General features: G+C 33.3%; 3 protein-coding genes and 1 long non-coding RNA gene across 4 annotated transcripts; 2 read left to right on the forward strand and 2 right to left on the reverse strand.

The window, feature by feature from the left end:
• Nucleotides 1-2,599: 2,599 nt before the first annotated feature.
• On the reverse strand, nucleotides 2,600-5,037 carry Lipt2 (Lipoyl(octanoyl) transferase 2). Its single transcript, XM_076467714.1, has 2 exons — nucleotides 4,085-5,037; nucleotides 2,600-2,919 (listed from the first exon to the last, which is right to left on the reverse strand). Exons 1-2 carry the CDS (start codon nucleotides 4,557-4,559, stop codon nucleotides 2,684-2,686), a joined length of 711 nt encoding a protein of 236 aa, XP_076323829.1. The 5' UTR covers nucleotides 4,560-5,037; the 3' UTR covers nucleotides 2,600-2,683.
• LOC143232370 (protein ECT2-like) lies at nucleotides 5,005-75,639 on the forward strand. Its single transcript, XM_076467713.1, has 23 exons — nucleotides 5,005-5,206; nucleotides 10,176-10,348; nucleotides 13,664-13,746; nucleotides 18,295-18,474; nucleotides 19,503-19,592; nucleotides 19,878-19,985; nucleotides 38,776-38,877; nucleotides 41,896-41,995; nucleotides 45,165-45,283; nucleotides 47,890-47,952; nucleotides 49,924-50,161; nucleotides 52,310-52,449; nucleotides 53,398-53,586; nucleotides 53,789-53,899; nucleotides 58,093-58,189; nucleotides 58,501-58,582; nucleotides 62,879-62,957; nucleotides 64,427-64,546; nucleotides 67,431-67,596; nucleotides 67,722-67,876; nucleotides 69,514-69,599; nucleotides 71,673-71,847; nucleotides 75,303-75,639. The coding sequence occupies exons 2-23, from the start codon at nucleotides 10,303-10,305 to the stop codon at nucleotides 75,414-75,416; spliced, it is 2,643 nt and encodes an 880-aa protein (XP_076323828.1). The 5' UTR covers nucleotides 5,005-5,206; nucleotides 10,176-10,302; the 3' UTR covers nucleotides 75,417-75,639.
• A 10,227-nt stretch (nucleotides 75,640-85,866) lies between these two features.
• On the reverse strand, nucleotides 85,867-207,319 carry LOC143232372 (uncharacterized). Its single transcript, XM_076467715.1, has 4 exons — nucleotides 204,912-207,319; nucleotides 119,250-119,543; nucleotides 112,630-112,935; nucleotides 85,867-87,713 (listed from the first exon to the last, which is right to left on the reverse strand). The coding sequence occupies exons 1-4, from the start codon at nucleotides 206,224-206,226 to the stop codon at nucleotides 86,902-86,904; spliced, it is 2,727 nt and encodes a 908-aa protein (XP_076323830.1). The 5' UTR covers nucleotides 206,227-207,319; the 3' UTR covers nucleotides 85,867-86,901.
• Nucleotides 207,320-251,290: 43,971 nt separating this feature from the next.
• Nucleotides 251,291-256,142, forward strand: LOC143231518 (uncharacterized). The gene is made up of 3 exons (XR_013016960.1): nucleotides 251,291-252,358; nucleotides 253,999-254,079; nucleotides 255,909-256,142. It is a non-coding gene; the product is annotated as an uncharacterized LOC143231518 (long non-coding RNA).
• The last annotated feature ends 32,216 nt before the right edge of the window (nucleotides 256,143-288,358 follow it).

Consider the following 288,358-nt stretch of genomic DNA (forward strand, 5'->3'; position numbering starts at 1 on the left):
CAAGGTCCAGGTATGAAAAACATTCAAATTCTGCTTATACACAGACATCAATGAAGGGCAAATGGAACGAGCTAAATTAAATGCTATCCAATGTGAAAACTCAGATATCTTCGCCAGTGACTGAACAAAAGGAAGATGTGAAAATGGAATACATGAAGCATAGGATACTGAGTTAGCAACTCAGGTTCACAAAGAAACAAAGGAAGAGGGATGAGAGGAAACAAATATAAATGGAGTATTTGAGGAAGCTATAGTTGAGTGGACCAGTAAAGAGCAATCTGAAGGACTCTGCATGGAATAGTATGGATGAGGGGCCTATCCAGTAAAGTAACTTGATAGGAGAATTAAGCATAAAGGAACTTGTTCGACCAATCCTGGCAGAAGGCATTTACAGCCAAAGCCTGAGGATGGGGAAAAGAGGACCAAAATAAAAGTAACTGGTGGTTGAGGGTGGTGGCAAATGCATTCTTGTGAGGAACACTCCACTGATTGAAAAGTTACTGAAAAACAAAGGGATGATGGGACCATCCAGTTGGGTTGGGGGAAAAAAAACAGCACAATGTTGAAATCACCTAGTATGTGTCACACTACCAAACAAATGTGATAATCGTGGGCCCAGAAGATAAGATATTTCAGAAAACATAGGGGACTGATATGAGTCACCATTGTTGAATTGTTAGAATGGATCACGACCAAACAATCTGAAACATTTGCTTCAGCATTCATGCTTGTTACCAAACAAGCAAGTGAAATTTTTCATGTCAAAAAACTGATACATGAAATAGTTTGGAAAATAAAGTGAAAAAAAAAAGCCTTGAAATATAGCAAATTAAATGAAATCAAACCACTTCAACAATCAATGAATAAAAAGAAAGACATCTGAACTTAACCACTGCAAACCGAAAAGTTATGTTTCAGTAAGAGTGCATAGATGGAGTCACATAATAGAAGGGCTCTGTAGTAGGAAGTACTTTATCACAATTACATGATGTCTAACTGTGGTGTTGCAGCTTCTCTACTTCCTTTAGCTAATGTATGATTCCAAACTATTTATACTTTGAACGTCAGCCTATGTATATAATGTTATATATTTATGAAGCTGCTTTACATATTTTTTTATTACCCTGAACACAATCTGCAAGAGGTTCACAAGTTTTCTGTACACCATGCTGTAACGATTCTTAAGCATTGTCCTTGAGCTGGCTGTGCTTACTATTTTCTCTTGAACACTACCTAATTTGTTTTTTCTCAAATTACTGTTCCATGTCAACCAGAATGTGGTATATCTACCACCATTAAAAATTAGGTATGCTCAGTATAAGCCTAGGCATTGTCACCCAAATATATTTTTTGTTTAGTTTCAGATAATGGTAAATTAGTCTTATGTTAAGGAATATATTAGAGTTAACTGAGCACTAGACCTACAATTATAAATGAACCTTCTTTTCAAAGAACTTACTAGGAAAATGATACACTGTTACAATGAGGGTAATGGTAAATTAAAATGGAATGAAATGGGTGAAAATATGTTTTTATTATAAATGTAATAATATACATCAACAGAAGCCAGGGGAACCCAAAAGAAAAAAATTGAATTCAGAAGGTATATTAAGGTTAAACAATTTGAGGGGCACATGTGAGTTAGTATTTTTCAAAAATATATTTAAAAATAATTTCAAATTTAAATATATTTTGAGGTTCTCCCATTCCTAATGGGCCTGCCTTTTATTGTTGCACTTTATGTATAAGCTTTGGAAGCTTATAAGTTAATACACCCCTACACATATTTATGTATAATGTTATATAATCTATTTAGCATTTAACTGTACTGTTTGTGTATGCTGAGTTTCAAGTGCCTATGTAGCTGATACGTTACTGAAATTTTAAAAATGAAACAAAGATTAGTTACCTATGCATTATGAAGTCTTTTAAAATATTAAGGTACAATTTGCAGTTTGTCAATAAAAGTTAAAGAAACTGCATGCTCTGTTACCTGTTTTCCATACTCCAATGGGGAGATTTAACATAAATTACCAACTGATTCACTGTCCCACTAAAAATGCAAAGCTTCTTTCCTAAATGACATAAATTACAATTCAGTAATATCAAAGATACTCTTGTGCTTTTTTCTTTCTTCCTACATATTCATTACTGACTTAGATTTTAAAATTTAGAATTTCTTTACAAGGTCACTATCATCAGGAAATTAAATATTGAGTGCAAAACAATAGTTTTACTTTTATTAGTAGTTTAGATCTTGGAAGAAAATATCAGTCATTAGGTAACTAGTTATTAAAATGTATCATGCAAATTATTATGAAACAGTGATATTTAATGTAATGGATCATTACTTGCCGGCTGATTCATGTATCTGAAAACAACAAATGATGCCTAATTCAGTATCCCCAATATTTAAATATGCCAGGCCATATTTTGGATGAAGAATATTTCATACACCACAAACCTTTATTACTTGGTTAAATCAAATGCTTTAACAGATGTTGTCTAATGATCATAAAATAAAATATTAGTAGTATATTTCAGTGATCAAATGAAATTTGCATACAAACCCAGATAAAATACACCACTGACTACGATATTGAATTTGTGCCATAAGACACAATTTATTTTCTTGACAAAAATATTACTACATTATATTCAACAATGAAATAAAAACAAAAAGTTAGCCTTTTCTTAACATGTCCTCCTGTAACAACGTGCACTCAAAATGTTCTACAAATGCTTGAAGAAAATATGTAGCTGCTTCTGTAACAGTGATATTCTTGCCAAGTTCCTGAGAAAGAGATGTCACTCCCTTATCTGGTATACCACAAGGCACTATATGATGAAACCAGCTCATGTCAGTGTTACAGTTAATGGCCACACCATGGCTTGTCACATACCTACTTCCATGAATTCCTGTAATAAAGATAATATGAATTGCCTACAAACGTATTTAGTAATCTACAAAATGTTTCAGAAGCCAAACATTCTTCCTTTCCCATGATTTCAGACTTAACACGCATGTTATTTTGATAAATATTTCACCTTTTATATCGCTTGTACAAATTACAGTTACATTATTTCACAGCAACCACATTTTCTACCTCTGATACTCATGAATAAACCTTACATGTACATTACATATATTTTTACACAAGCAACATAAACACTAACTTCTAAGAAACTGGATAGCAGGAACTCATTTGGTCCTTAATGGCTGTCTCTGCATACACACTCCTTATAAAAAGTAAATCCATCCTATATCTTTCAAGAAAGTATTAACTCTTGTAAAGTGCTGGCCTCCACCACTAGTGGTGACTCAATCCATCTGCTAATTGAGGATTAAATATTAAAAAAAAAAACTACATTCTTCCTGTACCCTTAATTAAGGGTTGTAAAACTTTTCCTTAACTTTTCACCACACCTCACTGGTAGACAACTGTGTGTTTCTATTCTTGTTTTACCGTCCTTTCAAATTTTGCCCTATTCCCTCCTCCTTCATGACCCAAAATTTTACTCATATTTTCAAAATCACAAAATTATTACCACACTTGCTCCAAGTGATACCACAAACGATTTGGTAATGACAGTAGTTCACGTTATTTTAATGAGAAGAATATCTATTACTGAACTAATCTTCTTAGAAAAACAAACCTTTCTTAAGTTGATTCTAACCTGCATTTTCCTAAGTTTAAGCTTGTCTCTCTCATCTTGTTGTCTTCTTTATTTAGAAAAGACCTTCATCCCATCAATACCACACATAATCTTGTATATCTCAACAAGGTCACCTCTTACACTTCTTAAGAGAAAATAAGTTAAGCAATCTTAACCTATATTTGTAAGATAACACTTCCATCTCAGGAACATCCTAGTAGCTTTCTTCTAAACCTTTTCAATATCATTCTAAGTGAAGACAACTATTAATGATGCAAGTTATTAGAAAATTTTAGTTTCCGAAAGTCCTATTGATCGATGTCACTATTAACCTTTTCTGAATAATAAACATTCTGCTTACATTGTAATGATGAATGTCATAACTGTGTCACTTATTCTAACTTTGCTAATCAGTGTTGTTATTTACCTATAGCAGCAATTTTTTTGTCTTTTACCCATACACCTGTATATGGCGAAGTAGATGCTTGAATTCCATAATATTTGCACATATGTATTACACATTGTTCTAGCTGACAAACATACCACTTCATACTCTTTTTAGGGTTGAAATCACCTAAATAAAGTATAGGATATGCAACTAACTGTCCTGGACCATGAAATGTTATTAGACCACCTCGGTTAGTTTTCACAAAATCTGCTCCTAAAGCTCTGAGCTTCTGTTCTTCACTTGCTGTATATGTCGATGATCGAATTCCAACAGTATAAACAGGCTCATGTTCAACCAGAAGTAGGAAATTATGCCTATAATCACAAAGTGGAATTTTTTGGGGTGCTAGAGTCTCATGTAACTGTTGAACAAGTTTCTTTTGGATAGTTAGAGCTTGCTGATATGCTAAATATCCTAAGTTTTTCAGAACAACAATTGGTTTTCCTGATATCATGATTCTGAATTATACCTTACTAAAAATTAAATTAAAGCTTACACTGGTATTGGTAAAGTATCTTTAATGCAGCAAGTTGGACGTATTAAATCTAAATTACACTAGACCTTACAAGTTACATTTTTACTATTTTAATACCAAAACTAACATTTGTACATATTAATATTTAAAGACTAAGAATAGTATAGCCTACAATTTACAAAGCAGCCCCTGTAGTGCAAAATCAAAAACGCGAAAGTTTAGGATAAACATGATATGCATATGTATACAAGGAGAGAGTGATTAGAATAATGAAATTGTTCATTATAACCGATTTATTTATTAACTTTTTTTTTACTTAAGGTAGTTTAATTTATTATTTTTTACTCTTTTCCGTTATCGTAATTTTCCCAATTTCTCCATTTATCATGCTCATCTAAGATAAATATTTTCAAAAAGTTACCCAGAATGCTTTGAGACACCTGCTCTAAGTGATACCACAAACGATTTGGTCATGACAGTAGTTCACGTTATTTACACCAGAGTTTTCTCGGGTAACGTAATCGAAATTTCTGTGTAGGAAATAAACCGCCAATGAACATTTGACGTTACTAACTATACGTATCTTTCAACGTTTAGCGCTTTCGTTTAAAATGGACTTTGTTTAGGTAAGTGTTTAAAGTTGTTTATCATATATATTTAAAATAAAATCAGTTTAACACTGATATATATGTGTACATAATACATTATAAAATTACACGAGCGACTTGATATTAAAGTTTTAAATTAATTCTCTACTTATTTTTAAACTTGAGTTATGTCCAGTGTACTCCCTTAGGCCTATTTTAAATTGAAGTTTTGAATAATTAACATGTAAGTTTAAGTTTAATTTTCCATTTATTAATTATTCAGTCTTACTTCCACGAAGACTCGCTACAGTATTTAGTATATCTAATTATAATAGGCGAATAATAGGAAAAATTGCAAGGTTAGTCATTTTTTTATCCTATAATTAAATATAACAACATTTAAACTTTCAGCTAAGGTCAATAAGGTACCCCTAAACTCTGAAGTAAATAGTAATGCATTATTGCTCTGTTAAAGTCCCACCGACCTCCAGGTCTGACGTTAGTAATTTATAATTGTATTTATCACTTAATTTTAATACTGAATGGTGGACCCAAAAATTGGTCCAGTGGCTTAATGACTCGAGAATAATGACAAGAATTCACTTTTTTTTTATATTGACTGTCACTGTATGTTTTAAGAGTAACACTAGACACTATTTATTGATTTACTTCTTATTGCTGTTTGAAGACTAGTTTTAAACAAAAATAATAACATTGTAAAAGTAAAACTTGGAGATTAACTGTCAAAGTTTAGAAATTGTTTTTGTAATGATTGGGTACTACTACTACTACAGAACTATGTTTTAAGTTTATCAGGTATTAAGCTCAGTAAAATGTAAAACATGGGGCAAGGGATATTAGTATAAAAAATAATAAATATAAACAAAGATTAACTTGTTAGCAGATTTTGCTAATTTTTGTCTTTAATCTAAATATATGAGAAACTTCTCTTTTTACATGGTAGCCATGTTGACAATTGGTCCTTGTTAAGATCTGGAACTTCAGTAAATGTGATTTTTAGTGGATAGTGTTGTAATGCACATGTCTGATGCACTTGATATATTGAAAGATCATACATTTGCATGTTTTGTTATGCAAGTTGACAGTTTTATTTATAGAAGGAATATAACTGGATACCGACAGCAAGGAAGGTAAATTTATAAACAGGAATTTATGATTCTTAGTGAAGGAATAACAGTCATTAAAGTTATAAGAATCTAATACTACAACTAAGTTGCAGTCAGATTTGAAAATACATAACTGTTTAAAAACACACTCTGTTAAGTAAGGCTCATGACTGAATTTTCACATTCATTTACTAATGTATTATAAAGGTTTAACTAATGTCTACTTGAGAACATCAACCATAGATGGTTTATTGAAACTGCTTGTTAAAATAATTAGAAAATATTTGGTCAGTTTCACATACAAGAAAACATTTTTACATAAGAAGCATTTGATATTTACTAAATTCTTCATGCAAAATTTCATAAGTAATTGAAAATCTATAGGGAAAATGAATTGAGAAATTAATTGGATTATCTTTAGATACAGTTGGGATAAAGCTTGTGAATTTAAAATACAAGACAGTGAATGTTTTCTTTAATGGTAAATTTCACAGTTAAAATTAACATCATGCTGGTTGAATAGTAATTAATGTGTTAAATTTAAGTAACATTGCAGTATTACCATTTTAATATGAAAAGTAACTTCAGGTTTGTATATATTAAATATTCAAAAAGTAAAATTGGAATTACAGGCTAGGCTGTAACCTATAAATCAACTGACTGCTTTGAAAAAATTAAAAAATTGACAATAAATATGTATGTATGTACATAGATGGAACAATTAAAATATTGAAATTATGCACTTGCAACCTACATAATTACTTTCTTAAATAATTTTTTACGTCATACAGTTTCACTTAAACCTATGTGTTTTTCTCACATTATGAATGTACATACCTACAATAATATAGCAATTTAAAAAATACAAACTCAAGAAATCCTTAAATAATTTAAATTGTAGAAACAATCAAGTCAGCATGAAACTTTATAGTTTCTTCTAAAAGTATAATCATAAATTAAAAACTGAACATCATAGGTTGGACAATAAATTTTAATATCAAATATTAATTTTTTAGTGTATATAAATACTGTCTGTATTAGTATATAAAGCCTTTAGGAAATCAACTGAAATAATAGACAAAGCACTATTATTTCTAGTATTTGAAACTATAGGCTGAAATAAAAATCATTTTTTATTTTTTGCATTTTATGAAGATCATTAAAACGTTTCTAGATGATTCCCTGAAGATCTAACTTAGATACTGTTTCTAATTAAAACATCTTTTTCAGATACCTGTTAATTATAACTTTTCCATATATTTGTAAATATTTATAGTATAAAAAGTTGGTCAGGGACCATAACTTATAGGGTATATATTTAACTAGAGTTGAGATGTTTATTCAAATCTTATAACTGCTTGCAGTATTTCTTCAGTGAGGTTATAAAATGTTGCTCATAAATTAATTTTATACTGCTGTCAGCACCTATAACTATATTATAAATTGGTGTGAAGGAACATACAAATTCAAGGTCATCAAATGGATTAAGTGTTCTACAACATGAGCTAGGTTAGTGTCAAAGGCTAGTGATGAATAGGGTCTCTGTATAAAATAGAAACTGCTCATACAGAAACTAAGACCAGATTAATCAAGTCAGTTCTATTTAGAATTGCATCCCAAAATGTGCATTTGATATTGTGACCAATGAAATTGATGTTGGCTTTGTGGTAATTATATACAACATCAGTTGTAATATATAATCCTAAACTCAAAATTATAATTTCTGATAAGGTACTTGCCTCATTTCATATGATTAGCTATTCCTATTCTGTTCTACTCTCTTTATGTAAACTTTTCTTTCCACATGCTACAAGCATTCTGTATCCCCTTTTGGAAGTACAAGATTCCAACTTGTCTCTCGTGCATCATATACCAATAGGAGCATGACGTGTAACTCCCTCTATCAAACTTTCATTTACATTTGACAATGTTTTACTTTGATGTGTTCTTTTTTGGCTGCTTAGCTTAATGCTTTATTTTTGACTGTCTTACTTATGAAGTGGTTATATTTTTACTTAATTTGTTTTCATTCAACCTAGTTCCTATATTAATATTTAACAGTTAATTCTAATCACTTTATTTTTGCACTCAACTTTGGTGAACCTCTTCTGTGTAATGAATTCCAAATTTAATGTTACCACTTTGGGGAGCACACCAGTTATCAGAGTTTTTTTCTCAAGCTTCAGGTGCAACTGATACAATGGTAGATTTATCTCTTGTATATTGAGAGATTGAACATTACATGGGACAACTTTTGTTGCACCTTGGTAGGCTGATAAGGACTCTAATTGTCTTTTTCCATCTTCAAAGTTTGCCGTAACTTTCCATTCTCAACCTGAGGAATCTTCTAAGTCTAATTTGGTCTTTATGGATTTTGTATCACACGTTTGTGGTTTTATCCTTTCAACTAATTCTTATTCACTTCATCCTTATTGTATGAGCAGTATTTTTGGTTTTCTCCCTTCTCCTGATATTCAGCTTCATGTTGATCAGTTTGCCTCACAGGACTTCTGATTGGTTTGCCCATTCTTATTATCATGCAAAATATCCATTTTTAGATCAGCAGTTGTAAAGAAATAAGTTATCCCATGTTCTCTTTGAAATATTGTTTCTGGCAGAAACACCATTTTGAATGCAAGTTTGTTTGTTTGCAAAATATAAACTAGGTAGAGGAGGAGATGACTAGCTGGGACTCCCATTAATTTATATGTAGTATAGCCCTTTAGTCCCTATTTCTCTAAACCTCCTTACAAGATATATAAAGATTGAGAAAATAAGAGATCTTGTCCTATCCAAAGATAACTAATCCATCTCAATAATAATTTTAGTAACTCTCCTCAGGACCTTTTCCACTATGTCATTATTCTTCCTCAGGTAAAGAAACTAAAATTGTACATAGTACACCATGTTGTTTAGAGACAGTTACATTATTTGGTTTAAAGTCAAAATGTTTGTAAATACTTCATAAAATTTAGTTTTACTGCAATAGAGCACTTCCTTAATGGCATGAATAACTTATAACATACAGCAAGAAGTATGTCAATTCAGTGAAGCTGCATCCACTGTCAGTGACTGAGTTAAGCTAAAATAAACAGCTCAAAGCTAGCCCTTGTATACCATTGTGGTGAGATCCTTGTCTTCTTCATTCATGGTATTGAGCAGATTTCCATCAATACTAGATGTGTGATCTGAGTTATGATGACTTAAATGCATTATTTTGCATTTAGACTATGACAGATATGCTTCAAAAATTTAATTTTTCAAATATCTAATTTTCATACCTGATTGGTTGACACCAATGTAATAAGTGTTATGCTTCATGTGTCTTTAGCATCAAAATACAGTTCCTCTTTGTTTATTTGTATTTTCACTTTCAATGCTCTTTTCTCTCTAATTTTCACACTTTTCAGGATTCAAAAGTCCTCCCAAATTTTTAAAATTGTAAAACTGATCTGTAAACAACATATTTAATGTGTAAGTTCAGCCTCTTTTTATTCCCTGATGGGATACCTTTTTACAATAGCAAGTACATTAATCCAAACTATCAGTCCATATGTATCCTTTAATACTAGATGAACTTGATCTTCTCTATAAATGTATGCATGTGAAAAAAAAAAAATTCTGCATGAAAATAAGTGCAACCTGGCTTTCAAATATTATATGAATGGTTTACTTTTATAATTCTTCATATACTGAAAACCTTATCTGCATGTAGAAATTAACTTTTTGGAATATTCTGTATTAGATAAGTATACACCATTTTTTTAGTTTTCACAGGATTTTCTCAGAAATTAGAATACTTGATAGGTTTTATATGAGTTGTTATACAGCTTAAAACAAAAAGAAAAAGTAAGTTTTAACAGTATTTTTCATTATTCCAGGTAACTACTGTGTAGGAGTGGAGTAATAAAATGTGTTGTTGGCATGAATAGAACAGTGACCAAGATCTGAATATTGTAAATTTGTGTGGACACTTATATATAGGTTTAATTAACCAAGGCAACTAACATGGCAGAAGGGAGCTCCTTAGACGTGGGTTCATCTGGAACTGGAGGTTTGAAAATTCTTAAAATAGTTATTAGAATTGTTATGTAAAGTGTAAAACTGAATTTCTACCTTTATAATTCTGTTTCATTTCTACTCATGATTTAATGGTATTAAAGGAAGAAGTCACTTAGGTTGTATGCAGTGATATATTTTACATTTTAGGCAAAAACCAAGACTTGCATTAACTTTATTAGCACCTGTTAAGTGTCTTGTAGCTTATAGTAACACTGCCTGGCTGCATGCCTTATTGCATTGTATATGTCCTCTGTTGTAAAACTCCATATGAAATTAAGAAATCTGTTATTAATTACTCTTGGCTCATTTTTGTTTACCTTTGATGATCAGATGTACTGTGATTGTTTATTCTAGTTGCAATAAAAACATTAATGCTAGTTTTCATGTATTTCTTATCAAAGATGAACAGGTGCTTTAAACTTGAACTGTATATGAAAAAGATCTGTCCTGTAATGAAGTTACTATTTTAAGTACAACTTTAAAAGCTGAACTACGTTGCAAAAGTAAACCACAAATAAAGCCATGCAATATTCCAGGTACTGCTGTTATTGAGTTTTAGAAATGCAAGTGATAATGAAGTGTTGCCAAGTGAACTGTTGCTTGAAATAAAAGAAAATGATGTAAGAAACTTGTAAATAATATCATCTGTTCATCATCTGCTTTGTTCTAAAAATGGAGCTGACATTGAGACATGCAATTGGAGTTTTTCAGATTAAAACCAGCATATTTTAATAATTGAACTTGAAGCTACGATTAGAAAACAGAAAAATTATAAGCTCACAAAAAAACAAATATAACCGTTTTAAGAGCAAAAGTAATTTGCAGAAGGAAATTAGGATTTAAATGCTGAGGTTAGAGTTATCAAATTATCAAACACTGAGTATAAAGATTCAAAACTGATAATGAGGTAAAAATTGTCTACTTTGTTCAGTTGCCTAGTACTTGAGTTAAATTATTTGGAAACTAATTAGTTTCTTATGACATTAGTATTTAAGTCAAAACAACATACTGATTATAATGTCTGAAAGATGCATCTTTAAACTTTATGATAGAAGATAAATAAAACCAATGGATGCACATTCTTTCATAAAATTGTTTTGAATTTTACACAAAGCTACATGAGGGCTATCTGTAATAGCTGACCCTAATTTAGCAGGATAAGACTAGAGGTAATGCACCAACTCTTGGGTTATGCTTTTAACAATGAATAGTGGGGTTGACTGTCACAATATATAATGTCCCCATGGCTGAAAGAGTGGACCGTGCTTAGTGTAACAGCGATTCAAACATGTGACCCTCAGATTGCAAGTTGAGCACCTTAAACATCTAGCCATGTTGGGCCCTTTCATAAAATAATTACTTTAGAAATTTTTTATCACTATATATCTAAACATCCATGACACTTTCTGAAACTCAAAACTCTTGTGACTATCATGTGCTGTTTTACCTTTAGGAAGACTTCCTTGTGCATGCAACTTGCCTGAATCTTCTGACCAACATGATAATTGATGGAATTGAGATTATATTATATGTATTAATTTTTTTTTGTAATTCAGACAGTGTAGTTAATCATAATATAGTGTTTTACTGTTTAAAAATGTAAATACTTGCTGCTGTGAGTGTTGCGTGTCTGTCTTGTGTCATATTTCATGCATGCAAAGTAGCCAGTCATAGACCATTTTCTCTCAGCCAGTTACAGTGCAAGTACCATTTGAGTTTTGTAGTGGAATAGTCCTAAACTGCCTTAGCAACTTCTCGTATTTTTTTTAATCTTAATTTCTTAGTGGAAATGCATATTTTGTCAAATTTTTGTGTGTGATTTTGGTGATTATGTGTGTTATACTTTTCATACAAGAAATTTCTCGGTATTGAAATTCAAAATTGTATAATATTTTTTAAACAAAAATTCTGAAATATAAGGTTCGTACTAATTTCTTTAACATATATGTATAAAGAATATAACTTATTCACATGCAACATTAAAATTTTTCCTTGCATAAAAATTTTGAAATGCATTATTTTTGTACAAGATATTTTATGTCACTATAAAAAAGTCACTTTTGTATTTGATATGATACCATAACTAAGCTAAGGGAAAAGTTGTGCTTCATGTACATAGTATTTTTTGGATATGTGTTTTTTGAATTTAAATGCACAGAATTCGTAATATAAATTTGCCTTTAGCTTGAATAAAATTGTGATCACATGCATGTTCAAACTAAAGTTATGATACTTTCCAATATGGTACATTTTCTCTTCTCACATAAATAACTGTTCTCATTAAGTGCTTCTCTCTATATTCAGAAACATTTTTTATGCCCATCACAATCATTCTGTCTCCTTTACTTTGGAATGTATTGATTTCAATGCATATCTCATTGTGCATCAACTCTCTGAATAAGTGTGCTCTCATCTTCCATATGACTCCATTTATTCAATAGAAAAGCTATTTATGTGAGTATTAATTACACTATCAGAAATGCATTGTCTATGTAGGAAACTTATAATTCTACTTAAAACAAAACTATAAATAATTTGTCAGATATATTCACTGATATCTTGCAGTTTCTTATTGATCAGAAAATTCTTGAGTGTGTTGATTAACATCTTTTAAATAATGTTTTTAAAATTTGTAAATATAACCTAGGCAGTAGAGCAAATTTGAAAGTGAGAAAGGTTTAGGCCTAGTTCATGTTATATAAATACAGCAATCTATATACATCTTGTAAGGATGTTTGGAGAAAGTGACTAAAGGGTTATACTACATATAAATTAATGGGAGTCCCAGCTAGTCATCTCCTCCTCTACTAAGTTTATATTTTGCAAACAACCAACTTGCATCCAAAACTGTTTCTGCCAGAAGTACAATTTCAAAGAGAAGATACAATAACTTATTTATAGACACACATAACAGAAAGTAAACAGATATAGTGGTTTATGTGGACACAGGTATAAATTGAAATATTCATGTCATTGATATGTAATATCTGCAATTTCACATATTACCATGTTTCCTATTTAGTCTTTTTTTCTAACTTCTTAATATAGGCCTAAAAATAGTTAAAATTGGGGTTTTACCTCCAACCTTACTATGTCACCTCTGAACTACCTTATCTACATGTACTGTTTTAAAGAGAAGTGTAATAATACTAAAGGATTTTTTATGTTATCAATTATCGTTACATGTGATTTTTTAAAATACATTTCTTCCCAAGTTTTGTTTGTATGGAATTAATCTGAACATATAATCTTATGCAGTCTAGACATTCATTTGTATTGAGTTACTAATTACATTTGTTTGTTTTAGCTCCAGGAATTTTGCTGGACAGCAGAATCTGTATCATTGGGGAGAAACTGAAGGAGGATAAAAATGTTATTAAAGCTGCAGAAGTGAGTGATGGTAGTTTTGTTTATGTTAGTGTTTTATATTGTGGGTTAGTGCACTTTCAAATAGCATCTCTTTGTAACGTACTTAAGTTCTTACCTTTAAGGTATGAAATATATAATGACAGTCTAGTGCTGGGTGGTTAACACTTAATTTATTACCATTACATCTAATAACATCACATAAAATAATTATGTATTGAAAATTATGATTAAATCTGTTAATATCACAAAAATAAGTAATTGATGTTGTAATTTGTTATTTGTCCATCATCCAAGTAATCAAAATATTGAGTTTATTTCTTAAATTCTCATTGTTATTTTTTTCAGTTAAGTTTGTTGAGCTTTGGGGTTTAAATTTGTAAAATGACTTTCTTTGACCTAATTTTTTATCTGTTTTGGGCTGCAGTGATGGGGTGATTTAGGGGGTTTGCCTCATATTTCAAGGGTTTTTGCTTCAATTTGCATTGATATTAATGATCATCAGCTTTTCAGCCAGGAGAATGTTATACTTGTTTCCATGTATTGGGGATATGGCAAAGCTACTGAGCTACTTTTCCTAGTTTAGAATTGTCATTTAGAGATGTCAAATGACTGTCAGCACCCACCACCAACTCTTTGGCTATTTTAATGTTAAATAAGGTGTAAATTTAATGTTTACACTATATTTTGTTTGTAATTTGTAATTACAAATTATATTCCTGAATGATGAAGTAGGTGTAAAAATTATTTTTCTTACATAGTATACATTGTAACTTATAATTTGCACAAGTGTATTTTTTGGTGTTAAATGAACTGTAAATTTACTTTTTCTACTTTGTGTATGCTATATTTGAGATACCACACCTATTTCTTTCTGGAATGCGTGTTCCAGTAGACATTGTGACAGATATTGGCTACACCTGAGACCTTCATTTCTGATCTCTGGGTAACTGTTTGCAAAGCAACACTCTTTATTTGCTTATTCATGCTATCCTTTGAGTCATGTGATAAATTACAAATGCCTTGCTTGGTTTTCAATAAATATTAAAATCAATAAAATAATAGACTAAAATTTTCAAATATCAGTCACTTTATTATGGTAACATACTTAGTAATTGGTTATATATAGATAGGCTTCAATTGCAGTACATGCTTTATAAAGCTTAGGAAAAAGTTGCATTTGTAGTAAGTTGACTGACCATAAAAGTTAGGATCCTTTTCTTTCAAAATATGTCCAGAGAACATAACCATAATTGATGTTTTCTCTGTCATTTACATGAGCAAATTTCATAATGAATTTATGAACAAAACATAACTTTGATTAGAATGAACTTTGTATTTTTATTCTATCATTATCTTGTTAATTTTTAAATTAATAGGCACTCTTGCATTATTCATGCTTTATTACATATCAGTATGTTTGTACAAGTTTCATACTTTTGTCTTCCCGAAACACAGAATGAAATGTATTCTATTTTTTGTACAGCAATGCTTGTTTCAGTTTATTGATCATAACAATGCCAATATTATTGTTTTGTGCAACAGTTTCTCACAAAGTATTCATTTATTTAATGCAAATTTTAAAAATGTAATGTGCTACTAATAAGTGTAACAGCAGTTACCTCATTGTTTTGTAGCTACTCTCTTTTGATGCTGTTGTTGAGTAATGAATTTTGTCAATTCAAGAAACAGATTAATGTGCAAGTGTCAGTAGGCCTCTTATACCTATAATTTTTTATTTTAAGATCAGGGAATGTTTTCTAGCTCATTTTAGAATTATTGCAAATAGCTTGTTACCTTTGCAAATATACATAATTATTAATTATAAAAAGTTTGAAAACTTGGGTTTCTATTTTGTTCAATTGATTGTTTTTGCCAAACAACTTAAGAATTCAGAAATACAGTAATACATACATACATATTAGCTAGTCTGAATTTTTTGTTCAACTTTAAACACAATGGTGAGTAAAACAAAATACTGCTAATTAGTAAATGTATATGTGCTGTAAACTTCTTATCAATGCTGTAAATGTAACTACCAATTTATCTGCCAAATATGATTTCATTCCTTTCAGTCTTTTTTGTCCATTCCTTTTTTCACACCAAAGGTGTTTTTGATAAGATATCATGATATTTTGTCAGTACACAGCAAGTAGAACAGTGACACTCAATAGTAACTCACATTAGCTTTAGGACTGCAACCCTATTATTTGAAACAGATCTTTAATTTACAGAACTAATCTGATTCTTCAAAATATATGGTGGTAGTTTTTCCTACCTGATAGATAGTTTTCACAGCTTCATTTATAGTAACACCATGGAATTATATTAAGCATTATTACTTATGTTAATTGCTTAAGCTAATATCACATGACACTAAGTACTCTTTAATTAGGTTTAATTTCATAAAATTTAGTAAATGTGTGCTGAAAAGCTGGCAAGCACTTAAACATTTAAATAAAACTGGCTAGGTAATGTTTAATGCTTTCAAAAGGGGGATCAAAGGCTGCTCAGTGAGTCACTTGTTATAACTACTTACACCACAGTAAAGTAGTATGTTCTCTGTCAGTAATCAACCTAGTTGACTTTTTTGAAAACTTGAGCTAAAACATCTAATTCCTTTTGCTTTGTCTAATACTTATGTATTTGGACATTTTTTACTTTATAATTTTGCTGCCATAAATCAGCTGTCTTAAATTTAATGACAAAAACAATCCACTTTTATTCCAATGTGAAGCTGTAGTAAAAATGTTAGACTAATTGTTTATGTGACTTTTTTGCATAGGTCTGAAAAATATGATACCTTGGAATACTATAGTTCAAGATACAGATGGTGGAAATTGCTAAATTATTACCCCTGTTAATAACACAATGTGCCCTACAGCAGGTTGTTTTAGCCTTGTTATACACTTCCATATGTCTTGATATTTTTCTTATTTATATTGAACATCTTTAGAGACAACATTATTTAAACAATGTATTGCTCTTTTGAGGTTCTGCAGACATTGTCACATGATGTTTTTTTTATAAAGTTAATATACTGTATAAATATGTAAAGAACTCTCACAATAAAGATATTAAATAAAACACCACTAGTTTTAGCCAAAGGCCTACATCAAATGTCATTTAATTGAATGATGCATCTTTCATTGTTGAAAAATAAATTAATATTTGAAACACAATTAATATTATGTAAAATATGGCCTATAGTAGGAAAAAAAAGAAGTATTAGAGATCTCAAGAAGTACTTATTGTAAATGTTTTTCAAACACATCAACAAAAAAAGTATTAATGGCCAAACTTTTGTGAATTTTTTGAGTAAGTACTTCATTTCTTGAATATATTTTGAAAAATTGTCTTTCAACAGTGAAAGATTTATTCAGTGAACTAACATTTAATGTATGCCTGTGGCTAAAAACTAGTGTTGTTTCTAAAACTTTTATGTGCCAGGTGGCTGGGGTACTCAGCTTGTAATCTCAGGGTTAGGGGTTTGAATCCCCATCACACTGAACATGCTTGCCCTTTCAGTCGTGGGGCACTATAATATTACATTTAACCTGTTGGCTGCCAAGCATTTCAGCTGCTACTGCAACTCCGAACCAAGTTCAAAACACAACTCTAATGCTTCTTCATTTTGTAACTTTTTCGTGACGTGATTTTGGATTGAAAGTAAAACAATTTGTAAGTAGGTCGAATGCATGTATGGTGCTGACATTTAGTGTTGAAGTTAGGTATTATTGAGAATGAATTAACTTGTCTGTGGCACTGTGTTACCGATTGGCTTGGATGAGTTATCTCGCCTACGGCACTGAACAGGTTAATCCCTCTATTTGTTGATAAAAGAGTAGCCCAAAAATTGGCAGTGGGTGATGATGACTAGCTGCCTTCTATATAGTCTTACGGTTCTATATAAGTGTTGGCTGGCACAGAGATCCCTTTTTAGCTTTCTGTGAAATTAAAAAACAAACCAGTCTAAATCTTTTATTTGTGAGGTTTGTATTTTTAAGGTAATAAAGTTAATAAGTTTATAAAAAAAAAGGTTTGCAAATATTGTGAAGTAGTGCTTATACTCATCAACAAAAGTGAAGTGGGTTTAGTGCAGTAGTCTTGTGGAAATTTGTAGAGAAATCTATTTAATGGTATTAATAGAATTTTGTGCTTGCTATGTTATGTTGTATATATGCGACATATATTTCACGTACAATAGTTTGGGATTAAAAAGGTAAAGTTAATTCTAAGTCATATTACCTAAAAATTTTTATTATGATAAAGAAAGTAATTTAAAAATGACTCAACCCTCAAAACAGTCTGAAAATAGGAAGCTTGGTCATATGTGTGAATAATTAATTAATTGAATGCAGTCAGATTAATGAGTCTAATTTATTAGTAGATTCCACTAATTGTCCAGATTTAAACTTTTTGTTTTTTCAAGTCATGTATTAGATAATATACATATATATTTATATATATATACAAGTAAACAGTTGAATTTGAAATTTTCTTAATGGCAAAGTTCAGTTCTAACAAATGAGAGTTGATATGCTAATTAATTTTGATGTGTTTACATTTTAGAGTTTTCAAGTTCCAGTTGTCTATAGTCCTTCAGGGAAAGAAATTCTAACTGATGGGAAGGATTATGATAATGTGTTTGTACTTGATGAATTTGAAGGACCAACTTATGATACCCTTGTAAAGTCTGGTCATAGAATATTGGGTTCAACAGCTTTGATTCAGTTTGCTGAAGCAAATGAGGTAAATCATTACAATGCATGTAGTGATGTATTTAAGCACACTTAGACTGTTAAAGATATTTAAGAAATTCAGTCTTAAATTAAGTAATAAGTTCATAATATTTAAGTATTTTAGATTTTGACATTGGTGAATTTGAAACATTTGTGATATGTTATTGAATACAGTTGAGAATCACAACAGAATCCATATAATTTTCTGTTCAGTTTAACCATTTCTAGACCAATTGAAACCTTTTTTGGTGTTCAGTGCATATCTGACTTCAGAAGTTAAAATTAAAATATTACTTCAAAGTCTATTTCAACAATGTTTAACTCAAAAATTTCAGAATTTAATTAGTGTAATTTGAAAAGATAAATTAAAAAATGTTAACTTTTATATTTGTGCAGTTTTGAGGAGTCTTACCTTTCAACAGTGCACTCATTCATTTTTGTTCTGCCTATCCTAAAACAGTTTTTTTCACTTGCTTATCACCTGTTAAGAATCCTTAACCAGTCTTTGTTTTTTTCTTGTGATTTTCATTCTCTGCCTGATGAATTATTATTACAGGCCTTTATTCACATCACATGCTATGATGTCATAAATGTGTAATTAAAATTATAAAAGTTGAAACTTTCTAATAAAATAATTAAATATTAAGGTGAAAGGAACTATTTCTAATGTTTTTAAAATGCTTATAAGACTTTTGGTAGTTTAAGATGTACAAAATTATAGAAAAATAATTGATTTTTTTAAACCAAAACTAGATACTGTTTAGTAAATTTGTTCTAAATTTCAGGCATTTTGGATAAATTATTCTGCACCACCCACTCTCATGAAAGTCTGGAAAGGGTTAAAAAAAATAACTGAAATTCTGTATATTCTTCACTATTGTATGTGTTATGCCCTTAAGAAGTTATCACAGGTTAATATTAAATGTTACGAATAGCATTAAGGTTTCTTTAATTTTACACTTTATAGATATCTCACTCTTAGTATATATTAAATGCCATTTATAGTGGAGTTAATGTTATAAACTTTTATTTTTCTAGCCACTTCCATACAATACCCGTCCTCTGTATACGACATCAATGCGTCAACTGATTCTGTGTTTTACTGGCTTCAGGAAGAAAGAAGATATGGTGAGTAGTAATGGATTAAAACACCAAACAACATTGTTATTTTTTGAGAATGATCCAGTTTGATAACATATCCATAAAGAGGAAGTGATGAATGATAAATTATTCAAATGTTTAGGTAAATGTTTTGAAATACCTAAAGTAAATGACTGTTTCTAAATAAATTTTGTTTTGTGTGTTTCAGTATTGTAATACAGAATAGTTCAATTATTTATGTGTTTTAAATGAGAATTTCAAATGTATCCTGATTTTCTAAAAATTCGTAAAGTATGTTTTTTGTTTTTAAAGTGCAATATGGCAACTCTGATTCATCATATGAGTGGGAGTATTAGGAAAGACTTCAACACAAAAATAACTCACCTTGTAGCCAATTCTACTGCTGGAGAAAAATATAGGGTAAGAATAAAAGTATCTACAAATACATTTTTACCTTTAAGAAATTCTTACATGAAGTTCCAAACACTGTTTTTGATTTTTTTTTTAATTCTATATACAAACACAGTATTTTACTTAATGTCCATTTATGATTTATTTTTCATTAATGATTGAAAATTCTCATTTACTGGTGTGGTTGGAAATATAAATTTTAATACATGTTAGCCTGGGAAGTGGACTCAGAATTTTATTAGCTATTTCCTATTTTGTTATGAATAGTAATACTTTTAAGCTGTTTTAACAAAGTTTTCTACTGTTTGCTTCCCTGTTATGAATTGTGTACACTAGTTGAACATAAAAGTCTAACATATGGATCATTAAAGACCAGTTTATCTTTCATACAGTACTGTGGTTAATGGTGTGTCAGTCTTTTATAAACTGTGAACATATAATCCTAAATAAATAATAATTGCAGTTTATCATAAGAAAGTTACAGCAGTGACAAAACATCTGTCGAGAGCAAATAAGGTCTAGCATAATAGTGACAATGAATCTGAATAATCAGATTGTCCGAGTAAACCAACTTTTTCTTTTCACAGTTTGCATATGAGGCGAGATGCATCAGGTACGGTGTGAAAGGGTAGCTACTTATAAACATTTTATTTAGAAGTTGTATATTGTACCTTGAATTGATAGTCTAATATTAAAGATAAAACAAGTGAAATATAGTGTTGTGTATAAATATTTATGGAGAATTTTGCTATTATTTGCTTTTGAACATTATGCTATGTAAACCCCAAGTAATAATCATTAAAAAATTATAATAAATTAAAAATCAAAACTAAAAACATTTTCTGTGTTGGTAAAGTTTTTTAGGGTTCACACATATTGAATAGTCTTGGGAAAATGTGTGATTTTTTAAAGCCAAATCTTAAAAGTTTTAGAAAATCATAGATTTAAGTAATTTAGTTTATCTTACTTTGTATAACATAATTTCTTTGAGATATATACTTTGAATATTTTATTCAAGACAGCTTTATTATTATCTCTCCCAAGCAAGTGATGTCAAAATTAAACTGAAATATCTTGTAAAATTAAACACCCGCTCATTCGTACATGGGTTACAGACTCATTTAGGTGTCAAATGTATATCTTGATATTGCATTTTGAAGTTTTAATGATAATAAAGAATTATATTTTGTTTCAAAACGTTTTTTCAAATTTAGTAATGTAATTCATAAAGAAAATGAAAATATTCCAACTTTCATCCCATTGGCATGGATGTTTGTACATGGTGAGGGGACTTTCCAGAGAAGGTTCTTTCTTTTCAGCTTATCTCCTTTGGGATCTGAATGTCCACCCATGTGTTTGCTGTGGATGGTGACCCATGAAGGGGGAGGAGTGGATCCTGATGGTTGAAGGATCTAATCCTGACACACTACTTTGGCATTGAATTTCTGTGATGGGTGACCTTGAGCATGTCATTCCTCAGGATCATTTAGCTGTTTCTGATGGGCTGGGGTCAACTGAGTACCAGTGTTGGACATTCTCAGTGGATGTTGTGGACATTGTCTGATGATTGTTTCTGGATATAGTGTTTATGAATTCCCAGTTGTTGCTGCAGTGCCCTTGTTTGGTATTGTGGTTTGTCCTGTCGTAACACTCCATGGTGGGTGGGTGTGGTCAGCAGGCACTGTATGTTTCTTCTTTCATTATGGATTTCTCAAAGCCAAATAAAATAATAATAAAAAAAACAACAACAGATAATCTGTAAATGACCTCATCTTGAAGACTGCATAGCAGTCTCCACCTGTACTTCTTTTTATTGTATTACATTCTTTGTTAAACAAACCTTTAGGACAAATGTCTCCCCCTTCCCTCCTTTTTTTTTTTTTTTACAGAAGAGTAACGTTAAAAGGGTTGCTGGTTCTCCTAAGTCAGTCAAGAAGCTATGATCTGGAGATATCTTGATGGAAACATTTACCCCATAATGCAGTGAACTCCTTGAATTGGAAGATCATTGGGGCTATACCTTTTGAAGTTACTCCCATGCTACTTTGAATTCCTCACAAGGAATTATTGTTGAAAGAAGTTTGAAGAACATCCTCTAGTCAGAGACCTTCACTTGTTTCTCCACCCAAGGAGTTTTTGCAGTAAGGCATGTCTCCACTTGTAAGGACAGAATTGAGCTGCTGCCCAGTGTTCTGATTTTGACATTTACATCACTGCATTTTCCCACTGCTGTCATGGTGGGTTATCTGAATATAAGATATTTCCAACCTGCTCAGATGTGTCCAATGTCAGCAGTTTGGTCACTCAAAGGCATTGTGTTGTAGTTCTTTGAAGTGTGCTTGATGCTGTGGCAAATATCATGATGCCTGTGAATGCAAACCTGACTCTCACTGTGTTAACTGTAGTGGCTCTCACCCCTCTTACATTAGTTCTTGTGGGTGGAGGAGAAAGAGGTATGGTATTTGAAAATGATTAATTACAGTTGTTATCATGAGACTTTGAATTTGTTGTCCTTAACTCTATTTTGGACATATGCTGCTGCACTATGATCCATTGCTACTGTGGGAGTGCAGACAGTTCTTTCCATGCCTCCAGCAGTCATTCTCAAACTGTGTAAGGAGTCTTTTGTAGTCTGTGAATTGACAAGTCAAAATCTATTCCTATATTTGTTCCCACCTTTCCTTTCAGTGACAACTCAAGTCCACTTCTTTTGACCTTGGCTTTTGGTGTCTGCTCGGATCCACCTTCTTTTGGACCTTAGATTGAGAATGGTTATTCACTCATGCCCTCAGTTGCATCTACTGACAAAGAACTACCCACTTGACCCAAGGCAAAATCCATAAAGGTTGACAGACCTTCTTTTAATGAAGAAAAATGATTTGGTCATATATCAAAGGATTCTACACCCTGTTTCTCTCCACTTAAATAAAAATAGTCACTTTAATACAGCACAACTGTTGAGGTCTGCATTTTAATCTAGATGGCATTAAGGCCTTGACTTTTATCATCCTGTGTATTTTTCCTTACACGATACATTTCTGAAATATACTGATACATTCATTTCTTGGTAGTTTTCATAATAACAAAATGACAGGTTGTGTGAAGGCCAAGTGTATGGAGTTGTACTTTGGCTAACTGACATGTGCTTACCCTGTTTTTTTGCCACTGTATACACTCTTGGAGGCTGTTGCTATTCATTTTCTTGGGTCATACTATCACTGTTTGTTCTCTCTACCTATCTTCTGAATAACTTCATGATAAATCAGACCTTGATGCTTTCATCAAACAGTTTCCATCTTTTTTTTAAATCTTGAGAGACTTTAAAAGCTACATTCCCAATTGGGATGGTGTTGATATTGATGGGAGGGACTGTTTAATACATAGTATGCTCTTGGATCACAACTTTTTCTCTTCATTACTTGTTATACTTTTTTTTTTGTACACTTAGTCAGTCTTTTACTATCAATGATCCTTCTCTCTGTTCTTAATTTTCTTGGAACAATATTAATATTCCTGTCATTCTGAGAAAGATTGGCTGTGGTTGATGTCACCCAACCCATGTGCTTTAGTGGAAGTTAAACCAAGCCAACTGGGCTTCTTTCATTGCCCTTTTTGAACTTGACCCTACTGTTGTCTGTTGATAAATGATTGTGTTGTAGCAGTGACTGACTGTATTGTCCAGGAAGCTGCTCAGTCTTTTCCAAGACTTTGACGTGTTTTACATGGCATCCTCATCCGTGGTGGATTCCTGTCTACCAGGAGCCACAAAAGGTTCAAAAATGGGCATGGCATAGGTTTTGTAGGTATCTGACTCTTTCAAACTACATTGCTTTCCATTGGTCATGTGCTTGTGCAGGTTAGGTGTCAAAGCCAAAAATCAACTTGGATTGTGTTTGAAAGTGGCATCTTTTCTACCACCAGACCCCTCGGTGTGGATTCCTGTACGTGGTGAGGGGACCTCCCAGGGAAGGTTCTGTTCTATCTGGTTACCTTCTCTGGGATCTAAACATCTACCCACGTGTTTGCCGTGCGTGGCGACCCGTGAAGGGGAGGAGAGGATCCTGGTGGTTGTGGGGTCCAACCCTAACACACCACTTTGGCCTCGAATTCCTGTAGACGGGTGGCCTTTGGGTGGCCCCTCTTGGGTCAATCGGCTGGTCCACTTGGGCTAGAGTCAACCAAGTACCAGTGTTAGAAGTTCTCAACGGGTGTTGCGGACATTGTGCCTGATGCTGGTGTTTGGGTATAGTGCTCACGAAACCCTGGCGTTGCTGCATTGTCCTTGCATGACTTTGTAGTGCGTCCCCTTGTAGGGCTCCATGGTGGGTGGGGTCAGTGGGTACAGAAATTTTTTCCTTTTCCTATGGATCCTGTCAATGGGTAAGCGACCACGTCTTGAATACTCAGAACAGCAATCTTCAACATCAGTAACACACGTACCTCATTTTCTTATATTACATTCTCTTTCGGAAAAACCTTTAGGGCAAATGTCCCCTTTTTTTATTCAAAAGGGACTAGAGGGACTTGCTGGCTCTCCAAAGTCAGTAAAGAAACTTCGATCTGGTGACATATTGGTTGAAACATCCACATCCCAACACATCTCCTCTTGAATTCAAAGGCAATTGGGGATATACCTATTGAGATTACACCCCATGCTATCTTGAATTCTTCACGAGGAGTTATTGTTGAAAGAGATTTGAAGAACGTTCCCGAGTCAGAGATTCTCGCTGGTCTCTCCACTCAAGGAGTTTCTGCAGTGAGGTGCATCTCCACTCGCAAAGATGGAGTTACACTGCCAACAAATACCCTCGTTTTAACATTTACTTCACCACGTGCACCTGCCACCATCAAGGCAGGTTATCTCATTTGCAGGGTTCGGCCATACATACCAAACCCTCTTCGATGTTTCCAATGTCAGAGATTCGGCCGCTCAAAGACATCTTGTTGTGGTTCCCTGGCATGTGCTCGTTGTGGAGGCAAGGACCACGATGCCTATGACTGTGACATGAACCCACATTGCGTAAACTGCAATGATTCTCACCCCTTTTACTTTCATTCTTGCCCAAAATGGTTGGAGGAAAAAGAGGTGCAGCGTTTGAAAACGACACATAACATTAGTTATCCTGAGGCTCGGAAATTGCTGTCCACAACTCCATCTTGGACATATGCTGCTGCACTTCATTCCACAACTACAGTGGGAGTGCAGACAGATCTCTGTGCCTCCAAGAGAATCGTTTTCAAAACAAATGAAAAGCCTTTTGACCTCCGTGGTTAAAAAGGTTGATGAATCGACTTCCACACCCATCTCTGTTCCTCCCATACCTTCCAACAAATCTCAAGATCCACGTCCTTCAGTTTCAAATACAGGCATTTCTTCTGATACATCTTTTTCTCCCACCACAAGAGACAAAACAATTATTCGTTCACGTCCTCAATCACTGGATTCCCCTTCCAATAACAAAAACCTGCCCACCCGACCCAGAGCAGGATCCATGGAGGTTGATAGACCTCCTCCGACTAAAAACAGTAAAGAAAAAAGACGTGGTCATAAACCGAAGGGTTCTCCAGCCACTTCACCTACCCGTTCTTAAAAATGGCCACCTTGATACAATGGAACTGTCGAGGTTTACGTTCTAATCTGGATGATATCAAAACGCTGATTGCTTCCTACCATCCTGTTTGTCTTTCTTTACAAGAAACATTTCTCAAAACTGCTGATACTGTCTCCATTCGGCAGTTTTCTCTGTACAGAAATGACAGGTTGTGTGATGGTCGAGTACATGGAGGGGTGGCACTGTTGGTTGATCAACACGTGCCCACCCTGTCTTTGTCACTCAACACACCCTTGGAGGCTGTAGCCATCTGTGTTTCCTTGGGTCATACCATCACTGTTTGTTCTCTGTCCCCTGGAGAGACATATGATCAATCAGATCTTGATGCTCTCGTTGAACAATTGCCATCTCCATTTCTAATCCTAGGGATTTTAATGGACATCATCCCCTCTGGGGAAGTGCTATTATTGATGGGAGGAGCCGATCTGTAGAGCGCATGCTCTGATCACAATCTTTCTCTTTTCAATACTGGTTCTTCCACTTACTTTCATGCACCTAGTCAGTCCTTTACCACTATTGATCTCTCAGTTAGCTCCCCTTCATTATTCTCCCATTTTTCATGGAGGGTTGACAGTAATCCACTCGGCAGTGATCATTTTCTGATCCTTTTGAGAGAGACTGACCGTGGTCGATGCCACCCTACTTGCGTGCCCCGGTGGAAGCTGGATCAGGCAGACTAATCCACTTTCACTGCTCTCGCAGAACTTGATCCTGCCATCGTAAATCAGCCATCAATAGACGACTGTGTAGCAGCGGTAACTGACTGTATTACACATGCAGCTGCTCAGTGTATTCCTAAAACCTCGACACATTTTCCATGATATCCTCGTCCGTGGTGGAATCCTGCTTGCCACTTAGCACGGAAGGCTCAAAAGCGGGCCTGGGATACTTTTTGTAGATATCCCACACTTTCAAACCGGGTTGCTTTCCAATGGGCCAGTGCACATGCTAGGTGGGTAAGACGTCAAAGCCAGAAGGAATCTTGGATTAAGTTCACAACCAGCATATCTTCTACCACCAGTTCCAAGATCATATGGGACAGGATTTGAAAGGTTAATGGGCACTACGATTCTATCCCCCTCTCGATCTTACTCTCTGATGGTCAGGAGGTGACTGATGTTCGGAACGTCGCTAACACTCTTGGTAAAAGCTTTTACAGGCTATCTAGCACTTCTGCTTGTTCCTCCACCTTTCTGGCCATCAAGACTCGGGCAGAGCGATCACCTCTTTCCTTTTGAACTGACTGTTTCCTTGACTATAATTGTCCCTTTACCCTGGTGGAACTAAAAATGGCCCTTCATCGGTCTGCCAGTACGTCTGTTGGACCTGATGATATTCATTATGACATGCTGCACCATCTATCTCCTCCTTCTCTTGATGTCCTTCTGATTGTTTTCAACCGGATCTGGCAGGAGAATGTTTTTCCTGATGCCTGGTGCCAGGCTATTATTTCACCTTTCTCTAAGCCAGGGAAAAATCCCAAGATTCCTTCAAACTACCGTCCAATTGCTTTGACGAGCTGTCTCTGTAAGACATTAGAAAGGATGGTTAATGCTCGTCTTGTTTGGTTCCTTGAATCAAACAACCTCCTCTCGCCCACCCAGTGTGGGTTCCATCGACAGCACTCCACCATAGACCACCTAATTCATCTTGAAACATCTATCAGAGAAGCCTTTCTCAACCACCAACATCTTGTATCAATATTCTTTGACATAGAGAAGGCTTACGACACAACATGGAGGTAAGGCGTTTTGCGAGACCTCCTTACATATGGGTTACGTGGCCATCTACCCGTGTTTATTAAAAATTTTTAATGGACAGGAGATTCCAAGTTCGTGTGGGTTCGAAACTTTCCCGTTCTTTTGTACAGGAACTTGGAGTCCCTCAAGGCTGTGTATTGAGTGTTACACTCTTCAGTATAAAGATAAATGCCATCACTGAACAACTCCCTCTCACTGTTGCAAATGGGCTGTATGTCGACGACTTTCACATCTCATGTCAGTCGTCAAACATGAGATATATTGAGCGGCAACTACAAACCGCCCTCAATTGTATACGGAAGTGGACTCTGGCGAACGGCTTTAATTTCTCTCTCTCCAAAACTGTATGCATGCACTTTTGCCGTTGACGGGGTATTCACCCTGATCCTGAACTTCATATCGGTGAAGTTTTGCTGCCAGTGGTCCCGGAGACCAAGTTCTTGGGGCTTATCTTTGATAGTAAACTGACCTTTATACCACACTTAAAGCAGTTTCAGGTCAAATGCACAAGAGCACTGAACATCCTCTGTGTTCTCTCTTCTACCAGTTGAGGGGCAGATCGCTGTTCAATGTTAAAGGTATATCGTGCTCTTATTAGATCGAAACTCGATTATGGATCAATGGTCTATGGCTCTGCCAGACCATCGGCCTTAAAGATGCTGGACCCCATTCATCACCAAAGACTTACATTCTGCACTGGGGCTTTCCGTACCTATCCAGTTCAAAGTATATACATTGAATCTCATGTACCTTCTCTACACCTTTGCCGTTTGCAACTATCTTTACAATATACTTCGAAACTTCATTCCTTACCAAAGCATCCCACCTGGAAATGTGTTTTCCTTCCTTGGTGGGCAGTACTTTTTCAGAACAGACGATCTGTCATTGCTCCGTTTGGCCTTCGTGATTTGGAGCAATTGGATGAATTGGGTCTGTTCTTGGATAACATTGCAGATTCCACAGGTTGGCCCATCCCACCATGGCTTATTACAGCCCCCAAATGTGACCTTTCTTTCAGTCACCTAAAAAAGGCAGATTCTCCAGATTGGAAGTACCGTCTTTTATTCAATGAATATCTTTCAAACAATCATTCAGTTCCCATTTATACAGATGGTTCCAAATCAGGTAATTCAGTGGGCTCTGCTATGGTTTGCTATGGGTCAGTAGTTGCACGCAGAATCCCTTCTACAGCTTCTGTGTTCACTGCTGAACTGTATGCCATATCTTTTGCCCTGGATCATATTGCAGCTGAGCAGTACTCCAACTGCACTATTTATACTGATTCACTTAGTTCTATACTTGCCTTGGAATCACTACACGTTAGCTCACATCCTATTCTCGCTGATATTTGAAACCGACTGGCCCATTTCTCATTAGCAGCTACTTCAATCCAGTTTTTCTGGATACCAGGCCATGTTGGTATTCGCGGGAACGAGCTTGCAGACATGGCAGCTAAATATGTCTGCTTCAGCACCATCACTCCTATGCCTATTCCGTACATGGACTATGGTGTTGTCTTCAAGGCTCGGCTCCGTGCCAGCTGGCAGTCCACTTGGAGTGAGCAACGTGACAACAAACTTTTTCAAATCAAACCCAAAATTGGACTTTGGCCATCTAGCTTCCGTAAAGTTCGGAAGGAGGAAGTTGTTCTCACTAGGCTTGCATTGGTCACAGTTTTTTAACTCATCATTTTCTTTTATCTGGAACTGATGCACCAATGTGTAGTTTGTGTAACACTCAAATCACTATCAGCCACGTTTTACTTTCTTGCCATCGTTACAATTCTCAACGACAGCAATATTTTAAACAATTTTTTTCCCAGGGTCAGTCTGTAACATTGGACAGAGTTATTGGTGATGGTGACTCTGTCCACCTTGATAATGTTTTAATTTTTTAATGGCCATTAATCTTTTAATCTCATTTAAGTGTTGCATATTTATTCATTACATCTTTTTAATTGTGGTTCCTTTTTTACAGTTTTAATCTCTCTCCTTCAATTTGACATTGGACAATGGCCAGAACATTAAATAACTCGACACCAGGACTGGAAAGGCCAACTTCAGGTGACTAACGCTACTGTTTGAACTACTTGTTAGTCGTCCTGGCGAGTTGTTATTATACTTTTGCTGCATATCATTTCACACTTTTACTACTTAACTTTTTAGTACTGGCCATATTGACTCATAACCCGGAACCAGGGCTGGAAAGACCAACTTCAGGTGACTGACGGTGGTTTTTATACTTACCTGTTAGTCTTCCTGGCGGGTTATGATCATTACCATTTTGCTAGAGTAAATATTTTACAACTTTGTTGACTGGATGTCAACATTGGTTTTTACACCATTTTCTGTTTTAATTGCTGTTTTGTTTTTACCTTCATTTACTTTTACAAATTTTACTCCATTTACTTGACTTTATCTTTTTACTGGACATTTGGCTACTCATTGTTACAATTTTGCTATGTATCTTTTAAAACTTCTATTTTTTTACATTTTGATACTGGTTGTTATGACACATAACCCGGAACCAGGACTGGAAAGACCAACTTCAGGTGACTGACGGTGGTTCTTGAACTTACCTGTTAGTCTTCCTGGCAGGTTATGATCATTACCTTTTTGCTAGAGTAAATACCTTACAACTTCTTATACTCTGCCTTCTATCTTAACATTGTAGACTAGGTGTCAACATTGGTTTTATACTTTTTTGTTTTACCTTCATTTCCATTTATGTCTATTACTACATTTATTTATTTATTTTTTTACATTTTTACCGAATGTCTGGCGCAGATAGCCTCGCTGCTTTGTGCCATAAAACACTAAATCAATCAATCAATCAATCAATCTACCACCAGTATTAATATTTTATAGGACAAGATTACTTGGCATCACCTTTTTATCTCCCTCTCCACTAGCCAGGAACTTGCTGATGTACAGAGCATCTCTGATACTTTTGGTGAAAGCTCTTCTTGTGCATCTCTAGAACTTTATTTCTTCTCCCACTGTCTTGGCCATCAAGTCTGTTGAAACTCAAGCTTACACTTCATAAGCTGTATATGATGATGTTCACTATGAGATGCAGCACCATCTCTTTCCTGTCTCTCTTTGTATAGTTTTAACTGGATCTTGACAATGGGCTATTTGTCCTACCTTTCTCTAAGCCTGGGAAGTATTCCAAGGTTTCTTGTAACTATTGTCTAATTGCTTTGATTAGTTATTTCTGAAAGGTCTTAGAAAAAATGGTTAATGCTCATCTTGTGTGGTTTTTTGAATCAAACAATCTCCTCTCTTCTACCCAATGTGGGTTTTATCTCTCCACCGTGGAGATCGGGGAAGTCTTCCTCAAGAGCAAACATCTTATTTCTATGCTTTTTGACTATAGGAATGCTTACAACAGAACATGGAGACACAATTTTGCAGGACTTTCACTCCTACAGATTATGTGGCTATTTACCCATTGTTTTCCAGATGTTTTATTGGACAGGTGTTTCAAGTCTGTGTGGGTTTGTCACATTCATATTTCTTTTTACAGGAACTTGGAATCCATCATGATAATCATTACACAACTTCCTCATACTGTTTCAATTGTGTTGATTGTCAAATATGAGGTTTATTAAGCGGCAGCTTCAGTCTGCTTTCAAGTGCTTGTTTAAGTGGACCACAGCAAATGGTTTTACCTGTCCTTTCTTCTAACCATTTGCATTCACTTTAGCTACCAACAGGGTATACACCCTGATTCAGAGCTCTGTCTCAGTCTTGTTGCCTTCCCATGGTCTCTGAGGCAAAATTTGTGGGGGGGGCTTATCTTTGACCATATATTGGCTTAACATTTTCCTTGTGACCTTCCTTTAAGTCATCTGAGGAAGGCAGATACTTCCAATTGGAAGAACCATCTTTTCTTTGCTGAACATCTTTTGAAGAATTCTTCCATTTCCATTTATACAGGTGGTTCAAAATCAGGTGACTGTGCTTGTGTTTGTTGTGGCTCAGCAGTTGCTCCCACAATCCCCTCTAAAGTTTTTGTGTTCACTGCTGAGTTTTATGCCATGTCTCTTGCCCTGAATAGGAAGAAGCTATGTAGTACACTAATTGTACTATTTACATTGACTCTCATAACTCTCTACTTGTTTTAGAATCTCTTAAGTTTGTTTTCACCCTGTTCTCATCAATACTCACAAATGACTGGTCCATTTTCTTTTATTTCTGTTTATTTTTCTGGATACCTGGCCATGTCAGTATGTATATAGGAATGAGCTCACTGACACCATGACTAAGTTTGTCTGCTTTAGTGTCATGCCTAAACAACATGCCTATGTTGTATATGGACTATGGATGTCTTGTTTCCATAAAAATTGGAAGTAGGAGATTGTCCTAACTAGGCTATGCATTGGTCATAGTTTAAATTGTATTGTTTTATCTGGGTATGATCTACTAATGTGTAGCTTTCTTGACATTCTAGTCACAATAGCCCATGTTTTACTATCACGCCATTGATACAACCAGAATCATAGCATAATTTTTATGCCTAATTGGTTTACCCCTAATGTTGATGAGCAACATTGGCTTTACACTGTCCAACTTTCTTGAGTTTTTATTGGGCATTAGCCTTTTTAATTCTATATAGATCTTTTATTTAAATTTTGATTATAATTTGATTTTTTTAACTTGTTAGAATACTTTCACCTTTTTTACTGGTTGTTTGTCACAGATAGCCTAGTTGCTTTGTGACAATAAATGCCAATCAACCAACCACCTATCCAACTGATTTTCATTTCTGTGTTTTCAAGGTGTCTCACCTGTAAGCAATGCCCATTCCTAATTATATATTGATTTATATTTGCTAAGAAACTCATCTCTTGACAGCATGATTCATGTATTGTTTTTATTGAGAAGTTTTCCATTAGTGGATTTATGATTACAACTCTACGTTACTATTTTATGATGTAATGCATGTGGTCTGAACAATTACCAGTGAAGCTTGGGTTTGTAAATAACTTTTGCCAACTACTAAATACTACTGGATAGATTATATTCTACCTATATCTGTATAAAACAAGTTAAGTGATTTTAGCAGTAATATAATGAGAAACTTGGAAGACTTAGAAATGAACAAGAGATGTTATTTTCATTCCTGAAAATGTTTTCACATTAAGTTTGATCTACCTGAAAATACAGAAATTTTCTTTGACAGTTCATTGGGTATTAAAGTTTTAGTGAGAATGATAAGCATCAGCAAAATACTTTGATAAAATAGTTTATCTTTTAAAAATAATGTGTATGTAAATAAAGGATGATGATATTAACTGAAAAGAAACCATGCTGTGGAACTCTGTTTATCTGCATGTTTGAAAGACAAGGGTCTCCTGGCATGTGAAATACATGAATAAATGAGGTATTATGTGGACAATAATACATTAATGAAATACAGAGAACAATACATATTAACAATGTTTACTGAAGGTGTCTGCAGTGGTTGTAAAAAGAACAACATCAAAACTTTAAAATATTGTTCCTTTCATGTTACTTATTTTCATATATTTAAATAAAAATGTAATTTTAGTACTTTTTTTTAAGTATTTCAAGTTTCTTCTCCACTAATAAGACTACTTATTTTCATGTTAAGGTGTGCCATGTCTGTGAGTATAATCTTCTACTTGGTGCTGGTTGAGATGATAGTAGTACAATACATTTTAGAATAAAGGCTACTTTTGTTGTATAGTGCACATGTATGTGTTATACCAAAGTTGGCAGGGACAAGGGGCATGGTTAATTGAAGTATTTAGTGAATTGGTCACAGATAAATGATGTTTACTGTTTTTGGTAAATAAATATTTATCTTAACCAATAACATTGTTTGAAAACGTCATGATACGTAGCTTGTTAAAAGTCATTGTAATACCATTTTGAAAGAGGAGGGGAGCTTGGTTGCTGAAAAGTCTGTCATTTTGTCGTATTTTTTATGTATTTTACCTGGAGGTGGTTACTACTGCAATCAGCAAAGTATCAAAGTAAATAAATCAATATCAAACAAATTAAAACTGAATAGATACCTGGAATAAAACATTCTGATAAACTGTAAAAATGATAAAAATACAAAAACAAATTATATGAATTCTTTCAAGCATAAACTACAGGGTGTTTGGAAAGTCACTGTGCACTTATATATTTATTAACAGACATGTTTCAATATAGAATATAGGAGGTAAATATGAATGACAATTATAAACAATGTTGAAAGTGACCCCTGTTGACATCAATACAGGCCTGGATCCTTCTTATTTTGTTTCTAAACACCGCTATCAGTTGCTGGCTTGAAATTGACTGAATAAAATATGAGTACACAACTGCACAGTGACTTTCCAAACACCCTGTAGATGCCCATTAGTGTGTTTCCACAAAGTTTCATCTGATTGACCATTTCATGAGAAAAAAGAAATTAGAATGTTGGAGATATTCATACACTTCAGAAAGGACTGAGTACTGGCAGTAAACACCTCAGTAAACTTATTGTTTTCCAAGACATGAGAAAAATTTCCATGTTGAACTGGCTAGTGTTGACAAGTTACTATTAAACCTAGTTTACTGTTATTTTGATTTTTGTTTATTTAGTTTATGAAATTTAAAAATTCAATAAAATTATAATTTTATTTATTTACTTAAGAGGTATTCATAGCGGAATTGTTTCATCAAATATAATTTGTGAACCAGTCCAAATCTGTTATTTATTGATTAACATTCATTTTAACTTTTGTTTCTAGTGCATGAGCCTAGAATTATTGTGTAACTGGTAAACAACATGGTACTATATTTAATAGTGATTATATATATCTTTGTAGTAAATATGAATTTGACAGTTAAATGCAGTCTTATGTCATTTTATTATTTGGCTCAGACAATAATAAACTAAACTAATTCAAACTTTAATTATTTATAGATTGCAGTCACTGCTTTTCTAACAAGTACTAACAAGAAAATTAATATTTACTACTTTTATTTTTTATCATAAGAAAATACTAAAATTAATAGACATTCACAAAGTTATGAGATGTATACATGTAGGAATGGTTTAAGAAGTATGGATCCTTAGTGTGGATTCCTGTACGTGGTGATGGGACCTCCCAGAGAAGGTTCTATTCTTTCAGTTTACCTCTTCTGGGATCTAAACATCCACCCATGTGTTTACCATGCATGGTGACCAGTGAAAGGGAGGGAGAATTCTGGTGGTTGAGGGGTCTAACCCTAACATACCACTTTGGCCTTGAATTCCTGTAGACGGGTGGCCTTGGAATGCCCCCTAGGATCAATTAGCTGGTCCATGTGGGCTAGGGTCAACAAAGTAGCAGTGTTGGATGTTCTCAGCAGGCGTTGTGGACATTGTATCTGATGCTGGTCTTTGGGTATAATGCTCACGAAACCCTGGCATTGCTGCAGTGTTCTTGTTTGGCATTGTAGTGCATCCCCTTGGCTCCATGGTGGATGGGGTCAGTGGGCACCAAAATATTCTTTGCTTTTTTATTATGGATCCTCCAAATAGAAACTTAAATAAAATAGTGAAAAACAGTCTATAGGTAAATGACCACGTCTTGAAGATTCTGAGCACAGTACTCTTCAACATCTGTAACACCTGTATCTCATTTTCTTATACTACATTCTCTTTCAAACAAACCTTGAGGGGAGATGTCTCCCTTTTTCATTCAGAAGGGACTAAAGGGACTTGCTGGCTCTCCAAAGTCAGTAAAAAAGCTCTGCTCTGTTGACATATTGGTGGAAACATTCACATCTCAACACAGTGAGCTCCTCTTGCATTCAAAGGTGATTGGGGATATACCTATTGTGGTTACACCATATGCTACTTTGAATTCATCATGAGGAGTTATTGTTGAGAGGGATTTGAAGAACATCCCTGAGTCAGAGATTCTCACTGGTTTCTTCACTCAAGGAGTTTCTGCAGTGAGGCGTATCTCCACTTGCAAACATTGAATTATGATAACTGGATGTCATCCCTTCATTTGTCTGGCAGTACATTGGTCAGACCTGATGATGTTCACTACGAAATGCTGTGCCATTTATCTCCTGCTTCTCTTGCTATTCTTCTGATTGTTTTTAACCAGATCTGGCAGAAGAATGTTTTTCCTGATGCCAGGCTATTATCCAACTTTTCTCTAAACCTGAGAAGGATCCCAAGATTCCATCAAACTGCTGTCCAATTGCTTTGATGTACTATCTCTGTAAGACTTCAGAGAGGATGGTTAATTCTCATCTTGTCTGGTTTCTTGAATCAAACAACCTCCTCTCACCCACCCAGTGTGGGTTCTGATGACAGCACTCCACCATAGACCACCTGATTTGACTTGAAACATCAATCAGAGAAGCCTTTCATAAATGACATCTTGTATCAATATTCTTTGACATTCAGAAGGATTATGATACAACATGGAGGTATAACATTTTGCAAAACCACCATATATATGGGTTACATGGCCATTTGCCCATTTTTATTAAAAATTTTTTAATGGACAGGAGATTCCAAGGTCATGTGGGTATGATATTTTCCTGCTCTTTTCTACAGAAACTTGGAGTTCCTCAGGGCTGTGTTTTGAGTGTCACACTTTTCAGTATAAAGATCAATGCCATCACTGAACAACTCCCTCTTACTGTTGCAAATGAGCTCTATTTTGATGGCTTTCACATCTCATGTCAATCGTCAAACGTGAGGTTTATTGAGTGGCAGCTACAGGCTGTCCTTAATCGTTTACTGATTTGGACCACAGCAAACAGTTTTAACTTTTCTCTCTCTAAAACCATTTGCATGCACTTTTGCTGCCAACAGGGTATTTGCCCTGATCCTGAACTTTGTATTGGTGATGTTGTGCTACCTGTGGTCCCTGAGACAAAGTTCTTGGGGCTTATCTATGACTGTAAGCTGACTTTAAAACCACACATCAAGCAGCTATGGATCAAATTTACAAGAGCACTGAACATTCTCCATGTCCTCTCTTCCACCATTTTGGGAGTGGATCAATGTTCTATGCTAGTTATATATCATGCTCTTATTCAGTCAAAATTAGGCTGTGGGTTACTGTCTATGGCTCTGCCAGCACCTCAGCCTTGAAGATGCTGGACTCTATTCATCATCAGGGACTTATTATAGCCCCTACATGTGACCTTTCTTTAAGTCATCTGAGAAAAGCAGACACTCCTGATTGGAAATACTGTCTGTTATTTGCCAAACATCTTTCAAACCATTTTTCCATTCCTATTTATACAGATGGTTCGAAATGAGGTGACTGAGTGGGCTCTACCATGATTTGTTGTGGTTTGGTGGTTGTGTGCAGAATCCTCTCTACAGTTTCTGTGTTTATTGCTGTGCTGTATGTTATTTTTCTTGTCTTTGATCACGTAGAAGCTAAGCAGTACTCAAATTGCACTTTTGATACTGACTAGCTTAACTTTCTACTCACCCTTGAATCGCTTTACGCTAGTTCTCACTCTGTTCTTACTGATATTCAAAACTGACTGGCCCATTTCTCTTTAACATCTACTTCTATCCAGTTTTTCTGGATAACGGGCCATGTTGGTATTCGTGAAAATGGGCTTGCTGATACCACAGCTAAATATGTCTGCTCTGGTACTATCACTGCTGTGCCTGTTCTATACATGGACTATGGTTCTGTATTCAAGGCTTGGCTCCATGCCAGTTGGCCGTCGACTTGGAGTGAGCAATGTGAAAACAAGGGTTTCGAAATAAAACCCTATATTGGACTTTGGCTGTTTTGCTTCCATAAGTAATGGAAAAAGGAGGTTGTTCTAACTAGACTACACAGTGATCACAGTTTTTTAACTCATTGCTTTCTTTTACCTGGGACTGATGCACCAGTGTGTTATCTGTCTAACACTCAGGATATACAATAAGCAATATTTTACTGTCTTGCCGTTATTATATGACTTTCAAGAACGGCACCATTTTAAACAATTTGTACCAAGGTTTAACCGTAATGTTAGACAGTATTATTGGTGATGGTGACACTGTCCATGTTAGAAATGTTTTTAGTTCTTTAAAGGCCATTAATATTTTCAATACTATTTAAGTTTGTTTTTTTATTAATTTATACATTGGACCTTTTTTAATGTGATTCCCTCTTAAGAATTAAAGTACATCCAGTTTGACTTGAAATTAGAAAATGGCTGTAACGGAAAATAACTCAATTAGGTCTGGAAAGGCCAACTTTAGGTGACTGATGTTGCTGTTTGAAGCACCCGTTAGTTATTCTGGTAGGTTATAATAATTAAAATTTTGCTTCAGGGCTTTTAAAACTTGTATTACTGTACTTTCTAAAAACAGCCATAACATTAAATAACTTAAAACCCGGACTGGAAAGGCCAACTTCAGATGACTAATGCTGATTTTTGAACTTATCCATTAGTCACCCTGGTTAGTTCTGATAATTACAGCTATGCTACAGAAAGTCCTTTACAACTTGTATTACTGTAGTTTTTCTCCTACCACTGTAGATAAGATGTAAAAATTGGATTTAATGTTATTTATGTTTTTAATTCAAAAATTAAACTTTGTTTTGTTTTAACTTAATTTCCTTTTATGAATTTTAATAATTTTAACTTTTTACCAGATGTTTGGGACAGATAGTCTAGTTGCTTTGCATCTTAAAACACCAAACCAAACCAAGAAGTATAGACTGATCAAACACAGATTTCAGGGTTTTGAGCAGGAAATAACTATGAATTGAATAAATGTATGATTGAAATATTGCTTATTTGGTTATTTAGTCGATTCATGTAGTATTTTCAGATTTTTTTTCATATTTTACAAAAAGACGTAAATTGTATTGGAAGTGTTCAATATTGGTGTGTGTGTGTGTGTGTGTGTGCACTAAAACCCAGTTGTCAGAGCTCTGTAATACTGTGTAATGAGTTAAGAAATGCATATAAAACAAAGGTTATTTCTCAGCCAGAACCTGTATATTTTTTAGTTTCAAATTTATGATGGAAAGTGCTTTTATTTGTATAATTGTCATTCATGTGTTAGAACATTTGAACAGAATTTCAGATATTCATGTTCATTAGAAATAATCAAACTATTAACATCAGATTCCATCTGTTCCTGTTGAAGTTTCAATGTAAAATCACAATTTAACAGAAAACAACTTCTTCAGACTAACATTGTTATAGTACTTCACAAACCATAAAAGTAAATCTCTTGCTGAAAAACATTTGTCTGTGTATCATTTTATATAATGGATTATTTTGTAGATTAACAAAAAATATATGAATAATAAACAACAGTGGATCTGATATCTTTGAAATATTTACTGGTATATTGGTTCAGCAGATTTATTATTGATTTATGAAAAGTAATTACTATAATTACTATTTTGTTATTTTATTTAAATTAATTATTGCATATTTATGACAGTATGCAGCTAATTTAGGCATTCCAATCATGAGAGAAGACTGGATCTACAAGACTTGGGAAAAAAGGCACGAGAAATCTTGTTTGGCTACTGATGAACCACTGGTATGCAACAGCTTTTTGTTTCATATTTTCTTTAGTTATGTATGCATTTTTGAATAAATTGTTGCTGAAAAGGTTTTTAGTTGTTAAAACTGCTACAAGTATGTTTTTATGCATGTCAGGCAGTATTAGTGAATTATGTTCAAACTTTGATTAAGCTGCTTTTCTATTATGATGTACGAATAAACTTGGAATGAAAATGTAGCTAATAAAGTTTCATGTTTTTAATTTGTTAAGGCAGTATTAAAAGAAATTCTGAACGTTCTCTAGTGTTAGATTTGTGACATTTCCCCTATCAGTGTTCCCTCTATATTTTATTTATCAACTCTCCAAGAAATATGATTTTTAATGTAAATAACTCATTATAATGTTGTCATCACTTGGACAGAGCATTAGTTATATAGCATTCAATGTTATTTGAATACATTGCCATAAAATAGATGTCTCTTGCCATATACACCTATTGCATTCTTTTAGAAATTGCCAGTAGTTTTCTTTGACATTTAATACTATATTATTTATAACCAAATGAAAGCCAAGGTTTTAATCTATCAAATGTCATATGATATTACACTGCGGAGAACTGTCTATTTTGTTTCCAGTTAAAATTTTATTACAATGGGAAGTGCATTGATGAGCTTACTGAATTTTTAACAGCTCTTGTTACAGTTAGAAAATCAGAAAAATTGTGATAGTAATGAGACGTTTAATTTTGGAGTGTTATCATTCTGTGTTCTTTAGTGTATTATTTAATGCAGTAGTTCCATTATGTTCTTACGTAGGTTTAATTCTATTTCTTATTTTTCTTGTGCATTTTTTATTATATTTTGTTATAAAAGTAACTAAATTTTTAAAATTATAAACTTTTTAGGTTAGATAAAGTTTGATTAGGTAGAATAAATATTTTCTTACAAAGGCAAAGTATGCTCATAAACAACTCATGAGTAGTGTGTGGATTATGTAATTTGATAATCAGTGTGAGCTACATGTTGCAAAATGACTTACAAACTTTATGGTGATAATATTAGTTAGATATGGTTTGAAGAGCAATGAAACAATCAAATGTAAATATAAACATGTTTACTGTTACAAGTTTAAAGCTATTTAGGATAAACAAATATAACTTTGTTACAATTTGAAGTCATTCTAGAAAGAAAGGGTAATTTAGATTTATTTTAATGTCCATTGTTTGGTTGCAAAGCTGATCAAACTGACCAACCTTATATAGGATTAAGGTGGAGAAAGTAACAGCTAAAATATAAAGTTTTCCAAAAAAAATTGAAAATTTACGTTTTGGAGATATTAGAGATTATACAATTGAAATTTGAGGTTCATTTATCACATGAAAAAGTATTTTTAATCTTAAGATGAAAAACTTTGTATTTGGAACAGTAAAAAAAATAACACTGACTAATTTTGTGAAGAAATTTTTGTTGAAAATACTTCATTAATAATTCTTATTTTTGTCTACAAATGACTATGAGCTATTACTTAGAGCTTGAAAAAGTTTGTGAAGACACATGAAAATGTGTTAAGTTATAGTATGGAAACTACAAAGGTCAGTATGGGTTCACGAGCTTGGCTGATTTGACTGAGCTCTTAGTGAAAGAGTTAAATGTTTTATTCCAAGTTTCTGGAAAGTTTTATCTGTAGTCATTTGCAATGTGTCATTATATGCTTGCTATGCATTATTGTAATGAAGATAAGTTCACTTGCAATGTCTCTGTTATGAAGATGTATTCTCCCATTATACGTATTAGTGTAACAAAGAATGTGCACTATATGTGTAACTGTAATAAAGATAAGTTCTCTCATTTTTAGTTAGTTAATGGACAAATTTTAAACCTTGCATACTTTGTAGAACATTAGGATGTTGTACCTTCATGTATCAAGTTACAACACTTCTTATGTTGGAGAATATTAATGAATTCTTAGCATGTGCTATAGATGTAGAAGTTCATCTTTATCTTGATCAGATTATGTGGTCACCAAAGTCTGTATTTATTGTTAAATACTAGATTCTAAATAGTAACTTCTGTTTATTCTATCTTCTGGTTGATTTTCTGCTACCATTTTCAGGGAGTCCTGAAAAGGATACCATATGTGATGGTAGTGACCAGTATTTTATCTTGGATTTTCTTGGTAAAAAAAAACAAACTAGCATGCTATCCACAAGTACTAGAAACAACTAATTATTTGTTGCTGAAAACCTTTTATAACAGGTTTGGTTTCTTGTATGCTGAGTGAATGTTATCAATTAGGTGGATGTAGAAAGTTTGCTTTACTTTTGTGGTTTATATTGTTTTGTTTTGATCTCGTTTTCTGGCATGATTGGCTATTCTATATAGATATTCTTAAATTCTGCTCTTTTGAGCTGGTTTCTTCAATGTATTAGAGTTGACATTCACAAGGAATGTTTTTGGTAAATTGTGTTTTTCTTCATTGGATTTTTAGTTAATTTGGTGTGTGTTAGCTGCTGTCGTGGTTTGTTGTAGCTTTTGAAAATTACTTTGGCTTTGTTCTGTTCACAAATCCTCTGTTTTTTGTTAGACATTTGACACAGATATATGGTTGTCTAATTTTCTTCTTACTTATTTTTGGTGTTCCTATTAAATTTTTTTTATTGATTGAATATTCAGGGCATGCATTATCAATGAGGGTTTTTGTGATGTGTCAGTCTTTCTTTAGTTTAAGCTGTTTTACAATTTTGTCCTTTTGGGAAACTAGGCAGTCTATAATGCCCATCTTTACATCTTACTTTACTACCAATAATCAGATTCTTGTTACCACAAAGATGGTTCTTTTAAGGACTACCCTAAAAATGATGGCAAATTAGCAGCCAAAATTTGGGATACATGTTAGTATCTAAAAATAAATTAGTATTTAATTACTACATGAGTACATGATAAAGTATATGTATAAAATTTACCCTTTTGGATTTTTAAATTATTATTTTAAATTTTAATACATTTTATTCTACCTAACAATTAGTAAGTTTGAATTTTTTTTATGTAATTTCAGATGGAATTAAGGCTTCAACCTTTCTTTGGGTGTAGGCTGACATTCTTAGGTTTTCAAGAGGATGAGAAAAAACACATGGAAGAAATAACAGTTCAAAATGGTAAGTGTAACAAAAGATTGATGTGGTTTCAAGTTTTAAATTATGAAAATTAAGTGTAGATATAGTTGGAAAAAAGATTGACATAAAAATGTGCAAAATTATTTGAACATTGATTCATTTTATATAGAAAATAGTTTTTAGTTATCCTTGCTTTCAGTATTTAGTTGGAAACTAATATCTTAAAAAGATTTAAAAGTGTTTTTAGATATGTAATCAGTTCTTTGTGTTTGATTGGCATCATTATGCTGATGCTCAGTAGAATCCAAAAAAGGTTTTGAGAGGACTCATCAAAGTGCATCATGATGCCTGCTGTTTTTGGCTCACTATCTCTTCTGTTATTCTTATCAAGAAATAAATGCATTTGAATTTAGAACCTGTTAATACTCGTCATGGCATTTACCATGAAATTGGTGGGTTTTTGTAAAGAAAGATAAGTTCATAGATGACTGTGTTACCCTATTAGGAGCTAAGACTTTGATACTTGAAGTGTAATTAGCCTAGAATAGTGATGTTACAGTTATATTAATATGATAGTTTTGTACTATATTGCTATATGTAGCAAGGCAGGAAATTCATGGTGTCAGTTGCTACCATATATTTTTTAAAATGGCTGTGGCACTCTTTCATGGTCACAATGTCCACCATTTGGCTGTTTTGCCTCCAAAATCTAAATTTGTATTGCATGCTGCAGTAGAGAAAAACATTGGGTATCACAAACATTGAACTTACAACCTACAGAAACTGCCTTGTTAAGAATAATATATCACATAAAATGCATGTAGTGGAGGGAACAGAGTTTTTGATTTGATCAGTAGTAAAACCATACCATACTTTAGGCTCTTAGTGGTAGCAAACAGTTTAAATTGGTTCTCAAACAGCAAACTTGCAGAGCTTACACAAAGATGTACACAACAACAACAGTATATGATAATCAAAATCAGAATGTACATATGCTGGTCAGACTAAAGTGCATGACTGCAAATACTGCTTGTATTAAGCATGTCAAAAAAGGAACAAGTTAAGTGAAAGTATGCTGTGAAACTTTCATCTATTGTAACCAAGTGCCAGAAATTGGTTCTTTTTTTTTTTTCCATCAGTAAGTATGTGTATTACAGTTTGAGTCATGGATATAACAAGTCATAAAATGTTTCCAAGCTTTTATATTATTTAAAAACTTTAAGCTCATACCTTTGTCACCTCTTGACTGTTTTAAGATTTAATTACAGTTTTGAACTTGAGAGGTCAGACACTATCAATTGGTGTATTTGACAATGACTTAGGTTCATAGATGAATTTACTCTGATCCTGCCTAAAAGAATTTCAAATTGAGGGTAAGATGATAAAGATTGTGATGAGTAATAGACTCAAATTGGGTATACTCATACACCATGCTTGTTAGTGCTGGTATAACAAAATATAGCTAATAAAAAGGGAAAAAAAGTTGTATATGAATTTGCTCTAATTCTTGTTAAAATAATTTGAAGTGCCATGGCTATTCAAAATTTAATCTTGTTTAGAAAATAAAGGGAAATAATTCAATTCAGTATATTTTATGTACAAATCCACCAAAAAGTTCTATATTAGCTAGGTAGGGTTAATATTACTGAACTACAAATAGTAGCATAACATGTGACACTTGATTTATAGGTTATGATCATGTACTGCACTGCAGTGTTAACCTAGTTTTACATTTATTGGTTCTTGCCTGTTTTGGAAGCTATGCAAAAAAGTACTAATAATGGTATTGTTTGGAAGTAGAATGTTTACCTTATGCTATGGCAGTGTGTCTCTCGATCTATCTGACTGTCAATCAAAATTTTCAAGCGGCTGCTCTTCGGAGACCCTTTAACTAATTTTGATCAAGTTGTCAGACATGTTGTGATTGAATATTACTAATAGAAATTAGGCCTTTAAACTTCTTTTCCCAAGGATTCATCTGATTGTTCTAAAAGTCAGATAAAGTAATTAGTGGATAGGGGTGAATAAAAGTTGTATATAATTCTTAGGACTAAAATCAGAAGGGACAAAAGCTAGAAATCTTATAAAGAACTTGTTCTCTTTATGTGTAAGTCTGATGTTTGTCAATTGTATAAATTAATAAGTGAGTAGAGATGCCTAAAATTTGTTCAGGGTTTGTAAGGCCACCATAGGTCAAATCCTAGAAACCTTTAAAATTCTTCTCTATTCCAGGTATTTTATTTCTTCCTTCTTACAGTGGAAATAGTTGCCTAAAAGCTGTATATGATTTTCAGGTCATGTCATTTGGGATCAGAAGGGAACAAAATCTGTGAATCTTGTTAAGGTCACAGTGTTTTAGATCAGTATGATACTTTGTTTTTTAATCTTAAAGCTTGTGTAATGTTAAAGTTAATATTTACTAACTGATAAACATAATCTGGAAAGATATGTCACCTGTTCAAGCCCCTGTGTTTACTAAACTAATTTGGAAACTATTTTTTTCCATTAACATTAATGTGTACTGTGGTCTTAAAGCTCTGATTTTTGTTTTGCCTTGTTGCCTTGAAAAGGAGTGTAGGTCCAAGGTCAAATGACCTTGCCCTAAAAAATGATGTATTTCCTGTTTTGTAACTGGGAAACTAAGTCAGTATTTTAAAGTTTAAATTACAAAATTGGATATTAATTATTATCAAAGTTAGACTTGCAAGAATATTTTTCAGGAAATTTGATATGTTGAAATGTATTTGGACTATTTTCTGCATGATACAAGGGCTGCCTCATTGATTAGAGGTTATTGTTGTTTAGTGGCATTCTGTGAATATGTTTTAGTTTAGCTAGGAAGACTTTGTTTTATTGATAGAAAACAGTACAGTTCATACAGTTGAACTTTTATTGTACACTTTTGCAAACAAAGAATTAATATATGGCAACAGTTTGCAAACCATATGAATTTTTTGAATATGAAGGACTGATGTATCATCTTAAATTTCATATCAAGATATGTAAGTTTTTGAAAATGTTGAACATGTTTTATGCTAAAGTTTAGCAAAATATCTATGAATGTTGCTTGTCACATAAATACATAAGGTCAAATACAGAAACCAGAAACATTTCAAGTAGGTGAGTGTGAAATCTTTTAAATTTATAAATATTTTTACATATTGAATGAATCATTGGATAGATAGTTAATTGGTATTTCTTTTGACATCAGGAGGGCAAGTTACAGAGCCTAATGAATCTGCTTGTTCACATGTGGTTGTGGAGGACATGGGAACATCTGTTGTTGTCCCTGATGGCATCAGTCCTAAAGCATATGTGGTTAAAATGGAGGTATATACTGATAATTCTGATTTACTTTTAAAAAACTTTGAATTTTTCATGTAATATACTTGTGAAAAGTTAAGCCAGAAATGACGGATAAAGAAACACTCAAAAGATATTTTAGTTTTACCATGATATATCTGGTAAAGTGATACAACTTGTGGTTATGCAGTTCAAAGGATTAAAAAATTGAACTTTGAATTTGGTGTAATTTATGCAGCAATGAAACATTAAAAATAGAATTTTTAAAAATGTTATCAAACAGTTTAACGACTATAGAAAATATAAATGTGGGTAATAGGAGATGAGCAAGCATAATATAAAGAAACTTGTTATAAAGTTGTAGTAAGGTGCAGTATTGTGTTACCATAATATGTAAATGGTCAGTCTATTGGATATACCCTGTATTAGGAAAGAAATGTTGATTATAATCCAAATTCACTGTGTTTCTTCATGAAATGTGGCATGCTCTTAGTCAAATCTACAAGTCTCTTGTGCAGAAAAACTCAGACATGCTACAAATGTATTTGTACTGAAGATATATATGATATAAAGTGGTGCCATTAGTGTGATTCATACTGAAATGTTAGAGGGAGTGCAAGGTGTTGCTCATGTCAAGAATGATAATATTTAATCCATCATTCAATTTGCATATTGCATTTGTGTAACTTCAAGGACATGTAAAATGCATATGTACAGCATATTTCAGTATCCCTATATATATATATATATATGTGTGTGTGTGTAGTATCTGGTATTATATCTATCAGTAACTGTAACTACATCAGCAGTGTAGGGTAAAATTAAGAGTTTATAGCTCTGACATCAAATACAATAATGACACACTGAATGGTATTCCATAAAAGATTGTATCATCTACACTTTGATCCTTGTTCATGTTTATATGGTTAAATTAACTTGTAGAATTAAATGTGCATCTGTAACATCTCAGCTCTGGAGATAGCAGGACCAAACTTGATAACAGACTTGGGATGCCAGTACAACATTCTTGTATATGGCATAGCACCCTGCCAAGGAAATACCTCTGATAGGTCATAGAAGCATGGTGGAAGTTTTAAAGTTTGTTTTGAAACTGAATCTGTATCTGAATTGTTGTTATAGATTTGGGTTTCCTCATTACTAAGTACAGTAGAGCTTAGTGTGTGAGGATGAGCAAAGAAAATTGGCTGCCATTTAATCTGTTACTCTATAACTCTTACAAGTAACTGCTAAAGTTGAGTTATAACTATAGTTTTATTTGAGCATTTAATTGGCATTATTAACTGCTTCACAGCTTGTGAGACTTCTAATAATATTAGAAAGTGTTGTTAAAGTGGAGAATTGGAAATTAGCTAAAGAGCAAAAGTGTTCATCATTCTCTTTTCTCTCCTTACAAATGCTTTATAGCTATAGTATGATAAAAACTCATTTTAAGAGTACTTGGTAATGAGATATTTCTAAGCACAGTAGTGTTCAGTACAAGTTAAACAAGTCATTAATAAGTGTATAAGAGAGCCAACCCTGTATTATGCATGAAGTAAAGGAGTAAACTAATCAATACAAATAATTTTTAAATTTTATTACATTTGTAGAATACACTAACTTTCAGTCAAAAAACAATTTGTAAATGTAAAATGATTTGGAAATGGTAGTACCAAAAAGAATACAAAAGGGATGGTAGAGCTATACATTTTTCATATATTCTTTCCTTAGTGTAGGTTCCTCAGTAGTAAGTTCCAAAAAATAAAGATTATGACCATTGGTGATTAATGCTATTGTAGCCAGTTGTATGGTATTAATATCAATATCTGAGAACTCTACATATGTAACAAAAAAGAAAATAACAAAACTGATATGATAACAGTAATATATATTATCATTGAATTATAAAAATAAAATAAATGCTCACTTATCAACATACTTCATTGAAATTGTTGAAAAAAAGAAGAGTGAACATTGAATAAGATTTTTTGTGGTTTTGTGTATCCATCCCTACCTTGTCTCTGTACTGTTTGCCCTTGTCATCCACACATCATACTTAATTTTTGCAAAAATATGGTGGGTTAAAATACACATGGAATGGAAGCTTACCTAGGTGTGATGGTGGTGTAAGAGTGCATTTTCAGAGATATTGAATTTTATATTCCGAGCCCATTGCAAAACCCGGAGGACATCATTGTTTGAAACTCTGTTCATCACAAAAGCTAATGAGATTGAACTTTTCGTATCTGCCCAGGTATTGTGAGCAGATTTTCTAAAAATTCTTTTTTTTTCTTTGGTACTCTTCTTGGGGGTAGCTGAAGAAGTAATTGTAATAATTGAAGTGTGTGCTCAATGTACTAGGTCCTTGTGAGCTGTGAGGAGACAGTTGAACCCATCACAAATTGTGTGTGTTTTTACTATTACAATATCAGTAAATGATTTTGTCAGTAGAAGTATGTTCTTGTATAATAATATAATTTTGCTAAATTAAATATTTGAAGGAATTGCACTGAAATGTTCAGAAGTATTCCCTGTAAAAAAAAAAAAAATGTTTGTATAAATAGTTGTGTGGTGTTATATTTTTAGAAGATATTGGTTCCATTCAAAATTCAACTTTTATTTTATGATTTTAGTGGTTTTGGGCCAGTATACAGATGGATGCATGTGCAGATGAAAGTATTTATGTTTACAAAGAAGTAAGTATTTATTTAGAGATAACAGTAGCTACTTGTGTTTAACTGGCATTTCACTTTTAGCTTTCTTATGGCTTAATTTAATTTTATGATGTGCATAGTGTTTTATTTGCATCATTACAGCAAAATAATAAATGTTATAACAAAGAGTAGTTTAAGAGTGGAATTATTTAGTTCATCTCCAACCTCAGTTTAAATGTTTAAATTTAAGTTCTGAAAAATGAATAACTTTGAAGAATGGAAGTCATCTCTAGATCTATAAAGGAAATAATGTAGTAATTTTGGATAAAAAGGAATATTTATAAAAGACTGAAGATGTTTTGAATGATTTAATATAATTTTGTGTTGTTATTACATCATGATTTTATTGATACTAGAGAGGCTATATTTCAAAGGTATTTACTTAAACTAAAGAAAACTAATACTATAAATTGTAAGCATTTGAAAATCAAATCATCAAATAGTCGTCCACAAATTTTTTATGGTCTTCCTAAAATTCATAAATAAAGAATGTACTTTACAATCTACAGTTTCAAATATTGAAACTTAAACTTTACTTGATTTTTACATACAGTAATTGGAGTTTGATAGCAGTGTTTTTTACAGGAACTTTAATTTATAGTCTGTTTGAATATAGTTATACCTTAAGAAGGAAATATACAGTTAAATGCTGATTTGATTTTTACTGACTTTGATTGGAGTATTTTCAAATTAGTATTTCTAAAATTTTGAGTTTTACAATTACATAGTTTTGTTTTGTGCATGGTGAGCAGGTTAATGGGGGTTAGTGGCTGTGAGTATTAGATTCAATTGGCAACTTTTTTGGCCAATCATTTTCTTTGTTGTCATGAAAAGCAATGGTTGGAATACTCTAATTTTTGAAACTGCTATACTCTCATTGGTACATAGGAGACTCACCTTATTTAGAAATATTGATTCATATTTCATGAGTGCATGAACAATAAATTCACTGTTCATGATAATGAATTTTTTATTACATTTTTACAAATTTACTGTTGGATGTGAATAAAATAGGTACTTTTGAACAGACTGATTCATAACAGTGATAGTAACTACAAATGTGAGGTATACCAGAAGAAAAAAAAAAAAAGTTACGAAATGGCATTTAAACATTGGAAGCCTTATACCCACTTTGTTGAAAGACAATCTGATTAAAGTCTTATTTTGTCTTACATGAAGAATTTTGTAATATCAAAGAATTGTTATGCAAAAATGATTTTCCCATACATGTTATTGATCAAATACTTAAAACTGTGCTTGTTCAAAGAGTTATTTACAAACAATCTACATACAAAATTATTAAATAGCAGTAAGTTATAACTTTGCTAGATATTGGTAAATACTTTCTGAATATAAAAAAAAATAATTACAAAATATGCTTTGCAGAGAATGTCAAAAAGTATTAATATGAATTATCATTTACAAAACTTTATTTTTTTAGACTTAATGATTGTATTCACTTGCTGAATTATCATTATCAAATATTTTATTTTATAAATGTACTTGTCTTTGTTTGCTTTTAGTACAGTTATATTAATTGTATTAAGGGGAAGCTGTCAATTTGTGTAATGGAATATGCAAATTAAAAGTTTGTGAATTGGTTAAGTGTACTGGAACACACATCCTAAGTGAATGTGATTTAGTCATACACTAGGATTGTTTTAAATATTAACAATGGTCCAGAATGAACAATCTCCATATAAAAGAGAGCTCTCTTGTATGCAAACTGAGGCCAGAGTTAATTCAAGTAAATTCCACTTATATACTTTTGTTTACTGTATTTGTTCAGATGTTCAAGGAAGATTGATTACTTACGTTAGAAACTAGTTTTTTATTATTTTGAAAATTTTTCCCACTTTTAACAAATTTCAAAAATAAATAAATATGAATATAATTCTAATTTTTATAATTCGAGGTTGTTGAAGGAAATTTAATAGATTGATTATATTTCAGCCCATTCTAACAACTCCCTTAAAAGGAGGAGGGACAAATCTTTCTGTCTCCTGTTCTCGAGGGTACAAAAGGAAACGACTTAAAGAGTCAGTTGCCCACCAGTTAGCTTTAGAAGGGGCTCAGGAAGAAATAGATCCATTAGTAGGAGCCCCAGAACACAAACGACGCTCCAGTGAGCGAGCGAGCTTATCAGTTAGTGGTTCTTTTTTAGATGCTACATTTTCACCTGATTTTTTAGGTAAGAATTTTTTTGTAGCATAGTTCCATTTAAAACTAACTAGTAATTGTTTTACAAATTCTGTTCTTATTAAGCGTAAAGGCAGAAAAATTTTAAATGTTTTTTTTACCTTTAAAATATTTATATTTAAAATCTTGTCAACATTTTATTATAATACTGTGGTATAAAAGAATCTTTAGTTACTAAAAATGATTTTACTTGTATATAAAGGTTTGTTTTGTAATTAAAATTTTATCTTATACTTATATATTACAAATGTATATTTAATATTTTTCTTACTTTACAGATTTAATTTCATGTATTACATTGTCATAGTTATGTTTAAATAAACAATTTAAAAATATTGACTTACAATAAACATCCTTTGTAACTTTAGAATATTTGGAAACTAACATTTCTTTTATTTACAGAGATTATAATTACCTATCTGATAGCACTATGTAACAAACTTTTAACTTCTTGTTCCTGGGAAGAAAGTGTTATTTCCTATTTGCTTATGCCTGAAGTAAATGGAAAAGACCCATTTTTCTCTTCAAACTTTGCTTTTGTGACCTGGGTAATGAAATTTTCTAATTTACCCATCTTCCAGAACATTCCAGGTAGATTCAGTGCTGAGTAGCTGATAGATAATTTTCTTGAACTTACAGGAATTTTCAAGAACTTTCTAGAATGTTGTAGAACTTACAATAATTTTCTAGGAAAGGAGGAAGATGTTGAAGACCCAAGTTAGAATTTCAAAGGTGCATCTGGTGAGAGAAACCCATACTACCCCAACCAAAGAGACCTCAATGACTTGATCAGAGATTTTGGTCTAACAAAGTCGAATGCTGAGCTTTTGACATCTAGGCTCAAGGAGTAGGATTTGTTAGATGAAAGTGTGCAAGTTGCAAGTCAGAGGAAGCATCACTGACATTTTCAAGCTTCTTCACTCACCAAAGTGGGGTCTGCTTATGCCACAATGTATCTAGTCTGTGTGAGGCAATTGAAATTGGCTTTAACCCAAACAAGTGATGCTTTTTCATTGATAGCTCATCCAGAAGCCTCAAAGCTGTGGTGCTCCATAACAGGAATAAGTATCAGTCTCTTCCTCTGGCTCATTCGGTGCACCTCAAAGAGGAATACAACAGCGTCAAACCTTGCTAGAAGTTTTGAAGTATGATGAGTATGGCTGGGAGGTTATTGGAGACTTCAGAATGGTGGCATTCTTGATGGGTCTCCAAAGAGGCTTTACCAAGTTTTCCTGTTATCTTTGCCTTTGGGACACCAGGGACACTGCAGTGCACTACAACAGGAAGCACTGGCCACAACTGACCAATTTCTTTGTAGGGAGACATAATATCAAGTGTGGGCCTCTAGAAGGTGTTGTTCCCACCATTGCACATAAGATTGAGCCCTGTGAAACAATTTGTCATGGCTTTTGATAAGGAGTCTTCAAGTACTGTTGAGACTTCTTCCCTAAGCTGTCTGAGGCATAGGTCAAAACTGGTGTTTTCATTGGACCACAAATAAAGAAGATCCTGAAGTGCACAGAATTCCCCAAGAAGCAGCTTTGTCGCAGTGGTTCTGGGCTTCTTGGGCAATCACAAGGCTGAATATTATGTGGAACTGGTTGAGGCTCTGGTGAAGAACTACGGCAAAATGGGCTGAAAGATGTCCCTGAAAGTCCTTGATGCTCATCTTGATAAATTCAAGGAGAACATGGGAGCATACTCAGCAGAGCAAGGTGAGTGCTTCCACCAAGATATACTAGACTTTGAATGCCACTACCAAGGAGCGTATAACAAAAATAAGATTGGAGACTATATTTCGAGGCTGATACATGAAAGTGATTTACATTACAGTTGCAAATCTCGAAAAACTACTCACTTCTAAACATTTTTGTAGACTTTAGTATAAATACATGTAAATTTTGATTCATATGTTGTTTTATTCAGACTTTATGTAAATGAAAATGTGCAAGTTTGCCCGTTTTTAAATAGAAAATAGGTTAATTTCCAAATTTCACTATCCAGGTCACAAAAGTAAAGTTTGAAGGGAATAATGGCCATTTTCTGTACTTATACAATATAAGCAATTAAGAAATAACACATACTATCCAGGAACAAAATTTGTGTTACATAGTGTAGTTAAATCATTGTGATTTTACAGAAGGACCACCTGATATTCCATCAGAGACTTTAATAAAAAGTCCAGTAGAACTCAAATCAATGACCCATCGGCAGCAGGTATGCATGGAACTACTACAAACAGAAACCAATTATGTAGGAATATTGAGCACCATTGTGACAGTAAGTATCAGTAAATTCTAGTCATGATTGTAATTATTAAAGACATTGTTAAATAACTGAATTCTATAAAAACAAGTTTAAAAATTGACAAGCTGCTCTTGCCTTTTATACCTTACTATTTTTGATTTAGATAAAATTAATGCTTTCAGACTAAACAACATTGCAGAAGTTGCTGACATTACTAGATGATTGTTGTTAAATGGAAGAACAATTTAAGTGGTAAATGCACTTTCTAATTTTTGTCTTGATATGTGTGTGTGCAGGATGGCCATAAAAATTTGAAATTTGGGAAAACTTTAGAAGGTGGTCAGAAAATCAAATAAAATTAAATAATTATCTTGGATGGAAAGTCAAAGAAAACTGTGCTTCTAATCTTTTTTTTAACCTACATATGCACTCCAATCATGCTGCTTATCTATGCCATTTATTGGCTCATTATGATGTCTTGGTTAGTCAGTTATTTTATCTGACAATTGTTGTTTAATGTTTTTATGTCTTGTGTTAATATTTATATTATAGGATAAATGAAATGCTTTTATAATTAATAAGTTTAACATTTTTATTACCTACCATCAAGTGGCAATTTTCTTATTTGAAGATCTTTTGCTTTGCTATAATAAACTTAAGTTTCTTGTGAATATTTTATTACCTCGTAAAATGATTGGGTAAAATTATGAGGTAAAGTAAAATAACAATGTACTATACCTATACACATGCAAGCCAGGAAAACGTTTTGGAAAGAATGTGGTTGGCAAATCTGTTGCACAAGTAACTTTGGAGACTGATAATACAGTGTCCTTTTCCACTATATATTTTTTTTTACATCTGTGAATACTTTAATACCCTTAAATACTTGATAATAGGTTTAATTTTATTTGAATTTCTGAAATACTACTGAGTTAAAAACTGTGATAGTTAGTTTTACAAGTTTTATTTTACCATTTTTAGTTATTTAAAGAACCATTGGAACAACCTGATCAAGTTGGTGGATCACTGTTAGATGCTACAGAGACAAAAATCATTTTTGGAAATTTACCACCTATATTTGAGGTTCACAAAAAAATTCGTGAAGAACTAGCAACTTTAATGCAGAACTGGAAAGAAGAACATAGTATAGGCAATCTTATTCTTCAGCACGTAAGAACAACTTATGTTTTTTTGCTGTTTTTCCCCGTTTGATAAATACTTGTTTGTTAGCCTTTGCTTGATGTCCTTGCCTTTTTTGAATTCTTAATTTTCAAATTTAATTGTGCTTTAGGAAAATAATTTATAGCAGTACATGAACAATTTTGATTGTATTATATGCAAATTTTTTATTTTTTTAAAAATAAACTTACAGTCTGGTGATCTCATGAGAGCTTATCCACCATTTGTAAATTTTTTTGAGAAGACCAAGGAGATGCTTCTTCAATGTGATAAGAATAAACCAAGATTTCATGCTTTTCTTAAGGTAAGGAGCTTTGAAACATTAACTTTCATTTAATGTAATATATTCAGCAATATCTGTCTTTAAGTATTTTCACATAACTTGCATTTATTTGACCAAGTTCTCAAGTTTAGATTAAAATACAGTGTTGTAAATGTAGTGTAACACTATGAATTCATGTAAAAGTAGTTAAATGGAAAGTAAGATAAAAGATATGGTAACTTAAACGTGCTTTATCAACTTGTGGTTAGCAAACATGATGTACAAAGGTAATTTCTATATTTGGGGTGTAGTGTGTATATGTAGTATAAGAAATAGTCTAATAAGTGGAAAATATTAAAATAGTATTAAAAATCTCTTTCCATCACAGTGTGTTTGGGTTTACTTCTACAAATACCTTTTTAATATCTGTCAGAACAAACATTACACGAAATTAATTCCCTATTGTGCACATAAGTTGACACTTGTTTCATTATGGGTATAAAACTCTGAAGTCCACACTTGTGTGGGTTATTGAAATGCTTTCATTGTGCATTTAGACATTGGAAATTCTAACTGGTGGGGATTATTGCTTGAATTCTACTCTAAGAACATAATATTTATAGTTCTGTGTAATACATCAGTATTGTGAGTCATCCATTCATGTTTCACCTTATGCATTACACTGTTTACTACATTAGATATGTACATCTGTACGTCATATATTCTATCCTGCCGAGTTAAAATATTACGAGCAAAATACATTAGTTAATTTTATGTTAAAATCTTTATTAGATGCACAGCTCTTAAAAAGTATAACTTCATTTTTATAAATACATGGAATGTGAGGAATAGTATACCATATATTCAAGTGATTTTCCATTGGCAATCCTTCATATTTTCTTTTTTATAATTTGTGTACATGCGTGAGAGAGATTTTATCATTTAAAAGCTACTTCTTGCATGTTACATTTTCTGAGTAGTGAAACTATATGACAGATATCACTGTCATTAAATGGATACAATTATTTTTGAGAAGTGTTGCTTAACTCCTTATGTGAACTAACTAGCTTATGTACTCAATTCTCATGAAATAGATGACTGTTAGTATTTATTGAATCCAGGCTTCTAAAATATAACCTGAACTCGTTAAAAATAGCTGCCACTTGGTGTGGATGCTTGTTTGTGGTAAGGGGAACCTTCCAGAGAAGGTTCTGTATTTTCAGTTTACTTTCTCTGGGATCTGAACATCCACCCACATGTTTGCCATGCATGGTGACCCATGAAGGGGAGGAGAGGGTCCAACCCCTGCATGCCACTTTGGCTTTGAATTCCTGTAGAGAATTACTTTGGGGTGTTGGGCATTCTCAGTGGGTGCTGTGGACCTTATGTCTGATGCTCGCATTTGGGTATAGTGCTCGTAATCCATGGCATTGTCATCTGTCCCCTTGTATGACTCTGTGGTTGATGGGTCCACCATTATGGATCCCCCAAATTCAATAAAATAATAGTAAGATCAGATCATTGGTAAACAACCTCCACTCCTGTGGGTTTCATGGCTATTTACCCATTTTTATCCAGAACTTTTTACAGGAGAGAGACTCCAAGTTCATGTGGTTTTGCATACTTTCCTGTTCTTTTCCACAGGGATTTAAGAGTCCTTCAGTGCTGTGTCTTGAGTGTCACACTTTTCAGTATCAAGATTAATGTTATCACTGCACAACATCTTTCTACTGTCACGAATGGGCTCTAAGTCGATGACATCCACGCCTCATGTTGGTTGTTGGACATGAGGTTTATTCAGTGGCAGCTTCACACTGCCCTCAATCACTTGTTGAAGTGGACCACAGGAAATAGTTTTATCTTTTCTTTCTCTAAACCATTTGCATTCACTTTTTGCCATCAATGGGGTGTAAATTCTGATCCCAAGCTCCATCTCAGTGATGTTGTACTTTCTATAGCTCCTGAAGCAAAGTTCTTGAGGCTTATCTTTGACCCTAAGCTAGCTTTAATTTCTCAAATCTAGCATCTATGTGTCAAGTGTAAGAGGGATCTGAACATTCCTCCGTGTCTTCTCTTCCATCTCTTGGAGAGTGGATTAATGTTCTATGTTTAGGATTTATCATGCCCTCATTTGCTCCAAACTGAATTATGGGTTTCTGGTCTATGATTCTGCAAAGATCTCAGCCTTCTAGATCCCATTCACCATGTGGAATTTCATCTTTACACAGGGACTTTCTGCACTTCTCCAGTCCAGTGTGTGTACACTGAGTCCCACAAACTTCCCTTTCACCTCTGCTGTTTGCAACTTTCTTTACAGTATGTCATTAAACATTGATCCTTACCATAGCATTCTGCCTGGAGTTGTCTTCTTTCCTCAGTGGTCTATGCTCTTTCAGAATAGATGGTCTGCATTTCCTTTAGCTTTCATATCCAGGTACAGCTGGCTAAGTTGGGTGTGCCATTGGATGATGTTGCTGTTTTCACTGATCAGCCCATGTTGTGGCTTATTACCTATCTTTGATTCATCTGAGGAAGTTGGATACTCCTGATTGGAAGTATCTTATTATTTCTGCTGAACAATTTTCGTACCAGTTTTCTTTTCCTATTTATACTGATGGTTTGAAATCAGGTGACTGTGGGATCTGCCATGATTTGTTGTAGCTCAGTGATTGATCATGGAAACTCAACAGTTTCTGTGTTCTTAGCCAAATTGTATGCCATTTCTCTTGCCCTGGATTATGTAGAAGCTATGCAGTATACACATTGTACTATTTATGCCAAAAAGTGGAATTTAATTGTTCATTTTAAACCATAATTCAGGATACCCTCAACATTTTTGGGACCCTTAATGTTTAGATAACATTTAAGAGTTCAGATGATTTCTTTTAATTCCCCTGGTGGAGGGTCTACTTTGGAAGGCATATGAGTTATAATTAATTTTATTTTTGTTTCAAACTTGCTTGTTTTCTTACATCATGAATAAAGTTCACAGTAATGATAGAATTAATACAGATAATATATTTTTAGTAAAAATAATTAACCTTTCATTTTGATATCATATACTAAAGAAATACTAAGTATTTTAGTCAGTCAATATTAAAAATAATGCTTTGATATTAACTGAATGTTTTATTTAATTCAGTTTAGCTGACATTAGAGTCATCATGCTGCTGATTCAAAACAAAGTATTAAACAATTACTGTCAGTTATCCTAAAAATTGTTTTTAATTTTTCACTTTGACACTAAACAGAACAATTAATTTTCATTAATTGTTAAAGAATCAAACTAAACCCACTATTAATGATACAACTATGTCAAGACTCAAAAATTTGAGAAAAATAACCTTATCTTTCAAATGGACATCATCATTACCTTTATAAGAAATCATTGTCAGTGTATATTATTCGAATTCAATAAACTTAAAATGTTAGAGTAAAATTTAATATTATTAAAATGAATTTGTGTTGTTTGATTAGTTTGTTTCAAGCCTAACCTAATATACTTGCTAATATCCTTAAGTAATGATGATGTATAATAGATTAATTCTGTTTTTCAGTAGGTATAGTATCATAGAAAAACTTCAAGTATGAAAAGAGAATCACAAGAATATATAGGAACAAAAAAAACTGATTTTCAAATGTTATAGTTTTTAATTTTGAGTTTCAAGTGACCCTTGAGGCTGAAAGCAGTCACTTGAAACAAAGTTAATTGATTTACAGAAATGAATGTCCTTTTTTATGCATATATTATTTCAAATAATATAAGAGCAATGTATAACAGATTATAGCAGTCAAATGAAGTTTCACAATTTATTTTATTTCTGATGTGAAATTGTAATACATCATTTCTCATTTTGAACTAAACTCATTTCAAAGTATAAGGAAAAAGGGTCTGAGATTTGAGCATCCATTCAGCACATTCACTTTGTACATCCTGACATAAATTTATGTATATTTTGTACATAAATGTATATGAATAGGTATACTGATATGTACCTATTTTTACAGCTATCTTTACAAAGGGATACTGTTCATTTTTAGTGTAATTTATCCTCCTTTGAACTTTGATGGAAATACAAATTTTCATATAATATACCATTAGCTTGAAGAATAATATGATTGAAGGATTTCTTATACCATTTAATGATAGGAAATTATAGTAGATAGACTCTAAGTAGATTGTTTTAGTATTGTATTGTGCAATTGAATTTTATAATTTTTATCTACTTACCCAGCGTTGTCAAAGTAAACCTGAGTGTGGTCGTCAGAACTTGGTTGAATTACTTATTCGTCCTGTTCAGCGTCTGCCTAGTGTAGTTTTGTTGCTAAATGGTATGTACAAATTTCAGTTTTACCTCTAAATTCTTTTTTTGTAGTTTATATTGTTATTGTTTTTTTTCATTGTGTTATTTCCTGAAGATCTGTTGTTATCATTGGAATATAAGCTTCATGATATTGATGTTTCATTTAAAATCCACCAAATCTAGTATTATTTTTTTACATTTGATATTCATGAATGTTATAAAATACTTAAGTATTTACTTAAAGAGAGAATTATGATTTTTTTTTTGTTCTTAAGCTAGAACCTTCTAAGTTATTAAATATAAATAAAGTTCAACTAGTACAATAATTTTCAATGACAGATATTCTGAAGCATACACAAAAAAGTAACCCAGACCATGAAGCTGTAGACAAGGCTATCAGGTCTCTGAAAGAAGTCATGATGTGAGTATTTTTGTTTTATTTTTAACTTTACTAATTAAAACCATTTTATTAGAGATAATCTTTATGGACAAGATTTTCAAATGGTCTGAGGTAGTATTCAGATTACGTGATTTTGATATTTGTAGCTTTAAATATAAAACTGAGTTTGATATACATTTGTTGAACAACAGTTATGTGAAAATTAGTTTTATAAGAGCTTTCAGAAGCAATTATTGCAATGTACATATTCAAATCAAAAGAACCTAATATTTAAACTTACTGTTTTTTTACAATCTGCTTTTCAAAGAGATTGTTTTTAACTTGAGTTTCATGCTTTGTATTTTAGAAACTAATATTTCTATTTAGTACTAATTTAACATCTGCAAATATAAACTGAAATTTTGTTAAATTTCATGCTTTACATTTTAGAAATTTTCTCGTTAGTAATTAACCCTTTTGCTACAGGTCGTGGTTGAAGACCATGTCATTGCATCTGTTAACTTGCTTTCAAAATTTTATTGAAATACTATTTTATTAATTTATTTGAATAAGTATTGGAATTGAATTGTAGATTATAATTCAAACTTTAATACTATATATGAGTTGATTTCTTATTTTAAAAGTAAATATTAAAAAAACACATAAATATAGATTTTAGTGAATGTAGCACTGTTTAAAATTAGATGTTTGTGATGTTAAAATACTAACTCTATAGTTTCATATAAGTTAGAAACTCAAATTATTAATATTATTAAGCTAGAATATAAAATTAGATTCTCTTATCTTTTTATTTTGCTGAGATATGACTTATGTACTGAATTAAACACAGTGGCCCCATTTACCTCTTACCATATTTGAGAATGGCTCCTATATACACATACCTCCATATATGACATGTGAATAATCAATCAACAGCTTAGAATGTCTTCAAAGTGACTTTCTAAGCCATTTCAGTTTGCTCAAGGTTCATATTTTTTAAAATTTAATTCATGCTTTTCTCATGCTAGAATGACTGTATAACACAGACACAAATGTTTTAGTGTAAGTAGCTTAAGTCTCATAATGCTATATATTTACATGTACACTTATTTTTCATTATATAGGCTGTCTAGCTAATGTTACATAACTTGCATGATGTGGTGCATGTGCACTCATGTTATGTATCCAATAATATAAAACTGAGCTTCAGTGTTCCCTTGGTTACCAAGTCTAATAAATTATAGTTGAATTATATGGTGTCAGTGTAGTTAATTATGATTTTTTGGTTATTTGACTGTATATATAAAACCTAAAAAAAAAAAATCTTGCTATATTCTTCACTTGCAAAATTTTAAAAGGCTCAGTAACCTATATCCAGTAGCAACCAAGTACGAAGATTGTAGCAAGAAGAGATAATTGTTTGCTGTGCTTCCTGATTTATTGTTTTATATTTTAAGAAAAATATGTTTCGTAACTTATTTTTAAATAGTAATAATCTATATATACATATATAATGTATAAAAATTGAAGTGTAACTGTATTTTACAAAATACTAGTCCAATAAAACAGCTGAGAAAGGGAAGACTAAAGGTCAGTTTTATATCACTGGATACAAAACATGAGTGCACATGCACCATGTCAATGCAAGTTATGTAATATTAGCTAGGCATAAAGTCTGTGTAATGAAAAATAAGTGTACATGTAAATACATAGCATTATGAGACTTAAGCTACTCAGACTAAAACATTAGTGTCTTTGTGTTATAATATATAGTCATTCTAGCATTGAAAAAACATAATTTATATTTATTTTTATTTTTTTTAATGGTGGTTGCATGGTTTCTCAACATGATTAGAGTATAGAAAATAAAATAAAGTCTTGCTGAAAACAAATGTTTGAAATGTTTTTAAGAGGTTCAAGAGATTACACAGTATTTGAGATTTTAGGGCAAAGAAAAGTTTTATTTTTTTTAATCATAACATGAAATAATTTTACACTCAGACTAGTAACAAAAAAAGACTAATTTTACAAACAGATTTTTAATCAGTGATGTCGAGAAACCCACTTGTTGAGAAATTTATATGCAAAAACAGCTCGTTTGGATTGAGAAAATATTTTACATAGAAGAGCGAACAACGTTGTTCTTTTCTCAACCCAAACGAGCTGTTTTTGCACATAAACAGATTTTTAGTTAAAATAGTTCTTTAAATAATCTCATTTTTTTGTCTACAAAATGCATGTGGTCTTTACCAAACATGTACCAAATGTGAATTTAACAAAATTTAATAGGCTTTTAAGTAAAGATTGAAAATTTTTTATACACAAAAGAATTGGATTTTTTTAATGAAGCATTTTTACTAAATATTTGTTTGTGAAAACATCAATTCTGTTTTACTACTAGTCTGAATGCAAAGTGATTTTCATGTTATGATTAAAAACTATCTTCATCCCCAAAACCTCAGATATTATGTGTCTAATCTCTAAATCCTTCTAAATACATTTTAAATATTTGTTTTCAGTAAGATTATGTTTTGGATGTTTTTTTTCTCTACTCTGTGTTATTTGTTAATTTGACTGACCTCTTAACTACCATAAAAAATTAGGAAGTATAAGTTATGTCTTTCTAATTCTAGTCTAAAGATTATAACACAGGAATAAAAATTTTTAGCCAAAATAGTTCAAGTCGCATAACATTATATATTTATATTTACTGTTATTCTCATATTGACCTTCCACTTGTGTATGGCTAATGTTACGGAACTTGCATTGATGTTAACACATGCACTCGTGTTACTGTGTCTAGTAGTATAAAACTGACCTTTATTATTTACAAATGACTCTATTTTGACTGTGTTTTAGTAGACTAGTATTTTGTAATATACAGTCACATTTCAAATATTATACATTATATATGTCTGTAGATTATTACTATTTAGAAATAAGTTATTAAAATTTATTTTTTAAAACTTAGACCAGTAAATAAAGAAGGAAAGCAAACAATTAACTCTTCTAACTGACACAAATATACTTGGTGCTGCTTCTCATAGGTTAATAAGGCTTAAAATTTTGCACATGGAGGATATAAATTTTTTTTTCAGGTTTTATGCATGTACAGTTGAATAAACCATAAACCAAAAACATAAATTACCATATCAATACCATAGAATTCCATTATAATCTATTAAACTCAGTAACTAAGCTGTATTTAAATCTAAAAAAAACAATATATAAACTTTTGAGCAGATTGAAGACAAAAGCTTTTTAACACTCCTACGAAAAGTGGGGCCTAATAGGCCCCAGAGCAACTTGAAAGGTTATTAATATTAGGCTAATAATTTTGTATTTAAATGAAATTGCCATTTAAATCCATTAATGAATGGATTAACGAGATTCCCACTGTCCCTATCTACTATCTAGCGAAACCACAGCCAGGGGAACGGGCTTGGAGAAATCAGGACTAGAAACGTCTTTTCGTAGGAGTGTTAAAATATCTTCTCAAAAGAACGAAACAGCTCCTAACACATTAAAATGGGTGTGAAAGCCACTAGGAAGACATTTTAAGCTGTTGATTGGTTATTTACATCTGGTTTGTGTATTTAAGTAAGCATATATAAAGAATTGCTTCCAAAATATAAAGAGGGGAACATATCCACTATGTTTGATTCAGTATATAAGTAATATCTCAGCAAAATGAAAAAATATGACATTTTATATTCTAGCTTGATAGTATTGGTAATTTGAGTTCCTAATTCACATAAAACTGTATATAGACTTAGTATTTTAATGTCAGAAACATTTAATTTTTATCACTGTTGCATGAACATATCATGGGACCCACAAAATTCTTTATTTAGAAGTGTAATTTTAATATTTAATTTTAAATTAATAAATTAACTAGTATATAATGGTAAAATTTGAATTACAATCTACAACTTAATGCCAAACTTGTTGACAGAAATTCATAAAATAGTAATAAAAAAAAAATTTGAATGCAAGTCATTAAACATGATGACATGGCCTTTGAGCCATGACCAATCATGGTAAAGGCAATTGAATTTGTACTTCGGCTTCTACCATTTCAGAGTGAGATTCTTTGTAATTAATACAGACTTGTATGTGAGTTACTTATAACAGGGAGTCTGTTTTGAACTTACTGTTTTACATTTGGCATACTTCATTGTTAAAGCCTTTCAGATCAGTACTTTGTAATGAGAATACTGTGTGTTTTTGTATTGTTTATGCAAAACTACTTAATTTCTAAATGATATATAAACTTAATATAATAGTGATGGCCAATTCATTTAATCCTCTTTAATGTTCAGGATGTTTTTCCTTTAGGCACATTAATGAAGATAAGAGGAAGACAGAAGGCCAAGTGGCAATGTTTGACATTATAAATGATATTGAAAATTGTCCAGTAGGTTTCCTTAACATGAATATGTTTACATTTTGCAAATATTAAGACCTTGGCACTAATCTAACAACTACAATACATGAAAATTTTTGAATTTGTATTAATTTTAAATTTGACGTTACTCTTGTTTTTGTTGTTAATCAGGAAAGTAATAATATAAGTGACTGTATTTGAATGATTGTTTTTGATAGCAGGTTCACCCAATAGCTCACTTAGAAAACAAGAAAAGGCCAAAAAGTGCAACAACTAATAAAACATACTCTAAAACAGCATATAGGTTGTAGTTTACTGAGAGTATTAAAAGTTTGTGTATCAGGCTGCATGTATTGAGAAATTGGCATTGATTTATGGTTGAAATATGGTATCATTAAACCATTTATATAATAATCACACTCTAAAAATAAGAATTTTAAATTGAGAAGAGATTTACTCTTGGGCTGAGTTGGTTTTTGATGATGTATCACTTTCTACTTGTATACTTCAGTTTATGATCAACTTGTGTAGCATTGTACTTTTTGTGTGCACATGTGCGTGTCAAGATTTGAAATTGAAATTAAATTTACAGTACCAATTAATTGCTCACTTCTGAGTTCATCTTCTATTATAAACTGCAAATGTAGTTAAAACAAAATATATTAATTATAAAAACAGTAAATGGAATGAAACCAAATACCACAATACCAAACAGAGAAAGAACAATTGAAACAATTCATTATACTTTTGGTTAGTCATATATTACTGTGTGTAACATTATTCACACTGTTATGTTACATTATAGTTTTAGTAATTGTGAATTAAAATATTTTAATAATTTGTTCTCATGAACATTTGCTTCTTATATCTCTTACAATATCATAATCATGTTAGGTTTAATGAGTGTGCTACCTTTAATATTCACACCAGCTTTTATATTGTTGCTGTTTTTGTACTTTGATTTTTCAGAATTGTTTCAGCAGTTGCAGTTTGTTATCCTGTTGACCCTACAATGTGTTTTTTTCTTATTACTTAATCTTTATTAGGTTTAGGAATTAATGTATGTGTGTAGTGGTTTGTGTAAAGAAAGAATTTTTGGTTTTAGAGAAAGAAGATTCTAATCATATGCAGTTAGTTAGTAGTCTTAATTGAATGTTTGTTTTTATGTATTTAAAAAAATATTTTTTAAGTTCAGTTTTCTTTAACTATATGAAATTGTATCATTAATTTTTATTATCATTTGATTTTGTGGAGGTTTTTTAAGGTAAGGGTTTACACAGTTCAGTTACTAAGGTGTTAAGTAAGTTTACATAGTTTTTAATGACTTAGTAAAATGTCTTTTTACCAATAACCAAAGTATATTAAAAATGAAAAAATACTTCCATCTTAATATATTTTGGTGTTACCTTTCCTTTGTCATATTGTTAAATGTAAAACTTGGAAACATTTGGTGCTTAGATTTGTTTCATAACTTTTGTTTAACAAAACCTAATTTTCAGGCTCACCTATTGTCTTCTCATCGAAGTTTTGTAACAAGAGCAGACACTCAGGAACTAGGAGATAGCATTAGTCGTAAAGGAGACACTATTACCATGTTTCTGTTCACTGATATGCTAGAGGTAATTGTAAACAGTTCTTGTATCTCATCTGATAATACGATGTAAACCTGATAAAACATTTTGAACAATGTTAACAAAAGTTTTGCTGTGTACATCTTATAATAATAATAATATAAAAGCAACACTTCAATTTGTTTTATTATAAAAGATTTTTAAGGCTGTCCAGCTTTATCAAACTTGTAGTTTAACTTGATAAGTTATGTATAAGATCATTTTATGACAGTTGAGCTCAAAATTTTCACATCAGCTTGTTTTTTGTTGTTGTTTTTTATCTACAACAGGGAAGAAAATAATTTGGTGGATTTGATTAGTAGAAACTGCTAATCAGTATTGAACTTGATTAGCAATTCTGCAAATATTGTTTAGAATCTTTTTAACATACTTCAATTTAACACATTATGGCAACTTAATCCAGCATTAAAAATCTTCAACTCTCTCTAAAAGACATCTAATGAAAAGAGGTAAATGATATGCTTTTATTCAGCTCAAACTCTAACATTTAATTGTATTATACATGACTTTTCATGAAAAAAATAGTTTTTTGTATATAAAGTAGAAATCAAAACTGCAAGAAATACCAAACACCTCAGTTTTTGCAAAATAAAGCAATAATTGATTAACCAGATAAAGTGGCTTGAAGATATTGCAACTGAACAAAGTTGTTGTAAATGTGCTTTCAAATTAGTGTAGTTAATTTGTTTTTGGGGGGAAGGCTTTATCATTCTCTTCATAATGTAGTTTCACAGGTATTTAAAAAAAATAAAACCTAGTGAATTTTCAGCAGTAATTACTCCTCTTGCCATGAGCATCTTTTACTGCACATGTTGCAAGGTTTTTAGTGAGTCACGTTTAAAATTGAATTAAATTACCATTTGTTAATGTTGTACCAATTAGTATAGTATAAGATCATTGCACTGATCAACATTTTAACAGTATGGAAGCTTTAAGTTCATTTTATAAACTAATATTAGGAAAAAAAAAATCTGAATTACCATAGTATGAGAAATGTAATTTTTTTTTTTCTTTAGGCATCTCTTCCAAGAGGTATGAAATTTAACTTAAACTACTCATTATGACATTGTTACCACTGAGACAAAGCATAATTTTCATAGTATTTTCTCTCTCTCTCTCTGTTATAGTCATGAAATAGAAAACCAATCCCCTCTTGCCATACCCTTTTGATATATCTTTCTTTTAAGATTTGTTAAGTTCTTTTTATGTGTAATACTATGATTTTCATAACCAATAGAATGCCAAGGTTTTCATATATCAAATGATATGTTATTTTCTGTGCAGAAAAATGTTAATTTCTCTAAGTAGAAGCTTCATTCTTTTAGGAAACACATTGATTAGCTTGGCTTAATTTGTAATAGCTCTTGTAACATTGCTAGAAAAATTAAGAAAGTTAGGGAAAATTGTCTACCTTTTGAATGTCATTAATTTACATTCTTTGATGATTTATTTCAATCAAAGAAGATTTAGTGCAATACTACCATTAGTATAAAATAATTGGTTTACTTGACCTCGACAATTGAAAGCAAGAAAAGAAAAAGGTCTGGTTAAGACTATTTCTTATTTTTCATGTTTATTATTTAATTATCAAAATAAAAGTAACTAAATATTAAAATAGGATTTTTTTTTAAGTAAGCTAAGATTAGATTAGGTAAATAATTAATATAATAAAAATGTTTCATGAGGAATGCAAGTGAGCAGGACACAGGTAATGTAATTTAATAGTGTAGAATGAGCTGCATATGCCCTAAGTGATTTACAGTTTATAATGGCAGATACATTAGTTAGATGTGGTTTAAAGGGCAATAAAACAATAAAACTTGGTTATAAATAGGTGTGTACTATTAGTTAAAATTTACTTAAACAAATAAGGTTTCATGATAGAACTTGAAGTCATTATAGAAAGAAAAGAAAGTTAATTTAGATTTTTTTTTCAGTGGTTATGAGGTCATTTAAATTGACTAATCTTATATAGAGCGGATAGATAAAATATAAATTTTTACTAGAAAAAGTTTAAAGTGTATTTAAAATGCTTTAGAGATTGCACAAATGACTTTTGAAATTTAAAAAAAAAAGTACTTTTTAATCTTACCATGAAAATTACTTTGCACTTGCACTGAAAACATGATATATTCACAAACAAATCTTTGGTAAAAAATACTTCATTAAAGAAAACTGTGTGTAAAAATGACTTGTATTGATTACTAGAAGTCTGGCTAATTTTGGAAAGATGCATATACAGTGTCAGAAGAAGTTACAGCATTAAAAGTATTCATATAGTTGGTCCATGCAACTGAGGCTGTATTGAGAGAGTTTGTAAGAGGCTAAACATACAATGCATGTACTACATGTAATTTAGTCTAGTGTAGTTTGCTAGGCTACAAGTGCTGACTGAGCACATTTCAAGTGTCAAGAACAAGTTACTACATAATGTATGTGTATGCAATATGCATATGACAAAGAGTGATAATGTACATGCTCTTTAGAGGAAATTTCCAAGAAAGGAACTTCAACTTTGCTTTTGATGTATCAAACTGGAACCTTAAGGTATTTTCATTGTGTCATAGGAAGTCTCACTACACAAGAAAATGATGATTTGAATGTTACACTAAGTAAAGAGAAAAACTGCAATACAAATCTGGATATTTTGTCCCCTGTACTGTCACTAGCTAACGAGTTAATTCTTTAAATTAGTTACTAGTATATTCACTTGGTGAACAAAAAAAGTCTCCGGATCCATACTACTCGTGAATGTTCTGAAAGTTGGCTTTAAATGTCTTTATTTCATATTATAAATTTGTAGATACATTAGCCTACTATGTAGTTAATTTATATTGTTAAGTGGATTACTGTTTTGTTGTTCTCCAAATAGATCTGTAAAAGAAGAAGTCGAGGAGTTGGTGCTGGCAAAAGTCCTGGTATAACAACTCTCTCAGCAGCAGGAGCTGGGTTTAAGTCACAACAGAAATGCTTTAAACATCTTCAGCTGATGCCTTTACCCCATATTAAACGTGTAGTGGACATAAAAGAAACTAATGGTAGGCTCGATTAATTGAGTACATAGAACATATAGAAATAAAAACTTGAAACTGTATTAGTGATGGTAAAGTAGTGTTGAAATGGAATTGCAAGTAGTAAATACAAATTATGTTTTTTACTCCAGAGTGCAAGAACACTTTTGCTTTAGTAGTACGGTCCAATCAGGAATTGAAAGAAAGACTTTACACTTTTATTCTGCTTGGTGAGGATGTTGACAAAGGCCATTTCCTTCGGTTGTTATGTAGACACATGGCCAATGCTGTATGTCGAGCAGATGCTGTAGGTGGTTTTAATCTTTTTTAATTAATTTATTTGATATGTGTTTTAAAGAAAATTAACTAATTGTTAACATTAGTGTCAGTAATGTCATTTCTTAATATGTGTACCTTTATTGAAATAGTTATAACTGTATTATGTTTTTTTTTTTGTGTGTTGCTTGAATTAGTACCAGTTTTGAAGATCAGAAAAGTTATTTATCTCCATACACTGTTGATATGTAAGCTTTGACTGTAAACAAACAAATAAAAAAAACATGTTTAGTAAATTTATCCTTCATCTTGTAGAAGAAGATTGGTTATTTTATTCTTCTCTGTAAAAAGAAAGAAAAACAATCTTAGACAAATGAATCATTCTTCTGCTTTTATCCATTTGCTGTAAATGTTATCCAGTTTTATTGTTGAATGATTTTGGAAAAAGTAGTTATTACAATGGAAGCTAAAAGAACACTGATTAATAAAAAACAAACAACTTTGTTTTAAGAAGATTTGTTTCTTAAAATATCTTGTTTAATTACTTATCAAAAATAATATAAATTATCTAATAATGAAATGAATATCCTGTACTGTTTGGTACTATGAGCAATTATACATATTTAAAATTTATTTATTGTTATTTTGCATCAAAAAAGTTAACATTTTTATCTTCAATACTTGAAACAAATTGTGCAGATGAGATAAAAAATTAAATTCTGTTGTCTATGCTATTAATAAATGTTGTAAAAATTATCTGAGTAATTGTTTAATTTGAATGATATCTAGTACTAGTGATAAAGAAACAGTTACAAATATTTTATTTATTTTTTATTTAAGGTAGTCAGACAGAGCAAGGGAGCCCAAGTATGAACTGTGTAGAATAAAAAGTACTAAAGTAATTTATGTTTCAGTTATTGAGTAATTTATATTTTCATCATCAAAACATTGCCTTTACAAAATTATTATAGTAAAGATATAATCAAACCCTTGCATGCAGTCCTAGTGAAAGTTGCGTTCTTGCTGTGAGGAGAGAAGTTTTATTTAAAATTGTGTTTTGTTATAAACAAATGGTTGTTGCACAGACCACACCTAGTTTTTTAAATATCTGAATCTTAACATACCCAGTGTGAAATTTTATGGGTTTTTTTTTGTGGTGCCAGTGAATAGATGGCACCACTGTTATTTTGGTCACATGGCATGAAGATAAGCATAACTGTTGGTTGTTTCACATCTTAACGCAAGGCAATTGAAAACATTCACCAGTTTACCATTAAATGGTCAGAAGCTGTTTAATTTGCATTGGTAATATATATATATATATATATATTGTGAAAATTAATTCATTTTGATAAAGTAAGTAAAATCACAAGTAAGGACTGTGTTAAGAACAGCAAATCCAAACTTCTGACTAATTATATTAGTTTGTTATAACTTAAAAAAAAATAACAAACTGAAACACAAAATGCTGCAACATTGTTTACTTTTGTGAACAAACAAAAATGCTGCACTAATTGTTAATTTTTGTTTTGGCTTGTTTTTTAAGTTGTAACAAACTAATATATAATGATTTTTCCTTTACATTTAGTACTATATTAGCATAATTATAAATGCATATTACAAATAATAGTAATATCCCTGATGGTTTCAAATGTTTTCATTTAACAGGAGAATTTTCTTACATGTCTTGAGCCCCAGCAACTGGCCATTGAAACTTCTGATATCTCAAGCAGTACTCTCACTAGAGCTATCAAGTTAGTTTGTTGGGTTTTGAACTGAACTTACTGTTCTTACTTTTTTTTATCTAGAAACAGTAGTGTAAAGAGAAGTACTTCACAGATATATTTTTATTTTGTATTACAGAAAATCATGCAACATCCAAATAATATATCGGAACTTGGTATTGATTTTAAGAAACTGAAACCAATTAAAAGTTTTGTAACACCAATAGGATGCAGATATTTTTTGTGAAGCATGTTTATGCATTTAAATATTGTTGTCAAATACCTAAAAAAAAACATCAATGAAAAATTGCTGCTTTCTTTTAATTCATAACTTCATTAGAAGCTACTACTTAACAGATATTCTTATTTAATTGTATTCATTCACAGAAGTTAAAAAAACAGCACATTAAAACTAAGATATAAAAACTACTGAACAGAAGATAAAATCTATACTGTTTTATCAAGCAACTTTGATAAAGGATATATTTGTGTACTTAAGTCAATAACTTGCTAACTTTCTCATCATATAACCAACAGTTAAACTTTGTATTCTAATGTTAATAAATGTGTAATTCAGTATCGGAAGAAAGTGGACTGAACATTAAAACTTTTACACTATTGAGAATTGTTTGACTGAATAAAATGTATTTTATTAATATTGCTTAATTATTACTTATTTATTTCATAAACAAATGCACATTATTTTTTCATTTTCTAGTAGTATTTAGCTCAGATATTTGTTTTCATTTTTTGTGAAAACCTTTTTTTAAGAACTATGTACTTAGTGCTCGTGTTTCTGCTTGAAATTGCTTTCTTTGAATATTTTTGCACTTATTATCAGATAGCAAGAAAATAACAGAAACTGAACACTGATTTTTTACATAAATACAGTGTAACCTGAAGTTATTTCACTTAGCTATCAGTAACTATGAATTTGTTACATTTTGTTGTGGGTTGGGACAGAATAGATGAATTAACAATATACTATGCCCATGTTACTTCTACCAAAGAAAAGTATTTTTGCACTTGCTAGTAGTGAAGTTATTACAGACATTGATTACAAGTCCAAAGAGGTATTTATTACCATAATAATGATTTGGTATGCTCACTTTTAATATTGTGTACAATTTGTACCTTCTTTTCTAACAAAGAATACTGATGTACTTGAAAAGTTCAGGTGTGGACTACAAGGATGTTACAAGGTTAGAAGGGTTATTTTATGGGAATACATTAAGATGTCTTAATGTCTAAAATTATTGAGAGAAAAAAAGGTTAAAAGTTTGAGACAATACCTCACCTTTGTACACAGAATTATTTCCCTCATGCATCTGCATGCCACTAGCCTCAAGTAAACTTACACCTAAATACACATCTTTAACTTGAACTGTGCTGGTGCATGTTGATGTCATTATGCAACAATAATACCCCACTGATATCAGGGCAACACATGAGGCAACTGTTCTTTAAACTCAGTGGGTCAAGTTGCATTCTTCCTTACTATATATCTTCCTCCTACTTGTATACATGGTCTTCGTCAGGCTCTTTCTTCATCTGAATGTTTGTGGTGGTGTTCACTTCTTACTGGAAACCTGGATGAAAGTTCTATGAGTTCAGTTCTCATTATCTTCCTGAGTTTTCTTTTTTCTTAACCTTGTTCTTTAACTCCTGTTTCTCATCAGTCTATGCCTAACCTTCCCATATCCAGATTTCAGACCTTTTGCTTTTCTCTCACTCTCCCACTACCCAACATCTAGTGTGTTTTTTTTTTTTTTATGTCAGTAACTAACCTGTCATGTCTATCTCTGTGGTACCTGTCTCTTCACCTGCAGCTGGTTTCATTTCCTTCCAACAGTCATTTTTAATTTTAGGTTTAAGTTTAGGTACTAATTAAAACAGTTTTATTTTCCAATGATACATTTTTTATGTTAGTTGTGGTGGTAGCTGATGTTTTACAAAAGTGTATTTGGTGGGTATAATTGATACTTTTCTGTTTCTTGTATTTGTAAGAACATCTTTTAAGAACCTAATTGCCCCTTTTATGCTGTGTAATATATTTACATGTGAGTTATAAATTATATATAGCTGTTTCATCTTTTGATGTAGAGCTGCTTACAAAACTAGAGAGAAAATAGGAAGAGCTCTATCTACCAAAAGAAATACTCCAGGGAAGCGGGGACTCACACGAGCTGTGTCTTCCATTATAAGTCCTTTACGTTCCAGAACCACTCCTACCTCATCATTAAAATGTTTACGACTAGCTTCAACCACAAACTTGACGGTGTGTATATGGATTGATTTTTTCAACTTTTGTACTTATTTTCATTTGAATTCTGTTTATGTTCATATGTAACTGTTATATTGAGTGGTTTGTGTCATCTTCTAACTTTTGATTATTCATTAATGATATTTTAGAAGCCTGCTTACTCTAAAAAAAAATGTCATTTTAAATGTCTTGATTTTTTAATATATTTTGAAATGTGAAATCCTGTTTTGTGCTGAGTGGAATTTTAAAAGCAAGTCAAGCAATTAATTATGTGTTTGTTTCATATCATTAAAAAAAATAAATGATTGGGGTTGTATATTTGTTGCAAAGAATATAATAATTATGATTGCATCCTTATTATGTTGGATAAGTACTTAAGAAAGTCTATTAATTATCAGCATGCCCAGTATATACGAACATGCTGTTAGATAACAGGTAAGACTAATAATAATTTAAGCATAATTTTTTTTATTGGATCCTCAATGAAAATAAATGCATAGTAGGACTTCAACCATACATTTCTTTTTACACGGCTGTCTTCCTGAAGTCCTTTTCATCCAAACTGAGTACCTGGTTGTGCCATCTAAAGCAATCTTCACTGTTAAACTTGTTTATAAACTAATCAAGTCTGATTGTATGGGTTAAAACATTTAATTTTATAAAAAACAGTTTAACTTTGGTTAAATATTCTGTTGGTGTTTTCATGTATTCATTAATTGGTTAAGAGAGATGTAGTAGTCAATTACACCATAATCTACTTTGATACATGCTTGTTTGATTGTGGTGTATCTATTCATTTGTAGTCAAATGCAATAAGTAAATGTTTGAATATTTTATGACAGGATAAAAGTCTGTAATTTAATTTCGATTAATGATTATTAAACTAATATTACAGTTCAAAAAAGATGTGTTTTTGTATATAGGAAAGCTGGTATCACTGGGAAGAGGTTAATATTGTTCTATAAATTCATAATTGTCAAATGGGCTGACGTAGGTTAGTGACAAACATTCTTAGACTGAATGTTTGTGCATACTCATTTGCTGCAAAACATTGGTGGCAGGGATGAAGTGTAAAAGTGGCAGTTAAAATCTGTTATTTGGTCAAACAAGACCAGTCTGATAATTGTTAACGGCTACTGTTAACTAACTACATTCCTTCCAGTCTATCAGTTTAAAATTAAAGTGGCTATGTATAGATACAGCCCCTTTATACAGCTTCACTCAAAATATTCAGATACGAAAAGAAATTATATAATGAAGTTATCTGTGTTGTATGTGGGCGAATAAGAGTTAATATATTTAAATTTCATGATTTACTGAGTTTTTTATTTTTTTAATATATAAAATTTAAATACTGATTATTTGGCAATATTTGTTAAATTTGTGTTTTCAAAATTTGTTTTTTACCATAACAGATTTTAAATTTTTTTATTTTCTGGCCTGTGACTACTTTTTACAGTTTTTAACTGTATAAGAAAAAAAACACAAAAAAATACTGTGTGACTGGCAAGAATTATTTATAAAACAAGTATAAAAAACCTTTCAAAATGATAGGAAAACATTGTTGAATGATTAATGAAGTTTAACTAAAACAAATTAGATTGTATCCCCATCAGTCGTGTAGTAATTCTTGAACCACTACATTTGTGGTAAAAACTACACACAAAAATAACATTATCGTGAACAAAGTTAGATATGTACTCTGAAAGACATTTAAATAACACTCTTGAATCTTTTAACTGTATTCTAGGTCAGGAACTAGAAAACATAGTGCAGATCAGACATTCTGTCAGACATTTTCAGCTCTTTTGACTGTACAAAGGATAAAGATATATTTGCTAGTAATAAATGTTTATCCTTTATGTTTTGAGGCCAAGTAGGAAATATGTGTTAAAATATTAAAATAATATTAAAATTTATTCACAATTTAAACATTTTTAAATAGAGACTGTAACATTAATAACAATAGGCCTATTTTTAGTTCACAAATAGTAGGTGTAATATGTAAATGTAACATAAAATGTAGTTGAAACACTTCTTGGTAAATTTTATTTTGCTTTTGGCTATGACTCAATGTCATAAAACTTTGAATTAAACTAGTTTGCTCCAATATCACCACCATTATCAAATAATAAAGATTGAAAAAACCATCTTTTAACAAATTAAAATTAATGTTAAGCATTCAACATAAGCACCATAGTTGGCCTCAGAACAATTGGGTGATGGTTTTGTTGTAAAGTGATAAAGTATTGGGTTTTCATAAGTTATTTGACCCCTTTTAAAAACTAATATCTTCAAATATATTATATATAAAACACTTCACTTTTATTTAACTTGTCTCAGTACACTTTCATATGTGTACCTTTTGTTGCTGACAAAGAATGTCTAGGCAATACTTTATCTTCATTCATGTTCTGTTCAACATCTCAGAAATTATAATTCTTATTGCTGTGATTATTCTATGAAGATCCATGATATTATGCACAGGTGTTGAATATATCTGACCTTTCACAACCTCCCACTAGAAAAAAATTCAATGGTGTTATGTCAGGGTAACGTGGAAGCTATAGTGTTGGGTCCACCTGTCTGGGAATGTTTTATTCAGGAATTATTTTATAGAAATGTTCCTTCAACAGATCTACAGTGTAAAGAAGAAAAAAAATTAACTTGTAAATATAATTTAGATACAGCATATCGTGACAGTAAGAAAATAAGCAAATAAACCTCCATTGTTTACAAAATTATTTTAGGGATTTTACTAATGAAAAATACTACACTGCAGGTTGGTTATCAGCATTGGAAATGACACAATTCTTGCTGGGAAAACCTTTCAGCACACTTCTTTTCATAGTAGTAGTTGTATGTAAACTCTGTTTTAAGTTTTCTTTAAAAAAGCACAAATATTTAGTTATTGTAAATGTAGTAGCTGAACAGATTATAATTATGTAGGAAGCATCTGTTTAACTTAATTGTGAAGTGTGCAAGGAAGTTTCCATCCTGTATTTGTGCTACAGTAAAGTGTTAAGCTTACTTTTATAAATGAGAATATTTAGAAAATCGTGTTGAACTTGCAGCTTTGTTTATGACATTTACAAGTTAAAATTTAATAGTATGATTTGGTATAAATTATTAACTGTGGCCTTTCCTTAATTTTATGGCAAAGTGCAACACGTCTTAATATATTATTGATGAAAAATTTATCAAAAGTTGCATAAGAGAGAAGGTGAATTTTAGTACTTATAGTATTATAAATTCTGTGTTTTTTAATGAATGTGTGTACAGGTGTGTGTCTGAACTTGTGTGTAAACACAGAGTTGTACCTATCTTGTTAGTGTCTATCATTAATCAACACTGCTTAATAAATTTAACAGCATATCAACAGTAGACGTTGATTTTGTATTGTGTAGTGTTTTGACAAGTGAAGTTCAAGCAATAAATAGGATCTAATAGTCTTTTGCCATTTTTTAAAGGAACTTGGGAACTCATCTTTGGCAACTAGCACATCCAGTCTTCCAGTGACCCCTATGTTAGGAAAGAAAGTAAAGAGTGCATCCTTGGGACCTGCTACCAGTAAATACCTGTAATCAACTGTTTGTCTGCTGTTTTATTATAGTTTGTATTGAAGTGAGAAACATTGCTGTCTTTTTACTCTGTTTATGAGCAGTCTCATTCTCTCAAAACAATTTTCAAATTTTCATACAGCTGAAGCTTAAAAATGAAGAGTGGTTACATTTTTTTAAGCTGAAATATACTGTGTTTGTGTATATTGCAATAATTGTGAATTTATAAAGTTTATGTTTATTGTTGCACACTGTAAATGTATTAATTATGTTGTAGAAAACCTCCTTAAATGTGTTCGTACAATAGAGATTTCAAAGAAATGTGGTTACATCATTACCTTCAAGCTTCTCAGTCTGATAGAAGTGCCACTTATTGAGTTTGAAAAGAGAGAAATCTTGGGATTGAATAAATCATAATTATCTGTTTAAAACAGTGGAAGACTGAATACTTAACCCAGGAGATTTGTCTTCCTTGTAGCAGTGAAGATTAGGTCGGCATCTAAATTATTTATACAGACACTTGTAGGTAGTAAAGACTAGCACAAGTAATCTCTTGAAAATATCACTATGAGAACATAATCTTTGTTTGTGTGCATCCAAACTAGTTTTCCTTGTTACCTTAAAGACAGGATTATTTTATTACTTAATGAATAAAGAATTGCTACATTAACACTGACATAAGCACAGGATTACAGTGATGAACTTTAGTTTTTATTTAGGTGTAAAGAAAGATCTGTGTTAGGTGATATTCAGATAGACATTTATATGATTTGTAAAATGTCTAAGTTTGAAGTTGATTCTCCAAAAATCTTAAAATTGTTGTAAAATAGAAATGCACAAAATTGTAAAAATATTTTTTTATTTTTTGTGAATTACTTACACCAACATATTCAACAAGTTAGTTACTGAACAATGTTAGAACAGTAGGTCCTATGGACAGGAGAAGAAAATAGACATTTTATTACATCAACCACTGTGTGATGCATAAGTTATCTAAAGTTAAATTACAGGTGAACTAAATGAACAGCAGTTCAACATCATCCACTAAAAACTGGAGAAATATTCACAGAATTTTCAAAAACTGTGTACGATGATTTTGTGATATTAAAGAAAGTGTTGTACTTATGGAATTTCCTTTTTTGAATTTTTTTAAGTGTTCAGTATATTTTCATTTTTTTTGTGAAAACTTGATTGTATATTTAGTACATGATTTAATTCTGATAACATATGTGCATATGTTAAATGATTTTATTTATGTTTGAGTTTCAGATCTTAAGACAATGTTGAATGAGAAAATAAGAAAATATTTTGCAAATAATTCGTTTCAGCTTTAATGTAGTTAACAAAAACATTAATACTAACGTTGTTTTTCCTCTGTGTAATAGACGAAGATCACTTATTTTTCGTTTCTGCATTTAAGTCATTTTTGTCTAATTTCCTCTTTGAAGTGAGATGAGCTTATATAGTTGTTGTAGTCGTTACTTAGAATCTTCTTCAACCTGCAGTTAAAGTAACTGGTTTTTAGAGAGTCTGCTTCATTTGGTGGAGATTCCACAGTACCACAGAAAAACTTGAATTGTTTTCAGATAGCAAAGATTTTTATATCAAATTAGTTTTCTCTGTAAATATAATTTATGAATGTCTTAACAACTATCGTTTCATCTGACGTAAATCAAAAACATATTGACAAAATCTGTTACAAGTTTTTGTTTGCTGGTTTACACAAAGAATGTTCAAAGTGTGTTTCATAAAAATTCAATTTCTGATGTCCTGATAGTATAGTTTAACATTTTAATTAGTTGCTGTATTTAGTCAGGAAACTAGGTTAACGAGTTAAGTGTCTGGGAAACAGTCTTGAGTGTTATCAGTAAACTAGACTTGTTAATTATAGTTAAAGATCGAGAAAAATAAGCTTGTTGAAATATTACCTTTTAATTACCTTTTTTTTTATTTTCTCAATACTGTTTTGTTACACATATTGCATCTCATTGAATAATTTTATTTTTATTTGTTTAAACATTCAGTTTAAAGAACTACCCCCCCCCCAAAAAAAAAAAGTAAACTCACTAATTTTCTGTGTAAAATAACACAGGGGTCAACCCAGCTGTAATTAGTGGTGTTAATTATGATTTTGGTGGTCTTTTGAGGTGAACTCACTTGCCCACAAACAGGGAAGTGATTCAGAAAAGTTTGGAAAGATTCAGATGGAATATGTAGTTTTAGGGTTAACAGTTTGGTGAAGTATCGGTAACTACACAGATCATGACGATCACTTGTATTGAATGCACACTAAAATATAAAACAGCATAATGCTGTGATAGAATGTCTCACAAAGTTTAAAATAAACCACGCTGATAAATTGTAGTTTTTTTGCACGTATTTCTGACACATTAATGAACAAGTTTACCAATGGATAACAATAAACTGAACTAATAAATGGTTTGAAAAAAACGTACAATGAAACTGACTTGTGCCACAGTTTTAATAAGTTAGAAATATTATATTTAACTAGTAACAGATTATACGGCTTTATCAAAAGATACAGTTACCTAGAATGATGGTGTTTAGTCTCAAACATGGCTCAAGTCGCTGAGAAACATACATTTGATTCAACTATTCATGTTCTTATGAATCGATGGGATATTATCAAAAATAAAACTTTGACGATAGAAGTCTGATAGTGGAGAAACGTTTAAATGATAAATGAACAGACGTTATAAATCGTTTAAAATAGCTTCACTTATTAAATGGTTTTTAAAGTTTTTGTACACGTGTACATTATTTTGTACCTTTATGGTACTAAATATTATAGAGTATGCTGTATGTTATATTCATGCATTAAAGTATTTTAGAGTATATTTTAGGATACTAGTAGCATCTGAATTAGTTGGTGTAACTTTTAAGAATAAAATCTTGAATACCTTGTGATTTTATAGAATATGACTGAAATTATTAAACAAAAGTCAGATCAACCGGCCTGGCATGGCCATGTGGTTAAGGTACCCGACCCGTAATCCGAGGGTCGCGGGTTCGAATCCCTGTCGCACCAAATATGCTCGCCCTTTCAGCCGTGGGGCCGTTATAATGTGACAATCAATCCCACTATTCGTTGGTGAAAGAGTTGTCGGTGGGTGGTGATGACTAGCTTTCTTACCACTATTGTTGCACTGTTAAATTAGGGATGGCTAGCGCAGATAACCCTTGTGTAGCTTTGCGCGAAATTCAAAACAAACCAGACCAACCACACCATCAGTTATCCCATGCGTTAATAATATACTTTGTCAACTTCACTTTCCTTATAAAGTTATCTTCTATTTTTAGTGCTGATGCTTCAGAAACGAATTTTAGATTTTAGGAATTAATGTTATTTTACTTTTGTATGAAGAGTAGACTACAATTTGTAACAGTTGCAAAAGTTGTGAAACTACAGTACTAAAATAAACCCAGACTCTTAAAGATGTTTGGTATTTCAACTGCATGGTTTGGAGGGTTTTAAGAAATAAAAGCCCTAAATTTAAGATAATGCTAAGTACAGGTTACATTGATAAACTAGTGCCAATCATGGGATTTCCATATTTTTTTTCTTATTTTAGTAATAGATTTCATTATTGACTAGTTAAAGTATTATTTTACTGTCACAGAAAAAATCATTAATGATGTAAAAATTGTACAATTTGAATGAGCATTCGAACGTTGCTCTCTGGAGATTTATCAAGAAGTAATCATCAGACGGTTTTTCACCAAGTGTTGTGTGAACCGAAATAGCACCAGCTGGTTGGATCAGAACGTTACCAATTCATTTTCCTTAGTAACATTAAAAAAATAAAGACTTTCATTGATGATAAAGCTTAGTGCAGTGTATCCCAGATTTTCTCGGTTCACTGCGTTTTTAGTGTGTCAGCAGATTTTTTCACAACATCCCTAGGCAAAAAGAAAAATCTGATAGTTCCGTTTTTAAGTAGTTAGGACCAAACAACTAATAAGTATTTATGTCCTAACAACTTAGTAGCCAGTTCAAAGAATATTACACGCAAATTGAAAGTAAAAACAATATTTTTATTTCATTAAGTAACCACAATTACTAATGGGATGTGTGCGCCTGTTTGGTACTGCACAGCTTCTCAAACCTTGGAATCAAGTTGGGCATTGCCTCCCTCATTTCCTGTTACACATTTATTTTCGCGCGGTATTTGCTTTTTATAATTACAACCGCCGAAAACCCAGCTTCGCAGAGATATGACGTCGCAAATGGAATTAGGATTCTATAACTGATAGTATTGTTGGATAAAGATTCACCAATCATAATGTTCACCATATCGACTGCAGCCGGTAAAATCAGTTCTTCTGCGATGGTGTGAGGTTTTTTACATTTCGTGACCTTCTAGGATGCTAGTAAAGCATTGCTTGGTACAGCTGCTTGTTTCAAAAATGTACCATTTGTGCTCTTTCAATTCTTTTAACTTTCTGGTAAAATAATCATGAGATTATTGATCTCTAAATGGCCATTTAGTTTACTTTGAAGCGTTCTCTCTGGAGATAATGCACACTGCGAACACTTCATGATTGATTACTACCAAAGTAAAACCAAAATCTAGGTAACTATCATCATAGTTCTGTTTCTTCACAATTTTGTCACTGGTCTGTGGTTCCCTATCCTTTTCCTCACTCCCACACTTATTATTAATGTTCAAAAATCTTTTCATTTTTATGCAGAAGAACTACAAATCAACAAAATAATTCACTGAGCTTCGCTGAGCCTTGTAGACGCTTTATCACATCCTTCAGCTATTTCGATTACTGACGGATCCGGAGAGTCGACAGGTATTACACTATATGTAACACAAGTTTTGTTCCTGGATAGTATGTTATTTCTTAAATGCTTGTGTTGTAAAAGTACAGAAACTGACCATTATTCCTCTCAAACTTTACTTTTGTGACATGGATAATGAAATTAAAAATTAACCTAATTTTTATGTAAAAACGGCAAATTTACACATTTTCATTTACATAAGGTCTGAATAAAAGAACATAATCAATATTTACATCTATTTATACTAAAGTTGTACAAAAATGTTTAGAAGTGAGTAGTTTTTCGAGATTTGCAACTGTAATGTAAATCACTTTCACGTATCAGACCCTAAATATAGTCTCCCATCATGTTTTCATTATACGCTCCCAAGTCACAAAAGTAAAGTTTGAAGAGAAAAATTGGTCTATTTTTCTATTTACTTTAGGCATAAGCAATTGGGAAATAACACTTATTGCTTAGGAACAAGAAAAAGTAAAAATGTTAGGTAATGTTATTTAAATACAAAATTTAAGAAACGAGAAAGTTTGAGAAGTTACTGACGAAGTAACCAAAAACACATCTCAAACATTCGAGAACGTCATCAAAACGAATGTAACGCGATCTAATGTTAAAACTGGGAACTATCTTTAGCAAGTAGTTCGAGTGATGCCCAAAAGATGCCGATATCGTTGTGTTTCCCTAAAAAAAATTGAAATATCCCGCGGCTCACAGTTTGGGAACCACTGAATTAGCTTAGAGTATAACGCATGCTTCTTTTCTTGGAAAACCTTTGACAGTATTTTATGGTGTTATTTAACAGTGTAAGACTAGAGGGAAGGCAGCTAGTCATCACCACCCACCGACAACTCTTGGATTACTATTTTACCAACGAATTAACCGTCACGTTATAATGCCACCGAAAGGGCGAGCATGTTTGGTGGGACTGGATTCGAACCCACGAACCGTATACTGTAAGTCAGAAACCCTAACTATCTGGCTATGCCAATCTTAAAAAGAAAGGTAGTAAAGTTTTTTCTTTCTAAAGTAAAAAAATAATTACAGATAGACTCTGTAGATTATGTGTTTGCTTTCTTTTCCGAAAAAAACTATTTATTCATTTATATATTACGTAATTTCTCACAGAGATTCCGCTTTACTTAGCACACAACTGAACTTTTAAGGTTAACGAAACTGTTTACTCTATCAAACACCAAATAATACTTAGATCGGACATCTATATTTATTGAACTCAGAATGGGGATAATTTACACATTGGTGCAAACATAGAACTGTAATTATAGTTTTACACAGTGTCTCCCTCTTAATATTAAGTGGTTCTTATTCTGGTATACTTCTGAAATTATTTTAATGAATAACGTCATTCGTAGTAGGCACTTAGAGATTGGTTATACTTTTCTTAGTGAAATCGAGGTTGAGAAAAAATAAAAGTTTTATCGCTAACTGTCCTAGTGTTGTTAGCAGAAACGTTCCGCCTCCATAAGATAGATGGCGTGCAATTTCTGTAATAGTACTTCTTGTATTAAGGCTCCTTTTATCGTAGGACTGTTTTAATCGAGTGTGTGTGTAAATGATTTTTATGGTTGTAATAAAGTCGTTTTTACGCAATCTGTTTGTACCTTGTGTTAAAACTTATTGACAACAGTTCTGAAAGCATGTTTTTAAATCTCAGTGTTTTATCACGTTGGTCTAGCCTTCGTTGCATGTTAGGTATGTTTATTTCTGTACCATCCATTTCTTGTACATGTATTTGTCAACAGAATGGAATTTTTCCAATGTACATTATTAAAGAAATGTGTAGACTTCTAGGACTATTTCTTCGACTTTGCCAACTTACATCTCAACACTATTAGAAGATAAGTGTACATAGAACTTTCAGGGTTAGATGCAAAATGATGCATGACCTCATACCAACTTCCTTTCAGCCGTAGAGGCGTTATAATGTGACAGTCAATCCCACTATTCGTTGGAAAAAGAGTAGCCCAAGAGTTAGCGGTGGGTGATGATGACTAGCTGCCTTCCCTCTAGTCTTACACTGCTAAATTAGGGACGGCTAACGCAGATAGCTCTCATGTAGCTTTGCGCGAAATTCAAAACAAACCTTACCAACGTGAAATGGCAACTCTTTTGTATAAGTTTTAGCAAAATGCTAGAACTTTATCCAGCAGTCATACAAAAACAGAATTGTGGAAATGTTTAACGTTAATGTTTACGCATGTATTTAATTATTCCGTTTCTAATATGCGTGGGATATAATTACAATATGAACTGCAGTTGTGGTTGTTTTGAACAGAAACTTCACTTTTGATGATCTTATGGCACCTGCATTTCTGTGTACGTAGTAAACATTTTCATATGTCACCTTTACAAATATTTATCAGTCAACCTTGGTGCTATAGTTGCGTGTGTAAGAACGGGGTGGTAAAAAAAAATGGCTAGAGGTGCTGTAACCATTAGAGTTGATACACACCCTGTGTACGTAGCGCAAGCCGTATAGTGACAGGGAATGCGTTGCATCGATTTTTCGATATAGATGTTGCTGAAGGGGTTGAAATTATTTTACAGAAGGTCTGGCACCGTTATAACGATTTTGACTTCCACAAAGTTGGGTGGAATGACTCATCGACCTGATTAAACTTGGTTTTATCGTTTACAAGAATATAAGGTTTGTTTTTTATCGTGTAACTGGCACTAACTGTAATCTATTCGTGAAAGTTTGTTTATTTGTTTTTGAATTTCGTACAAAGCTACACGATAGCTATCTGCAATGGCCGTTCTTAATTTAGCTGTGTAAGGATTGACGGAAGGCAGCTAGTTATTACCACCCACCACCAACTTTTGGGCTACTCTTTTATTAATGAATCGTGGAATTGACTGTAACTTTATAATACCTCCACGGTTGAATAGACAAGCATGTTTGTTGTGATGGGGTTCGATTCCTCAACCCTTAAATGACCTGGGCCTAATCGCGAAAGTCAGCCACACATCTCCATTTATAGTTTAGTCTGATTTTTGAACATCTAAGGTATTAATTAATTGTGCAACTTTGATTAGTTTTTTCTATATTGTTCGTCATCTTTAATTACTTTCTAAACTAAGTATTTGTCATATTTTTGTAAAATAACTCAAATTTTACTATGTAATTTATCATTAATTTACATCTCAAGGCTATTAAAAAGGTAAGCTTCTTATAACTGCAAAGTTCCTTCAAGGGTAGATACGAAAGAGCGATTGTTTTTCGTATCGATGTGAAAAAGGAACGTTTTTATACAAGGTTAAAAAGATACTGTAACTTTATCGACAGTTAGATTTTACGTCTAACTAGTAGACTTAAACAAACGACGTGCCTTTTCAATGTATTTCTAAGTAGCTTAGATTTTCACACTTCTTCGGCTATAAGCAATTCTCTAAGCTTGTGTTAACAGCTCCGAATCAGTAGATTGAAGTGATGGCATGTTTTCAGTAGACACCAACTTGTCTTTTTTGTCATATTACAACGTTGTTCATTTTCATTTTATAAAAAAATGTTATTTTTTGCATATGCTATAAAATTTAAGTAAATAGTAGCAACTAAATACAATAAATATTTTATTACGTATTTCTGGAATTTTTCTTAATCCAGTTTGTTATCATAAGCCTGTCTGCTTAATTAACCATGGATTGAAAATTGTTTGTCAAAGATAAATGAAATATGGGCTATTTTATTATTCTTCAGCCAGAATAAATTTTACAGTAGGGTAATTTTTTATGATTGATTATAAAATGTTTTATGGTTTTTACAAAATTTGTCCATTTTTCTCCATTTAATTTTAGACGGCCCGGCATGGCCAGGTGGTTAAGGCACTAGAGTCGTAATCCGAGGGTCGCGGACTCGAATCAACATAACACCAAACATGCTCGCCCTTTTAGCCGTAGGGGCGTTATAATGTGTCGGTCAATCCCACTATTCGTTGGTAAAAGAGAAGCCCAAGAGTTGGCGGTGGGTGGTGGTAATTAGCTGCCTTCCCTCTAGTCTTACACTGCTAAATTGGGGAAGGCTAGCGCAGATAGCCCTCGTATAGCTTTAATTCAAAATCAAACTAATCTTAGATTGTTAGATACATAGTAGTATTAAAAGTGCTTTCCAAATTTAGTAAAAAAATTAGATTGTTGTAAATGAAGCGTTTCTGTTGAGTTTGTATAACTTATGTTGTTTTAGTTCCACGCTATATGAATTAATTAGTCTCGAGTTTCATTAAAAAGGTAACAAAAATTTCATTTAAAAAATCTAAATAAGGTTTTTCTCAATTCAAATTGCTTTCTGTCAGCTGGAGACGTGCTACTCGTGAGACAATTTTACCTGATTGCGACAAAAATAAACCAGTAAACATTTAGGTATGAAATGATATATAATTATTTTACAAGCAGTTAAGACTAACTTTATCTTTCATGGCCGAATCGGCACTGAAAACCTAATTGTAACAAGTGTAAAGTTTTTCTTTCAGGTTTTGACAAGACCGTTATGTGGAAGTAATAATATACCTAATTTTGAGTTGTGAGAAATTTAAATAAAATCTGTAATAATTATAATTAATTCACGTAATCTTGTTCTCATCAGTTACGGTTTATGAAACTGATGATATAAATAGCACCTTGACGACTGCTATGTCTCATAAGCCCTAGCAATGTAAGAGAGGCTTTTTGGACACTGTATATCGCAGATGTAATGTGATTGATTGACTTATTATTTATTACCTATTTTTCTTTACCTTTACTTAAGTTCTTAGGATATATTTTTTTTATTATTTAAGCATATCGTATATTCGAAGCTGCACTAAGGTAAAAACAAAACAGCAACATATATCGTATTAAGGCATATTTGGGGTGGGGATAATAAGCACACAAAACAAATCTTGCAAGGTCAGAATTTAATATTTTTTGTTTCGTTTTCGAATTTCGCGCAAAGCGTAAAACTAGAGGGAGGGCAGCTAGTCATCACCACCCACCGCCAACCTTTGGGCTACTCTTTTACCAACGAATAGTGGGATTAACCATAACATTATAACGCCCCCACGGTTGGGAGGGCAAGCATGTTGGTGCGAGTGGGATTCGAACCCGCGACCCTCGCATTACGAGTCGAATGCCTTAACACGATTGGCCATGCTAGGCCTTAGTATTTTTTTTTAACGTGGTATAAGAGCTAGGAAGATTATGAAGCAATTCGAAATCAGGATCATCGCACAAATCGGCTTTCACTTCCAGGATGAATTGCTTAATTTTTCGTCAGTGGTCACATAAATATTTTGGTATATGTTAGACAAATTACTACAAGCTGTATAATCAGATCTCGTAAAGATGGCCCCTTATTACGCCGTATGTTATACAATCGATTTAAACTATTATCCAAAGTTAATATTAATGTTATATCAGCATCTTGCATGGAGGCCCGGCATGGCCAAGTGTGTTAAGGCGTGCGACTCGTAATCCGAGGGTCGCGGGTTTGCATCCCCGTCGCGCTAAACATGCTCGCCCTTTCAGCCGTGGGGGCGTTATAATGTGACGGTCAATCCCACTATTCGTTGGTAAAAGAGTAGCCCAAGAGTTGGCGGTGGGTGGTGATGACTAGCTGCCTTCCCTCTAGTCTTACAATGCTAAATTAGGGACGGCTAGCACAGATCGCCCTCGAGTAGTTTTGTGCGAAATTCAAAAAACAAACAAAGTCTTGCATGGTAAAGTGTTATTACCCTTGAGAATGAAATACGCAATGAATACAAAAGTACAAAATGAATGATATATTTTACTTGCTGGGTCAATCAAATAACACACTTTACTTTGATATTAGTCCTACAGCTTTCAACTTACACAGACCTAAATACTTTACTAGACTTCTTTATTTAAATTTTGTTTGATTCGGACATATAACAAAACACACTGTATTGATATTAGAAATAGCCTTAGGATTCTCATGTTGGAGAACTCTCTGCTAACGAAGATTTGCTGATTTATCTTGATTATGAAAAACCTTAAATGTACATGATAATTATTCCTGAGTTCATAGTGCTTTGAATGAAATAGCAATTATAATAAATACAACATAGCGTAATCCATGTTTACAAATGGTGCATGCACGTGTACATCGTGTATTTTCCACGATTATATCCATAATTTGGTTTCGATTTAATAGATTTGATGATATATAAGTAATACTTAATACGAATTAAAGATAATTGAAGCCTATACAATGGTTTAAAAATAACAAAAATAAGACACACTTTCATTCAGTATTTGAAAAACCTTTCTTATCTCATAAATGTTATTACGTTTGGATTGTAGATATAACGGATTGTCTAAACGACTGACTTTAGACATAAGCTTATTATTTTCTGCGGACATATATTTTACTATTGGGCAAGTCGTTATACTTATAAAAAAAGGGTAAAATGCAAGCACTAGAATATCAATATATGTTATTAGTAGAAAATTTTCGAAAGCTGTGCGATAAGATACGAAAATGCTACATATTAGAGAAGGAAGTAGACTTAACTAAACTCCGAATAGATTCTTGCAATGCAGTGTCTTCGTGGCTTACCCATTAATTAAAATATGCAATTTTTTCTTGTAGATCAGTGTAATTAATTACACACCGAACAGATACTTAACGATTTCAGATAGTAGATATATATTAACAGTGTAGGCAATGTTTGAAATACATTATCACGATATCTATATAACAGATTCTCGATTTCTTTCGCTGTCGTCCTCACTCGCATTGCTAGCGCTGCTAGCGCCTCGTCCAGTGCCACAGATTTGTAACTCTATTTCGGCAAGCCTGTTTTCTACTTGCCATTGCTGTTGACTTAGTTTCATATTCAGGGAAGCATTTTCAGTTTCTAGTGTCACAAGACGCTCTCGAAGACGTTTTATTTCAGCTACTAATGCTTCCTGATGGTTTTCACGAGAAGTATTGACACTGATTGGGCTTACACTGCCACTACCTCTCTGTATCGGCGATGGAACAGAAAGGTGGCTCGAATGAGACGTATGACCACCAAAAAATACTTGGTCCAGACTCGCTGGACTTAATGCCGAGTAGTCTGTAATAGGAGACACATCTAATGTGTTAGAAGCTGGTGAATGGACGAAGTAGGGCGAAGAAGGGCGGGGAGAAAGGAGATTTGCTGGAGAAACTTCTCTGAGGCCCTTTCTACGTTCCTTGATAACGTTGGTAAGAAAAGAACGAGTGGGCGTTGGTTTCGGAGACTGAGGGGTGTGAATAATCGGAAGTATTGGTTCTAACGTCTTATGAGGCCTGATGTCTGTTTCGGTACTGCTGCTTTTACTGCTACTGGCCCTACTTGTTGCACGGACGCCAGTTTGAGAAACAGGTATCGTGGTCGTCTTCTGGTGGTCATCATCCGCCAGAAGATATGCAGCAGACGCGGAAGGATCTCGTGGCGCCACCTGCATTTCTTCTATTGGTACTTTGCCCCGAGATTCGACCAATCCTGGTGTGCTTCTGCTTCTTCCTACCGCAACTGTTGAAAACAAAACACTAATTAATTTCTTCTTTTTTATGTTTTTCTTTAGTGATAAAGTACACAATGGGATATCTAGGATATCTACACTGTCCACAGAGGGGAATCAAATGCCAGATATTAGCTTTATTTATTTGTTTGTTTTTAAATTTTACCAAAAGCTACACGAGAGTTATCTGCGCTAGCCGTCACTTGTTTAGCAGTGTAAGTCTAGAGGGAAAGAAACTAGTCATCACATCCAACCGCCAACTCTTGTGGTACTATTTTATCAATGAATAATAGGATTGACCACACATTGTATTGCTCCCACAGCTGAAATCTCGAGCGTATTTGGTATGACGGGGAATCGAGCCCGCTACTCTCAGATTACAAATCGAGCGACTAACCATCTGACCATGCTGGGTCTCTTTTCGCTTTGTAGCTTTTATTTGTTTTGAATTTTGCGCAAAGCTATAAGAGGGCTATCTGCACTAGCCGTCCCTAATTTAGCAGTGTAAGACTAGATAGAAGGCAGCCAGTCATCGCCACCCATCGCCAACTCTTGTGCTACTCTTTTACCAACGCACAGTGGAATTGACTGTCACATTATAACGCCCCCACGGCTGAAAGGGTAAGCATGTTTGGTGTGATGGGGATTCGAACCCGCAACCCTCGGATTACGAGTCGACTGCCTTAACCACCTGATCATGCTGGGTCTCTTTTAGCTTTGTAGGTCTCTGAACTTTCCTGTGATCCATAGAAGAACTACAATGATTAAAATCAAGCTATTAAAATTTTAGTCATAAACATCAGTTTTTGTTTTTTATGCAAACTAAAGATCTTTCAAAACATTAGATCTTATATTTTTCAAAATTTAATGTTTATTTCGCTCTCATTAAATCTTTGTTGTTTATCATACATGTACCAAAAGAAGAAAAACGCAAAGGATTCGTAAAACCTTACCTGAATTAATGAGACTACTAGAATATTTTGATGTAAGAAATACAGTTTATATGCAAAAACGGCTCATTTGGATTGAGAAAATATTTTACATAGAAGAGCGAACAACGTTTCGACCTTCTTCGGTCATCGTCAGGTTCACAAAGAAAGAGGTAACTGACCGGAAGCTGACCACATGTTTGAAAGGGGTTGTGTAACTGAGTGTCGGAATGTAGAGGGCGGTGTTAGATGTTTGAATATGTAATTTTATTTATTTTATTATATTAATATAGGTATAAAGGCGTTCCTTTATATTGGTTTATTTTGGGTTTAAGTTGTTGTATAAGTAAGGCTTCTTTAATTTTGCGTTTGTTTATGTTTGTTTCTTTATTTAGTATTTGAGTGTTTTCTATGGTTATGTTGCGTTTATTTGACTTGCAGTGTTCGAAAACGTGTGAAGGTGACTTTTTATGTTCTTTGAATATGGTTTCCATTTTTCTACTTGTTTCTCCAATATAGAAGTCGTGGCAGTTAGAAAATATTTTACATAGAAGAGCGAACAACGTTTCGACCTTCTTCGGTCATCGTCAGGTTCACAAGTAGAAAAATGGAAACCATATTCAAAGAACATGAAAAGTCACCTTCACACGTTTTCGAACACTGCAAGTCAAATAAACGCAACATAACCATAGAAAACACTCAAATACTAAATAAAGAAACAAACATAAACAAACGCAAAATTAAAGAAGCCTTACTTATACAACAACTTAAACCCAAAATAAACCAATATAAAGGAACGCCTTTATACCTATATTAATATAAAAAAATAAATAAAATTACATATTCAAACATCTAACACCGCCCTCTACATTCCGACACTCAGTTACACAACCCCTTTCAAACATGTGGTCAGCTTCCGGTCAGTTACCTCTTTCTTTGTGCACCTGACGATGACCGAAGAAGGTCGAAACGTTGTTCGCTCTTCTATGTAAAATATTTTATCAACCCAAACGAGCCGTTTTTGCATATAAATTTCTCAACAAGTGGGTTTATCGACATCACTGATTAAGAAATACAGTGAATTTGCTATAATACGGATATACCTACTTATATAACAAGCCAAAGCTGTAATTCACTGATTTGTAATATATTTCCTGGAGCAATATAGTTTTCACCGGAATAATATTTATGATGTATTCAATCATTCCTTTTAAAAATGCATTCATTTTACTTGTTTTTCTATCTTTCGTAGATAAAATGCACTTTTTCTACTTGACCAAGTTGTTATATAAAATTTAGCAAACCACGAAACAGAAATACTTCGCACTAACGAACACTGTACTTTCAACTGAAATCATACACTAATAAATCAACTTTGTTTCTTATCGAAGATGAAGCCTTGTTGAATTAAGTAGCACTAAGGTAATGAAGAATCAATAAATGATTAAATGGTAGGAAAATTGTAATTTATATTGAAGCGGTGTCGCTGAGTTCCCTTGGTTTAAGATAGGCTTTGGATTTAGAATTATGTAAACTATATAATTGTGAAAATTACTAAAAATCACAAATTATGAATTGTTCTTCTTTAGCTGAGCTAGCTATCAAAGTCCTCATTGACAATATTCCATTTTGGTGAGGCATGCTGTTCAATGCTTGATAAAGACTAAATGTTTGAGAAATATATTGTTGTTGCTTTTTATAGGAGTTATTAAACACCCGGTGATAGAGTATCCACGTGAGAAGAGCTTAATATTTATGTTATATATTATTATATTATTCTCATTATTTACAACAGCGTATTTAATAAGTAAAATTACAAACTGAAGTTTACGTTAATCTCTTATGAGAAATGTAAAACGCCATTGATCATCCAAAAATAAGTAAATATAGTAAAACACAGTCCAAAGTACATTACCCCAAAATGCTTTGAGTATATTATATGGCCCAATCAGAGTATCTGGCAAAATACTGAATGTGAAAATATGTGCAAGTCTAACCAGGTAATTAGACTTTCAGAACACAAATAATGAAATCGCAAACAGACTGAATGAATGTTCCTGGATCGCTACGCTTCAGTCAGGTTCGTAGGCGTAAAGAGATTAACTGAGCTTCACAAAAGACTTTCATTTTCATGAATCACAATATGTTAATATTACAGATTTCTAACTAAACGGATAAAATTGAATACAGATTTTGTCCGTAGAGCAACTTTAACTTGTTGTAACCGATATCTGAATCAGATAAAATGTAAAAAGATAGTTTTACAATAAAAATAACAAAGTGGCCATTCAGAGTAGAAGAATTAAAAACGTTTTAACAAGAAAATCAACTTTAACAAAACATTCATCATCTTTATCTTAATACAATCATTCTTAAAAACAACTACACATTTCTAGGAGGACCGAGAAAGAGATCTCGGATTCTGTAATCTGTTTACAACTTCTTACGCGGCACTATTTCGCGTGAGTTTACAAAGGAATTACAGAAAAATTGTTTACTTGTTCACGTTCTCTCCAAGCTGTTAACATACAATGTGCCAGATACTTTACCCATCCATCTAGCGCCTTTATCCCAGCTATTGCAGCAGATGTTAAATTGCAGGTTCCTTATTTATTCACTATATATATATATATACATCTGAATCATAACTATGGAGAAATATACTCATATACAAAAGTTAATCTGGTCTACGTTATAGAAAGGCGGGTTTATCGTATTAAACGCGCTAGAGATATACAGGGAGATAGATTACTTAAGTGCTGAAAAATGTCAAAATATCTTGAATTGCATGGCTTTGAGAACGGGAGGACCACATGTTGTTGAAGATTCGAAATCTAATGTGCTTGCGCATTTCTGATTCACTGTATAAAACCATTTTATCGTTTTGTGAACTTGGCAGTACAACATCTGATTAAAAAATCCTTATAGTTGGCCATTAGGATTTGAAAAAGTAAAATAAATTACATTCATAACAAACTCATATTCACTTTATTGCATCCATTGTAGCCACACACGAACAAATGGTATTTATGAAATTTGTACAGCGTGATTTCGGTGAACAATTGGTACAGTTTGAATATTTATACTGACAATAATAGTCACGATGACAGAAGAAGGTCGAAACGTTGTTCGTTCCTCTACATAGATTTTTTTCTATCCATACCAGCCGTTTTTACATATGTATTAATACCTACAGCCCCCCGCTAGTACAGCGATAAGTCTGCAGATTCCCCTCTGTGGGCTCAGCAGATAACCTGATGTAACTTTGCTATAAGAAAACACACACACAATACCTACAGGGTTTTATTCTTGAAAACACAATTATTCAATCATTACCCACCAAAACCGTCATCACTAAAACTTTAAAGACTGATTGTGAATTTTAGGGAACGATAAGGCCCACTTTACCTACTTTCAAAATTATAATTGGATAGACATAGGAACAGTTACCTGAAAAGTCCGATCATGGACTGTTTTAACAGCTGTAAATGATTGTGGTAGCAATATTGCATCCTCAACATCAGATATGAGACCTATTAGAAACGTGTTGTAACCTCTAAATGGTAAAGCATATCAAAAGAACTTAACCTAATGACTGACCTTTATTGATACCAATTGCAACCAGCGGCGTTCATATACTCCATCACTTTGAGTAATTGTATGTTTTTGCCTGTTACAACATAAATTTCAATAGCCCAAAACCAATGAAGTCAATTAATTTTTTGTGTAATATACACCAGTATCTCCACCACCAGTCATCCTCAGCTAACATCATATTAGTTCAGTACTAGAGATGTGAGTATTTCTCACAAGTGATGTAATATAAGTTATTTTAGGCCACTTTCTATTATAAATGCCACGTTTTGGTTCGTAGAATAGCAACTCCAATTTAGGTTCCTCTTTAACCCCAAAGAAGCTCCTGCTAACCCTCGTCTTTTTATTTTATTAGAAAGTTTAGACGCTTTGCCATAAAGAAGTTAATTGGCAAATTATTTGCAAAGTATTTGCATTTTTTACAGTTATCCAAGAATGACTTATCCAATTTAACGTATTTTCTGTTGTTCTTATTCATTATTCTAGGTCCACAAAACTAATCTATTCAATCATCTCATTTATGGTGTAATGTTTTCAAATCTCTATCAGCATCTTCCATATTGCTGAGGGTCGCGGTTTCGAATCCCCATCACACCAAACATGCCCGCCCTTTCAGTCATGGGGCATTATAATATGACGGTCAATTCCACTATTCGTTGGTAAAAGAGCAGCCCAAGAGTTGGCGGTGGGTGGTGATAACTAGCTGCTTTTACTCTATTCTTACACTGCTAAATCAGGGAGGGCTAGCGCAGATAGTCCTCGAGTATCTTTGCGCGAAATTCAAAACAAACAAAACGTAAGTGAATGATACTCTAGTTAATTTCAGGGTGTAAGTTGAGGGTGAACGAACCGGAGAGCCATTCCTGTTGTCAGAAAGTGTTGCGAAAACGCTTTTATTGTTAGAAACCTTTATGAAAACGTTCCTGTCGTAGGATTTTCAAGGACATACTTAACATTAAAGATAAGTTATCACAATCTTACCAATTCATATCGTTTAGGTAAGCCTACTTTGAGACCATTAATATTTTACTTTGCGTTGCTTTTCTCTGTTAACATATATTGTGACATCATCAAATAATCGAAATAACGGGATCTGACTGCTCCCAGACCCTCATCTTATAGCGACTGTAAAACTGATATCCACTTGATAACTTCACACAATTCAAGCCCTGGTTAATTGTAACTGTAAGAGTTTATTTCATCTCTCAAAACCTATACTGTACTCACTAGTGATGTGTATTCAGCATTGTTACCTCTCCAGTGCAACGATTTTTAACCCTAAGAGTATTATGCATATCCTTTAGCTCGAAGTTGTTTTAATCCTACGCGTAAGGCCTGGCATGGCCTAGCGCGTTAAGGCGTGCACTTCGTAATCTGAGAGTCGCGGGTTCGCGCCCGAGTCGCGCCAAACATGCTCGCCCTCCCAGCCGTGGGGGCGTTATAATGTGACGGTCAATCCCACTATTCGTTGGTAAAAGAGTAGCCCAAGAATTGGCGGTGGGTGGTGATGACTAGCTGCCTTCCCTCTGGTCTTACACTGCTAAATTAGGGACGGCTAGCACAGATAGCCCTCGAGTAGCTTTGTGCGAAATTACAAAACAAACAAACAAAACAATCCTACGCGTATATATATGACACCACGCAAAATGCTTAGATACTTCATCTTTTGGTTTCAATAGATAGCTCTAAGGTCACATCTGATGAAAATTATTAAACTTTGATTTAAGATAAACATTTATTTTCAACAAGCTGGAGAGGTTTATTATCGAAACTGTAACATACACAAACATTAGTTTCAACATGCTATAAAAACGATGCTTAGAAATGTTGATTTACATTTAAGATCCTTCAGGTTATTTAAAATTATACCACATGGCGAGCAACGTGACTCGAATATGCTAATTTACAATGACATCTCATTGTACAATGTAAATTTAGTTCCTTCAAATCTTACCTTAATACATCTACGAATATAGTTAATCAGAATAAGACCAAAGAATTTTTCTAAGAGAAGGCAGGTAAGAAATAAAGTCAGAATATTTGAGCGAACTTAGACTCAGTCTGAAAGTGCTGGATCGGGATTCTCAATTGTTAATCCCATAATTGGCAAACTAACATTTACGAGATGTTAAAGACAGATATGTCATTCTTTGATCTCCAGACACAAATACATGGTACGTTTTGTGTTCTCTCTGTAACTATACTTATCTTCATTTATAGCTATTTGTATGATAATTTATAAAAAACAAAATCAATAATACAATAGTATTGGATTGCTTTGTGCGCGTGCAAAATAAAGACCTGAAATTTGAAAAAAAAAAAAAAAATTCAGTTGGTTGTAAAGCCCTCAGTGTCACAGCGGCATATCTGCGGACTTACAACGCTAGAAACCGGATTTCGATACACGTGATGGACAAAGCACAAATAGGCCGTTGTGTTGCTTTGTGCTTAATTTCAAACCAAGTTATATCTTAATATTTATAAAAAAAATTAAGTTGCAACTGAAATAAAATTTGAGAAAAAAGACTGACGTGTGTAACATCCAACTCCTGTAAAAATACTTTTTGTCAGAGGAGTTTCTGGATAAACTTATGTAATGAAAATTTTTTTCGTGTTAGAAGAACTACACGCTTGCTTTTAAATTGAAAGTGTAATTTTTGAGCGGTATTTTAAACTAAAGTGAAGTATTTATAATTGGTGCTTACAGTAACAACATGGTGAGTTTCTCTTTTAAGTTTATCTTAATAAGTGTCATCTAGGGAAACAGTGGCTTAAAATAAGAGTGTTTCACATTACAACAATGATGTGAAAATTTGGATTATTTTGGTGAAAACAAAATATAATTTTTACTAAAATTTCAAGATGGTAGCATGATCATAACAAAAGATTGAAGAAGTTAAGAAAGGCTCACAATTACAACTATGTTACAGATAAATATTTTGAAAATGAATTGGTGAATGAGACAGTTAAAAGTATGTTCTTTATTCAAGCTAGTTTAATAATATTACCAAGAAAATTACAGAAAATTAAAAGACTAATAAGATATATATCGCATTATTTGTTGGTAAAATAGTGTGAGAGAGTGTGTATGTGTGTATGTTTCATAAAGCAAAACCACATCAGGCTATCTGGTAAAAGAATAGCTCAAGAGTTGGCGGTGGGTAGTAATGACTAGCTACTTTCCCTATATACTTACACTGCTAAATTAAGGATGGCTAGTGCAGATAACCCTCGTGTAGCTTTGTGCTAAATTCGAAAACTAAAAACCAGGTATAGTAAATTGACATAATTTGGTAATGAAAAGTGTATATTTGTCTCGAAATATGACGAAAGGAGATGGATTGATGCAAACAGTAACAGGACATAAGTTTCAGCATGAGGAAAGATAAAATTACCTTTCCCATCGACAATGTCTACATCCCTCAAGATCTATAGGTAACTAACATCGAGGAAGCGTGCAGAGTCAAGGATGCAAATTTAGGCTAGCTTCAAATAGCGTCACATTCCATGAGTAGGAAATCTCTTTGCATTACATGACAATTATTACACCGAATATTGAACTTCCAGCGACGAAAAGGAGAAAAATAATTGTGCTGTAAAAAATAGAAATACTAATACCGGACTTAAGAGGAACACATTTTCACATATTGAGCTAGTCATAGTGAAACTAAATATTCCAGCATGTTCTTATGGGTTAATTGTTGAAACAACTATCGTAGATCTGAGGAATAAATATACTATCATTATGACAAACGAAGAAAAGAAACCATAAAATTCGAGTCAAGTCTGGATTAGACATTGCAATATGTAAAGATATAAAGGTAGTTTTTCGACATCAAAGTTCATCAAACGTATTCACATTTTATGACAATTGTAGAAAATTTGGTATTAAATTGTGATATGATAGATGATAACACAAGATCCGTATGGCTAGGTTTGTGGAAATTTACAGATGATCATTCTAAAGATCACGTGAGTTGCTCATGAAATATAAGGATTACTTCTTCTGTTAATGTCATGATTTAGGTTACACAAACTATATATCTCATAAATTTATATTGAAAATGCAGGCACACTGAGTCAGTCAAATAATTTACATTTGAAAAACAGGTTAAAGCTTTTAAAGAAATTGTAGACATGAAGAAAAAAGGAAAAATAAAATTTCCACTCCTTTGGCATCATTTTTTGTACTCGTGAAGAAAAAAGATGAAACAAAAGGTTCTAGAGAAATTACAAGGAGGAGAATGAAGCCATATAGGAGGATGCCTGACCAATACCTAGGACTGACTCTATCTTGGAATCTCTAGCTGGATCAAAATGGTTTTCAAAATTGGACCTGAAGAGTGGATATTTCAAACGGAAGTTGATAAGGCCAGTTGAGAGAAAACAATATTTAAAGCAGGAAATGAAATGTGTAAACTTGTTTCATTTCTAATTGGACTATGTAATGCACCTGCTACACTACTACATCTAATGGATTGTACTCTCTCCAGTAACTATCCTTAAACGTCATACTTATTTACTGAACGACATAATCGCATACAGGAAGATATTTGACAATGCTTATGAAGAGTTATGGAAATTTCTGAACTGGTTGAGGAAAGTCAAGCTTAAACTGAATCCTAAAACGGTGAACATTTCCATCAAAAGGCGAGCTTCCCAAGATATATAGTGACAGTGCGAGTATCTACAAATCTAACTGAGATTGCACCTTGCACACCAAAGAACTTGTAAGATATAAGAGAATTTTTGTAAAATGCTCTTAATACAATACTTTAATTTTGTAAAATCACTCTTCAACATAGCTCCTCATCTACACAAATTACTTTAAAAACCAAACACGTTTTGTTGGAGTGTTGATTATGAAAAGCATTCAATAAGCTGAAGAAGAAACAGTGGGAGCAGTGTTATTCCAATTACAACATGGAAAAGAATATGCAGTTGCCTGCAATAAAAAGGTAATAAATGTTACAGATAGGGAAATAGCTAATAAGTAATGTTTGAGCCTTAAGATATTTTCATTTTTATCCATGTTGAAAACATTTACACTCCAGAGAGATTATGTAGCATTGAAATGATTAGAGACTGTGTCCAAATCAGAAGATCATCTTGCAAGAAAGCTCTAAAAATTCAGAAGTACGATTTTACATCTGCATTCCCCTACAGACAAACAAGAAAATGCTGATGTATTATCCCCCAAACCATGTGTTAATGAATAATGTAAACACTTTGAAAAGAGGGATGCACAAGGTGATAAAAACGAGCGACCTGAAGTTCAAGAGAGAATATCACAAGATGGAACATTCACACGTGAGAATGAAGAATTAGTGTTGTCTAACACTCAACTGAAGACACACAAGAAATAAATGTATTTGAAGCCAATTAATCAGGGGATAAAGAATACTGTAGAAAATCTCTTGTGACAAAGAGTTGTTCTATACAACCTGAAGACTAAAATGAACTGAATATAGTGAGATTCATTCTTCTTAATAGAAGATTTTTATATCAAAAGTAAAAGATACCAGTGGACATAAACAAAGAATACAACAGTTTGTACTTACACAATCTCTGCATTCCCAAATGCTCTGTCATCTCTACAATCTTTCAATGGGTGTACATGTAAGTGTTAAGAAAATATAAGCGAGATCAAAATAACAAAATAACATAGAGTAGGTACAGCATTACTGTGTTCGAGTGTTGCTGTCAATGTGTTTCGTTTCTTACCGCAGAGTAATAGTGGAGATAAAAACATCATGGTTGCAATAGACTAATTCGCCAAATTGCCAAAAGCATGTGCTTTCACTAAATAGATAGCAAAAATTAAGAAAAACTTATCAATGAACAAGTTTCAAAGTTTTGTTTGCAGAAGTGTATCATATATTTGAAATATAAAAAAGTAGAACACAAGTTAATGGTGTGATGGAGATTAAAACCTCACATCTTTAATTCAGTCAGTTATTTATCTGGATGAGCATCAGCAAACGTGGAATTAAAATAATCCAATATTACCTATGAGTTATCAAATGGCCCTACATGAAGCTATAGGCAACACACCACCATCGCTGATGTTTGAGAGGGAACTTATACTGCCATTGGACCTTCTTTACTCACATCTAGAAAACAACCACTCAGCAGGGTATTGTAGAGAATGTACAGAGAATGCTAAGGGATAACATTGATGTCATGAATGGTTTTACCCGATAGAGATTTATATCATCTAGTGATAATATGAAAAGTTTTATGACACTTATGTTATTATGACTAGATTCCATTGAGAGTGATATGGTATGGCTGTACATCTTCCGCTGAAAAAAGGAAAATCCTCACATTTAAGCAAATGGATTGGAAAGAGCCATATCTTGTATTTAAAATAATTAGGGATGTAGTTTGAAGAATCCAGAAAGACAGACAGTTTAAGCCAAAAATCATTCACCATAATAATCTCTGAAAGTACTTTGGTTAGAGAATGGTGACCTGAGAAACTTCAAGAGAAGAACCCGTCAACGGAAAGTCGACTTACTGAAGAGTCCTACGTTCCTGTCGAAACTACTTCCATTTAATAGAACCTCCAGTGCATTTGCTCGACCACCTATCAAGGAAACGCGTCTTCACAAATAGAACATGTGTAACAATAAGGGGCATGAGGTCATCCTATCTGTATTTCATAACCTTCGAAGAAGAGGACTACCAAACGACTTAACGAATATATAGTTAAGTTAATTGGGATTCCACAATTCAGGAAGAGGCAGTGTCACAGATATGTTTTAAACATTTCAATTTTTGCATATGTTTACTATAAGGTGCATGGAGTTATGAAAATAAATATGAAAATGAGCATTCATTAAGGTATTGTGTGACTGAGTTAGTTCGATGCCAGTTTAACAGTTGTATAACACAGTTAGAGGTAGACAGAAAGGGTCAGTTTGTCTTTGATGGAAATTCTGGAAGCAAGTTTTGTATTCGTATATATCAGGTGAACATTAACTTTTGGGAGTTCTGTTGAATGTTACTATGTTTATTTACCCTTATATTTGATGTATACATAACTCCCAACAAACGATTATTTAAGAAATAAATAAATTAATTATCGTTGCTTGGATTACATTTCGTATTATCTTTACCAAAGGAACCAAAAGAACTCACCCAATCAAAGAACTCGTTACAACTGAATATAAAAATTAAAACTTTTGCTAATACATCTTCTTATGTGTGATATCAAGGAAATAAATAAATATATATATTTGCAGTGTCTGGTAAAAATAAATCTCATTGAAACTAATTAAAGTCAATTAATTTTGACAGGTACAACTTTTTCGCATTTTACGTTTATAAATGTTCTGCTCTCTACAGTGTAGCCCCCGCTAGTACAGCATTAAGGCTATGGATTTACAACGTTAAAATCAAGGGCTCGATTTCCTTCGGTGGGCTCAGCAGATAGCCCAATATGGCTTTGCTAAAAGAGAAAAAACACTCTACAGTGTAAAAAATAACAATAGTTTATCAATGCTACGAGATCATCGGATGCTGATTTTCATGATTTTTAGCACATCGGGTTAATTGTTTTACAAAATTATGTAAGATTCGTCTGCGTAAAAATTATTCCCGAAACCTAAAATATTCCTGTTCTTGAACATTACATTTTTGTTTTAAAATAAAAACAAAAACAATAAACTTGAGAACATAATTTTTTGAAAGCAAGAATTCGAGAGAAATAAACTTCCCTATATAATTAATTTTCCTTGTGCTTCAGGGAACCTTTATATCATAACTGCCTGATACAATGAAATAGTATTGCTTTAATTAGTGAGGGTCAATGACGCACCACGTCTCCAGCGGAGTTTCGTGTTATGTTGATTTATGTTTCTATGACTACTATGTGTGAAAAAGGAAAGGGTGGCACATAGATCAATATTTATTATCGATACTTTCACAGAAACTTGATCTAGCGTATTGGATATATAATCACATCAGTTTATTCATGTTATGCAATAACAAACATACAAAATTACTATATGTATTTCCATGCGAGAGAATATGTGTATGTATATCAAGTTATTTAAATTTTTACACACAATTTCAATGCAAATATTCATGAAAACGTAACCAGACGAAATAGAAACTGAATAATAATGACATTGCGAAAAAGCACATTCAAAGACAACACAGTGATAACATTTGAAACTTGAGAAAACTTAAAATATAACATAATTTATTAATCTTTAGTTATGGTAAAATTTGCATATATTTTATCACTTGTTTTTATTCTTTCCATTCCTCTTAGTCCCCCGGACAACTGTAAGTCTTCAGGCTTACTCTACTAAAATCAGGGATTCGATTTCCCTCGGTAGACACAACAGATGGTCTGAAACCAATCGTTTTGTCTAGTATTAAGTAACTGTTCTGGACTTTCGATGTCTGTATGTCGGTACAGAGGAAGATATGTCTTTATTAAGTACTGAAAACAAACTTACACAGACATCTTTGTTTGTTGACACAGACAGAAGGTATGCCTATATTAGATTCTGTAAATTGGTTCACACAGAGTTATAAATTAAGTCTCTAGAAGCCATTATATAGAGCAGTTATTAACAAATACTATGAATAAGCTTTGTTGGTTCTAAGACACGTTAATTAAGACACACTAAAAATATTATTAAAATATTTTTCGATTTGGCGGCCATCAGTCTGCATTCTCCAGAAGGAGAATATCATAAATAAGGTTAAACTAATGAAATTCTTTATACGAATCAGTTTAGTGTTATTAAAGTCATTCCCTCTTGCAATTGTTAAGTTTACGTTGGTGAAGTAAGAGGTACTCTTAGGGTAAAGATTTTATAGCGTCAAACAATCCACACGGTTTGGTAAACCTTTACGAATTTACTATGGTAAAGCTTATTAGAAGTACTGATTATTTAATTAAGTGGTATACTGTTCAAAAACTCAAAACCAGCTCTTATCCTTGGAACAGTTATAAAAAAAGTTTCTTAAGTTTTTTAAATCAGCTGCATTCATACTAAACACTAAAACTCTATTAAAAATAAAGCTCTGTTAGCTAAATATGACTTCTATCTTGCACTCTTTATATCTGTATTTTCTATTCTTACCATTCTCATCATTAAATACGAAAGAAAGAAAAAAAGTGTTACATCAACACTATAAGTTTTCTTCAGAACCTTAAACCTAAATGTGGCCTCATCTAACTCAGAAATCTTAAACTATGACAAACCTTTCATCTCAGTAATGATCTTAATAGTCCTCCTTTGAAACTTCTACAACAATTAAATGTTCTTTCTAAGGTAACAAGTCTAGGACTGAACGCAGTACTCCAGTTGTGGTCTAACCAATGACATGTATATTACAACCGCTTTAGACTTGTATTCAATATTTATGTAGATATAGGCAAGAATTAATATATACTAATATATACATAAATTCTGTCACAAATACGTTTAATTTCCTTTTTTATTTTTGTCCATTATTATATTACTACGCTGCATGCCTGGGCTATTATGTAGAGATGATGCAAATACTATCCTTACTATCTTGTTTGGATTGGTTTTTAATGATTGCATCAGCCATACCAACATTTATTTCTTTTTTAAATTTTTCTTTACTTGTTCCTAGTAGGTGCTCTAACAAATATGAGAAGGGAACCATCCCAAACAGTTTCTAAACAAAAAACAACCTGTGTCCCTCATTGTTTCAATCTCACTCTATATGCCGGAAATGAAATTTTTGTATACTAACATTGTTTAAATCTCAGTCTATACATCTGAAATGAAAATCTCATATAATTATATTATTCATATCCTTTCACCAGTTTCATCTGGTGGTCTGAAACAAATTCTAACTAACAACTTCCTCCCATAATAACTATTAAAAGAAACCCAAATAGAACCATCTTAATTGCTATTGGCTTTGACAGCCTCAACTTGAACAGGGTGTAACTCATATTTTACATATAAAGTCACTTCCCTTTATTTTTGGTATTCTATCCTTATCAAGCAATCTCTAACTCTGTATTAAATCATTACGTTCGCCAAAATTATCTATGTGAAATTTATGTTCTGACCAGTGCTTTAAAGTGACTCGTTTTACTTTATACTTTGGAATTACAATAATAACAACCTAGTCTACCATTAAAATTACTTTTGCACTTTGTTTTTACACAATACGTTTCTGTACATTTTATTCCTTTTCCTTCTTCATTATTCAGGTCCTCACCACTGTCTAGATCTTGTTTAAAGCTACCCTAACAGTTGAATTAATATTCCATACAGACATTCCAGCCTCTACCTTATGTAAGTGCAAATCACCAAACAGCTCCTTTTTTCTATTGAACTGATCCCACAAATGTTTCCAGTCAACCTGTTTGTCCTTACATATTAACCTCAGCCGTATTCTAACAATTAGCTCATCTGACCTACCCATTCCTACATCATTAGCCCAGAAATAAAGTATAAATACTGCATCACTATTTGCACTCTTTACTGTGTCACTAGTTCTGTCAGTTATATCCCTCCTCAGAGCATAATCTAATCTTTTTCTTTCTGTTCATCCCACAGATTATCCTATTTACGAGTCGTACTATAACAGTATAGAACATCCTTACGTTTTTCATTCTCGTCCTAATAGTTGTCTTTTGTTATCCTTCCATCTTCTATTTCCTCATATTCGCATACTAAATTTTAATGTTTTAAATGTTTAGTTAACTATTTACTATCTAGTCACAGACATGAGCATTTAAAAAATAGATTGGCATGACATGATACGCTTGACCTGACCAAAACCTACATAACCATTATGATTTAATGTGGCCTTAAATGACTTGAAATTATGTAGCTTAACTTGACATGGCCTGAATGGACTGACTTGTAATGAATAAATTTATCTATATATGGTGATCAAATGACCTTACTTTGACTGCTGATTACTGATTACTTTTCACCTTTTAATATTTTGTATTTGTTTTTCGATTAACTCAACTTATTTATTTCATTAATTAACGTTTTCCACATTTATTGCATCGTTATACGTATTTTTTTTTGCAATGCTGTTTTTAGAAGAGTCCATTTAGCCTACTTTGACCTTCAAATAACCTGCGTGGAGTCAAGCTTAAGTGAAATGACCTAGAATTTGTTATAAGATAGAAAAAAACTGCCAATTGTTAAACTTTTATTTTTTGCCAGACCATAGATCTATCTTACAAACTCGACCTGTAAATTCTACATTTTCACATTAGTGTCCTGAAATGTGCACGCCAGTCCGGAATTTCCAAATAAAACCCACTCGTTCCACCTGTTTCATCTAACAAACTGTGAGTGCTTAACTACTTTTAACCATTAGAGTCTGGGATTAAATAACCAAAGTTAAATAATACAGCTAGCCTAATAACAACGCTCTTCGTCAGGGTTATATTATTAAAGTAATAATTAATCTCTTAGTGTAAGAGGTAAAGCTCTGCTGACTAGCTGCCTTCGTAGCTGTGTCAAGTAAACAAAATACAAATACAATTTACATATCTATGACTCAGAAAAATATCTTATCGATGTACTTTATATAATTAATTTAGTTACCAAATAGATTACAATTGATTCAATATTCATTTAAATAAATTGAAAAGTATGTGGTAAAGTTGGATATATAACAGTTATGCTATTTTCTCTAAAATCTCAGCGACTATCCCAGTTACAATAATGTACAACGTTAATACTATATCATTTGCTGTAGTAGTTCAGACATAAAATCGTGGATCTCTGGTAAGATATATTCATAGTGCTATAGCATACTTTTTGTTCACTCGATTGAAGCATTTTTTCTTCTATAAAATAAGTACTTGGTGTATTATAATTCTCATAAGTATCACGGATGTTGTACCTGCTGTACTGTAAAGTATTTTCTTAATTTTTTATACTTTATAGTTACTCGAGTACCACAAGTTTCAGTAATAATGTACCTTCATTTCTCTTTTGTCTCAAGTAAAAACACCGATTTTGACAATAAATAAATTCCCAATGAACAGATTTCATGATAATTTCCTATTACCATAAATTATGTTTCTGCAATCTCGGATATAGCTTTAGTTAACCGCTTACAAAGAGTTATAGCTGTCCCCTCGTTTTCTCTATTAACTTACCCACTTACAACTTCACGTCACACTTAATAAAAGGTTCTCATTAACACACCAATTATACTCTTGAAGTTGGTCGCAGCTACAGCTAATTAGTAACAAACGATTATTTTTCTCTAGTAACTAATCGAGTTACAGGTTCAGTTAACTAGTAACAAAGGGTTCTCTTTATCATACCTTTCTTTGTAATAACTTGGGCACGGTTTTATTTAACTATTAGCAAAGGTTTATCTTTGTCATATCATAGGATCTTACGGCAATTACAATATCTCAGTTAAAATTAGGACATGCAACTGCCTGACTTTGCTGGAACTTTTGACTGTCGTCTTCAAGAATGCTATTGAGAAATAAGGAGTATTTGTGGTTCGTTCTGTTTGTGTTAATATCTCGTGTAAACCATGTATATAATTTTTAAACAGTATTCGTCTTCCATGAAACAAAATCTTACTTTTCTGAGAAGAAATGGTAGTTTACTAAGCTAAATACGAAACCGGTGATTAAAGTTAATGGGGGTGAAACCGACAAACAAGTAACGTTCATATTAGAAAACACAAGAAGTCAGTTACAAACAGTAAAAAGCTAAGTTCTTCTGCATTGTTTATACATTTTAACATATTATTGTGTAAATTGTAGTTATATCAACGTTTCAGATTTTGTATCATAATTATTGAAATAATATTCAACCAAAGCACAATTACAGTTTTACCTTGATGTAGTGGTATACAAGTAATAACAGTTGTTAGTTATCGAAACTTAGACTTGTAAAATATCTTATTTTTGAAATTGGTTTTTAACAAAAAAATTAATTTACAGTCCCAGTACTAGGAGTCTCTGTGGTTATTAAAGTAAGCAACTGCGGTACTGCAGCACTTAGACCCTAACAAAGGCAGATTTTATTGTCGTCTGTCTTTGAAAAACCTGAATATTGGTTTCACTAGTAATGCATTTTGTTCGTGACACACTATTCTAAACTGATGTTTCTGGTAATGCATGAGTTTTACCATCAAATTAGCCTCTTGAAACTTGATGGTTAATTCTAGACTCTTGAGTCCGGGATCGATCAATCTAAAGAGTGAAACAGACTTTCTCTGCTACACTGCTCTTTCTTTAGCGACTAGTTACTGCCTCAGTTTAATTAGTAAAATATTTTATTACTAATGTTCTCATTTTTTCTTGTAACTTGGTTGCTACATCCTTTTCACTACTGTCTGACTTCAGATCATTTATTCTTGCTTGGTTACTGCATTGATGTTAATAAAAAAAAAATACTCAAACCGCATAGTAACTATGGTTCTGGATTGATTTCATTGGTATATTCGGTTTTAATTATCGTATCATTTTTTTCTAGTAATTTAAATACCATTTTTATTTTATTTGTAAAATAGCCCTTACTTTCACTTTCTCTAACTTTGTTTTCCAGTGGAACAGCGGTAAGTTTAGGGATTTATAACGCTAAAATTCGAGACATGATTCCCCACGATGGACTTAGAAGATAGACTTCGGTCTAGAAAACAAATAAATAAACTACATAACTCTCATCAGTTTCACTAATGAAGTAGGTTCTTATTGTAGAACTATTCTTGTTTATGTGATTACGTCAATTTCGCTATAGGTTCTTACTGCTATATTAAGATATCTAATATGTTCGTACATTTCACTAGTAAAACAGATATTTCATACTGTATCTTTCTTTCTTATAAGTCGATAACATTTTGAATAATTCATATATGTAAAGTGTTCATCGTAAACACAGAAACGCTCAACTATCACAAAAAAGGTGTTATGTTTGTTTCTGAGCAATAAGAAATCATGTAATACTCCTTTAAGCCGTACTTGGCATAAATCGTGTATTTATTACATGTTAAGTGAAAGTTTGTTGCAAGTTCTTATCATCAACTGTAAACTAATCTTATTTGTCTACGCCTGGGGCTTGTAAGTTTTTTGGAATCGTTCCAGCAACTTACACATTCTCAGTGGAATGGAATTGACTGTTTCAATTCACTCCTGAAGCTAGTAGTGTTTCTTTGGTGTAGTCAACAAGTCAGACATCACCTGGACGTCGCCGTATATTTAGTTTATATAGAGGTTTTCCAATATTTTCCAGTGGCTTCGTCCAGGAAACTTCCCAGCTTCATTAACAAACAGGCTAGAGCTTGAAATCACTTTTTAATAAACGAGTTTATTGAAAGTTGAACTCATTTTGAAATATTAAAGTTACAAAAAGATCGCTATGTGGTTACAGAGACATTTTACGATCCTCAGAAATCCTCAATATATTTTTTGATAAGAACTGAGATTTAAGCACTTTGAGTAGTAGACTTAATATAAAAGTAATTAAAATAATGTGTCAGTCACGTTTCATTTTTATATTCGATTTTCTTTTGACATAAAAGTTTGAATTTTATTGACAAAATAAGTATGTATATATATAAACATAACGTTTTAAAGGTAAGTGTGTGTGTTTTATATAGCAAAGCTACATCGGGCTAACAGCTCAGTCCACCTAGAGGAAATTGAAAGATGAGACTTTGGAAATGCCATTTTCAGCTATGAATCATTCATACATTCATAATATATGATAATAAAGATTAATCGAAGTAAAGATCATGTCCATACTTTTGAAAACGGCCCGTCATGGCAAGTTTGTTAGGGCGCTCGACTCGTAATCTAAGGATTGACAGTTCAAATCCCCGTCACACCAAACATGCCTTGAGGATGTTATAATGTGACAGTCAATCCCACTATTTGTTGGCAAAAGAGTAATCTAAGAGTTGGCAGTGGGTGATGATGACTAGATGTCTTCCCTTTGGTCTTACACTTTTCATTTAGAGACGGCTAGCGCAGGTTGCCCTCATGTAGCTTTGCGCGAAATTAGAAACAAACAAACTTCTGAAAAACTGCACAACAAGTAGAAGCGCACATCAACGATAGTTTCGAGCAATTCAAAGCCACATTGCACTAATAATATCTGTTGTCATTCTAAATGTTGTTCGAGCATTTTTAACCTGTTTTAAGCACACTTTGATGTGAACGCATATAACAGATACGTAGTCACAATGCTGGAAATATGATATGTCGGTGTTTAAGTGGAAGGGCAAACTGTCAGCATTTATAAGAAAATTTTGAATCTCTGTACACATAAAAATTGAAAATTTTGATGTTTGTTTTTGGTTTACAGAGCAATACAAAACATAATATAAAACTAAATTTTTAGTATTTTATAACCTTTTAGATATGAAATTCAACATTAATGATACTTGCTGGAGATGTACCACGCACTACAAAATTAAAAGAAACAACAAGCAATAGCTAAAATGGAGTTTAAGTTTTTAAAATAGCGAAACACTTTAAAGATACTGAGTATTGTAGTGAAATTAAAACTGTTGGCATTATTTGTTGAGAACTTAATATACAAAATAAAAATATATATTTTAATATAATAAATAAATCAAAAGGAGAAGGTTTATGTTTATGATAAGGTCAAGGTTATGTTCGTGACGTCATCAAAAATGTACTTAATTGTTCTAGGAGTGTAATTAATTGTCCGATTTAGTTGTGTTAAGTATCCAATGATGCCGCGATAACAGGGCGACAAGCTCTTTTATATATGTTTTCTACCCCATTTTAGCTGTTCTTAATTTTAATATCAATGGGTTACAGACTTTTAGGCCTGGCATGGCCAGGTGGTTAAGGCACTCGACTTGTTATCTGAGGGTCGTGGCTTCGCATCCCCGTCGCACCAAACATGCTCCCCCTTTCATCCGTGGGGGCGTTATAATGTTACAGTAAACCTAACTATTCGTTGGTGAAAGAGTAGCCCAAGAATTGACGGTGGGTGGTGATGACTAGCTGCCTTCCCTTTAGTCTTACACTGCACAATTATGGACGGCTAACGCTGATAGCTCTCGAGTAGCTTTGCGCAAAATTTAAAATAAACAAAACAGACTTTTGATACAAGTCTGAAAGCGACTCCAAAGCTGCTAAAATATACAATTATTTCATTTCTGCTCATGTTTGAAGTTAAGCACAAAACTAAGCAACGGGATATATGTTCTCTGTCCCCCTGGTATCGAACCCAGTTTCCAGTGTTATAAGTCCGCAAACTTGACGCTGTACCACTGAGGGATTTTTCTATTGAAGCAGAGAATTAGGGTTTTATAAAGCAGTATATGCTGCTATATTATTTTTAAACATAAGAAGCTTATAGAGATACACCTTCCAGCATAATAGGTGTAGATGTAACAGAACATAACAAGTGTAGCTTGTCCTTCTGTTTAATGAATTCCTCCAATAACAATGCTGTTATTACAATAATTACAATAATACTGAACTACTACTAAGTATTTAATCACTCACAATAGAGTGAAGAAATATTTCACTACACAACGACAAAGAAGAACGTGTGTAAAGTAGGAAAGAGGTTGCTTCAGAAAAATCTAAAAATTAATGTCTAGAGGGAGCTTGTTTAATATTGCTACATGAAAGTTATCCCTGCCAGCAGTTCCTGATTTTGAATTGATAAAATAGAGGGAAGACAGCTAGCTAACATCACCTACCGTCAACTATTAGGTTATTCTAACAAAATAATGCGATAGATCCCCACGTTATAACGTTCCTATGAGCAATAGCACGAATATGTTCAGTGATGAGATTCGAGTCCCCGACCATCAAGCCCATCTTAACTCCACATAGGGAGAGAGAGAGCGAAATAAAACAATCTAGAATAAAAGGAAAGGAAAATATGCATCACGTGACTTTTGTTTTAACGCAAACTAAGAACTGACAAATAGTATTAGTACTGATTAAATAACTGAGTTGGAATTAAGGATGAGTATCCCTGAAAGATGTGATTAGAAAACCTTTTTGAAGATACTCATCAGAACCATTAGGTATCATAATGTGAGCCAAAACATAGTTTTAATCAATCTCAGAGGACGTTTAGAAAGAGTAAATTATATCTGAAAGTATTTTAATGCAATTCATCTGACTTGGAGATGTTTAATAATGTTTTGAATTACTATCTCAGATGGCCCTGATGAAAATCTTTTATAGCAGCTTGAAACTTCGTCCATTAATATCACCTTTCAAGAACAATGTCAGAGTTCCTTATCTGAGTGTTGAGAAATATGAGAAATTGATTATACTTAAATCTACGTGCGATATTAAACACGGCACGTTTAAAACACTTTATAAGTAACAAGGGTGTGGAATGACCTTATGCCATAGTTCGTATTTCGGAGTTGCCGAGCTTGGTTTTGAATCTATGGGATACTACAAAATATTCTCTGCACTTGAAGTTGTGGATTCATTACATGAGCTGCAGTCAATCCATTAATAATCACTGGATTTCTTCCCTCTAATGTCTCCGGATTTACAACGCTAAAATCAGGGGTTCGATTTCCCTCGTTGGGCTGAGCAGATAGCCCGATGTGGCTTTGCTATAAGAAAAAAACACACACACACATTCTTCCCTCTAGTGAGTAGTTCACAAGGAGAATTCGAACCCGAAATCATCAGACTGTTAGTCGAGCACCCTAATCACCTTGCCATGTCGAGCTATGTTTAATGGAAAAACATTATATACTATATATACATTCATAACAATGCAATACTGGAATTCAGTGTTTTACATTTGGTGATTTTTAGAGATGGTCAAGTTTCAGTTTCTGACATCATGCATCAGTGAGACTATGAGATTCTCTTAGTCTGGAAAACATATGTTTGTATATAAATAGATAACTATTATCCCTATTATTTTATTTATTGCTTGAAACGAATATAGTTCCGCAAGTTGATGTCTGCCTCTTAGCATTTTAGTCAAATTATTTTTATATGTAAGGGCAAAATTCTACAACGATTTCGAATTATTAAAGCATCGTCAACATGGCGTCATTCACTAGCAAAATTGTTTCTTTATACCACATTATTTTCTTTCTTTATAGCATACTGCGTACAACAGCTTAATAAAAACATTATCACTGATTTAATATCCCTTCTTCTAATTTTTAAAATTTGAAATTTTGAAATTTTAAAAATTTCAGTGCAATACGTTGTTGTCTTTTCTTGTAAGTCAGGTGCTCCATTTGTTTCAATGGTAAATAGGACCCTCGTTTTTATATCATTTTATCCAGTTACTCAGGAACTCCATTCGTTTCAATGGTAAAGATAATCCTCGTTATTATATTATTTCATCTAGTTACTCAAGAATTCCATTGGTTTCAATGGTAAAGAGAATCCTTGTTATTATAGTATCTTATCTAATTACTCGGGAACTCTATTGTTTTCACTAGTGAAAAGGATCCTCATTGCTATGTCATCCTATCTTGTTCCTCATTGTTTTCAGTGGTAAAGAGTATTTTTACTCCTACGTCACCTTTTTTTGTTTTTTGTAGCTCAGAAACTTAGTTCATTTTACTGTTTAAAAAATTCTCACTTCCACATCACCTGTTTTTAATTTGGGAACTTCATTCATTTCACTGGTAAATGGCCTTCATTGATATATCCTTTCTTGTAATGCGGTACTTTATAAGTTTCAGTCGTAAAGCAGATTATTTACGTTATACAATTATCTCTATAAATTGTGATACCTTATCGATTTCTTCGCTCAAAAAAGTAATTAGTGATGCGCATGACTGCATTAACGTGATCCATTCGTTATACATAGCAAAACCACAATCAAGCGTCAATGTTATAAAGAAACAATAATAGAACAGAAATACAAGTGTAGCAGCAGAGAAAATTGTCAGAAAGGAAAGAAATAACAAAAAGAATGTAATGTTGAAAAGGATAATTAGAAACAAAAAAGGCCTTGCATAGCCAGGTGGTTTAGGCACTCGACTCGTAATCCGTGGATTCGAACCCGCGACCTTAGGATTACACCCCCACGGTTGAAAGGACGTTATAATGTGACGGTCAAACCTACTATTCGTTGGTAAAAGAGTAGCCCAAAGTTGGCGGTGGATGGTGATGAGTAGCTGTCTTCCCTCTAGTCTCACACTACTCAATTAGGGACGGCTAGCACAAATAACCCTTGTGTAGCTTTGCGCGATATTCAAAACAAACCAAGAAACAAAATAGAAGTTAATAACAAAAACGGAAATTAGAAAGAAAATAAAACAATAATTCAAAGGTAATAGTGAAATAGAGAATTATAAAGAAAGCAGAAAAACTGGATTAATTGTGTTATAATTAACCGGCCATTTGAAGAAACTCCTATAAATATTTAGTTAACGAGTATAGTTGTTAAAAGCAACAATTTACAGTTTGTTTGTTTTTCAGATGAAAAACTAGCTTATCAATTAATTACGTCATAGACTCATACAGCAAGAAGTATAAGAAAGAAAAGTGACAATTATTTAAAATATCACAATAAACTAACAATAACTAGTAGAAACTGGTAAGAAAACCTCATAAGAGTCGCAGCAAGAAACAAAAATAAATAAAAAAACGAGAACAAATAGGAAGGTCAAAAACCAATTATTTTATTTTTGCTGAAAGCACAAAACTATGTGATGAATTGTTTATGCTCTACCTTTCATGAATATTAAAACCATATTTTTAGAGTTATAAGCTCATAATTTAGCCCTGTGCGAATGGGCTGGGGAGCAGAAAAAGCGAATAATTTTGTACTCATGTGACCTCACACACACATAAGACAGGTGGGAGTAGAATCATAAAATGGACAGAGATATAAACATATAATTTCATAAACGTATAATATATTCTTTATGATAGAGAACTGTGGCTTAAATGTTGTGTTTTTTATTAATTAAATTCCATAAGATACATGTTGAAATCAGTTAAGAAAGTTTGTTTAGTAGTTAATCATTCTAACAGTTAGATTGACATTAATTTCTACAACAATGATATTGCTATTGAATATAATTGTAATAAAGAGTTTTAAGAGAACACGAGCTATCTAAAGAATTTAATATAAATTTATACATATATTACACTCGGTAATTTTAGCTTATTACCCCTCTAGTACACGGCGACGCAGAAGCACCTAGTGTTGGTGTTGGTTAACCGAAAAACTTCAGTGAGTGATCCAACAGATACAATAAGATTCATGATGATACTAAAAGCGACATCCAAATGGTTATATTGCTGTTTACAATATAACGTATTAATCACATTACAATAATCACACTGTATTGTAACTTATCTGACTGAATTTACTAGGAGTCTTTTCTCACCTAAAGAAAATAAACCTTAACAAGCAGATGCTGAAATAAAAATTATTAAAAAAAAATAGAAAAGTCGACAATTACTTACTTTTCCTAAGAGGTTCTTTTCTGTACTTTTCTAACCTTTTAACAGCAATAGCTTCCAGTCTGATGCGGGCGGCTGGATAGTCCTTCAGAACGTCCCACATGTCTTGTTTGTACAAACAGAAGAGGTCCGAATAGCCGACGGATCGCACTGAAGCTGTACGACGATTTCCTGCAGTCCCCATGTTGAGAACACTAATTTCTCCAAAGTAGCTTCCTGCTCTGAGTGTAGCCAGAACTGTTTTACCATTGTCTGTGACTACCTGAAGACGTCCACGGTTCACTATGTACATCTCCTTTCCCACTTCTCCTGTTCATGTAAAATATAAAAAAGTTATTATTTCTCACTAAAAATACATTATAATGAATATGATATCAGTTTTTTTCATAACATAAACTGCTTGTATTAATGAGGTTAGAAACATTTCTATCCAGGGACCTCATAGGATCTTTTTGTTCCCTCACTGTGATATTTTAAATATTTTTATATCGGATGTAAGTCTAAGAAGGTGGAACGAAGCAGACGCAACCTTACTCTGGAGTGAAATTGTTGCTCCAACGAGAACAATTTTGATCACTATTTCAATTGTTTTCAGTCTGCTGAGTTTATAGACTTTTTAATGAAAGAGAATTACGTTTTGAATCTTATACTGCGCTATTGTTGCCAAAATTTATTTTATATGTGTGTAAGGTAACAGAGATGTAGGTTTGTTTGTACATTACGGAGGATTTAGGTCTGATTAGTAGAATTGAGTTATTTTTCTTTATATGTTTGAATGACCAATAATATAAAGCGTGTTACAGAAACAAGTAAGATCAGTTTCATTGATAAATAAAGCAAACTGCAAGTTCGAGGGATGTCAGTTACAATAACCAATAACATAATATGTATGTAATACATGGAAGGAAGATCAGTTTCAATTATCATTACATGAAGTATATGTTACAAGAGAAGTCAGTTTACATGACCAATAAAACAATAGTTGTGTTACAGATACAAAAGAGATAAGTTCAATGACCAATAGCATAAAATATTAGTCATAGGTGGAAGAAAGATTAATTTCAACGACCAATAGCGTAAAGAATGTGCTACAGATAAAAGCAAGATCATTTTCAATGGCCAAAAACATAAAATATGTGTTACAGATATGAGGAAGATCAGCTTCATAGATCAATAACGCAATCTGTGACTTCGAGGGATATATAAAGAAGATAGTTTCAATGCCCAGTAGCACACATGATGCGTTACAGATATAAAGGATAGTTTCAATGACCGATACAGACAATTTAAGTCTGGACGAACAGAAAAATATGAAAAGAAATGTATTGCTAAATGCTAAGACTTTGTGTAAAATTATGCTTTACAACTTGGCAACTTTATTAACTGCCACGTAGGACTTACATGTATAATTTACCATTGTAAATAATCAAGTGGTTTTTAAATCTAATTAACTTGGACTTTTCTATGGGCGCTGAACAACAACTAACAGTATGGAAACTATCTGGGAATCTAACCTTTTACTTTGATATTAGTTTTAAGTTGTTGTTTTCTCTCTTCAAAGTAAGTTAACTTATTAAACAAATACAAAATAATGTACAGTTATTCACAAAAAAAATGTATCTTTCCTGAATGTTTTTAGTATAGGTGCTGCATAAGCTTGTTTACTTAATGTCTTTTACTACCTTTTCGGTCTTCCAACCGACAGCTAACTTAAACCTCACGCGGATTGAAAATTTTTTTTGAGTTTTGTACTCAAAAGCGAGAATTTCTTTTAATTTTAAGAAGATTTTTCATCCCTGAAATGTTCATAAATAATAAATATCTATAAATACCAGTATAACTAAACTACCTAATGGTCTTGTTTGTCAGATGAGATACACAAGCTCAATAACTAGATGTATTTCCGTTTGGATCTAGAAGAATAATGGTTCCTCCAGTATTGCCTGATTATTTATTATTTATCTATGACTATTATGTAATTGCCAACAACTCCAAAAATCATGAATTGGCTACGGATAAAGAAAATGTTGAAGAAAACTAAAATAACTAATTTTAATTTACACTAACACTAAATTAACATGTTTAATCAATACAATTGATTATTTAACAGTAAACTACAAAAAATAGCCTTTAAATTTTAAAGCAAACTGTTAGCAACTAGTTACCATAGCAATTACCATCAACCGTAAAAATAAATATTAACGTAAATTGAGTTTTCCAGTAAATTTTGTAGTAAAATTACTGCTTCTGGAATTTTAAAAATATGTATTATAATGACTTTATATCTGTGTATATATATATATATCTATATAATGCAGCAATGTAAACAACCGTGAATGTATTATTGGTAAATTAAAAATTTGCTTTATTTTACACAAACACTTTGAGCACCTGGTGTTAAAAATGCTACGTAATAAACGGCATTTATAAAATGGTTCACAAAAAATAACTAAGTGTAATGTGAAAATATCCCAATTACGAAGAAAGTCGTCCATAATTCAAATGATACTTGTAGTTCCATTCACTACATAAAAGTATTATTGCTAAATTTCTTTTACATTCTCTTCTTTGTACAAAAGAACTTCAAGTATTCAGTAAACTGCAAAAGTTTTTGGTTTCTGGTAGTTTCAATAATGATGTCTTTAGCCAATTTCTCGTTAATATCTGCTCGTCCATTCAAAATCCAAAAAGTCTTTAATAACTGTGAACACACGTAGGTTTTTGTTCTATGAATTTCTTACAGTCTGTGACATTATCTCGAGGTTGATGCGTGTAAAATACCTGAAATTAAAATGTTAAAAAATTAATATAACTTCTTTGTAATATAATGATTAATATGTTTGTTTGTTTGGAATTTCGCACAAAGCTACTCGAGGGCTATCTGTGCTAGCCGTCCCTAATTTATCAGTGTAAGACTAGAGGGAAGGCAGGTAGTCATCACCACCCACCGCCAACTCTTGGGCTACTCTTTTACCAACGAATAGTGGGATTGACCGTCACATTATACGCCCCCACGGCTGGGAGGGCGAGCATGTTTAGCGCAACTCGGGCGCGAACCCGCGACCCTCGGATTACGAGTCGCACGCCTTACGCGCTTGGCCATGCCAGGCCCGATTAATATGAACAACCCTTTTTTAATTTGTATATATTATGGTAATGTTAAAGAAAAAACTGTCATCTGTTGATATTTTAGGCTTTTTATGTAAATGAGCATTGTTAACGAGTTCATACAATTTATTTTTCACATTTTAGTTACAACGTTCTCTTAATATACTATCTTGTTCAAAATGTCATCAGAGATCTGTTATTCTAAAACTGAGATCCAGCTACGCGTTTATTAACCGAAACAGTTTTAATATACGTGATTAGAGCAGGAATTACCACTGTTGTTGGTATTAAGCTTGCCCACCTATCGATCTTCAGTCCAATCAGGAGCCTCGATATAGTATCGTATAGTTATTTATTGTCACTTCTTACCCGTGTTGTGAGTAGGTAATTTGTGCTCTTGCTTCCTTTTCTAGAATATGGTAGGTGTTTCTCGAAAATTATATTTAAGAATCTGAAAGTCAGTGTTACATGTTTCTAAAACAGACACATAAACGAAGAAAACAGTGGGAAGAAACTTTATGGGATTTTATAGAAAGTACATATGTAATACAATAAATAAAAACTATAAACATAATATACAAAACAGTATGACATTTTTGCATGGTAAATGTTGTGTATTTATTGTTGATTCAGTGTTTATGTAGTGCATCAAAAATGTAAGGAGAACTATACACAAACTGGCTTCAGATGAAAACGTGCTATTATAATAAGAAATATTTGTCAGTGGATAAAGAATAATTAGCGGAAAGAAAGGTAGTGGTTCTTTCTATGATGTAGCACATACTCTAAACAAATTCCGAATTTCAGCAACTTCAAACACTCCAAATAGACAGAAATGATACACGTGCGTTTTGAAGAAAATCAAAATACATTCAGTGGAGAAGTTATTATTTGACATATGTATTTATCTTTACATAGGTACCCCAGAGGTCTAAAGTCATGCGTAAATATGACCAAATTTCCTTTTACCTACTATAATCATCAATGCAACAGCTATAGTTAGACCTGACTAAAGCACCTAGATCGACTTGGATATGTACAGTCTTTTCTATGTCTATAATTATGTGATTTGGCTGTAAAAATAATTCAATTATAGATCATTACTAATGTTTTGTGTATTGTAAGCGTTCTTACAATTCGGTGGACTCAGCAGATAGCCCGATGTGGCTTTGCCGTAACAAAACACACATACACACTCTTACAACTCGACTCACAACTTATTGCTAGATATTCCTTTTACGAAAACTCAAAAAACATTTCTGATTTTATTGTAAAAATATTCAAAACAAATACCTTAAATTACTTTATTACTGGCCATTTAATAACCAAGTTCAACAGAACTTTTTTCTTTAAATATATTTGTGTTTTAAATAAGCTTAAAGAGCAGTAAATAAAATTATTTGATCTATTTTTATATTGAACGTAAATATGATATCGTGACAGTATTTTCGTTATTAAATTTTGGAACACATTTTCTATCCTTAGAGACTACAACTAACCATATCGATACTTTCAATGGTCATTCATATACATTTGGCAAACATTTATGAAATAATGAATAATTTGTATTCAATAGCATCACATAAAAAGCAAATTATAAATTATATAAATTTTACTTACTTTAACTGTTGGAAAAAAAACTGTCTTCCCCAAAATACGTAATGACCTACAAAACAACAGCTGGAAGCTTAAATTTTTTAAGGTCATCAGCTTCTTCTCTTTCAACTTCAATTTCAGATTTGAAACCATATTTGACGTTTTTTCATTTTCTGTAATTCACTTCATATACTTAAATATTTTTTTCCTCCATTGCGACTGAAACAAAAACTCGAAGTCTTTCTCAGAACTGGAACAGACCGTGATGGCTGTATAGTAATACATAAATCTGAACCGTGTTGAACATAGTTGAACTTTTTCCTGAGTTTCAATTCGTGAAACCCCAGTATAGTCTTGCAGTACTTCAATGTTTTATAGGTTAGTTGCGATACTTTCTCTATTCTCATGACGTAATCCTATTATCCTCTAATACTTTTCTTCTGTCAACTGATTAAGTAATTCTAGTGTAATCTACGTACAGATTTGTATTCCTCATGCGCGTTCTGAACTTTAGATGCAATAAAGTTTCATTAGCTAATTCTTGTGAAAATGTATCTGTACGACCAACAGCATCATAAAATACAGTTAAAGCTCTTGGTAAGTCCTGATCTTTCCCTCTGAACATCTTGATGGGGCCACAAGTCCTTGATGCACCAATATTTATGAATTCTACTTACATGAGGCGAAGATGAGAATTTTCTTTTTCATTAAACACTGTGTATGAGTTTTAAAAGGGCATACTATACATCTTTAAAATGATCAATATATGAGTCTGGTTGTTATGTCACTCGACTCGAAATCTGTAGACCGCAGATTCGAATCCATTTGCTGAATATTCTAGTCCTTTTAGATGTGTAGATATCATGACGTGGTAGTCATTTCCACATTTCGTCAATTTGGCGATAGATAGCGTTTATTAGTTGCTTTCAATCTTGTTTATCCTGTGTATCACAGCCATAATCTATCCAGCTTCTATCACTTATAAATTACGGACGGCTAGCGTGGACAGCCCTGGGGAATCTTTGCGCAAAATTTAACAAACAAACAAACCAGGCTGAAAGGGCGAGCATGTGTGATGTGACGGGGTTCAAACCCGCGATTCTCAGATCACGCATCGAACGCTCTAGCCACCTGGCAATTGTGTAGTTTTTTTTTACTTAACAAAAACCGAATGAATCGAATAACGTGGTTGGCTATCAGTCTTATGAAACACTACTGCTTAAAGTGAAGTGTGTATCAGCGAAATCACGCCACGAACCTCGGACTTTTCGATCTATAATTAACTGCTATAAATTATACCATGTTAACGACTACTAAGACATATTTGAAAAATTGTTTGATATACATGTATATATTAAAAATTGTCTGTAATGATGCGTTGACACTGAACAAGTTTTTAATTACACATTCTATCATCCAACTGTAGCTAGTACGTAAACATAGAAATATAAGAAATATATATTTATTGATCAACAGAATCATTTATGTATTAAATGACGTAAATAATATTAAACCCTTTATTAAAATCATCAGCGTCGTTATGAATGCAACTGTTTTGAAACCTTGTCTAACCATTATAAAAAAAGCTACCTTTTAATAGTGGAATGGCAGTGTAATTAAAATATTTACATTTAAGTGTATTGCTTATTCCTTGGACTTTAAATCCAAGACTTTATGGTTCGCAATTCGTTACTGCAAAACACGCACTCCATTTTCTGACTCTCCTATCGATACCTATAAGAGGGCGCCAGAACTCACTATTTGTTCATACAAGAACAGAGCAGGAATTAGTGGAGGGCGGCACCGACTAGTTATCTTCCTTTTGGTATATCACTGTTGAAGCAAACAAACAAGCATAAAACCTATTCTTACAAAAAAATATCCATAACCCTCTGTTACAACTGTAATTTAAGTATTACCTTTCCGACAAATGTAGTCTCCGGGACTGAAAAGAACAGGTCGCAATCTTAATACCAGCTCACATAGGAACCCAGCTTCTGTGTTTTGAAATATCTCTACACGTTTCAAGGTGTCCAAGTGCACGTGAATGGCTATTTCGGCTTTAAGTTTGTCGGGAAGACACCCAACAGATCTTTCCTCGTCGGATGATTTCTGAGTCATCCACAAGTAGTCAAACCATTTGATGACCTTGTTTTGTAAATGATCAGGTACTCTGCGCATGCGCATGTAGGTTTTGACTGCATCTAATTTTGCTGAAAATAAACAACAAAAAATCATGAAATATGGTTCGTTAAGACGATTATTGATTTTAAAAGATAAATGTTTATGTTAAATGGAATCTACGTAAAGGCATGATTCGAAATCACATTTTCATGTGTTAAACTTTATGTTCTTTAGCTACAATTTACTGATTATCACAGGCCCTAAACTGTGCATATAATTTGAATTTTTGTTTTGTTTTGAACATTTAATAAATCGCTATCTCGTATGCTAATACATTTGTACACGTCTTTGCAGTAGTTTTCAAATCCACCGGATTCTTACTCTCACACCCAAATAACTAGAAAATACATTATGAAGGATAAGGTACTAGATTAACAGACATAATAAGAATTGGTTGTCACTAACTACAAATATATATATAACGGGTTTTCCGTTCTTTGCCCTCCAAGGGTATTGAAACCCGAATTTTAGCGTCATATATCTGAACGCTTACCGCTAAACCACTGCAAATAGAAAAAAAAAACAACTTCTAATACTTGATTTATTGCCAGGTTACGTCACAGTAGGAAAATATTGTCGTATTACGGTATAGCGATGTTTACAAAACATGTCGTAACCTTCACAATTAGAACAAACTTTAATTCAGCTACTGATGTAGCTAATCTAATACACCTTTTTAACTAAAAGTGTGCAATACCATAAACTAAAAATGTATCGTAAATAAGTTTCATTGATTCATCATTTGGGTTATCTTCTCTATTAGCACTATTATTAGCCTTAAAAATACGACTAATTCAGGGGATGTGGGCTTGTACTAAGTCCATTTAATAAACAAACAATGAAAATTAACCTTAATAATGCAAAAAAATATAAGTTATAAAACGAATCATACATTAAATATTGTTAGAAGAATTCCTATCCATTATGAGTTAAGAGTTTAATATTAGTTTCAATTTCTTGATCGCCAGAATCTCGTTCTTACTTCCTCGTAGTTTGAACTACATATTATCTCAGAATGTCGTCAAGTTCCTGATCCAGATATTTTTAGATATTTGATGCTTCAAATGATATTTTGTACGCTGCTCTAGACAATGGGTGATCCATCCCACATAATCCCATCCACACGGAGATACAACATATCGATAAACAACGTAGGGGCATTTAAGTATATTAATTATCTCCTTTATCTTGAAAATTTTGCCGGTCCTTAATATTGATTTGAAAGTTGTACTCACGCAACTTTGTTAACAGTTTAATTCTTGTATATGCTTAATGTCGTTCATTCTTCGGATTTATAACTCTAAAATCATGGGTTTGATTCCCCTCGGTGGACTCAGTTGATGACATGATGTGGCTTTGCTAAGAAAAAAAAAAACACGCACATATTCATCAGAACATAACTAAGTGTCTTTACCCATAACTTGACAGCTTAGAAACATCAAACTCACTTTTTAAAGGGTGTCATTTCATTTGTATACCATTTGTAATGCCCTCCGTTGCTTTAGCGACTAGACCAGGAGTTTTCGAGACTTAGGATGAGCAAAGTACAAATAACTTATTAAGCGGTTTTGAGCTTAATAACAAGCGAGCTTTTTAAAGGGTGTCATTCCATTTGTAATGCCCTCCGTTGCTTTAGCGACTAGACCGGGAGTTTTCGAGACTTAGGATGAGCAAAGTACAAATAACTTATTAAGCGGTTTTGAGCTTAATAACAAGCGAGCTTTTTAAAATATTGTCAAGTAATAAATGATACCTTCATTATTCAAAATAGTCTTCAAAACATTTCCTTTGTTTACTATTAAACAGCATGTGTGGAGTCTTATAAAGTTTTATTTGTAAGATGTTTGCCGTGTGTTTGAGGCTAATAGTTTGTATTATACATCTGGCCTATTCATATTATTAGTACTACGGTACTTATGAAATCAACGCAAGACAGGAAACAAAACGTAAATGGACGAAAATGTATAAAAACTTGCAGATATTTCAGAAAATTTGCAACATATTTGTACAAAAGTAAATATTAAAAATTATCAGGTGGTTAACTGGAACATTAACACACTAAATAACCTGGTAAAAGAAACCTGAAGTTAATCTTCCTATTGACATATTCATATGACATGTTAATCCCTATGGAGGAATCAAGATAGAAGTTGACATCTCTATACATGTCTTTATATGATATGCTAAATTTCCTAGAGAAATCAAGCTAGAATCTGATAAATTCCTTAATGTATTCATATCAACAAAGTAATTTATAACGTGATGCACAATATCTTTGTTAATTTTCGGTATTGTATTATCGTTTTTCTTTTTTGTAAGAACAAGGTAATTTATAACGTAATAAGTCATCAGTTACTTATGTAAATACTGTATATTCATGTATTTATTACGTACCATAAATTACACCTTTATATTGTTTTAGCTTATAAAGGTTTTTAACTTTGAGTTTCATATATATTTAACCTTAACACTTTTTTGCTGGGAAATGTTGTCTGAAGGCTAGTTATAAAAACCAATACACGAAAATTTATATCTCCTTAATGTTATAGGTTAGCTTTTACCTTTGGTGTTTGTTATGATTGCGAATTTACAACGCTAGAAACCTGGTTTGGATATTTGTGGTGGGCAAAGCACAGATAGCCTATTGTATAACTGCAAAAAAACAAGCAAAGTTTTATGCCCACGCAAGCTCAGGTGTCTAAAGTACTGGCAGAATTGAGGTAGAAACATAAACAGTTAGGCAATTTTCTGAAGACTTGTTTGTATTATTTGTCACTCTATTTGTCACACCAGTTGCTCACGGAGTAGTTAAAGCATAGGTTAAAGGAAGCTTTATAATACTGAAAGCAGAAACATGGAGTTTACGTATTGCGAAAATATAGCTTGACTTTTAATTAGGAACATTGAGCTTGTGATATATTTTGACATCAACACAATTATAAGACCTCAGAACAAGAGAAAGCAGACTATAAACAAAACCATCTCTTATGAAACTTAGCTCAACGTAGAATTAAAAGAATCAGTGTTCGTCGGATCTTAAAGTTAGAACAACCGAGTCTCATGCTGCTATTACGAAGATAATTTGTTTTTGAATTTCCAACAAAGCTATTCGGTCCAGAACGTTTAGCCTATAGTCACTGCAATCACTATTCTGATGGTATTGAACGTGGCTAGTAAATGGGCGGTCGTTTAACGAGAATCAGGTTTTTATAGAGATTCTGTGGCCAAATAAAACACATCTACTTAACCTCATGAATACCTGAATACTGCCCACAAAACCATAAAATCTTTGGAACAACCGATTAAAGTTAATACTATAGTTGAAGAAATTTCCTTACACGTAAGGCAGTAAAGCACATGTTGCAGTAAGGAGTTACCATTCCTTTTAAAAGCATTGCAATGTTGAATCAGTCGTACCTTGTTAAACAAGTCAGGATTTTATACCGTATTTCAGTCTCTATAAATGCCACGTTACGATTGCCATTACAGATGTTCTACAACTAGACTGACATTTGTAATCTTAAAGGTAGTTAAGTAGTTTATAAACGAGGTGTACAATGCGTTATCAAAGACGAACATTTGTAACCTTTAAGTGAAATACGTTTTAAATGAGATACCCTATAGAATATTGAGTAAAATTACTAGTTTTAAACTTAACTATGGTATAAGTTAAATAGTTGCTAAACTGGACATTTTAATACTAATGCAGATATGTTATAAAGTAAATATTCCTTAATCTATCCAGAATGAATAGTTGAAATGTTAAAGTTTAACAGCTTTTTACATATGTTATTATAGCTAATAATATTGATAAAAGGGTATTTCAATTTCATCACTCATTGCATCTTAATTATTTTATAATACTGCAACCTCCTAGTTAGAGTGATATAGTAAATTATTAATTTATTTACCAGGTTAATGTTTTAGTTCTGACTCACGTAGGTAGCTTTGATCAGGAGGTGTTGGTATTTTTAATAACTTGTTAGATTATCCATATCGTTTGAAACTAAGGTTGCATGTAAACAGTATCACTGCAGTCTCTAGATTTCGGAACGAGACGATTTGTTTACGCGAGTGGGTTTTTCTTCAAATTTCTCTTTTAGTTTCTATTCGTGGTAAAATGTAGACTTTCCTAGATATTATATTATTGATGCCTTAGTTTCAAAAACAGCAACAAAATCTTAGCCTAACAGGCCAACACATATCACTATTTTGTTTTATAAATTCAACATCGATAATACAAATAATTTTTAGCAGATTAAAGTTATTGACGATTTCATTAAGTTTAAACGAACTTTTCAGTGTGTACTTAATACATGTCATTTTATTTCTCAGAAATTTATTAGGGTATTATGATATTTTATGAGGGTTTCATAGCATGTTTTAAGGTTATCACAACTTTTAACCTTTCCTTGAAAGATATGGCTTTTTTGTTGTTTTAGGAATTACGCTACTGTTGCAATTGATCAGAGTTTTAATATACAGTTGAAACCGTTTGGACAAGTTAACCTCTCATTGAGTACTAATTCGTTGCCCGAAAACATCTTTGGTAGATCAGCAGCATGTTTTAATTTAAGAGTTTTCCAAACTCTGGACTCTGTGCTAGGAATTCCTTAAGCCTGATAGGACCATAGTTCATTATAGAACTACAATTTTACTCAAGTACGCAATGTTGGTTTGGTAAAGTAAAAAAATACAAAAATAATATGAGACACTTCATTTATTATTAAGCTTCTTTGAATACAAAACAGCAAAACTTAAGTGTAACAATTCTTTATAGTTTTTCAAGTATCTATATATTTTGGTTTAAGTGAGTAAGACCTTGATTTAAGACAAAATCGAAAAAGACAGTATAAAAAAGATAATATTAACAACCTAAATGCACTGTACAAGAATGTTATTGTTGTGAACGAACCGATTGGTAATGTTTTAATAAAAGAATAGTTACATTTGCTTCTCTGATAATCCTTTAATGGAAGATGATGTGTGAAAAATTTAAACAATAATTTTTGATTTGGAAAATAATAAATTATAAAACTTTCCTAAAAGGTTGTTTATTTTCTCTTGATCCCATGTTTTATTTTAACAACACTAACTGCATGTATTTGAAATAATTGTTAACAAATTCCTAATCTTTTGTGGGTCCGTAGAACAAGCCCCCCTTTCAGTGACACGGTGGTATGTCTTTGGACTTATAATGCTAGAAACCGGGTTTCGATACCCGTGATGGGCAGAACACAGGTAGCCCCTTGCGCAGCTTTGTGTATAATACCAAAACAAACAAATCTTATAATAATTTTAGTCTTGGGGAAAGAAATAATTATTTTATGAAACGCTTTTAGATTAAGTTAAACCTTGAAACAATTAAGACTGTTAAATTATAAAGTTAATTTAACTAGAGATGTGATTTAGAAGGTAACGTTACATGTAAAGGAAACGAACAACCTCAGCATCAGGCTTGTAGCCGAAGTTTTGTGTCAATACGAGATTGCATTTGTTAACCAGAGACAAATAAATATTTCTCTGTTGTATATTCTATGCAGTTTTAAATTGTGTCTTTTTTTCTTGAATACAAAAATGTGAACAATAACAGAATAAGTACAAAACATTAGTTAATATATTTATAATGAGTAGACAAAAGGAAAGACTGCAAATGATTTTTAAGTGAAAGAACAATTTTCTTTATGTTTAACAAGGCACAAGAATGTATTATATATGTGTCCTTACACAGTCTAATAAGTGGGAAATTTGCATAAAATCTATCAATAGGAAATCAAATGGAAATTTCAATATCGTTCATGAAGTGCATCTAAAGGTAAAAACACGTTTTTCTATTACTTGGAGGCTTTTACGTTTGTGAAAAGAAAAATTAAAAATAATATTTAACTTCTCGTCTATCAGAGAAGATGAAGTAAATTTGGACTAAAACTTTTCTCAAAGAGAAATTATGCAAGAAAGTAGGTTTCATATTATTCCGATTTTTAAAAGAACATTATGTATATGTACAGCTTTAAAATTTTGCCTGAATATGGTTAGATATGAAATCCAAGAAGTAGGAACTTAATTGATATACGTTAATAATAATATCCATATCTGGAGCAAACGTGCTATTTTAGTTATGAAAGTGCTGGTGTATTTAACGGAAATTGTATTTGAATACATAAGTTACATGAAACAAATGTCATTATTTACATGAAATGAAACAAGCAAATTTATTTTCGTTAATTACTTTATTTTTTAGGCTAATACTAAACACTCCAATAATTGTGATAATGTCTTTCACCAACATGATATCCATTTCTCGTTCATTTATAGTACGTGTTAAATAGAAATTATGGTAATGGGCTACTTTCTAGAAATTAACCACATATATGCCATAAATCATACCACTGGGTAATATTTAAAATTTTAATATCAAAAGATAACTGAGGAAAAAAGGCAAAGAAACATATATAGATAATTTCTCCAAAAGGGTGCCACAGGCAGCCTGGAGGTTGCACTCATTTTAACCACTAGCACCACAATACTGTAAGGTATTGTCTGTGAGTCAGTGAGCAGAGCTAAAATGACGTTTCATAAGAGAAGCTTAACGTTGCAATTAGTACCGTTGTGACATCAGTAAAATGTGTGCAGGCCAGTAACCACGAGAAGAATTATGACCTCTGTAGACTACAACACAGCATGACATATAAACTTCAAAAACAAGGAATAAAATATATTTTTTGCTCTTAATTTTGGCTGTACTTACTTTTGAATCAAAGCATTTTCGGGGACCATATATCTGAGTACAAAATATTACTGTACAGATAAAAAGAGTTCCCTGTAGATCAGTGGTAATTTTACGGACTTTCAATATAAAAATCCAGCGTTCGGTTCTCCGTTGTGAGCAGAGTGCAAATAGCTTTGCACTAAGAAAAAATCCAAAATTATACGAAACGCTGAAGACACAATAAAATATATTGACAATTATCAGAACAATATCACTATTTATATACATGTTTAACAGTTTTGTTCTTCAATTCATATTATAGACTCGCCCATCGGCTTGGTATTGCCTCGTAGTTCGACCGCTCGATTCACAATTTGCAGGTTGTGGGTTTGTATCACATCACCAAACATGCTCACTCTTTAAGGGTTGTAATTAGTAAGTCAGCAAAAACAGCAAGACTTACAAGTTTGTATAATTTACTTATTATGAAGTGAGCAATAAATTTATATTGTCATTAGATCTAAATATATTTAAGAAGTTTCTTTATATGTCTACATACACGTATATACTTCTGGGTGATCAGTATTCTTCGATATGTTGACTCAATCATACGAAACGGAGTAAACATATATTTAGTTAGATGTTTATATTTCGTGATTTTTTGTCGTGGTTTCTTTAACATAAGCATTCCTATACTTTCAATACTTTCCTCTAATCCTTTATCTCGTTGTTTTCATATGTTTGTTTCTGTTTTAGCCCAAATCCTCAGCGAATATTCAAACCCAGTAAACATACCCAACAGACGTTTCTAAAGAAAAGCTCGTTTTTTCATGGAAGATGGAAAGTTTCGAGTTTGTTACTCTCCAAGTGGAAACCTACCTTAGACTCCTACGCAAAATACTTATTTTTCATCTTTATTATGTATACATTAGGAGTGCGTATCTCATCATATCAGTAGTCGATACAATACATATTTCTATATAGACAATTAACCAATGGTTTGTTACAACGTTGGACAATCTTGTCTGTATATTATTATCTATATTACTGACATTGTCTTAGTTAAGTACTTCATACTTTACAGTACTTTTTCAAATTCTCAGATTTTAACAACTAAATAGTAGCTGGCAAGAGAAGTAAAATATAAAGTTAATATCTGTCAATGTATTTTCTTATTGTTAATTTGTTGTGTTACTTTATATGTGATGTTTTTCTTGAAAGAAATGAAGTCAGTATGTAGTTAATATTCATCTTCCTTTATTGAAGGCACTCGAATCGTAATCCGAGGGTTGCGGGTTCGAATCACCATCACACCAAACATGCTTGCCCTTTTAGCCATGGGTACGTTATAATGTGACGGTCAGTCCCACTATTCGTTAGTAAAAGAGTAGCCCAAAAGTTGGCTGTGGGTGGTGATGACTAGCTGCTTTCCCTCTAGTGACCTAGTCTTACACTGCTAAATTAGGGACGGCTAGCACAGATACCTCTCGTGTAGCATTGCGTGAAATTCAAAATAAAGCAAATAAACCTTTATTGAACCACTAATTGTTAACAAAAAATAACTTTATTATAAATTTTGATTTTTTCTGTGCAAAAAAACGTATTGTTTACTGAAAGCTTGCCAAATTTCGTGAAAACAAATAAACCGTATTGTAACGCATCGGACGATGTATCAATATAATAGTATAACGGCTTCACGATACGTTACCGTATCGTGTCGCCGTATTGCCACATTTTTAGCATGCAATATATAAGGTATTCTAAATTGTATATCTTATTGTAGTTTGTGCATAATTAGAGTTTATTTTGTTATCGATATTTTTATACAGTTTGGTAAGTTATAGTTAGATGAAATAAAATATCGAGATTTCAATAATTAAACAAATCAATATTGTCACTATTATGAGAAAATAGTTACGTAGACTGAAAACATTACATGAAATTCATTATGAAACTATTCACTTCTGATTAAGGTTACCCCAAGATTCATAGCTAGCTTACAATACTTGAAGGTAAGTTACGTGTAGTGACAATACCAGATGTTAAAACGAGTTCACGATGAGCAACCGACCTCAAGTTTCCTTTATTGGATATCGTGTTTTAATAAAGTTTCTAGAATCCCGTTCACGTCAGTGGATTTGGCGAATTTTTTGTTTTATTTTTAGAGCATCGTCTTTGAGGTCTCTTGTGTAATATTGTCTCGATTGTTGAAAGAAGATAGTTTCTGTTCAGTTGGCTTTGCAACAATAGTTTGTGATTAGGTGATCTTTCAGGAACTCAGTCCACAGACTGCTGATTTCCGTTCCTGAGTCTCTGTTGTGTTGAAGGAGTTTCATACTGGCGTGTTAGAGCCTCTTTTGTTATCTGATTTTTGTATCTTTTACTTTGGCAATTATTCGGCTTTCGTGCCATTCTATACTGTCACCTCTGTCCATAATGTTTAGTGAAAACAAAATAGTTGAGCCTCATTTGACCTTACAACATTCTGTCGTGTTTCGAATATTTATTCCAAATATCTCTCATATAAAACAAACTACAGAAATATCAAAATTGACATATAACATCTTTAAATATCCTGAATGATACTTAATGTTTGTTAGAAGGGTCTTCGGTGTTGTTCTAATTTCCAAACAGACCTCAACTTCGAATATTTTTCATATTTTCTGGATATTTTAATTTATTTTAGTGGTAAACGGAATGGTGATTTTAGTTTTAGGTTTTGTTTCTTGTCTATGTTTGTAGACTGGATGAAATTGTATTGGACATCCATTTCCTTCAAACACACTGTTAAGACATTTTAATGCAGTGGTTCCCAACCTTTTTTATACCCCGCACCACTAAAAAATTTTAATATGTTCTCGCACCCCTCACAGTAATTATTTATTTAAGAATAAAGGTGAAAGTGGCCAAAACAACTTTTTATAATTAGTTTTTAATGATATATAAACAAAAAACGAAACATTTGGAAAAGAAAAAAATATTATAACAAACTAAAAGTTGCATGAACCCTACATGGCCTACAAAAAAATAAATTTTCATCCATCCATGAAATGAAATTTCTTTGAATTTGAAATGTTCAAATGTTTATAAGCCAATTTAAATTTAATGACTCTTTTGTTCCTGTTTATTTCTTACGAGTTTTTCATAGCTAGGCGCTTTGTTGTTGATAGCAATCCGCAAGTCTGCCTGTATACCCAAGCGATTTCTAGATTTTGTCTTGATTGACAAAAGAGCACTAAATTAAATCCAAACTCGTATAAGTATGTCGTCGCGAATGGGATGAGCACATTTAGCGCTTTATCACAAAGTCTTGGAAACATATCCATTGCCGAACACCAATATTGTTCCAAAGTTTTGCTTTCAAACTGCATTTCAAGAACTCGATTTGTGCGCAGTTCAATAAGATCTTCCTTCAGTTCTTCATCATCCGACATATTATCCAAATTGAAGGAGTATGGATTCATAATCCATTCTTCAGAAGTTTCAGTTCTCCTTCAAAATATCCATCAAATGACTTTGAGAGTATTTCCAAATAATCCACAATTTCTTCACACACACGTGGAATTAGGGACTCATCCTCACCTACCATTTCTTCGAGTGATGGAAAATTTGAAAAATTCCTTTTTTAACTCGTCGACACCAAAGATGCAACTTTTCTTTGAAGGCATTTAAGTTTTCGCAGCATTTCAATGTGTTTATGTTTTTCCCTTGAAGAGATACACACAGGTCATTCACACGAGTGAAAATATCACTCAAATAGGCTAGCATTTGGTTGAATTCTTGTGATGCTATTTCACCAGGCAGATCATAGTCACGTTCCTTCAGAAAAGTTTTGACTTCTTCTCGCAGTTCAAAGAAGCGCGTTAAAGCTCTCCCACGTGACAGCCAACGGACTTCTGTGTGGAAAAGCAAAACTGAATGCTCACTTCCAAAGTCTTCCAAAGGCGGTGGTTCAGAGCGCGACCCATAATCCAATTTATGGTCTTCACAGAAGTGTCAAGGACCTTTTTCAATTATGGAGGCAATTGTTTTGATGCCAAAGCATGTCGATGAAGAAAACAGTAAGTAACTTGCAAGTGCGGAATCTCTTGTTTCATCAGTGCAAAAAATTCTGATTTATTTCCTAACATACCAGGGGCACCGTCGGTACACACAGAACCAATAATTTGGATATCTAAATCATCTTTCGCAAAGATGTCCTTCACACACTGGAAGATATCTTTCCCTTTTGTGGTTGTTTTCAGATCTTCACAGAACAGGAAATCTTCCATTATGGCACCGTCATGGACATACCTCACTAGTGCGATGAGTTGACTGCAATTTGCAACATCAGTTGTTTTGTCCAATTGAAGAGAGATTTTCAAGGGACTAGCCCTGATATCTGTGATAACTTGGTCCAAAATGTCCGAACTAAAATCACCAATTCGGTTTTGAATAACATTATTTGATAATGGCACTAATTTAAGCTTGTTTGAGGCTTCTTTTCCCGGAACAATTGTTGGCATTTCTAATGCACACAGTTTTATCACCTCTTCTGCAATGTGTGGGGCTTCTTTCATTTGGCTACTTCATATGCCATGTGGTATGAAGCCATCAGCAGTGGTTTGTCAGCAGATATAAAACCTAATTTTGGAAGGGTTGCTCGAGAATCAAAGCGGGCCCTTCTACCTTTCAACGATTCAACATCATGGCCTGCAACAGCTGCTACACCATGCCGGTTGTTGAAGTGTTCCTGTAGCTTAGATGGCTTCAAATTTGCGTTTGAAAGGACAGCGTCACAAAGCATGCACTGGGGTTTTTGTAAATCCTCAGTTGTTCCGATGCAAGTGAAACCAAACTTCACATAATCATCATTCCATTTCATTTTCTTTGACATAATGAAGTTTTTTTGTACGAACACAGAATCAACAATGCACTGACTACCACAGCATCACGCATGGGTTTATATACTCTGCGAAACTTTTAGAACATTCTCGAATATACGTCACATGACGTCATTGATTAATTCTGGATACTTCTAGAAGTTTCTCGAGTCACAATCACATAAATACATAACATAAATAAATAATAGAGACTTTAAGACGACGCTCACGAACATAACATAATTAGTTGTGCCGAGTATTTAGGTCACGTTTACGTTTCGTGTGTTGTTTGTTTACAGTTGTACATTAAGATTTCGGTTTGCGCCGGTGACGGTAGAAATGATAGTTTATCGTATCAACATAAAAAGCTACGTCTGTAACAAGAAAAATAAGAAATAAAAATCGAACGTAATTTTTGAATATTTAGGACAGTACGCTTAATATAAACAAAAAAAACTGAAATGTTATCTCGCACCCCTGGTTGGGAACCACTATTTTAATGCTTCAGGTGTACACATTTTTACTGCAAACTCTCTTAACTCTGTTTAACAAACAGGAAACTTATTTTAGCTTTACTGAATCTGTATGGTTTGATATGATTTTCAGGTACGTTTATGTATCTGTTACTTTTCGGTAAAATTTTGTTTACCAACGAACTATATAATTTTGTTTTCTTTCAATTGGGTGTTAAAATTTAAGGTTGCTATGAATCGAGTTCAGGTGTTTCAACAATTCAATAATAACTAGTTCTTTATTATGTGACCCTATCATAAAGGTATTGTCAATGTTGTGTTTCCACATGATAAGCTTCTTGGTGACTGTTTATAATGCTAGATTTTCAAATTCTTGCATGGAGAGATCACTATCTATTTGTGACTAGAAGGAAACCAATCCTTAGTTGAACTTTATTTTGCTTATTCATAAAAAAATACTTTTGAAGTTGGAAATAGGTTAGGTTGGTACATAAAATAACTAACTACAATTGTGTTCACGTAAAGCTTGCTTCGGTTCAGTCAAAACAGTCTTAGTAACAAGATGGCCTTAATGCAGTGGGGCAGTCATCTATTTATAAATTTTGTTGGACTGTAGTTCAGGTTTCTAGTATTAGAATGTTGGTAAATATATCTTGAATACTGAAACAGGCTAGAAAATTTTGGAGTTGATTTGTAATAAAACCTGTTTAAGGCGGAATCGCATGGGACCAAGTAAATTTTCCGGCTTAAGTAGATTTTCCGGCTTAGACGTAGTGAACATGTATTTCCTTAATTATGTATAATTTTTAGCGGAACGTTATACTTGCTTCACTTAACGTCAATAGGACGTTTGTGAATAAATTATTATACTGTTTTTGCTATATTTATTAGAATAAGAACAAAAATAGACATTCAAAATATACATAAGTACACAAAAATCTTAATAAAATTTATTTAAAGAAAGTGTCCAGTTTCAAATGTTTCGTTTTTAATGGGCTTTCTCATGTAGTTAAAAGAGAACGCCAATTCTATGGTCTTTTCATGAAGTTCATTTTCCCCCTTAACTTTTGCATACAATTTGATAATGTTAATATAAATTAACACTTGTGATGAAGTAGGAATTTCTATTTCCTCACTATCTTTTCCGTTTTATTCATCTTCTGAATATATCACACTGTTACCATCCTGCGATTCTATTATAGATTTTAAACCAGTTTCTATTAAAACATTCTTGTCAACGTTCACAAAACTTTCCGCGTTCACAGAATCATCTGCATCAATCTTCTCAATCAGAGTTTGGATTTCACTAGAATCGTCATAACTAACAACTTTTTCACAAAGTTCGCCATTATCAAGAATAAATACACAGTTTGGAAAGCACTTTATTACACATTTGATTGAATCACTTAAAAATGCAATTACATCTAACACGTCAACTTTCATGGTCATTTCAGATGCTCTCTTACAGCCGTCCATGTTTACAATAATATGTTGAAACATCAGTTTTGTGTATTTCGGTTATATAAACTGTATAATTCCATTATCTAGTGTCTGAAGAACTGATGTTGTACATGGAGGTAGAAAGATTAAACGAACATTTGAAAGTTGAACTTTTGGGGGACAAGTTACATTATCTAGGAAAAGTAGAATATTCATATTTTATTGTTCCATTCTTTTGTTTAATTTGTTCAAAAATTCCTCGAATGTAGCACTTGTTATCCATGCTTTATTATTCGCTTTTCATTCCACAGGAAGTTGATTCTTCCTTAAATTTTTGAAACAGTGCATATTTTCACTTTTATGTATTACCCATGGTAAATTTTCCCTAATTTTTAAAATTAGAGAAGATGGGAATTTATATTTTTCGTGAGAATTATTTAAAGAGTAGAATTTTGTACTTAAAAGACAAATATATTTCTACAAATCATAAATCTAATTTAACTGCTAAAATAATGACGACAGAAAAGAGGACAGAATATATTTAACCAATACTTACTATAACAAAATGCCCTAAAATTTATTAATATCTAAACAAATTATTAATGAAACAAAAAATTATTAATATCTATAGAAATTATTAATTAAATAAATAATTAATATTTAATCAAAAACATTTTTTCCGCCTTACTCGGGTTCTAATCCTACTTGTTGACAGATGAGGTAGGTGGAACATAGTTTTCCGTCCGCGTTACGCAGGTTCCGCTATATAGAGGGCCTTTTATTAAAGAAATCTTAAGATAATATATCAAACTTTTGATATTTCCGGCTTGTACAGGCTTTACTCTATCTTATTACGCTGAAAGAACAGGGAAGAAGAAACTGGCAATATAATGGCAAGGTGAGTGAATGATATTGACTATAGGGAAGAGTGTCTGGGATGTGCATCTGGAGAGGTTCTATATTTTGGTACTTTCGATATTTGATACCCTTAATGTATTTTGTTATAGCAAAGCCACATTGGACCATCTGCTGTGTCCGCCGATGGGAATCGAACCCCTAATTTTAGCCTTGTAAATCCGTAGACTTACCGCTATGTCAGTGGGGGGACTACTCTTAATGTCCGAGAGTTCTTTAAGTAGATTTTACTGTTTTATACAGTTCACAGTTCTGTTCGTGAGTTTTTCACTGTAGTTGGGTCTTTCGTTACTTTCTTGTAATACTGGTTCTGTTTGATGTTTTAAAGTTTGTTTGTTTTTTTGCAACAGTCTTCTTTGTTTAAATAAATGCAGAATTGTATTTATCAGTTGAGAGAAAGTTTGTGAAATTATAAAATGTTTTAAGAGTTTCAAGGAGTTAATTTCTTCTAAGGTTATATTAATATTGGATTCATTGGAGCGTTATTGTTGTTTGTTATTAAGCACAAAGATACAAAAGAACTACCTGTGCTCTACCCACGGGTATTGAACCCCGGTTTCTATGATAAACGTTCGTAGATATACCGTATATATATATATATATATAAAGTTTAATAGGGTTTGTGTTGAAGAGTCTTTGGCACTTTTTTCTTACTCGCAGCACATTCTAAAAAATGTATGGTTCTGGAGAGATAATAAAGTGGTTTCCTATTTGCTGAAAATTCTGATTCCCTATAGTAGTGGCGCTGTTATTTGTCGAAGTCTTCCTGGGTTACTCTATAACAATGTGTCATAGTGTTTGGAACAGAAGTTCTGTACGATATTTTTATTAAAGTTTTTCTAAATAATAAGTCAGATTCGTTCTTTAAGCATTCAGCAGAATTCTGTAGCAAAGTTCCCTTCGTGTGGCAGGCAATGATAGCTGGTGTAAAATCTGTTGTTAGTTTGTTTCTAGAATAGATTCAGTCTTTGAAGAGTATAAGAACTCTACCTTCAAGTCTTCGGAAGAAAGAAAACTTAAGATATACAATTGGGAAGGTAATATCTTAAGTAGCTAGTTATGTTGTAACATGTATTTGTTTTTATAAATCTAATCATCTCAATATTTACGTATCTTTCACAACCTTTTCATTACTTGACTGTAGTGTTATCTCAGTGGGATTACAACCATAATTCTCATAATCACCGTTATAAATTTCACCATTTTTATTTATAAATTATCCAACTTTCCTCTAATAGTATACTTTAACCAATTCTTCACGTACGACTCAATTCCATTAACTGTGAACATAAAATAAATAACTGTTTATTTTTATTATGGATTCAAATCTGCTTATTGAAGTAAAATGGACTACTGATACCTCCTCTTTGAAGCCCTTTAGTGAAACAGTGATATGTCTGCGAACTTTTACTAATAAAATCCAAGTTCAAATACCCGTGGTGGGCAGAGCATAAATAGCCCTGTGTGTATCTTTGTGCTTAATAATAAACACGAACAACAATAAAACATTCTATTTGGAATTCTCAATCTTTCAATTACTTTCCTTCTGTCTAACTCTAATTCTGGTGCCAGTTTGTTTAATCGTATCCATTTGATCAATTTCGATTGAAACACGTTGTAATTGTAGGTTCTAGATGGTGGAATCTGTGTCACGACATTGTAACTGAATTTTATTGTCAAGATGCACTTACACACGTACAGCAACGCACTGCCTTCTTTGACAGATGTAATCTTACCTATTGTAGCTCTTTTCTTGCTATATAGCTGGTTTTTATGGCTGATAATGATGTAAATGTATTAAAAATACATAACGAGTTCACATCTAACTATCAATCTGTTGTTAGACAGATTCTTCAGCTTCTAACCAAACAGGCACGAATAATTCTCTGTGCTTGAGACTGGGAGATTAAGAAAGTATTGTAACTATTGTTTCACTTTGTTAAGGAAAAAGTCAAGGAAACACTTAATTTCTCTTTTTTTTCTGATCCACTTAGCGTTTTTCAGTCGTGAAATATCACACATACATGTGTATTTCAAACCTTAAGTTGTTATATATTTGTTTCTATTCCAGAGCCATCAGCTCTAAGCTCATTACTGTACCTTTCAGATATCTTGAGAGCTTTTCTTGTGAAGAAAAACAACAACCACTAACTCTGATGAGTAATTTAAAGAATAAGAATCGACAGACATGTCGTCCTTCATTGTGTCTCGAAATCACTAATTCCAAAACTAAAATATTCCAAGAAACGTAGCATTTCAAGCACGTAGACGTCTCCCCTGATTTCTTTAGTAAATTGTTGTTGTTTTGAATTAAGCACAAAGCTACACAATGGGCTATCTGTGCTCTGCCCACCACGGGTATTGAAACCCGGTTTTTAGGGTTGTAAGTCCAAATACATACTGCTGAGCCACTGGGGGGCCTTTAGTAAAACAACAACGGGATCTCAACATTTGGCGAAACAAAAACTATTTTTATACAAACAATTAACTTAATTATATATTTTTTCTTACTTTTAATCGACGCCTCATAGTAAAATTAGTAACTTCGATTCAGATGGCCTAGTTACGGAAATATTTGTTTGTTTTTGAATTTCGCACAAAGCTACTCGAGGGCTATTTGTGCTAGCTGCCCCTAATTTAGCAGTGTAAGACTAGAGGGTGTGTTTCTCTTATAGCAAAGCCACATCGGGCTATCTGCTCAGCACACCGAGGGGAATCGAACCCCTGATTTTAGCGTTGTAAATCCAGAGACATACCGCTGTACTAGCGGGGGGCAAGACTAGAGGGAAGGCAGCTAGTCATCACCACCCACCGCCAACTCTTGGGCTACTCTTTTACCAACGAATAGTGGGATTGACCGTAATATTATAACGCCCCCACGGCTGAAAGGCGAGCATCTTTGGTGTGACGGGGATGCGAACCCGCGACCCTGAGATTGCGAGTCGTACGCCTTAACACGCTTGTCCATGCCGGACCACGGAAATATTTAGTTGTACATAAATGGACCTAATATAACCATATATTACAGAAATAAAATTACCATTCTTTAAAACTGAGTTTCCAACAAGTTTACGACGAACTCCTTCCTTGTTTTCTTAGTCTTGAAACGACTTTTTGGGATCTATGTTGATTAAAAAAATACCCAAACCTAAAGAATGGATTAGCAATGAGCCCAAAACGTCGTCACGACCATCTGGTAAAAGTGAGTCGGGATCGGTTTTATGCCTCAATATGATAGTTGAAAACAATGCTCTACGTAAAACCTAATATCTGACAAAATTAGAAACTAAAACCTCTTCGCAAAAACATATGAAACAGATATTCTTTCAAAAGCCTTAACATCCAGAAATCTAATGGTCATCTAAATAATTAATCAAGCATGGTTTTACAGGTTATAATGTGAGTATTCATTTTTTCTCTTTGTACATATATATATAAAGATAAATTTAAATGCTGTAACACATAATACTCAATTTCCTGCAGTTTGGAAATTTAAAATAATTACGACAACAAAAAATCTCTTAATCTTTGGATTTTTCGAGGTCACATCAAATGAATGAAATTATCTAAACCAATGACGAAACTGCCAGAAAATAAAACAATAAGGTCTATAAAACATTTATTACGAGTAATCTCTTAGGCTGATGCTGCTTGATGTGGATTAATGGTGCGAAAATCGCTCTTTAGTAGGGTTTGGATTATTCGATTTCTCAAGAATGTCGTATAACTACCAAGATATACATGAAACTAACAGCTAATTATATTTGAATAAAGAAACACATTATACTAATATAATAAAATATGACAAAAAATTGAATATAAACACAAGGAAGAGCTTTGCTGATGGTGGAACATGCCAGCGAAAGACAGACCAATGTTCTGTTGAAACTTGTAGTGTGTCACACAACCAATAAAACTATCACTTATATTTATAAATAATTATTTGCCTACTTATTATTATTTGTCACTTACACCTATTCCACACAAACAAATAAGGGTTTTATCAGTAGTCCACTGCGCTCTATTTTGTGACAGTGACATAAAATATATTTTCTATTCAACAAAATAACTGGGTCTGTAATGGACTGAGAATCTTTAAGACAATATTAAAAGTCACATCCATCTTGATAATCCTCTAACAATATCAGTTAATCAGATGCTGGGGATACTTTCTGACAAATGAACTATTATCAAACGAGACATCTTCCAGCGTCTTATCATTATTATGGCTAAAAGTAGTTCAACTTAGTATTAGGTGGAATCCCAATAAAATAGTTAACTGAACTCATACAGAATACCTAGTCTTTGTTCCCTCACGAATTCACATGACAGACATGACGAAGTTCTGTGTAATATTTCCAAACAGATGAGGTTCGGCATGGACTGATGGTTAGAGCACTCGACTCGCAATGAGTATCGCGAGTTCGAATCCCCTGTCACACCAAACATTCTCACCCTTTCAGCCGTGGGGAGTAATAATGAGATAGTGAATTCTATTATTCGTTGCTAAATGAGTATCCCAAAAATTAGTGGTGGGTGGTGATAACTAGCTGCCTTCTATCTGGGCCCGGCATGGTCAGGTGGGTTAAGGGGTTCGACTCATAATCTGAGGGTTGCGGGTTCGAATCCCCGTCGCACCAAACATGCTCGCCCTTTCAGCCCTGGGGGCGTTATAATGTGACGGTCAATCCCACTATTCGTTGGTAAAAGAGTAGCCCAAGAGTTGACAGTGGGTGGTGATGACTAGCTGCCTTCCCTCTAGTCTTACACTGCTAAATTAGGGATGGCTAGCACAGATAGCCAATGAGTAGCTTTGTGCGAAATTCGAACCAAACCAAATCAAGCCTTCCACCTATTCTAACGCTCCAAAATTAGGGACGACTAGCTCAGATAGCACTTATGTAGTTTTGCGTAAAATTAAAAAACAAACAAACAAACTTAAAAAATGTAAAACATATATTATGATCAACAGTTTTCTGGTACTCATTCTATTCATTCTTTTGTGTTTATAAACATAGACGCCACAGTGTCGAACATGAGTTGTAGTATTTCATAGTTTTAGTGATTTTAATATGTAATACAATTCAAAATTGACTTGTGCCATTTTTTGATCGAATATCGAAAAGCTTAAAACCAAAAGACTGCCTGTGGTTTAAGTAAACATAGTCATTAGTTAACATGCTAAACACTAACAGTGAAAAAAGAGGATATAGTTTGAAGTCATAGCAATTTTTTTCTCACAACTACCATTGGATCAAATGTATTGTAGTATATAAAGATTAATATTTCTGGATAAAATTTTATCTGTTAAGTTCAATACAGTCACAGCCTGAGCTCTAGATTCATTTACTGTAATTCAATCCTGCTTTTTTACCTCCTGCATTTCCACTGACGCACAGAAACGTTTCAGTAATAGCCTATTGAAACTTGGTGAAAAGATCTGAGCAAAAAGTTCATATTTCACCTGATGCAGTTCCATTGCGTCTGTAACTCTCTTAATGGCATAGGTTAAGTATATGGACAATACTGTATTTCACATTACAGTTTCGATGTAAACGTATATTCTCTGAAAGACGTTCCTTCTTTTTGTTTGATCTAACCAACCAAAAATCTTTTGAAGTTTCTTCACCACAGATGTTATCAGATATTTGTTTTCATCTCAGTCAGAAGAAAAAAAAAACATTTAAATGCTGGAAAAGGCGCTTCGTGGCTGCAGGTGATTTTTTTGGGACTCAACAAGAGATCTTTAAATAACTTTAAAGCTGTAGAAGTTTTGACGACGAAACATCTTGTGATACACTTTTTACTACAGTAACTCCTCTTTTGAAACTTTGTATTTGATATTAACGCTGTTTGTTTGTTTGTTAATTTTTAAATTTTATTACAGAGCTACAAGAGCGCCATCTGCGCTAGCCGTCTCTAATTTAGCAGTGTAAGAGTAGAGGGAAGGCAGCTAGTCATTACCATCCCATCACCAAATCTTGGGCTACTCTTTTATCAACGAATAACGGGACTGATTGTCACATTATAACGCCTCCACGGCTAAAAGGACGAACACGTTTGGTGTGACGAGAATTCGAACCAGCGACCCTCAGAATACGAGTCGAGCGCCCTAACCCCCTGGCCATGCCAGGCCTCACTGATTAGAGTACCCATGGTCGATACACAACATATTACTCTTATTATTACACTATACTTTGTATACCTAAAATATATAAATAATTCATAATCTTACAATTTTCTATCACTGTTAATGTATTAAAAACATACATAAATAGTACATGATGTGTAGGTTGTTACGTTGAATTAAGCACAAGGCTACACAATGGATTATCTATGATCTGCCCGCCACGGGTATCGAAACCCTATTTTTAGAGTTGTAAGTCCGCAGATATACCGCTGAGCCACTGGGTGGCTGCTTGGAAGGTTTAAAGATTTTTAAGAAACAGTGGAAGAGCTGATAGTAAGTTTTAAGCCTCCACTTCATCTTAGTTCATGAGCAATGTGTTGTTAATATAGCATCAACTCGATAACTTTTTCCCTTGCTATTACCTGGTCGTGATTTTCAAATAATAAACACGATTTTATTATCGAACGAAATATTTCAGTACGCGGATTTTTAATTTTCTTCATATTTTTCTGTAATTTACCTGTAGTTCAAACATTAAATATGCTTTATAATCTTCAGATAAAAGTAGAATTACACATTACCTATTTTAGTACCACAAAAATAGAAAACAGGTATGGATGGGAACAACAATCTCTATGAAATTACTGTAGATTATTATAAGTATAAATAAATGTACAACAAGAAAATAGACCACGATACCCGCTAAAGCTCTTAAAATGTTATATTGAAAACTACGTTTGATCATTTCTCGATTCTAAACAAAATTTTACTCTTCCATTACCAACAGTAAAATCATTTTAGTACAAAGTAAGTCGATAATTCGGACCATTCAGCAAAAGCTAGGTAAAAAAAAACCTAAAACACCACATCTACATGCAAATATATTTATAAACCAGAATTTAACTATTTTAACGAGACCTGGTGACTTTTGAAACACAACTATTTTAAGTACTGTCTCATTACAAAAATCTGTGTATGACGATTTAAATTTATTGAAAATAATTCTATAGTATAACACGAAAATTAAAAAGTCAAAAGTCACAATTCGTTCGCAAAGTTAGTCTCGATAATGTATCTTGGGATGTTGAGTTTTGTTTTATGTTTTCGTGTCTAATTAAACAACTGTGAACGATGTAGACAAATAAACGATTTTCTTTTTCAGTTTTCTAAACATTAATACATTACTAAACTATTTTCAAACACTTCTGATATGTTACAGGATCTAAACTGGGATGATATTTACACTTATAGAAGCAAACATTTTAAAGTTTGTACTGAAAATAAAAATTTCCTCTGACTGGTAAAAATATCCGACAAATAAATGATGGTACAAGAATTTGGTTATATCTGACAAGTTACTCAAGCAATAGTTATTATTAATTACTGAAGACACAGGTTTATCGAAAAAATTGATATTAATCAGTTATAGAAATATTGTTTAGATGACGTTGTCTATAACAATTCTCTAGAGGGTTATTAATATAAATTAACGTTCTGTTGATTGGTCATATGTATAGGATATTAAAAATAACAACTACAAAAGCTAATAAGGAATATGTGTCATGAAAGCATAATCCTATATATTTATTTTACTGGATACAATCCAAAGATTTAAATCATGATATACGTTTATGAAAAAAAGATATCACTTTCGCTTTCCAGCTGCTAGTCCAAATAATTTCGAAATATATTACATAGTACGCTTCTTATTCAAGGTAGAAAGAGCACGCACACACTTCTGACAGATTTTTTAGAGGGTTAAATCTCTCATATGAGATTTTCTATACTTTAACAATGTATCCAGCATGAAAAATAACGAAACGTGACCAATCAGACGACATCACACCATCGGAACTCTTATAACGCAAAACCTGTTTTTGATACCTGTGGTAGTCACAACACTGGGTTAACTCTAAAGCTTATTGACCTTGAAAATGACTGTTACAATAGTAAGATACAATGCCGTTAACATAACAGCTTTCTTCAGATCACGAATACTTGCACGAATCGTTATTTCAAAATGTATAAAAATTGCATTATTATACAAACAGATCAATTTAATTGAATCAAGTTAGTAAGATGTGCTGTTTTATTAAAGTAATATTGAATCAAGGTAGTAAGATGTGTTGTTTTATTAAAGTAATATTGAATCAAGTTAGTAAGATGTGCTGTTTTATTAAAGTATATCGAATAGATGAAATCGTACATGTGCGTTCAACATTTTTAGCTGAGGTTTGAAAAACAGAAACAGCAATCCACTGTTAGAAAATAAATTACAAATGAGAAAAAAAATCAGAGTTGAGAAAATGAACTATTCGTTTCTACCCAGTTAGTTTATTTAACATCCAATAGAAAAGAATCTGAAGACGTTAAAGGAAAGTACATAGGTTTATTACAGTTAATAAGAGAGCCCTAGCTGTGAGCGAGCCAATCATTATAGATAAATTAAATATTACACGTAGAACACTGAAAAAAAGTTCATTGATCAAACTACTCCATGAAGTAAAAAAAACGAGATATCTAAGACATCAAGTAGCTGTCCCGAAAGATAAATTGTTATCTTTTCTCTTTCACTGAACGAACATGCTAGGTAATAAGATTTGCTAGTGAGAAATCAGAACTCTGTTATTACGTAAGGAGTTCTATCTTGTTTGAGTCAAGTATGTATATATATATTTGCCGCTTATACTTCATTCTATTTTCTGTTCTTTTCTTTTGGTAACGAGTTAGTATCTGGACATTACTATGGGCATAGGTAGCACATAAGTTTTGTTTGGGTTCGCTTTTCTCTCACTTGTGAGTATGTGCGTGTAGAGGTTTGGGAAGATTCAGTTCCAGCTCATATATAAATAAACTCTTCTCAGTGACACACATACACTACCTTCGCCCTCTCTGTTTCTCTCTCCACATACGTATTGTTTAATATTTTTAGGTTGGAGAGAATAATAGGATAGTTTATTTGGGAAAGCTGAATCTTTCCAAGCATCTATACGTGCCGCTTCTGAATAAAGTGAAAAATAAAAGTATACAAGCATATCAGTTAATCATAATCGTTTATGTATAACATATATAATTCTTAACTCCCACAGTAACTCTAAAGGTATAATGTAGTGGCACGGGTAGGTAAATCGTTCGAAATGACATGTGTGAATAAATTTACTATTGCACATGGAACGCATGTTTTGTACTACAAGTGCAATACATCAGAAACGGGTTTAATTTAAGATGTAAAGTTTTACTAGATTTTCTTCAGCAGTGATTGTGCGAAATTCTATTTAAAAACGAAATCAGTATCATGTACTTTTACTTTACTATATATCACATCGTATCTTAAAAATATGTTATTGTTCACTCTTTACTATGATTTGTAACAATACTTCTACTCTCATTATACTATTGAGTCCAGCAGATCCAGAGGACAACATGTCCGTCTCTGAAATCAAAGTTGTGTGATTCATGCACCTTTACCGCCAATTAAAAAAAAAAAAATGTTTTCGCACTTCGTAGCCATGGGTTCGTTGCAAAAGTATGATTAATCGTGGGTCAGTGACAAGTTTATGGATTTGCAAAGTTACAATACGCGATTCTGTTCCCGAGGTGGAAAGAATTCATACAGCCCATTGTGTAGCTATGCACACAATGTCTGAAATGTATGTCTGAAAACTTTGAAAGCAGCTCTGACTTGTCCTGAAGATTCTCGCCGAGATTTGTTTTCTTCTACTCAGCTGATTGAGTCAATGCACAGAAATGTCCAGAGTGACACAATACACAACGTTGGAAACACAATTTTGCAAACACCTCACACATGCAACTGGGACTGGTGGTCTCTAGATAACGAAATAAAGCCTCTCACATGTTTCCTTCCAAACCTCAAACTCAGACTTATCTCCTCACGCTCACAGATGCAGACAAAATGAGTTTGCTTAAAATTTCTTGTAATAATCTGAAATTGTTTGGATGCCCCAGAGTTAAGCAATTTCCAGAATATACTCTCTCCTTTACATTTATCAATCAATTTACACAACAATCATTATCAATGTTGTGTGAAAAAGTCGATGTTACATCTAAATGGACGTTGTACTTACAATCCCTTTTCATTTGTTCGTCATGATACTTAGAGTTAAAAAAGAGCTTCTCAGAGTATTACGTCATGATACTTAGAGTTAAAAAAGAGCTTCTCAGAGTATTACGTCATGATACTTAGAGTTAAAAAAGAGCTTCTCAGAGTATCACCTAAAATCACAAAAACAGATTAAAGGAATAATTGCCATAGACGAAAATAAATTATTTTGTATATTTGTGAATGTGCTTTCAAATGTTTTAAAGTGTAACATTTCTACGTCAAAGACATAAAGGCAGAAACTTGGGTGATACAAATCATTATTAAGAGAGTTGACTGTCGAGGAAGAAAGAAACAGTTAAACAGAAAAGAAACTTGCCAATATAGAAAGAAAAGTTTTTACCATTACTTATAGCACAAATCTTTCTTTGTTTGGTGGTTTGGCAGAACAGGCTATTGGTAAAGCTGTTGGAATCTAAAAATATGAAAACACGAATGGTTCTCGTTCCTAAAGAACTGGTACATTATCTTTATCAACACAAAGTTTATAAAAGGCTAGTATATAAAGTACTGAATTATGTAGATAAAAACATGAATTCAGTCCTAAAAATGATGCATTACTCTTAAACGATAAGGGCCCGGCATGGCCAAGCGCGTAAGGCGTGCGACTCGTAATCCGAGGGTCGCGGGTTCGCGCCTGCGTCGCGCTAAACATGCTCGCCCTCCCAGCCGTGGGGGTGTATAATGTGACGGTCAATCCCACTATTCGTTGGTAAAAGAGTAGCCCAAGAGTTGGCGGTGGGTGGTGATGACTAGCTGCCTTCCCTCTAGTCTTACACTGCTAAATTAGGGACGGCTAGCACAGATAGCTCTCGAGTTGCTTTGTGCGAAATTCCAAACAAACAAACAAACTTAAACGATAAAGATAAGTTTATAATATAAATACAATAACGTTAATAGACCTTTCACGCGCAAGCTATGGAACCCGTTAAAATTAGTCCCCAGCTGGGACAGCAGTAAGTCTAGAGATTTACAATGCTAAAATTATGGGTTCGATATCCCAGGGCGGACACAGCTGATAGCCCGATGTGGCTTTGCAATATGCAAACACACACAGTTAAAAGTAAAATGGAATTGCCGACTTGTAGATGGTCAATAGTGTTTTCTAGAAATAAAGCTGAAATTATAATAAACTTGGTGAGTTTAGGTGGTGATCTAACGTGAAATGATCTTGGAGAATTAATGATTTGTGAAAGATCCATCTCAAATAGTAACACAATCGATCTAATCAACGACGTGTCACGAAAACGAAAGAATTTAAACCCTACAAGGATGGAAAGAAATTTCAAAACGATTATCAGATATGAAAATTCCCCCTAAAGTTATTGGAAATGTAGACGGATGGAAGTATATGATATATACGTGTTAAAATACTGTACTGTATCTAAACGGAATAATTTTTGATAAAGTAGTTTTGTGTTTTACATTTATTTGTGTATTGACTGCCGTCATAGACTGTTGTTAGCCTTTTAATTTTAATAACATTTTAAGCCATATAAGAATTAACATTGTTTTTCTAAAAAGGTCAAATTATTAATACTGTTAGAGACATAGTTGATTGTAAATTAGATAAAAGTAGATGACTTAAAAATATTGTCAAATGAAGCTGCACAATCTATCTATTATAACCCTATACATTGTGCTAGTTTTGAAAGATTCGTATCTTGAAGCCGTCAGGTTCAAACACTCCACACAAACCTGTTTTCAAGAGCGAATAATTGTTTGAGGTATTGATGAACGATGACAGGCTGGTTTGGTTGATTTACTTAACCTAAGGCAATATAAAGTTAGTATTCACACACATTGTTGACGTGTTTTCTAAACATGAATGGTTTGTTCCACTCAGGAATGAGAAATGAGCAATACCTGTAAAATCTTTTAAACAGATTTTAGAACAAGGATAAAAATCTTATAAACCTCAAACTGGCGCTGGAATAGGGTTTAGTAATCGTCTATTTCAGTATTATCTCAAGGAACAAAACATTCACTTCTTTACTACACATAATGAAACACAAACATCTACAGTTAGAAATATTTAATCACACTCTTAAAACTAGAATATGGCATTACTTTACACATCGTGAGACTTATAAATATATCACTGTACTGAAAAACATGGTAAGTGCCTATAATTAATGGTATCATTGCAGCATTAAAATGAGATCAATAGACGTTAATCATTCTAGCAAGATGGCATGGAAAACTCCAGTTTACCCACTAAAATAAAATTTCAGTTTCAAGTAAGCGATAAAGTATATATTAGCAAAGTGAAGGGCCTGGCATGGTCTAGCGCGTAAGGCGTGCGACGCGTAATCCGAGGGTCGCGGGTTCGCGCCCGCATCGCACCAAACATGCTCGCCCTCCCAGCCGTGGGGGCGTTATAAGGTTACGGTCAATCCCACTATTCGTTGGTAGAAGAGTAGCCCAACAGGTGGCGGTGGGTGGTGATGACTAGCTGCCTTCCCTCTAGTCTTACACTGCTAAATTAGGGACGGCTAGCACAGATAGCCCTCGAGTAGCTTTGTGCGAAATTCCAAAACAAACAAACAAGCAAAGTGAAGTGTTAATTTAACAAAGTCTGTGGGCCTGAATGGACACATGAAACATTTAACATTTAAGAAAAAATTTAGAGAAATCCACCAGTATATAAACTGCAAGACTATCTTCGAGAAAAATTAAATGGAACACTCTGAGAATCAAAATTATAAAGAGTTATAAAGTCTCCCAATGACTCCTGTGTTGTACAAGAAATACTACATGGACAAACAAGTAAAGTATAGAAACCAACAGTTTTGTAAAATATAATAATTGGATCCATCAAACAGATCTGGATCGACTGTCGTCATAAAATGATGTGCATTGCTCTATCATTAGTTATGTGATAGAAAGCACATTATAACAAAGTCCACTGTAGCTCCATATACTATTAATATAATGATCGAACGCATTTGTTCTTTGTTTACTCAGATATTGTGGAAATTAATATTGTTGATGATGCTTACTTACCATTAATACAAATCATTCAAATTGAAGGTCAGGATAGACACATGACTATTCAAACATTTACAAATAAATCCTCAATACAGACCTATTTCTAAACAAAGTTTTCAGGTTATTGAGATTGATATAAAGAACAATACTGATTAATCTATCTCATTTGAAGATATTGATCATAATTGTCCATTTATGCAATGAAGAGAGTACCTAACTATCAAGAACCAGCAGCCATCTGTGACACCAATTATGTTGAAGGCCAATGACAATGGAGACACGAATTGGGAGACGTTTTAAATAACTTGTTTTATTCATCTGTACTTTTTGTGAAAAGGAGCATTGGACTGAGTAAAACTGCCTCCTTAGGCATACGTTCATATTAGATGTAGTACAAGAAAGATCTTTTTTCATGCTGGAAAGCGAAGAGAATATATAAGGCGCTCAGAATCTGGCTCCAGATACTCTGTCTAATAAAAAGAAAACCAGAAAGGTCCTATGTGTAGAATAGCTCAAATTAAGAAGTAGATAATTTAGATTCCAGACTTTTTGACAAGTACTCGTTACTCTCCTATCATAAGAAAATTCCTGTCAGTGTACAATATCTGAGCCAGACTTATTTTCTCCACCTCTTACACAAACTGTGATCGAGGATGATCAGTAGACAGAATATTATCTTCTATCTTTAGTGTCCATGACAGAACCAATGTAATTTTTTATCTCGGATCAGGTGATGAATATTTAGATCTAGCACAATCATAACTTCATGTAAAAGCAAATATTATAAAACCAAATGGGATGGGCATAATAATGGATAAAGATAACTTTGAGCCTGACAACCTGTGACTCATTTACTATTTTCTCTAGTGGATATGCACCTCGATGATAAAATCATTTCATTCTTTTATAATCTTTATCCACATAAAACCTACATGGAGTATTTACTAAATTATAATGGAGAAGCTAAGATAAGTCATTTGACATCATCTATGAGGATAAAAGACATAACGAGTAGTTTTGATTATCTCAATTTTAATTATAACGAGATTGACAGAAACAAAGACTGAAATATAAATACATGTGGTTGTCATTCGACGTGATAGGCCATCTACATTCAGATATCTTTTTTATACAACACGTTGTTGCTTAAAGGTGTAAGGTTAAATTTCTGACTCGCACATGAAATAAAAATTCATCCTGTGTGTTATGTCAAACGATAAATAGGGATTCACAATTATGCTACAACACGTCTTAATCTATTCTAGAAAAGTCAAAATCAGCCTGTCAGTCGTTCAGTCACACAGTAAAGCATTTCAGAAAGGAAAAACTAAATATCTTTGGAAATATATAGTGTGAAAATCATTTTATATTCTCCAAGGAAGCATACAAGCATCTACCGAGAATGCAATGCGTTTTTAGTTTTTAGGTCAAGTGTTGATAATGATGCATTTAATAGATTTTGGAAGAAAATATATACAATTTCAACCATTGGTGTGTCAAATTTGTGGCAATCAACATAGATTAAAAACAGACTCCAAGTCAACCTTTAGAGACAGATTTTGAAGCTGAGTTTTACGCACGAAGCTTCAAAACGTTAGTTATTGGAACAGAAAAATTTCAAGATCTTTGAGCTTGGTCTTACACCCAATCTATCTGCTGGATATTCACATTGTAACTTGGTGAAAGAGGGAAATTTATGTATTGAAATATATTTTGGTAGTGCTCTACCCAACGCTATAAATTTACTTGCCTACGCAGAATTTCAGTTAATTTAAGAAACTGATCAGTCTATAAACATATCTGATGTGAAAGATGGTATAAGCAAATTAGTTCTTTGTTCGATAGCTTCACAAGATTTGTGTACATAAAAGAAATTTGGAGGTGTGTTTGTCAATGATCAACTATCTGATCATGCAGAAAAACAATTGTACATCACCAATCTGTGTCCGAATCATAAGCCTATTAGCCTCTGGGTCTGTATTTGCTTTGGTAAAGATGAAAAAAGAAAATATTTTGACCAATTAGGCCTGGCTTCACATAATTTCAACATAAGAAAATTCATCAAGAAGAACTGTCAAATGTGATCTAACAAAAAAATGTACTGCAAGGCCCATATTCGCCTGTGCATTGACAATATTATACACATTATGTTTATTATTATTGTTGACATACGACAAAACGAAAACTCCTATCTAAATTCGGATCACACAAATATGTTAATGATATGTGTGCTCATAAGTTATTGCGAAACGTTTTCATATAAATATATCATCAATAGATATATCCTTTTATATAGAATAGATTGCAAAATATTATCAATAACATTATAAAAAGTCATACTACGCTGACAACTTTTATGTTGTTTGTTTGTTTGTTTTTTATTTCGCGCAAAGCTACACAAGGGCTATCTGCGGTAGCAATCCCTAATTCAGCAGTGTAAGATTAGAGGGAAAGCAACCCACCGACAGCTCTCGGGTTACTCTTTTACCAGCGAATAATGGGATTCACCGTCACATTGTAAAGTCCCCCATGGCTGAAAGGACGAACATATTTGGTGTGATAGGGATTAGAACCCACAATCATCAGATTACGAGTCGGGTGCCTTAACCACTTGGTCATACCGGGTCTTTTATATGAAATCAATAGTAGTTTTATATGTAATTAAATGTAGTAATTTTTGATACATTGAGACAATGAACGCACTATCCTCCATTTATAAAAACACTACCCTTAATCATTACTTATATGGATAAAGACAAAGTAGTGAAACAGTGAATATGAATATTAGGTAGGCGTCCTTTTCAGAACCAAAAGTAATTTACAAATAAAATATCAGGAAATGTAAAAAAAGTACAATTAAATACAAAATTAATGAATTAATGTTTTATACGTAAATCGACTGTATTAAATTTAGCCTTTGATTACTTATTGAAACATGTATACTGATCTCTACATGATTGCGGTTCTATTTTTTTAACTATTAAATCATGTCTGCCTAAAATGGCGGCCTAGCAACGTGTCTTTACTAACACGCCCTTTGTTCTACTTCCAGGGCATCATCCTCTGTGATGACATGGCGCATGGCGCAATACGCCTTGTGCTGCCACTTCAAGGAAATATGACGTCATTATCTTTTGACTCCCCATGTCCGAGTTCGACACCTGTGTCACGCCCTCTAGCGATGTGAGACGCTAGTGAATCCTAACTACTAGAGTAGCATATTATTCAATGAGAAAGTACACTACCTCAAGGAACCAAGTAAGACTTCTAAGTAACGATGGTGTTCTTAAAGAAATAACACGTAGACTGAGTAAAAGGAAAAGATGGTACAGAGGTGGCACTGATCTACTAGAAGATTGGAGAAATGAGGATGAGATTATGGACGATGGGCAACTGTAAAAATGTGTGAAAATTATAGAAGCAACTTAAATCAAATTGACTTGTGCATTACATTAAGAACAATGAGAAATTTATCGAAGGGAAGGGAGCCTCTTCCAAGGCCACTGACCACTTAGTAATGTGCAACTTAGTAATGTGTAATGAAAGTAAAAATTAATAATGTCAAAGACAACTAATAAACTTTTGATATCTGGTGTTAAAAACAAAAACACAATACATTTTAATATATTCAATATTTCTTTTTGTTATTGAGTAATTCTATACAGAAAGCATTGAGATAAGCACACACATCACATAATTTTCGCTTAGTTTTCAGTGAATGGATTATGTGCCTTTAAATATGAATTACAAAATTTTATTTTCACAAATTCACCATTCAAAAAGGCGAACATCAAATTGGTTTACTGTTTAACAAACTTACAATAACTGCATACTTGGTTTGAATGGCCCTTGGAGTGAATAATAAGTTTAATGTTAAATATATCAAATGTCTTATTTTTATCTTACCACGCGCTGGATGTTATCCTGAAGGATCATACTCAAACTCCTCTTGACGTTGGAGCTTCTCTATTTTCAATGTGGGATTTACAAATATCTTTTTATACTACTTGTTTCTTTGTTTATCTTTGAATTTCGCTAATAGCTACACGAGGGCTATCTGCGCTGGCCGTCCCTAATTTAGCAGTTTAAGACTAGAGAGAAGGCAGCTAGTAATCATCACCCACCGCCAACTCTTGGGCTACTCTTTTACCAACGACTAGCGGGATTAATCGTCACATTATAACGCCCCCACGGCTGAATGAGCGAGCATGTTTGGTGCGACGGGAATTCGAACCCTCGACCCTCATATTACGAGTCGAACGCCATGCCGGGACTTATATTTCTTTCATTCTTCATAACCAATTAATCTGAAATATTGTTTCTTGGAAAGAAGATTTGGAAAGGATTAAATGACCAAAATTTTTAATACAAAATAAATGCGTTGTATAAAAATCATAAAAACCAGTACATGTAAAAGAAGATTAGTTATTTTTTTATGTACTGAGTTTCTATCTCATACAATATGTACATTTAATTTAAGTTCCTTATGCGATTGTTATGTGAAAATACATTAATGCTAGACAGAAAATTAAACCTCTAACTCGTCATGATCTCTAAACATGGTGTATAGTTACGAATATTATATCAACAAAATGTTTCCAGATGGCTTTGAGGCAAGTCTGATGGCTTATAACTCTAAACTTCGGGTTTAGAATTCCATGAAGACAGATTATAAGGCATAAAGCTACGCTATTGGCTTAATATATTTAAAAATGGCTGTTATGAGTAGAGAAAACACAAGTAGAGGAGCGATCAACGCTTCGATAAACACAACACCAACATTATTTATTAAAATACAATGTAATAACTGCCACGATTTCTATATTGGAGCAAGTAGAAAAATGTAAACCAGATTCAAAGAACACAAAAAGTCACCTTCACACGTTTTCGAACACTGTAAATCAAATAAACACAACATAACTATAGAAAACATGCAAATACTAAATAAAGAAACAAACATAAACAAATGCAACATCAAAGAAGCCTTATTTATACAAGAACTCAAGCCCAAAATAAACCAATACAAAGGAACACCTTTGTACCTATATTAATAAATATAATCAAACATCTAAGCACGCCCTCTACATTCTTACACTCTATTACACAACCCCCTTCAAACATGTGATCAGCTATCGGTCTGTTATCTCTTTCTTTCTTTGTGAACTTGACGATGACCGAAAAAGATCGAAATGTTGTTCGCTTCTCTACTAGTGCTTTCTCTATCCATACCAGCCGTTTTTACATATATAATTTTCTCTACAAGTGGGTTTTTTCGGCCTCCGAGTCGAACGCCTTAACACACTTGGCCATGCTGGGCAGTTCTCGTTAGAACTTTACTGGTCGAACGATAATTATTAATATTGTCTAAAAGCACATTGCAATAAAACTTCTCAAGTTTCAGTTTGTTCTATGTCCCGTTACTTTCTCTTTAATGAGATATTAAATAAAAAATGAGAGCTTTAGCAGTATTTATACTTTCAGTAAACTGAAGAGAGAAAACCAAAACGAAACGTGTCACTTACATGTATAAGTTATATTAAAACGTTTTGAATATGCAAATTAGCAATTCACGTAGCAATCATAGCGGCTTATACTGTAATAAAGTGGTGAAGATGGAAAATTATTTTAATATAATGCACTCAACCCTTTGTGTAATAGCAATAAAACTTTTAGTGTAAAAGTAAATTCAATACAATATTGTGTGAAGTTTATAATATTAATGTAGTGGAACTTAAAGTGAGTGGTTAGTCAGTTTGTCCTCTGCTCTAGAGGAAAAAAACATTAATAAATGTGTGTTTTTCTTATAGCAAAGCCACATCGGGCTATCTGCTGAGCACACCGAGGGGAATCAAACCTCTTTAATAAATGAGATACAACGTACGAAATATTGTTTGTTTGTTTGTTTTTGAATTTCGCGCAAAGCTACTCGAGGGCTATCTGCGCTAGCCGTTCTTAATTTAGCAGTGTAAGACTAGAGGGAAGGCAGCTAGTCATCACCACCCACCACCAACTCTTGGGCTACTCTTTTACTAACTAATAGTGCGATTAACCGTCACATTATAACACTTCCACAGCTGAAAGGGCAAGCATGTTTGGTGCGACGGGGATGCGAACCCGCGACCCTCAGATTACGAGTCGTACGCCTTAACCCACCTGGCCATGCAGGGCCGATATACGAAGTAAATGACACTGTAAAAATATCTTTGAAATTCGCACATTAGTTTAACATTTGTCCTTCTAATAAACGTGGTTGAAATATTCCCCTTTCCTTTCGATATTACATCGAACTTTATAACATTTATATTATTTTTTTGTGTCAATTACATCAATAATTAATTTATAATCCCTTTACCGTTGAAAGAATAAAAAGCAAAGAAAAGAGCAGAGAGATCCTATTTAATTTAATATCGCTTTTATCAATTATACTTTTTTTCTCAGCTGGTCTAAACTCTTTCTTATGTAAGTATATTTTAGAACCTTTTAAAGTGTTAATAAACAATCTTAGGATTTCTAATTGTTTGCTTGATTGAAATGAAGCACAAAGCTACACAATGGGCTATCTGTGCTATTTCTGATTGGAATCCTAACATATTTCACTATTATATTAAAGCTGATAATTTAAAAGAAAACACATCTGTTTTCAGTTACTACCATGGAAAAATGAATCCTAGTGCTCATGTGTAGATAGCTGAGAGAACAAATACTTGTATTAGCTTAAACCATTTGTACAGTTTTGTACAATACTGGAGTCAAGTCTAACATTATCGGGTAATATACTTCATAAAGAAATTTTTTTCATGGAAATAATGCAAAACAAATTTTAGACTTTATGACAGGAGTTATGTCTAAATCCATGAGTCACCTTAAGGAAGAGACAACTATTTTAATTTTAACAGATTAGGAATTTGCATCGTTGAGAAACACGTTTTCAAAATTAATAGTCAAGATGGTGTAGTCTCTTGTTGTGCTAAAATCAAACAACTCTAATATACCCGTTTATGAAAATCAGCAATAGTATTGTGCAACAGTATAAATGAGAAAAAACAAGAAGTTTTAATTATACTGGTCCTATGTTAGTAATACTCTATATAAATGTAATACTGTTGTTTGTTGTATGTCCATATAACAACTTCAGAGAGTGTGGATGGATCTTCACCAAAATTGGTTTGGTTTGTTTTGAATTTCGCGCAAAGCTGCTCGAGAGCCATCTGCGCTAGTCGTTCCTAATTTAGCAGTGTAAGACTAGAGGAAAGGCAACTAGTCATCACCACCCACCGCCAACTCTTGGGCTATATTTTTTTCCAACGAATAGTCGGATTAACTATCACATTATAACGCTCCCATGCCTAAAAGGGCGAGCATGTTTGGTACGACAGGGATTCGAACCCGTGACCCTCAGATTACGAGTCGAGCGCCTTAACCACCTGGCCATGCCGGGCCACAAACACTGATATGGAGGCTCATTTGGTTCGTGGAGAGATGCATAGACATTTTCAGTTTTGCATTTTTCGTTTATTACAATTACATGTAATGGAATCAAATTTTTACTTTTTAGGACAACCTTTTCTTAATCATGAAATTGCATAACTTAAATTACGGAACTTCAGCTAGTAAACAATATGTTTACACAATTGTTAAACTATCGCCGAACTTATTTATAACCAGCATAAAAATGAAGAATTACTTTACCAGCCGGATCACTTGTATTGTCAATGAAATGATGTGGAAGTTACTTGAAATAAATTCACGGTCGTCAGATAGAGCGTGACCAAAAGTGGACACTAACCATGTAATGAGCATTCAAATTCCTTTTAATATAACGTGCTCATCTTCCGTATACGACAATGCTGCAGTAATATTCGTGAAAACGTTAAATTGTTTGATACGTATCATTAGCTTTAATGTAATTCATTTTTGATTTGTTATGGATTTAGTTTAGTTAATCGGATGAATTAATTATACGAATAATCGTGACTACTGCGTGATATATATTTATATATATAAATACACCGTATTTCTTACAGTGAACCCTAATACGGCCCAACGTTGTTAGATGGTACTGGGATTACGGAGAGAAATATTACTGAGAGTAAAAGTAATCAAATCATGACACAACGCAACAACGCACTTTAATAATTTTTTTTGTATTATTTTCTTGTTACTTGATATATGTTATGTTGTACTTGGAACTTATAACGTAGGAGTTCTTATGTGTGGAATTCATGTGAGATAATACAGTATTTCATTTCACAGCCAAAACAGAACGTTTTTACAACAAACCATGTATATATTTAAATATATATATATATTTAATTAAGATAACATGAGAAACTTCTTTCATCTAGGTTAGTTTGAAAAGAACGTCCTGACCTCCTAGAACAGATGTTCATTTTGTAATTATTAATCGTATGTTAACTGTGACTCGAGCTTTATTTGACCTTGAAAGTGACAAACTCAATTTCAGTTATGTGACTGACAACTTGGATTCAAAATTAAATTGTCTTCATGATTATTTCTATTAAACAGAAATGTGATAATTTTACATTGAAACATAGTTTCCATGTACTTCCTCGTAAATCTGCTTGAATCTTCGTTTTCAAAGTTATTTGCTTGTGTTATCGAGAAGAACAGATAATATAATGTACCTAGTTGTATACCTTTTCATGTGGGTTAGAAATGATTGAATGAAGTAGATGATAATAATGAAAAAAGTGACAGTCAAAAGAGGTCAGTAATTATTAAAAGTTTGGCACCAGTACTTCCATAATTAATCTTTACTGCCACACTTATGTGTGTGTGGTACGTTTGGTTGTGTTTTTTTTTAATTTCCCGCATAGCTGCACGAGAGCTATCTGCGCTACCCGTCCCTAATTTAGTAGTGTAAGACTAGAGGGAAGGAAGCTAGTTATTACCACTCACCGCCAACTCTTGGTATACTCTTTTATCAACAAATAGTTGGATTGATCGTCACATTATAACACCCCAAGGTTGAAAGGGGCAAGCGTAGTTGGTGTGACAAGGATTCAAGATCACGACCCTCACATTACCAGTCAATCGTCCTAACCACCTGGCCATCCTGAGCCTTGTATTGTAATTACTTGTACTGGTTAGTAGCTTAATTATTTCTGAGAGAGGATTTACTTGAATGGTGCTAGACACTATTGTAATCAAAATCATTTACATTTTGTGTACGGTTAAGTAAACACGTTTTGAACGATACGTGTTTACTGGAACGTGCAAGAGACTGCATGAGCTTACACACGAAGTGAAGAAGGGAACAAAAAGGGGAAACATAGTTCATTGAACAAATGATAGAATCAATACCTAAGCGTGCGTTAAGTATGTTTTAAAACATGTAAGGTTCGTGTTAAAAGAGTAATTTATATATACGTCAGCTTCATAAATGTTGACATACTTATTATATTTAAAAGCATTGCATCTCGAAAAGACGTTTTTGGGTAGATTTCGAATGGTCCCACCTGAATATCATATTTATGTAGCCAAACCTCAAATTTTACGTTAATGATTAGTTATACAAGATCCATGTCGTCATTAGTTACCTTGGGTTAGTTGAAAAAATCAGTATTCCAAACTGTATTATTGATGTTTAGTAGTTTGATACAACTGAAAAGCACCATATGGTACAGTTACAATCTTGGTACCGGTTGTGTTTGATCTTACATTATGTGTTATTTGTTATATCTGTTTTCATATTATGTTACTGAAGTTAAATATTATGTTCATTATCTGCGCTACAAAACACCAACTGTTTATCACTGAGCTTGAAACTAATAGTTAATCAAGTTTTCAAAAGCCAGTTGTTAGCAAAATACCATGAAGTTAATACACAGATACTTACAACTGTTTATGTACTGTTATTGAATAGATATATATATATTTATAAATACAATAAAAAGCATATTTATTATGAAATTTGTTTTAAGCTACAAAGCGTACAATGTCAACTTCTCTTTCGTGAATATCTTAGTGCTAAGATATTCAAACAAAACATAATATAGCAATTGAAGTACTTTCTCTTGAGTATGATTTAATATTTTCGTATGTATTTATTCAGCAAGCATTGTCGCGTTTATCTGCTAAGGATCCAAAGAAGTATCTATATCACCTTACAAACTGAGTTATAAAATAAATTAGGTCTAACATTATGGTCTTTCTTCGTTGTATTAGGTTATCCAGAAATAAATGTCAAAATTCTCATGAGGACATTTAGAAGCTGAATATTGAGTAACTTATCGTTGGTTGGTTAGTTTAATCCAACGTTTGTCGCTCACAAGGTGTCTTAATTGTCTGCTGTTTCAACTCTACTCAGAGTAAGTTTCGCAGCCCCCAAGGAAGCATGAACAAGAAAGACTTTCGTCTGATTTTCCTCTACAACTTCAAACTTGGACCAAAAGCTACCGAAACTTGACGGAACATCAACCAGGCATCCGGCCGTGGATCTGTTACTGAACGTACAGTTCAGCGTTGGTTCCAAAGGTTTCGAAATGGAAATAGAAGTCTTAAAGACCAGGAAGGTCGTGAAAGGAAGCCATCCTTAGATGAAAACATATTAAGGGAAGTAGTTGAGACAGACCCTCACACAACAGTATGTGAGCTTGCAGAAAAGCTAAGCACAAACAAATCAAGCATTGAGAACCACCTAAATGCGATTAGAAAAAAAGAAAAGTTGAACAAGTGGGATCCGCATGAGCTGACTGAAGATCAACAAAATCGGCGTTATAGGACCTGTTAAGGATGACGCTCCAAAAATTGAACGAATTGAGAATCGAGATTCTGCCTTATCCACCTTATTTCCCAGATCTTTTCCTTACAGATTTTCATTTTTTCAAGTGCCTTGACCAAATTTTGAATAATAAACGCTTTCAAAACCAGGCAGCTGCAGAAGAAGCTTTCAAGGAGTTCACTGATCATAGAAACTGATTTCTAAAGTAGGGGCAAAGACAACATCGTTACATGTTGGTAAAAGTGTGTTGAAGCAAATGGTGCTTACTTTGATTAAAGCATATTTTACAACATTGGTGCATACTTTTCCAAATTTCGCAGTCCAAAAACGACATTATTTCTGGACAACCTACCAGAAAGTACACACTATTATTATAATAACTAAGTGTATATTTGGTTTTCTTGCTTGTTTTACTTGAACATTTTCATACTTGTACACACCACTAATATTAAAGTCCACCGATTGAACAGAGATAAGTATAGACATTTAGAACGCTAAAATTTAGCTGATAGACCAATACGACTTTGTTTTAAAACAAACAATATTTAAAAAAATAAAAGTTGTTTTAATAATCTAAATCAGTTTCTGACTCACTGATTATTAGGTCACGTTTAGTTAATGACAAGGTCAATTAGTCACTTTGCATAACGTATATCTAACGATCAAGGAAGGACTGTGGGGTATGAGTTAAAATTCGAACCATAAATGGTTAAATTCCCGGTTTTGTTACTTGTTAACTCTTTTTTTCCCTATACATTTTTTCCAACAAGTAGTTTATTCTTTTATTTTGTGACTAAATATATTTTAAGTTTTAGAAAAAAACTAGCTATTAAACATTTACACATACAAATATAACATTTACTATAAATACAGGGTGTCCCAAAAATGTATACACACTTTGAATGATTATAACTCACTCAAACTTTCTTTTTTTACAGGTGCAACTGATTTGAAGTAATGGTAAAAGCAAGACTAAGCTTTCAGGAAAGAAAATTTATCTTAAAGTTTCACTGGAAGTGTGAGAACATAGTTGAAATATAAAGACGGTTTAGAAGGGAGTTTCAAACATATCCACCATTACTCGCATCAGAGATAAGTTTGAAACAAATGGAACTGTTCAAGACATCCATAAAGGGCGTTATGGAAGACCGCGGTCGTCCACCAGTCCCACATGAGAAGCAGAGTTTTTGGAAAGTCTCCACCGATCTCCAAGGAAATCTGTTCGGCAAATAGCCCGTGAGACAGGAATCCCAAAATCAAGCGTCCATCGCATGTTGAAGCAAGTTCATTGGAAAATTTTTGTTCCGACATTAGTCCACGCCCTCAATGAAGATGATTCTGGCCGGATAGTTGAATTATTTGAGTGGTACCTGGCAAAATCTGCATAGGATGCACAGTTTCAAAACAACATTGTCTGGAGCGATGAGGCCACATTTAAGTTAAATGGCTCAGTTAATCGCCACAGTTGCACTTACGGGACACCTCAGAACCCGCATGTTATGGTTGAATACCACGTAAACTTACTAGGGATTACTGTGTGGTATGGATTATCAGCGCTGGGCGTAATTCGACCATTTTTTTCAAAACACAATCACTGGTCTCGTTTATCTGAACTTGCCGCAAGAATCTGTCGCGCCACCTATCCGAGAGCAATTTGGAGATGAGGAGTTTTATTTCCAGCAAGATGTGGCACCTCCCGACTAACATCGTAATGTGAGGGCTTATTTTGACGAAAATTTGTCGAACAAATGGATTGGGCGAAGTGGTAGCACTGAATTTCCCCCACGTTCACCAGACCTCACACCTCTGGACTTTTTTTTATGGCGATACGTCAAAGATAAGGTTTATAACTCAAAACCTGCAACAATTCAATGAGCTAAGAGCATCAATTGAAAGATAATGCACCCAAATACCAAATAAAATGATTCGTGAAGTTTGCAATTCTATCTATCCGCGTTATCAGCAGTGCCTGGATCAGAACTGTCATCGGTTCGAACACCTGCGGTAACTCAAAAGATTCTACTCTTGTCTTCTTAAATTTAGATTATAAAACCTAGAGATATCTCAGTAAACATTGTATTTATAATCATTCAAAGTGTGTATACGTTTTTTTGGGACACCCTGTATATAGATTTACGAATAAATAGGTATACATATATTTAGTTTATTTATCATACATAACACATTAATTCTTCCGGAAATTGACTAATAAGAATTTCTCAGCAGTTCAAACTAGCAAGTATATCTCACAGTACGTAACTTTATTTTTATAATTTTTCATTATAAATTCAAAGAATAACTTTAGAACCAATATGACATTGTTTCTGTGTCATGAAATACAACGTAAAAAGACCTCTTGTCCTTGACTAAGAAATCCTCATAAAGAAACTTCTTTTCCTTGACTTAAGAATCGTAAAAGACGATTCGTTTTCCTTCACTTGAGAACCTATTAAACCCTAATCTCCTTTCTCTGACTTTAAAAGAACGATAATTATAAGGTGAACTTCTGTACCAGCTTTTCAGGATTGTAAGAATAATAGCAGGTGTCACTGCAGAATTTCTCTAGCATTTATAATTTTGAAAACTTTCCCATGTTAGATGGTATCCAATCATATCTTCATAACTTGTCTTGAAGCTTTGGTTATTTCTCACTTTCAAGGTGTGGAATAAATTATTATGATTTTCATACCGTGTTCTCATTACATACATGCATCCACTATACTTTTTTTCATACTGTTTTCAATTCTTTCAATATAAATATTCATATCTTCATATCCAATCATATCTTCATAACTTGTCTTAAAGCTTTGGTTATTTCTCACTTTCAAGGTGTGGAATAAATTATTATGATTTTCATACCGTGTTCTCATTACATACATGCATCCACTATACTTTTTTTCATACTGTTTTCAATTCTTTGAATATAAATATTAAGGCGATTGGTGATAGCCACACTATCAATGAGCAACACACGTGTCGACCACTGGCAACAGGGTATGGGGTAGTGACAATAGCATCATTATTCCACAAAATGTGACCATAAAACATTTTGGTAGGACAGACTGAAAACAAAGAGAAAGCATATTTCGTTATGACGTTATAGTTCCACAAAGTAAAACCATAGAGTACTGGAATCATGACAGACAAATGACGTCAAGACAACTGAAGTTGTTCATAAACTGTCTTGCTAGAATACCATGATAATCTCATTATAGATATATCAAACGTTTCAACGTGTCATCAATGGATAGTTTTAATTATATTTTAAAAGTTAAAATAATACAGTTATCTATCACTTTATATATAAAACACTTCACTAATTCATTAGTTATATACTTAACCATACTTTTGGTTGTTTCTAGAGCAAGTTAGTGTCACTATCAGATGTAATATTCCACTGAAAAGTTTTTATCACACCTAATGGTTTTTATAAATATTGAGCGAAACAGCTAATAATGTTTTAACATACTAATTATAGTTTTAGTTTCTATATTTAATTATACTTTTGTATTACATAGCGTTTTTAATATCTATGACTATTATATACTGTCATGAAAACGACGCTTATTTAAATATGATGCAGCATTTTAGCATAACTTTCACAAGGTTGTTTTTATTCACTCCATATAACTATAATTTCTATTGTTTTTGACAAAATATATCATAAATTTATGTACTTTCTACGGGCCAAAGATGTTAGAATCACAAGGTAAACAATGTTCCGTATGATTTTAACAAACCTGCTGTTTCACTTTCATGAGTCAATGAGTCAACTATTATAGTATATATCAGTTCATACAGATTATCTATTATTTCATTATCCTTTACAATGAATTGTATTCCTATGTACTCGAATAGTGATAGTATTAGCTGTTTCTGATTAAAGTTGATAAACTCCGTTACAAGTAAACACATATACTAACTTTTAATATTGGTCCACAACAAATAGTTTAAGGTTCAGTCAACTCTAAGTAACATTTCAAATATAAATACTCTCTTCCTTTCATCATTAATAATCAAATTGTTGCAGTTCTACAACGTGGAATAAAGAATGATGAACGTAAGTTTATTGATTATTAATGATTAAGCGTAAGTATATCATTGCATATATTTCTTTAGTTATAAATCTAATTTCAGTGCTTCTTTGATATAGTAATATCATATTCATTTTAATAAATAATGTTGTTGTGATTTACTAATTATATATAATTCTATATTTTAGACTATTAAAATATAATAAATGCTGCTAACATTAATAAAATGGCAAAACGTAAAATCTAGCAGTGAAGAAGAATCAGTTAAAAGTAAAAACAACATTCAGGATCCTCTACTATTATAGAACGTGAGCAAGCACATGAATAATCTCATTTTGGAACAACAATTACATCACTTTATTAACTTACGAGGATAATTTGAATATTCATATTTTACAGTTCAATAACTTTGGAAAATAAAAACTACATCCAACTAAGAAAGATATCACGTTTTCTTCAACAAAATGAGAGAAATTTAAATAATGGATTTCAAACATTTGTGTAACTGAGAAAAGTAAAACTGAACAACGTTTCGTTTTAAAAAGATGAAACCGTGTAATTTGTGTGGTGTGTGTAAATAATATTCCTCTATTTTTAACGTATCGACTTCATTATGATGATATTAATATGACATCTAATACAATTTGATTTGTTTTATCAAATGTAAAATGGCGGAACTTATGTCCAAAAATTTATTATTTTGATGCTTACTCGATAGTTCGTAACAAAAAGTAATTTAATAATCAGACTAAATCAATTCTTCTTAATGTATATACTAAAAAAGTGCACGAGTGATGAGAAAAGAACAGTGTAAAGTATGTGAAATTCATGACCTTAGTCAAATTCTTTCTTCTCGTAACTTGTTAAACTTTAATGAACGCATATGTTTATATTTAAGATGGGCATTGACAAGACCCCCCGTGCCACAGTGGTTTGTTTATGGACTTACAAAATTAGAAATGGAGTTTCGATATCCGTGGTAGACATAGCACCAGTAAACCACTGTGTATCTTGTGTTTAACTCCAGATAAACAAGCATTGACAAGAGGGAATATATTTATTGAAGAATCTATATTTAATCAGAGATTAACACAGTTAAATTTATCAGGTCTCATCAACGAAACTTTCTGAGATACTGTAAGAAAAGACGATTTTCGAATATTTATAAAATATAATGTGCATTTATCCAACCTTTGAAGATTTTAAAAACAAACAAAACTTCTAAAGTAACTGTGATAACAATAACAAGTTTTTAACACAATATTTCAATTTCTTGCTTCTTACAATAACGTGAACAATACAAAGTATATTATTACAGAATATATTTTACAATAAAAAGCTATATTTTTGTTATACTGTAGTGGATTTTGTATGTTACTCAACAATCAATAAAATGAATTTATAAATTCAGACACTTTACGTAACAAAAATACAGAAAACTGAATGTACGTTAATGAAATTCTCGTTATTTATTGGTACACTAGGATATTGTTTTCTGTTTTTATGTTACCACTTTCTTTCTTTTTTTACCTAGAATTCACATAAAAATAATTTAACAAATATAAGACACCAATATCTCTATGTAGTATAACTTCTTGAAGGTGTAATCGTTTAGACAGATAAATAAACAACAGTTTTGTGCATCACCTTAGAATTTGGTCCGTATTCTTCAACCTTTTCTGTAGGATAAACTCCTCTGACAAGTTGATGGTTTGATAGCATTTGATATTTATAAATAACACAATCTAAAATATGCGTAATTTATAAATACTGAATTACCATTATTAAATTGACTTTCAAAGATGTCTCGTACATTACATTTAGTGTACAATTATTGCATACTTTTACTCAGCTAGACACCCCAATGACCTTTGTTCATTTGTCACATGGCTGCAGTGTTGGTGGAAAGAAACATTTTATGGACCTAGTGTGTGACGACAGCCTAGAGGTCTTCCAGGTAAAATTGCTTATAAGCACTAAAATAATCAAGGATTTTCCTCGTACAGACCAACAAGAAAACTTATGCTCAGTTTACGCTAAATGTATGACGATTTTCTTAATTTACTAAAACATCCGAATTTGTAACAATAAACGTATTTTTATCACAACGTTTTAACAGCTTTAATTATATAGAACTTCAAGAGAACTGTAAATGTTGAAACTTTATACAGATTCGATAATAGTACATTTAAACAGTTTATTGTTCATTTATTACGTTTGATTGTAACAAAATGAGATGAGCGAAATCATACATAAAGAGTTAATGTAAGAATATGATTTAAGCAGATATTATAACATGTATTATATATGAATATATACTTACAAAGTGAAACTGTAAGTTAAATTATAATAAAATTAAATAACTGTCTTTTTCAAGATACATATTGGCCGTAATAACTGCCTCACTCAAGTAATGGTTAATATGTATGAACTGATATGCAGTATAATAGTTGTCTCGTTTACTTGTAAAAGCAAAACAATAGGTATGTTAAAAATCATTAGGCCGTTGTCTGCCTAAAGTAACAAACACTATGCTTAGTAAGACCCTGTAATGATGACATCTTTCGCCCATAGAAACACTGTAAAAAGTAAGTGAAATGGCATAGTTTGTCAAGAATGACACAAGTTACAGTTATGTGGAAATATTAACGACAAACTAGTGCAAAGTGCAAACGTTTATGTTAAATTATTGCACGATATTTAAATAAGCATCCTTTTCAGGATAACATACTATTATTATCAAAATGAAAAATTCAGAAAATACAAAAATAAGATTAAATATAGAAATCAAATTTTTAATTAGTATTTTAAAACATAATCACCTATTTCGTTCAATATTTAAAAAATTAAGTGTAATGAAACTTTTTAGTAGAATATTAGATCTGATAGTGACACTATCTAGTTCTAGAAACAACTAAAAGTATGATTAATATAATTAATAGAAACATCAACAAGATACGATTTACAGATTGATGCAATTAAAGGATCGAGGCATCGTCAAGATACAGTTTACAAGTTGATATTGTTAAAGGTTTCGAGAAATTATTAAGACACGATTAACAGATTGATGTGATTAAAGGTTAAACAGATCATTATGAGATGGTTAACAGACTGATGTACATAAAATTAGGGACGTAATCAAGGCACCGTTCACAGGTTGATATAAATTCCAATATTTGAATAAAATGTTCTCTTTTATGTATTGAAAACTTTCATACATGTAATTAAGATATTTTTTGGTAGATATACCTGAGGTTTAAAGATAGATATTACATCAGATATTCAAGTAAGATACACTTGTTTATTTACTGATTTTCTGTTTACAAGTAGATATAGGCATTTTAAGTTCCTGCTCTTTCAGTGCTGCAGGAGAAGGGAAATAAGTGTGTCACGTTTGATGGTTTCATTCGTTGTATGTTCGATGAGCAATACCACCTGCAAAACTAGCCCTTGAGTTGTCGACTATACAAATTGCGACCTGCAAGTCAATTGCAACACAGAAAACAATAAATATGTGTTGCCGAACTATCACTGAAAAAATTTCAACACACATGAAATGGACATTAAGTATCTTACAAACATTTTCATTAATATAAGCAATTAAAGGTATTTGTTTACATTGTTCCTCCTGATATATAATAAGATTCAGTTTTAAGATGTATCCAGTAACGTTCTTTCTTCAAAATACTATTTTTCTGTAAGAAAGATTGAGTTATACACGACTCAAATGGATTAAAACAGCATTGACAAAACATACACTTTGCATAATGTTTTTCGACTACAACTGATGGTGATTTAGACATGACAGCAATATTTTACACTTAACGAAAACAATTTAATTAAAACATGTTTTGCAGATGTTAAGAACATGCTCAACCACTCACCATGCAATGTCTTAAGATTTCTGTGTATTATGTGACATATGCTATATATATACACACACCAGAATACATGTGGCGTTCAATGATGATTATACTTTATTTGTAGCCCGGCATGGCCAAGCGTGTTAAGGCGTGCGACTCGTAATCTGAGGGTCGCGGATTCGCATGCCCGTTGCGCCAAACATGCCCGCCCTTTTAGCCGTGGAGGCATTATAATGTTACGGTCAATCCCACTATTCGTTGGTAAAAGAGTAGCCCAAGAGTTGGCGGTGGGTGGTGATGACTAGCTGCCTTCCCTCTAGTCTTACACTGCTTAATTAGAGACGGCTAGCACAGATAGCCCTCGAGTAGCTTTGTGCGAAGTTCAAAAACAAACAAACAAACAAACTTTATTTGTACTTGAGCTTCTTTTACAAATTTACTTTGTTTTTCTCGAAAGTAAGGAAAAATACAAGACATTACCTTTTTAAATAAATATACTCGTTTTCTCATAAAGAAAACCGTACATACAAACAAACAGCCTAACTTACCACCATCAAAAGTTGCTCTATAAAGAAAAGTAAACATTCATTAAGTACCGAGAAGCAGTCACAGTGTCCCAAACTCGTATCTACAAAAAAAAATATCGCTTTGAATCATAATTGTCTCTGACTAAAAGTCGTTTGTGACCCACCGACGGCGTACGTGGCATCGAACGTATTAATATTTTTAAACTATTTTATGAAAGATATCTATGCATTTGTGATAGATGAATGACAGTAGAAATAGTAAGAAAAAATGTTTGTACACAAAACTTTGTCATTAACATAATGAATGAGGTCAAAGTTTGCTTTAGTGTTGTTACTTTACTATTATACTCTACTTTATTTTGGTTATTCAAAAATATTTATTACCCGTTGGATCGGAGGTAAGTTTACGGACTTACAATGCAAAAATCCTGGGCTCGATTCTCCGCGGTACACAGAACACAGCTAGCCAGTTGTGTAGCTTTGCACTAAAACAAGCAAACAAAAATATTTTAAAGCTCATTTTGGAATGCTTTCAAGCAGTTGCTTAAGGAAGTTTATTTAATTAATGAGTAAGTTCCGTTTTTGGTAACTGGATTAAAGTATATTCCTTCTATATTTTCTTTGGACGATTATTAAAATTTTACTTTTTAATTTGCTTACATTATGAATCAATATTTATCGTAGTTCGTTTGGTGAATGTCATAGCATTCTGAGTGCTTAAATACTTCTGCATATCACATGATAAGATCTGTCCACCTCTTTTGATATCACTGCACAACAGTTATTTTGAAAACTTTGGCTTCCTGAAAAGTTTTTGCTGATTGTGACAGGTACCTGGTGGGTATGCACAAATACAGTTTTGGTTTTGCTTCATCACGTAGGAACTCTGAGAAATAGATAGTTAACTGTTTACCGGCAATAACGTATTTAATTGCGTTTATGTTTCTAATACGCTATTAAGTTCAACACAATTAAAAGGTTTTTGTCCTGATTTTCGTTTGTATTCAATATCCGGTACATCACGTTGCAGTGTCCAACAGTGGTCAGCAAGCATTGACGGATTCCAGTTGCCCTGATATCGTTTTTCCATTGTAACAATGTCCTGGTGAAACTGAAGATTTTGATGAAATGGTAAGTTATGGGCAAATTTTGATGTGATGTTCGTGATCTGCAGCCAAAAATCTATAAGGAACACCCAACAGTGTTCAAGAAGCAAAAACTTTGTTGTGCAGTGTATTTATTTATTTTTCTAATAAAAATAAAATTCCTTTAAAGAAACATATAGCCCTATTTATTTACAATTTACATACAATCATAACAAGAAAAAGTTACGAGTTTTTACTGAACGATACATACATTATGTTCGGAGTTTATGTTTCACGCAATTAAATATCACAGATGTTCCAGTCAGAGCAGTGTCAGTCTGACTAACCAGAGTGATTCAGAATTGTTCGTATTATATTAAACGACTCTCCCAGCGTGCGGTGAAAATTACCTTCAAGACACAAGGAGGAGATGCATGCACGTGGATGGATCGATAGCTCCTTCATTGGTTAACAAGGAAAATCCTTTGCTGGAAATTTTTCTTAACTTGACTGACCTGCAGTTCTACTGATATGCTCAAAGTCCGTGTTACGAGCATTGAACCATTGTACAAGCCACGTTTTACAGCCTCACTATACAGTATGAAATGAACTTATAATTACTGTTTTTCCCAAGATCATAAGTTAAGGACAACAACAAAAATATGAAGTATTGCAGTAATTGTAAGGCAATGATACGAAACGTAGCAAAATGTGAAATTGTTTCAAAGTTTCTTAACAACAATAATTGACTTGAAATGGATTCAAACTTCTGTGTCTTTGTCTTTTGCCTTTTGAATTTCGCGCAAAGCTACACGAGGGCTATCTGCGCTAGTCGTCCCTAATTTAGCAGTGTAAGACTAGAGAGAAGGCAGCTAGTCATCACCACCCACCGCCAACTCTTGGGCTACTCTTTTACCAACGAATAGTAGGATTGACAGTCACATTATAACGCCCCATGGCTGAAAGGGCGAGCATCTTTGGTGCGACGGGGATTCGAACCCGCGACTCTCAGATTACGAGTCGAACGCCTTAACCCACCTGGTCATGCAGGGCCAAAACTTCCGTGCAATTTTACGTAAACTGAAAAAAAAAAGAGAAAATCCGTCCTTGTGGGGTAAAAAGTTAATGACACACATTATAAACCGAAACGAAAACTTAAACTAAGATTTCTAGCTACTTACAACTGTGTTTCAATATTACTGATTTTCCTAATCACATATGCATTATAAATACATTGTAGTCTGGCACTGTATATTAAACTGGTTTAGTTTGAGAAATCGAACGTTCATTGTTTTTCTTTTAGGAAGTATAATGACGATCGAGTGTCACCAGTAATTTTTTTGAGCTAACTAAAACTCTATATTGGTATAAACAAAATTAGTAATGATACTAAACTTTATTCATGACATTCATCACGTATAGGCTTTTTCAACATCTCTGCTTTTTAAATTACTCTACCAAACGTTCAAGGTTTCCTTTTCCGAAATATTAACGTTTGTCATAGTTTATTGATGAGTACGCTGTATTATAGGGTTCGAATCCTGTTACCGAAAATGCTTGTCATTTCAGTCGCGATTGCGTTATAATATGATCGTTAATCATAATTTTCGATTACAGTAGCCCCAGAGATGAAAATGGACGATGTTGACTAGTTGTCTTTCGTTTAGTATATCAATTCTAGCATAGGGATGGCTAGCTCAAGTAGTCCTTGAGTAGCTCCACGCGTAATTTAATAAAATCAGAGTTTTGTAAGGCAATTATTTTTATGGTTAAAAGTCCAACAAAAACAATTAAACATATTGCAGTACATAGTGTATGTATAAATTTGATCTCAAAATGATTTATCTTCTACATTCTCAGAGGTTTTCTCTGTGTCTCAGTGGTAAGTTTCTGGGCTTATATTATTTAAATTCGGGGTTCAACCTCTGCAGCGCAGATAGCCCATTGTGCGCTTAAGCAAGAACAGAAACAATAGTACCATTTTGAGTTGTTTTATTATTACAACGAAACATAATAGGTTATATTTCTCTCTGTCCTCCCCTGGGAATCACACCATGGATTTTAGAGTTCAAAGTTCATAAACTTACCCAATCCATTGGTGGATCATTAGGAACACGGTTAAATGGAACAAGTTTATTTTGCCAACATACTTTACTTATCTAGACCAGTGTGGAAAATGTCGATTCAGAAAAGACACTTATTTGAACCATAAGCTCTGCGAGAAAAATCATATAGAATGCGAACTTGTACCGTACCTATAAAAAAAAATGTGTATATATTAGATCCACGACAACGAACAATGTGTATTAACTTCTTAACGTATATCTTATAGCTAGTGTTGCAATTATGCACGAAATCAGAGTAACATAAAAAAGCTAAGAAATAGATAGAAAAGTTAGATTCAGTTAGTTAATTTTTGTAATAATATGTTTATGGAAAATACCAAAATTAAAAATGATTTACATAAGTTTTTTATCACAAAAACTTCGGAATAAAAACAAGTATGTTACCGTATAAAATCAGATGTCTGTGAAAATTCGTTTTGTACAATGTTTAAAGAACGATGCTCTAGGTGATTATTAGCGTAAAGCTACACAACGGGCTTTCTGTGCTCTGTCGACCACGAATAATGAAGCTCCAGATTTTAGTACCGGAAGATTATAAACTTACTTCTGCCTAACGTTCATATCAAATAATAGTGTTAATCATATTATATTTGCATGTTTGAACGGCATTGGTTTGTTTTTATGAAAACAATCTTGTCCTTTAAATACATGTAATACTTTCTGCGTGAATTGCAATACTAGTGGTAACTTCAATAAGAAAAGCCCACAGGGGGACGGCGGTAAGTATTCTGATTTACAACGATAAAATTAGGAGTTTGATCCGCTTCGTGGACACATCAGATAGCCAGCCCTATGTAGGTGTGCTGTAAAAAACACACACACATTCGATGAGGCATTTTAAGGTTTAAGAAGCGATTTAAGGTTTGGTGTAGTTGGAACTGAAAATAGTGTATATAAACATTAGACGTTTATAAAACTCAAAATTAAACTAATAATTCAAAATAATATATTTTCTTTTCTTGAGGATACTTCGGCTTGGTGTATCACATTCCTTTCAATGAAGGATATTCAAAATATCTAAGAAGAAGCCTTCTTGGAAGCAAATAAATTGCACTCAACCGCAAAGTAAATACTACGACACGAAAAGGCACCTTCTGACCCATTACCCATTCTTATGAAGTTGGGCATATCCTTTAGAAGCGTTAAAATTTATTAAATATTGATTTGAAATTTATAAAGACGCACAAGTAAACGGTTCACAAAGTTTCAGCCATTTTTTGTAATTATCAGAAAGATAGTTGAATAAATTGAAATCACAAAATGCCTTTCAAATAAATACTTGCTAAGAGTACCAGTGCAGCTGTAATAATTATTACTCTTTAGTATGCTGAAGCATGGTTTGGAGTAGATGAACGCATATACTGAAGAGTCTGGAGAAGTTTTGTCAAAAAGTGTGGTTTAAAACTGACTTCGCCGCTCTTTGTCATAGATTGTTGTTGGAAAAGCTGCCTGACTCTCAGGTGCGCAATCATAACTGACGTAGTTCAAAGGACAACATGTGACCTGGGTAATTATTCTTATAAAAAGTAATTAACAGTAGATAAAGGTATACTTTTCTGGACTCCGGACTCTAAGAATATATCAATGTCCGTAGAGTGATAATTTATTTGAGATCCATACACTGAGAAGCACACAGTGTTAACCTTACATATTGTATAGCTTTTCAATATCAGTGTAACAATTAAATAACACGCTGCGTTTAATTTCGAATTTTAACTGAGTTACAACTGTAGGTAACTACATAGCTAGTTATGGTCATGCATATATCAATCTGGACCTTGTGAACTAAAAATGTACCAGCGTCTGTCTCTGTAACATTAAGATAATACTAAACTGGACTTCGTGACACTAAATATATAACAATATGTTTTCCGTGACACTACGACTGCCTAGTATGGACTACACAAAATACGTATCAATCCAGATTACATGAATTAATAATATATCAACGTGGACCATATGAACCAGAAATATATCACTCTGGACTACATGAATTAAAAATATAACAAATCTGGTCTCTGTGACAAAAAGAATGTCTCAATCTTGATTCCATGGCGCTAAATATATATATACCAAATATGGTTTCTATGACACTTAGAATATATTTATATACAATACTCTAAGTAATTTGTATAAGAATTTGGACTAGATGAACTAAAAATATATCAATCTGACCCCCTTGACACTAAGAATGTACTAGCATGGACTCCGTAAAGTAAGAATATACCAGTCTGGTCTTCTTGAGAATAAGAATACACCAACATGGACTCCGTAAAATAAGAATATATGAGTCTGCTCTTCTTGGCAATAAGAATATAGCAACATGGATTCCGTGAAGTAAGAATATATCAGCCTGGTCTTCTTGACAATAAGGATATAGCAATATGGACTCCGTGAAGTAAGAATATACCAGTCTGGTCTTCTTGACAATAAGAAAATAGCAACATGGACTCCATGAAGTAAGAATATACCAACCTGGTGTTCTTGACAATAGGAATATAGCAATATGGACTCCGTGAAGTAAGAATATATCAGTCTGGTCTTCTTGACAATAAGAATATAGCAACATGGATTCTGTGAAGTAAGAATATATCAGTCTGGTCTTCTTGACAATAAGAATATAGCAACATGGATACCATGAAGTTACAATATATCAGTCTGGTCGTCTTGACAATAAGAATACAGCAACATGGATTCCGTGAAGTAAGAATATATCAGTCTGGTATTCTTGACAATAGGAATATAGCAATATGGACTCCGTGAAGTAAGAATATATCAGTTTGTTGTTCTTGACAATAAGAACATGGACTCCATGAAGTAAGAATATATCAGTCTGGTTTTCTTGACAATAAGAACATGGACTCCATGAACTAAAAATATACCAACCTCGTCTTCTTGACAATAAGAATATAATAACATGTATTCCGTGAAGTAAGAATATATCAGTCTGGTCTTCTTGACAATAAGAATACAACAACATGGACTTTGTGAAATCCAAATGCATCTAGCTTGGCTATATGAACTAAAAATGTACCAGTCTAGCATCATTACACTGGGAACATACACATTTCGACTCCGTTAAGGATGGAAATATCAGCGTTGACTTCATGAAGTAAGAATACGTCAATCGACAGTGTGCACTTATAACATGCCAATCTGGGCTTCGTGACACTGAGTAGAGTATATATATATATTTATTACATAACATCTGTACTCTGATGTGCCAGGTAATCGACTATTTCTTTTTTAATTCCTATGGATATAAGTAGAAATACAACTTCATCTGAATTTAAATAAGCTAAGGGGTATACTTTTCAAAATTCTGCAGTCTTAAGAAAGCACACACATCTTTTCGATATCCTTAATGTAAGACCTGAAAATACGACCCCACAAACTTCGTAATGCAAGGTTGTGGTACATCTCTTTGAATTTCGTATCGCCTGTACGTCGTATAAAATTAACGACGTTTGATTGGCACTTACATTATTTTAAAATTCGCAATTAAAGGCACAAGAACATCCACCAAAATTCCATATCAGCGAATACATACGTACTAGTCTAATGCGGAAATCACAAAAGGGGGCTAGATAAAAGAGGTGGTGACATGATTGTGTGAAAGTCGATAACTTATCATACTTTATGAGTTTGAAAATTAATGGTATCACCATTTATGTTGTTTTATAAATGCTTTTAATTTTCATTAAAGCTTAGTAGGTGTGTGTGTGAGGAGGTGCTATTTATATCAAAGCCACATGGGGTTATCTCCTGTATTCACCACAAAGAAATGAAACCCGGATTTTAAAATTGCAAGTCATTAGACTTACTGCTGTCCCATCGGTGGGACCCCGCTAGTACAGTAGTAAGTCTACGGATTTACAATGCTAAAATCAGGGGTTCGATACTTCTCGGTGGGCTCAGCAGATAGGCTGATGTAGATTTGCTATGAGAATAACACACACACACACGCACCCATCGATGGACTTGAGTAATTATAATTTTCAGGCTATGTATATCTTACACGTTGTATGGTGACCTTTACCCACATAATTTCCATAAATTACTATATTTCTTATCTAACAAGAATAAATAGATAATTATTTTATAAATTCACAACCTAAAAGATGGTCATGCGTATATGATTACTTAATAGGTGACAGGGGAATTTGTGAAGCAGCTATTTACATAACAATTTACAAGCTGCTGCATACAGACTAACAAAGGTGCAGATGGTTTGTTTCTAGCTAAGCACACAGCTACATAAAGGTCTATCTGTGCTCTGCCCACCATGGTATGTAAACCTGGTTTCTAGCAGTTTGAGTCCGCAAACATACCACTGTCTACTAGGTGTCAATATGAGACGGATTATATAATACAGATAATATGTGTGTGTGTGTGTGTGTTTAAAGTTTGTAGATCGAAGAAGGTAAAACTGTAACTCTTTCTACATGTCGGAAGTAGCAGTTGTTATGTTTACTTTGATTACTAACTTGTAACTAGCACCTGTATATGCGGTTTTACAATACACAACTGGCAGCCAGTTAACGACAAGGTTCCCTGTAAATAGGTTGAACATGAATACTTTATATGCATTTTACAACAGCAACCAAAGCAAGTGACTTATGTCATTTTATAACAGCGTAAACTGTGTAATCGGTTCAGATATGGTACGAATAGATATAGGAATATTGTTATTTTTCATATAAACTGGACAGTAAGATATAAAGTAGAAATAAAAACTAAGTGAGTGAACTAGTTATTTCACTCCCCACATTTTCAATGAGATAAAAGTTCATTAGACATACAAAATAAAGACCACTTTGATGGCTGTTTGGATATTACCAACTACCAGTGCACAAAAGGTTGCAGAATATGCGTTATAAAGACAAGAAACAGTCTTTGCTTATTGGAACGATATAATGTAGTGGGCTACCTGAATAAATAAAGAGAAAGATCTTCATAAACAATAAATAATGAGTTATTTTTCCTTATCTTCAAAGTAATTTATTTACTACTCTGTATTTCAAAAATGTATTGCAAGTAAAGCACTGGTTATGTTTTATTAATTCGAAACTTTTACATAACAAAAATAAACACGGTTAATGTTTTAGTCTTTTCATATCTTGGTGTGTAAACAAAAACGTTATTTGATTTCTTCTCTTAAATACACGTGAGTTTGAAATTCATCGGTTTTCAACAGATTCGATTAAATTAACAATGAAACTTTTTTTAGTTTTCAAGCTTCATTACCACCATCAGAATCCATAATTTTAGTTCAGTGTGTAGAAATATACTAGTATAAAATATAAAATATAAATGTTTGATTCAAATACCTGAAAATGAAACATTACTTTGCTAGGTGTTATAAAAAAATACATGAAAATATATTTGGAAAAATTTCTAATCCGAATGCTTAGAATATTATGCAACAAAAACGATTGTCATATTTTTGTGATATCCTGAAAATTTTACACGTGATAATATAGACATTTGTAATCATTATACCTTAATCAGATTAAAGCGATGGTTACTTACTTTTACCCAAAATTACCCTTATCACTTACAGTTTCTGATTTCGTTACTTAGCTGTATATATACGCTTCTTACTATTGCACTCTGGGTAGCATTATCGCTTTGTGACGTCGTATACATATACTCTTTAAAACGTAGTAACGAATAGTATGTATTTACAATTAGATCAGCAATTTATGTAAAATTAGAAACTTTCAAATTATTGTAACGTTAACCTGTTGCACATACAATTTACAGAAATAATAGTTCATAAACTGTTAATAGCTTGTAAAGAAATCTACATGGAGACTCAAGTGCTGTAAGTTTACTTTAGAAGAACGATAGAGACATCTTTGTCAGCGAATAAAAAATGTCTGTCGAAACTGTCACTAACGTAAACACTGCGTTAACTTTAAATTGAATATTCTTGTTATCCCAAAATCAAACAATACAAAAGGAAGGGTTAACACGAACCCATGAGAAGTGTACACTAAACCCAAAGTTTCTAATTCATCCTCTTGTATTACTCCAACATCTATTTTTATCTGTGATAAATATTAATCACAATGTATCGTTTGAAATAAACAAAACTAGTTTCTCATGGATTAAACTATTATATATAAAAACGACAAATTCCAAGCACGAAAACTATAAAACTGGATAAAATATGAACGGCCTAACATCGAAAATTATTTTGATGAAATATTTTTCAATTTTGAAAGTATAATACTGAGGTAAGTTCAAGAAATATTATAAACTTTGAAAGATTTAGAACATTTTTACAAATTAATTACTTTGCGAATTTATTGCTACTTTAACGGCCCGGCCTGACCAAGTGGTTAAGGCGCTAGACTCGTAATATGAGCATCGCGGGTTCGAGTCCCTGTCACACCAAACATGCTCGTCTTTTCAGCCGTTGGGCGTTATAATGTGATGGTCAATTCCACTGTTCTTTGGTAAAATAGTAGCCCATGAGTTGGCGGTAGGTGGTTATGATTAACTGCCTTCCCTCCAGTCAAAAGAGAAATTCAGAAGCAAACCAATTACTACTTTACTGTGAACTATTATATAAAGAAAAACAGATTGCAAAATCATTAAAGTACGAAAAGTAAAATACTATTGAATTAAAAAAAAGGTTTAAAATATAAAGTTACTGTTACAACATGTAGAACTTACGAAAGCTCTAGAACATCAATAATTACTTACATTAAACCGCAACTAAAACTTTGCTTTTAATGCTTTGAGAAAAACAAGCCGAACTCTGCATTAAGAGTTTTAGAAAGTCTCTCTAGTGACGTACTCCTTGCATTTAGAGTTAAAACAAACTGTTTGATAAAGATAAATTCTCATAATTTCAAATCTATTTAATGTGAAAAACAGAACTTAAACACAACTTTTGTAATTAAAGTAACTTTCGGATTTCTATAGTTTGAAACGGAATCTCAGATTTTGTTTTTCACCACTTAACTATGATTATATACCACGCAAGACAGTCTAACTAGTCTTCTATGTGTGAAATGTATAGGTAAAATCAATGTAGAACACTACTTGGTCCCAGGTAACAGAAAAACAAGGCATTGTTTTGTTTGTTTGTTTTGAATATTGCGCATAGTTATACGAGGGCCATCAGTGGTGTAAGTTTGCTTATTTATAGAATTGTTTAGGTCTCTAACAGGTAAGAAAAATGTAAAATAGTAATAACTTCGTAACACGAATTATATTTCACGTCTTTCAAATTTTCTTGTATCACGAATAGTGGGATTAACTGTATATTATAGCACCCCTGTGGCTGAAAGGGCGAGAATGTTTGGTGTGAAGGGATTTGGACCTGTTACCCTCAGATTACGACTCAAGCGCCTTAACCACTTCACCATGCTGGGCCTTATAAAGGTGGAATGAGTACTCTAGTTTCATATGAAGATAAACTGCAGAATTTTTACCTACTGTGTGAACTCGTTGGTAAAAGAGTAGCCCAAAAGTTAGCGGTGGGTGGTGATGACTAGCTGCTTTCCATCTGGTCTTACACTGTTAAATTAGGGACGGCTAGAGCAGATAGTCCTCGTGTAGCTTTGCGCAAAATGAAAAAAAACAACAACAACACCTTTCTAAATGTTTCTTTACGAATTAATAACAAAAATAACCAGTAATAGTAACATGACTGTACATATATCATCGATTTTGGCGTTTTAGGCAACTCAGTTGTTAGAGTATCGAACTTTGTATCGGAGAGTCCTTTGTTCACGTCATGTTACTTATAAAAAAAAACACAAACACAAAAACATTCTGCTTCTGCATTTTGAACTTTTTATAAAACTTCTCTGAAAATACAAATAAATCGAAACATGCACTGATATACGTATTACATGGTAAGACGGGAATAATGGTTACACGACATTACGGGAGTAGACTTTGTACTGAAGCACGGGTATAAAAGTGTCATAATGTAATGGGTATAATGTAGCATTACAATACCGTGGAACGGTTACATGGTAGAAAGGGTATTCAATGGGTACATGGTAAGTTATAACAGTGACATAAATAAGCGCATAACGATGACATGATACACGGATATAATGGTTACACAGTAACTGTAAGTATTTCACAAGTAGACTAACCCCATAAAAGTGCACATCGGGATATTTAAATAAGAATGGGTTTAATTTTTCACAGCTGCTTAAATAAGAATAGAGTTGATTTTCTTACATATTCAGATAATCTCATTTTAATTTAGCTTTGCTCAGATCTCTTACAGTTCAAGTGCTACATTATTTAGAGTCTGAAATGCAGATGCCAAACCCGTATTTAAGATATACAGAGTCTATATGTCATGTGCAGCATTATACCTGTTTTTACTGCATACCTGAAAGCTATTGAGAAACACTATGGTATTTTGTTTAACGGTAAAGTCGCAAAAAAAGACAACAACAAAGATGTTTGTTATCCTTCATACTGAGCTCTTGTGATGTGAAGTATTTTTACATATTTCAACATAGTAACTGATTTTCAAATGTATACAATACTGCGAAAGAAGTGCCTGTCACGAAGAACACGCGGTGCTAGATTATAAAGAATTGTTTTTACGATAAACATTATATTTTTGGCAGTATTATTAAACTATCTGTAGAACGAATAACGTGTTTTTTCACGTCGTTTAGGCAGATATAGAGTGGTATTAAGTTATTTTTAGAAAAATAATCATATCCACTCGATGTTTTGGTAAAGCTAATTTAAAACATACCAGTTCTTGCTTCATATGGCTTAGATACACGTGGGCGATGTTATAAAGCTAACAAGAAGGCAAATTTAATATTCAAACTACGTCAATCTTCTTTATTATAAAGGTATCCGTCCGCGCCTCCATGTACTGATGGAACAAGATGAATGCCTTTCAATATATTAATGATGACTGCCAAGTATTTCAGCTGCTACAATACAACTCTAATGCTTTTTCATTTGTAACTTTTTCATGACGCCATTTTAGATCGAAAGTGAAACAATTTGTAAGTAGGTCAAATGCATGTATGGTGCTGATATCTAGCGTTGCAGTTAGGTATTATTGAGAACGAATTAACTCGTCCGTGGCATTGTGTTACCGATCGGCTTGCACGAGTTATCTCGTCTACGGCACTGAACAGGTTAATGATGACTAAATAGGCTCAATCTGGAAATTTTAATGTTAACTGTCACATAATAAGGCCTAAAGACTTATTTAAATTGTAATGAGTAAATCTGTTCATACTGAGAGATCAGAAGCTAGTAATAAAAAAAACAACATTAATTGTTCTTTCAAATTTACACGTGATATTGAAGCCTAAAGCTATAGCAGGTATCTACATAAATCTCTTTGGTCTGTCTGTATAAGCCAACGACCATTGCACTAAGGAACTATGTTAAATTAAAGACATTAATTAGTATTCATGATGTATTTTTTGTCAATAAACTTTTGAAGTGTATGTTATACTGCGTGTGATACTACACTAGGCCCTGCAAGGACAAGTGGTTGTGGCGCTCGTCTCGTACTCTAAGAGTCGCGGGTTCGAATCCCTGTCACATCAAACATTTCCATCCTTTCATCCCTGAAGGCGTTATAATGTGACAGTCAATCCCACTCTTCGTTGGTAAAAGAGTAGCTCAAGAGTTGGCGGTGGGTGGTAATGACGAACTGCCTTCCCTCTAGTCTTACATTGCTAAATTAGGGATGGCTAGCGCAGATAGCCCTCGTGTAGCTTTGCGCGAAATTCGAAGCACAAATAAACTCATACTCTTAGTAAATGTATACTAAAGTAACGAGTCAGGTTATTTATGGCAATATTGTATAGAGGGAGAGAGGTTCAACTGTCTTTCAGAAGAAGTGAAACAGAGATCGAAAAAGATTATCTCCAAGTTCGTGTTTGTCATGTAGATACTTAAGTTATCAGGTACAGAGTACTGCTACTAACGAACATTTTTGAGTGTTTACACAATTTGATCTTCTAATAAACGAAGTGCTTGGGAACAATAACATTCACTGATGAAAAAAAAAACACAATAAATATGAATTGAAAACTTACATTTTGAGCGTAGAGACGACTGAATATATTTTTGAAATTTAACCGTGAAGTTGAAACACGTTTTATCATTCTAGAGTTTTTATCTTTGATCAGTTGAAGCAATAGATATCACATTTATTGTTCTTAACTGGTATTGAACATTGAAGACATTTGTGTGATATGAAATCTAAATATGCAGATAAAGTTTTATTGTATATATCTATATTCCGCATCGTGATGTAACATAAAACACGAACACAGCTCTTTGATATGAAATGAAATTCAAGTATGCCAAAAAGATTTACGTCTTACAAACCCTAATTACCCTGATTCGTCATTGAATATTAAATAGTTCTCCGATATATAATTAGCGCATGCATAGAAGATTTATGTATTGACTTAGTAAAGGTACAATTATTGATATGAGAGTGAAGCTTCTATTGCAGTAATGAAACTAAAAAGCTAAAGACTTGTCAATGTTGAACTTGGAAACAAGAATAATGTTCAGTTAAGACCATTTAGCACTAACGATTAGTGTCAGCTTACATTAACTTGTTATTTCTTAAATCAAAGAGAGTTTCCTATAAGTTCATGAAAAGTAAATAAATAGATGAAAAACAAAATGCTCTCTGCTTAGTAATTTATCGTAATAAACTTAGCACAGAAATACAATATTTTGTCGAAATACTTTAATACAAAATGCAGTCGTTTGTTGTTAAGTGCTCGATAAGTGAGAATTCATGCACAAAAAACTTTTATAAAACAAATTTAATATATACACACACACACACATAAATATTGTTTTCATTATTCTCTCCTTTCAACGAGCCCTCCAGTGGCTCAGCGGTATATCTGCGGACTTACAATGGTAAAATCCAGGTCTCGATACCCGTGGTGGGTAGAGCACCGACAGCCCATTGTGTAGCTTTGTGCTTAATTTAAAACATCAACATCTCCTTTCTATGAAAGTATTTACCTAATGTTGTTATCAAATTCATTAGAAAAAATTCTCACATGGCTTTTATTTCCGTATTTTATCATAATGTTTACTCAATAGTGCTATTAAATTCACTAAAAATATCACTCACGTATATTTTTCCTATTTGTCAACACTTCTAAATACTGCTGTCAAATTAACTAAAAATACACTCTACGTAAGTTTTTTTTTTTCATTTTTTAAATGTGTCTACTTGAATAACAGTTTCAACATTTATTGCAATTTGATGACTGATTTTAACTATTTCTGATGCCCATTTTGCAAATTTTGAACATCATGGCCAACTTATATGTGATAAGGAATTATCACTCCATAATTTTAAACGTTTCGTATACGAACATCGTTAATTCAGTCTCTTTTCTTAAAAGCTAATGCCGTTTGCAGTTGCCATTTAGTAATTTGTTGAGCGCCACCTGTCGTTGGAATATATAGATGAATATATTGGTCTACAAATGAGATCATTCCTCTGCCACAGTTTATTCTTATCAAGCATTTGGGAAAAATGCTTTGGTCCCCCCCTTCCGAAGCTGTTCGTATTAATTACATACTGTAGTGAACTCAAGGCGAAACAGATAATAAACATAATGAGGTCTATATCTCACAGACTTTTAAACAACTTTTTCGAACTATTTATGACACGAACTGTTTGTAGGTTAATAACTTTATTAGTTATAGCACCTATAGTATCACATGAGTCACACAGAAAATGAGTGATTTGAGTCAGAGCGTTGTGACAGACAAAAGTATAACAGTAGTCAGTAATGCAATTTGTGAACCCGATAGATTGTGAAGACCACATAAGAAGTCGACAATATAATAAACTAAAAAAAGTTAAAACACCTATGTAGTGTTAAGGTGTATTTCACCTATCACAGTGAATCTATATTTACACATAATATATACCACTTATACTATTAATTTATTCTTCTCAATTATTCAGCTGTTTATGATATTTGAAGTAAATGTGAATTCCAATCTATTAATTATTTAACCATTTGTTGCTGGGAAACACGCTACTACGTACTATAAAAAAAAACCTAATCTCACCGAGAAACGTATTTATATAACATACGCGCCAAAAGTGCGAGACCCGTGTTAAGGCGTGCGACTCGTAATCTGAGGGTCACGGGTTCGCATCCCCGTCGCGCCAAACATGCTCGCCCTTTCAGCCGTTGGGGCGTTATAATGTAACGGTCAATCCCACTATTCGTTGGTAAAAGAGTAGCCCAAGAGTTGGCGGTGGGTGGTGATGACTAGCTGCCCTCTCTCTAGTCTTATACGACTAAATTAGGGACGGCTAGCACAGATAACCCTTGAGTAGCTTTGTGCGAAATTCAAAACACAAACACAAACCAAAAGTGTGAGAAGCCTCACGTCGCGGGGAAACTTCTTTATATGATATGCGTACGTGAGTATATTTTTTCAGTCAGAAGAATAACCTTTTTTATATTGTATTATTGGAATACAATTACATTATCTGGCTTCTCCAAGCCGTTTTTCGGCTCTGACGGTTTGTTTTTGTTTTTTTTCCTGAATTTGTGCCGGGTTTTCTCGACCGGGGATCTTAAAGTAGTCACACGTGAACGGGTAACACCTGTGAGACCTTTGCATGAATATAGGTATCAGTTGTCAATACTGGAACTTTAATAACTGATAGCAAGTTTTATACGGTAATGAAAGATGATTAACTAATCTTTGAAGTGTTGGTCAATTTAAGAGCAATATGTTGTATTAACTGTGAAGAGGTGTTTGTGGAATGTTACAGTGTGTTCTGCATACTTGGGCATACATCTATATAAACAATCCAGCCATTTTTAAATAATCAGGTTTCAGTACCAACGTGTAGTTTTCTTTATAATCATGAAGATAATACTTCCTGCAAGTAATAATGTATGTGTTTGTTTATATTTAAAATTAACAATGCTAGTCTTTAGAAAAAGAAAAAAAGATTTCCAGACATAAGTCCTCATGAAATTGTTGGTGCTATCTGAAAGTGCTCATAATACTGACTTTCAGTCGCCATTATTAGTCTATGTTTTTGAATCAAACATGAAGATACTTGCCCCAAGGGCGGTGTTATGTTGTATTAAGATAGTAATCACTATTTTTCGGGAAGGAGGAAGAGGTAAGGTAATTGACATGTGAAAACTTTATTAGGCTTATATATTCTACAATATACGTTTCACAGGGGTCCCCATAGCCCTATGTTTTCAGAAGGGCAAATGTTTTCTTGTTATGAATTAGTGATATAATGCGTACTTCAAAGGTGATGTTGTACTTGCTATTCTTCTGGAGTTACATTTGGAAAGTATATTACAATTACTATGTAAAAAGAAAAATAAGATTGTATAATCGATATAAATAGGGAGTTTAGAATACTGGAATGTACAATATCCTATGTTTTATAGTAAGAGTTTAGAATAGGTTATTGAAACCAAAATAATGCAAATAAATATATTGCCAAGAAAAAAACTGCTTAATAAAGTCAGTTTAAGCACTGATTTGACTTCTCATAATAATGGAAATCCAACTGTTGCTGTCTCATTGCTCATTGAGAATACAGACATTAAGCAGCATTTTCGTTTATATTTACAGATGCGAATGATCATTGATCTTGTGGAAACCATAGCTTTAAATAGCCAATTTCACACTCTTTTATATAACTTTATCAATATTTTTTAGTAAGAAACGACAATTTTCCAAGCATGTCGAACTCAAAAGTTCATCAAATACGAACAGCTTTAGTCAGTTAATTTGTTATTTCTTTTGTAGATAAATACAAATACTAAACAAAGGATTCAGTATATACGTGTATACGACTAGACGTGTATTTAAATGAGAGTGTTAACGTTTCTTGTCCTTCGAATGTTTCCCAAGAAAAAAGAAATTGTGATGTGTAAAAAATAACTAAGCTCTAATTCTATAGTGAAATTGTATATTTTTTCAAAATGAAATGGCCCGGCATGGCTAGGTGGGTTAAGGCGTTCGACTCGCACCAAACAACATTCTCGATCTTTCAGCCGTTGGGGCGTTATAATGTTATAGTTAATCCCACTATTCGTTGGTAGAAGAGTAACCCAACAGTTGGCGGTGGGTGGTGATGACTAACTGCCTTCCCTCTAGTCTTACACTGCTAAATTAGGGACGGCTAGCGTACATAGCCTTCGTGTAGCTTTGCGTGAAATTCAAAAACAAACAAACAAACTTCTTTAAATAACGTGACTTTATTATTCAGAAGGAACTTTAACTGGAAACAAACAAACTTAAATGCTTCACAATTATGCCAGTTTTTTTGAACAATGAATGTCAATTATATAAATTTAAATTATAAATGGATCTTACGTATTACTCACTCCTTTAGAGCCAAAACCTTTAAACAACACTAACTGTATATCTCGAAAACAAACAGTTTTCTTAAAATGAATCTTAGTACAAAAAATACAATAATACTTAAACATACAATAAATATACTTGTTTGGTCTTGGTTATAGCTATTCATTTCGTCGAAAAGTAAACCATACATTTATAGTACTAATTTAAATATTTCGGAACATAGCCTTCGAGTAGCTTTGCACGAAATTCGAAACAAACCAAACCAAACTTATCTAAAGTCTTAGATTCTTCTAGGATTTATCGGGTAGAGCGCTCATCTGTGATGTTGAACTGAAAAGTCCTAAGGATACAAAATATGAGCCCACAGCTCTTAATCACAATAAAAATTACTTTAAACACTTTCGAATGTGTCAATGTTTAGTGATATTAAACATTTTATGAAATAACTTGCCTTTAAGATATATCGTTATTTTTAAGGTACAGGTTTGATTTTTATCTAATAGCACAGTAATATCAAACTCTATTAATCGGTATGACTGTTAACCGCATAATATAACAAGAAACACCATACATGATTTTGGTATTTGTAGGTTAGACTGTTAATTAAACACTTAACCTAACTAAACTCACTGTACATGATTTTGGTATTTGTAGATTAGACTGTTATTTAGACAGATAACTAAACACTGATGATTTTTATAACATTGCAGTATGCATACCTTAAATTTGGTGTTTGTAAAACAAAAATGAAACCTCTTCCGGCTTTACTCCTACTGTTATATTACCTAACTCAAACAAATTTAGATCTGACATGAACATTGTTTTCATTCCTCAACACATGTATTCTTCTTTATTTTCCATGTATTTACTTACTACTGTATAATCCACGTAAAACGTCTTACAAGATATAGTGTGCTACAAGAACACGTTGGTAATTTGTAGACTGTATAGCTAGTAAAACCTATGGAAAACAAAAACGGTTCGTCTGCCTTGAAAGTGATGGATGGTCAAATGGCTGAAAGCTTTTTTTTTTTTTTGAGGGATGTTATAGGTTTGAATTAAACAAGTACGAGAGAATGTCCCTACAGCATAAAATTCACATATATGGGCAGACGAGAGAGGTTTCGTGTGCAAACACAAAGAACAAGCAAATATGGGAGGTCACTGGCCAACGCCAACAGGGATACTTTCATAACAACAGCAATAAATAACTCGGTGCTACGTAAACATGGTCAAACTCTATCAGCGAGATTCTTGGCGGGCTCAGGAAGTCTAGCTAACAGTCCATAACTATTTTATTACGCTTCGGTAACAATGCATTTCGACCTTAGAACTAGAAATTGATACGTGATAATGTCTTTAAAAACTCAAACCTTCAAATAATTGGACAAAAATGTCGTCTTTTAAATAATCGAAAGATTCTTTAAAATATTAAAGCATTTAGCAAAAGAAAAACTAAATATCTTATCTCCTCTATCGACTGTGTGATGATTTGTGAAGTTAAAAAAACATAAAATTTGTTCACATGAAGCATAAGTTAAAAACAAAAAATTAAGAGAACTCAGGATTTTCGTTGTCTTTGTTCCTTTCTCATTAGAATGTAGTTCAGGAGTTACCTCCACTCACCAAAGCACTATACAACTAGTGTTGCTTCAGCAGAAGATGAGGATAATGGCTTATTTCATGCCTAGACATGGAAAAGTTAAAATGTTAAGCAAGGGAAGATAATCTTATGAATGCAGTAACTAACTACGATGTTAGTTCCCTTTCCAAGTTCAGATACTAATATTTCAGGATTCGGGTTTCTCCTGCTTAATGTGCTGTAAAGATACAACAACATCCAATTGTACCAATCCAGTGTAATCTTTTAGTCCATAGTACAAGATAAAAAAATTAGAATGTAAATTAATATTAGTATTAATATATTTTTATACATTTTGCTAAATTGTCACATCAAAATTGGGCCATTAGTTGAAACTTATATTATTTTAGGGCTAGTGTTAGATTTTTTAAAAAGAATTCCTTTGTATTATTCAAACAGTTACCAAATGGAAGTGCAAGAATAATAACATCCTAACGATAACAAACTGGACATATGAGATACGCACGAGAAAGCTCGATGTTTTGACCATACGAGACTGTGAAACTTTTATTTTGAGGTTAATTTCAACAGAGCCTAGAGTGTACATTTGAATAAAATATTTCGACTTAAATAAGACCAATAGCTCAAGCTTTATCGCAAAAGATGACATAGTAAACAGGATTTGATGAAAAAGCATCTTACTACTTGTTCTGTATCAAGAATAAAAACTTTACAAATGTGTATCTAAACAGTTGAGAAAACATTCAACTGACTGCTCTGCATCAAGAATAAAAACTTTATAAATGTGTAACAAAACAGTTGAGAAAACACTCAACTGACTGTTCTGCATCAAGAATAAAAATTTTATAAATGTGTAACAAAACAGTTGAGAAAACAGTCAAATGACTGCTCTGTATTAAAAATAAATACGTTATAAATGTGTAACAAAACAGTTGAGAAAACATTCAACTGACTGTTCTGCATCAAGAATAAAAATTTTATAAATGTGTAACAAAACAGTTGAGAAAACAGTCAACTGACTGCTCTGTATCAAGAATAAAAACTTTATAAATGTATAACAAAACAGTTGAGAAAACATTCAACTGACTTCTCTGTATCAAGAATAAAAAACTTTACAAATGTGTACCATAAGAGGAAGAAAGAGTGAAATGAACTGTTTGTAAAATAATATTTCTGGTTTTGGTGTTTCAAATAGAAGCATTACGTAGGTTAGTTAAATATATCCTATTTACAATTTTTGTTATTGATTAAAAAAATGAATTGTCTGGTTTAGCCATAAAAGTTAATGTTCTTTTCCAAACATACAGGCAGATACACGTATGTGCTTTTTAATCTCTCAACATTTCATAGGAACGAACAAAGAACCAGATTTTTACGTGTTAGACGATGGGAAAAGTGATACACCAATCCTTTCGAAATTGTACAACTTAGATCACTTGTTGAAAAACAGACTTTGTGCGTTAGATAAAATAAAAGAATGAACATTATTTCACTTCCAACGACTCTGTTTGTCTTAATACATCCTCAGAATCACCAAAAATATTTGTTGAAAAAATGCATTATAATAAAATTATTGAAAATAATTCGCATTACAAACTTGAGAAGAACTCGAATTACACGGATTTAATTGATGTTTATATACATTGATGTTCGGGATGACTAGACATCTCACAAGCTTTTCTTGTACCGTCTGCCACTTACTAAAGGAATGAGTTCGTTTATTCGTAACTTTTATATCCAAGAAGGGAAACTTGAAAGTCACATTGCATTTCTAAAGCGAATCGTATACTCATATTTATTAGTGATTTACATATGAAAGAAACTTTCAAACATCTTTAATATATTCATTGCAAATAGCTCTATAATTCATTCTTTTTCGTGAGAAATACATACTGTATTCTAATTCACCATGAGGACAAAATTTCTATTCAGCCAAACATTTTTATTTTGAACTATAATAATTACGACATTATCCTTAGAAAATTCATTTCCTCACGGTTTGGTGACTTATCAGTGGTTCCAAAAAACTGACACCCCTACTGCTAAGATAAAACTGTTTTCGAATAAAAATTAAGGTTTTCTCCGTGAGTTTTCTATTATATATTATCAGCCTTGTTCTTCGTGTGAACAAGGTTGTTTTGAGTTCACTGTGATATTGTTGTGAAGTTGTATCAAGGATCGCGGTAAGAATGAGAATTCATTTATTTTAACAATAATTAGAAAATGAACCACATCAGTGTAACACACACTTTCCTACTTCGAAATATTTTGTAGAACCACAGAATAAGAATGTATACCTTATTCACCTTATTCATTAAGCCAGTCGAATGTATCTTAAACTTTGCACTACTGAGCATACAGTTGTATCGATGAAAGTCCCAGCGTGATATAATCCAAGTAACAGAGAAAATCGAAGGGATCTACATGGGGTTTGTCAAGTGCTTGTTATAAAACCAAGGTTTACCCAGAAATTACCTTCTTGGTAAAACCGATCTTCATGTGTGAGGAGATACGGAGTGGTAATTTATAAGTTCAATAAGGTAGATGAGAGAAGGTGGGAAAATATCATTAAAATTGATAGTTTCTTTTAGGAATAAATAAAACAATATTTTGCTGTAATTTTATTGACCATAAGAGTCAACTGACTATACATTATAAATACATATATCAACCACCCCTAAAATGAAACCAAACCCATACTTCTCCCGTTTATGATGTGATTACATTACCCCCCAAAGGAAGTATAGTACTAAACTGAATTGTCTGAGCTGCAAAAAACTCATAAAGTGTTATTAAGTTTATGGCCGAAAATATTGTTAAGAGCGAGGATACACAAATGGTGAATCAATGCATTCCAGTTTTTATAAGCAATAATGTAATAATGTATATATATATATATATATTCAATTAGCCATCTTCAGTACCCAGTTATATTTTAGTTTAGTTCTAGGTAACTTGTTCTCATCAAAAGTCATATTAAACACTTTAGAGTAACTATATTTTCGTATGAAACAGTTCATTTTGTCTCTCTTAAAGCTCAAAATTTCAAAACTATTTTGTTTCATGTATTTTCCAAACTGGAAGTAAAGTACCAAATCCAGCAAATATGTTTAGAACAAACATTTTTCAGTGATGGTCAAATCTCACTGCCTGTTTTAAAAAGTGTTGACGTTGGGTGTTTTCTCAATTTAACAAAAGAGGGAATGGTTATAGCAGATATTTCTTGTGCGCCATTGTGCGATATTACGAAATAAACAACTAATAATTGTTATCGAATCATATACAATAATTTTCCAAAAAATTAAAATTTTACTTTCGTATCATTCTTTTCATGCATTCCGTAATGTTTAATTAAATAAATTGATCATAAAAATATGTACTATGGGAGGGTGTAGCTAAGCAACTGGAGTTAATCAAAGGAAGAATTTCACGGTGAAGTATGTTCGACAGGCAGCATCCAGTGTATTAAAAATACTTAGAGAAAAGCATAACAAACTAATCATTTATCATAGATTTTAATGAAGTTCTCGTCATCAACATGAATAATTTAAATGATGTTTTATTATAAGGTATAGGTTTTTGATATGATGCAGAAAAATGAAATTATTACTTTCTGATAAGTAAGTAGAACATACAGTAAACGTCATTATTAGCGCAAGTTTTACTTTCAAATAAAGTTATGCTTCTTGCATATTAACATATTTAAGTTCGACCTTTGTTTAAACATAAAACTAATAAAACAGCGCAAAATTAATAAATAAAGTATGCATAATGGATGCATGTCAGAAAATAATTACTGTGAAACGACTAGCAAATACACTTTAATTTTGTTAATAGAAGATCTGTATTTTACTCGTTTTCTAAAGATGGATTATAACTTGTCTCAGATGTTACCACGAAGAAACTGGCAGTGAATTCCATTAAACAAGCGCAGCAGTTTGATGATTAATAATATAAATCCACGTGGTAGCTACAGGTTTAATTGGAATCTTAATTAGTTTAATATTGCTATTTTGATGCTAACAATACAGAACTATTCTAAGGTAGCACGTACCTTACATATATGTAAAATAACTGGAGTATATATTTTTTAATTTGGTTTAATTATTTACAAAATATATGTATATTTGAAAATGTTGAAGGTCATTCAAGGTGATATAAACACTTAGAAAATAATAGGTTAAAAAGTAATAATATTAAGACATTTGATGTGCAAGCAAATATTTCTTTTCAAATAAACCATGTTATTAAAAAACTGACTGCAAAAAAAGAAAACAAAATATCGTAATGCAATAATTTATATAGATAGAAAAATAATTTAGTAATACTTGTCTTGTTTAGTAATAGGCTTAGTTTACGAAGAAATTCTGAAACTACATTCAGCCAACATAAACACAATACAAATTATCGTGTATCTTGTTTACTATAGTTTGCTTGAATTTTCAATTAATGCCATGTACCAAGCTCGTCTAGCATATAGCAGTAACAAGATTCATTATTGTGATATTCGACATTCCGGAGTTCATATCACACACATGGATTAATGATGACTATAATTTCTGGTTTTTTCTTTTGCCTTTTTCCCCTGAGCCATTTAAATTAAACGTCACTGTTCTATTGTCTGTTATTTCTCAGTTTGTTTGAACGAAGATAAAGTCCTCAAACTGGAATCCTTAGAGCATTGCTAGATTGATTAAACAATATCGTACACACAAGTGTGAAAGGTATCGCCCCTACCCCCACTCAAAGGGCGAGCATGAATCTATTTTGCGATAGCAGTACGCCATCAGCTCATCGTTGTGCTACATACCTGTGTTTTACAAATCTTGATATGTTATTTATACCTCGTTTTGATTGGCTTCATTGTACATTAACTACGAAACAGAAGCCTATAACTTTAATTTTACTATAATATAAACTTAACTGAATAACGTAACAGCAAACTCATGTAAATTTGGGGTTGTGGTAATCTTGTTTCGTCTTTTTGCACTCGTTATTTCAAGACAGAAGTTAAAATACAACAAAAACGTAAGGTCATTGCCATCTGGCAACAATAATATTTTGACATTTATGGAAACATTATTGATATAAGATGCCTGTTTAACAGTTACTTCATAAGAAACTGGTCCGGCATGGCCAAGCGTGTTAAGGCGTGCGACTCGTAATCTGAGGGTCGCGAGTTCGCATCCCCGTCGCGCCAAACATGCTCGCCCTCCTAGCCGTGGAGGCGTTATAATGTGACGGTCAATCCCACTATTCGTTGGTAAAAGAGTTGGCGGTGGGTGGTGATGACTAGCTGCCTTCCCTCTAGTCTTACACTGCTAAATTAGAGACGGCTAGCACAGATAGCCCTCGAGTAGTGTTGTGCGAAATTCAAAAACAAACAAGCTTATCCCAGTACTGACTATCGTGATACTTCAACCTTCACTACCAAATGACAGATGAAATCCTTCGTGTCTCATTTAAAACTAAAGATAAAAAGGTTGTAACAGAAGTATACAGGTTGGCAGTTGCTTAATTAGTGATGCTGAGAATGTGGCTTTATTGACATATACTGACTTTACTCACAGGGGCTAGACCTTAGTAACAAATGGTATGCAGACTTGAGGATGTTGTGTTTCATTTAAACATTTATTAATTAATAAACGAAAACTTGTTTTGACAAGATACGTACGAAATTAACCTCTTTCGGAATTTCTGACTTAATGTATTTTCAACATTAAACAAAATGTTGTGTAAAGACACTCTTTGGCTCCTAAAGGACATGTTAAAATGTTTCAAGCGTTATCATTTTGTGACATCTAATGAACAAATATTCCAAGTTAAATATATTACTTAAGTAACTTGAAACAACATGGAAAGTGTTGCTTGTTGCTAAGGTTAAAGCTAAAAGATGGAGTAGCTGTGCTATGCTCAGCAAGAATACTGAAACACAATTTTTAATGTTATAATCTCTCAGACCTATTGCTGAGACAGCTGAAAACGCAGAATACTGCGTATCAACCATAATAACATAACTCCTGAGAAAGGGGTATGAACCAGTCCACGAACATGTCACTTTAGTGGATTTACCAGAAATTACGAGAAATTTCTTTACTATACTACAATTATAAAACTACAATTGTAATTATTGAATTACAACAATAAAATGTTCACAATAGTTTTAGAAACATTACTTAATTGTTTAAAACTTGATTTTCAAAATACTAAATTGCAGTTGGGAACCAATTATTTTCTTAAAACGTTCTTTCTTTATTATTGGATTGTTTTTCCACCAGGATGAGTGTGAATAGGAAACTATGGATTCTAGTGTTCTAGTTCAGTAAGCTTACTACCATCCCGCCACAGGACTTCTTTATTATTTTTTGATTTTTAATTATTATAATGTGTTATTATACAGTTTGTTAATTAAATATACCACCTATTTATTTGATTATTTCCTTCAAAATCACAAAACTGTCATTATAATTTTCATTATAGGCACTGGTGGCACAGTGGTAAATCTTCGGACTTACAACATTAAAATCAAGAGTTCGATTCCTTTCGGTGGACAAAGCAGATAACACGATGTGGTTTTGTTATAACAAACAAACAAACATTACATAATGTTAAATGCTTTATTTTTTTAAATATTTCATAATTTAGTAATTATTATGTCACCAGACATTAAGAATTGTGTTAATTGACAAAAGGTGTTTTCCTTTGCTAATTACAGTGACATAATCTTTAGAAATAAAAAGCAGTTTGATAGAATGCTTAGTACGTTATATTCACAATTTCAGTTAGTGTTAATTCTAAATTCAATACGTAGAATTAAAATCCCTCATAATATGAAAGATAAAACAATAAAAAGGTAAATTTTTATCTTTTCTATTAATATAGACCTCCTAGTTGTAATTTTAGGTATATCACTTCGACAGTTAGAAATATACAATCCAGCATTAGAGAGCATATTAATTAAGATGGCTAAAACTGTCTAGTTTGCAGCAACATGTAGAATTAAATGAATTTGATGACCTACCACATCAGAAGTATTGCTAAAACTATTAACGAATAAGAGTTAAAGTATTAAGAAAATATTTTAATAAATAGACACAAACCGTAATTAAATGAAACGTGCAGTACTATAGAACTGTTTTAACATCATAAATCTCTACTTGTTGTTTTCAATATTGAAAAGTATATATAATTGATATTTCCCAATCAAAATACCACCTGGTAATGAAGTTACAGTGACGTCTAAAGATTGTGCTTTTATTAAGGAAGAAATACTTGGCCAATGTTTTAGCATATTCTTGTATTAATTTCGGTTGTGTATGTGCAATCAGTTTTAAGTTGTTAGACGTTAAGTTACTGCATTGAATGTACAACACCGAGTAATAAAGTTTGTCGTAACAGGTTGTTAGAATAAAACTCAATGCAAATGTTACGAACATCAGGAAAACTAATCTTAAATGGTTCATAATCAAAGTCTAACTCTGAACGCATAGACGATGATGTTTGCAAGTTTCAATACTGTATATGTAATTTTAGTTGTTATTAGTTATCTAGTCTTCTGATTATGTTTTGTAACAAAGATCATTTGTTTTGGAACCCATGTAGTTTTAAATTTGAATATCTTTTAAAATATTATTCATTTTTTTTCGTTTATAATATTTGTATACCGTTTGTTTGTTTTTTTGTTGAATTTCGCGCAAAGCTACTCGAGGGCTATCTGCGCTAGCCGTCTCTAATTTAGCAGTGTAAGACTAGAGGGAAGATAGCTAGTCATCACCACCCACCGCCAACTCTTGGACTACTCTTTTACCAACGAATAGTGGGATTGACCGTCACATTATAACGCCCCCACGGCTGAAAGGGCGAGCATGTTTGGTGCGAGCGGGATTCAAACCCGAGCCTATTTGTTTACCATCGCCTCTTTTCGTCGAGTGTAGACCGATTCGTACTTATTGGTAAATTACCATTTGCACTTAATTTAAATTAATAACATATAATTTTAAAAATAAAGTGTAAAAAGTGGACCTATAAGCATATTAACTTTTCACATAAAGTCTTATTATTGAAATTTATAATTTAAAATTATTTTTGTTTATTTGTTTTTGAATTTAGCGCAAAGCTACTCTGGGACTATCTGCGTTAGCCGTCCCTAATTTAGCAGTGCAAGACTAGAGGGAAGGCAGCTAGTCAACACCACCCACTGCCAACTCTTGGCTATTCTTTTACCAACAAAAAGTGGGATTGACCGCAACATTGTAATGCCCCCAGGGCTGAAAGGGCGAGCATGTTTGGTGCGACAGGGATTCAAACCCACGACCTTCAGATTACGAGTCGAACGCCTATACCCACCTGGCCATGCCGGGCCAAATTATTTTTGAATTCCATGAAAGTAAAGCTATCACTGAAGTGCTAACAAATTAAAATGACAAAACGATTATAAAAAGTTTCAGCAAAATCGATACGTTTTATTATATATATTATAAAACATTACTAGATCTACAATTATCACAAGAATGTTAAATATATATATATATCTCGAAATATCTTCAATTTAAAATAGCTTAGATAACCAAAACAGCACAAGCAAATTAAAATGCGATTACTGAAATAAAAAAAATAAAATGTTCAAGATTATTTAATGAACAGTACAATAATAGTTTGGGGAGATATTTTATATATATAGCAAACTGAACAGTTAACATAAAACAGCTTTTGGTCGGCCGAACTAAAAAAAATAGATTATATTGCTTGAAACTGTAGTTTTCAATTTGAGATTTCTGGGTTTTGTTATTTTTGTAAGCGCGTGTGTTTTCACGTTGCCTGATATAATTATTGTAATAGAATGTCTTCGTGGATTCGAGCAGAATGCTGTGTTGTTAACAGTGTCTAAATAAGAAGTTTGCACCAGTTTATGTTACGGATAAAGACATTTGCCTTCAAGAATAGAATTTCCTTTAATTGTGGCCCGGCATGGCCAATCGTGTTAAGGCGTGCGACTCGTAATCTGAGGGTCGCGGGTTCGCATCCCCGTCGCGCCAAACATCCTCGACCTTTCAGCCGTGGGGACGTTATATGTAACGATCAATCCCACTATTCGTTGGTAAAAGAGTAGCCCAAGAGTTGGCGGTGGGTGGTGATGACTAGCTGCCTTCCCTCTAGTCTTACACTGCAAAATTAGGGACGGCTAGCACAGATAGCCCTCGAGTAGCTTTGTGCGAAATTCAAAAACAAACAAACATACCTTTAATTGTAATGATATATTGTAATTAATGTCTATGATTTCATCTCTGGTGTGATTTCTTGTAAACAGTTAGATATTTCTCTGTGTAAAATTTGGTGTAATGGAATATTAGCTTAGATATAAACCACCAACTGATAGCACATGAGGTTCTAGGATTTTATTAATGGAATATAAGGTAGAACTAAGAGGAGAACAGACAAGTACCACATGACTTCACGTAAAATCCTACATCCTTACTTTAATCATAAGAAAAGAAATCCAATAACCCAAGTATTTTCGAAAGGTGAACTTTCTTTTGTTAGAGGTAAATGACAAATGACCAGTATAAGTAGGCATATTGATCAGTTATGTAGTCGTTGTATAACAAGTGTGGCGTCACGTTCTTACAAGCAGAATATAGAACTGTAGAATATACTTGTGTGTGCATGGGAATATGTAACATGAGGAAACATATAAAAATAGTAGTTTTGGAATTAAAACAGCTTACAAGAATTTCTGTTTAGAAAGAAGTAATGGCAAGAACAACTAGGAGGTTTGTTCAAATAAAAAACATTTAATGATACACGAATTGCATGTTTTATTGTCTCATTGTTTGTGTGTATTTGGTAATAATTACTGTTAATGCAAATATTTTTCATGCAAAGGGTTTGACTGTAAGTTGTTTCGTGTTACGTGGGGTGGATGACAGCTTTTGTAATAGACATTATTGTGAGTGTGTTGACTTTTTTGTATAAGTCAGTGTATAAAGAACAACCGTTTACGAATACAGTGACATCAAGAATATTAAGCGATAATTTTATTGACTGGTGGAAAGAGTATTCATGGAAAAAACGTTATGAGGGATTTCGTGTCAACAATCCAAATTAAAAACATAAGTTATCAATATATCTTTTCCGGAAGTGTGGTTTGACAGAACTTCTCTGGGATTTGATTTTCAATCCCACCCATAACAATGCTTGAAATATTGAATACCATTTTAGTTCATTGCTGAATTCAGAAATTATTTAGGGTTGAAACAAATGTGGGTAAATCAACTACTTCATTTAATTCATAATTGTTGAAAAGGTTTAAGACATTTTAAAGAGATTTTAAGTGTTTATCCTCTGGAATGTTAGTGTAGAGGGATGAAACGTACATAGTATAATGAAGACTATTAGAAAACAGTGGATCATTACCATGAATACTGAATAATTTCAAAGTGTTTTTGATATAAGAAGGAAGAGTACATGGAATGTCTTTTATTCGGTGATCAATAGAAGTAGATCCTTTCTTTTAGTTGTATTAGAGTTAAACATAACAGGAAAACCTGTGGATTTGAAGTACAGGTTGCTCCTTTATTTGTAATGGAGCTGAGGTTAGTTTTCGTTTGGACAGGTCTTCCACTTAATGTAGTAATTTGTTTTTGCAATGATATAAAGAAAACTAAACAACAAATTTTTCGATTCGACGTATTCGGGTCTAATAATTAGAAGTTAGACAAACTAGGATATTGCTGGAAACTCAGTGTTTAAAGTTTGCGACTATAGCAGAAAGACGAGAGGAGTTTATAAAATGGAGTCCCTTGTGAACAAAAAAGGTAGTGTGCGTTAGTGAAGAGATGTTAGCGTAATTAAAGAAAACAAGGTTGGCATTTTATGGATTTTATTTGTTGTTTTATTGTGTTGGCGACAAAGTGAGAAAATTGAAAACTTACAGAATCAAGATGAATAAAATTCATGTTAATGGCGTCGTTTATGGAACATAAACTAACGAACTTAGAACGAACATAATGTCAAAGAAAGTAAGTTAAGACTTAGTTTAAGCATTTTAATTTTTAAGTTAAATCTTTGGATTGAAATTCGTACAAAGGAAGTGGATATAAAATACATATGGAATAAAAACAAATGAGACATTTCAACTAACAACAACTGAAAGTTCAAATAAAAACTAAATTTACACCAGAATACTTACACATGGCTGTGCTTAAAGAACAAAGAAAAAGAGACAAATTATAAGATCGTTCTTCCAAGTCTGTTTGTTGTTAAGCACAAAAGGCACAAAGCTACAGAAAAGGCTATCTGTGCTTCTTTCAAGTCAGTCATGGTTCTATAGTCTTCTTGTGAGAAATGAGAATGTTTGCAGGCGTGTTGTGCCAGTTACCAGTTACAGCCAGAATATAGACATTTCTCCCGCCCTACTTGACGAAAAGATGGGTCGCCCCACACGATTAAGGCCCGGCATGGCCAAGCGCGTTAAGGCGTGCGACTCGTAATCTGAGGGTCGCGGGTTCGCATCCCCGTCGCGCCAAACATGCTCGCCCTTTCAGCCGTGGGGGGCGTTATAATGTGACGGTCAATCCCACTATTCGTTGGTAAAAGAGTAGCCCAAGAGTTAGCGGTGGGTGGTGATGACTAGCTACCTTCCCTCTTGTCTTACACTGCTAAATTAGGGACGGCTAGCACAGATAGCCCTCGAGTAGCTTTGTGCGAAATTCAAAAACAAACAAACCCACACGATTAGGTGTAAATAACAAATGTCTGAATGACCAATGAGACGACAGTGACAATCGGCAATACGGCATAAAAGCTATACTTCAAAATTAAAGCCTCAATCTGTTTAGTAAGGGGACATGCTGTTTGATTACAAAATACAAACTTTTCCAAAACATCTTGTAGCTCACCTGTAAGTAATTTATGAAAAGGTGGAGTTTATTATGCATACTTATCACAAAATAAGAATCTATTAAACTTTTTGATGTATTGAGATATACTCTAGTGTAATGGCACACATATGTAAAAGTAACTGAAAACTAAATAATTCAGTTTAACAGTTAAACGCTTACACATTATCTCATATTTACTATTTGTAAAGTAGATTAATATTTCATGCAATTGTTAGACTGTTTATCTTAGTAGCACTCCGCATGTTCGTTTAGTCCCTAATGTCACAAAAACATGTACACATGCACTAGTCTGCTGGCACTTAGTATAATTATTTAATGTACAAATACATGTGTAACCGGGAAAAGACGTAATGTCATGTTAGGTGTAGCCATGGATCGCGTGTGACAAAAATGGTATTTTCAAGAAAAACAGGAATTAAAAAAGAATAACACATGTTCTATAAACATGGAATGTATCAGAGAGAAAAACATTATTTTTTTCTGTGAAATAGATTCAAAACAACAATATTTTTCATGTTCAAAGGTTTTACGTTTATCATTGATTAGGTGGAGCCCCCGTGGCTCTGCGGTATGTCTGAGGACTTACAACGCTAAAATCCGGTTTTCGATACTCGTGGTGGGCAGAGCACAGATAGCCCATTGTGTAGTTTTGTGCTCCATTCCAAACAACAACAACGACCAGCTGGAGTACCAACTGTCGGACGGGTGAAATAAACACTCGTTTGTAACAAATGATAGGATTATTTTTATCTTCACCAATAAACATTACAAATGCAATTAAAAATACATAAAGGTACCAATACTGAAAATAAATAAACATTGTTTTCGATAATTCTAACAATAGTGGTTACGTAATTCGTTCTTACGCTGAGGGATATACAACTTGTTAGTTTTCCGAAATTAAATATGAAATTACTGAAGGAACTCCAACCCTTCCATGACCTTCCTCATATCATCCGATACCAATGTGTAAAGTTTGATGCTGATTAATAAAGAAATGTGGACCCTTTGAGGAACAGATACACATGCACTCATATTGACGTTTACTCATATAGAATAATTAAATGAAACAATAACAACTACAAGTGGATACCATCGAGAGATGATTGAAATAAACAGAATATCACTTGGGTACCAGACATTAGAAACTGATAGTTGAAATAAATATAAGTATTTTTTCTGTACTAGACAATAAGAAACTTGATATTCTATAATGACTGATGTGATACCATACATCTATCTATATATCTACCATACATCTATCTATATATCTAGAGATGTTTCCGCTGAAATGTTTAGACCATTTCAATAAATAATTCTACACGAAGAATTATTATTACTGATTACTTCATCATTTTCTGTTTGTTTGTTTTTTTCACGATTGTGTATGTGGCCTAACGTAATGAAATAACTGTGTAAGTTTTCATCAATCTATGTTTAAAGGTTTGGCAAAGGTTTGGTGAAACCTGAATGCTTCAAACATATTGAATCTATTATCACTAATACACATAATACATAGAGACATAATGTTTAAGATAATGAATTATACTTTTGAATGTAAATTAATTTTTATCACACATATATTTAATGAATTACAATTTACTTAAACTAAGCTATTCTTATTCATACTCTTGAAAGTACGTTTAAACTACACACACACATAAAATATTACTTATTTCAACTACATAAAAACGCATTTCAATTGCTAAATCGTTTATGAAATACTTAGCTGTTTACTTGAAATTTTCCTTATGAAGAAATTGTTCCCACTCAGGTGTGGTTAAGTAGTAAAAAACTATAGTCTCATTTTACTTTACACACACGAGCGCACCTACATATATCAGAACCAAATAAACAATACACTTAACAACATTATCTGGAACTGACAAAATTTCATAAGCCACTGATTAAAATAAAATCACGAACTCCAAAAGTTATTAAGTTTACATTGCACAGAACAAAACAAAGAGAACAGTTCGATCATTTGCAGCGTTTTAACCATGTCACTGATATTTAATGTTCTGACTTTTAGAGATGCTTTATTCTACGCGATCTAAACTTATTAACATGTGTTTGTTACAAATTAAAGATATATACAAATACTGCCTTCAGTGACACAGCAGTATGTATGCAGGCTTACAACGCTAAAAACCGATTTTCGATACTGGTGATTGGTAGAATACAGATAGCCAATTGTATAGCTTTGTGACTAGCTACAAACAGTATATAAATACTAGATATTCCTGAATGGAATTATATTTCAAATGATGAAAGACATAAACAAAACAGTGTATATATGTATGTGAGTGCATGTGTGTTTATATATATATATATATACACACGATTAATAGTAAATTGTTTATGTTTCTGATATTTATCGAACTTTGAAGACTTCGACTATACATGTGTTTAACTTCATTCATTAAATAACATGAAATACCAATTTATAATATTTTTTGTCATTAACAACTTAATAAGGAATACATAATCCAGCTAATCGAAAAGATTGTTTGTTTGTTTTTGAATTTCGCACAAAGCTACTCGAGGGCTATCTGTGCTAGCCGTCCCTAATTTAGCAGTGTAAGACTAGAGGGAAGGCAGCTAGTCATCACCACCCACCGCCAACTCTTGGGCTACTCTTTTACCAACTAATAGTGGGATTGACTGTCACATTATAACGTCCCCACGGCTGAAAGGGCGAGCATGTTTGGCGCGACGGAGATACGAACCCGCGACCCTCAGATTACAATCGAAAAGAAGAGGCAAAAACAGTTGGATTATTTTCAATGTTTTAATTCGTAGTACCAAACAAATAACCATAATAATGTATTCTCAATCAAAACAGATGGAATAAGTGTTTATCTTTGAGCAACATGAAAGAAAATGAATACATTAATTCTTAGAAACACTTTCACCGAAGTTCCGCTAACTTTATGGAACAGGTGCTTGTGACAGCGACATCTTTATACATACTGTTCCTTTTGAAATTGTTATTAGAAGAAGTTAGCGTTTACAAAATCAAAAAGTCTTAAGTTTAAATTATTAAAGTTGGAATTGAAATGTTGGTTAAAATGTGTCTTTGTGTTTTGTTTTCTTTTGTCTTTTTACTTCTGTATATCACCTACCACGTTATTTTAGCAACTAATTCAGAAATCATATTCGTGCTGGTTGGGGGTATTGCTTTATACAAACAAGGAAACTCGATCTACAATTAAAATAAGTTTGTATATATTTCTTCTTAGTATTATGGTAGGAATACGAACTGGGGGAATAACAAAATATGTCGTCACTGTAAGGACCAATGACATAACAGCAGAGTACCAGGTTTTCTGGGTTGAAATCATACTCAAGCTGTAAGGACCAATGACAAAACAGCAGAGTTCCAGGTTTTCTGGGTTGAAATCATACTCAAGCTGTAAGGACCAATGACAAAACAGCAGAGTTCCAGGTTTTCTAGGTTGAAATCATACTCAAGCTGTAAGGACCAATGACATAACATCGGAGTACCAGTTTTTCGAGGTTGAAACCATACTCAAGCTGTAAGGACCAATGACATAACAGCAGAGTACCAGGTTTTCGAGGTTGAAACCATACTCAAGCTGTAAGGACCAATGACATCACAGCAGAGTACCGGGTTTTCTGGGTTGAAACCATACTCAAGCTGTAAGGACCAATGACATCAAAGCAGAGTACCGGGTTTTCTACGTTCAAATCATACTCAAGCTGTAAGGACCAATGACATAACATCAGAGTACTAGTTTTTCTAGTTTGAAACCATACTCTAGCTTCCACCCGGTCGCGGGCTTTTAAGCGATTTGTTAATATCCAAAAGCTCTGCATGTCCCCTCCCCTGTAATTGAAAACATGATCTTATATATTAGCCAGTGGTAATTTGTATGTAAAACAGCTCATGGAGAATGTTTAGTCTTCGATAGTTTTTGTTGATATTACTTTCTACACATGAAGTCGTTATAACTTTCTCAATGTAGTCAAACTATCTACCGCACATGACGTCAGAATACGCTATAAGTTGTCAAACTTTCTACAATACATTGACATCGAAACACTGTATGTCGTTAAACTATCTACAATACACAATGACGTCATAATGCTCTACCTGCAGTTGAACTGTCTACATACACTAACAACAAGTTAAGGTTATTATGAGCTTTTATGGCCCTAACGACAAGTATAAACAGAAAAAATGTCATAAGAGTTTTTGTCATACTCAAGATTTTACAAAATTCTATTTTAAAAACTGAAGGACAGTAAGTACATGTGAGATGCGAGACACACGTTGTGGTCCAGAACTGAAGAACAGTAAGTACATGTGAGATGTGAGACATACCTCGTGGTCCAGAACTGAAGAACAGTAAGTACATGTGAGATGCGAGACACACGTTGTGGTCCAGAACTGAAGAACAGTAAGTACATGTGAGATGCGAGACACACGTTGTGGTCCAGAACTGAAGAACAGTAAGTACATGTGAGATGCGAGACACATATTGTGGTCCAGAACTGAAGAACAGTAAGTACATGTGAGATGTGAGACATACCTTGTGGTCCAGAACTGAAGAACAGTAAGTACATGTGAGATGCGAGACACACGTTGTGGTCCAGAACTGAAGAACAGTAAGTACATGTGAGATGCGAGACACATATTGTGGTCCAGAACTGAAGAACAGTAAGTACATGTGAGATGTGAGACATACCTTGTGGTCCAGAACTGAAGAACAGTAAGTACATGTGAGATGCGAGACACACTTTGTGGTCCAGAACTGAAGAACAGTAAGTACATGTGAGATGTGAGACATACCTTGTGGTCCAGAACTGAAGAACAGTAAGTACATGTGAGATGCGAGACACACTTTGTGGTCCAGAACTGAAGAACAGTAAGTACATGTGAGATGTGAGACATACCTTGTGGTCCAGAACTGAAGAACAGTAAGTACATGTGAGATGCGAGACACTTATTGTGGTCCAGAACTGAAGAACAGTAAGTACATGTGAGATGCGAGACACACTTTGTGGTCCAGAACTGAAGAACAGTAAGTACATGTGAGATGCGAGACACACTTTGTGGTCCACAACTATATAAAGGTAACTTTAAAGTGAGATACAAGAATTTCCTTGGTTGTTTCACGGAGGACGTTAAACAGGAGATTTGGCAAAATTATTTCTAAAACTATTTGCACTAGAGATATTCTACAAATGTCTAGACTCTACGACATTCACAACTACATTCCTTCATATGGGTTTAAAAGTTAAAAAATCCTTTCACGGTTCTCCTTTACACTAACGAAAGATGAAATGCATGTAGTCGTTCAGAAAGGCCAGAAAACTTTCAACTATTAACATTTATTACACATTCACACCAAACTTGATCCTGCGTAACATTATACAGTGTATTCACACCATGTGTATGGGATGTTCACTTCAGTATTTCATACAAGCACACGAACATTCACAAGCGAGGTTCTGTTTTATTTTGATTCCAAAATTCAGGAGTGGGCTACAAATTGCACGTATGTCGCTTAGCTCGTTTTGTTAGAACCAAATCACCCGCACTTCATGCGATTCATAATGGCCGCTACGCTATCTGTGAAATAAAAAAAAAATGTTCGTTTTTGGAATTTCGCAATAAAGCCACATGAGGGCTATCTGTGTTAGACGTCCATAATTTAACAATGTAAAATTAGAGAGAAGACAGCTAGTCATCACCACCACCACCAACTTTTACCAACGAATAATAGGATTGAACAAAACTTTATAACGCCCCCACGGCTAAATAGAGGAGAATATTTTATGTGACAAGGATTCTAACCCGTGACCCTCAGCCTGCGAGTCGAGCACCCTAGACACATGGCTATACTGAGCCCAAATAAAAAAAAAAAAACACTAACAGGAGAATACACAATCTCACTAAATAAAGCGATATTTTTGAAGAAACTTGTTAGCTTTTATTTAAGATATGCCTTTATCTGAAGTATTTTGTGTGAAAATATATTTATTCATTATAGTTCTTAGAACAAAATGTACTTTTTGTAATTTATGTAATGTTTGAGTAAATAAACGTTTGGATATAAAGATGTAGTAAGATGTGCCTGTTAGTCCAATTTTTAATTAACGTCTTTAAATACTTGATTTGAGAATTACGTTCAGAAGATTCAGCTATTAATGGTTCAAACTTGAAACTCGATGTGATGGTTTCGTGCTACATCTATGAACAAAGTTCAGATAACATCCATTATTTTATATACTTATAATCTGTTATACATCACAAGCATCATGTTGACTACATGAACATTGTATTGAAATAGTTTGGTGCATCAGTTGATTCACACGGTCATTAACACCAAGGTGTACACTTGAACACGCTCTACAACTAACTTGTTGATATAAGCTGTAGCGTCATGGTATACAAGTGAACAGTGTTTACAACCAACTTGATGACATGGGCTGCAGCGTCACTGTGTATACGTGAATATTGCTTAAAACTAACCTGTCTCATTTACTTACACTGTAATATCCTAGCAAAAATGTTGCTTATAACTTACTTTTTTTTTAATATCTGTAATATCATGGTATACACGTGAACATTACTTACAGCTAAGTTCTTGGCATTGCTTAAAATACAGGGGTTTATTGAATATTAATTACCAAATGTTTTTGATTCTTTGTGTCTTATGCTATAAGAATCTTGTCTTTTTTATCGTTACACACAATGAACTTGTATGCACCAATTAAGTACAGTGATGTTTTTATCACCATAGAATAGAATCAACTTGTATGCGCAACTTATGATACCATGTTGTCTTTATTAACGTTACGTATAAGCACAGGATACTGCGTGAGTCACAGTATCACGGTGTCTTTCTTATTGTTAGAAACAGTCGATTTATATGTATAATTTATGGTATCATGTAAAAACACCATTATTGTAACTCATATAAGTCTTCCTTATTAATTCATTAAGCTAACTTTTGAATAATAACAATATCTTAATTCAAGTGTCTTCCTTACGTAAATTGCATTTTATATGCTTCACGGTATCTATATATGTTATCGCGGATTAATACTTTGCAAAAAAAATGACATTCTGAATGTCATATTATATCAATAAAAGAATGGTTTTAAATTGTAGGTGCGATTTAAAGCAACAAGTAACTTTAAATACTGAAAATCTCCATTTTTTTCCAACTCGTCCAAAGAGGTTCTAAGAAGTAGCTTTATAATATAGCATACTAGATGTAAAACTCCACGTGCTTCTGAACAAACATTGCTTAATTTCGAAAAGGGTTTAGGTGATCGTGTTTCATTCATCGTATTTGATTCTTGGTTCTACAAGATAACTTGATAACAGCAAGGTATGTTAGATATATTTTATTACTAGTCATAAGGTTACGTATTAATGGTTATCAACACATATGTTTTGTAGTCGAATGAATATATATATATATATATATATAAAGTTCAATCCAAATATAATTTTAAGAGGACCAACGTACCTTGAAACTCCTTTCTGGCGGCACTGACATTTGTGACAATATTAGCCACGTGGCCTAAGACAGCGGCAAAAAGAAACAACCCAAATACCAGTTCTAGTACAATAAACATATATTCTCCTCTGATCCTCGGTCGGGGAAGGTCTCCTATGGTGGTCCAGGCCAGTGTACTCCAATAAAAGGAGTGAAGATACTCACAAAGAACATCGTTACAGTTTTCATCTCGTGGATTAAACCAATCACGTGTCCCAAACCCACCATTTTTGGAGATGATGTGAAACAGACAAGCATTCCAATGAAATATCACCAGAAGGTAATGGATAAGAGAGAGAGTTCGAAAAACGTTAGGGTAATTGGTGTGTCTTTCTGTACGATCGAGGAAAGCCCAGAAGCGATAGATCTTTACAAGACGTAGGCACCGAAGAATTGAGTTAAAGCCGATAGATAGATACAGAAAGTCTAGTGGAAGTAGACAAAGGCAGTCGATGTAGAACATGGTCGAGTTCATGTAATGTTTTCTAAGTTTGTCATAGTCCGTTTGTAGGACTCCTTCTTCTAAATAACCAGTTCGAAAGTGAAAACAGATGTCAAGAATGTACAGAAAGTCTGCAAGATAATCCAGAGTAAGCCAGGCTAAGATAGTTTTCTTATTTATTTCTTGGAAGGCAAAACGGTAGATCATCACCCAAAAATTGTAGAGGAAAGCGACACTTACAATCATGGACCAATAATAGCAAAGCCTGCCTGATGGATCAAATACAAAAGTCCATGAACAGACATTTCTATCGCTGCCGGAAGTTGATGTGTCCCATTTTTCAAATTCGCGTTTGATTTCCTTTCGTCTTTGTTCTCTTGTTTTACGAGGGATTTCTAAGTCAGAGTTGATATGAGCTTTATTCACAAAAGCCATGGAGTCACGTGATCTTCGCTTCAGGTCCCCTGTGTGAAACTTGTTGGCCATGCTTTCCAGAAGACTTTGTCTTGATCCTGATTTCATTTTTAAATTTTCTGACGATTTGATAGAATAAACTGGTGAAACAGTGGGTTGTCGCGGACAGCTCACAGACACGCGTTGTTCGGACACGAGCCGTGTACGTTCAGTACCCGTTGAGGTGATGATGCCTGGGACCACACGGGGTCCGTTAGCGGTTAATGATCCACTTCCGTATTTAACATTTTCTGGTGCTGCGCTGCTCACAACGGCTATTTCATCCAAGTCATCATCCAGTTGCTGATCCTGTTTAGTATAAGGTGTATATTTCACAATTTTCCCTGAATCGCGATTATTCCTCATGTTTGGAATGGTGAACCGTTTCATAACAGTACGAATGTTTGTTACTCCACTCTAACGTTAAGAATATATCTATCCCAGAAATCGACTTATAAAGATTCACTAGTTAAACAATAGTCATGACACTATTGTATGCTGTCAGTTCGCACTTTTTAATTATGTATTCAATGCAGGTTTTATTTCAACGAACATTTCCATTTTAACACAAAGAACCATCTAATCCCGTCCTAAAATTCGTGGATATACCAATAGTAAACATCTTTTCCAAAGCTCAGGACAAGAAAACAAAAAGGAATTTTCACAAACCAGCTTCTGAGGTCTCTTCATTATTTCAGTTGTCTTTAAACATTATGATTAGTTCTTGTTTTGTACACTGTACTCGTTCTTTAGCAGATAAAAGCTAATAAAATAAAGCTCCCCACATGTTTACTCTCATCTTTATAAAATAGTGCCTCATAATTCTGGTGTTGCAGCTGGTTCATGATACATGAGACGGCTATCCTTCCAAACTTTCTACCTACAAGAACATGTGCATGAAACAGGTGTACGATTAGGCAAGTATTTAAGCTATTTCTTGTTGCTGCATTCTATGCTCTTCTGCTCTGTTGATTATTTCAAATAGTCCTGAATTACTCTTGGTATCAAGTCATAGATCTCTTTGTTTTAGTAGAGGTTGGTCGATGCAGCTAATTAATAAAAATCTTCTTACGGCTAGGATGTACAAAATAACAATGTTGAAAGTCAGGTTAGGCTTACTGAAGAAATATTCAGCATTTATATCCACAAGTTCTGTGTAATACGTAACCCGCAGGATCTTTTCTTTGTTGTTGTTTGTTTTACACTTCAGTGAATAACAGCTATGAACAGCTGAACAATGTCACCAGCAATAATGTCTGCTTGAAGTGGTATATGCTTCGTTTCATAGAAAACACGACTTAACAAAGGCCTGTTTGCTATCATTGCACACTTTGGTGAGCATAAACATTTTCAACACTCTAACCCATTAAAAGAGTTTTACAAAATTGATCTACGTAAATACGACGCAAGGATGATAACTTGGTTACACGATCCACATATTACCAGAACACATGCCGAACCTCGAAAGACCGAGTAGTCTGAATGTCACGGGGAATAAATGAACAGCTAGACCATCCTGTGCAGCTGGCAACTCGCGCCGGTCTCGAGGCAGGCGCTGGGATAAGCTCACTCGTAGTAAGGGGTGAACTGTTTTAAAAGATGAAAACTTGTACTGCTTATCACACAGAAAGTTGCTTTTAGATAACTATCAATATTAATATTAGATAGTATGTGTTATGTATACACAGCGTGTCTATAAACTCTACTAGAAACTCTGTGAGTCATACACTTCGGTTGTTGTATTTTTTCAATGAAAACGCTCTGGAAAGTTTACTAATCGATTGAAACTAATAACTAACGGCTATGAGTGTTATTTGAAATATCAAAAGAATACATATTTTCACTGTATTCTGCTGTATTTTGTTGAATCTTCTTACGTATACTTCTAACTTTAAAACGTGGTTTATGATACAATTAGTAATACGTACCAGTTTATGCGAATCAAAAATATTTGTGTACTCACTTGGTTCACTACGGAGTGTTATCAAAACAATGACAATAAAAATCAACGTTATGTGGTTATGACCTGTTAGTCCATTTGCAAAATGGATTAGTCGCAATAATATGACAAAAAGACAAATGTTCAAGGGTAAATTATAAATGTTTTTGTTTGTTTCTTTTTAATGTGGCGCATAGCTACACGAGGGCTATCTGCGCTAGCCATCCTTAATTTAGCAGTTTAAGACTAGAAGAAAGGCAGAATAAAGTCATTACTAACCACCGCCAACTCTTGGGCTACTTTTTTACCAACGAATACTTAGATTGATCGTCATATTATAAGGCCCCCCGACTGAAAGGGTGAATATGTTTGGTGCGACGGGGATTCGAACCCGCGACCCTCAGATTACGAGTTAAGCACTCTAACCACCTGGCCATACCGAGCCATAAATTATTTTTGTCTAATGGAATTTAATAAATTGCAATTGATACATTGTAATAGACAAGGCAAAACACTTGAAACATTCGTGATTAAAATATATCAGTTTAGTGCTTAAAAACATATTGCTAAAATTGTTATTTGCATTATTTATTGTAACAAACTCAATATAATATGTTTTCAAACTTCTGCATTTAAAATATGTGTTAGTTTGTTTGTTTGTTTTTTAATTTCGCGCAAAGCTACAAGAGGGCTATCTGTGCTTGCCATCTCTAATTTAGTAGGGTAAGATTAGAGGGAAGGTCAGCTAGTCGTCACCACCCATCGACAACTCTTGGGCTACTCTTTTACTAACTAATAGTGCGATTGACCGTAACTTATAACGCACCCACAGCAGAAAGGGCGAGCATTTTGGTGTGACGGGGATTCGAACCCGCGTGCTTTCCACGGATTACGAATCAACTGACTTAACCATCTGGGCATGCCGGGCCTATTTGTTAGTAACTCTCTGGTTTGCACTGACTGTTTCTGACTCCATACTTTTTATTGATTTTTATTATTAACACGATATTAGTATTATCCTTTAGTAGTTCTACGAGTTCAAATTATTGTATTTAAAACATTGTTTTATAGCATCTATTACTAACACTGATTTGTTGTGAGAGAAGAGATTTCGGAAAACCACGGTCAATTTTCAAATAAAGAGAAATAAAATGAATTATTTGAATTGCTCATGTAATAGTAACAGCCATTTGTATTTAACTAGTTATTGGTGAATATGTATTTAACTGCGAGAAGATCTTGAATTAATATTATATAGATTATTTCAGATCAATGATTATATATTTTTCAGTTTTCCGTTTAAATAACTTCTTTATTGATTTATAGATGTAATTAAAGTTAATAAAAACTGTAAGCTGACAGATGCTAATAACTGAACGATTACAAGTATTTATTAACAACTAACCACTAGGTAAGTTTTCCGATACTTAAGAAAACTGGTGTGTGTGTTTTCTTATAGCAAAGCCACATCGGGCCATCTGCTGAGCCCACCGAAGAAGGTCGGACCCCTGGTTTTAGCGTTGTAAATCCGAAGACTTATCGCTGTTCCAGAAAAGAAAAAAAACAACAAACTAGTAAAATCTACTTTCCGCCAACTAATTAACTAACAACATTGATTAAAAGCTAAGTTATTTAGCAGTTTTTACTAAGAGTTAATTACCTTTTGTTAACTGTTTATCTAGCAGTATTTGTAGACGGCTAATCGTTAATAATTATTACTGGGTTATTTATCAACAAAATCTACTTGTTGATGACTAGTTATTGGGCAGTTTATGTTAAAAACGAACTGTCTAGGAAATTTCTAGTTATTTGTAATTCTTATATTCTACCTTAAATACTAATAGTATAACGGCAGAAATACAGTCGCATTTACGCTTAAAACTCTATATAGTGATTAACAGAGCTACAACTGTACAATGTTTTCACTGTATGGTTAATATTTCTCTGAAAAATATCCTCTCAAGAGAAGCGCTTCCTGCTGATTTTAAATTAGCTGCCTTTTCACTTGATAATCCTCGTTGGTACTTTACTCCAGTCTGACTCCACTTCTTTCAAATACTCACGTTCTCCTTAAGTTTGTGTCTGTTGATACTTTAACACTCTCCTATGCGAGCGCATGAGCAACGTATTCGAAACTTAATAGACGTAGTTTAGTGAAAAGCTTTGCTTGAGTATATGTGCAAAAACAAGTTATTTTGTGCGAGCTGTGAAGACGACGTACTTTGTGCGTATTTAGGTATACTTCTTTACTTTACTTAGGTATACTTATTTACTTCTTTACAAAGTTTTTGTATTCAATTTTCCACCACCTCTTTCGCGAAACAACGTTAAACTTTACGTGCTGTGAGATGCTTTCTACCGTAGACAGTAAATCAACGTTTAACGCCAGGTTGTCACATGATGAATTCAAACCAGTGTCATCGGAAAGCTGTATAAGTTGTACCTGTACTTGCATAAAAACAGAGGAAAATTTTATATTTTAAATAATACCAAGAAGAAATCTAGGAACAAAGCAAAACAGAAATATTATCTTAACATACAGGTATAACAAAAATGTAACTTCAGTTCAATTTAAAGCCATACCGTACAACATTACCACTAGCTCAATTTAATTTCTGCATATAAAATTGTGTTAGTTAATAAAGAATGATATTTCCTTAGTTCTAGCAGATGTCAAAATTATTTCGCTGCGAAAAATAATTGAGAGGGTTACAAAATTTTGAAAGACAATTTATTCGATTTTCAAAATACTATCTTTAACTATGTTTCTTATAGCAAATGTACAAGTAATAATTGTTGTTTTGAATTAAGCACGAAGATACATAATGGGCTATCTGTGCTCTTCTCACCACTAGTATCGAAACCCGGTTTTTAGCGTTGAAAGTCCACAGACATACTGCTGAGTTACTGGGGGCCACAAGTAATACTTCTGCTAAAAGGTTACTAGTTAAGTTCTTAAACTAAGGAACAAAAAGTTTGTTATTTTATCCTAAAACTAGATCTTATCCAATTCAGTTGCATTCCCAAAGGATTATGCTTATTTAATATGATATTGTTTTAAATAATTTTTGAATGAAGAACACGCTATAATTATCTGACAACTGCAGATTTTGAATAGTCTTACCTCTCATTAATCCAGCTAGGTCTACAGAAGAAATTGTCTACTCATTGAATCTTGATATGGGTATATTTTGTACAGCTATAGTATAGTTGTTCTCCTAATGAGAGTTTGAAGCTATTCAGATTTTTAGCCAATATTTACAACATCAGTTGAGAAAAGGGGAAAAGATTCGTTGTTATTTTTATACAAACAATAAATGCAAGTAAATTCCTTACATAAAATTATGACGAGAGCATAATATGTTGGAACTCATTATCATTGGTCAACGATGAGACCTGAAACTATTTGGTCTTGGCAGAGTTATGAAATTACTTGAACTTGCGGTTCACAACTATTTATATGATAGGGGCTACATTGCATGAAATGAGCTAATATGTCTTTTTACAAAAGTATAGCAGGGTGTAGGTGTTGAGAAGTATTATATATGATAGATATCCTGATATTTATTAAATATAATAGTTCATTCATTTCGAAATTAATGTTATTTTATTAAATAAAATTGAAAGATTCAAGATTCATGTTGAAGGTTACTTAATTTTTAGTTTCTAATCTTTAAGGCAGAAACACATTTCTACGTTGTATTTATAACAGCTGAAATCTGGGTCAATAGGATTAAATTCCACTTCTTGCAAATACCTTGAATTAAAGTGTCTCGAATAACTGATTTTTTGATATGCTTTCACACGAAGGATGATCTGGCCCTTTGCTTTGTTTTGTTCTAAAATTAAGCTCAAAGCTACATAATGGGCTATCTATACTCTGCCCGCCAATGTCTCTTTGCATGCTCGATTCTCTTCACGTACGGTAATCTAGTAAGAGAAAGTAATAATGCCCTGATCAAGAAATAATGATTTTCTGATTTAGACACATCAAACAGGAACCCTAACTTGCGTGAAATCATTGCCTCGTTCGATAAGCTGGTCCTTTCTTTGAAAATACAATGTATCTAGCAGCGTTCATAGTCCATTTGACCAAACGACACTTCACGGCGTAACATACAAACTGTCACATTTTTTCCGAGCTTGAAATTAGTTCAAAGAACGTTCTTGGAACGATAATCGTCAAATTTAGGTACATCCATTTTGCGAGAATTCTGTAAATCTAGAAAATATTAGAGCACCCACAAGACAATATCAGCATTATGGCCGCTGATGTCGACATACGGAGTATTTAGGTGTAGAAAGCTGCTTCCATCTAAGTATATCGTTAACTTGTAATTACCATATGAAGTCTTAAGTTTCTGAATGCAATTCATCCTTATCCCAATAAAAGGCTTACAAAATTTAATATAACAATATGTTAAAATATTAGCAGACACACTCTATAATAAATCAAGTTAACTAAATTGAATTGTTTTTTTTTTTAATTTGTAAATATTGATCATGTTTTGATGGATTAAAGTTAATAAAATATTAGATAATAGTAGACTGAATGAAAACAACTGTAATGACATAGACTATAGAAACGAGATTTTGTACTTCGAATGTATCAGTAATATATTACTTACTTTCATAACAACAGAGTTGTGTGAGTACACTGGTAATTAACAAAATCCTTATGTATCGGTTTTTAAGGTAATTCAGTATGCCAGTGTACTATGACCTTTATATGATAGCATACGAAAGGCTTCTTCCTATATCACCTATTCTTATGTCCTATTTTCTTTCTCTGTATTTTGAACAATGCCTTTTCCAATTGTCTTTTTGGTGCCCTTAGCTTGATAGATTAGATTCAGCGACTGATGATGATATAAACACAATAATTCCTAATGGTCTCTATTACGCCTCCTCCTTGCTTCCAGTACGAATGTTTTGGACGTTGACAAAACCAATCAGAAAAGCATTTCCTTTTGGTTGATATTTTCTCAGTAGTCGTGAAAAAAAAAGTTGTGACGTTGTAAAGAAACGATTATAAAACAGGAAGTTAGCCGATACGGCAGCATGCTGCTCTACCAAACGTTATGGAGCAGCATGGATGAAAGAAATGATTATTTTTAATGACTGCAAAACAGAAAGAATATGAACAAAGATACCGTCAACTTGGATGATAAAGAAGAGTTCATATTGTCGGTGGGAATGAAACAGAATGTCAGTAGGTATAACAGAAAACGATATGTTTTAGTTGGTTGACAAATAGAAATGCAGCAGGAATGACAAAAAAAAAGGGTGAACAGTCTGTGATGGCGAAATAGAAAATCAGTATAGATAACAGAGAAAAATAGTTCATTTCTAATGGAAAATCGGTAAGGATAACAAGCAACATGTCGTTCCACATCTGTTCAGTGGTTTGAAATAAAAGTTCGATTAGTTTAACATATCACATGTCTATCAACGAGTTCAAAAAAGTCTGTTAAGATAACAGTACCAGTCTGTCCTTTTAATGACTGTAAAACGTGAGGAGTGATAGATGAGACAAACAAGATCCTATGTCTTATCGTTGTGAAATAGGAAAGCAGTGTCAATAAAGGGTCTGTAAACCTATAGTTCTTTCCTTAATTTAACTGAGTTTTTTTTTTTCACAAGTTAAACAATTGTAATAACGCATTTGTTGCAGTTTCATTAGGGGTAACAACTGTATTGTTATTGTTTTACGCTGACAAAACCAAGAAATAGACATAGAGATATACAAAGTTTGTTTATTTATAGTTAAGTATAAAGCTACACAATGAGCTATCTGTGCTCTACCCAACACGGGTATCGAAACCCGATTTCTAGCTTTGTAAATTCGTAGACGTACCGCTGTGCCAACGGGATACGATAGAAATATAAATAAAAATGATTAACTTTGTTTTTTTGTGCTTGAGATACGTATGTCCTCATCTATTCAAATAACGAATTTTATATGAAGTTTAGATATTCACGACAAAGTCAGCTATACTTGTCGTTAGTTTATGACGTGAGATTTATTTTTTATGATCTATGACAATTCAACATTTAATTGCAGGAGTACTCTCTTCAGTAAAAATAGCATCAACCCATCCTTTAACACCAGATGAAGCTTAATAATTAAGTTATGATAAAACAACTGTGTTTCATCAACTAAAACAATCTAAACTTACCAACGTGTATACACTACAGTTATAGCTAGAAGGTTTTTGTCATTAGTCCTAATTAAGAAGAAACTTTAAGGAGTCAGACTAAAAGTTTCACATTTGGTTAAAACTAAATATATTGCTTTATCGTAAGGATTTTTTTTTAGTTGATAAAAGCTTTTGATGATATTTTATTTGTTTTATTTAAGAAAATTACACAAAGTTACACAATGGCAAGTTGCGCATAGTTGTTCTTATTTGTTTATAATTGATTAATTTGAGTGAAGGCAAACTAACGAATAATATTCACCATATTACTCGTTGATGAGTTGGATGCTTCTTCTGAAATAATGGAATTTGACACACAAATCCCAAATGCACCAGACAGCGAGTCGGGGTATGCAAACCATTAGGCCAATTACAACATAAAGCTTCGTTTATATTTTTAATATAGAGTTTTAGAACTTTTGTCTCTATCTTTTGTGTGATTTTATAAGATGAAAACTTTCATCTGCACGAATACCTATAATATTGACCTCTTACCTTATTTCATAACAGAAGTTTGATTTCTTTTGATCTTCGCACAAAGCTACACGAGGGTTACCTGTGCTAGTTTCTCTAATTCAGCAGTGAAAGACTAGAAAGAAGACAGCTAGTGATCACCACCCACCACCAGGTCTTGAACTATTCTTTTACCATCGAATAGTAGGATTGACTGTACCATTATAACGTTCCTACGGTAGAAAGGGCGAGCATGTTTGGTGACGCGGGTATTCGAACCCGAGTGCTCTAATCACGTGGCCATTCCAGGTCTGATATCCATCACAAGCTTGCTTATGTGAAATATAGCAGCTCGGTATCACTATATGTCACTTTAATTTCAACTTAATAATAGGAGCACGCTTAGCGCTAGATGTTTCCATTATACCGTATTTTTGCATACTGTATTCGTTTGCTAACTCAAGCAAAGCGAAAGCTAGAATTAAGTTATTTAACATATCTGACTTTTTATTACAATCGAAAGAAAAGAGAAGCAGCTATTTTTTTAATGGAGCTGTTTACGGATTTCTAGAAGATTACTGAACTTAAAATGGCATCTAACACCCCATTAGACGTAATTAACTATACAGTTGACTGGTTTCATCATCTTCATATAAGCTTGTCATAATACCAGTATATAAAAACAACAGCATAAAAGCAAACTGATATTTTCTGCTACGTTAAACGCGAGTTGTACATACGAAATGACATTTTATTTGTTTAGAAACCTGAAACCCATCCACCAAATCAAATACATTAAGACCAATCCCTTTATCTTACCATGTTAATTTAAGGAAAGGAAAACTATAGACCGAAAAAAAATATCAAATATATGGACTGTGAAATTTTAATGTAAGATAGAGTAAATATATTTGGTTTGAATATCGTGCAAAGCTCCATGAGGGATACCTACCTTAGCTGTCCCTAATTTACTGGTGTAAGACTAGAGGGAAGGTAGCTAATCATCACCACCCACTTTTAGGCTACTTTTTTTGCTAAGGATAAGTGGGATAAGACGACACAATATAACGCTCCCACCGTTGAAAGGTGTGACTGGGATTCAAACTCGCCTCCCTCAGCTTATAAGTCGAATGCCTTAACCACCTGACCATGCCGCAGTAAAGAGGGAAAAGCCAATCTCTTTGTTTATTTACGTATGTACAGAAGCACTTAAAACGTTTGTTATGCGAACACGTGTAAAATGATGTGTTATTGTTTTTAAATGAATATACTTGAATCATTTTAGAATATATGTAAGTTCATAACTCGCATTCTTAGCTAATACATTCTACTCTTTCACAGCGATGCTATATGTAAGTTAATAAATGCAGTGGAACCAGGAACATTGTGTTTATAACACGGAATGAATAAACTTTAAAGGAAGAAACAACAACAGAACACATGATAAAAAAATATCTGAACATGCACGATTAATAACTTGAACTATCCAGTGCATTCTCAAAAAATTATTAAATTAAATTGTAATTGTTACTTTTAGCTTAAAAGTGAAATAAAATGTTTGGATATAATACACTGTATCAAGGCTTTACAATATTACGGTATTTATATTTACAATATAATAGTATTTTAGGCTATAAAATTAATACCACGTGAATTCAATTATCATAAAACATTTGCTTTTATAAATTTCGAATACGTTCGTAAGAAGGCACATGATCAAATTATTTTATAAAGTTTAACGTATAATTTGAGATTTGGATACCCGACAAGCGTAATATTTTAAAATGTGTCTAGAAATAAAACTGACGAAAAATATATAAATATATATCATTAACATTTTATTAATCTAAAAACCACTAATCTAGATCAAAATATTTTAATTTGGTATTGTTTGAGTTCATTGGCTGGATGCAGTTAAGCCCAAAGTTACACAATGGGCTTTCTGTCCTCTGCCCATAACGGGTATCGACACTCGATTTCTATTGTTGGAAGTCTGCTGTGCCACTGGGATATTGTTTACGTTTCGTCAATAGAATCTCAACACGTTTCACATATTCAATTTTTTATAAGTTCAGAAGCGTTTGTTTGTTTCTTTTTGAATTTCGCACAAAGCTACTCGAGGGCTATCTGTGCTAGCCGTCCCTAATTTAGCAGTGTAAGACTGGAGGAAAGGCAGCTAGTCATCATCACCAACCGCCAACTTTTTTACCAACGAATAGTGGGATTGACTGTAACATTATAACGCCCCTACGGCTGAAAGGGCGAGCATGTTTGGCGCGACGAGGATGCGAACCCGCGACCCTCAGATTACGAGTCGCACGCCTTAACACGCTTTGCCATGCCGGGCCGTACAGAAGCGCTGAAAGAAAAGTAGAGTTTTAGCAGCAGGGTATTGACATATTTAAACGGCTGTTTTCAATAAGAATATGTTGGCTAAGTAAATATATAATAATGGATAACACTTAAAAAAGAAAAGAACACTATTGCATGATACGGTTTTTGACAACTTGAGACTATTACACCAAAACCAAGGATCGTGTTGATTATGTTGTTGTTTGTTATTAAGCACAAACGTACACAAAGGACTATCTGTACTCTGCTAATCACAGGTATCGAAACCTGGATTATAGCAGTATACTGCTATGCCACAGGTGAGCAACGCGCGCCGATCAACAGCAAGTGGAATCTAAGAGAAGTTTGTTTTGTTTGTTTGTGTTTTTAATTTCGCGCAAAGCTAAACGAGGGCTATCTGCGCTAGCCGTCCCTAATTTAGCAGTGTTAAACTGGAAAGAAGGCACATAGTCATCACCACCCACCGCCAACTTTTGAGCTACTCTTTTACCAACGAATAGTGGGATTGACTGTTACATTATAACGCCTCCACGACTGAAAGGGCGAGCGTGTTTGGTGCGAGAGAGATTCAAACTCGCGATCTTCGGATTACGAGTCGAACGCCTTAACCTACCTGGCCATGCCGGGCCCTCTAAGGGGAGACAACGAAAAATTTCAATTGGAAATGTATGAAAACAAATATTAACGTATTCCATAATTTACATAATCATCTCTGATATTGGATGCATAATCGTTTGTCACCAAATGATATTTAACCGGAAATAAAAATAAAGTTTTGACGGGATCGCATTCGTTTTCTTCATTTAATGACATTAAATGACATACACATACACACATATACTAAAACCTAAGTTTTGGTTAGATGTTCTTAAGTTTAAGATTTATGTTTTATTTTCCCCAATTTTTCCTAAGTTTCAAATTTTGAAGTTCTTCGCTATCACATTTTTCTGAAATATTTGAAATATACATTTCTTTCTCTTCAGCTTTCGTGATATATTTTCTTAATTTCATATTAAATTGCTATTAACGAACTGAAATGTTAAATAATCCGTGTACAAGTACGTGTCAGTTTTAAAGTAGCTTTAGCAAATTAAAAACCTGCATATTGTGTTATTGATATTTAGTTTTAACGTTATAAGTCCTCAGACGGAAGGCATTTTGGGTAAAACTATAAATAATATATAATCTTCAAAAAAAAAAGAAATGCAAAAGGCAAAATATAAGACAAATTGTTGACAAGTTTATTCCGGGAAGTTCTGTATAACATGTGTGAAACTTTGCACATTCACTGCTGAACATCCAAAGTCTGCAAAGGCGAAGTCCACGCTCACTAGGTGAAGTTTAACGTCACTCAACGTCAATAACAAGTATGCCCCCCCGTGATCATCAATAACTGCTTGGCATCTCCTGCCCGTGGAAACGATGAGAATAACAAATCACATCCTGTGGAATGGCTGTCCACTCAGCCTACAAAGCTACTGCAAGCTGAGGTAGAGTCTGCGGTTGAGGTTGTCGCCGTCGCAGACGTCGGTCCAACTCGTCCCAAAGATGTTCGATAGGGATTAAATCTGGTGATCTGGAGGGCCAGGGAAGAACGTTGATGTTGTGGTGTCTCAAGAAGACAGTGGTGAGTCGGGCTGTGTGAGGATGGGCGTTGTCATGTTGAAAACGTCGTTGACGTTCACCATGATGGGTTGCACATGGGGCCTAAAAATCTCGTCGACGTATCGTTGAGCCGTAAGATTCCCTCGAATGTGCAAAAGGTCTGTTCTGGCATTGTAAGAGATGGCAGCCCACATCATGATGCTGCCACCATCAAATCTGTCAACATCCTACACACAGTTTGTTGCAAAACGTTCATCTCGGCGACGGTAAACACGGGTCCTTCCATCCTGCCTACGAAGCATAAAACGTGATTCATCGCTGAACCAAACATGCCTCCATCGTCGATGAGGCCATAACCGATGTGCGAGTCCATTGCAGCCGTGCTTCACGATGTTGCTGGGTGAGGATGACGCCTCTGACTAGACGTTGAAGTCAGATTTCTGCATCTCGTAGACGGTTGCGTACGGTCTGATCAAAAAACCATACCAACCCTGGTATGGTTGAGGCAGTAGACGTCGCAGTGGTGGTCCTATCCTGAAGGTGACATAACCGGATGTTGCGATCTTGTGCGGGTGTGGTCACACGAGTTTTGCCAAATCGTGGACGGTCACGAGTTGATCCATGTTGTTGGTGACGATTCCATAACCTTGTGATGGTGCTTGGGTGGACATTCACAGCTCTGGCAACATCTGATCGAGATTCGCCTGCTTCCAAGCGGCCAATGGCGTTGTTGCGTTGTGCTTCAGTCAGTCTTAGCATAACTGTATTGCGTGTCGGTGGCTTAACACTGAGCTATGGAAACCGAGAACCCGTCACTTTTATAGGGATTTTGCACATGTTGCACTTGCAGAACATGCAGATCTATCAAACAAATTTATTGGACACGAATGCGTTTTGGCGAAAAATCCGATGTTTTCCTCCGTTTTCAAAGTGCACAACTTTTATTGTCATTTTGGTTTGACAATCAGTGCCTTAACACGTGTAACATCACATACTCTGAGCTTGTAACGTTATTACATATATTTCTCTTTAAAATAACAAAAATATCCCTTTTGCATTTCTTGTTTTGAAGAGTATATTTCGAATCAAAAGCATCTATAACGAATATCAATATTAGTTAAAGATGAAAATAAGAAAATAATGTTTGTAAGTATGTAGAAAACAACAGAACGAACTATCTGTGTTTTGCCTGTCAGGGGTATTGAAACTATTAGTGAGAAATAAAGAAGTAAAAAGCAATCAAATATTTATACATTCAATAACTAAAGACAAAATTATGCTCTAGGAAATTATGTTCTAGCCACTACTTACTAAAATAATAAAAAAAAACGTTTAATGAAAAACTCATTAACCTTTCTATAATTCATTACTTCAAGTAATTTGCTTTCAACTTCTGAAAGTATTTAAATCATGTTAATAAATTATATATATATATATATATTTAAAACCAAAATGTGCCTTTATTGGTTCAGGGGAAAGACCTGCTTTTTCTTAGAAGTTTCTCGATTTAAATATAAATTGAAAGCAACATTGTTTTGTTTTAATTTACATATAACATGGCTCAACAGGCGCTTATCAACTAATGAGTTGATTGTGTATGAGAAAGGCGGAAATATATAAAAAAATGAACGTGTGTATGTATGATTGCTTACACATCAGTGAGTAACTAATTTAGTAGCTTACTACGTAGGTATACAATTATACGACACCGTAATTATAATAATGGTGTTTTGCACTAAATTATTTTAATTTTATATAAAAGGCTGTTACCGACTCCTATATGTATCCGCACGCATAGTTCAAGTTATTGAATATAAAATACACCAGTATAAGCGTAAAGAGAAATCAATATACAAATACGAAAGACTCCTCGTCGAGCGCAACGTAATATGAGTTTTCTGTTCCACTCTACTAGTGACGGTCAACAAAACTAGCACATCTTAATTCGTGTTAATATTAAGTTTTATTGTTCATTTTTGCATGCTGGAAAACAATAGTTAAAACAGATAAAAGTGTGAAAATCTGTATTTTAACCTATATATTGAAGCTACGCAGACACTGAGGGAATGAGAACTGCTTCAGAGAAATAGAACCTAAACATATCTTGTTTCGGAACTCCTACTTCAATACTGTTATTTGTAAATTTAAAAAGTAAATGCTGAAACAACATTTTCGTATTTTATTAACCAGATGGCAGTTTTTAATATTTTAGTATTTCAACTGCAATAGTTTTGAACTGAAAAAAAAACAATAAACTGATATAAAGTGCGGTATTGTGCAGGTGCCACTTAGCTTGGTGTAAACCAACGTAGCTCCTACGTTGTACTGTAATCTAGAAGTTTTTATACGTATTGCTGGCTCGTAAGCTGCTAGTCGCATTAAATGAACCGACTGAAAATAGTTCAGCATAGAAAATGGGATAAATTACTTTATTTTCGAAGTATTAATCCTATTCAAGAATTCAATAGAGTTGATTTCAATGTAATACTTTTCTCACGATGAAGGGTAAAGGAGCTGGGAAATGACCTATAATAAAGTACTTAAATAAAGTAAAGTCATGATTTGAAACAATCTTAAAAGGTTTAATATGTATATAGTGTATACTTCATTACATTCCAAGAAATTTTGTTTAAACTCAATAATTTCAGATATGTTTAATATATTGGCAATAACATTAGAGAACGTATAATTAGCATTAATAAACGAGTGTATGTAAATTAGTAATTGCTTTATAATGTAACAAAGCACATGCGTATTAGTGAGTTTTCGAATGCAAATATTCATTAGCTTCTTCTGAAATGATCACAACAAGTAGAAAAGTTATCTCGAAACAATTGCTACCAAATTATCTCGCAAACTACACTTACGTAAGAAGGTACTTAAATATGACTGTAATTCAACAGTTAATAAATCATAATTTAATAATCGTGAGAGATATGGTTTAATATGTTTTAATTAAAACAGTATTAAGAATAATTGCCCGAAATAAATGGTAGAAAATTGGGACTAAATAATTATAAGAACGTAGAATAAAGAAAAAATCACAACGAATTAATTTTAAATACTATTTTAACGAATCTCCATAACAGTCTTATTAGTAGTACAACCAACTCATTGTAATATTATTTTTTTGAAAGATCGGAGGTTTAGTGAATTCACAAATTTAGGTTAAAACAGGACAGAAAAACAAACATATACCAGTCGGAGAATAGGATGAACGGGTGAGCATGTTCAATGTGACGGGGAGTCGAACCCGCGACTCTCAGATTACGAGTCGAGCGCCTTCAAATTCAAATTAACCAAACAAACAATAACTACGTTTAATTTCATTAGCATTATAAGTTTATTAATAAACAGATTTATAGTATACATTGTATTTAATATAAACAATATTTTAGTAATTATTTGATGATCAAATCTCATAAGGTACTTTAATTTATTATTGTCTTTTTTTAAAATTTAAAAACTCTGTTATATTTACTTTGTATAATTCTAAATTATGTACAAGAGCGTCAAGAAATGATTAGACCTAGCATCAAAGGAACTTTTAAACTTAAAATAAAAATTAAAGCAACTAATCAAGCGGAAGTTTTGCAAAGAAAAAATTGGAATTACTTCCACTTATTAATACCTGCCACGTTAAATATAATCCAAAAACAACCGTTAATAAAGAACAGCGCTTAGAATCATTAAAACACGGGTCACGTTGCTGTAAGCGAAATAGGACATTAAAATTGCACATGCGCGTTATTTATCTAATCAACCTGGAGTATGAAACTGAAGCTCTTGCGATTACACAATAACACTCGCTGAAAAACAAAACCTAAACTTACAGATGAAGTGTTAATGATAGATTACACTTCGATGATGGTGCCTGCACTGACGTGGAATTAAGAGCTCGTTAAAGAAGGAAACAAAATGAGCAATCTCTCTGTAAGACAACAAAACTGCTTACCACACGCTTTCAGTTTGAAGGAAATTTGATAATGAAAAAAGTGGAGTTAATTATTACGTATATATATTAATTACAAATTTTAATCAATGGACAAACAATAAAAAACATATTTTAATAGTTTGTATGGGCGTATAATAAACACAACTTCAGCTTATAAAGTCAGAAGGCGCTATTTCCAAACTTCTATTTATAAACTGAAAATAAAGACATTAGGTTGTTGTTTTATACACTGCTGTTGTGGCGATTATACAAAGTGTTTTATTTATCTTCAACATATATTGGTCAAATAATAGATTTTTGCTTCATGCCCTTATTAATACAATTTGGGTTTCCTAAATGATGAGACCTTTGACCTTTAAAACTTAAATGATTTGCTACTGCATATTTATTCAGAAAATAATTTATGGTAAAAAAATTTGGATGGTAAAACTGAATTGATGATGGTTGATATTTAGAGCTTGGTGATCGACGACCGTGGACTGGATGAAAACCTCAGTCAAACCTTCAACAAATATAAAGCAGTGGGAAATTCATTTAACAATGTGGATCTATTTATCTTTCGTTTTGAAAAGCTCTTGGTAGAAAGACAGTGACCTAAAAATAACACTATTAATTCGAAAATGTTTTCTAGATTCTAAATACACTTCATTATTTCAAATATTTCGATTTTGTTTTAAAAATGTTCACACTGAGAAGTCATAACAGGGATTTCCTAGTGGTTAGCATGCCGGGATATTCAATGCTCGAGCGTTTGATATACCACTGAACAAACTTCGCGCTTTCATTTCTACAGGCCTACAACAGTGATACTCGTTTCCAATATTTAGTTAAGAGTAGTCGGGTATACAGCAAGCATTGATCAATGGTTGTGCCCTATTTATGGTTCACACCTAAAGTTAGAGGTGGTTGTCCACGGACGTTAGAGTCTTTGATCTAGCTGTTAATGTATCATTCATGTTTAAAATACTAAATATTGTCATGCCAGAAATAGCTCAAAATCTCACAATTAATTAGCTGTTTTATTACAAGTTATACTAGTTACAGAGGTTATGAATACCGACATTTCTTTTATTTATTATAAATGAAATAGTTATATTTATACTAAAACTTCCTAATTTGAAGATACTTTCCTTGTGCAGCTAATATCATCTTGCTAATATTTTTGACTCTGGACTTTAGTTTGCTCTTGGTAATTTGTCCGATTAGTTTTTCTACAGGACTGTAATATTACTGCTGTTTGTCTGAGTTATGATACTGATAGATTGGATAATGTCAGATAAGGTACTGTTTGCTCGAAGAAGAAATTAAAGAAAAAATAAAACAGATATAAAGAAACGATAAACTGTCAAAATCGAAGAAAAATGATCATACCTAGGAAGATGAAAAATGATCATATCTAAGAAGATGAAAAATGATCTGAGAAAGAGTAAAAAAAAAAGAAATAATATGGCGTTCAGAAGACACGTGGGACCTTGGGTAAAGTAAATACTACACACATTGGTAAACGACTTACCTGAATTTAAAACTCAAGTACGAAATTGTAGGATTGCGGTAATCAGAACAATGACGTGAGAGAGAGTCAATACCACCACCACCATCAAACTGGTGATCGCAGAACATTTGGATTTCAGTATCACGGAAAAGTACGTATTTAATATAAAAGATGTATAAAACATTTCTCGCACTGAATCAACGGAAAATTTAATGCATTTACAACTCTAAAATCTGGGGTTCCATTTCCCGATGGGCGAAGAATGCAGGTTGCCCATTGTGCAGGTTTTCGTTAAATTAAACAAATATATAAAAATAAAACCTAATCAAAAACATGAACTTTAAAATAAAATGTTGCCATTGGACTAAGTAACAGCCTAAAAATAAAAAATAAAATACACACGTTTATGCAACTTTCTTTCACGGAACGCTTTATTGTTTTAAATTCTCATTGGCAAGAGTGACCCACTTTAAGATGTCCAAGATACTAAGAAAAATAAAGATGTCTACACAATTCTCTTCCCACATAACCTATTCTCATAATTCGATATAGCAGTTTTAAAGTCAAAACATCATGTGTCAACTTTGGGAGTTGTGAAAGGGGACAAAAACGAAAATAAGGAATTTGAAGTAGCATTATTAAAACAGTACGTTTCAAAAAAATTATTTGAGCTGAAAAGGATCCTTAAAAAATGTTGAAAACCTTGTTTATATATAAAAAAAAATTTCGGTTATATTATTCAAATTTCTAATATTTTATATCCCAAAGCAACATGCACCCTTCTCCAGATTATCATGTGTAAATCTGACGAATTTACACGCTGTATTTGATAACAGTTGAAACCTAACAGTTTCAAAAAGTACTAACTCTCGTCTAAGACGATAATATGAGATCAACACGAGAGTGCTAAGTATGCTTTTAAGTGGAAACATTTCACTTTAGAAGCATTTATTGATGTACTTGGCCTTAACACTTGTGTCACGACCGGCTCTCAGGTCTGTCAGATAACAAGTCGAACGCCTTAACCCACCTGGCCATACCGGGCCTGTCCCAGCATTTGTAAAAACTACATGTGATTTTGTTTTCTTGAAATACGTCTGCTAAGCTCTAATGTCAAATAGTGATGCTATACGAATAGAAAATCGTCTTTTCAGTAGTGACTGTCTGATTTTCACCTGAACTCCTGTTAAGATTGACTAAAATGTAAAAAAAAAAGTTAAACAGATATATCCTTAGATATGAAGACTGATTTTTATTGATGAAAGTTGATTTATATATAAAAAATTCCTTTCCTCTTTTAAACTTGCACTTATGAAGTCGAGGGTCGTGTGTTCACTGCGCACTGACAAACATATAAATAATTTTTCTGAGCCACGAAATATGTGAATATATTTTAACGTATTTCTCAGTTTTGCTTACATAGCATATCAAATACAGACTCATACAACTCGCAGTACACACAATAACGTCGGCACATATGTCTACTAGAGATTTTAGGAAAACCGTTTTTTGTAGTAAATCTCAACTAGGCTTAACAGTGATATGAGTGAAGTTAGTTTGCTTAATAAGATCGTAGGCTTCTACGTACACTTCCTACTGCATTAGAAATAATAAATATTTTAGTGCAAAATTATTTAGTTTTGTGTTTAAGTGTATGAAGTGTTTGAGTTATTGGAACTCAGATGTAGATGTTTTTTCGTATCATAAGGGGTTGAATATCTTTAATGTAATCCTTCTTCGTGTGTGTTTTAGTAAGCTAACTGGTTGTTTTGTTAAGATTTTCATCCAATTTTGCGTTCGACACTTTATGGTGACGGTAAAACGGACTAGGAGTAGACTCCATAAGATGTTGTCAAGCTCAGTTGTAGTTTATTACTCGACGAGAATGGTCTGTGATTGGGTTATAAATCTTGGCAAAGGATTAGGGGGGAGAATGTAGTCACGTTTGTTTTGTAAGTTATGGTGGTCAACAGATATTGTATCATCCTCACTGTCATACAAAATTAAAACATTATATTTAAGTTTATAGACTAGCATTTATATAAGCTTAGGATGTGTAAATCTAATCATATTAATTAATTAAAATATGTGTAAGACTAATTAATAAATAATCCTTTGGAAAATAGTAAAATGTATTTTAAAAATGATTATATTTTTATGCTTTGTGTACTACGCAATACAATCTTTTGGAAATTTTTATAAACTCTTCCAACATTACTTGAAGCTTTTAATTCCCGAAACAATTTGGGATAATTACTCATTTTCTCTTTATAACTAAATATGAAGTATATGACTGTAAAAAGCAAGTTCATTTTAAGAACATGTTCGTTGTGAAATTGCACATTTTTAATCACTCGTTCTGTTATACTAGTTAGTAACCTGGCTTTTTTCATCTTTACCTAAGGCCTATTTTCAGTTACACGTAGGCACAACATTAGCTCCATTGGTCGTAACAAAAATTAAGATTACGTTTTGTTTAGAAAGTTCAAACATTTGTCATTATGATAAAGTAATTACTAGTATTTAATTAAGGCCAGATCAGATTTATTTTACCTTTTTTTTAAAATATGCACTGCTTATTTCTGGTACACAGTTCAAAATTAGAGACGGGTGACAGATGGCTTTATTATTTTTGCTAAATACATATACAAATAAACTCTGCTTAAAACGTAATTGTTTATTGTGACACGTGTTGGTGACGTATTTTCATCAGTGCTAATTATGTGTAAAACATATTTATCAGGTAGTTGTTCTGGTAAATGAAAGTTTTGCTCATTGATAAGCCCAATGGCAAGTTGGTTATAGGAGGTAAAGGCTTAATTCAATAATGTGTATTTTTATCAGTTATTGAGAAGACACATGCTTATTAGTTCATATTCTGTCTTTTTCCTAGTTCTTCAACAATATGCCAATTAGAAAATATTGATCAATACATTTATTGAGGCAAGTGTGCAGAGACGATCAACATAATATTACACAATCGTTTTCAATATCTTACAAGAACCTGTCTTCCAGAAAATAAAAAAAAGAACTGTTCCAAACCTGAAGAATCCAGAACATGAAATTTATTAGCATTTAGTAAACAGCTATGATTGTATGAGTTATTCGCAAAGTTTTATTATATTTCAAAACACGAGTTGTGAGTTAAGGTAGCTTTGAAAGTGTGAAGGCTACATGGTGACAATGTTGTAGAGTGGTATTCCCATAAAACACCATTTCGTGCTTGGAAAGTCTGTAAAAAGGCACTTTGTCCCTCACTTTTATGATGAACATAGCTCGCAAGTTGTCACGTTACAAGAGGAATTACGTCTGGAAATCTGTAGGTGTAGTGATAGTGTCTTATAAATATATTACCATTTTCATTATGAGTACTTTTTAAGAGTGTTTTACCAATCCATTCCAATACTATGCTGGAACTTTATTATTACTTTTAGTGGCCGATGAATAAATAAATAATTTAATTCTTTGGTACAGTGAATTTCTTGATGAAAGAAGCAGAATTCTTTTTCTGCAAATATGCAATTTTTCACAAATAGAATTAGTAATCACTTTTCTAATTTCTGTTAAAAATTAAAAGCTGTAACCTCCACTACTGTACCAGAAAAACTTAAATAACGACTATAAAAATTTCATATTTTATAAATGTGTAATATTACAAAAATAAAATTGCTAACTACTATTTTGACATACTTATCTGAAACGCTGTGATCATGAAGTTTCTCATTGCACTTGGTAAAGTCAGCCTACCTAATTCAAATATTTGCCTCCTTTTAACTTACAGATGGTTTTAGATTTGACGTTGAGTTCTGTTATTTTGTTTATAAACCGTTGTAGCTTAACTATAACAATCATATATTCAGACATCAGAAAAATATGCAAGATCAGTAACTTCAAAGCTTACAAAATTTTAATTATAAGGCAGGACTCCTTTATCACCTATACTCTTTCTCATTTATTTTCCGATTACTACAATGGCTAAACTCAAATGATAAACGTTGAGTGTGCTCAGTAAAAAAAGATCCAGCATGGCAAGGTGGTTAAGACTCGTAATCTGATGGTCGCGGGTTCGAATCCCCGTCTCATCAAATATGCTCGCCCTTTCAGCCGTAGGAACGTTATAATGTGACAGTCAATCCCACTATTCGTTGGTAAAAGAGTAGTCGAAGAGTTGGTGGTGGGTGGTGATGACTAGTTGCCTTCCCTCTAGTCTTACACTGCTAAATTACGGACGGCTAACGAAGATGGCCTTCGTATAGCTTTGCGTGAAATTCAAAAACAAACTAAGAAAAATAATATTTTAATATGATAATAATATTAGGTAATTACATAGTTGAAATAAGAAGGTGGATAGGCATAATTTCCTAAAGTGTTTCGGTTATTAGGTATCTTGTTTTGTGATTTATATTTTTTATTCTACAATATTTCTTAGTGTTATGAACTTGAAACACACAGATGCTAAACAGCTAACAATTCAATCGTTATTGGATGAAGAATATTTATTTTTTAAACCAACAACGAATTTGGTTCTGTTTATGGAGTAAATCTAAACATTATTTCCTTTCAAAACGCTATTTTAATGTAATAAGATAGACAAGGACTTGGCGAACTATTTATTGACATGAAAAGTGTCACATAGTACTATTTACAATTGTTGTAAATAATAATTGTTGTCGGAATAATGCCTTATATGATTTTAATGAAATTATACCAAAATAGCTGAGGCACCTGTGCCCTGGACGGAAGCTATGTAAATTTGTGATAAATGAAAGGTTATCTTAACACATGAAAAGTTGTTTCCTTTACATATGCCCCCTGCTAGTACAGCGGTACGTCTTTAGATTTACAACGCTGAAATCAGGGTTCGATTTCCCTCGTTGGGCTCAGTAGGTAACCCATTGTGGCTTTGCTATCGGAAAACACACACACACACACCTTTACATATAATTAAAATAAACACTCAAAACGCCCATATAAATAGCAAAGTATGTGAATCCGTAAATATGCATATATCTTCTTATGGACCTTACAAGTCTTCATTTGGTGAAAATCCATCAACGGAGGCGAAGTAGTGGTAAAACTCCCGCAAAATACTAATAAAAACTGCAAAATGCAAAATTGAAAATCTATGTGTATTTCCCCATAGATCTTATAATCCTCCATGCCAATTTTGGTGAAGGTCCATCCATACTCTGCAAAGTACTTACATGGACATACAACAAACAGTACTATTATATTAATATAGATGGTGCGAGTGTATTAGATCCTCGTGTGACGTATTCATGATGTCATATTGTATATGCACACAGGATAAAAAGTTCGCGAAGTTGGGAGTTGAACATTGCCTAATAAAATAGTTTTTCCAGCATCACATAAGCAAAACTTTCATTATAGTATGATGTAAACTTTTTTTATTTTCATGGGGATTGTAAATATCAATGAAAGCACATGAAAAGTATAAAAACATAGTGAAAAGCTGTGTTACTGTTCTTACTGCTACGATTTGTTATTTGATAAAGAAGTCATTATGCACTAAACACAAATTATTGGCGTATATAATTTTACAAAACTATTCCAATGAAGACCAAGCAATACAAAAATAAAGAAGCTACAGTTTATTTCTTTTTTCGTTTTTATTATATACAGATAGATGAAATACAAGAGAAAGGTTTTTGAATAACGTTTCTAACTGTCTTTTCAGGACAGTTCTTGCTCTCCCAGGGAATTTGCTGCTTACTTCTTTACTTCTAAAGTAAATAGTCCAAGAAAGAGAGTAATAGCATCAATATCAGTTACTAAGTGCTTTTACCTTATGAAAACTTATATAGATACAAGAGTGTAATGACCATGTGTATGTGTTTTGTTATCTAGAGATCACCACTGAACATTACGGTACTGCAGACTGACACGACACACGTAAGTATGCTTTCTTTTTGATACAATTGAAACATTAACAGATGGCACGACCAGACTTAGAAGATATACGTATCAAACTGCAAAATACGTTTGGGAAAGTTTCCTGTACTTTGGACATTTAAAATATATATATGATGTCCATCAAATGTGAGTTAGCATCAATACGTAGTGGACACTTCTGAAATCGAATGGGATAATATGACTGGAGAGATGGCACTATTCAACACTACTTGCCACCAACTCTAGGGCTACTTTTTTATCATAGAGTAGTAAGATTGACGTTCTTATTCCTGAAAGGTCATGCAAGTTCGGTGACGGGTTTCAATCCCATGACTAACAGATTACGAGTCGAGTGCATTAACCACCAGGCTGTTCTAATCTCATTAACCATCAAGCTGTTCTAATCCTATTAAACAACAATGATAAATCTTAGAAAAAAGCTAGAGTAGTATTTGTGGTAGTTATTAATAGTTTCTGTTTGGGTTGATTTAACATATAGTTTATTGGGTTTCAGTGTTGGCACCATAAACCCATTATCTACTTCCAATTAATTTGTTTGGCTTTCCGCTATTCACTTGGCGACAGTGTTTAATGGTGTCAAATCAATTCATTATTGTGACGAAATCATTTTTCACAATTGATTGATGAGTAACATGAAAATATACAATGTAAATTTATCATAGTTAATCTAGTAAAATCGCAAGTTATGATAATTTTGAGAACAAGCTTTATCTTTCTGAAACCAGTGTCATATTTAATTACAAATTTGATAAACAGATTGTAATTGTGGATACAAAGGATACTTTAACTTAAATAAATAAAGATATACCTCAGTCAGTGTGGTTCATCTAGTCAAATTGATAGACGTTATAAACCAATCAAACACGTGATATATGTAAAGTGTGTTGGTTTGTTTGTTTTGAATTTCGCGCAAAGCTACTCGAGGGCTATCTGCGCTAGCCGTCCCTACTTTTGCAATGTAAGACTAGAGGGAAGGCAGCTAGTCATCACCACCCACTGCCAACTCTTGGACTACTCTTTTACTAATGAATAGTGGGATTGACCGTCACGTTATAACGCCCCTACGGCTGAAAGGGCAAGAAAGTTTAGTGCGACTGGGATTCGAACCTGCGGCCCTCAGATTATGAGTCGAACGCCGTAACCCACCTGGCCATGCCGGGCCTTATATGTAAAGAAAAACATGGTTAGCCGAAATCAAGTATTTCTCAAGTTACATATATTATCGACTAACGCCTCCAGAATCTAAACGATCCAGTTTTCTAAAACCGTAAGACAAAGGAGCGTTTTTTGCTTTACATCTAAATAGACTTGTCCAGAAAAATTCTATATGTTTCCTAAATTAGTGTGAGCCAACCTAAGTCCTGTGATCTAGTAACATGAAAGATGTGTACAGTTACTAAAATATTAATGATGAAATGTGTAATCATTAATAATGCACACGCCGAACTGTATGCTCCTTATCGGCCATCAGGCTGACCAAGCTGACTTAAAATAACAATCGTAACCGTCCTACAACTTGTAATATAAAAATGACTAGCGGAGATTGTCTGCCCTTCAGAGGAAGCATCTTTACTACAGAGTTCTCTAACATTAAGGATAGTCACAGGGCTATCGATAACATTGAAAAAATTATTAATAGCACAATAACATGATGTTCGGTCAGAGTAGAAGACAGAATATGTTTTAACTTCGTTCATTAACCTGTTGACTGCCAAGTATTTCAGCTTCTATAATACAATTCTAATGCTTCTTCATTTTACAACTTTTTTCGTGACGCCCTTTTGGATCGAAAGTGAAACAATTTGTAAGTAGGTCAAATGCATGTATGGTGCTGACATCTAGCGTTGAAGTTAAGTATTATTGACAACGAATTATCTCGTCCGTGACACTGTGTTACCGATCGGCTTGGACGAGTTATCTCGTCTGCGGTATTGAACAGGTTAAGCTATAAACTTAGAGTACTATTCATACATGCAAAACTTAAGATATGTGTGTGTGTGTGTATTTGTATACTGAAAACAAAATCTAAACAACATATCAATACACTGAAGTGATCTAGGTCTAATTGTTAATATGCTGGGTTGAATATCACAAATTCTACGGCTCAAGCCATGATATACCTCTAAACACATTCCGCAGTTTTGATTGTATGGGCTTTTTCGCCCCCCCCCTCTCCTCAGTGGCACAGCAGTATGTTTGCGGACTTACTTCACTAGAATCTGGGTTTCGATACCTATGGTTGGCAGAGCACAAATAGCTTATTGTATAGCTTTGTGCTTAATTACAAAGTAAAACAACAGCAGTTTTATTGCTGTGATAGTTATTCGATTATAGTGATGTTGGTAACTGGTTGTTTTCTTTCTTTTATCTACTCTTTGAAATTAGATAAAGTTACACATTAGCCTTGAAGCTTCTAGTCTGGCTTATAAGTCCATGTGATCCTTGAAGTACCGATAAAGTTGGGTGTAACGAAACTATTTTCCTTACGTTTTTATTACTTGGATACACGGAAACGCTCAGGTGACTTGTAAATGTTTCACTTTCCATCATTCAAGATACATATCCATCATGAAGGATACATCTGAGAATTGGGTCGCACCGGAAAAGCAGAGCAAAATAGGGTACAACTTGAGCGTTATAGATAAAACACGAAAGTTTACAGAGATGGATATAAATTTGTTCAAGAGTCGAAAGGAAAAAAATAACTGCTGACGATATTCCCTGTAGTGTCGTTTAAACGTTGACGAAACGAAAAGGCGGCAAACGACAATGTTTTCGTTTGCTTTTTTTTTAAAGTTGGCTATGAAAATCTACGCGTTTAATTCTACAATAAGAGGAGTAAATTTCAGTTACTGTGTTAATTAAGGTATATTTCAATGCACACTCTGACGCCTTGTAAGTGAATTTACTTTCCCTTGGGTACTGCCATCGGCTATGGAGAGAATCTTCTAAGAGAAGTGCGATACGTTAGCAAAGACACTATTAATGCTAGTGCTTGAAAAACGGATATCTTGAAAAACAAAATTAGAAAGAATATTTATTTGTTGAAAAATCAGAAACCTTCGATGTATGAGTTTTCTATAAAAATAAAAGCTTGGTAAATATTCAGATATTAAGTTTATGCCACAAAAATTAGTAAAGAAAACCAGATATAAAATTATAAAAACTGGTTCTTTAAAAAGTAACACTTAAGTAAACATTAAGGCCTGCTATGCGAATATCCAGTTATTCATGTAATAGTTATATAATAATAAATAGTTTACAATTAACTTGATGATTTCTTATTTTAAAGAAGAAATCTCACATATTATAAAGCAGCTTTGATTTATCAGAAACTTTTTCTGTTTCTGATTAGTTTTTTTAATTAATAAATTCCCGAACATGTCCACAGTTTTTAATTAATTTGTGACTTTATATTAAATGTTTAACATTAGTGTTTTTCATTACTGACTCGGCATGACCAGATAGTAAGAATGCTGGTCTCCTAATCTGAGGGTCGCGACTCTTCCCACCTATCACATTCCGACTCACCAATTATCCTCGTCCTTTCAGCGGTCGAACGTCATAATATTACGGCCAATCTCACAAGCAGTTTCTGCAAGAAGAGCCCAAGAAGTTGCGGTGGGGAGTGGGTGATGACTAGTTGCTTTCCCTCTCGTCTTTCACTGCTAAATTAGGGACAGCTAGCAAAGATGATCCTTGTGTAGCTTTGCGTGAAATTCGAAACCAACAAACGATCCTGAATGTTTTATTCTGTTAAAATTCCCAATGGTTTCTAAAGTAATTGCACTTATTAATCAGAGTACTCGTATTTTGAAGTTTGACATTTAGAACTTGTTTATCTGTAAGCAATAACACGCCTGTTTTATCTGAAATAAATATGTGTAACGTGAACACTCATTTATAGTGGGTCTCGTAAATGTCAAATAGATTATTTTTGTTATGTATTTATTTGTCTTTTTCCTACCTGAAACAAATTATTTTTATATACGTGTGTGTTTATAACACATAGTTCTAAACAAAATAAATAATTTTAATGTGTGTAGTGTTACTGATAATGACTCTTTTAATATTGGTACTGTGATTAATAAAGTGTCTGTTCCACCTAAAACTGATTACTTTTATATCTGTACTGTGATTAATGAAACGTCTGTTCCACCTAAAACTGACAATTTTAATATCGGTACTCTGGTGAATGAAATATCTGTTCCACCTAAAACTAACTATTTAATATTAATACTGTCATTAATAAAGTGTCTGTTCCACCTAAAACTGATTATTTTGATATCGATACAGTGATTAATAAAGTGTCTGTTCCACCTAAAACGGATTATTTCAATTGCTGTGGTTGGTGAAATGTCTGAGACTGTCCGGAAAGCAGTGTGATGATGAGATCGTAAAAATCCAAGACTGAAAAAAGGCTGATGAAGGATATTATACAAAATAAATAGAAAGCAACTTAATATTACCTGAAGAGCACTTATCTATTATAAAGCAAGCTTCTCGAGTTTAACAGTCAAATTTTCTGAATCTTCAGAAAACGCTCAGTATGGGTTATTAGAACCATGCTGATTTAGTCAATGGTAAATACATCGAGGTAGGTGTCCAAACATTGATTGATAATATTAACCGTCTTCAGACTTCTTGATTTGATAGGAATATCGGACATACCTTAGTGGTTAGCGGGGTACGAAATATTATTTTGTGGATTCATGGTTAACAACCTGTTGCTGAAAGAATAGTCTAAAAATTGATGGTGTTATTGACTAGTGTCTCCTTTCATTCTATTGCTTCAAAACAAAGAACAAGTAGAAAAGATAGCCTTGTACAGGTTTTAGCGAGATTCTGAAGCATTCAAACAAAGTCAATATGATCCTTAATTAATTAGTGCATCCTCTTGACGGCTGATCCTAACACAATGGAATGTCTGCGGGCCTACACTCATAAAAACCGTGGTTCGATACCCGTGGTTGGTGGAGCACAGGTAGCTCATTCTGCAGCTTTGTGTTTAACTTGAAACAAACAAACCTATGCTATTTTTTCACTTATCTTTGTTGAAGCGTTATATAGGTTCTCTTTAAATCTATGAGGAAAAAAGGTTTTGAAACTGTTATAAAACACTTTTAAGAGTTCCATTATTGGAATTAGAGACAGCCGTCTGTTATACAGTTAATTTCACTTAATGCTCAGCCTGCGAATTAGGGAGACATGTTTGGTAGGTTCATCACAAAAGATTTTTCCAATATTCTCCCTTTTTAAAAAACAATTCTGAATAGTAATTTCAACTCTTTACGATATTTAAAATCAGAATTGCTCATAATTGTGGTCGAATTCAGAAAAGTAAGCAGGCTACGATGAAGTAAAACCCATTCCCTCTTTGAAAAATCCACACAAAACGAAGTAATGGGAACACATGTTGACTTGTCTCTTCAGCTCTATAAATCCGTTTTATTTGCGGTTTTACGGGTTCTATAGATAGAGATATACGATATACCAGGAAGGCCTGAAGAAGGTTTCTTACTACGAGAGGGTCACACGGATCTATAAACTAGCACCAATTTCACAGACTCACACAGATCTGTATACTAGCACCAATACTTTTCTTGTTGTACGTGAGCGATACAGCAGATATTGAACAAACTTGCTTGGTATAATTGTACGCAGATATAACTATTGTATTAAGTAATGTAAAAATTAAAGAAATATTCCAAAAGAGCTTTGATAGATTAAGCAAATATATAAATATCAATGTAATATTTTTAGTTAAACATGATTTTTAATGTTCAAATTACTTTTTCCAGTGAGCTTCCTACTCTATAATCTCACACACACATCTCTATTTATAAATGATTAAAAACATGAATTTTGTTATTTCTCCTAAGCATTGATTTTGAGCAGCTACATTAAGACTACTCAGTGTTAACGTGTATCTTGCTTGGGGATAATGATCATTCTTATACTTACAGCTAACTCGTTGGCAACATTCATACTGGATTGTTGTGTATCGTGTCCGTTTGTCTACCAAACAATATGTGATACAGTCATAAGAGCTATCCATAAAATAAAACACTTATATGTTATATGATACAGATGACTGATAGTATGTTACTAAGGATAATGTGATTGTCTTATTTACGTACTACAAAAAAATTTTGAATTCATGAGAATATTGTACAAAGAAGTTCAGTAACGCAATACTATAATAATAAAATTGAAAGGTAAACATCGAGGATCACAAGACATAAATAATTTTTACAGTATATGTACTTGAACATTATCAAGGTATCCCTTGTAATTGAACATGAATCATCCGAAAAGCCAATGATTATATGGAATTCCGGAAGCAAAGAACGCAGTACGGGAAACATTAGTGAAAATGCACAGATGACACACACGAGAGTAACAAACAAAAGGTAATTGCAAATAATTTGCCAGTTTGTCATTCATATATACATTATTACAGATAATATAAAAGAAGATAAAGTAACAGTGCACAGATATTTTGTATTCACTTTAAACAGAGAAGTATATACTGATTTTGTGTCAATATAAGTTTATCAGTGTATGATTGAAAAATAATGTTTGAAATGTTTGTGTTACTTCACATAAATCAGCCAAGTTTGCTGATTGACCTTTGACCTTCTCACTTTCAATTTAAGTCCGCACAGCCTTAATATTATTTATACCAATATACTGTGCCGGCCATACTAGAGTTGAAAGTATTTCAACCGTGACCTTTTTTCTGTCACTTAATGTTTCACTAGATATGCTACGTACTCGGGGTCACTGTGTTGAAAGAAGGTTAACCCACAACCAATGAATTGTATTTCTGAGGAAACGACATTAGAGATATGGCTTCCTTGTGTTCATCAATACTAATTAAGGGCGCGAACAGAATTGTCAGGGGTGCATCTTACATTTAAACTGATCACCCGCGTGCTACACTAGACCGCCATACTGTTCTTCTCCCCACCATCAAATGAACTATCATTGTTTGTTGCCAAAATATTTTCAGTAAGATTCACGTATAAAACAGCTTTGTTTTTATTCACCCACTTTTATGAAGCATGATATTTATTTTCAATTCTTTGTTTTGTTTATCTCATCTAAGCGTCGATATTTGAAAAGCTGACACATCCAGTGGGGTCACTGTGCATTAACGTATATTTTACTGCTTTGGAAGTAACACTCATGCTTGGATTTATAGCTACGTTATTGGCAAGATTTCTAACAAATTGTTGTGTCTTAGGTAAGGAACTTACTCTGAATAACTAAACACCACTTTTGAAGGATTTGGGCTCCTCATATCTACCTTTTCTATTCTCAGTTGTATTAGTTTAACAATAACTTCCTCAGAGTTTCCGTACAGCCCCTAATGATGCGACTTAATCTTTTTTTGTAGGAGCTACGGGTGTATTTACCACATTATTGCTGGGAATACTATGTCTGCCAATATGTTCATAAACATTATACAGAAGTGATACTGTGTATTAGTCTGGGTTACAGCCCATAATAATGCAAAGGATCAATACGTAGCTACACTCTGATGCATTTAATTTTTAGGTAATAAATAAAGAGTGCTTATATAATATTTGCATTTTATTTACTGTTTCAATAACTATTTTTGACACTGTGTATGAGCGATTAGCCACTGAAAAAGCAGTTAGGCTTTTGATAGTGCATGTACTATACAATTTATAGCATTAGTACGTACCAAATAAAATATGATTTTGTATTCTCAAAACTGCTGGTATGGGTATTAAAACTTTAATTAAAATAAAGCAGAGAACAGCGTTTCGGCCTTCTTAGGTCATCTTCAGGTTAACAAAGACACTTCGCAACTCAGTATTCCATTTGTACATTAATAATTTAGATAACAACTTGTAAGTAACAACAATAAATAGTTTTAATGAACTATTTAAATGTGAGCACTTTAATATATACTGGTGTCTGTTTTTCATGCAGTCGATTCCTTTAAAATCTGTACTGGAACCTACCATTTCTCATATTTGAAAATATTGTTCTAAAGTGTAAATATTTAATGTAAAAACTGTAGCTATTGGAATTAATTCTCATGGCTTTGAGTATCTACGATCAAAAAATTAGATACTAATTACCATATCAAATAAATAGTTTGTAATTAGAATACAAGCAATATATTATTAGAATTTAAATAATAAATATGCATAGATTAAAACTGGTAATTAGTCAGTACTTATATTTAGGTTATCGTTTAGGCTAGTGATCACAATAGTTTTGAGTTATATCTCGATTCATCGTCCTTCAGTTCTGTGCCATTCTTTTGTGTTTTACAATTAGTAGCTTATCTAGCACTTCTAAAACGGATTATTTTTACGTAGCTGTATTTGACAAGAATTTTGTTGTATACTATATTAACTTACTTTAGCGCTGGGCTTTTTAACCTGTAGAATGTCATTAACAACGTCATTATTGATTCTGAAACGATTCATTAATTGTGAATTTTACAAAATATTAACATTTGTTTTATAAAAGTTATTATTGTGTACAGTTTTTTATACCAAAATTTTTTTTCCTGACATTAAGTATTGAAGCTCGATACAGCTTGGATGCCAGCTTTGGAACATCATTACGAAAATTAATGCAGCCCACATACGGGAAAAAATCTAGTGGACGATAAATGTAAAACATATTTCTTGTTAAATGTAGCAAGTTGACAAGTTAACTTGTGTAATTATTTTCCTTCTTGTTAGATATAACAAGTCAACTTGTGTGATTATTCTCCTTGTTAGATATAACTAGTTAACTTGTGTAATTATTCTCCTTCTTGTTAGATATAACTAGTTAACTTGTATGATTATTCTCCTTCTTGTTAGATATAACTAGTTAACTTGTGTGATTATTCTCGCGCTTGTTGGATATAACAAGTTAACTCGTGTAGATTTTCTCGTTCTTGTCTCGGCGAGTTGAGACAACAGCAGTCACACTAATGATGAACCACAAGGTCATACAGAAAAACGTTACAAGATACATTGTATTTCAGCCTTCCTACACTTTGTTCCTGCACATGTAGATAGGGAAGTGAGCTAAACGCTCAGTAGGTAGGATTAATAATGACATTAATGAACAGTCGAGTCCTATAAGTTCAACGTGTAATAACTAGCTCAGTCATAATTATATGGAAAATGTGCAGGAAGTTGTAGATATATATGTCATGAAAATTCCAATAAATTCATATATGCTTGATTATAAATACGATTATAGGTATGTGTATAACAGCGATGTTACTAATGATATCTGATAGTATGCTATGGTGCTACACCTCGTGGTATCTGATAGTGGTACATATAACGGTCCATGGATTCCGACGTGTAAGTTACTTGTTTTAAAATAAATGTGTTTCTGCTATTTTAAGTTATTTTAGCCTGAAATTCCTATGTAATTGTATTTAAATGCAGATGTCTGGTGATTACGGCTCATTATGGATCTTCTGTTAGACGTAAGGAGTTAACTTATATAATTATTCTCCTTCTTGTTACACATAACAAATTAACTTCTGTAACTATTCTCTTTTTTGTTAGATATAAACGATATGTAAACGATTCCATACTTAGTAATTAAACTAATAACATGAGTTATTTTGGAAAGCTATATATATATGTTCATACAATAAAGTGTAGTGTGAGAAAAATATAATTAGTTAACGTATTTTGGCAACTATATGTGCTCTGAAGCAATATCTAACAAACAGACATGTATAAACTAATTCTTTACCATTGTACGTTCTGTTACTAAATACAGTGTTCAAATGTTTAACATATCAAATAACAGAGGGCTCTTGTAAACATAAAACCTTTGCAATAAACAATGAACAAATTACTCGTTTAACGGTACTAATGTTGGTAAAGTCTTCCCTCTAGTCTTACACTGCTAAATTAGAGACGGCTAGCACTGATAGCCCTCAGTAGCTTTGTGCAAAATTCAAAGAAACAAAACAAACAAACGGTATTAATATGCATTATTACATAGATTTTTATATCTTTGCTTGGGTTACTTAACACCTGCTCGATTTTTTTCAGTGACAAGATATACTACACTGCCAAAAGTATGTGGACATTCGACCATCACACCCATATGTCCTTTTTGAACATAACATTTCAAAACCATAAGCATTAATATGGAGTTGGTCTCCCCTTAGCTGCTATAACAGTCTCCACTCTTCTGGGAATGCTTTTCACTAGACTTTAGAATGTAGCTGCGGGGATTTGCTCCTATTCAGCTACACGAGCATTAGTGAGGTCAGGCACTGATGTTGAGCGAAAAGACTCGGCTCGCAGTCAGCGTTCCAATTCATCCCAAAGCGTTCGATTGGGTTGAGGTCAGGGTTATGTGTAGGCTAGTCAAGTTCTTCCACACCAACCTCGGCAAACCATGTCTTTATGGACCTCGCTTTGTGCACGGGGACATTGTAATGCTGAAACAAAAAAGGGCCTTCTTCAAACTGTTCCACAAAGTGGGAAGCACACAATTCTCTAGAATGTTATTGTATTCTATAGCATAACGATTTCCCTTCACTGGGACTAAAGAGCCTAGTCCAAACCATGAAAAACAGTCCCAGACCATTATTCCACCTCCACAAAACTTTACAGTTGGACACTATGCATTCAGGCAGATAGCGTTCTTCTGGCATTCGGCAAACCCAGGTTTGTCCTTCAGATTGCCAGATAGTGAAGCGTGATTCACCACTCCAGAGAACGTGTTTCCACTGCTCTAGAGTCCAATGGTGGTGTGCTTTATACCACTCTTAGGCTTGTATGCGGCTGCTCTGCTATATGGAAATCCATTTCATGAAGCTCCCGACGAACAGTTCTTGTGCTGACGTTGCTTCCAGAGGCAGTTTGGAACTCGGTAGTGAGTGTTGCTATTGTAGACAGACGATGTTTACGCGCTACGCGATTCAACACTCGGCCGGTCCCGTTCTGTGAGCTTGTGTAGCCTACCGCTTCGTGGCTGAACTATTGTTGCTCCTAAACGTCTCCACTGCACAATAACAACACTTACAATTGACCGGGACAGCTCTAGCAGGGCTGAAATTTGACGAACTGGCATTGTTGGAAAGGTGGCATCCTATAATAGTGCAACGTTGAAAGTCACTGAGCTCTTCAGTACGACCCATTCTACTGTCAGTGTTTGTCTATGGAGATTGCATGGCTGTATATTTGATTCTATTCACCTGTTAGCAATGGATGTGGGTGAAATGGCCGAACCCACTAATTAGAAGGATGTCCACATACTTTTGGCCATGTAGAGTATCATTTAAACGAAACTCGAAACGAACACATCAGGCACAAAACTCATTTGATTTTGAATTCTAATGATTGGTCAGAAGCTCTAATAAAGTTAAGGTAAATGATGTAGTTTGAGTTGAAAAGGTTGAGTGGAATAAGCTAATAGATTGGACATATTTTTGAAGAACACTATTTAGTTTAGAAACATAAATCAACTATTAAAACTAAGATTGGTTTGAATATTTTAGTTGTCCTCAGTCAAAAACATTTTATTTTCAGATTGAGTGTCATTAAAGCCTCTTTAATTTTAATTCTAAACTTTACGTTTATTAATTACTTTTAGCAACCATCTAGTTAGTTCGTGATGACGAGAAATTCACTTGAAGTAAAAATGTACCTCAGGACGGCTGATATGGATATTAACACTTTTACTAATACTAATACTAAGACCTGGTTGTTTTCTTTAAAAAAAAAATGTTACTTTCCCGGTGTGTTGTGGTTTACTCTCGACATGGAAAGTTTTGGTGTAAGTAATAATTCGACTGGTCAATATTAACGAAATATTTATCATTTTTAGCATTAACATGGTAACTCTTTTAAGCATGATATTGTCACTTTTAATGTCATATGTTTCATAACTCGTAACTAAACGTTTCGGCTCCTGGTAGATCACTAGTACATTTATAGATTTATACAAGTAAATTTCAATGTTTAATTTCCAGTGGTGGATTGTGTTTGTTTGTTTGTATTTAATCTTGCGTAAAGTTACGAGAGCCATCTGCACTAACCATCCCTAATTTAGCAGTGTAAGACTGGAGGGAAGGCACCTAGTCATCACCACTCACCGCCAACTCTTGGGCTACTCTTTTAGCAACGAATAGTGTGATTGACGATTACATTATAACGCCCCCTCAGCTGAAATGGAGAGCATGTTTGATACTACAAAGAGTACGAGACGAGCACCCTAACCACCTGTCCATGCCGGGCAGCCAACGGTGGACAGAGATCAAATAGTCTATTGTACAACTTCGCGATATGTGTGTGTGTTTTCTTATAGCAAAGCCACATCGGGCTATCTGCTGAGCCCATCGAGGGGAATCAAACCCCTGATTTTAGCGTTGTAAATCCGTAGACTTATCGCTGTACTCGCGGGGGGCAACTTTGCGATTAAACTGTATCGAATACTAAATGTGTTTTGATTTCAGCAACAATACTGTTGTTCTCTCTTAACCGAGGCTGTTTTTATTCTCATCGATAATATACTCTTTAAAACAAGAAACGCGAAAGGGATATTTTTTTTATTTTAAAGAGAAATATATGTAATAACGTTACAAGCTCAGAGTATGTGATGTTACACGTGTTAAGGCACTGATTGTCAGACCAAAATGACAATAAAAGTTGTGCACTTTGGAAGCGGAGGAAAACATCGGGTTTTTCGCCAAAACGCATTCGTGTCCAATAAATTTGTTTGAGAGATCTGCATGTTCTGCAAGTGCAACATGTGCAAAATCCCTATAAAAGTGACAGGTTCTCGGTTTCCATAGCTCAGTGTTAAGCCACCGACACGCAATACAGTTACGCCAAGATGACTGAAGCACAACGCAACAACGCCATTGGTCGCTTGGAAGCAGGCGAATCTCAATCAGATGTTGCCAGAGCTGTGAATGACCACCCAAGCACCATCACAAGGCTATGGAATCGTCACCAACAGCATGGATCAACTCGTGACCGTCCACGATCTGGCAGACCTCGTGTGACCACGCCCGCACAAGATCGCAACATCTGGTTACGTCACCTTCGGGATAGGACCACCACTATGACGTCTACTGCCTCAATTATACCAGGGCTGCGTAGGATTTTCGATCAGACCGTACGCAACCGTCTACGAGATGCAGGAATCCGACCTGGACGTCCAGTCAGAGGCGTCATCCTCATCCAGCAACATCGTCAAGCACGACTGCAGTGGACTCGGGCACATCGGTTATGGTCGATTTCAACAATGGTTCAACGATGAATCACGTTTTATGCTTCGTAGCCAGGATGGAAGGACCTGTGTTTACCGTCGCCGAGGTGAACGTTTTGCAGCAAACTGTGTGCAGGAAGTTGACAGATTTGGTGGTGGCAGCGTCATGATGTGGGCTGCCATCGCCTACAATACCAGAACAGACCTTTTTGCACATTCGAGGGAATCTTACGGCTCAACGATATGTCGACGAGATTTTTAGGCCCCATGTGCAACCCATCATGGTGAACGTCAACGACGTTTTCAACATGACAACGCCCATCCTCACACAGCCCGACTCAACACTGTCTTCTTGAGACACCACAACATCAACGTTCTTCCCTGGCCCTCCAGATCACCAGATTTAAACTCTATCAAACATCTTTGGGACGAGTTGGACCGACGTCTGCGACGGCGACAATCTCAACCGCAGACTCTACCTCAGTTTGCAGCAGCTTTGCAGGCTGAGTGACAGCCATTCCACAGGATGTGATTCGTCATTTCATCGCTTTCATGGGCAGGAGATGCCAAGCATTTATTGATGCTCACGGGGGGCATACTCGTTATTGACGTTGAGTGACGTTAAACTTCACCTAGTGAGCGTGGACTTCGCCTTTGCAGACTTTGGATGTTCAGCAGTGAATGTGCAAAGTTTCACACATGTCATACAGAACTACCCGGAATAAACTTGTTAACAATTTGTCTCAAATTTTGCCTTTTGCGTTTGTCTTTTTGAAGAGTATATATGTGTGAAGTATTTTATTTTTGTTTTGTTTGTTTTTTTGGAATTTCGCACAAAGCTACTCGAGGGCTATCTGTGCTAGCCGTCCCTAATTTAGCAGTGTAAGACTAGAGGAAAGGCAGCTAGTCATCACCACCCACCGCCAACTCTTGGGCTACTCTTTTACCAACGAATAGTGGGATTGATCGTCACATTATAACGCCCCCACGGCTGGGAGGGCGAGCATGTTTGGCGCGATTCGGGCCCGAACCCGCGACCCTCAGATTACGAAGCGCACGCCTTAAGGCGTAAGGCCATGCCAGGCCCGTGAAGTATTTTAACAAGAATTGTTACTAAAAGTTACATTCTGTTGATAAAAGTGTTGATACCTATACCAGCCGTTCTGAGATACATTTCTAATTCAAATGGGTTTCTCGTCAACAAGAACTAAAATTCGAGACTCGTTCCCTATGAGAAGGTTGGTATAGTTTGTTAGCTAGGGTGTTTGACTCGCAATCTGGGGTGGTGGGATCGAATCCCTTTATTGGTCATGCTTACTCTCTGAACCTTGGGGGCGTTATAATGTTACGGTCAATTCCATAACTCGATTAGAGCAGCCCAAGAGTTGGCGGTTGGTGGTGTAGAATTCAAGAAATAAGTTCTGTGTGAGAAGCGTATAACCAGTTGTTTAGCTTAGCGCTTAGAAAACACTTCATTAATATTATTGTTCGCCAGTTCTAATAGAAATCTCCTACTCTCAGCGATTACGGTTACTTCTAACTAAGTGTTTTTTTTTATTAACAGTAGTGTTGTGGATCAATTGTAATCATTAGTTTGATATTATCAGTGGTAGTGGTTACGCTGAAGAATGATTATGTTATCCTCAACAAAGAGACTTTCAATTATATAAAGTTAATACAATCTCAACTTGTTAGCTAAACTGAATCACGAGTAGGATATCATTGTTTGTTACTCTAAAACAAGAGTTTCTTACTTTCGGAGTTAGTGTTATTTGTTGCTTTTAATCCATTACATTCAGAATAAATTGCTCTTAAGTAGTTGCTCTTAAACAGTACCTTGTTACACTCTTTTCTCTTTTATACTCTCAGAAAGAGTACCACAGTTACTCTTTACCATAGTATTTCTACTTATAGCAATAAATGCTGTAAATTATACATAATTAGAAACTTGTTTCTATTATTGGCAGCGCCGTTAGCTTCTCTTAAGAAGAAGTTCATTATTATTAGTTAAAAAGATGTTACTTACTCATAATCAAACGCTTGTTGATTTCAGGGTTTTTCACTCTTACCAAAACATTTTAAATTGATTCATACTAATTTAGGCCAGTCTGAACCAACATTTTTATCTTCACTGGTGTAATTGTTGGTTACTCTAAAACAAACGTTTGTTATATCAGCAGTGATTTTATTAGTTAAGTTTAATTAATTTTTCACCCTAAATGTACGTATAGTTAATTATTGGTAATCAGAATTTTTTTTAATAAATTTAAGTTACTGAGTTGTGGTTATTTTGTAGTTGGGGTTTATTAAGTTCAACGAAAAAAATTATTAGATATGTTTGACTACACTTACCGGTAAAAATATTAAAAAGCTCAAACTAGTCATGTCTTAATATAAGTCTTAATTATAGTCAATGTGATATTGACTCAGTTAGTGTGTGGAGAGCATTAATTTCAATCATTGACTATTTAAGATAGCCTCCAATCTAGGTGTAACTGACATTAATAGAGTATACATCCTGAAATATCCGTCTAAAATGTCACATATATGAGAGAACAGTGCAGGATTAGGTATGTTTTGGAACCCTATATCAACTATGAACGATCTTAGCTTTACGGTTGGTTGTATTACCATTCTGAAAGTAACCATCTCCATTTGTGTAAAAGTGGACCCTTGTAGAATGCGCTTGGTCAATTAAAATGGTCAGATATTTGTGAGTAAATTTATGGCCATTCGGAAAAACATATGTACTTACATATACCATGTAAATGATCCTCAGAACACTAGACGGCTTCCAGAACCTTAAGACTAGAAACTATGAAGCATTGGTCTATGAATACGTTGAATTCTCACTGCTATAAAAATTCCATTATTGTAGAAGTGTCTAACGCATGATTCATCCGGTCAAATTACACATTTTCATTGGAAAACAGTCTAATCGCGATGATGTAGTCACTGGAGACGTTTTTATCGACTGTTGGCAGAGATGAATAGTTTACGTAAGCGAGCACGCTTACCAAAGTTAATTTCACTCAGTTCCCCATACCCACTGGTTAGATGTAAATGGATCGTTATTACAGTTATCTGTGGATACATAGCTTCGTGGAACGTTTATTAAACCGAAGAATCCCTGAGAATGTCCCCTTATCCCTGTTTTATATCTCTCTCTTATTACCACAGGGTGCCTTATTAGACGAATTGTTTTTATCTGTTGACCAGGATGGACTCTAGCAGCCTCGCAATTTGGATCGCATATCAGTCAATTCCTAATAGCAACTCCCCTTATTATAATTTTATCTTTCCCATTATAACAACAATTTATGTTCATAAAAATAGTTGTGTTCATTCTCAGACCCCTCATGGGGTTATTTCTTTACCATGCAAATACATACGTTATATAAACACAAAGTGAGAGTATATATGTTCTGTAAAGAAGAGTTTTGACATCATGACCTGTTCTTTTTTACATTTTAATCACTGATACTGAACAGATGTTTATTATAGTCAGTGACAGTGTTCTTAGTTACTTCTAAGTGGTTATTTGTCTCTCAACTAGTTATTTTAACCAGGTATTTATAAGTACCATTGAAAGAATTGTTGATTATTTCTAACCAAATGATAATATAGTTAACTACAGTTACCAGGATTTTGCAACTCTTGGCTATAGTATTAAATTTACTTTTAATTATGGTTATTTTAGTCTCAACAGTATTGTTTTTAGTTACACTTCATTTTGTTACTATTAGTAACAGTATTGTGGGTATTTTTCACCACAATTTATTTACACTCAACAACAGCATTATTGTTGGTTACTATTAATTGAAAGTTTATTAATTTTATTGTGTAGTTTTGTTGGTTACTGCTAAACAAAATTTGTTAGCGTGCATAATAAAGATTTTGGTTGGTTAGTCATTGGTTTTAATTTCAGAGATAGCATTGTTAGTTAATTTTAACCAAACGTTCCCTGCCATGGACGACCTTTGACTTCAGATGAAATAAACCTGCATTTCACAACGTTTCGACTTTACACCCTATTCACAGTACAGAGATTACTGAACATAAGCCCAACTAAGAGTTTTTTGCTTTTTTTAGTTATGGTTCGAATTTTGTCCAAAGCTAAACGAAGACTATCTGCACCTGTTAAATTAGGGATAACAGACTAGCTGTCTTCCCTCTAGTCATCTCCACCCACCACCAACTCTTGGGCTACACTTTTACCAAGGAATAGTGGGATTGATCGTCACATTATAACTTCCCCACGGCTGAAAGGGTGAGCATGTTTGGGGCGAGGGAGATTCGAATCTGCGACTCTCAAATTACGACTCGAGTGCCTTATCCCCTTGGCCATACTGGGCCGTTTGTTGCTATTTGTGACATTGCAGTGGATTATTTTCAATCGTGAGTTACTTACTGTGTGCGATCATGTAGTTACTTTATATTAATTTAAAATATATCAGTAATTGTTTCATTGATTACTCTCAATTAAATGTACGTTACTCTTTATTATAACGTCGTTGGCTGTTACTATGGAAACTTTGTCATCCTGAATTTAATGACCGTTGGTTACCCTCAAACAGAAGCTTGAAACTCTTTGTTACTTTTATTCAGAACTTTGTAATCACTTTTGCCGAGATATGTTCAGAAACATTCAACGTCTGTATTAATGCTTTTTTAAAGCAAGCTTTGCAATATTTTCTGTTTTTGTACAATCAAAACATTTTCTGAAAGAGGACTTTGTCCAAATTATTAATAGCAAAACAAAAGCAATAGCAGTTCTTTGCAGAAGAAAAAACAACAGATAAAAGGATGACTTTTGTCTGTAACTCATAATGAAACAAACTTTTGTTTCTTTGTTTATTTCGAATTTTTTCGAAAAATTACACAACAGCCATCTGCGCAAGCCACCTCTAATTTTAAAACAAGAGGAGTTTCATCTAGTCAACTGCACCTACCGTTTACTTTTGGAGTACTCTAACCGAATTTGAACATCACTCTTATAATGCCACCATTACCTAAAATCTGGAGCGAGATATTTTACGATAAAAGAATGTGAAGTAGGACTAACTAATGACATGCACAAAAATAAAGTTATGGATTTCACATAAAATACGCGTAGCAAAAAAACAACAAATTTATATAATTCGATTGTAACTTTTTTAATTTACTTAAACGACAGCAACGTCGTTGTTTAAATATAAAATAATTTAAAACTGTATTTCTATAATAATTTCGACTTTCCGTTCCCAGAGCCATTACAAAATTCCAATATAACACGAGAACCAAAACATACTGTTTTTACCAGAAGTTTATTTGCTGATATTTTAAGAAGATGACAAACATATTGACAGTATGATCGGTATGATAAGAGAATATTTCATTTTCATAATCTCTTAAGACGTTATTAAAGAGCGAATTGTTTTATTGAAATAAGATTGCTGTACAATGAATATCGTCAAAATGATTTGAATGAACCGGTTCCTTGTAATTTATTAAAGAAAATGTATTTTTCAGGCCGTAAATCGTATGTCAAAATACTGTAAATGAAGGAACCCACTATACTGTACTATAAGTGTTCGAATTAAAATCCAATTGAATGTAACATTTACCAAGTGAGGTTTTTGTTGTTCTATTGTCTCGATTGTTCCAAGAGCTTTTAAACTTATAGTATTTGGAACAAAATCTTAGCAATACTTCACAGCCACGAGTAAATTAAAAGCATGTTGTGTCATATAGTTCTAACTTTCAAATGCGTCCAATATGTAGTTGATGTTTTATTTTTTGCTCCTACGAATTAAATTATCACATAGCTTTTAACAATAAAGTTTTGTTGGTTGAATACTGGTTTATTTGTTGTTAATAATAACTTTTTTTACTGTTGGCGGTAATAAAACGGTTGGTCTAAAATTATAGAAATTCGGGAATGGTTCCAAACAAGTGTCATTTCTTATTTTTAAAACTCCCTCTAAGCTATTTAGAAAAATTATACCAAATACGTGAAAAATATAATACACAACATTTCGTATTTATAATAATCAGGCATTATACGAAAGCATTTAAGAATTAGTACAATTTTTAAACGTTTCTATTCATTTCTAGTTTTGTGTAATATATAAATATTTTTACGCCAAACCAGAAGTTAAAGCTTCCATTCCAAAAGTAGCCCAAGAGTTGGCGGTGGGTGGTGATGACTAGCTGCCTTCCCTCTAGTCTTACACTGCTAAATTAGGGACGGCTAGCACAGATAGCCCTCGAGTAGCTTTGTGCGAAATTTCCAAACAAACAAACAAACCATTCCAAAAATTACAAAAAAAATTACTTTCTCAAACGTTATAGGTTCCGCGAGCGCACAAATAAATTTTCACATTTCTGTAGTTTTCAGATCAATATAGAGTGTATTTAACAGAGAAATTTTCGCGCCTGTTACCTACTTTGTGCATACCTACTTCATTTCTCTGGTTTAGCCAAAAAACAAACAAACCACAAAAACACTTGTTTTCTAAATGAATGAAACTACAGAAAATATATGGAATTTTATCTTATTTCCAATCTTGTTTCAGGAAATCTTTTAATTTTACATTTTAACATTTTGTTTTCAGGTTTTATTAAACTATTAAGTTGATAACATGACAAAAAATATATATTTGTGTTTGTTCGACAAAGGTTTATTTTCATAATCGGACCAATCTTTTAATAATGTATTTTGTAAATTCAATAACTGGTTAACTTTTACAACAACTGAGGGCATTTGTGATGTTTAATCTTAGATTGACAGCTTTTTATCGTTACGAAACATTGTCACATCATTTTTTAATAAAAACGTCTTATCATTTCTGTAAACGCGATCAGTGTTTAGTTTTTACAAAAGACCACGTTGTTCACGGATAAGACGGTTAGAATTAAGTGAAACATTCGTTCTTATTCAAACGGAAAAAGCCTCGAAAAGAAGATAGAATAAAGATAAGACTACAAACCTGAGCTTCTAAGGTATTACTTTTTCTCTTTTTAAAAGAATGAAATATCCTCAGGAGCAACAACTATTTTTCTAAATAATATTCAAAACATGTTGGCCAGTTGGGTTAAGGCGTTCGACTCGTAATCTGAGGGTCGCGGGTTCAAATCTCCCTCGCACCAAACATGCTCGCCCTTTCAGCTGTGGGGGCGTCATAATGTGACGGTCAATCCCACTATTCGTTGGTAAGAGTTGCCCAAGAGTAGGTGGTTGGTTGTGATGTCTAATTGCCTTCCCTCTAGTCTTACCTTGCCAAATTAGGGACGGCCAGCGCAGATAGCCCTTGTGTAGCTTTGCGCAAAATTCAAAACAAACAATCAAAACATCTTTTGTTTAACTCAAATACACAGATTAAATGCATCATAAAGTACAGACTTTTATTATGATTTTCTATTTTAGGAGCATTATAAATATTTTAGTTTAGCTGTAAGCTAATAAAGCTAGAACGTGGGTTTCGATCCCCATGATGAACACAAATTATTCTTTATACAATTTGATGCTAAAACAAAAAAGAAGTAAAAACCTTTATGATTTTATTCCTACAACCATACGCATACAGATATGTGTGTTAAACATGTCTTAATAATATTTTTTTTGATTAGTTAAAGGATATTTAGTGTATCTTTTGACAAGAAATAAAATAAGATAATGTTGTAAGTCAGAGTAATAGTAACTTAATTATTAGCTACACTCGAAAAAGCATCAGAATTATAGTATAAACATGAGTATTGTTCACATTCTTAACTAGATGAAATCATTTGATTGGACTGAGCGCTTGACATCGTCTAAATTAATCATATTCAATGACATAGTAGTGACATTGCAATTTTTTAGAGTAATTATTTACAAATTAATTAATTTCTCGAAACTGTTAATTATTTTGACTATACCTTCGTTTATTCTAATATACAAAAGTTCGTGTGTTTTCAGAGCATAAAGCTCAATACACTATACGGACTTGAACAGCGGGTCTTTAAATAATAAATTTATTAACATACAACTGTCCCATTAAGTAACATACAGATATAACCGTTTTGTGACCAAGTATACATAGCAATGGTTTGTACCAAGCTGTATTAATGTTTTTAAGAAATGTATGATTTCATAAAACATTTATTATGTCATATCATATATGTTGTATCTAGAGTAATATTAAAAGATAATTGTTAATATGTTGTAAATTGAGTTTTAATAGGTTCTTAACATTTTCATAAAAATCTCTTGATACTGATAAACAACTTATAAATCAACCCTCTAGTGGCACAGCACTGAGTCTTTGAGTTGACTAAACGTGTTTTACTCCAGTTCCTGTTTAGGCTTGATCTAGTACTTTACAACGACATTTAGTTGTTTTTTTTTCTTTTTTGACTGTAGATGCTGCTGTACCTACTTAGCTATATCTCAGATCTCCACTGATGGTTGAGCTGGACAGTCCATGTTTATGTAGGTGTTTCATATTAAACAAGCTTATACAAGCTGTTATTATTCAGTTTGGTACTGACTTCACTTCTTCTATTGTAACTCGTCTCGGGGATTATAATATTACATTTATTTTAACTCAAGCCTTTGACCTTGTGATAGTTCGTGGGATGGTATATTCATGCGACTCGCGAAGTGACCAGTAGGACGTTAATTGTTTCATTTTTTGGTGTACGTCACTGATGACAGCGGTATTTCTATGTTAAACTATTTTGAGTGTGGAGTTAAGAGTGTTATCGTGTGTAAACGGGACCAGGAAATTTATAATTGTATTAGGTTTATGAGTGTGTCTTTTTCTAGTTCTCGATTGTCTACCTTTTGTGATCAAAGTGTTGGACCTTTTGGGTAAAAGTATCTTCATTAAAACAAAACATGAATGACGTGTGTGTAGTTTGTGTTTCTCTGAGGATCATCTGTACAAGGACTGTCTCCACTGACTTGTGATCGGTAAAGGTCCCTCGCTCGACGTTGTAGGGGAGTTGACGATTAGCCTGTAGTCGTGGCACCATTAACTTATAAGGTTGTAGGGGTGGACTATAGTAAGTGGAGGTGGACCATGAAGTTGGTGACATTAATGAACTTACTGTCACAGATACGGGTTTAATTCAACCATGTTATTCGTCTACTAAACGTGATGAAGAACGTCCTACGGAAGCTCGAAAACAATCTGGAAGTTTATTTGCTGAATGCAATCCTACATTCCTAACGTTGGAGGAGAAATCAGAAAATCAATCAACTTCTTCGTTGCTGGACAATGTTAAGCATGACATCTCTACCCTGCAGAGCTGGAAGTACTCTGAAGTGGTTAGTATGAAGATGAGATCTTTGCCCAGCGGACAAAAGATTGTTTGTAGATTCCTGATATTCATCTCGTGTGAGTAAGACTACTGATAGAATGCAAGTTTCAAATATACTTCTATTTAATTCATGTTTCTTTTTTTCATTTAAAATAGGTGTGGTAAACACTAACGGCTTGAGAATGTTTGGAAAATTGAGAAAATATTTAATGTATTGTAGTTCACGCTATTTATAATTTGTTTTCAAGATACATTTTTGTATAAATGACTATTTTCAATTGAATAGCAAGTTTTACTGAGGGTCTTTTTTCACATGTTTAAAATTAGTTTAAAGTAGTTATAAAAATTAAATTAGGACCTCTAGTTGTATAATAGTACGTGTAAATTATAAATAGCGTGAACTACAATTGTATAATAGTTTCATTTACACATACTATTTATACTTTTGTCTTAAAACGATTACACGTTCGAATTATTTTGTATCACTCATCCGTGATTTCATTACATGAAAAGTAATTGCTATTGAAATTTTGTACCATCCGTGAAATCTTACATTCATATTAATAAATATGGATTTTCTACTTTAGCTTGTTTGTTTTTGAATTTCGTACAAAGCTCCTCGAGGGCTATCTGTGCTAGCCGTCCCTAATTTAGCAGTGTAAGACCAGAGGGAGGCAGCTAGTCATCACCACCCACCACCAACTCTTGGACTACTCTTATACCAACGAATAATGGGATTGGCCGTCACATTATAAAACCGCACGACTGAAAGGGCGAGCATGTTTGGCGCGACGGAAATGCGAACCCGCAAACCTCAGATTAACCGATCCTTGAAGTTAGGGTTTTATAAAGACTGAAAACTGAAACCGGGTGGGTGTCAGTTTTCATGGAATACAAATTATCATTGGCGCAACGATACCTTGTGAATGCCGTGCAGCAAAATTACAGGAGGTTCTTAATATTGTTGCTAGCTATTGTGGGGTTCCAAGCTTAGCCTGAACAGTTTTGTTTTGTTTTTGAATTTCGCGCAAAGCTACACGAGAGCTACCTGTGCTAATCGTCCTTAATGTAGCAGTGTAAGGCTATAGGAAAGGCAACTAGCTATCACCACCAACTCTTGGGCTACTCTTTTACCAACGAATAATGGGATTGATCGTCACATTAAAACGCTCCCACGGCTGAAAGGAGGAGCATGTTTGGTGTGACGGGGATTAACTCGCAAACCGCAGATTACGAGTCAAGTGCCATATTCACCTGGCCATGCTGGGCTTTGGTCATGATACTATCCAAAACTTGCTTCCTTTCAATACAATAATTGCAGTTGACTTCTATCATTTATGTATGTTAAGTAACATATGCTTAAGAATAATAACATAAGATTATTTAACGTAAGTAAGGACAATACCCCGTAAAACAACTCTTTATAATTTAAATTCGTTGTATTCGAACCCGACATCTTGGTATTAATTTCAATTGATTTCATGAAAAATTGGCAGTATGTAAAACAAACTAGCCATTAAGAAATTACTTGATATATAATACTTTTTATTTTATTTTACTTGTAAGAATTATTTTGACAAACACACACACACACACACACACACCTATAAAGATTATGAAAGGTTTTAGCCCTCACACACATCCCGTTTCATAAACATCTACTTACTTTACTAATCCCTGTAACCATAATAAAGTTAACAAATTGATGTTTGCATAGGTTAATTACAGTCCAGTACCTGCCATTTCTATCCGGAAGATGACAGTATTCATGAAGTTAAAATGTCACCGTGACTAAGAGGTAAGAGAGAATTAACAGCTTGTTAGAAAATAAGTGAACGAAAATATTCTTATGTGTGAAAATAAAACAAACTAAGATAGTTATGAGTAGTAATTGTAACACCTTGTTAACAGAGATCTCTGATATTATCCTATACAATTAAGATAGTTATGAGTAGTAATTGTAACACCTTGTTAACAGAGATCTCTGATATTATCCTATACAACTAAGATAGTTATGAGTAGTAATTGTAACACCTTGTTAACAGAGATCTCTCATGTTATCCTATACAACGAAGATAGTTATAAGTAGTAATTTTAACACCTTGTTAACAGAGATCTCTGATGTTATCCTATACAACGAAGATAGTTATGAGTAGTAATTGTAACACCTTGTTAACAGAGATCTCTCATGTTATCCTATACAACGAAGATAGTTATGAGTAGTAATTGTAACACCTTGTTAACAGAGATCTCTCATGTTATCCTATACAACGAAAATAGTTATGAGTAGTAATTGTAACACCTTATTAACAGAGATCTCTCATGTTATCCTATACAACGAAATTAGTTATGAGTAGTAATTGTAACACCTTATTAACAGAGATCTCTCATGTTATCCTATACTTAGCTACTATTGCAGATGTGCTCTTATTCTTTTTTTACTACTTTCCACACTAACACGAGTGAAATCAATACATGTCTTCAGGAAGGAAGAGAAATAATTTAGCGACTAATAGTTTATTGGCAAACGAAAGAGGAATACTTTGAGTGTAGTCACTGATTTGTTCTTTATATGTATAAACTTTTAACGATAGGGGTAAAAAAAATTAGGCTTAATAGTCACAGGAAATTATATATGTGTATCCAAATATTGATGTTCTTCGGGTGAGAATGGTAAGTTTACGGACCTGTATCACTAAAATGTAAGAGTCGGTTCCCTACGGTACATACTGTACGTGTTGTTGTTTTTTTCTATATTGTAAGGCTCTGTTTTTTTATACCCTTATTGTATCATTTACAAACAATTTTAACACATAATTTTGACCCTCGGTGGTTAAAATATAAAAACGAGTCCTTATTTTGTTAAGATTCAGGTTTATAACTCCTCCATAGGCACCGCACAGGTTTTCGCATAGAAACAAACAAATGAATAGCTTCTTATTGATTGACTGAAATTAAGCGCAAAGCGGCACAATGGGCTAATTGTGCTTTGCTCACCATAGTTATCTCAAACATAGAATTTGTTCTGGCTCTCTGATGTACACACAATGAGTTCTCAAACAAGATCGTGTTATTCCGATAACTAAAAATCTAACGATTTAATATTTAAAGTATACGAGATAGAGAAGGACATTATGAGATTTGAAACAATATTTTACCATGTATTCAGACATTTTTCAACCACCGTTGCTGTGATCAATTATGTACTTCCAACTATAACTGATGGAAAACATTCCTGGATATCCTAAATTTGTTTTTTTAATTAGTAAACATAAAATTTCCTTCTTATAGTTTCACCATCTTTTTTATTATGAGTCTAAAATGTCTCTTTACTAAACTGTCTCGTATTTACTGAAAGCACTTGATATAAAAAAAAAGCCTCTGTACCTACTAAATCTAACCATCTTTCTCTCTATGTAATACTATACCCGCCATCTTTTTTTTCTTCGTCTGTTTCAGTTTCAACATCATAGATTAAACAGCATTTAGCACATCCTACTACTGTTGCTCAAAATAAGCTATGTCAGTTTCCCATTTTTAGTTACTTACTCGCAGAATATAGATTTATTGTAAAATTTACTCTTACATCTCAATGTGGCTAAACTGAACTGTTTTAAGTACCAACAGGTTATCCAAGAATCAAAACTGACTTATTTTATCTAAGCGCAGAAAAACTATGAACCCTGACCCTATGCCACAGTGACTTTAAACTCCTACCATTGCCATTCATCCGTAACCTTAGAGTCTGCAAAGACTGGAGATGCATTACTGGTTCAGAGATTACAAAACAATAACTGTTGCAGCTAAAATATCACTGTTTTTTTCTATCAAATAAATTTCCGTATTTTCGGTGAACAGAGAAAAAAAAACGATCGAAATTGAAGATTGTATGTCTCGTTTATTTCGTAATACATAGCTATACTAACAGTTAAGAGCCGCTACTGAGACCAGTTACACAGGGCGATAAATAGATTATTATAATTTTTAAACGGACTACTGAAAAACAAAACAAATATATGAATAAAATGTTATGCTTCAAGGATGTTTTGTCTTTTAAAAAACGAATAATATATGTAACGGATTTATTGTTACACGTTTAGTACTTAGGTTTGTTTCATTACAGTTTTATTTTCTGCATGTGACGTATACTGTACAGCCTGTTCCCGAAATTTGTAAAACGTTCGTGTGCGTAAGGATCAACAATGTACTAGATTTGTATGTCATACGAGTGATTGACAGTATTGTCGCAAACTTTGGTGAAGGTTCTAAAGTCTCGCGTGATTTGTATAAAAGCAACCAACCGAGAGACAAAAGGAAGAATATTAATGGGCAGCTACAGTCAGTGTGCTATAGGCCTAGAAAGCTATAATTCTGATTTAACGTTTATTAATTGGATAACTACATAATTTGACCAGGAGCATTATAGATTTCGAACATTACAAACAATTCAATTTCAGTGAATTACTTCGGACGTTAATATTTCAAATAAGACATTAAATATCATTGCTGGAAGGAGTAAGCTTGTACTCGTTGTGAAACCCGCCAAAAAGAAGACAGCATTAACTTAGGTGAGGATAACAATATCAACTCAGAATTAATGTTCTTGGCATGGATTTGAATTATCGATAAAATTTTTAGTTCTAGATTAGGTATAAGATTTAGTGTTGTCTGTAAGTTTGTAAATTTGTTGTATATAAATCATCATTTGTAATAACAGTTATTACAAATTGTATTGTTTTTATGTTTATATATTGAAATATATTTGTGTTAAAAAGGGAAATTATGTAGAGCAATCTTGTAGGGAAATAACATAAATTGAATACATATTAACATTTGATTAAATACTAAGTTCCAATTCAAATTTCTCATTATTTGAAGTAGCAATTCCTAACGTACGTCACGTAATAAATCGGAGACTTGTGCGAAATAAGTTATAATACGTAACATATATTCTATAGTTTAGAAAATGGAAATCAGTTGAAAATGCATTTTTTTTTATATTGTATTACATTCAGCGCAATTAACATTGCAGCTTGTTGATACATTTCACTACGGTGAAGTGCCTTGTTAACATAAGCGTTACTAGATGGCAGCACAAAACAGTTTCTTATATACTTTAAAATTTCGTGACATTATCCACAAAACCGAAGGATAACGTTCATTTAACAACGTGACCAATTGTTTTAGGTTAATATTATCATCACTATACATGAACACACACATTTATAACTGAAAGATGTTGGTTATATTCTATGGCATAGAAAAAGATACTAGCCTTTTATGGATAGCTATGAAACAGTACTGCTAAATCTTAAATGTCTCTATAAGATTATATATAACTCCAATAATAATATTTTGCCTAATAAACCATCACATTAAAACTACGAAGAACAGAAAAAGAGATCATGAATGTGATTGGGAATCTATATTGTCATAACAATAAAGGAAAATAGAAGTGAAAAAGTTGGGTGAAGTACGTTTTAACGTTCAGAAATACGTTGCGATACTCTTTCCTTAAAAAAATCACTATAATTATACCTTAATTGATGCAAAATGTTTCTTTTAGATAATCTATCATTGTGCAAGGACATGAAAGATAATTTAAACAGAGATGGTATATAATCGCATAACTTCGAGTTTACAATAAGTACATTCTAGACGTCTGTCGTGGAAATGAAATTTGATGTCAATGTCCTTCAGAAAGTTCCATTTACACGAAATGTCCGTTTAAACCTTTGTATACACATATCCTGTTTAACTTGGCTATAATGTACCCATAGGCTACGCTTTACGTGCCAGGTTTCTTCTGTTACTCTCGTGCGGTGGTAGTTCCAAGGTGTTGAACTATGTCGAGAGATATGACATCAGCAAATGCTTTGTCTTAAGTAATTTTAAGAATGTTGTTTCTGTTATCTCTGGGAAGACAGATTATATAATAGTGAATAATACTTTCCACAGTTCGAGAGAAGCTGACGGTCTAATAAATGTTTATGGGATTGATTAGCTCCAAATATAAAGTTCAGTCGAAGTTCATTCTGACGTAAATTAGTTAGTAACAACAACAAAAATTTAGCGTTTCCTTTTATGCAAAGCTTGATACAAAAATTTCTTCACAGAGAGCCTCAACAGAAACTAATTCTGGATTAAAGAAAGCAGTGTCTGGATATCTATCTGTAGGCGCCTTGTTTTATTTTGTTTAGGATCGATGCAAAAGCACTTAGTAACTCATTTTAAAGGCATTATCGGGTTAGAAGAAAATTATCATTTTATTTATGTGTCACGTCTACTCTTAGCTTGGTCATTTTAGGTGAGTAGTACTTTTTTGTGAGACACTACAAATATAAATGTTACGTTTTATATGCTGGACAAAGCTACACGTGACTTGCATAAAATTGTTTAAATCTCTTAAGGTTTATAAATGTATTTGTTTCATGAACAGCTGTCCCAACGGACCAAAACCTAGAGATCCAGTACGGCGTTATGTATTATATTATATGACATTTAGTGGACGTGCCTGGACATGGCTGATGATCACTTTCATACTACAAATTGCTCAAGATAAAAGGAGCAGAGCAGTGGGGTTTATAACGTAGAGAATAGGAGGGTCGAGTGCTATTGAATATAAACGAAATAGGTCTTTCTCTTTTAAGAAGTATATTTATTTTTTAAATTATGAAACAAATCAGCTAGAGTTCTGTTTTTGCACAACTTTGCATCAGTCTAATGCTGTTTCAAGCTGTCATTAACACCACATCTTGGTCTTATTTGACCTAGATGTACATTTTTCTCTTTACGTTACACCCCATCCGTCGAGCAAGAAAATATAATATTTTGGCCTCAGCATAGTCTATAATATAACGAGAATGTAAGAATGTTAAAAGAGTAAATCTTGATATTTTAGATAGGGGGCTGCTCTGCTGAGGGTATAGTTTAGTAAGAGGTCTGATAATACGAGAAATGTTGCTGTTTCAAAGGGTTCTAGTTTTAGGCATTGCAGAAAAAAATCATTTCTAGCAATAGTAAAAAAAAAACGTGCATGACAATCAACTTTGGTTTATTTACTTGTGACATTTCAAATGTCAGTTTCGTGACTAAATGCTATTTATTTCCTTAATTCAGGCACAGACAAATTTGGTAAAAAACATTCTTACCTCAACTGGCACTAACTTAACTTCATCGAAGTCAGTGTTGATAATTAAGAAATTGGCAAATAGCTAGAAAATATTTCAAAAGCGTTAACGTCGATTAAGAGTGAGATGAACAGAAACTGTAGTTCATACTTTTTATCAATCTTAATAATTTCACTGTTAGTGATGAACGAATTACACGTTGGTGTAACTAATGTTTCTTACTACTATTGTTGGTGTTGAGGGTTTACATATTACTGAGCATTTATCGGTCCTCGTGACTTCACTGTTAGTGATGACCGCGCTACACAATACTTTAACTAAGATTTGTTATAATTCTCAGTAACTTCGGTTTTGATAATAAGCGTCTTACGTTTTAAGTAACTTTTGTTTTATTGATCCCTTGGCTTATGTTCTGCATGAGTTAATCAGCTGTCTTATCTTTAGTCTTTCAGCTCAAAACTGGGGCCTGGCATTGCTTAGTGGATAAGGCACTCGACCCGTAATCCGAGGGCCACGGGTTTGAATCCCCCTCGCACCAAACATGCTCGCCCTATCAGCCGTGGGGACGTTGTATATGATGGTCAATCTCACTATTCATTGGTAAAAGAGTATACCAAGAGTTGGCGGTGGGTGGTAACGACTAGCTGCCTTCCCTATAGTCTTACACTGCAAAATTAGGGATAACTAGCGCAGATAGCCCTCGTGCAGATTTGCGGGGAATTCGAAAACAAACAAATGAACATTTCATATAGCATTTTGTTTCAATTATTATTTCATTTTTAAATACATTCGAATAGGAACTAAAATAAACATTTCCTTCTATGCCCTGAAAGAAAAATCGAGAATATCTTATACACACGTGTAAGATTTTTATTTAGTTAAAACTAAGACAAATGACACTGCTTATTTTCAAGTTGTATTTCGTCCAGACTTGACAACAGTATCGAGTTGTAAGCATCTGATTTGTTGAAGCAGCACTATTTTCGCTTCAATTCGGTTTTATCGAACGTGCTCTTGTTAGTCGTTTCAACGCTTCTTCGAGACTTTGTTAAAAAAAAAAGTCTTGTAATTTAATTCAGTCATAAGTAAAGAGTTACTGAAGCACATATGTTGTCCCGCAGAATTTTGCCTTGGACATTTTCAATCATGCAAATTAAATACACTGTCAAATAATTTTAAAGTTAAAAAAAACTAACATTAAAATAGGTTCTAAGTGGAAATGAGTTACAAAATGATTGAAACTGCCTGAGTTATAATAACAAAAATTATTTTCTTGAAAAAAAAAACAATTAATTTGAACCAGTGTTTACTTAGAATGTTTTTCCTCTGGTTTTAATAAAATAAAGAAGGAAAGCGTAGTGAACATTTATGACGAAGCCACATTACAACTTTGGTAGAAAACTGAAAAATTAGTTTGTGTAAAGCTAGCTATGAGAAAATATTTAAACACAATTTCATTGTCTGAGCAACAACTAAATAGGTCATGAAACTGCAAGTTATGTTATATTTATGTTATAATATTTACACGACTTTATTAAGCTGTCTGACAGGATACGCTACTCCAATACTTTGAAAATTATGTTTATTCGTTACATGTGTACATACATATTTCCCAAGCGCGGCCGAAAAGCTATAATTAGCGTGTCGCGCTGCATTTCGAATATTACAGGGTTCGAGACGCGAATTGGCTCAACACGTTCCATATTTTCAGTGGTTGGTTTGTTAAAGTCATAAGCATACTTTGTTTTAATGAACAAACGAAGTCCTTGTGGCAACAGATGATGTTAGCTGTTTACCTTCTGTTTACTTAGTCGTTCAAAATTAGGAACGCTAGACACAAGCTCTATAAGTCTCTGTTCTGGTTATTTAGTCTTTGTATATAAATTCAATATAAGATAATGGACTCTTGTTAATATTTTCAATTTGAGAGGCACCTTAAGTAACAGACTGGATAAATGGCCAGGTCAGAGAATCCTAAGATTCAAGAGTAGCCATCCTTTATTTATCACTTCTGAATAGAATGAGAGCACGGCAAACCAGCAACGCTTTACCGGCTATGTATCTAGTGTCAAAAAAAAAGCGGAACTGACTTCACAGTTATAACTCTGGGAGTGTTGAACATGTTTAGTCCCATATAGTTTCTCGAATTTTTGAACTTACGACTCGTAGGTCCAATATTAATCATGGGGTTACGTCGTCTGTGTATTTCTTATTACATAATTAAATTAAAACCTATATTGCTAATACATTGAAATACATGCTTAAAATTGGAAATTAAAACAACACAATTGTCTGTAGTAAGTGTGTTCGTTCATGGATCGATGTCTGAGTTAAAAATAGTTGTGTTAAATTCAATAATCTTTATTATTGGCTAGAGTTTTGCTTATTGTTTTCTAATTCTAACTCGTATGAATAAAAATGCAGCAGAATACCTCAACGGTCAGAATAAAACTTTTGTAACCTGCTGAGTCTAGTTAATTAGAATATTGAAGTTAGTTAAACATTAGAAACAAATTAACATAATCTGGAGTCTGAAAAATATGGAACCATAATCACTTTGACGAATTTTACAGAATGTTACACACGCCAGTCTTGTAATTCGAAACAAGCTTGGATTAACAGCAGGATTAACAAGACCTTCTCATATATATACTCTTTAAAACAAGAAACGCAAAAGGGAATTTTTTTTTATTTTAAAGAGAAATGTATGTAATAACGTTACAAGCTCAGAGTATGTGATGTTACACGTGTTAAGGCACTGATTGTCAGACCAAAATGACAATAAAAGTTGTGCACTTTGGAAGCGGAGGAAAACATCGGATTTTTCGCCAAAACGCATTCGTGTCCAATAAATTTGTTTGAGAGATCTGCATGTTCTGCAAGTGCAACATGTGCAAAATTCCTATAAAAGTGACGGGTTCTCGGTTTCCATAGCTCAGTGTTAAGCCACTGACATGCAATACAGTTATGCCAAGACTGACTGAAGCACAACGCAACAACGCCATTGGCCGCTTGGAAGCAGGCGAATCTCGATCAGATGTTGCCAGAGCTGTGAATGCCCACCCAAGCACCATCACAAGGCTATGGAATCGTCACCAACAACATGGATCAACTCGTGACCGTCCACGATCTGGCAGACCTCGTGTGACCACGCCCGCACAAGATCGCAACATCCGGTTACGTCACCTTCGGGATAGGACCACCACTACGACGTCTACTGCCTCAATCATACCAGGGCTGCGTAGGATTTCCGATCAGACCGTACGCAACCGTCGACGAGATTCTGAGGCCTCATGTGCAACCCATCATGGTGAACGTCAACGATGTTTTTCAACATGACAACGCCCGTCCTCACACAGCCCGACTCACCACTGTCTTCTTGAGACACCACAACATCAACGTTCTTTCCTGGCCCTCCAGATAACCAGATTTAAACCCCATTGAACATATTTGGGACGAGTTGGACCGACGTCTGCGACGGCGACAACCTCAACCGCAGACTCTACCTTAGCTTGCAGCAGCTTTGCAGGCTGAGTGGACAGCACAGGATGTGATTCGTCATCTGATCGCTTCCATGGGCAGGAGATGTCAAGCAGTTTATGATGCTCACGGGGGGCATACTCGTTATTGACGTTGAGTGACGTTAAACTTCACCTAGTGAGCGTGGACTTCGCCTTTGCAGACTTTGGATGTTCAGCAGTGAATGTGCAAAGTTTCACACATGTCATACAAAACTACCCGAAATAAACTTGTTAACAATTTGTCTCAAATTTTGCCTTTTGCGTTTCTTTTTTTTTTTTTTTTGAAGAGTATATGTAAAAACGGCTCCTCTACGTAAAATATTTCTCAACCCAAACGAGCCGTTTTATATATATTTTTTCTCTATGAGTGGGTTTTCTCGACATCACTGAAGACCTTTTCATGTTCGGACAGCACCATGGTTAGTTTAACAAAGGCTGCAAATAACCTATGGTCCTAGACTTTTCAGACACCCTGTAAATCAGTTATTAAGTGTATTTTTTATTTCTTCACGAGTTTTGTGGTTTCTAGATTAAAATGTACTCAGTGAAATACGCGTTAGTTTATTTAAATACTTATAATGAGTATTATGATGGGCGGGCGATAAAAAAAACATGGATAATTTTTAATTGGTAGTTTCTGTGATATGACGCCACAAAAAGAATAATTGATAGTTTTCACACGTTAAATCGATTTTCATAATGGACGCTATATTGTCTTGTCACCTATTGATATGATTTCTTAATAATAATGTTGTTTTTTCAAAAAATTGATAAAAGTATGTTCTCATACGTCATTAAGGATAAGATATTACGGTACTTGAACGGAGTGTATTGAATATATATAGTATTTCTGAATCCATATTTCTCCCTTTTTCACTGAAGTTAATGCAAAGAATGATTTCTAACATTTACGGCGTAAGTGTTGTTCTAGCCACACGTCTGTAAGTACTTTGAATTTATTATAATCGTTAAAAAATATAAGTGGAACTTTCAAAAGACAGTTATGTTTTTAATTAGTTTGTTTCGTTTTTTTACAGTTAAACACAAAGCTCGACACTGAACTATAGGTCCTGTACTTATTGTGAGTATCAAAACCCGATTCTTAACGTTGAAGTCCGCAGACTTTCCACTGAGCCACAGAGGAACAGGCGGGTTACTTGTTTGTACTATAAAAAATGTTAATGCTAATTGTGGACCAGAGATGGCAGCACTAAATAGTGTCGAAATTACGACACAAAATCAACATGTGTTTGTAGTTAAGCACAAAGCTGCACATCTGATTATCTGTGCTCTGCCAACCACAGGTATTGAAACCAAGCCTCTAGCAATATAAGTTTGCAAATATGTCGCTGTGTCAGTGAGGAGTGGGGGAGAACTTAACATTCTCTTAATATAGAGAATCCACTCATGATAATTTTGTAAAATGTAGATCCAAATCATCAATATGAGCAGCGTATTTACAGTTCAATATTTTAAATCGACTTTATAAGTTTAAATAAAAAACAATAAAGAAAATAAGAAGTGGAACAACAAAATAGTTACCAAGAATGTTTTGATATTATTTGTTCCATTTATATAATGGTTTCAAAATAACACTTCGATTTTTCCATAATTATTTCATATTACCACCAAAATACGTTAATTATTCAGAATTACGTATCTTAACATAAATTTAACTCAACTTCATTTTATGTGCGTTATAATGACGACAAAACTCAAATTCTTTGTTCTTAATAAAGTTAACAAAAATTACAATCGAAAAATTGAAAGAAAATATCACATTTGTTACCCAAGAAATGTTCCTTCAACTTATTTAAAAGCGTGATTTTTCTTATATTAAGGCCACATTAGGCTATCTCCTGAGTTCACTGAGGGGAATCGAACCCCTTATTTTAGAGCTGTAGATCCGTGAAAGCAATGAAACGTTAGTTTGAAATATATCAGTAACTGAGTATTTTTATAGTGGTGATTGTGGCTTGTAGAAAATAACGCACAAAAAATATATATTTAAAGAATTTAGGTTATGTTGGCTTTCAACAAGCCGTAGGGTTTATACAATAAATGTATCTAAGTATGCAGTAATTAAAAGCAGCCATGTCTCTTATCTGTTCAAACCCATCACAAATCAACTTTTCTTGACTTCTGTTTCAGTGAAGGTGCTACCATCTGTTGATGGAGTTGAAACTTCTTAAATTGGTCGTTTTCTTATGACGTTCAATCCAGAAAAATTATCCTCGAATCATGTCAATGTAATTTAAAGTAAGTACGTGAATGTATTTTTAAAAACTTAATTATTTCATATTATGAATGGACAAATAAACATGACGAAACGAGAACTGTACAGAAAATATAACTTTACGGAGTATGATATTTAATGAACATGGTAGAAGAAAGAAAATAAAAAAATAAATAATAAAAAAAATACAAAGACAACGAGATAATTAAACACCAAGGAAAAGTAAGAAAAGCTACGGAAAAAATCAGTGAAGAAAAGCCAACATTTAATTAAAGTTTTCGAACGCGAGCAGAAATGGGTTTAAAAGTAAAACAAATACAAGAGATTCTTGTTAAATTCTGTTGAACAGCTAAGGTTTTTTTTTTAATGTAAAATAGTCTGAAGTTAAGATAAATTGAGGAACTTCGAAACATTTTTAAAAAAATAATTAACTAGATTTTTTTCACCCAAAAAAGTCTAATGATTTCGTAAATCCCTTCTTTACTTCTTACTCTCAGATACCACAGGGTACTGTTTATCACCTTTAACAGCTCTCATCCATAGAAAAATTATTGGTTTAAACTTTTTGAGTTTTTTTTACAAGGAGTTAAAATTCTCTGTTAATATAAATGACATTTCTCAGTGATTGAGGCCCTTTCTCAACTGGAATACTTGACAATAAATTTTAAAGTGATGTATAGATATTTTAAAATGTCGCAAAATTCTGTTTAAAAACGTTTCAGAGCGTACTAGCTATTTTCTTTACCAATTTTTAGTGATAAAATAACATAATAACATTTGAAAAAGTACTTTTAACCTTCTTAAACTAACAATTATTCCCAGACCTTTATCACACCAGTTCTATTAAATGCAAGTGTACTTCAAGATAACTAGTTTTTGAACTCTTTGAGAGGACCGAAGACGGAATTCACATAATGCAAGATAGGAATTATCCACTTGAACTTCTCAGTTGTAAAGGTTAAACAGCAGGTAAAATTGAGCGTAACATTATCATGTTGCTGGACAACATCTAATAAAAGTCCACTATTGACCAATTAAAACAGTTTCGCGTCGGTTACAACATTACTTATATCTAGTTGCACGTGAGACAATATGTGTATTTCTTTCTCATATTTTCGGAAACCTCATATACTGCAATGTTGAAGAATAGTTTTTTTTGCTGTATATTTTTAATTTTTAAAAATACTGAATAAGAGACAGGCTATGATGAATAGAGGAATATATTTACTCAGCGGTAAATCTGAAGGTTTACACAGTTACAAACCGAGGTTTCACACCCTTGGTGAACACATGATTGTGTAATTTTGTGCATAACTTCAAGCATATGTTTATATTATAAATATTTCAATGTCATTCAGCTCATTAACATTTTCAAAGTCTTGATATGGCCCTAAATTTTGCACATATGTCTATAAATATGAAAATATGATTTTGAGGAAGTGATATGACCATCCAGGTTCAAATTATGTTAATAGAATATATTTCTATCTACTGTTAACGGTTAGGCATGGCCAGGGCGTTAGGACACTCGACTCTCAATATGAAGATCTCGGGTTCAAATCCTCGTCGCACCAAACAGTTTTGCCATTTTAGCCGTAAGAACGTTATAATGTGACGGTTAATTCCACTATTCGTTGGCAAAATAGTAGCCCAAGAGTTGAAGGTGGTTAGTGATGATGATTAGCTCATGGGGTTGTTATAATGTTACGGTCAATCACATTATTCGTTGGTAAAAGAGTAATCAATAGTTGGCGGTGGGTGGTGAACCTTACCCCTAGTCTTACACTGCTAAATTAGGGACAGTTTTTGCAAATAGAACTTGTGTAGCTTTTCGCGAAATTCAAAAACCAATCAAACAAACAAACCACTCTTAATTGGTAAGCATCAAATATATTATATAACTCTTTCTTTAAATATTCATTAAATAAGTGGACGATTTCCCAGCAGGATGCAGCACGTGTTACTTGAATGCTTGGTTTTCATGTTCCGTTTAGATAAATCTCCACACCTGTTCAGTGAAAATAGATGGTTTTGCAGGAGTCTAATGACCCGTAATTGTGAACGAAATTCACTATCACAAATAAGTTACATTAATTTCAGACCTGACGTTGTACAAAGTTTTCTAATACAAAAACTGGAAATGTTGACAAGTACATGTGATACCAAATATTATGCAGTGATGCACGAAACTCGTTGAACTTCTTTCACGCACGTGTCGTTAGATCCAAAAATTGTACGCATGTACTTAAGGTACTTTTAGTGTTTTCTTTGTTTTCAACATCGTCATATCTATCTAAAATATCACTGTTGGTACTACAACGAAATACACAGAACTGTGATTCTCTGTGGACAAAACAGGTACAAGTCATTTATGAACTCAAATTAAAAATCATTCTGGTTTCCAGTTAAAAAATGTGAAGTTATTAATACAGATGATGTAACTAAGAATCTCTGCGACCGTTGTTATTTGAGTTTTATTTTGTGGAAGGAGTGTTAAAATAATTTATTTTGAATAAAACGTGCCATTATTTTATTAGTACAAAGATGCATAGTAAGTTCACCGTGAAGAACTAACCCTAAATCCATAAACTTACTCCTTATCAAACAGGGGATTATTTTAAATAATAGGTTTAGGATTTGGTTGTGGTTCCAGGTTCTATCCAAAGAGTGTGTCATAATCGGTATGACTTTCATTAATTCTTAATGCATGTCAAATGTATTTTTTACAAACAGGACTTTCTACAAACAATAACATTTAGATAATAGCCTGAGCTTTCGATTTTTTAAATTATATTTCAAGTTTCACAACCATTTATTGTAATATGACTTACCAATATAAATTATTTAGAGTTAAAATCATTAATAGCTGATCAGTGGAAAGGCTCACCCTCTGTTCCTTTTGCAGAATAATTTAATTTTTAACACAATAAAACTGCAGCTAAAAATCAACGATAACTTCTTTTTTTAATCTTACAATTTTGTTAATTACAATGCACCATTTATAAATAGCAATAAACTATAAAACACTAATTTAAATACACGCCTATAAAATATAACAAGCACCGAGTTCATCGAACATAATAAAGGTAATGTATATGAAAACAAAAACCAAACTTATAAAGAAGTGTACATTTCCTTGAATTTCAATATGTTGAATGTGTAATAGAATAAACTGAATTTTACAGCATTTACGCATGATATTACACCTTCGTCTATATAAAAAGGCCCGGCATGACCAGGTGGTTAAGGCGCTAGACTCGTAATCTGAGGATTCCGGGTTCAAATCCCCGTCATACCAAACATATTCGCCCTTTTAGCCGTGGGGGTGTTATAATGTGCAGTTAATTCCACTATTTGTTGGTAAAAGAGTAGCTCAAGATTTGGTGGTGACTGATAATGACTAGATGTGTTCCCTCTAGTCTTACACTGCAGATAGCCCTCGTGTAGCTTTGCACAAAATTCAAAACAAACCAAACAAACGTAAACGAAAATATAGTTTTGGTTTTGAGTCGGAACCCAAAATTAAATGCACGTGCTGTTTTGAAATTTCAAATTGAATTTCTTTCATCTTTGTACGAACCGTATATAACTACAAGTTGTATTAAAATATTGAGAACGGTTATACCGCTTGTCTCAGTCTTATTGATTTTGATTTCATTAATTAAGCTTGACTTTATTTCATTTTACTTTTTATATTTAATTAAACATTTTAAATTATTGCTGCTACATTCTGAAATTAAGGTAAACTTTACCAAAGGTATCGCTTAAAATATTTTAACTTGTATATATCTATGGAATTTTAAATTTTGTCTTTATTGTTTTGTTTAACACATACGAGGCTTATTGTTTTGAATTTAGCTTAATATCAGAAATCAAGACTAACCTAATTTTCTTAAATTGAGAGAACCTCGTCATATATCACTGGGATTTTAATCTTTGTATTTTGTTTTCTACTGAAGTATAATTTTAGTTATGCAAATATAAATATGTATGTCTTAAGTTACATAATTGACGAGGTTGATGATATGAAGTAAGGTCTAAGGAACACTGCTTGAAGTTGAGAGAGGTAAGAAAGAGTTGGTCAGTCCCTAAGTAATTACGAGATTACAGCGCATCAGAAAATGATTGGAGTGAGCGGCACCACTAATAAAATAGAATGTTTACTTTCAACACAGCCCTACATTCTACTACCCGTTAACTTTGATACGTCGAACATACATGTTGTGGATTTAAAGATAAATAAAACAAAAACATTTACAAGAAGTAAACAATATTTCACACTCACATCAGATTCCCTTACGAAGAAAATTAAAATATTTTAAGTTACATGAACGTAACGACAGAAAGAAATACAAACTATTTTTGTTTGTTTGTTTTAAATTTCGCGCAAAGCTACACGAGGGCTATCTGTGCTAACCGTCCCTAATTTAGCAGTGTAAGACTTGAGGGAAGGCAGCTGGTCATCATCATCCACCGGTCAACCCTTGGGCTACTTTTTTTCCAACGAATAGTGGGATTGGCCGTTATATTATAACGTCCCCACGACTGAAAGGGCGAGCATGTTTGATATGACAGGGATTCGAGCCCGCGATCCTAAGATTACGAGTGGAGCACCGTAACCACCTGGTCATGCCAGGAAACTATATTTCCACCAAGATCTGGTTATGACAACAAGTATGTAAAGTGGGATTTCACAACATAAAATTAGATCATCATTGTCTATTTCTAACAGTTAACATGTACAGTAGCAGTAATTTTCAATATGAACTAGAATCCATATCTGATACATTTTCAACAAATCCCCCTTATCTAAGCATTTTGTCACCAGAATCAATAGTCAAATATATGAACAAATTCAATAACAGAAAAAAACGGAAAAATAAATCACCGTAAGCTCCAAAGGTGACAACGACAGACAACGGCTTACCTGCAGTTGCTAGCTGTAAAGTTTTCAAAATAAAATAATCATTGATAAAGCTGTCTATTTGACTTCTATTTAAAGCCATTACTCGTTACGAAATTGTTAGAAACAATTTGATTTACTTGATAATGTTTGGATATTGTTAAATTATCTTATTTGCTTATATTTCTATTTGTTTAATTTTATAGTCACCAAATATTTAACGTATTCGATTAAGATATAGATATTTTTACTTGATAATACCAGTAATAACAGTTTAAAGTGAAGTTACCTCTCGCTCTACATTCTATTCTGTTTATACAAGTCTCTTACGTAAGAAATAACTTTAATTTCCTTGAATTTCAACGAAAATTAAAGTAAAGGTTTATAATCTCTGAGAAACGAAACACTCAACTCTTTTATTTAATCTGATATAATTTACGAAAATAATACACCATTTAATTATCAGATTTCCATCTAATGAATTAACATATTTTATTTATAAAGAAACAGTATTGCAACGTACAAGATAAATTGAATTTCGGCTTTTGGTTTTTGAGATAAAGGTGGGTGGTCTGCAAAAGTATGTATGTTAGCTCTACGAAGGTGAAATTTTGTTAAGCTTAAAGAAAATGTAGGTAGCATAACAAGATGCATTTCAATTAATCAAAATTCCTCTATTGTATATCCCTATAATTAGCACATTGCTATTTGCATTTAAAGTAAATTTTTTTTTTCTGATAACCAGCTTCAAGGAACAGTAATAGACTCTATAGTTAAACTTCGGTAAATGGAGAGGATTAGGTGAATGTCAAAAAAGAATTGGATGTTCGGAAAAGGCATTTTTCCCTTTACGTGGGTTTCAGCTGTAAACAGACAGATGTATGTTATATTAAGTAGACGGTAGGCACTGTCTACGTAGAAATGGCTCGGACTGTTCATCGAAATAATATTTCAAATATATTCTCAATATGCCATCAGAACTATACAATATTAAACAGTGTTTTCTTTGATCACAATATCTATGTAATGATTGAGTCGCAAATTCTTGGAAGTCCATAAATATCATAGAAAAAAAGGTTTGAATTTATTGTTCATATTTTTTCTGCTTCTGTCTATTACATGATAACTAAAAAAAAAAAAAACAATAATGTCAACCAATTTCACTGAGGTAACAGTTTTAAATGAATTAACCGCTTTTATGAGTATTGTTAATAACTGATAATAATATGAAAAGAAAAAATAATAATTCTAGCGTGAACAATGTTATCATTATCCCTAGAAGTTAGCAATTCTACATAACTTTGGTATTCCTTCGAAAAAGTTAAATACAGGGTGAAATAGGAATTGCCAGCCAATAATAGATAAACAATACAGGGATAAATATTACAGTTGAAATATCATTGTATTTAGGACGTATTTATAACTACGACCTTTCCATGTCTATTGAACAACTGCATTTGTATTTGCACGCAGTGTAATAGAATGTTAACAAACAGAAATAGGACAAATCAAATTCTGTTGTGAGTGAATACTTACATATGTTGCTGCATAATAGTTATTGTATTTGCTATTGTTTAGGAATGATGTAAATTCCATCCCTATTATCTTGTTTGCATGGTTTGGAAGGATTTATATTAGCCATACATAAAACTACTTCCTTTTTTAAGTTCTTATTTACTTTTTGTATATGTATTCTTACGCTGAGACATTTATGGTATTTCTTATTGGGGAAAAAAATTGAAATATTTGTTTATTTGTTTTTTTTTTTAATTTCGCATAAAGCTACTCGAGGTCTATCTGTACTATCCGTCCGTAATTTAGTAGTGTAAGACTAGAGGGAACGCAGCTAGTCATCACCACCCACTGCCAACTCTTGGGCTACTCTTTTTCCAACGAATAGTGAGATTGACCGTCACATTATAACACCCCCACGGTTGAAAGGGGAGAGCATGTTTGGCGCGATGGGGATGCGAACCCGCGACTCTCAGAATACGAGTCGAACGTCTTAACCCGCATGGCCATGCCGGGCCGAAATTGAAAAATGAGAAAGAAAATATGAATTATTTTAATGCATTGCTATGCAGCTCGTGACAGTAATGTTTATCTTATTGTATATATAAATAGACACATTGTATAAACAGAAGTACATGTTCACGAAAATAATGGTCTTCGTCCTTCCAACATTCTGCACATCCAATGAAATCTTATTTTATTAAACAGTTTTCGCAAATGTTATAAAGAATATATCTGTTTTAGTACTAAGCGATTCTTTGTTTCTTGAAGCGCAAAATATCGAGTCCGAATTTTATCATATTAGACAATGTATCATTTAAGCATAACAAGAGGCCTCTTGGTTTATCTAGGTTGTCCTATTCACTGCACCAAATTATTAAACTGTAAATTGAACCCTTATAGTTCAAATATTTATCACACCTTCTGTTAAGCTCCCTTAAATACACTGCTTCCACAACAGCTGAAGCCAACCCACCTCACAAACCCGCTACCCTGTAAGAAAAAAGAAAGCTGTATTAGGTGAAATCGAATCCAACTTTGTCAATGTTTTTAAATGTATCCACTAGTCCGACAGTTCTCCCCGTTACATACAAAAACGGTTTTGCATCAATACAGCACACTACTTTCACTTCTTAAGCAGTAGACAAATCTGAACACTGATATCTTTTCTCCCACAACACTGTTAAGGTTGTTTTCATCAGAATTATACCCATAATTAAAAGTAAGATATTGCACTTACATTACTATACATTATCATAATTAAAACTCCTGTGTTATTCATTCGTCTAACTGATATAAAAGCCCGGCATGGCCAAGCGTGTTAAGGAGTGCGACTCGTAATCTGAGGGTCGCGGGTTCGCATCCTCGTCGCGCCAAACATGCTCGCCCTTTCAGCCGTGGGGGAGTTATATTGTTACGATCAATCCCACTATTCGTTGGTAAAAAAGTAGCCCAAGAGTTGGCGGTGGGTGGTGATGACTAGCTGCCTTCCCTCTTGTCTTACACTGCTAAATTAGGGACGGCTAGCACAGATAGCCCTCGAGTAGCTTTGTGCGAAATTCAAAAACAAACTGATATAAATCCATTTGTAAAATAATAGCAATACTTGAAACCTTAATATCATTGGCGCATTTATGTAATTTATTGACTATCCCTTCAGATACGTCATTGATGTTAATCAAAAAAGAGCAGAGATACTAACACTAATTTTTGAGGTACCTCAGATATGAAATTATTCGAGTTTGATTTATAACAGCCATCTGCTTCCATTCGTCCAACTTCTCCTCCACACTTGTGAAAGTTAGTTTTAGCAAGTCTTTTGTACAGCACTTTCGGAAAATCCAAACACACCAAATAAACACTTTTATTCTCACCTACATAAGCAGTAACTCTTCAAGAAAGGTTCAAATATTAATAAGGCGACATTTTCCCCTATAGAAACCACGTTGACTAAACAACAAAATTTCAAGCATTTATAGGTAACTTTGCAAAATATTTTGTCACACAAATGATTTAAGGCTAATAGGCCTATAAATATTAGGAAACATTTAACACCTACTTTGAAGATATGAATAATATTAGTCAATTTCCAATCTGTTAGTACGTGCTCAACGTTTAAGGACTTACTAAAAACAATAATGGCTCACAAATTTAATTGTTAACATGGAAAAATATTATTTAGCCCGGAATGTTTACCAATCTTACAGTTTTTTTGTTTTTTTTACAGGCTTAGAATTAATGTGGTCATCTTGTTCGATGTTTGATTCCATTTAGCAACTGTTCATCTTGAATCTTCTTTAGTAAAAAAGTGAAGAAAAATGGAATTTATCAGTTCAGTATAATTATCAGATACAAGCCTTTCTTTATCATCACTCAAAGGTCCTACTTTTATCCTCACATTTAGCTTAACTATGACGAATCTAATAAGCTCCTTGCTCTAAACTTTTACATTTTCAGCAAACATTTTTCATAAATTAATTTATAGTTTAAGCACCTTTCTTGATATTCCATAATCCCCAAGTATCCTTTAATAGTAGCCAATTTAAAATTGTTAGTTTTATAGTCATTTTCATTAGTTTCATCCCTAATACTATCTGTGAGTCATCTTTTTTATATTTACAGATAAGTACGAAAATATTAAATAAGATACGTATTATATACGATTGAGTGTCATTTAACCAATCAACAGCATAGCGCTAGAGAGGTAAAGAAAATAATATAATTCCCAGCAGTAGTGTGGTGAATATATAAATACTGATTTGGTAAAAGAAAACGCCCTGTAACAAAAGTGTAAAAGTAAACGTTTAGCTATTGTCTTAATAACTTATATTCCGCGCGACAGATTGACGCAAAACTCCATATCTTGGTAGGAATTCTAAAGAAATTCTAACACATAACACTCTTCAAAAGTATTCAAAAGTGATGTGAACTTATGAGTGAATGCAATGAATAATGCTTTAAAAATATACCAGCCACACTATCTCTGCAATGTTTAATATTACCCAACTATTCTGGGTATGTGATTTACACGATCTTAACGATGATCTAGCTTTATGTGTGCGCGTAAATGTTACATCCAGAAGATTAAGGTACACATTTGAAGAAAGTGGTGTCAATGGATGTGTAGATGCTTTCAAACTGCCCCTTACTATGGATAACAAAATCAAAAGGCTGAAATGGATATAAAATTCAAAATGCAATAAGGCATTTCGTGTGTCTGAATATGTATCATCTTGCATATAAAGTGATATACATACAAAAGTAAGAAACAATGAGTAATTGCAGTTACATAGTCAGTATATCATTATTATATTATTATAGAAAATGAATAAATATACGTATTGTGTATATAAAATTTTGAAATAGTTATAAATTATACATGTAATACGTATTATTTCTGTTTCTATTGACATGTGGGAATGAAAATAACAAAAGTTAAGATCAGTGAATTTGAACTTTTGTTTATTTTTTTTAACGTTGTTATGAGGTCATTTCATGCTGAAGTAATTTTCAGTGTAATTCAATGGTTTGGTTTTATAACTTACTGTCAGTATTTTTGAAACGTGATGATACTTTACTCTTCCGATGTTAAGGAGCTCGACTCGTAATCAAAGGGTTGCGGATTCAAAAACGTCGCACCAAACATGCTCGCCCTTTCAGCCGTGGGGACGTTATAATGTTACAGTCAATCCCACTATTCGTTGGTAAAAAAGTAGCCCAACAGTGCTAAATTATGGACAGTTAGTGCAGATAGCCCTCGTGTAGCTTTGCGTGAAATTTAAAAAAGAACAAACAATGTCTTTAATAGAGGAATTTTTTTTCAACCATTGATTTTTACGTGTTTTATTTTACGTAGAATCTTATTTTTAAATTGTTCTCGTTGACTTAAATATAGTGTTTTGTGCGTGCTAAACATTCAAGCCCAGATTTATATTTTGGTTACGATTCATAAATACAATAAATTTGGTGCTAAACGTGAAATTAAAAAAAATAATGCTTGATTTTATTCAATATATATGAAATTTACTATGTTCATTGAAATATATATATTTTTAGTTAGAGCACCGAGAGACATTCCAATTGCTATGTAACTAGAATATTAAAGAAAAGTATTTTCAAACATGTCTAGCAAAGTTTTTGGCCCGGCATGGCCAGGCTGTTAGGGCGCTCGACTCGTAATCTGAGGATCGCGGGTTCGAATCCCGGTCGCACCAAACATGCTCGTCTTTTTAGCCATAAGGGCGTTATAATGTGACAGTCAATCCACTCTTCGTTAGTAAAAGAGTAGCCCAAGAGTTGGCGGTGGGTGATGATAACTAGCTGCCTTTCCTCTAGTCTTACACTGCTAAGTTAGAGACGGCTAGCGCAGATATCCCTCGTGTAGCTTTGCATGAATTTTACAAACAAACAATGTCTTTTTTATAATTTTATTTTTAGTAATTGCTACAATGATATTATCTCTACCACATGCATTAATCAATAGTGTGAGATATATATAAATAACACTAACATCAAGCCTAAAGGTTTTCGATAAATATAAAATAAATCATTTATGGTAATAGACTTTATTAAAAGAAAAAAAAAAAGAATTCCGTGTAAAGAATTTTGTTTGAGATAGGGCTTAGCATAATACTTGAATTAAACCCTCAATGGACTACTTTTGTTCTTAGTCCTCCAGATGACGCTGTTTATGTTTTCACTTAGAGACCTGATACAGACAGACCGAAACGTCTCCACTAAACTTCAGATAGATACACTTCGTTCCTTCCAGATGATTTGCAAATAGAGCAAGTGCCAGAGAATCACTTGGGTATAAGGTGAAAATAGATCAAGTGATAGACAATCGTATGAGTGTAATGTGATATTAGACCAAGTGGTGGACAATCGTGTGAGTGTGATGTGAAAATAAAGCAAAAGTTAGAGAGTCACTCTGATGTGATGTAAGATTAGAACAAGTGCAAGACAGTCACTTGGATGTGATGTGAGAATAGAGCAGGAGTTGGAAGGTTACTTGTGAGAATAGAACAAGTTCTAGACGATCACTTAGGTTTGATGTAAAAAATAGAAGAAATTCCAGACGGTCGCTGGGATGATGTTTTTATTAATAGTTTAGGAAACCAACGATTTACTAAGAAAAATTAAGTCGAAAACTACTGTTAAAAATAGATATAGAAAAATCTCTAAGGCTGGAGATTACAGGACAGCGGTGAAGAAAAACAGTTTAAATTCACAGTTTATACATATGTTGTGAAGTAAAAGCAACAGCAAGAGAAAAAGTTGAAAATGAATTGTTTAAAAACAACAGCTTGTAAAATACAATAAACAGAAAAAAAACGTGTTCGGTCAACAGATAAAACTACAAATTGTAGTGAATACCATACTTGTATTAACACAGGCAGGTATATAGAAAGAATGACATAAAGCTAAGCCAGTGAAAGTAATATCGAAAGTGTGGCTACATGATTGATTAGAATGTAGTTGATTTTCTTATCTTGGAAATGCAAAATAAATTATTTTGTATCATATGTTTTATTTGAACATTTCTTTATCTAGAGACTGGATCTAGTAATGAGTGATGACGAGAAAACCCACTTGTAGAGAAATATATATGTATAAACTCAGTTACACAACCCCCTTTAAACATGTGGTCAGCTAAAGGTCAGTTACCTCTTTCTTTCTTTATGAACCTTACGATGACCGAAGAAGGTCGAAACGTTGTTCGCTCCTCTACATAAAAAGTTTCTCAATCCATAGCAGCCGTTATTACATATACGGAGACTGGATCTAACTGGATAGTAAAATAATAATGTGGTAAACGTCTTCCTATGTAGGTAAATAATAGATACATACAAAAAGTAATAAAATACAACTTCCACAAAGTGAAACTGCCTTATAGGCCTGTAACTAAAACTTACTGCAATTCAATTCCGAGGCTTATTCGAGAAATTTCTGTCCTTCCTATACGCGCCAAGAACAAGGTTTGTGCTTCCATGAAAACAAGAGTTAATAGGGAAAATACACGTGAAATGTGCTTGGTAAAGAGCTTGTTATTACGATAGTGGTGATGGGGAAGTTTGCACACAATAATGCTTATCGAAATTATATACTACTCCTGTAGGCACAGTCATTGAAATTCCTAACACTTTGAGAGTCGTCAACAGCCATACCAGTTTTCTTCAAGCTCATAGATATGAGTACGTTTTTTCCCCGGGGAGGACAATAAAGAATTCTGCACGTGAAGCGGAAACTCCAATTGGGTCGGTAAACGCCGATAACAGCTTTTCGTCCCGAGAGAAGCAATATTTTGAGACTAGTAAGTCTACATAAGTATCATTTCATCTGCTATGAAGCCACGTTTCGTTCCCTATAAGTAACAAGTAAAGCAACTAACAGAATCATATAAATTTGGATGCTTTTCCCTGCTTACTACTTCTTACTTTTAAGCAAATTAGTTCACTGAAATTACAAATCGTTTCATGAAAAAATAATATTTTGCAAAAAATACTGCAAAAGAATATGTAACTTATTAATTGCAATACTCCTTAATAAGTTATCTAATTGACAAGAAAATTATGAAATGTTTAATTTATAAACGTAAATGTTTTATGGACTTGGGTTAACTTTAATAAAGGTAACATCTATTACAAGAAAGGCTATTGATTCCAGAATATTCCTTATCAACATGTACCTTAAATAAAAAAACAGAAAGCACCATGATATTTTTCATACTGACGACGTGAACTCTTCCGCTGTCGGATATTGATTATCATAACGACAATATAAAGTTTTTATCTATGATATTTAATTAATTATTTTCAGCAGAATTATCTGTCTTAGATTTAATATGACGTTTACTTTTTGTTTATTATTCAAACTCAAAATATAATTACATATTTAATAGTGTACTTAATGCTCTTTTTTAAGTATTTATGACAGTTTTAGTTTATGAAGAAACAGGAAAAACGTTATTTGGTAAACACTTGAAGTTCTGATCTTTCAATGGGATACAACTGTTATGTAATAAACTTGAAAAATACCTATACTAATTTAATTTGTAGAGACAGCATGGCCAGGTGGTTGGGGCACTCGCATCTTAATCCGAGGGTCAGAAGTGTTACTTGGAAGCATATGTGAAGTCAGACTTTAGATTCTTTAATGTTAACTCGCTTAAATCAGTTCACTATCTTGTAAAACACTTGTTAAGCGATGAAACCTTATAGTGATTGCTGTATCTCTAAATACGAAACGACAAATACGGTTCGCTGAAGCAACTATATAGGTATATCATTATTATTTCATCTTCTGTATAGATCACTTGTGAAGCCTCATTTGGAGTACTATTTGGAGTTTTGGATTCTCTTCCTCAAGAATGACATTGCATTGTTAGAGAAGGATCAGAGTGGATTTGATTAAAGTGTTAAGAGTTATTAAGGGTATTGATAATATAAATTTATCAAACTTTTTTTTGTTTAGCAGTGAAAGCGATGTAAAAGTGGGCATGAATTCAAATTTTGTCAGTGTAGGAATATTTTGCAGTTTAGACAGTACTACGTTTGGAACAAGGTGGTTGACACTTGGAATGAGCTGCCTTTAAAGGTGGTGGAAGCAAAAAAATTAACTCAGTTTAAGAAAAGATTGAATGAATACATGAGTAGTAAGAAGTGGTTATAATTTGTTGCTGAAATGGGCATCCTTGCTGGGCTGATAAATTCTTTTTATGTCACTTTAAAATGTATGAGATTATAAAATAGAACTGTTTGTATGTCAATGGGCTGAAGTTGTTGTGAACAAATCCTAGAACCAACTTGGATTAAATTTAATAAATTAACAACCAAATAGACCCCAGAAGATCTTTTTAAAGTATAAAAGAAATCGGATGAACGTTTTAAGTTTAAAATATTTTTTTATCTTATCGATGTTCTTAAAGTCGTGAATGAAAGTCACTGAGCGAAGAGGTATATATGTATCAAAATACAATACGCCAATGTCAAACAAAAGTGATAATTAACGCCACGTAATAATTTGCAACGATTTGTCAGTTTTTGAACAAAGTAGTAACCCTCCAACCAGTTTAGAGCACTACTTTCTAATCTTGGCTTAAAAACGATTCACATACGACTTATGTGAATAAAAAGGATTTGATAGTCAACTCTGTAACTACAATTATAGCATTGATTATAATTTTACAGCAAACAATCATTCATTAATTAATTAGGTAAAGTATTTTGTTTTAACTTTATCATGTTCAACTTGGAACACACGTTTTTTTTTTCATGCGCAAAGTGTTTTGGATTAGATATCTTCACCTCTTGTCCATATAGACGGGCAAAGCACAACAAGTAAAAAGTTACACTCGCTAGTAACATTTTTATTTGGAACAGATTTATAGTTTAAAGAATCAGTCAAGTTCTCTAAGTATATGGTGTAGCTTTTCTTCTCTAAAACAGTATTAATAACTTCCTTCATGGCAACACCGTGGAATATTTGTATTAACAGTTTAGTGTTATCACCAGCATGCACTCAGCACAGCTGTATCAAACATCATTATTTACGCTTACATCATGTGACGCTAAACGATCTTTAATCATGATAATTTTGTAAAATTTAGCAAATTCGTGCTTAAAAGTTGGCAATGAATATTGAATAATAACCGTCCATCTTATGATTTTTCCGAAAATTTGAGTTAGAAGCTTCTATTTTATTTTGCCTGACCTAACCAATGCTTATATATCTGCTCTTACTTTCACTCTATAGTTTATTTCTGCTCTAAATCTGCCGTCTTTAATCTGAATGACAAAAAATTAAAATTTGTCTACTTTTAGTCTTAGTTGGAGCTGTAGTAGATATTCCAGATCGATAGCTTGTATGACATTTTATGTAGACGTTTGCAAAACGTTTGGTTAAAACCGCGATTTTTGTTGAATAACTTGGCACATGTGGCTTTATTTTGTCAAGTTTGACACCTTGTTGTAGGCTGAAAAGCTCTATCAGTGTACCACATTTAAAAAGAAAAATCCATAAAAGTTGAGTACATCTACCGAATAAGTGTTTCGAACATTCTGAACGAATAGAAAACAAGAGGGAATCTCCAATAGCTGTGGCAATGGAAATTTAGGAAGACTTAAAGTAAATTAATTTATGAGACCCTTTATTCCCCTCTTTATTAGCTGTATTTTCGTGCCCCAGAAATAACAAACGCGAGGAGCACTTACATTCGTTTTGGTTTTATTACTCATCAGAATCTCCACTAAGCCACTCTCAAATTGAAATTATTTTAGACAGTATTAGAGTAAATTAATTTATGAGACTATGCGCATGACCTCCTGAGACCAAAATGTAATTAGTTCTGAAATCGGCCAAGTGATGATAGAGTTATGAGCTTAAAGTTTGTACTTGAAAAACTCTGAGCTGCTATGCCGCGGCTAAAAACGGATGAAATTCGATCATAATCGTAAATTTTATATCTCGTGTACGTTTTAATGGTTTGCGTTGAAATTTGGTATGCGAAGTAAAGTCCAGTAGAGTACATCCATTGAAAATATGTTATAGTTTGAAATACTACAGTCGGAGCTTCAGAAAGTAGAAAGTCGCTGTTAATAACACATACTGTGTCCTGTTGATCGTTTAGGCCGCACGACACACTTTTCGTAATATTATATTCTCTAATACATTATAAAGGTTGAATATTTTAACTTCCGGAGTCTTTTTGATAAGTTCCTTAATGAAGTGTTGTCCATTTTCGATGTTTCTCAAATGCGGTGATATGTATTAGAATATAAGCACATGATTTACATGGGATCTTCAAAGCATTCTTTATATCAAACAGACTTGAAAACTTTGGGTTTAAGAGAAGATTGTAAAAACCTCGTTGTAGAAGTAGGTCTGAAAATATTTGTTTTACAATCCAACCAGAAGGCGCTATTCATTTTGAACATTGCGTTTGCTATACGTCTTTTTAACTGTTTGGTCACCATATCAATAGTTTGCAAACGCCAAGTTGGGACATCGATCTTGTTATTTAACTGATTCGTAAACGTGAAGCTATGATACTGTCATATTGAGAGTTTTACTATAAGCTTGATTTGTTCTTTGTTGAATGGGTGAAAAAGTGTTTAATAAATAAATATATTTAGAAACGGTTTGGTTTGAATTTTGCGAAAAGCTACACGAGGTCTATCTGCGTTAGCCGTCCCTAATTTAGCAGTGTAAAACTAAAGAAAATCAGATAGTCATCATCATTTATCGCCAACTCTTGGGCTACTCTTTTACCTACGAATAGTTGGATTGATTGTCATATTATAACGTTCCCACGGCTGAAAAACCGAGCATGTTTGGTGTGACGGGGATTTGAACCCACGATCCTCGGATTACGAGTTGAGTGCCTTAGCCATCTGGCTATGCCGGGTATTTAGAAACGGTTACTTTGTTTGTCTCGGATTCTTATGCAATGCTACACAATGGTTATCTTTGCTAGTTATCCCTAATTCTGAAGTAAGAGACTATATGGAAGATTGTTTGTTTGTTGAATTTCGCGCAAAGGTCTACTAGAGGGCTGTCTGCGCTAGTTGTACCTAATTTAGAAGTGTAAGACAAGAGAGAAGGCAGCTAGTCATCACTAACCACCGCCAACTCTTGGGCTACTCTTTTACCAACAAATAGTGGGATTGATCGTCACATTATAACTTCCCCACAGCTGAAAGGGTGAGCATGTTTGGTGCGAGCGAGATTCGAACCGCCACTCTCAGGTTACGAATTGAACGTTTTAAGTCATCTGGCCATACCACGCCTACATGGAAGAATATGAATTGACAAAATCCATCTCACAATTTTGAGCTACTGTAATCAAATAGTGGGAGTAGTCAGTTACTCTTATAGCACATTTTGAAACTCGACTTTTTTTTTTTAGATTACAGGACGCAAACAACAGACCCATTTAAGAAAAAATAAAAATAAAATATTGGGAAATTACTTCGCGTAAAAAGTAAAATACAAGGCTTTACATTTTACTGTTTGTTTTTTGTTTGTATGATTGATACGTCGTTTAATCTTATTTTTTGGGGGATTTACTTGATAGAGAAATACATCGGGATCTTTAATGGATAGAAGATATTCAGAAATAATTAAAAAATAAATACTCACACCTGTAACAACGGATTTACTACTACCAGTAAGCACGTACTTGTTTGTTGGTGTATACTGTACTTTTTGTTCAATAATTCTGTCAATCTCATCTGCATTTATATAAATCGATTAATACTTAATAAATAAATCTCATAAACGAATTTTACTATTATAGGCTTTCTCACATTAGTTTGTTTTAAAGCTTATCTGAACGGGCTCAAAGTATAAAGAACATCATTAATTGATACGTATTAAACGAAAGACTTACTGGAGTCATTTCTGCTTTACTGTTTTGCATACGTATTTCTGTTAGACTGGAAATAACCTTTGAGAGTTTAGATATATCTGTCATTTAGATTAAACTTGAGATATTTAGAGAATATTTAAACTTTATATACCAAAATCAGCACCTGTGGCCTTGATGTATATGGGCTTGTTGTCTTCTTGAGTTTAAGTTTAAGTTAGGGCTACAATATTTTTTTTTAGTTCTAGATTATTCTTTTATTACTTAGAGAATATTTATTGTTTACGTATACAAAAGTCAGCTCTTCTAACTATGGTACGTCATGCTGTCTACTCATGTCTAAGTGTAAACCAGGTCAGTAAAGGTTAACTCCAGAATAGCTATATTAACGTAATTGTAAGATCATATTTATTTTCCCTTTGTAAAATATCTGCTCAGAATTTACAGTTAAAGACAAAACACTAGGTATTTTGTTTTTATTTTTAACCATTTTATATGTTTTTCTATGTATTCAGATCGCGGTACACAGTTCCAAACTTGCATATATTTGGTGGTTCCAAATGTGGCCACTAGGAGGTATTTCGTGAGTTCATGCGAATCTCATACTCGATAAAAGGCTTGTAAAATACGAAAAAAAATTATTACTTGGAATTCTTTAACTGACAGATCAATATCTTCTAGGAGTTAAGTGCGCATGGAATTTCGAAATTAAAAAACCAAAATAAAAACTTCTAACTCTATTTCAAACAATTTAACTCAAAAATCTATATAAAATAAATTTCAATATGTATGTGTATATCTGTTCCTTATAAGTTTCTACATTTCTTCATCAATCATGTGAGTCTTGCCTGAAAACAAAATATATGTATAGATTTGTTTAGAATGTTTTTTCCCATCTGAAATTACAAGTTTATATTTGCCAAACAAGTATCGTCCTCAGGAATAAATATTCATGTCCCGAACTAGTGTTGTAACACTGAAGTCCCCAATCATCCCACTTTCATCATAAAGTCACAACCTAATTCATATGTCAAAAACTGATTTATATGTCGTTATTTCATTCTAATGTGATTTTTTTTTTTTTTTCTGACAGTGATTTTAGTACTTTACTCTATCGGTACCAGAATGTTGTCTGAACTAATACTAATGAAGTTCAGCTTTGAAAATAGCTGAAGCCAACATTAAATACGAATACAAACTATCTTTGTCCATGTAGAGTAAATAAAGTATTTTCAAGCAGTAATTTATTGTTTCTCGGGATATTTACTAACATAAGCTCTTATATGGGTGAACAACGAAATTAGTATAAAGATTAGCACAATCAGGAACCAATCACAGATTTACGATTTAGTAAAGTGTTTTTTAGATGTTCGTGGCATTCCACAAATATTTTACTGTGTGTGTGTTCTCTTATAGCAAAGCCACACTGAACTATCTGCTGAACCTTTTATATTAGTGTTGTAAATCCGTAGACTTACCGCTGTATCCGCGGGGGACATGTTTTAGTGTAAATTATGTCAGTTTGAAAACTAGATTCGGCATGGCCTGGTGGTTAAGGCGCTCCACTCGTAATCAAAGGGTCGCGACTACGAATCAATGCCACACCAAACACGATCGCCCTTTCAGACGTGGAGGTGTTATAATGTTCAGGCCATTTCCACTATTCATTGGTAAACAAACAGCCCAAGAATTGCCCGTGGGCGGTGATGACTAGCTGCCTTCCCTCTAGCCTTACACTGCTAAATTAGGACGGCTAGCACAGATAGCTCTTGTGTAGCTTTGCACAAAATACAAAAAAAACAACAACAAATAAACAAGTATACAGTCCTAGTCTACCATTATTTTGATGACTCATTAAGCAGAAGTAATAATTTAACTTCATTCTTTTTTCTCTGTATATTTTACAGAAAGAAATAAAAAATATATTAAATGATGAGTTATGCTTAGCATTAATTGTTTTCTTAAAGACAAAACCACGTGTTATTTGCTGTTTCCACCGCAGGGAAACAAATCCCGGATATTAGCGTTTTAAATCCTTAAACATAGTCGCTCTCCTTCTGGGATAACGTACTTAGTGAACTTGGCTTTGAAACTGGAATCAAAACATATTATACAAGTTATATAAACATGAAAAATATTAGCCTTTAACTGGAAGAAGTTCAAAATTAATGTTTATAATATATATATATGTACTTTATAAAAATGTAAATTTTCACTAAAAATATATATATGTATATTGTATATGTTCGAGAGGTATACTGACACATATTACCACACTTTAAGGATGATGGTAATCATTAGATTTCCACGATATGTGAATCAAGCACTAGAGGACATTTTATGCTTCAACATAAATAAAAGTTATCTACAACTGTGCATACAAATAAGCTGAGTAAGAAAACGAGCATAGAAAACTGTACATACAAATAAGAATAGATATGCAGTGAGTTAAATTTTACTCTATTTTTATTTCTATATTTCTTGAGGAAACGGATGGGTATGTCTCAGTGGTTTTCGTTTCGGTCTGCGAATCCAAGGATTCATGATTCGAGTCCCCATTGATACAAAATAATGCTCCACACTAGGTTATTGGAACGACAGTCAAATTTCATTACAAAAGTAAAGTATTTCGACAGTTGACAGTGAGTACTGTTGACTAGCTGCCATCCCATTAGTCTATGGGTTCAATATGAGCGGCGATTAGTCTTTAGGAGAATCTGAAATATGTTTGAATCAGAGTTGAAATGCGTTATTTGTGAAGTACGAGTATCTTACGTATTATCTGAAAGTCTTGCATAGGTATTTTCATGAAGCCCGGCATTGCCAGGAGGGTTAAGGCGTGCGACTCGTAATCTGAGGTTCGCGGGTTCGCATCCCGTCACACCAAACATGCTCGCCCTTTCAGCCGTGGGAGCATTATAATGTGACGGTAAATCCCACTCTTCGTTGGTAAAAGAATAGCCCAAGAGTTGGCGGTGGGTGGTGATGACTAGCTGCCTTCCCTCTAGTCTTACATTGCTAAATTAAGGACGGCTAGCGCAGATAGCCCTCGAGTAGCTTTGCGCGAAGTTTAAAACAAAAAAAAAAACGAAAAGGTATTTTCATGAACAGTTTTAAGATATTTTAACCTTTTAGGGAACATATGAAGGATTGAATGTATTAACGCTTTTTTCAATATGCATACAATTGTGAAATTCATTATGCGATTCAATTTAGATTCATTTAAGAAAATTGAACTTATCATCCGAAAGTTTTGTTTTGTTAAATCACAACTTATCAGGAGGCTCAACTACCTAATGAATTGTTACGATGATTTCAAATGTCTAGTTAAAGAAAAATTTAATTTCACCATTCTCTTATTCTTGTCCTATTTTTTTGTTAGGATATGCTTACTGACTTATAACACTAGAATTTGAGTTTCGATTCCATGTGGTGGACATGATACAAATATCTAATTGTGTAGTTTTGCGCTAAAAAGCAATAATAGCAATTTATTGTCCTTTGACGGAAGCGTTTATCTCAATTGCCTTATTAGTGAAAAACTAATGCTGTATAAAATATGAAACGTTTTTATGCAGAACGAACGAAATGAAAAAAAAAATCAAATAATGTTTCCTTTCAAATACGTTTTACCAAGAAAATGGATTCCATAACAACCAACAGTCTGCAGCCATGACGACATGAAATAAATTCTATCTTTTTATTATTCATTGAAAGCCAAACAACTTTATGGATTTCATGACCATTGCTGACACATAAAGATCTGTTTGACAATCACCCACCAATGTGACATAATATGTTCAATGCTTGTCAGAAAGTTAGTAAATACAACTATTCATGTGTGTGTTTCTTATGCCTCAGTGTTCAGACACGCCTGTAGCACATCAGTATGTCTGCAAACTCACACCGCTAACAATCGGGTTTCGATACCCGTGATTAGAAGATAACCAATTGTGTGGCTTTGTGCTTAGTTCCAAAAACAAAATCTGATGTTTATTTTTTTTGCTTCGATCTATATATGTTAACATGACATTTATAAGCCACTTTGATTTATACAAATACACGTGTGACATAAACCTTGTGTATGTATTTTTGAGTCAAAAATATTATTTGTATGTTGACTTATACAACAGGCAATGTTAGACTAATACAGATTATAAAATGAGCCATTTGATTCAGCTCTGATTGATTTCAGGTTATTTTGTGTTCAGTTTACTAAAAAATTACTACAGTTTTTTATTGTTTGTTTTATAAATACTAAAAACGTGCTATTACCAGTAAAGATGTATAAAATCAACTTTTTTGGTTTAGTTCTGACCGATCTCAGATTACTGTGTTTAATTACTTACCATAAGAGTATCTTATTAATATATAAAGTAGTGTCATCAATAGTACAGTGTTATAAAATCAACTATTTGGTTTGTCTCTAACTGTGCTCAGTTTACTATGTGTTCAATGAATTGTTATTAATAATATAATGTTAAAAGTCAAATTAGGTTTAGCCCTAACTAATTTAAGATTGTTGTTTTTTCGTTTTTGAATTTCGCGCAAAACTACACGAGGGCTATCTGCGCTAGCTGTCCCTAATTTAGCAGTGTAAAACTAGAGGGAAGGCAGCTAGTCATCACCACCCACCGCCAACTCTTGGGCTACTCTTTTACCAAAGAATAGTGGGATTGATCAAAACATTGTAATGCCCTCACGGCTGAAAGGACGATCATGTTTGTTGTTACGGAGATTCGAACCTGCGACCCTCAGATTACGATCGAGTGTCTTAACCACCTGGCCATGCTGGGCCAATATGAATAAAACCAACACGTAATAATAAACTACGAGGGCTAGTTTAAGCTTCATGATTAAAATGGATTTGTGTGATAATTTTTCTTCTAACTGAGCCCAGCATGGCCTGGTGGTTGGAGCACTTGATTCGTAAACTGAGGGGGTTACAGCTTCGAATCCCCGTCACACCAAACATGCTCACCCTTTCAGCCGTGATGGCGTTATAATGTGACGGTCAATCTCACTATTCGTTGGTATTTAGTCAAGGAAACTCAGTGTTTGTTTGTTTTTGAATTTCGCACAAAGCTACTCGAGGGCTATCTGTGCTAGCCGTCTCTAATTTTGCAGTGTAAGACTAGAGAGAAGGCAGCTAGTCATCACCACCCACCGCCAACTCTTGGGCTACTCTTTTACCAACGAATAGTTGGATTGATTGTCATATTATAATGTCCCTACGGCTGAAAAGGCGAGCATGTTTGGCGCGACGGGGATGTGAACCCGCGACCCTTGGATTACGAATCGCACGCCTTAACGCGCTTGGCCATGCCGGGCCGAAACTCAGTGAATGCGAGGTTTGGTTATGTAAGATAACTATAATTATTTTACGATAAGTGTCTAGCCAGAACTTTTA

Source organism: Tachypleus tridentatus, chromosome 11 (assembly GCF_004210375.1).
Source record: "Tachypleus tridentatus isolate NWPU-2018 chromosome 11, ASM421037v1, whole genome shotgun sequence".
NCBI lineage: Eukaryota > Metazoa > Arthropoda > Merostomata > Xiphosura > Limulidae > Tachypleus > Tachypleus tridentatus.

What these genes read in the sequence shown, in the direction of transcription:
- LOC143232372 (XM_076467715.1), bottom strand. Translation starts at nt 206,226, where the DNA reads ATGAAACGGTTCACCATTCCAAACATGAGGAATAATCGCGATTCAGGG. An exon ending in CGCCAGAAAGGAGTTTCAAG is followed by an intron (nt 119,544 to 204,911) that starts GTACGTTGGTCC and finishes GTTTATTTTCAG; the next exon opens with CAAAATTAGATGCAGTCAAA. An exon ending in AGACTACATTTGTCGGAAAG is followed by an intron (nt 112,936 to 119,249) that starts GTAATACTTAAA and finishes TTACATGAACAG; the next exon opens with GAGAAGTGGGAAAGGAGATG.
- LOC143232370 (XM_076467713.1), top strand. Translation starts at nt 10,303, where the DNA reads ATGGCAGAAGGGAGCTCCTTAGACGTGGGTTCATCTGGAACTGGAG. An exon ending in GGGTTCATCTGGAACTGGAG is followed by an intron (nt 10,349 to 13,663) that starts GTTTGAAAATTC and finishes TGTTTGTTTTAG; the next exon opens with CTCCAGGAATTTTGCTGGAC. An exon ending in TGGCTACTGATGAACCACTG is followed by an intron (nt 38,878 to 41,895) that starts GTATGCAACAGC and finishes ATGTAATTTCAG; the next exon opens with ATGGAATTAAGGCTTCAACC.
- Lipt2 (XM_076467714.1), bottom strand. Translation starts at nt 4,559, where the DNA reads ATGATATCAGGAAAACCAATTGTTGTTCTGAAAAACTTAGGATATTTA. An exon ending in CAAAAAAATTGCTGCTATAG is followed by an intron (nt 2,920 to 4,084) that starts GTAAATAACAAC and finishes TCTTTATTACAG; the next exon opens with GAATTCATGGAAGTAGGTAT.